Source organism: Heloderma suspectum, chromosome 4, assembly GCF_057233095.1.
Source record: "Heloderma suspectum isolate Gila_16-S chromosome 4, 16-S_ref, whole genome shotgun sequence".
Lineage (NCBI taxonomy): Eukaryota > Metazoa > Chordata > Lepidosauria > Squamata > Helodermatidae > Heloderma > Heloderma suspectum.
The window spans coordinates 20396248-20684605 of NC_139461.1; the positions used below are offsets into that span (position 1 = coordinate 20396248).

The 288358-nt window shown below is 45.5% G+C and overlaps 1 protein-coding gene across 1 annotated transcript; it reads left to right on the top strand.

Annotated features, from left to right (window-relative positions):
• Positions 1–32558: 32558 nt before the first annotated feature.
• Positions 32559–207492, top strand: ADCY8 (adenylate cyclase 8). The gene is made up of 18 exons (XM_084848791.1): positions 32559–33448; positions 83170–83319; positions 99241–99371; positions 101877–101988; positions 113014–113141; positions 122792–122950; positions 130457–130727; positions 146828–147025; positions 160502–160602; positions 163155–163356; positions 164933–165022; positions 167980–168152; positions 175820–175901; positions 184690–184848; positions 189266–189412; positions 202632–202724; positions 204624–204738; positions 206914–207492. Exons 1-18 carry the CDS (start codon positions 32570–32572, stop codon positions 207399–207401), a joined length of 3678 nt encoding a protein of 1225 aa, XP_084704917.1. The 5' UTR covers positions 32559–32569; the 3' UTR covers positions 207402–207492.
• Positions 207493–288358: the final 80866 nt, after the last annotated feature.

Here is a 288358-nt window from a genome sequence, read left to right on the forward strand (position 1 = left end):
GGGCCACCATTAGCGTACGCGCTTTTTTTTTTTTTTAAAGTCACCCGTGATAGGCTACGTGACGATTGACGTAGCCTATCACGGCTGACTTTGCAGATCTAGCCGTGATAGGCTATGTGAATCGTCACGTAGCCTATCAGGGGGCGTTTTTGTTTTTGTTTTTAACTTTCGCGTTCGCGGCCGGGCAAGGAGGGAAGCCTCCCCCCCGGCCTGAATTTCAGCCGGGGTGAGGCGGGAAGCCTCCCCCCCCAGCCTGAGCTTCGCGGGGGGACCAGCAAAGCACCTCCCCCCCACCACGAACGTCCTTCGAGGACAGGTAAGTGACTTTCGTCCACCCCTACATAGACTAAGATGGCAAAAAATAAGGAACGCAAATGGTGGCAGCTGTAGCCGCCACCATTTGCGTATGCTTTTTTTTAAAAAAAACCCAGCTGTGATAGGCTACATAAGTCTTTACGTAGCCTATCACTGATGTAAAAAAAAAAAAAAAAAGATGAGACTGCAAATGGTGGCGGCGGCAGCCGGTCGAAAGACCAGCTGCCACCGCTGCCGCAGCCGCCACTGGAGCTGCTGCCATCCGGAAAATCCGTCCCAGGTAAGTCTTGTCCCGGGGGGGAACAGCGGGGGGCGGGGGGTGGCAGGCCATTCCGCGAAGGATTTCGGGGGGCCGAATGCAATGGCATTCGGCCTCACCGAGATCCGTGGCAGAATTCTCTGACATCCCTACATGTATCTAGTTATGATTTGTGGTTTGCCAGATATTTTACAACTCCAAGCAGGAAGACACAAAGGAGAGGATTATTAAGGCCCTGATGGCCTTTACTTGGTGCTTCCAAGTTATACAGGTCTGGGTTTAGCAGCAAAATGGTGGTTTGCCCAACGCTACTAGTGAGCCTTGTGGCTAAGAACTTGAATCTGGATCATCAAAATCCAAACCCAATGTTCTTTTCATCACACTGTATTGCCTGGGACCTCACTCATCCTGAAGCCAAGTTTTGAGCTGGGATACAGTGCACTGATTATTTTGAAGATCTCTTTAGAGAGACAGTTGGAAAGAAGCCGGAGGGAGAGAGAAGAACCCCACCACCACCCGAAGTGCATAACCTGGGTGCATCCTACCAGAAGCAGAACAAGGCAGTAAAGAAAACACAAAGAGTGACTGGGACAAGTTTGGGGAAAATAAAAGCCCTGCAATAATAGGGAAGTAGCCTGAAGAAAAGTGATGTGCCAAGAATTTTAACTGGGGAGAAAAGGAAAGCTTTGTTTGGAGGCCTTCTCCAGAGAAGAAGAGTGACGCAAATGATCAAACATATGTAATGTGAATATACAACACTCTTGTAGTTAACTGACATGAGAACAATGATATTGAGGCATGGAGTGGGAACTAGAAGGAACAGTTGAAGCTAGGAACGGGTGAATCTGTTGTGAGTGTGAAATTGTTGAAAAGGATTCCACACAAAAATGTGTATGCATTCTTGTACGCACTTTTCCTAGTATGCGGACTTTTTGTAAGCAATTTTCACTAATATAATGGATTTTTGTGCATACTTCCCCCTAATATATGCATTTTTATATACAAAATGTTCCTCCATGTATGCATTTTTGTGCCATTTTTTAAAGTTGCAAACTGCACTGCAGAATTCTGAAAAGTAAGGATTTTGCCATGCAAGGGCATTCATTCCAGGTTAATGAACTGGGTACTTTGTATTAACATTCCAACCAAATGAATTTCTCCTCCATATCCATCCCTAGTTGAAGCAAGCAACCTGCTGGGGGAAAAAGGTATGTCTGTTTTCAAGAAACAGCCACTTCACCTGTAATAAGATAGCCTTAATAGTTTGTGTTTAGCTGGCATAATTGGCCACAAGAGATCATATTAAGGACTTGTCAAATTAAAATAGATGAGGATGAAGCCTCAGAAAGGCATGTTCTGTCTGTGGCATTAGAAGTGGGGAGAAAGGGATTAATTGAGGATTAATTAACACCCTCAACGCGTTTGTTTACACCAGGGATGAGGAACACGTGGCCTTCCAGAAGTTGTTGGACTGTACCTCCCATCTTCCCTCACCATTGGCTATGCTGTCTAGGGCTGATGGGAATTGCAGTCCAAAAACATCTGGAGGGCCACACATACCCCACGACTGGGTTACTCAGTGTATCTGAAGAGTGAATGGGGCAGTGTCATGTCTGACCCTGACAGCAGTCAGGATGACTCATCCGACAAAGAGCTGAGCCTGGCAGAACTTATGCTCCCTGTGGGACCCGCTGATGTTAGCAATACCCCAGGCAGCTCCGACATCAGGGGAGAAGATGCATCAGCCCCTTCTACAGCAGTGACCTCTGAGGGGCCCCCTGAGGACTGTAACTCAGGTAGAAACTGAGTGCCCACTCAGTGCTTGAGTGCGTCAGCTCCAGAAGGTGGAGGCACAGGTTCCCACACCGAGAAGAAGCACGTGCCTCAAGGATCATAACTGGACTCCTCAAGAGTAAAGGTCTCCTCATATAAAGAGCTTGAGAAGGGCACAGTTTCAGCCTAGCCTTTGCTCAAACAACATCTTCCCTTCAGCTGCAGTATCCTGGTTCCTTGACCTTGCCTTGTGTTTGAAGTTGAACCTCTGTACTACTGACCTCTGGTCTCCTGCCTGACTCTGCCTCTTGGACTGTTGTTTCTGCTTGACTACTCTCCTGTGTTTTGACCTTGGCTGTGGCTCAGTTCTCTCTTCTGGAAACCACCTGCTTGCCTATTAATACTGTACTTGGACAGTTGCCTGTATCTTTACCACTCCTGCCTTTGTCCGGTCCCATGCTCGACTGAAACCTTTGTATATGATAATTTGCCTGCTTAACTGACTTGCCTATTGGATTTGCCCCTGTGTTTGTCTAGCATAGGGTCTGACTCAGCTAGAGAAGGATACCCTGTAATCCTGCACACACCTACCTGATAGTAGACCCCTTAAATTCAGTGGAACTTACTTTTGAGTAGATATGCGGTGACTCACGCTATAAAGACTGAGACCCCTTCTATGTTTTAAATCAGTGTAGATCAATTAAATTTAAATACCTGGCTTGGATTCTAGATAAGGTAACTTATGCAAGGTCATGGATGTTAGTTCCTTCCTCCTGTTACGATCACCTGTGACCACCCAAAAAGCCTTTCTAGAAAACAGCCATTCAGGACATTATAGGATGGAACAGAGGGGGCTGCAGGGGGAAAAAGGGACAGACAACATTCCTTCTGTGTACTTCTTTAAGTTAGTTTATCTTCCAATTCAAGCCAATACCAGTTACATCAGAGTACAACTATGTGTACATGGTGAATGAGCCTGAAGGATTGTTCCAATTGTGAATCTGAAAGTGAATGTGTCTCCCATCCAATGAAATCATCTTGGAAGATGGGGGACAGGTCCATGCCCTTCCCTCACTTAAAATACCCTGATTATATGAGCAAAAGTGTGGTTACAGAGGATTAAGAGAAAGGGAAGGCAGTAACAACAGTCAATATTTGTTGGGTTTTTTAAAAAAAACACACACACATTTGTATACAGTCCATCCTCCAAGGGCCTCAAAGTGGTATGCATCACAGTTATCCCATCTTACTGCATTTCATCTTCTCAACAACCCTGTGATGCAGGTTAGATTGAAAGACAGCGACACACATGTACACAAATGGGGATGCTGGAGAAATCCGCAACAGAACCAAATGAATTTGGATTTCTAGGAATCCAGCCGGCAGATTCCACAGTGGACCAGCTTTTCCTGAGACTCCCAAATTCTGAGAACCTGTGGACCAGTGTTTTTCTTTTCTGAAATGTTACGCGAATTTAGTCATAGGAAAATGCATTTTTAAAAAACACCAGCTGAAAATATACATTTCCCCCATAGGGGAATTTTCAGCATGAAAATGCAGATGAGAGGAGATTTGTGCATTTGGGGAGGGAAATACAGGCAATTGGGAGGAAAAAACAAATTCCATCCATGAGCGGACAGTCGAATGAGCCCCCTGCTATGTGGGGGCCCCAGAAACATTTTGGGGAAAGGAAGATGGCAGCAGCTCTAGCCACGTGGCCCAATACTCCTCAACACCAAGGGCTGCTGTTGCTCTCACTGCCAGTTTCCCACCACGGCTGTCGCCAGTTTCCACCACCTCTCCTCTAAATGCTGGGCAGTGCTGACAGGAGCGCCTCCTGCTCTTGGCAGTGGAGACATGCCTGATCTTTACCATTGCTCTCAGGGGTGTCACCACTCTGGGGGGGGCACAAGGGTGTCATGGTGGGGGGGAGCTGGAAGGCCCGTTGCCCACCGAGGCTCAGCAACCCAAGAGAGGCAGACTTCCCAATGACCCAATCCCATTGAGACTGAGAGCTCTATGCAAACACAATCATACCACACAGGAGGCTCCAACTGAATATGCCACAACTGTGTCGCCTGAACAGGGATCAAGAGCTCTCTGCTTCCTTGAACAGAGCATCAACTGAATGGGTCAATGCTGCTCCTTCAAAATACACCGAGTGCCTCTGAGAAGTAAAGTAGGTTGGCAAAAAAAAGGAAGGATGTTAGTCTGACGTAAGGAAAGCCAGCAGGCGTAGTGTTTAGAGCAGGGCCGGATCCACATTTGAGGGGGCCCTGGGCAATGTGTCCTCAGGTGGACCTCTTCCTCATCAGTGGGCCCTGGTGTGTGTGTAGGGTGGGGGGGAGCAGTGTTCTGAGCAGCACTGGGCAGCTGGGTCAAGCCACCATTTTAATTTCTTCCGATGTCCCAGAGGAACTCTCATGGTAAGGCACTGTGGGAAATTAAAATGGAAGCTAGACCCAGCAGCTTGGCAGTGCTTGGAGTGCCATACCAGAAAAAAAAATTAAAAGGGGGGATGGCTTTGGGCAGGCATCTGCTGTGGCCCCTGCCAGCATTCTGGGAGGGAGCCACAGAATGTTGGACTAGGAAGATCCAGTTTCAAATTGCTACTCAGCCATGAAATTCTCAGTGGGCAACCTTGGACAAGACAACTGTATTTTAGTCTAACCTACCTCACAAGATTGTTGTGAGGAAAAAAAATGGAGTGGGAGCAGGAAGAACCATGTATGCCACCCTGGTCATTGGAAGAAAAGTAACATAGAAACACAATGGGTTGCTTCCGGGATCTCCTCCACTCACAGAAGGTCCCTCTGCCTGATTTTGGGGGGATTCCCCCACTCCCCCCCCACACACACACCACAGCTCACCCCATTCAGCAGGGTCTCCTGACTCTCTGTGTAGCATTTTTAGGGGGGCTGGAGGGGCTACTGTGGGAAGGAGGGGGTGGGGAAATCCACTCCCATCAGCACGTTTGATCCAGCATAAATCTGGATCCAACCCAATAAATAAACAAAATGTGATTGCTCTTTGACATTTCTCATTATCCTCAGTTTTTGTTCCAGAGAAATGGTTGTCCTGAGAAATTTCACAGTTATTTTTCTAATGGCACTCCACATTTGAAGGGCGGGGGAATTAATAATAATAACATTGCCCACAGCCAAGCTGTTTTACCTTGGCTCTTGCTACCTGCCTGGTAAAATAGCAAGGAAATTAGGATCGAAGAAGGCCTATTATCGGTACTCAGAATGGTGTTATGCAATTTTTACAGCTTTCTTTGCTGTTCGGGGACATCTCCTGAAGATTTTTTTTTTTTCCAAGAGTCTGACAGCCACAGCCTGGGAAGACATGGGAACTGAAGGAGAAGAGCAGCAAAATGATTAAAGACCTATCAGGTTAGACTCTGGAGCAAAGCAGGGGGGGAGAATCAAATATGTATATATTGCTTGGCCTGATCAAAACTGACAGGTGGGAAGAGTTGTGAAACAGCTGCTCGTATGCTGTGTGTGTAGGAAGGAGAAAGAATGGCTAAGGAAGCGGGAGGTATATATAATCAGGAGGAAATGAAATACATGCTGGCATCCAAGAAAAACTGAAGGTTGTTTCTTCCCTAGCTCAAATCTGCGATGCGTGGGGTTTGCATGAGACGCACACCGATGTTCAGCTGACTCATGCGTGCTGCATCATGCCATGGGTTGGTCTGGCTTCAGTGGTGTGGCCATGTGCAGATTCATGCACGCCTAGAAATCACTCCAGTCTCTATTCCAGATTTCAATGCACTGTGGGTTTTGTGGTGGTGGGGAGGATGTTAGTGGTGGGACAGGCTCAGGCAGTGATTGCCTGAGCTGCTTTTATGTCACAAAGCAACAGAGCTGCCAGACAGCCTAGTTAATACATGTTAGGCACCCTGGGCAAAATGAATGATTATGATGATTGGCCAGTGATGCTATGAGTCTCCAGTTGCCATTGGCTGAAACTATGCAGAATCTAGAGAAGGAGAGAGCAGAAGTGCTTATGGGAGGAAACAAAGGTAGCAAGGGCTAGGGAAAGAGCAGGCAGAGGCCTACAACCCAGCACATTTCAAGTAATCAAAGCACTTCTCATGCATCATTTCGGTAATCCTTACAACAACCCTGTGAGGTAGCTCAATTGTTATTATCCCCATAATGTAGATGAGGGTCTGAGGCTACAGTTGAGAAAGGGATTGGCTTTCCTAAGGCCACTTATTCCCTGAGGTGAAATCTAATCCCTCATTTACCTGGACATGCTGGTTTTGATCCTAACTAAACTTCTTCCATGCACAGACCAGACTGAGATGATCCAGCAAAGGATCCTGATAGTGGATGAGAGGGGGAGGAAAGACCATTCTTCCCTTCCTCTGCAGCTCCCCCAACACTGTTCCAGAAGGTTCCCAAGCCACCCAGAACAGATTTGTGGGGGGCACAAGAGGGGGGAAGGGGTATCAGTGGAAGTTTCCTACAGACAGCTGGTCGGCGGCCACTGTGTGAACGGAATGCTGGATTAGATAGAGCCTTGGCCTGATCCATCAGGTCTGCTGTTATGTTCTTATCACTGTGCCACAGCAGGAAGAGAAGGGAAGGGGACACACTTCAACTGTAACTCGCTGTGTATCATAGAAGGAGGAAGTTGGCCTATAGAAAGGCACTCAACATATGCTCAGAAAAACCCTGCTTTTCTAATACTTCATCTGCTCCAGGAGAAAGTGGTGAGCTGCTGTAGAAATTATGTACATGAAATGAACGGACACATTTTTTTTTACTCATATTTTCCTCTGTCATACTTAGGGTTTTTCATACTTTTATTATGGTTTGCTAGCCATGGAAAAGAGTTGGAAAGGTGTTCAGCAGGGTGTGGATGTCTTGTCCCTGACAATTTGTTCATCCACCCAGTACCAGTAGGCACTGTTTCAGTAGGCACTGGCCACACACTTTCAAGCCTATTTTTTTGCAGCCATGAGAGCAGAGAGCTAGAAACTTTTTTTAAGGCTGTATTTTACACATTCTGTTAACAGTGCACTCCTGCAGCATCACTCTTGCACACTCTAATGCTGCCAGGATAAAAATAAAATGCAAACCTAGGGTCCACTTTGCCTTTCCTTTTTTAATCCATGAGCTCAACACAGGTGATTTTTTTTAATGTGTTGAGTCAGTCTTGCTGCAATACACATCTAAATCCTGATTCACCACATGGGCATCTATGGAGTTTAGACAGCCTGTCGATGAGCAGTTCTTACACTGATCTTTCTTCCAAGGACTGTAGAAACTGAGAGGCATTTGTGGGTTGTATCCTTAGAACAACCCTGTTTGGCAGGTTAAATTGAGGGACAGAAACTGGCACAAGATCACGTAATGAGCTGAATGGCTGAAGAGAGAGAGAGAAATTAGAATCACAGAATTTGAGAGTTGGTAGGAAGTTTGGAGGTAATTTACAATGCAGGATGCAATTACAGCATCCTTGACAGATGACTGTCTTGCCTCACCTTAAATGCCTCCAGGGAAGGGGAGGCCACCACCACCTCCCAAGGTAGTCTGTTCCACTGTCTTACCATCCAGAAGTTTCTCCTAACATTTAACTGACATCCATTCTGGGTGGAATGTTGTTTCTTTGTCGTTTCCACCCATTCTCTTCCAGCCCTCTGGAGCACTGGAGAACAAGTCTGCTTCATCTTCTGCATGGCAGCTCTTCAGGTATTTGAAGAGAGCTATGATGTCTTTCATCTTAATCTTCTTTTCTCCAGGCTAAAGACATCCATTGCTCCACATAGGGCTTGGTTTCCAGACCCTTCACCATCCTGGTTGCCATCCTCCGGGCACATTTCAGTTCTTAGTGCCTTGCTTTGAGGATGCAAGTCTGCTTCATCTTCTGCATGGAGCTCTTTGGGTATTTGAAGAGAGCTATGATGTCTCATCTTAAACTTCTCTTCTCCAGGCTAAAGACATCCAGATCTTTCAGTTGCTCCACATAGGACTTGGTTTCCAGACCCCTCACCATCCTGGTTGCCATCCTCTGGACACATTTCCGTTCTTAGTGCCTTGCTTTGAGGATGCAACCCTATTGACTGCAGCCTCACTGCTTGGAAGCCTCCAAACTCAGAGGATTCTGAGTTTCTTATGCCCTGTGGGTTGAAACAGGCAGGGCAGGTGGAGTGGTGGAGGCGATCTTCACCTCCCCATCATCCGAACTCTTGTATTCTCGCTAGACAGGCTTTTCAGCCCATCTACTGAGGGTGCTTTGGAGGGAGAGGAAAGGAGGCTGGAGGAGGCTCAGGATAATTCATATCCTGGCCTCTCTGGTCTCCTCCCCTCCCCACCCACCAGAACTCCCCCTTTCCTGAGGCTCCAAGGTCCCGTTTCTGACCTCCGAGAGGCAGCCGGCACAGTTCTCTCTGTGCCAACTGCAAGGCGGAGGGGTCTCAGTCATATCTCTGACTTCTCCTTCCAAAGTTGGAGCACTGTCCTTGGCCTTGGAGGAGTGTTATGAGCCACCCAATGGCCCCTGGGATGCTCACCCAGGATTGCTGTCTTAACATGGAACCCATGCTATCCTAATCCAATCTCACATATTATGTGCTCGGTACTTGGGGATGGACAAATCTGTCAGCTTCATGTTCTCCCACACTTGAAATTTTTAAAAAATCCTGTTCATGTAGATGTTTGCAAATCTTGGTATGTTCTTATCAGGTAACACAGACAGAATGAAATTCTCATTCACCTGCACCAGCCAAATTCAATAGGTACCACTGTTCTTAGCATGGAGAGGACCATGTTGTACCTGCCTGCTATGTAATTGTTAAAGAAAGATTGGAGCATCTGTCAGAAAAGAAAGGAGTGTTGTGGGCATCCCATTGGGGCTCGAGGCTCGGTGATTTCTTGCCTGGTTGGCCCCCCAGATGCCAATCCATGGATCCCAGTGCTTGCCTGACTCAGCCTCCCCTCCCTCACCAAGCTGCCATTTTGTGTAAAAATGGTGGCTCAGCCTTCTATGTAAGGGCTGATTTTGTGCAAATGGTGGCCATAAAGAGGCCCATTTACACATCATTTAGGGATGGCATGGGCACCTGATTCAGTCTAGGAATGCAGGGGAACCATCCCTGCTCGCACCCTCGAGCCCCGCTCTCCAAGCCCCTGATTAAAGAGCTATCAGGTTAGACTCCCCCTCCTCCCCCTCCCCCTGCCTGCACTTGGCAAATGGCCCGCATTCACCCCAGTGGCCATTTGTGCAAAATCAGCCTTCACATAAAAGGCTGAGCCACAATTTGTACACAAAATGGCAGCTTGGTGAGGGACAGGGCAGAGGTGCTCAATTCCTAATTTAGCTCAGTCTTCTCCCAAAAAAGGGTATATGACCCCCCTGACAAAGGCGAAGTACAGGCTGAAGGGGCAGGATTGCAGCTTGAGATCAATAGGCATATGGTCAAGAAACACCTCATTACTTTGAATGAGTTCAGATCTCCAGGGCCAGATGAACTGCACCCTAGAGTAATAAAGGAACTGGCAGAAGAACTCTCAGAACCGCTGTCTATTATCTGTGAGAAATCCTGGAGGACGGGGGAAGTGCCAGATGACTGGAGGAGGGCTAATGTTGTCCCTATCTTCAAAAAGGGTAAAAAGGAGGAACCTGGGAACTACAGACCAGTCAGTCTGACATCAATCCCTGGGAAAATTCTGGAGCAGATGATAAAGCAATCGATCCATAAGCACCTTGAAAACAATGCAGTGATTACTCCAAGCCAACATGGATTTGTCAAGAACAAGTCCTGCCAGACAAAAATGATCTCATTTTTTTATCAAGTAACCTCCCTTGTGGACCATGGGAATGCTGTAGACATAACATACCTCGACTTCAGCAAAGCTTTCGACAAAGTGCCCCATGATATCCTGATGAGCAAACAAGCTCAAAGTGGGCTAGATGAAACAACGATCCAGTGGATCCATAGTTGGCTACAGAATTGGACTCAAAGAGTGCTTATCAATGGGATCTTCTCAAACTGGGGAGAGGTAACGAGCGGGGTACCACAGGGCTCAGTCCTGGGCCCAGTGCTCTTCAACATTGTTATTAATGACTTTGAGGAGGAGGTGCAGGGAATGTTGATCAAATTTGCAGATGACACAAAATTGGGTGGGATAGCTAACACTTTGGAAGACAGAAACAAAATTAAAAGTGATCTTGATAGACTGGAGCACTGGGCAGAAAACAACAGAATGACATTTAATAGGGATCAATGCCAAGTTCTGCACTTAGGAAAAAGAAACCAAATGCACAGTTTCAAGATGGGGGATATGTGGCTTAACAATACTACAAGCAAGAAGGATCTTGGAATTGTTGTCAATCACAAGCTGAATATGAGCCAACAATGTGATGTGGCTGCAAAAAAGGCAAATGCTCTTTCTAGAAGTATAGCTTCCAAACCCCAGGAAGTACTAGTTCCCCTCTACTCAGCACTGGTTAGGCCTTATCTGGAGTACTATGTCCAGTTCTGGGCACCACACTTTAAGAAGGATGCAGACAAACTGGAGAGGGTTCAGAGGAGGGCAACAAAGATGATCATGGGACTGGAAACGAAGCCCCATGAACAGAGACTGAAAGAACTGGGCATGTTTAGCCTTGAGAAGACTGAGGGGACATATGATAGCACTCTTCAAGTACTTGAAAGGTTGTCCCCGAGAGGAAGGCCAGGATCTCTCCTTGATCATCCCAGAGTGCAGGACACGGAATCATGGGCTCAAGGGACAGGAAGCCAGATTCATCAGGAAAAACTTCCTGACTGTTAGAGCAATACAACAATGGAAGCAATGGCCTAGGGAGGTGGTGGGCTCTCCCACATTGGAGGCGTTCAAGATGAGGCTGGACAGCCATCTGTCAGGGATGCTCTGTCTTGGATTCCTGCATTGAGCAGGGGGCTGGACTCGATGGCCTTGTAGGCCCCTTCCAACCCTACTATTCTATGATTCTATGATTCTAGGGAGACTGTGTGCCACTTGCCAGGTGGCCACAGACCACCCGGTGGCTCACCACATGCAGTGAGCAGGGTCAGGCCATTGGCAGGGGTCCAGCGAGTGGCTCATGAGGCATGCTAAGGTGAGTTGTCTTCTAGAAGGCCAGGATCTCTTCTCGATCATCCCAGAATGCAGGACACAGAATAATGATCTCAAGTTACAGGAAGCCAGATTCTGGCTGAACTTCAGGAAAAATTTCCTGACTGTTAGTGCAATATGGCAATGGAACACTGGAGGCATTCAAGATGAGGCTGGTCAGCCATCTGTCAGGGATGCTCTGACTTGGATTCCTGCATTGAGCAGGGGGTTGGACTCGATGGTCTTGTACGCCCCTTCCAACCCTACTATTCTATGATTCGATGAGTTCGCCCATCCCTAGTGACAACTCTAACTGGGCATCACTAAAATGGCTAAATAGATAGGGATTCAAACCTAAACTTTTACAAGCTAAGCACTCGAAGCCCTGGGCCAGGATGGATGACTCTGTCAGTTTCACTGTCTCCCACAGTCATTTTTTATTATTTCAAGTTCTTTCCATCCTGTTTATGGAGAAAAATGCAAAATTTGCTAAGTTCTTTAAAAAAAAAACGCAAAGCAAATCCTGAACTAAACAAAATTCTCACCCTCCCTTTCTGTATACCAGCTCTCATATCAATTCTCCTTTTAGCATCACTTTCAGCATATGGGTTTGGGTGCACTCCTTGGGATTTTCTGGTGGTCTACATATTTTTTTTTTACTATATGTGTTTTTAAATGTATCTCATTTATCATTTACTTACGTAACATATTTATATATTGATTTCTATTATCCAAGGCAGTTTAAATTAAACATTCATCCTATTTCCTCTGAAAAAAAGCAAACAAACGAACAAACCATTGTAAAAGAATTTTTAAAAGGAACAATCTAATATCATACTTATAATTAAAAAAATACACAGCAAACCAACTGAGAAAGCAAACCAATAAAAGCAAACCAATAAAAACAGCAGCCACAAATCTCCCATTAAAAGCCTTGGAGAATAAAAAGGTTTTTTAACTTCTTGTCTGAAAGTGATCAAAGAGACAGTGCCAGCTGGACTTGCCTGCAAAGGGCATTCTATCAGTCTTGGCAGGAGCAATCCTGTGGCCGCTATGCAGTGGCTAGATGGCCATAGGATATCTGGTTTTCCAGGAACCGACCTCCCCCCATTTCTGCACTGCCTTGCAGGCAGCACAGAAAAGCACCATGCTCCACGCTCGCAAGGGGAGCATGAAGCGGCCAAAATGGGGTGTTCCCAGGGGGCATTTCAGGGTGGGGAGGGCAGAAATGCCGGTGTCATCCGGAAGCCTCCTCCCCCGCTCTGCCCTCCCGTGGCTGCACAGCCACAATCGGCTGTCTAGCTGAAATTGGATAGGCATTCGCCTCTGAGTTCGGAGGCAGCCGCCTCTCTGCATAGGATTGCGCCCTAAGGGAATTTAAAAGGACATTCTCAAATCATACTATTCCTGCCATGCTGTTGGAGAGGCTTGCAGCAATCCATGTGGCAGTAGAGCCCTATGCAAATAACCTTTAAAAGCTGCACTAAAACAAGCAGCCATAAAAGCTGGCAGGAAGCAAGATGGTGCACTGCAACAGTCCTTCCAGAATCCCATGAACCCTGCTGGCAAGTCTTCACCCATCTTCTAAAGATTGGGAGTCAGCTGGGGAAACTTCTTTGGAAACAGAGGACCAAAGATCACTGGTGTAATGTAACCCGGGCTTGCAGGGTTGATGTCCCAGGACTTTTTCATTAGCAGGGACGATGACATCATGTGCCACCCCTCCTCAAAGTTGCCATTTCCTCTGAGCTTAGCTGCAATCCTCACAATAGCTGGGAGGAGGAGATGGATTTTCCCAGCTATGGATGGATGGATACACACACACACTACAGCTAGAGAGATATTGATCAACACAGCTGCCTGCATTTTTGGACCCTCTTTGTGGGCACGGCTATGGAGACTGTCATGATGAGTGCCTGCACCAGTCCACCACTGCCAAAGATGGAAACCCATGAGAAAAAATGCCCCAAATCTCACTGCCATTGTCTGTGTCTCTCCAAATGAAGTCGCGCACAATGGGGCCCACAAAGGAACTGCTATGAGTTATCAGAAATAAGGCTATCACTGTGGGCGTATTTTATTTTTATCTGTGACATCCATGTGCCACACCATAACATAAAATTCCCTGTGCAATGCCCAGAGAGAATATTGGACTTGAGAAAGGAATATGAGTAGCCTGAGATATTCAAGTGATGTGTCTCAATGGGAGCTCTTCGTTGGAAGATTGCTTCTTGATTCAGGACCACTCTGCCACAGGAGAAAAAACTGATCAGAGAAATTGGTAGGGGGCATCCCTCCCATCCCAGTTTAGAATTATGTAATCTAGGTCTTGGATCTCCCCCCTCCCCCCATACACACCTGTCACTCTGTGGGCTATATATCCTTAGTTGTCTATGTTCAGGGATAACACAAGGGATCCCTTTTCCTGTCTCCTACCCAAGTTCCTGGTATCCACTAGGGGCAAAACATAAGGAGGGGCTTGTGGATTTGAAGGGCTGGGGCCCATGAAGGGATGCAGAGCCTCTGCAGGCCAGACTCAGAGCCTCCACAAGCTGGATTAGGCCCACAGGCTGAGATTCTGCACCCCTCGTCTATACTGACTGGCAGCAGCTTTCTCAGGATGAGGGCTTTTCCCATCCCTATCTGGAGACACTGGGGATTGAACCTGGCAGCTTCTGTATGCAAGCCACGTATGCCCTATCACTGAGCTATGTCCTAAGGTAAAGGTGTCCCCAACCAGTCATGTCCGACTCTAGGGTGTAGTGCTCATCTCCATTTCTAAGTCGAAGAGCCAGTGCTGTCCGAAGACGCTTCCATGGTCATGTGGCCGGCATGACTGAACACCGAGGTGCACGGAACGCTGTTACCTTTCCCGCCGAAGCGGTACCTATTTATCTACTTGCAATTTCTTGCTTTCGAACTGCTAGGTTGGCAGGAGCTGGGACTGAAGACGGGAGCTCACTCCGTCACGCGGCACTCAGGTCTCGAACTGCTGTCCTGCCGACCTTCTGGTCTGCAGTTCAGCGTCTTAACCACTAAGCCACCACGGCCTCTGAGCTATGTCCTAGTTCTAGTCAATGTAGGGATCATGAGGCAGGGAATCTGTCCACCACATGGGCTGTTGGGCTGCTGCAATTGCTTTGCTGTTTCTCCTATGATGGAGGAGGGTGATTTGGAAGCTCTGTTGATATAATGAAAGGGTTTTTGTGTGTGTTTCCTACAAAGCTCAATCTGGTTCACTCAGGAGTCCTGCTGCTACAAATCAATGACTCGCTATCATCCCAGGCTCTTTATACGTTTATTACTCACCCAGTTTAAATTGTCGTTATTTTACATTCCAAATGTACATTTATGTTCACCTCCTGTAGCCCAGTACAAATGGCAGCAGCCTGGCTCAGATATGTCCCCATCAATTGAAAAGCAGAAGGCTTGCAATGTGGGAATGGCTTGGATGTGCCGTTATGAACGCACTCTAGAGCTATTCTGAGCAAATGATACATAGATTGTTTCAAATGCATTGATCAGTATAAACCACGGGTGTTCTGCAAATCAGGAACCAACTCAGAGTTCCCATGACCCCTAGGTCTGGCTTGATTTGGGCTGAGCTCTCAGGGCCAGGCTAAGACATTTTCCTGCCTGAGATGCAAATAGAAGCAAAGCCCAATTCAAACATTAATGAATGCCTGTAGGGACATGTGGAATACTGTGAATATAAGAACATAAGAAGAGCCATGCTGGATCAGACCAAGACTCCAACTGCTCCAGCATTCTGTTCACACAGTTGCCAATCAGATGCCTGTGGGAAACCTGCAAGTAGAACATGAGTGCAATAGCATCCTTTTAGGAGGGGGGAAATGGCAGTGGCCAGCCAGTGGCCATCAAAAACTTTGCCATCGCTAACATAGCAGACCTGAAACAGAGCAAAGGAAAATAAAATTAAAACCATAAGCATTGCCAGTGCACCCTCCTGCCCATGTTCCCCAGCAACAGGTGTACATAGGCTTACCGCCTCTGGTACTGGAGACCGCATGTAGCTATGTGGACCAGTAGCCATTGATGGCCTTTTCCTCCAGGAATTTGTCCAGCACCCTTTTAAAGCCATCCAAATTGGTGGCCATCACCACGTCTTGTGGTAGAGAACTCCATAGTGTAACTATGCACTGTGTGAAGAAGTGCTTCCTTTTATCTGTCCTGAATCTCCTGCTAATCAGCACCCACCAATCAGGAACAGAATGTGCACCATTCTGGTTCCCATAAAGCAGGTGTTTTGAACATCAGGCAAAATCAGCTGCCAGGGTCCTAATCTGGCCCTCAGGGGTTCCTCAGATGGCCATACCTCTTCCCCAGGTCCTGCCCCTGCCTTCCTCCCCCCAATTGCCAATCATTTGGTGGTTTCACAGCTTTTGCTTGGTTCCCCCCCCCCAATTCTAAGAGGTTGAAATGTCTTGCCTAAGTAAGAGCTTGAAGCTAAAAAATGTGGCATTTCTGGTATTTTGCCCTGCCCACCACTGGAATGTATCTCCCCCCCCCCCAAGAGTTTCTTCAAAATGAGATTCAGCCCCCATTATGAAAGAGGTTTGATACCCCTGCCAGAAAGGATACCAGAGCACTGGAAAAGGTGCAGAAAACAGCAACCAGAATGATCAAAGATTTGGATCACTTTTCCCATTTGAAAGACTAAAGCATTTGCAGCTCTGCAGTTTAGAAAAAAAGAAGGAAGAGGAGGAGGAGGTATGATAGAACTTTGTAAAATTAATGGCAGGGAAAGAGTTGATAGAGATCTCTCTGCTCTCTTATAAAGCTATAACTGATATCCCCAATTAAATGGATCAGCGGTAGGTTCAAAATGAACAAAAGGAAGAACTATTTCACGCAACACATTTATTTATTTAAGGCACAATCCTATGCACATTTCAACAGAAAAAAAAGTCCTACAACTCCCAGCCTTCCCCATTCTGGCTGGGGAATGCTGGGAGTTGTAGCACTTTTTCCTGTTAAAACATGCATGGGATTGCACCCTTGTTTATTTAAACTACACATATACCACTAGCTATCTAACTGGTTTACATAAGAAATACATAAAATACAATATAAAAACAATATAAAATAATAAAGATATTAAAAACATTTCTGAAACAATAAAACAAAGCAGTGCAATTACATGTCAGAGAAAGCCTGAGTAAACAGGAGCATCTTCAAGAGGCATCTAAAGTGCACCACAGTCTCTGCCTCTTGGACCACACATGGGAGAGTGTTCCAGAGGGTGGGTGCCACTACCAAGAAGGCCTGCATACATGCCATTACTTGATGACGCACTGTTGGTTGTGGAACATCCAATAAGGCCCCCTTGTGAGACCTCAGGGGCCAATTTGGTGTATATAGGGGAAGATGGTTTGCTAAGTATCTTGGTCCCAAGCTGTTTACAGATTTGAATGTCAGCAATGAAGTTTTGAACAAGGCTCAGTAGTTAATAGGGAGCTAGTACCATTCTTTTATTACAGGTGTAATGTGTGACACAACCCCTAGTTAACTGATGGAATACATTGTCACTGGTTGTCAAGAAGGCCATTAGTTTAGAGATGGGTTTTAAAAAGAGGAGACAAATTCATGGAGGATTAGTCTTCCAGCTGCTCTTAGCGATGGCAGACAAATGGAACCACCATGCTTACAGAGAGCACCCCTCCCATAAAAAGAGGAAGTGCCAAGTGAAGGCTGGTGGCTCAGATGTCAGTGGGGAGATGAATCCAGTCCAGGTTTCAGTCAGAACCAGTCAGAACTCTAAAGGAGCTATCCAAGGAACAAAGCACCTTGGATAGCTCTTTTAGAGTTCTGACTGGTTCTGACTGAAAGCTGGAGGGGATTTATTGCCCCACTGACATCAGAGCCACCAGCCTCCACTGGAACAGCCTCTTGCAATGTGGGTTTCCCAGAGGCATCTGGCTGGCCACTTTTGAAAGCAGGATTCTGGACTAGATGGACCCTAGCTCAGTCTAATCAAGATGGATTCTTCTTGTGTACTTATTACTTAAACTTTAAGCCTGGCCATGAAGATTCGAAGTGCGTATGATAAGATAAGATAATTTATTGCTTGAGTCCAAAGACTATTGCAAAACAAAAACAGGATACAAATCATTTAAACAATAGAAGACTTACATAACATGACCAAAAATTACAAGTTTAAAAACAACAGCTACAACATTGGGAAATAATGTTACCATTAAAACTAAGGTAGAAATTAAACCTTGCTGGAATACAATTTTATACCATCAGATCTTGGGCTTACCATGGCACTTTACATAAAGAGGGTCAGGTGAAAAGATAAACTTTTCTCTGCACTTTGCAGCCTTGATTGCCAATGTTGCTACCCTTTGAACAACAAACTGATTTTCAGATTGTAAAAGAAAATCCAGTTTTGGTGATAAGGTCCAAGATTTCATTTTCTTTAGGAAAATATTCGAGATAATATTCAAATACTTGTGAACACGCAAGCATCAAAGTGGTCTCCTAGTCCAATTCTGTCTCCTAGTCCCTCAAGAATGAACAGTAGAATAACACATTTTTGGGGAAGTTTGTAAGGATGAAAGCATGCATAAGAATCTGCTGAGCCACATTTAGCCTGGCACAGCGGGGGCTAGGTGATGAAAATGATGGTGATGACCACAGGATGACAGGTTGCTTTTTCCCCTTTTGTCACTCCCTCTAAAAGCGAATTCAGGAGGTGCGTGCCAACAGAAATGCAGCCAAAACGGAGAAGCAAAGGGGCAGTACTGTCAGCATGCTTGGAGGAACCCAAAGGTTGCATATGCACATTTTAAAACAACAACCAAGGGGACAATGCTAAAAAAAAAAAAAAAACACCAGCAGAATGAAGGCTGATTGGTAGCAGCTCTCTAAGACCTGGGTTAGGGGTCTCTCCCTGCTACCTGAGGGACTTCAGTAACTGCCATGGACTAAAGCTCAGACTTCCTGCATGAAAGGTATGTGTGCTACCATTGTGCTGTGGTCTTTTCCCATGTTCTTTGTATACATGGACAAAAAATACATGTATCTTGTAAAGTCTGGAGACTGTGGACCTTAGAACATGATCCAAACCATCACAGGCTGTACTTCTCACACCTGAGAACATTCTGTCTTTTTATGTGTTTTAACACTGTTCTCCCTTTACCATCCATTATATTAAAAGAGCATGAGTGAACATTCAAAGTCAGAAGGAGTGGATTCCTCACGTGCTGTTAGTTCAGGAACAGTGTTTGTTTCAAACATTTTTTCCCCCTTTTCAAACCAGAACAATTTTGCAACTGGAATAAGTACAATCTAAGAAGAGCCCGGCTTGATCCAAACGTCTAGCTAGTCCAGCATTCTGTTCCCAGCCTGTGGGAAGTTCACAAGGAGGACATGAGTGCAATAGCTGTGAGATACCTTGCTTAACGGCAGTTTTCCCCAAATTTTTGATACCTTGGCACAATTGTTTTCTCTGGATTATAAGGTGAGGCATGCTTTGCTCTTTCTAACATAAGAACACAAGAAGAACCCTGCTGGATCAGATCAAAAGTTGATACTTGATGGGCAAGTATCAGGGCTTGCTGAGTCATACTTTCTACGAAATCCCGAAGATCTACCACCGGAGCCAGGCACCAAAGACATGCATTTAGGATTAAAGAACAGTGAGCCTTGGAGTCGGAGCACATTCTGAGCCTAGGAATTTGTTTTCAGTAGTAGAACTGAGCTGAGCTCATAATCCTTTCACGCAAAAGGCCATTCCATTACCCCAAAGTTTCAGCAGCCTAAACTGGGTGAGAAAAGTCATTTTGTTGCTGCTATTTTGATACAATTGGGAGTTGGCCGCTCTTGCCCATCTACTACAAATTTAATAATAAATAAAAATTGCTCAAGATTGACTAGTAGATCTTGAGCTACCTTCTGTCCATCCTTCATCGAGTCCAGCATCCTGTTTCCCATAGTGGCCAACCAGATGCCTCTTAGAAACCCACAAGCAGGATATGAGTGCAATAACTGTCTCTCATTTTTGTTGCCCAGTGACAAATATTCAGAGGCATGCAGCCTCTGATCCTGGAGGTAGCATATAGCCATCATGATGAGGGACCATTGGGCAGTCTCCAGTGTGACACTACCACTAAGTTACATTATGTTGCACTCACATAAATGACTTCTAGTCCAATACCAATAACACTTTCCCCAGGAAACTCATTGCTGCAGCAAGCTCTACTGGCATTTACGCTAGAGGTTGTTTATGCTGTTGTTCAGTCGTTAAGTCATGTCCAACTCTTCGTGACCCCATGGAACATAGCACGCCAGGCCTTCGTGCCCTCCACTCTCTCCAGGAGTGTGCTCAAGTTCACATTCATTGCATCGGTGATGCTATCTAGCCGTCTCCTCCTCTGCTGTCCCCTTCTCCTTTTGCCTTCAATCTTTCCCATCATCAGGGTCTTTTCCAGTGACTTTTCTCTTCGCATTAGCTGGCCAAACTATTTGAGCTTCAGCTTCAGTATCTGTCCTTGCAATGAGCACTCATGGCTGATTTCCTTTAGGATGGCCTGATTTGACCTCCTTGCAGTCCAGGGGACTCATAAGAGTCTTCTCCAGCACCAGAGTTCAAAAGCATCCATTCTTCGGTGCTCAGCCTTCCATATAGTCCAGTTCCCACAGCCATACATTACTACTTGGAAAACCATAGCTTTGATTATACGTACCTTGGTCGGCAAGGTGATGTCTCTGCTTCTTACTATGCTGTCTAGGTTTGCCATAGCTTTCCTCCCAAGGAGCAAGCGTCTTTTAATTTCATGGCTACAGTAGGGATGTACGAAAGTTCTGCCATGGATCTCGGGGAGGCAGAACGCCAGTGCATTTGGCCCCCCAAAATCGGTGGCAGAATGGCCCGTCACCCCCCCGCCACCCCCGCCTGGGTGGGACTTACCTTGGGCGGATCTTCCTGGTGGCGGCGGCTCCGGCTCCGGTGGCGGTTCGGCGGCAGCAGCTGCGGCGGCCGGTCTTCCAACTGGCTGCCACTGCCGCCATTTCCAGTTAAAAAAAACTAAAAAATGTGATAGGCTACGTAAAGATTTACGTAGCCTATCACGGCTAGATTTTAAAAAAACACCGTGATAGGCTACGTAAATGTTTACGTAGCCTATCACAGCTGACTTAAAAAAAACACACACGCGCATGTACGCAAATGGCGGCGGCCATGGCCGCCGCCATTTGCGTTCCTTATTTTGGCATGTCTTAGTCTACGTAAACATTTATGTAGACTAAGATGGCGAAAATAAGGGGAACGCAAATAGCGTAGACGCGCGTTTTTGTTTTTGTTTTTTTTAAAGTCAGACATGATAGGCTACGTAAACATTTACGTAGCTTATCACGTTTTTTTTAAAAAACCTAGCCGTGATAGGCTACGTAAATATTATGTCTACAGCATTCCCACAGTCCACAAGGGAGGACTGCATTGATCTCAAGCTGGAATCCTGCCCCTTCAGCCTGTACTTTGCCTTTGCCAGCGGGGTCATAGACCCTCTTTTGGGAGAAGACTGAGCCAAAGTAGGAATTGAGCACCTCTGCCTTTTCTTTGTCATCTGTTATCGTTTTGCCATCCTTATTTAATAGCTGAACCACCATTTCTTTCCACTGCCTTTTACTATGCATGTAGCAGAAGAAAGCCTTTTTGTTGTTTTTAGCATCCCTCGCTAACCTCAGCTCGTTCTCAGCTTTAGCCTTCCTGACGCCATCCCTACAATTCTGTGCTACCTGCCTGTACTCTTCCTTTGTTACTTGGCCTTCTTTCCACTTCCTATATGTGTCCTTTTTTGTTTTCAGGTCATCTCTAAGCTTTTTGTGAAGCCACATTGGCTTCTTCTGTTGTCTTCCCCCTTTTCTTCTTGTTGGAATTGTTTGTAATTGTGCCTTGAGAATTTCCTTTTTTAAAAGCTCCCACCCATCTTGGACTCCTTTTCTCATTAGCATCGGTTGCCATGGGACCTTACTGATCATTGTTCTGGGTTTATTAAAATCAGCTTTCCTAAAATCCAGGGTATGCGTTTGACTACACTCAGCTTTTGCTTCCCTTAGAACCAAGAACTCAAGTACAACATGGTCACTTTCCCCCAGAGTTCCTGTACCTGCTACTTTATCCAGTAAGTCATCTCTGTTGGTTAGGATCAAGTCAAGGATAGCCGATCCTCTAGTTCCTTCCTATACTTTCTGTAGGAAGAAGTTATCTGCCACACAAGTCAGGAATTTCCTGGAGGGGCCATGTTTTGCAGAATTTGTCTCCCAACAAATATCGGGGAAATTGAAGTCCCCCATTACCACTACATCATGCTTCCTTAAAACATTGGCTATTTGCTTTTCAAAAGTTTCATCCTCTTCTTCTCCTTGATTGGGTGGCCGGCCAGTAGTAGACTCTGACCACCAGGTTCCTTTTATTCTTTGCTCCATTTATTTTGATCCAGATGCTCTCGATGGGGCTACCAAGCTCCTCCTCCTGTATTTCTGTGCAGAGACATGTATTTTTCACATACAGCGCAACCCCACCTCCCTTTCTGTTCCTCCTGTTCTTTTTGAACAAGTTATATCCTTCCATTGCTGTATTCCAGTCATGAGAGTCATCCCACCAAGTCTCAGTTATACCTATCAAGTCATAATTTCCCTCCTGTATTAAGAGTTCAAGTTCATTCTGTTTGTTTCCCATACTCTGGGCATTAGTATATAGACATCGAAGGCAATGTGCTTCATAGTCTGGCTTTCTTCCTACATGTGTCTGAAGACTATTATTGGGTGCTATTAGAGCTGTTCTCTCCATTTGCAGTGCATGCACTTACGTCCATTGTTACCCCCAACATTACATCTCCCTTCCCCCTAGGATTCAGTTTGAAGCTCTCCTGATGAAGTTCTTCATGCTGTGGCCAAACACGTTCTTCCCATCCTTTGTGAGGTGCAACCCGTCCCTTGCCAAGAGCCCATCTTCCAGGAAGTATAGCCCGTGGTCCCAGAATCCAAATCTCTCTCGTCAGCACCACCTTCATAGCCAGTCATTCACCCAGAGTATTTTTTCGTTCCCTTTCTATCCCTCTTCTAACTACTGGAAGGATGGATGAGAAAACTATCTGGGCCCCAAAGTTCTTGAGTTTCCTTCCCAAAGCTTCGAAGTCTGACATGATTTCTTCATAGCTCTTCTTGGCGGTATCATTTGTTCCCACATGGATGAGAAGAAAGGGATACCTGTCAGTGGGCTTTATGAGTGCAGGCAACCTTTCAGTCATGTCTCTAATCTGTCCTCCCAGGAGACAACATACCTGGTGAGTCCACGGGTCTTCGCAACATACTTGGGTCTCGATCCCATGCAGCAAGGAGTCTCCCACTACTACCACTCTTCTCTTCTTGTTGTTGTAGGCCTGGGTTTCATCGCTTCTGTTTGACTCACGTTCAGCCTCTTGCTCACTCTCATGTAGGTTCTCCTGTGATTCTTCCTCTGCAGGCTGTCCTCCAGTCTCATCCGCAAGTAGGGTTGGCAGAGAATTTCTCCCCGAATCTTCGGGAGGCCGAGTGCCGATGCATTCGGCCCCCCGAAAGTGTTGGGGAAATTGCCGCCCCCCCGCCCCCCCCGGGATGGGACTTACCGTCGGCGAATGTCCCTCTCGGTGGTGGGTCCCGGAGGCGTTTCGGTGGCGTTTCGGCGGGGGCGGTGGCGGTGGCTGGTCTCCCGACTGGCTGCCACCGCCGCCATTGCAAAAAAAAAAAGTAAAGTAAAACACACACACACACACCCGTGATAGGCTACGTAATGATTTACGTAGCCTATCATGGCTAGATTTCCAAAGTCAGCCATGATACCCTACGTAAATCATCACGTAGCCTATCACGGGTGACTTTGAAAAAAAAAAAAGCGTGTACGAAAATGGTGGCACCCATGGTGCGCCGCCATTTGCGTTCCTTATTTTGGCACGTCTAGTCTACGTAAACATTTACGTAGGGATGGCGGAGAATTTCTCCCCGAAACTTCGGGGGGCCGAGCGCCAACATGTTCAGCCCCCCAAACAAGTTTCAGGGAGAAATCCTCCGGACCCCCTCCACCCCCCGCACCCCCCCGGGACGGGACTTACCTTCACCGAATGTCCCTCCCGGCGGCGGGTCCGGCCGGCAGTTCGGCGGGTGTTCGAGCGGGGCGGGAGCGGCAGCCGGTCTTTCGACCGGCTGCCGCCGCCGCCATTCCAACAAAAGAAAAAAAAAACGCCCCCGTGATAGGCTACGTGACGATTAACGTAGCCTATCACGGCTAGATTTGCAAAGTCAGCCGTGATAGGCTATGTCAATCGTCACGTAGCCTATCACGGGTGACTTTAAAAAAAAAAAAAAGCACGTACGCTAATGGCGGCCCCCATAGGGAGCCGCCATTCCCGTTCCTTATTTAGTCGCTGTAGTCTACGTAAATGTTTACGTAGACTACGGCGAAAATAAGGGCAACGCAAATAGCGTTGCCCTTATTTTCGCCGTAGTCTACGTAAATCTTTACGTAGACTACAGCGACCAAATAAGGAACGGGAATGGCGGCTCCCTATGGGGGCCGCCATTAGCGTACGTGCTTTTTTTTTTTTTTTTAAAGTCACCCGTGATAGGCTACGTGATGATTGACATAGCCTATCACGGCTGACTTTGCAGATCTAGCCGTGATAGGCTACGTTAATCGTCACGTAGCCTATCACGGGGGCGGGTTTTTTTTAAAAAAAAAACAATGGAGTTCGTGGCCGGGCGAGGCGGGAAGCCTCCTCCCCGGCCTGAATTTCGGCCGGGGCGAGGCGGGAAGCCTCCCCCCGGCCTGAATTTCGGCCGGGGCGAGGCGGGAAGCCTCCCCCCCGGCCTAAACTTCATAGGGGGAGCCGCAAAGCACCTCCCCCCCACCACGAACAAGCTTCAACGAAAGGTAAGTGCCTTTCGTCCACCCCTACATTTACGTAGACTACGGCGAAAATAAGGGAACGCTATTTGCGTTACCCTTATTTTCGCCATAGTCTACGTAAATCTTTACGTAGACTAGACGTGTCAAAATAAAGAACGCAAATGGCGGTCCCCATGGGAGTCGCCATTTGCGTACGCATTTTTTTTTTTCAAAGTCACCTGTGATAGGCTACGTGATGATTTACATAGCCTATCACGGCTGACTTTGGGAATCTAGCCGTGATAGGCTACGTAAATCGTTACGTAGCCTATCACGGGTGTGTGTTGTTGTTTTTTTACTTTTTTTTTGTGGCTGGGTAGATGGGGCGCTCCTACCCGGCCTGAATTTCAGCGGCAAGGGATGGGGCACCTCCCCCCCGGCCTGAATTTCAGCCAGGCGAGGCGGGGCGGGGCGCCTCCACCCCCTCGCCAGAACTTCGGGGGGAGAACCGAAGTGCCTCCCCCCCACCGCGAAGCAAGCTGCAGGATGAGGTAAGTCCCTTTCATCTATCCCTATCCACAAGTACCTGGAATCGGTTCCACAGCTCCACTGCTTCCACTGGTGCAGAGTGGTGTCTACTTCTTATTCTCCTGTCATCCCTTTCCAAGGAGTATCCTCTACTCCATTTTTCTTCACCTCAGCATTTCCCACTTCTGCCTCATCTTGTTGTTGCTCTTCAAGCCTCTGGTCTTCCCTTTGCTGTTGTAGTTCCCCCATTCTGTCCAAGAACTCTTCATGTTCTCTTATTCCCTGGAGGGTTGATAGTCACCACTCCAGTCCACTTACTTTTTCTTCCAGCAGTGTGGTCAACTTGCACTTGTTGCAGATGTAGGCCATGTTGTTCTCAGGCAAGAAAACAAACATGGCACACACCTTGCAGGTCACCACCACTGGAGAGTCTTGTTCTTCCATAGCTTCTTTCCCTTTTTGTGTCTAGCTTTGTGATTGTTCTAGACTAGCGTGTGCCTGCTCCTCTACTCAGGAGAGGTTAAAAGCAGAGTCCCACTGGTGTGGAAGTGTGTGTTACAAGACAAATAAATGAAAAAAAGTTTGTTAAAAAAAATGTTAGGGGCCTCCCCCTTGACCTCCCCTGCCGAACTCCCCTGGACAACTCCTGTTTGCTCCCCCTGTCCGCTCGCTCTGGTCGCTCTCTCTCTGGGAGCTTGCTTGCTTCTGTAGTCCCTGGACCAGCTAGAGCAGCTTGCTCTGCTCTGCTCAGCTGGGAGGCGGGAAACAGACTGAAGCTTCCCGCCCACTCAGCTGCTGAGAGTACTCAGGCCACACACCCCCAATTCAGTTGGAGCTCTCAAGAGCAGCTGGTGAGCTCACAGCCACTCAGAAGGATAAAGGGCAGCCCCCTGGGCTTCCTGCAGTCCACTTACCTCTTAGCCTCTGTCTCCTTTGTCTCCTTTGTCTTCTACCACTGCAACTCCCCTGGCCAACTCCTGTTTGCTCCCCCTGTCTGCTCGCTCTGGTCGCTCGCTCTCTGGGAGCTTGCTTGCTTCTGTAGTCCCTGGACCAGCTGGAGCAACTTGCTCTGCTCTGCTCAGCTGGGAGGCGGGAAACAGCCTATCAATGGCTACTAGTACTGATGGCTATGTGCTATGTCCAGTATCAGAGGCAGTCCAACTATGAACTGGGGAACTTGGTGGGAGGGTGCTATTGCACTCATGTCCTGCTTGTGGGTTTCCTGTGGGCAGCTGGTTGGCCACTGTGTGAACAAAATGCTTGACTAGATGAACCTTGGTCTGATCCTGCAGGGTTCTTCTGATGTTCTGATGTTCTGATGTTCTTATGACTGTGTCTTCTAGGCAGTGGGTATATTTATGGGATTCTCTGGAATCTGTCAGCTGTAGTACTGGGGAATCCCAGGTACATCCTTCCTCCATGCCTTCCTCTGAATGATGCTGTTGTCACATATTGGTAGAGAGGGCTAGTCAGTGCCACACATGCCCTCTAAGGGAAGACAGAGGTTCTGCTCCAAGGGGCATAGTCAAGCAGTGGAACCATCCCAAACACTGGCACTTCTTCTACCACTGGTCCCTTTCACAGCATACTATCTGCTGAGTCCTGTTTGCAGTGCCTAAATTTCTGCACAGTCTCTGTTTAAATATCTTTCTACTCTGCTGCTATGAAGCTGTTTTGCTGATCGTTGGGCAATCATGATCTCTCATGGCATTTTCACAAGTGACATGAAGATCAAAATGTCTGTGCAATGTGTCACTTGCAAAAATGCAGGTTAGAAAGCAGAAGAGAGCCATTGTTAGGTCCCAGGCATATTTTTCTAGCCAATATGTTTTGCTGCAAATTACAGATATGGCAAATGAAAAATAAAAATAAAAAGCTTATTTAAGCATCACTTGTGAAAAAAAAAAAAAGGTCTTAGCCTAAGCAGAACAACAGGGTAGTTCCAAGCTTAAAACTGAGGTTTGTGTTTAAAAATGAGACATAAAAAACAGGACATTTTCACTTTGCCAAGCCCTTGTGGGGTTAAATGGGTATTCAAGTATGTGGGCTCTGTACCAGTTTAGCTGGATTTATTTTTATATATATTTATTGCTGATTTGTTTCAATGTTTTTAAAAGAATCATAGAATCATAGAATAGTAGGCCTACAAGGAAGGGGCCTACAAGGCCATCGGGTCCAACCCCCTGCTCAATGCAGGAATCCAAGTCAGACAGAGCATCCCGACCCTGACAGATGGCTGTCCAGCCTCGTCTTGAATGCCTCCAGTGTGGGAGAGCTCACCACCTCCTCATTGCTTCCATTGTTGTATTGCTCTAACAGTCAGAACATTTTTCCAGATGTTCAGCTGTAATCTGGCTTCCTGTCACTTGAGCCCATGATTCCGTGTCCTGCACTCTGGGATGATCGAGAAGAGATCCGGGCCTTCTTCTCTGTGACAACCTTTCAAGTATTTGAAGAGCGCTATCCTATCTCCCCTCAGTCTTCTCTTCTCAAAGCTAAACATGCCTAGTTCTTTCAGTCTCTCTCCATAGGGCTTTGTTTCCAGTCCCCTGATCATCTTTGTTGCCCTTCTCTGAACCCTCTCCAGTTTGTCTACATCCTGTGGTGCCCAGAACTGGACACAGTACTCCAAATGAGGCCTAACCAGTGCTGAGTTGAGGCAGGAACTAGTACTTCCAGGGATTTGGAAGCTATGCTTCTATTCATGCAGCCCAAAATAGCATTTGCCTTTTTTGCAGCCACATCACATTGTTGGCTCATATTCAGCTTGTGATCGACAACAATTCCAAGAGAATGAGTGCTTCCAGACAGAGAGTTCCTAATTCTAGCAATCAAAAGGCATGCAGCCATTTTGTCCATCCCTGCTTAACCCCCCTTTTTTCCCAGTAAGTAAACAAGACAACGAGACAGACAAGGCAGTGAAAAAACACAGGAGAGTTACAAATGGAAGACAACATCATCTGGGTGATTCCAGGCAAGGTTTTTATAGAATCAGCACTTCCCCTCATTTACAGAATGGGGGGGGGTGGTGGTGGTGGTGGTGATGGTGGTGGTGGTTCAAGACAGTATTGGGCTTCTTCCAGTCATAACCCTCCCATGTTTTCCCACTGCTTCTTCAGTCTTTTTTTCTGACTGCAGAAAACCTGATAAGGGGGGAACACCAGAATTGCTGCACAATTACTTCTGATTGGTCACACTAGCACCCCTTCATCTGGAAGTACCCTGAGTCCCCCGTAACATTCTGTGAATGAGGAAAGGCAGTTACACAACAAAAGCCTTGAAGGGTGCAATCCTATGCATGATTGGGGGCAGGGGGAGCCCTACATCTCCCAGCATTCCCCAGCCAGCCATGTTGGCTGGGGAATGCTGGCTGGGGAATGCTGAGAGTTGTAGGACTTTTTGTCTCCCTCTAAAGATGCATAGGATTGTACGTGAAGTGTATCTAATGATAGTCTAATATAATTCCCATTCATTTCAGTGGGTCTGCTCTAAGTAGGACTAAGGGCATTTCTACACCAGCCTAAAATCCTGCATTTAAAACGGGGCTTTCTGCTTCCGTTTTAAATGCAGGATCACAACGGACTCCCTTTACATGCGCTTCCTCCCCCCACCCCCTTCTCCCCGTATCTGAGTCTTCCATTATCTTTCATTGATCTCACTCCTCTTCTTAACTCTTTTCACGGAGGAAACCCAAGCGGAACACACCGGGGTAATTTGACAGCTCATTATCTGCGATCTGTTTAAAAACGGAACAAAGGGCATTTAGTGCAGGAGGGTCACCGCGTCCTGTAAAGAACCCCGCAAACTTCCTTGGAGGAGCAATCTCAATCACAGGATAAAAGCTCCGTGCGATGAAGCCGTAACATTGGACACAGCCCCTGTCTGGCTGGAAATAGCCATTTTGAATGTTGATATTGGTTTCCGTTTGATTTGTAAACCACTTGGAAACGTTTTGAGCTGGGAAGCTGTAAGTAGATCAGTGGAAGGAGCAGCAGCTGCCTGGGTCCGCCACTCCTCTGGCTCTCTGGCCAGTGGGGTGCCACACCGCCCAGAGGGGGGGGGGGCGCAGGCGGTTACTGCGCATGCAAAGACACCCCCCCCCCTGCACTCGCTCACGGGCTTTTCCTCTTCAGATGGTGCAGTGGTGAGGATTGAGCGCAGCAAACTTAATCCTCTCCAGTGCACCACCGAGATTGAGAGAGAGAGAGGGAGAGAGAGAGAGAGAGAGAGAGAGAGAGAACAAGGGAGCGAGCAGAAGGGGTGGCTACTCCTGCAGGAGCAGCCTGCTTCCCACATTCTCCCACTTGGGTGCTCTCTCTCTCTCTCTCTCTCTCTCTCTCTCTCGGCAGCCCCACTGGGTCCAGCCTTCCCCACTTCGCTGCCCGGAGGGAGGAAGAGCGAGCGGGCACAAGGGTGAGCGGTCAGAGGCAGCAGTGGCCACTGCTTGCGATCACCACTCACTCCATTCCCCCACAGTGCCTTTTGTTTGTCCCGCCTCTGTTTCTGGGTGGCATAGCATAGAGGATCGGGACCCCGCAGAGCTGGACCACCAGAGCGAAGGGAGCGAGCGAGGAGGCTTTTCGCGCTCTGTGTGGTCGAGATGTTGGGGAGGATCGGGGAGGTCCTCCTCCGCCTCCCACCCAGTGGACCTGATCCTGCCCTAGTGGACACACCAAAGGGCCCTATAAGTTGTTGGCCATTAAGGAAACCACTCCAGAAGACAGGTTCTTCAATATGGCTGCTATTCTAACCCCCCCCCCCCCGAAACCTGAGGACAAGGAGAGCAAGGGACATGTAAACAAGGAGCCATTCCTTTATTTCTGCGAACTACAAGGCTGCTTTTCTTAAGTTTATTTATTTATTTATTACATTTATATTCTGCCTTTTTTCCTCTTTAAGGAACCCAAGGCAGCGTACACGATCCTCCTCTTCTCCATTTTAGCCTCACAACAACAACCCTGTGAGGTAGGCTGGGCTGAGAGTCTGTGACTGGCCCAAAGTCAGCCAGTGAGCTTCATGGCCGAGTGCAGACCAGAACCCTGATCTCCCGGCTCCCAGTCCAACACGCTGTAGTCACTGCACCACACTGGCAGAAGTTTGGTGTGTGTGTGTGTGTGTGTGTGAATCTCTGTGCGGGCAGAGACTCCAAGACCGGTGGCATGCCTTGTGATTGACCACGTGAGATCGCGCTCCTTAACATCGGAAAAGGAGTGCATTTGCTTCCGAGGAAGCACGCATTAGCTCAGCCTTCCCAGGCCGGGCACCTTCCAGATGTTGTGGACCACAGGTACTATCATCCCCAGCTGGCATGGCCAGTGAGGAGGGAGGATGGGAGTTGGAGTCTATGTGATGCTGGACTAGATGGATCCTTGGGCTGATCCAGTGGAGGCTGGTGGCTCTGATGTCAGAGGGTCTGTGAATCCATTCTGGGTTCCAGTCAGAACCAGCCAGAACTCTAAAGGAGCTAACCAAGGTGTTGAAGCCTATCCCCCCCCCAAAAAAAAATGGGTTCAGCACCTTGGATAGCTCCGTTGGAGTTCTGACTGGTTCTGACTGAAACCCAGAGCGGATTCACAGCCCCACTGGCATCGGAGCATGGCTCTTCTTGTGTTCTTACGTTGGGGGCGGCTGGAATCCAAGAGGGCCCCCTGGCCCGTGGCTATTCAGATCCATCGCTTTGGGGGAGGGTGGGGGGAGCGGTTCTTCTTTAAGTGGGCGCCAAGGGGAGCGGAGCGGGCGATCCTGACGTCACTGGGCCATCAGCTGACCGGGCTGGGTTCTTCTGCCTTTCCCAGTAGAGGCGCCAGCCGCGCGGCACCTCCTGCCCGGCGCTCGGGCTTAATCCCGGTCCCGCTCGCTGTGACTGCGCTCCGGAGCGCCGCCTTGGAAGGGCGACAGGAAATCGCGGCTGCAGTTGACCAGAGCCGGACCAGAGGGCGCCGGAAATGCCCAATTGGCGGAGCTGCTCGCCCGCGAACTGAAGGGGAGCGGAGGGGGCGAAAGGGGAGGAGTGAAGCAGCAAGGAGCCCGCAGCAACTTTTGGGGGGTAAGAGTCCTCCCGCTTTTCAGGTGCCCCAATTCCTGCCATCCCGGGGCAGCTGCCCTGAAGGGCGATCTTGTTCCCCCCCACACACCCCGCTTTTGTTTTTGGTGGGAGATCCTTGACGCTCTTAAGCGCCCACTCGAAGAAGGCAAAGGGGCATCTTAGACTGAAGGCTCCAATTAGGGTTAGGGGAGGGGGGCGGTCGTCGTCTCCCCGGAACGAAGCAGCGAAAGAAAAAGAAGTCGCTTTCAAGAGGCGTGGGGAAAAGCCGCCGCGATGAGGAGGGCCGTCTAACCAGATCGCTTTGCGCTTCCAAGGTCCAGCGATGGATCTCGCCGCTAGCTCCAGACTAGTCCTTCTGCGGGGAAAGCTGAGGTAGCCGAGACCGAGTCCGCTCCCTGCCGCCTCTCCCCGCTTTCTTGTTCCCCTCCCAAGCCGGCCATGTATCGCTGCAAGTCACCGATTTCAAGAAAGAAAAGGAAAACTCTTTCCTTCTTCCTACCCGGCTCCTGGAGGGTTTTGCTCACAGGATCGCTCTCCCTGCACGCTTGGAAGATGCGGCCGGCTAGCCGGCACTTTCGCCAGCTTCATTGACCTTGTCAGTTTCACGCCTCGCCTTCCGCCTGGACCACCGGCAGCCTTGTCAATTGCAGGAGTGGTAACAGCTTCAACGCGCCCTGCTTGGGTTCCCGTTGCCGTTTCTTTCCCTTTCTTTCGTTCTCCCCAAATCGTCTCCTTGTTATACGGATGGCTGCTGCTGCTGCTGCTGCTGCTGATAGGCGACTTCTTCGGGGATTATAGCAAACCGGAGATCACTTCTAGCCCTCCCAGCTGCATCTGTACAGATATAGGTAGCTGTGTGCGCGAACAACAGCAAATCCGCGTCTTTCTTCTCTATACCTTTCCCCTGTCCCGGTTACATCCTGCTCTTAAGAAGTTGCATGATGTTGTTGTTGTTGTTGTTGCTGTAACTATAATCTTCTCTCCCCATTAAAAAAAAAAAAATCTATATCACAATATACGGAATTGCAGCACAGGCTGTGTGTTTTTTCTCTCTCTCCAAGGGGACACATCATGCCCTGCAAAGGCCAAGCTTCAGGCTGTGGCATCTCCAGTTCTGAGGATCTCAGGTAGCAACTGATGGGGAAGATGTTTGCTGAGTCCCTACAGAGCTGCCCTCAATCGGAGTCAGCAATATTGGGCTAGATGGACCGGTGGTCTGACACGTTGTGAAGGAAGGATGGGTACTTCCAGGCTGCCCTCATTTGGGAAGATTTGTTCTCTCATCGTGAGGGACACATTTTGCCTTTTCGTGGATCTCTTTTTCTTTCTCGTGGCACGCCACGGTACCAAGCAGTGGGGACCCGCAAGCCCTTGGCTTTGATTAGACTTGGCTGGACTTTCCACAGCCCCTTCAGAAAGGGCCCTTCTATTGTCAGCTCCCTCTGCGCAACCGTCACTGCTGTAATACCTGGGGGACAGATGGGGATACAACTTCTAAAGCCGACCATCCATGCAAAGGAATATCCAGTGCCCAAGAAGGCATGGGGCGACATCTTTCTTCAGCAATAACTGACTGACCCTTGATCCCCCTGCCAAGGAGGGTGGGGGGAGCAGTGGCCTTTCAATGTGAGACGCCCTCCCCGCCTCCTGCCCTGACCCACACAATGGAGCTATCGGAGGTGCGCTGCTTGAGTGACAGCGGTGAGTTGTACACCATCAACCAGACGCCCCCTAGTGACGGTGCACGCTCCCAGCGCCTGCTGTGGCAGACCGCCGTGCGCCACATCACGGAGCAGCGCTTCATCCAGGAGCACAGTGGTGGCACAGTGCTGAGCTCCGAGGACTCCTGCTGCTCCAACCACTCCCATCATCCCCGGCGCCAGTCAGCAGGCAAGAGCCTCGGTGGCCACAGCAACGGGGGAGCCAAAGTCTTCCCGGAGCGCACCAGCAGCAGTGGGGATCTGGGCTTCCTGCATCTGGATTGTGCTCCCAGCAACTCAGACTTCTTCCTCAACTGGGGCTATACTTACCGGGGTGTGATCTTCCCCACTTTGCGCAACTCCTTCAAGTCCCGGGACTTGGAGCGCCTCTACCAGCGCTACTTCCTGGGCCAGAGGCGCAAATCGGAGGTGGTGGTGAACATCCTGGACGTGCTCACTAAGCTGACCCTCCTGCTGCTCCACCTCACCTTGGCCTCCGCCCCCATGGACCCCATCAAGGGCATCCTGTTGGGCTTCTTCACGGGCATCGAGGTGGTCATCTGTGCCTTAGTGGTGGTCAGGAAGGACACGACCTCTTACACCTATCTGCAGTACAGTGGGGTGGTCACGTGGGTGGCCATGGCCACTCAGATCTTGGCGGCTGGCCTGGGTTGTGGTCTCCTCGGCGATGGCATTGGCTATGTGCTCTTCACCCTCTTTGCCACCTACAGCATGCTGCCTCTGCCCCTCACCTGGGCCATCCTGGCTGGCTTAGTCACCTCCCTTCTGCAGCTCATCATGCAGGTAGTCATCCCCAGGCAGGCCATGACCTCCATCAACCAGGTATTTCCTGTGGGTTAATTGTTCTTCTGCTTGGGAGAGTCACCTTGCATGTGGGATTACCTGCATTTGCGTGTTCATCTCTTACTTCAGCAGGATTAGGCTAACACAGCAGTTTATCATCACCAGGATAAAATTTACATTTCTTGTGGCAGGTCAGTTGTATCCCAGCAAGGATATGCTGTTGCATTATCAGTCCCGCTTAACACCAGAGGGATTACAAGTTCAGATATTTGGAGTTGTATGCTATTTGTCTCTTCTTGGGGAAGGGGTGTGGGGTGGGAGATAGGACCCTTGGGAAAAAGCTACAGAAAAGTTGTCTTTTTTATGGCATAAGTGGTTCCTCCTGAAATCAAGGCCCTCTAAGGAAGCAGGTCATGAGTCATCCAGATCAGGACACCAATGGAAGAGGGCAGAGAGGTTGTATTAAGGATCATCCATCCTGAATCTATCAAATCAGGCTTCCCCAACCTGGTGCTGTCCAGATGTGTGGGACTACAACTCCCAGCAGCCCCAGCTAGCCTGGTAGTGAAACACATCTAGATGTCACCAGCTTGGGGCAGGCTGAACTATCACATTTGTATTCCACTCTTCCTCCAAGAAGCCCAGGCAAGGGTACCTGAGTTTATCCCATTCTATTCTCAGAATATCCCTTTGTGGTTGGTTATACTGAGAGGCCATGAAGGTGGGTTCATGTCTGATCAAGGGATTTGAACACAGTTCTTCCTAGTCTGACAACTTTGTCCTTTGCACTACTGCCTAGCGGGTATCCCAGCCTTTCACTATATTCTCCCTCTCTAAATATTCTCATATTTAGGTGGTGTCAGTGACAGGTGTGATACCTAATGGATTGGGGTTTTACAAATTTCTGTTGGAAAAATTTAAAAGGTGGGAGGACAGAGGGTGTTGTGGTGTCCTTGAATATTTCACAGCATTCCTCCTCACCCACCTCCACTATGACAAACACGAAAAGCTGCTTTTGTCCCCTAAAGCTATTTTGCCAGTCATTCCATGAACAAGATTAATCAAGTAGAAGAACTGTTTTACAGGGCAATCCTATACATGTGTACTCAGAAGTAAGCCTGACTGAATTCAAAGGAGCTTACTTCCAGGTAAATAAGGATTGCTGCCTTAATTGGGTACACTGTCCACTTGCTTATTTTTGCTAGTTGTCTGCATCGTCTTCATCTGGAGCCTAGGAATGCGCTTTCCTGCCTCAGAGCGGATGCAATGTCAGTTCAAGCAGATACACATTTAGCGGTTGTGCCCATAGCACTTTTCAAGGTTTTGTTTTTTTAACAATCTGCACCTGACCCTTTCAAGTTAGTTTTGATGTTCATAAAATGACAAATGGAGAGCAGAATATAGTGATATGCTCAAAGACACCCACTGAGTCTGTGGTCAAATTACCACTGAGCCAGAGCATCTGAGGGCATAAATTGGATTGTCTTCCATTTAAACCAGGCTAGTTGTTGAATAATGGTGTCTTTCAGTGCTGGTCTGCTATTATTGACTTCTCTCCCTCTCCCTCTCCCTCTCAAACAGTTACAATCAATCAAATGCAGATTGTGGTAAATACTTTTGTTGGTGGCCTGATTCTCTTTCTGCCCACCTGGACCAAGCTTTGGGGGAATGTGGGTTTTGAAGAAGTATTCATTATGTTGCTTTTCTCTGTAACTCCCCAATTTCCAATTTATCAGAGACTAACTATGGAAAACTGGGAGATATTATTTACCCTGTCATTTATTTGGCATATGGGGTGATTATGGATGGATCAGTTTAACTTCCTCATGCTTTTAGTTCCAGAAGGCTGAAAAACATTGAGAGTTGAAACAAAGATTTATTCACTTTGACGTCAAGTTCCCAGATGGGTGTGGTGCATTTCTGTTTAGATATGAACCTTCCCTCAAGTAAACATTGTTAACTGGATTGAAAGCTTTCTGGTTTAAGGATTGTCTTGTTGTGACACAATGAAATATAACTTTTCATAGGAACCCCGGATGCAAAAAAGGGGAAACTCTTGTCTGGTTCAGAAATTGTTTTTCTGTTAGGGATCAACTTTTCAAAAGATGAAACAGATGTGTCTTGTGGACATGGCAGAAGAGGGGATGGTGACTCCTTGAAATTTGTGGACTTTTGTCCTTTGGTATGCATCAGGGCTGCAGATTCTTTTAGGAGCAGGGCTTCCAGCATTTGAAATTCTGCAAGCTGAGTTCCACTTGTCCAATGATACTTTTTCCTCCTCCTCTCCTTCTTGCTTCAGGCACCCACCCACCTATTCAACTCCAAGTCTGTTCCAGAGTGTTCTGGGTCTCTAGGGCAGATTTTGGAAAGTGTAGGAAGCTGCAGAAGGATTGCCCCCTTCTTTGTTCTGCTGATGGAAGCTGTTCCATCAGCAGGAGGAGTTTATTGGATATTACCCAATCTGCACTACAGAGAGCAGCCTTTTTGGCAGTGGCCCCCTGGTTGTGGAAAGCCCTCTCCAGAAAGGCTTGCCTGGTGCCAACTTTATAATCATTTTTGGCACCAAGTGAAGACTTTGAAATCGTATTTTCCCAGGCCGTTTCAAATTCCTTGTAAATTGGTTGGAAGCTTTTAATGTCTCAATCTACCTGCTCACAGTGGTGTTCTGATGTGTTTTAACCTGATGTGGGTCCTGGTTGTTCTGATTTTAGAATTATTGTTGCATGTGTTTTAATCTTTTATTGGTTGCCAAATTTATAACTTTGCTGTTATCTGATTTGTGTTACCTTGTTTTGCATCTTACTGGGGTGTGTGTGTGATTTTAATTTATTTTAATTTGTTCAGCCAGAGAACCGTGGTTATGGAGTGACTAATGAATATGATTAAAAAAACAAATCAATACACTGTAGCAGGAACTCGTAGGTGAAGCTTTTTGCATCTTGTAAAGAAACATTATCAACTGCTAGGACCCAAGAGAAAAGTTGGCAACCCTCTTTTGGCAGACACAAATCTTTCTCTCATAAGAGGCCACCCAGGAAACAAAATTTGGGGGCTGAGTGAAAATGGCCTCCCAAAATTTATATTGGCAGATGAAAGGAAGCAGTGGGCTAAGAGAGGCTTGGCTCCTGCTCCTTTTAGTTTTCCTCTCTTAGCCCATTGCTTCCTTTCATCCACCTATATGAATTAACAATATAGCTTCATTGTTAACTGAGCCATTATTTCTTAGAGGAAAATTTCCTTTCTCAACACCCACCCCATAACAATTGAGGACTGAATCTAGAAAATGAAGGGTTTGGCAAACTTTACTGAGTAATAAACAAATAGTCCACAGGCTACACAATCAGAAGTATAAAACAGCAGAGCAAATCAGGTCAAGCTTCTAACGGAATGAAACCACTACTACTACTAAACATAGCAAACATGCTATTCTATTTAAACATAAGAAGGCCAGGATAAAATGGAAAGGTATTTGTTGGTACCTGATTGCAAGGCAACACTCCCTGCCCACCCACCCACCCACCCACCTACTTACTTACTTACTTACTTACTTACTTTGTCCCCTGTTTCTACCCAGGGCTCTCTGATGCATCTAGAGCTGTTAATTAGTTTTATACCCTGAGTGACCCTGTCAGTAGGCCTACTAACTGCTTTAAAACTCTGTAAATTAACCCTTAGCTTACACCTTTCTTTTGTGTGATCCCCACCATCACTATGCCAACATGAATCAAGAACTGCATACGGGAGGGGTGTATTCCTGTTTATTGACCAGGATTCCTCAGAAGCTTTCAGTATTGTCAGTACCCTTCTGAATCACCTTCTTTGGACTAAATTGGGTAGTGGCACCATTTTGCAGACACTCCAATCCTTTCTGGATGTTAACTTTCAGAAGGTGGTGCTCAGAGACTCTGCTCCCCCCTGCAACTGTTGTGACCCCCATAAACTGTAGTAAGACTACTCCATTATGACTAGGCTCTAGACAGATGCCTGTAGAAGTGTGAATTCACTATCCATGTGATTCAATCCCATGATTATCTTCAAATATCAATCCATGAGAACCCTTAGCTTTCAGATTTCAACCCATCTTCTCCTTGCAGTAGATTCAGGACTGACAATAGGAAAGGGACTTTTATTTTATTTTGTCCACACAATTTGTAAGTCACTTATGGAATCCGCTCCTACCAGATGTATTGATGGGCCAGTAGCTTAGATGTCTTTTTAAAAGGATAAATTAAGAGGAAAGGTCTACTGATAGATAAGTGGACCCCGACTCCCTTGTACCAAGGCAATATACCTTTATATCAGCTCTAGGGGAGAAACAATGGAGAACATTGCTATTGCCTTTATACCATGCTTGTGTTGTGGTTTCTCCCAAGGGCAGCTGGCTGGTGGCAACAGAATGACTAGATCTTGATCATATCCTGCACTTCTTATACTCATCTGTCCTTTCAGATTATTGCCTGTTTTAGCATTCATTCATCTGTGAACATATGGTTTCAGAATCCTAATTTTGGAATTTTGTCACTGATTGTACAAAATGTTTACTGTCTGGTTAATTTGCTCTGCAGACCTTTTAGGCTGGCTCTGTCTTAGAGCGGAAGAGATATGTTTAATGTGGAGCTTAATATCTAAAACATGGAATAGCTATTCCACTCTACTTTCATGAATAATCTTTGCTTCTGGAAAGCTGGTGTCACTCAGAATGCCAACCATCACCCAAAATAACTCAAAACATTATTGAAGACGAAACCCATAACAATTGGGCCATACCAGTGGCAAAGCCAAAAATTTATTTATTGTGGGGAGGGGGGAGGGGGAGGAGAAAAAGGAAAAGAAACGGAAAGCAAGAGAAAGAAGAAAATCAGTACAAGACAAAGAGAAAGATGGACATATCCTTCCCCCTATTTCCAATGTGCAGGCATGAGTGCTGTTGCTTATGTAGCCAATGCAGCATCACCCATATGCAAGAGGGAGGTATTGGTAGGACTGGATGAGCCCCATGGTTTGCAGAAGTAAAATATGTTTCAGGGAGAATTAAGGGGGGGGGGGACACAAAAACATCCCAATGAGGACTGAGCATGCTCAGTGATGATAGAATGCTGCCTCACTGTTGGGGGCTGGAATGGAAAACAGGGTGGGAAGAGGGAATGGAATGCAGGGAGTATCCCAGAAGATGACACTGAATAGGGAGCCCTCTCCTTTGCAACATTTTGTGGCAGGTCCCACTTGTATGAAATTCATAGTTACACACTGAAGGTGGCCCTTGATACATTCAGTATATTCAGGCTGCAGAATGGGAGACGTGCAGCGGCAACTATCACTTCCACACTCTCCCTCTCTGCATAGGATACCCATTAGCCTTTGAATTCAGAGGCTGATGGGCATCCACATAGGACTGCACCCTGAAAAGGTGTGGCTGATTAATTTAGGCAGCAGATCCCCCCCCCCAATAACATTGTTTTATTATAAGAAATTACAAAAACTGTGGATGTCAGCAGGCACCAACTTTTAAGGCAGGGGCAGGCAGAAGTCAGGCTTGTGGGATCTACTACCATGCTTTTTACTTGAAACCTGAGCTCCACCAACTGGAGACACATGCAAAATGGTGGCCCAGGTGGGCAGAAATATGTTGATAATTAAGGGACAGGGTGCCTCTGAGCATACGTTCACCCCAGAATGTCTGATTGGAGTCAGAATGAAGCTCACAACTTCTGTCACATAGAATTCCACTCCTGGTTTTCTCCAAAGCATTCCTTTTCAGCAGCCTAGTTGAGGGGAAGAAACACTCTTCAGGTGTTGCTATTTGTAGATAATTGAGAGTCAGAAACCCTTGCCAATCAACAGCAAAGCAGCTAGAGATCTAAGAGTTGATCTTGATCTAATTTCTGCCCTCCTCTCTGAAAGGCATTCTCTGATGTGTGCGAGAGAGAGGGAAATGCTTATTCTAACATGGTACCTGCTGTGAGTAGGGATGTAAGGATTTTGTTAAATCTGTTCCGTCTGTGTTTTGTGGATTGTCGGACATCTTTCATTCTGTCATCCACTCATTGAGGGAATTTGACTTTTTTTTAAAGGATATATGGGAATTTCATTCATGTTTGCAAGTGTGCACTTGTGTTAAAGCACATTAGTGCTAAATAGCTCTAGAGTGCAGGTGCATTAGCACAAATGCACACTTGTACAAGTGCACATTTGTTTATATCCCACTAAAGTAAAAACAACAACAACAATCTGCAAGTCTCAGAATCCATGCAACTCAGAAAAAGCCAGCCCACTGCAGAAGTCACAGGACGGATTCATAGAAATCCAAACTCATTTGAATCCTTTGCAGATTTCTCTGACATCCGTAGCTGTGAGGCACACAGATCTATCATCTAAAAACAAGTCTGTCTTTTGGAGCAGGGGTGCTTAAAGTGTTGGAAATCTGAATTGGCTCAGAAATAAGCCAAGCTAGTTCCTGATTTGTGGAGGGAGGGGAGGAATAGCTTGGCTTATTTCTGAGCTGATCCAGTTTAGGATGGATAGGGATCTTTCATGTCATTGGTCTGGAATGAGATTTGGCTTGACCACATGCAGCCTATAGTCTATTAAGTCTCTACTTCCCTTCTCTGGTGTTGAAGTATACAGCCTATAGTCTATGAACTCTCTACCCCTCCCCCCAGGGTGTGTTTTGAAATATACCTCCATTCTATGGTGTATTTTCAAATATGTATTTTCAAACCTACTTTTTGCATCCTCTCTCTCTATAGAGAGTGGGGGGGGGGAGAGGAGAGAAACATAATAATGTTGGGAGGTGTGACTTATTTTTCTGAGTTTGGATTTTTCCCCCCTCCATTAATGAGTATATTAGCCCAGGCATATAATATCTTCTTATAAAGAACTATTTCCCAGCCCTCTGTAATGCCTTTCCCTGAACCAGGTATAAGAATATAGTATCAAAACTGTTTCTGTCTTTGTCAAGACCCCAGAACCTGAGGATTCCCTAGCATACAGTTTTCCTATGCATCCTACAGGTAGATCAGTAGAAAAAGTGCCTCTGAGAATGTACAGTGGATCTTTTTATTCATTACTGAATAGCCACAGCCAGTTCCAATCCATCTGAGATTTTGACTGATCAGTTAATATTTTATTACTATTTTATATTGCTGTTTGCTTCACTTTGTGGTTTTAATTTTTGTGAACCACCCAGAGAGCTTTGGCTATTGGGTGGCATAGAAATTAAATAAATAAATAAATAATTTAAAATATTTCTATCCTATCCTGCTGTGCAGCCTGGATCCACAGGATGGCTTACTGCAGAGGTTTAAAAAAAAAAAAAATCAGGTATCATAAGGCCTTATGGAAATGAAGATATAAAAAAATCTGACAACAGATAAAATGAACATGTTGCCACCAGATCATCCAGAAAGATAAGCAGCATCAATATTTCACAGGTCTCAGAAAAATACCACCTTAACTTTGCAGCAGAAAGCCGGGAAGAATAGGGCAAATTAAAGAGTTTCTTAACTTTGGCACCTTGCCCTGTGTGGCCACACTTCAGATTAGAGATGTACAGATTTTGTAAAATCCATTCTGTCGAAATTCTGCAGATTGCCAGGTGCCTTTCATTCTATCATCTCCTCAGTTATGCAATTGGATTTTTTTTCCAGTTTCTTGAATTTGATCAAATTGTCATTTGTGAAAGTTTGCACTTGTGAAAATATGCACACACACACACACACCGAGAAAAATCCCCTCAAAATGTGCATTTTGATGCTTTAGCCTATAGGGGAAATGCACATTTTTGGATGGTGTTTTTTTTTTTTTTTTTTTTTCTACAACTAAATTTGCATAAAACTCCAGAAAGTAAAAAAAAAAAAAAAAGTATGCAAGTCTGCAGAATTATTATTATTATTTATTACATTTATATCCTCTTTTCTCCTCTTGCAAGGAACCAAGGCAGCTTACATTAGCCTCCTCTTCCTCTCCTGTGAGGTAGGTTGGGCTGACAGTCTGTGACTGGGCCAAAGTCACCCAGTGAGCTTCCATGGCTGAGTGGAGACTAGACCCCGGATCTCCCAACTCCCAGTCCAACACTCTCGCCACTACGCCATACTGGCTCTCACAAGAATCCCTGTGATTCTGGAAAAGTTGCTCTGCTGCAGAATCTGGAGACTGGATTCATAGCAATCTGAACTCATTTGCTTCTCCTGCAGATTTTTCGACATCAGATGGCAGCGGGACACATAGAGCAGCCTCTGAAGATGATATGTGTGTTCAGGTCAGCATTCATGAAATAAGGTTGTCCAGAGGCAGGGCTAGAACTAGTGGGTGGAAATGGCAAGGAAGTAGATTTGGCTAAACCTCCAGATACACCTACTTCTGAATGGTAGGAGCTGTTCAACAGTGGAACAGGCTACCTCAGAAATGGCGGATTCTCCTTTGAAGTAGAAGTATTGAATCTGAAGTATTGAAGCAGAGGCCAGATGGCTGCCTGTTAGAGAGGCTGTAGTTGCAGGATTTCTGCCCTGAGCAGGGGCTGGACTAGATGACCTCCAAAATCCCTTCTAATTTTAACATTCTATGATTCTAGATTATTTAGGGTAGTGGTGGGCAGCTGTGGCATGTCCAGGGCCATTTTTTTTCACCACTGGACACCCCCCCCCCTGTGCAGTGCACCCCCACCTAAAATAAAATAAATAAATAAAATAAAAATGGCATCTGCAGAGGCTACGGAGTGCCACACAGGTAAAAATTAGTGTGTTTGCAGATTCTGAATGCTCAGGCTCACAGAATGCTCAGGTACTGGGGTCTTGACTTTTGGGCACTCCATAGCAGCTACAGAGAACTTAACAAGTAAACATTTAGTTTGAAGACAAGCTCATTTTGATTTTGGGGTGCTCTGTAGCCACTACAGACACCATAAAAAAACGTTTTTACAGGATCCAGGGGCCACTGGGGGGGGGGTTCCTGCTTTGGGGAGGGAAGGGGAGGAATAGCTTGGCTTATTTCTGAGCTGATCCAATTTAGGATGGATGGGGAACTTTCATGTCATTGGTCTGGAATGAGACTTGGCTTGACCACATGCAGCCTATAGTCTATTAACTCTCTACCTCCCTTCTATGGTGTATTTTCAAATATACCTCCATTCTGTGGTGTATTTTCAAATATGTGTTTTCTAACCTACTTTTTGCATTCTCTCTCTCTCTCTCTGTCTCTCTCTCTCTCTCCCCCTCTCACAATAAACCCCTGATTTATGGCCTTGAGGGTCAACAAACACACTTTGAATTAGGCCCATAAACCAACTGGAAGCCAATGCAGGTGAACTTATATGTGGCAAGAAGTTTGCTCACATCAACACTCTTACATTTGCATTCTAGACCAGTTAAAATTTCCAAACTTTCTTCAAAGGCAGCCCCACATAGACTGCACACTGCAGTAATCTCATTTGGATGTCTCCAGATCATGGGTACCTGTGGCCAGACTAGGGGCAAATGTCCTCTTTACTTTAAGGATGCCTGACCCCCTCCCCCAATGCAACAAATGAGCTTTTTCCATTGGGTATAAGAAAAGAAAGACTGCAGGCAATTTGTGGTATAAACCCAGCACAATGACTTGGATCCAAACATCCTCTTCTGTGAATGGAAAGGCTCCTTCCCTTTCTGGAAGAATCTTCAATTCAATGGTGGCACCTCCTGGTGGAAGGGCAGCAGGAGGAATCTGTAAAAGTGGCCTCTCAGCCACTTTTACCAGCAGGCATATCTCATGAACAGAGCTTTGCTTACAGGATCTCTAGATCCTAGGCAATGAATGAAGGTGACATGAATTAAAGTAGTAATAACAGTTTTTGGATCATCTTTCACGTCAACAAACCATTGGCTGTCATTTTCTAGTTTCATGTCTTTGGTGTAGCCCTGTAACGGTCCCAGAAGGAATCTTGCAGAGGGGCTAATTCGAAAAGAGCCCTTTAAGAGCCTGTTCAGATGTTTACTTGTATGAATAGCAATATATATGTGTGGTCTACATGTATGAATGGTGTAGTGTGGGTTAATAATACACATGGAGGATGCAGTAGCCACTTTTCTAAGCAGGGATGTTCTTATCCCTGACTGGCTGTGCTGACTGGAATTGACAGTATGACTTCTATGACTATACATGAAACACACGACTTGGGTGAACTTATGGCTTATGTGTGCAAGTAAGCCAGGGGATATAAGCTCTCATTCTGCCCCCTTCTCTCCCCCCACCCCTCACACACATGAATACAACTTGCTATAATCTCCTTTCCTAGCAAAAGTTGGGTGCTGGTTGTTTTTGCTGAAAAGTTAGAAATTACTGTGCTTTAGGCTGCATTCCTATTCCCACATATATGGAAGTAAATCATATGGGCTGCAATGAAACTTACTTCTGAGGAAGAGTTATTATTGCTGCTTATACCCCACATTCATTTATGATGAAATTCAAGGTGATATTCTGAAATGGTCCCAGACAGGCAATGATCACATCCAGACCTGCTTAGCTTTTGAAAGGCTGACACAGATCTGCTTTCAGATCTGGATTTTGCTGTTAAAGTATCGAACCTAGTTGGAGGTCATGGATGACATGCTGGTAAAATATGAAGTACTTTTGATTTTTCTTGTGCACTAAACATTATCTTAAACATACTTCTTGTGTTGCACAAACCATTTTGAGTTTATGAAGTCATCAAACAAACAACTATTAGATTAGGTTCTTGACTCCCAAGAGCCCGTGAGGTTGCCTTCCAATGTTGTCATCTCTTCCTTTAGTTTCTAAAACAATTTTAAATAAAAGGAAGGTGGGAAAAAGCAATACTTGCAGTGTAATCCCATGCCCATCTACTCAAATGTAAGTCCCATTGAGTCCAATGGGACTTACTCCTAGGTAAGTATGTTTAGGATTGCAACCTTAGGAAAAAGAACAAATAACTAGGCTAGATGATTGTTGAGTATACTAGGAGCTGTCCCTAACCTTTGGTGCTGAAATATTTTCTATCCACCACAGTTAAATAAAGCATGTTTGAATTACAGTATTTTCATTTGGCTCCCTCTAGTGGGTTTTTTTTTTACACCTCTTAGAGGCAGCTTCTTTGAATTCTCTGCTTAACTTTGATTTTATATTTTCTCAGTCCAAGGAGCAGATGATTCACAGAAGGGGAATACTGGATAGGTTTTGTTCCTCTTGAAACAAAATGAAACTTCTTATAGTCTTCTGGCTTTCAAGACCAATGTGTGAGATGGAAAAGGGGTCTGGAGACTGGCCTCTCCAAATATTATTAAAGAAAATAATGAAGTGTATATTATCCATATGTGAATGCATTTCATATAACTGTGAAATCTATTACTTGAATTTGGTTTTGCCAATGCAAGAATATATGGTTTGGGAATGCAATAAAATCATTGTCTGCAGAAACTGCTGTCTGATTATTAAAGCTGTTCCCCTCATTCAAAAATAGGTATTTAAAGAATTGCTTAAAGTTGTGTAGAAACTGGCCCAGGGATTGAAATATTCTAGTTCTATATCACAACAGCTGTACCTCTCTTCCTCCGCAGATGACCAGATGTTTCCACATCAAGGAAAATAAGGAGGGGGCATCACTTGGTGATTGAGGTCATACTATGCATGAAGATTCTAGTATTTGGCATCTCCATTTAAAAGCATCTCAGCTAGGAGGTCTGGGAAAGATTACAACTATAGTACTGGCATATACGGACAATTAGTCTGACCCAGTGTAAGATAGCTGCTATATTTAAGAATAGTTTGTTAGCCCTTCAGCATAAAGAGCATCAACTGTTCTGCAACCTCTCCAAGGCCATGGGCATCAGTATGCAGATCTAGACCTGGAAGGTGGCAGAAGTGGAGATTTGAGTGCAGCAGGACAAAAGTACTGGGGGAAGGGCTGTAGCTAGGGATGTTGGAGAAACTGGAGACCAACTAAAATGAGCTCAGATTTCTAAGGATCAGACCTGTGGAATCCGCTGCAGAGCGACTCCCTCAGGCCACACAGAGTCTGCAGACTTTGGGGTGATTTTTTTTTTTTTACTTTCCTGAGATTTACGCAAATAAATTTGTAGAAAAATACTTACATTTCTGCTGAGGAAATGTTAAATGGAATGGGGGACAATATGCTAAATGTTACGTACTAAGGCATATTACGTAAATACTTCAAGTAATTATTTGCATATTTTCCCACATGACGGGGAAAAAAATTCACATCCATTTGTGAGTGGACAACAGAACAAAAGGTGCCTCATAATCCGTGACAAACAGATGGAGTGGATTTTACACAGTCCGTACATCCCTAGCTGTACCTCAGTGATGGTGAGAGAGTGCATGCTGCACTTGCAAAAGATCCCAGACTCAGTCCTTGCCATCTCCAGGTAGAGGTGGGGGAAAACCCTTGTCTAAACACATGGAGAGCCACTGTTAGTCAGTTTAGGCTACTGTTTCCCAACCCGGTGCCTTCACATCTTTTGAAATTCAACTTCCACCAACTCCAGCCAGGATGGTGAATGGCCAGGAAGGCTGGGAGTGGTAGGCCAAAATACCTGGAGGGCACCAAGTTGGGGAAGGCTGGCATAGAGAAAATACTGAGGTAGATGGGCCTGTAATCTGACTCTTTGTAAGATATGTTCCTCTGTTGCCCAGGCAAGCAGGGAGGTTCAGGCACCTCATATTTATAGTAAGCCTTGCCAATCCAAAGATTGTATACTGCTTCCCAATCAGAGAGGTCAGTGTTACACAGCCCTATTCCCTGCTATGTCCCAAAAGGGGGTTGGACAAATTCCTGGAGGAAAAGGCTATCAATGGCTACTAGTCTTGGTGGCTATGTGCTACCTCCAGTGTCAGAGGCAGTGAACCTATATACACCAGTTGCTGGGGAACATGGGTGGGAGGGGGTTGTTGCACTTATGCCCTGCTTGTGGGTTCCTGGTCAACAGCTGGTTGGCCACTGTGTGAATAGAATGCTGGACTAGATGGACTCTTGGTCTGATCCAGCAGGGCTCTTCTCATGTTCTTGCAGCCTGAGCTACACTGTCCCAAATAGTTCACCAGACAAAGTGTCAGCATCATCAGGCCATCACCCAGGAATTCCTGACCAACATTATCCACTGCAGAAGCTCCTAGAAGACCAGGCTTGATATGGTCTATTACAGAAGCTAACACAGATGAGTTTTCTGTCCCAACCCCCACCCCCACTCCACACACATTGTTTCCAATTAGGCACACTGCAGCAAAACAATGGCTTGTACTTCAGATCACATTACCTACCTAGTATACTCTATTGATTTCTTGCTTGCTGTTGTGTTGTATCAAGAAGCTCTCTTGCAGTACTCATCACATACATTATAACAGTGCCAGTGATGGAATCACAGCTGTGTCAGGCCACTTTTAATTCTGTTAGTGTCACCATAATATGCTAACCTTTTGCATATTTTTAGGAATTTGTTTACATAAATGTCATGCCTTTCCATTTGTCCCACCCTCCCCAAAAAATCATAGAATCATAGAATAGTAGGGTTGGAAGGGGCCTATAAGACCATCTAGTCCAACCCCCTGCTCAATGCACGAATCCAGTTCAAAGCATCCCTGACAAGTGTCTGTCCAGCTTCATCTTAAATGCCTCCAGTGTGGGAGAGCCCACCACCTCTCTGGGGAATTGGTTCCATTGTCGTATTGCTCTAACAGTCAGGAAGGTTTTCCTGATGTTCAGCTGGAATCTGGCTTCCTGTCACTTGAGCCCATTATTCTGTGTCCAGTATTCTGGGATGATCAAGAAGAGATCCTGGCCTTCCTCTCTGTGACAACCTTTCAAGTACTTGAAGAGCACTATCATATCTCCCCTCAGTCTTCTCTTCTCAAGGCTAAACATGCCCAGTTCTTTCAGTCTCTCTTCATAGGGCATTGTTTGAAGTCCCTTGATCATCTTCGTTGCCCTCCTCTGAACCCTCTCCAGCTTGTCTGTATCCTTCTTAAAGCAGGTGCCCAGAACTGGACACAGTACTCCAGATGAGGCCTACCCAGGGCTGAGTAGAGGGGAACTAGTACTTCCCAGGATTTGAAAGCTATGCTTCTATGAATGCAGCCCAAAAGAGCATTTGTCTTTTTTGCAGCCACATCACATTGTTGGCTCATATTCAGCTTGTCATCTACACCAGTTCCAAAGCCCTTCTCGTTTGTAGTCTTGTTGAGCCAGGTATCCCCCATCTTGTAACTGTGCCTTTAGTTTCTTTCTCCTAGGTGCAGAACTTGGCATTTATCCCTATTAAATTTAATTCTGTTGTTTTCTGCCCAGTGCTCCAGCCTATCAAGATCACTTTGAATTTTGTTTCTGTCTTCCAGGGTATTAAATATCATATTCAATATGTGGTTTCTATATTTATAAATAGATGAAGGGACAGTGACAGCATGGCTCTGAAGAGAAATGCTATAGAAACCCATGGAATATTGGATTTGGTGGCATATTTCGGGTGCTGCCTGGGTGGAACCAATTGTAAATATCAGCATCTACTCATTAGTGCCTCTGATTTGCAGGTGTATTTGAATATTTAGAAAGCCTTGGAAAGGATACAAAATGGTGGCCAAGATGTCGAGTTGCTGGGGGCAGGTGGATAACTTCAGAAAGGTGCAAACTAGTGGCCACTTGGGGCAGGGGGAAGAGGCTGTGCTGCTGTCACTTGTAATGGTAAGCCCACCCTCAAGAAGCTGCTGGATAATTTATACTCCCCCTAGAGAAATGTGGTGAAATTGTCCTCCCAAATTCACTGCCCACAAACAGGGTGGAGAATTTTGACAGGCCATTTGTGCACAGCTCTAGATCAGAAGTTGTGGCTTCACATGCCTTTAAAAGTGGTTTGCAATGTGTGACACAATCTTTAATTTCCTCATCTTTTTAATTCTCTCCATATATATCAATAGGGTAAATGGATTATATTTTTTTATCAATCATATTTCTCTTTTGGGATCGATGCACATAAAAGGATTTATGGATATAACACTGGTGGTTCATAATGAGAATTTGTTGAGAGTTTGAGTTCTATATTGAAAAACAAATATGTTTGCTGGTTATTGATCTTTGTTTGTAACTTATTATTAGTTGAATTTTTAGGGTTTGTTTCATTACAATATGTTCCGTGCATGACAACTTTCCTTTTACCATGTATTGTTTAATTATAATAAGGGCACAAACCTATGGCTGCTAGTCAGTGGCTAGATGGCCATAGGATAGGTTGGTTCCCCGGAACCAACCTCGGAGCCTGTGCTCTGAGGTCGGTTCCCTGGGAACTGACTTCCACCCCCTCCCACGCTGCCTCATAGGCAGTGCAGATTGGCCCTGTGCTCCACACTTGTAAGTGGAGTGTGGGGTGTTCCTGGGGGTGTTTTTGGGGGCGGGGCAGGACAGGGAGGGTGGAAGTGTTGTTCCAACGCTTTCTATGCATCGCCCGGCATTCCCCCACCACCACCACTTCGACTTCCTGCAGCTAGACAGATGAAATCAGCTGTCTAGTCATGAATGCAGGGCAGCTGAAGCTCCGAGGGGACGATCCCCTCCATGCTTCTTCTGCCCTGCACTGGATAGGCGGTCGCTTCCGAGTTCGGAGGCGGCCACCTATCCCGATAGGATTGCACCCTAAGTGACTATTTATACAATGTACACACACCATTATTATTTTTAATGGTTGTTCTTTTTCAGTTCACCTGAAGAACTTCTTCACCAAAGTGCATTGGTGATTTTACTATTTTATTAAATTATATATGTATTCCAGAACCCTCACTTATCTCTACCAGAGGCCTCTTGGTCTCAGCGCATCCTGATCATATCACTGCAAAGTTTGTGGCTTTAGTGGTGTTGGATGGGAATTATCCGGCCATTGGGGGATATTTATTTATTTATTTCATTTAGAACCAGCAAGAGGATCAGACTTTGCATGGGTTGAAATAGACCTTAGTTTATTTATTTAATTAATTTATTGCATTTATATCCTGCCTTTTTTCCTCTTGCAAGGAACCCAAGGCTGCTCCTCCTCTCCATTTTATCCTCACAACAACAACCCCGCGAGGTAGGTTGGGCTGACAGTCTGTGACTGGACCAAAGTCACCCAGTGAGCTTCCATGGCTGAGTGGGGAATAGAACCTGGATCTCCCAGCTCCCAGTCCAACACTCTTACCACTACACCACACAGATATAGCCTTCAAGACCTTGACACAGTTTTCAGAGTTGGACACATTGTGCTTGCCCTGTCTGAGTGAAGCCATGGCTGCCAGCACCCCTAGATACAGCCCGTGCCGTGGTACACTTTTATAGCCCCCTGAGAAAGGGATCTGCCCTCTCCGTTAACTGAGAGGGGGCTGCCCACAGTCGGGGGCAGGTGTACAGATCTGTCCTGTGGCCTACTAATCTCCCCTGCCTTCAAACTCTGTAGACTGGAAAAAGCTCTGTGCTTGTTAGAGGAGCCTGTCCCTAGCGGCTGAAGATGTTACTGCAGGCTTCAGCCGCATGGAGATATGTAAATGAACGTGTTTTAAAAACAAAACATACCCAAGGGATGCACCTCTAGGGTCCCTTTAATACATCTGCTAGGGCTGTGCATGGGCCCCCTGATCCAACTCAGAAGCCACTTTGGGATTTCGGAAGCAGGCCCAATTCGGCTTGGGCTGTTTGCGGGGGGGGGGGGGGACGCACCTCGGCCTATGAAGCCAAAGTGGGATTCAGAGACCTGAATCCCACGTGCCCCCCCCCAACATGCCACCCAGCCCCCAGCTCCTTACCTGGGCCCTTGTTCCATGGGGGGGGCACCACTGGGGGGACACCACTGCCTCTGGTGCTGCCAGGGAAGGTGCTGCCGGGGAAAGTGGTGCCCGTCGCAGCCTGCCAACTGCCGACTGGCACGAGGGCAGGAGTGGCTCTCCAACTGCACTGTCTCCCTTCCTTGGAAGAAGGGGAGGATGCCCAATTGGAGGCCGACTCCTGCCAATGGGGGGGGGGCCTGCTGTCGTTGCTGCCACCACCAGCTCCTAAGGCTTCTGGATGCCCACCAGCAGCCGTCTTGTCCTGGGGAATGGGGGGAGCCATTTTTCTCCATTTTTGCACTGTGGCTGTGCCTGTGACTGGCAGATCCATGATTTTTCTGGTTCAGTCCATGGAGGCAGATGTGCTCTGTGATATGTTGGTGGTTTGGGGGATTTGCAATGCAAAAATCTTATGAAATCCAGAGGATCCCTGCCAAGGATCCATGTTTTTGCACTGAGGCTGTGCCCACGAGTGGTGGATCTGTGATGGCCATTGCGCTCTGTGACTGGATGGTAGGGATGTGCAAACTCACCCCCGTCTGGGTTCTCCAGACGCCCACCCAGCCCCTGCCCCTGCTTGCTGGTCCCTGGTCCCTGGACCACACTTGAGTTCCTCCCACGCTCAGCGAGCAGACTGCACTCACCCCAGTGGCCTCATCGACCTCCATGGTAGCAATTTTTTTAAAAAATAAAATGGCTATCGCAAAAATGTGCATGTCCTTGTATGCGTGAAAATGCGCATTTTGTGAATGCACATATCTCATGTGTGAAATGTGCATATTTGTGAAGGTGCATATTTGTGTGTGTGCAAAAATGCTCATTTTTGCACATACATGAATATGCGCCTTCACAAAATGCATATGTTTTCATACGCGAATATACGCATTTGCAAAAATGCACATTTGCGTGTGTGCGCACAAATATGCGCATTTTTGCAATTGTCTTTTTATTTCTCAAAAAATGGTGACCGTGAAGCTTGGCGAGGCCACCAGGGTGAATGCAGGCCATTTGCCGAGCATGGGCAAGGGACGAACAGGGGCTTGGCAAGTGGGGCTCAGGGATGTGGGCAGGGGTGGTTCTGCCAGATTCCCGAACTGAATTGGGCGCCCACACCATCCCTGTTGGATGGTGGTTTGGGAGATTTGCTCTGCAAAAATCATATGAAATCTAGAGGATCCCTGCCAAGGATCCATGTTTTTGAACTGTGGCTGCACCCACGAGTGGTAGATCCATGATTTTTCTGATTCACTCCATGGAGGCAGATGTGCCCTGTGATTGGATGGTGGTTTTGTGGGTCTTCTCTTAAAAATAATAGGAAATCATGAGGATTCCTTTTTGGTTTTAGGGATCCTCGTTTTACCCAGTCCCCACAGCACACACTTTCTTCTCGGCTTCATTTTGGCAAGGGAGAGCAGGAAGGGTTAAGGCTTCCTCTACCATGCCTGGCAGAGACTGGTGCAGTTGCTCCCTGTGGCTAGGACTGGAGCGGAGAGAGAAATGCCATGGAGCTTCCCTCTCAGCTCCTGTCCCATCCTGCTGCTGCTGCCACCACCGCCACCATCATTGCACACAACGGCAGCTTGTCAGGACAGCAGGAAGCTGCCCAATTATCAGGCAGCTTGTGTACCCCGAGGTGTGTGCACCCCACTTTGGAGACCACTGCTCTAGCCAAATAATGTTCAGACAGTCCTCTCCTCTCCAGTAACACCACCTCCCTCACAATGAGCAAGCAGAGGCTGACTCACAGCAAAGCTCACTCCTTCCTCCTCCTCCTGCTCTTCCCTCTACCCTCCCCTCCCCTCACCTTTCCCACTGTCCAGATCTCTCTCAAATTTGGCACCTCCGCATCCTCTCACCTTCCCCCCTCCCTCCTCCTCCTCTTGTCCCTCTGTGTAATCTAAGTTTATACATTTTGCAGTCTGTCTAGGCTGCGCAGAAGGCATAAGAAGAGTTCTGAACATACGAGGCACTTTGGGGAGGAGACGCTTCACTTCGGGGCACCTCAGTGCTGGTCTGATCTGCTTTGTATCACAACAAGGCACCTCTGAATCAGCCCACTTCGCCTCATTATTCGGGCTTCATACCAAGGCGGTGCACAAGTTTCAGGTGTCAAGGTTTCATGGTCTTGGCACCATGGCACTGTTGTACAGAAAGACTTCCTCTTTCATTATTATTGATTCTTATACCATGCCTGTCTTCCAAAAGGAGCACGGAGGAGTTTCTAATATTAATAACACAGAGATCAAAACAGAGATCTCAGAGATCAAGCTTCTTGGAAGAGCAAATATCCGAATACAGAGAAGAAACCTGAAAGTGCAGGTATGTGGTTCAGAGGAATCACGTTTCTTAAGAATATGACATCCTCAATGATAAAACATGGTTCCAAACTGTATGTGTTTGTGCAGAGGGCCATTACTCATGTAAGGTTTTACATCTGTTCAACTTACTGTTTGCTGAACAGGGATGTCTCTTTGCTAAATAGAGATAGACACCCATGAAGTTACATTCCTCTTTCTGACCTCCTCCCTTTGAGAACAGTGTTCATTACAGGGAGCTGCCTGTCTACATCATGATTAAGTGATGTTTGTGTGTGTTCACTGTGACTCAGCAATTACTGAAAGTTTTCATCTGAGGGGGAACCCCCCCAGAGCTGCTTTTCTGTGATAGTTGATCTCCCTTATTCATCCAAGGACTATAAAGCCTAAAATCACAGCATGCCTTCCAGTTTGTTGTTGTTCAGTCGTTCAGTCGTGTCCGACTCTTCGTGACCCCATGGACCATAGCACACCAGGCCTTCCTGTCCTCCGCTCTCTCCCGGAGTGTGCTCAAGTTCATATTCATTGCATCGGTGATGCTATCTAGCCATCTCATCCTCTGTCATCCCCTTCTCCTTTTGCCTTCAGTCTTTCCCAGCATCAGGGTCTTTTCCAGAGAGTTTTCTCTTCACATTAGGTGGCCAAAATATTTCAGCTTCAGCTTCAGTATCTGTCCTTCCAATGAGCACTCAGGGTTGATTTCCTTTAGGACTGACTGATTTGACCTCCTTGCAGTCCAGGGGACTCGTAAGAGTCTTCTCCAGCACCACAGTTCGAAAGCATCAATTCTTCGGCGCTCAGCCTTCCTTATAGTCCATCTCTCACAGCCATACATTACTACTGGGAAAACCATAGCTTTGATTAGACAGACCTTTGTTGGCAAGGTGATGTCTCTGCTTCTTACTATGCTGTCTAGGTTTGCCATAGCTTTCCTCCCAAGGAGCAAGCATCTTTTAATTTCATGGCTACAGTCACCGTCTGTGGTGATCTTGGAGCCCAGAAAATAAAATCTGTCACTGCTTCCATTTCTTCCCCTTCTATATGCCAGGAAGTGATGGGGCCAGATGCCATGATCTTAGTTTTTTTAATGTTGAGTTTCAAACCAGCTTTTGCACTCTCCTCTTTCACCCTCAACAAGAGGCTCTTGAGATCCTCTTCGTTTTCTGCCATTAGCCTTCCAGTTAGGCGATTCTTAATATTGCAGTTATAAGGACAATATGACATTAATCCTGATCCACCAATCACAAATGGCAGAGATACATTCCTTTGGGAACAGATGTCTGAAGGCACTGGAGAAAAATGGCATCCCCACCACACCATCTGCAGCCTATGCGCAGCTCCCACATTCAGCTTCACTGTAACCAATGGGAATTGCTTAGAGGCCCCTTCCAAGCCCTAGCACAGCCATCCGTTCATCAGAAGGGATCCCAGAACCAGACAGATTGCAGAAGGTAAAAGCGATTATCAGTGCAGCCCAAGCTTTGCAGGCAAAAGATCTCAGCTGAAATCGGCTGTCTAGCCACAAATGCAAGGCAGCTGAAGCGTGGAAGGGATGATCCCCTCCACACTTCTCCTGCCCTGCAGTGGATAGGAGGTTGCCTCTGAGTTCGGAGGCAGCTGCCTATCCCCATAGGATTGTGCCCTAAATAGCCTAACCTATTTAAAGCAGCTTCCTATGTTCTTATGGATTTCCAGGGAAGTGTTCTGTTGAAATGGATTGCTTCTGGATCACAGGTGTCTGCACTTGCCCATCCCTAGTTCTGAATTAGGGGATTAAGCATTTCTCTAGAAATAACAATCATCCTTCACTTCCATTATTATCTGTAACGACCTGAGAGTAAATTCCTCTCTTGCAGAAGAAGCTTCTTAAATTTGTCAGAAAAGGATGGGGCTCATATAAAAGGAGCTGAAATTGCTAGAAACTTGCTTCTGGAGCTAAGAACACACCTGGGTTCAAAGCCCAGTGTAGCTGACCAAGCGCTGGATAATTTATTTTTACTGGTCATTTAATTGCTGCTTTAAGAAATGGACTGCTGGATTAGGCAATATGGAATTTAGGAATGGGGAACTGGTGTCAGTTTCATGTCAGTCCATTCTGTCCAATTTCCATATCCATCTGTGACTTTTTAAAGAAATACACAACAATTCATGTTTGTCGTCATACACAATTTCCCAAGTATACACATTTTTGCATGGAACTTTCCCTTATATGCATATTTTTGTATACAGTTTTTGAGCCAAGAACTGGATCCCAAAACTTCTGGAATCACAGAATCCTATAGGATGACTGTATTCTGATACACATATTACTCCAGGATGTGTGAATTAGGTTGGTTTGCTTAAAATGCAGACCAAGGAAGCTTAGGACACTGTCTTATATTGAATTAAATTATTGGTTCATCTAGGAGCATATTTCCAAGGTTTCAGACAAGAGATTATCCCAGCTCTACCTGGAGTTACCAGGGACTGGATCTCCCAGATGCAATGCATGCACTTACCACTGAACTACATTCCTAAATTAAGGGCTAATGGTAGATATATTGGGTAAGATCCAACTGTGCCCCAGCACTAGTGCTAATTAGGGATGTCAGAGAAATCTGCAATGGAACCAAATGAGTTTGGATTTTGATGAATCTGAGCAGTGGATTCCGCAGCGGGCCAGCTTTACCACTGTTGGCCAGATTCTGCCAGCTTGTGAACCATTTTTCTAACTTTCAGGATTTTGCACAAATCTCATCATTGAAAAAGATGCGAAAGAAAAAAAAACCCTGCCCAAAATGCACATTTCCGCATAGGCTAAAATGTGCAAATGAACATTTTGGGGATTTTATGCATTTGGGGGGGGGATTTTTGCATTTTTGCGCATGTGAATTTGCAAAAATTTGGGAACTCTCCCCCCTCCAATTCTAGTGATGGGTGGAGTGTGGAACAAAAGGCTCCTGACAATCTGCGAAACACAGACAGAACAGATTTTACACAATCCATACATCCCTAGAGCTAATGATGTTGCACTAGTGTAAACCAACATTTGCACAATGTAAGTAGAGCTTGCTATGGCAATGGGGAAAAGTGGTGATTTGCCACCAAATTTCAGTGGCAAATTGTTGCTTTTCCCCATTTTCCTAGCAAGCACTAGGTACATTGAACACATGTTGGTTTATGCTAACAGACCATCATTACAGATAGCACTGGGACACAGCTGGATTCTACACACTATCCAGAGCAGAGCCCTGAGAATACAACAATTTTCACTTAAAACAGAGTCTATGGCATGGAGTTTCCATTGGACATGGCCAACGCACAAAATATTCAATGCCTGCAAGGTTGTCATCTTATCAAGATGGGCCATGACTGGCAACAATATATTTTCAAGATCTTGCATTCCACTTTTTGAGGAAAGCTTTCATCAATTACATTTTCAGTCTATGCCAAGAGAATCCCCGAATGGCAGATATAACAGAATTCCAATTGAGTTACAGGTGTGTTTAGGCATCCATAATATAACTAAAGATAGCATTCATTATATTCTATATTGTCTTCTGTATGAGACACCCTGTTGGGCCTTACTAGTGCTTTCACAGTCTTTACAGACCCTGGTAAGACTTACTTTGTATTGGGCAACTTGGATAAATACACAACCCATAAGTTAGTGTGGTTTGCTGTTGCGTCTGAATGCACTAGAAGCAAAAATGTGTGGTACCTTGTAACGGTGACCATCTTTTCAGAGCTGATGACTTCTTGAACTGATTCTTTCATTTCTTGGTATAGCTTGTCTTGTTTAGGTGTTGTTTATTTGTTTGATTGCTATGATGGCTGAAACATATTTCTATGGAGGTTTTTTAATGCTTAGATATGTTGTGATATGCAATGATGCTTGTTTTGCCACAGACTCCAGCTTTAAGCAGATAAATGTAGCTGACAAATTAATTGCTGATGTGATTCAATTGGTGCAATTAATTGCTGAGGAAGTGAGGAATATATCACTGTGTATGTCTTTGCTGTTGCCTGTTAGACAACACTGAGGGAGGGGTGTCTGTGTAGGGGAAATGTACCCTTTTAAGAAAGATCTGTAACATTGCCATGTGTACAGACTGTCCTATTTTCCCAAAAAAGGAAATCCAAGGCAAGCAGCTGAGAAAATATCCTAAAATATATTTTAAAAAGAACAGACATCAGATAAAACCAACATAATAAAAAAGAACACCCATAACAAGAAATCATATATCAAGCCATAAATCCAAATGCCTAAAGCAAGTGTGGGCAGCATACCATCTGCAGGTTGCATGTACTCACTGGACTTTTTTGGAGCCCGAGCCCCCTGCTGCCACCCCCGCTGCTGCCACTGCATTTGTTGCTGCAGCAGCAGCAAAACCAGCATACACACACATACAGTGGAGGCTGGAGGCTCTGATTTCGGTGAGGTACTATAAATACCATTCTGGGTTTCAGTCAGAACCAGCCAGAACTCTAAAGGAGCTATCCAAGGTGCTCAACCCATTGGAGCTAGGCTTCAGCACCTTGGATAGCTCCTTTACTGTTCTGGTTGGTTCTGACTGAAACATGGAATGGATTAGTAGCCCCACTGAAATCAGAGCCACCAGCCGCCACTGCGCACACACGCACACACACACACACACACACACACTTAGTGATTTTGCTGTCAAAGAAGGTGAGCATAGAATCATAGAATCATAGAATAGTAGGGTTGGAAGGGGCCTACAAGGCCATCGAGTCCAACCCCCTGCTCAATGTAGGAATCCAAGTCAGAGAGCATCCCTGACAGATGGCTGTCCAGCTTTGTCTTGAATGCCTCCAGTGGGGGAGAGCCCACCACCTCCCTAGGTCATTGCTTCCATTGTCGTATTGCTCTAACAGTCAGGAAGTTTTTCCTGATATTCAGCCGGAATCTGGCTTCCTGTCACTTGAGCCCATTCTTCCATGTCCTGCACTCTGGGATGATCAAGAAGAGATCCTGGCCTTCTTCTCTGTGACAACCTTTCAAATACTTGAAGAGTGCTATCATCTCTCCCCTCAGTCTTCTCTTCTCAAGGCTAAACATGCCCAGTTCTTTCAGTCTCTCCTCATAGGGCTTTGTTTCCAGTCCTCTGATCATCTTCGTTGCCCTTCTCTGAACCCTCTCCAGTTTGTCTGCATCTTTCTTAAAGTGTGGTGCCCAGAACTGGACATAGTACTCCAGATAAGGCCTAACCAGTGCTGAGTAGAGGGGAACTAGTACTTCCTGGGATTTGGAAGCTATACTTCTAGAAAGAGCATTTGCCTTTTTTGCAGCCACATCACATTGTTGGCTCATATTCAGCTTGTGATCAACAAGAATTCCAAGATCCTTCTCGCTTGTAGTGTTGTTGAGCCACATATCCCCCATCTTGTAACTGTGCATTTGGTTTCTTTTTCCTAGGTGCAGAACTTGGCACTGATCCCTATTCAATGTCATTCTGTTGTTTTCTGCCCAGCGCTCCAGTCTATCCAGATCACTTTGAATTTTGTTTCTGTCTTCCAAACTATTAGCTATCCCACCCAATTTTGTGTCATCTGCAAATTTGATCAGCATTCTCTGCACCTCCTCCTCCAAGTCATTAAATCAAATGTTGAAGAGCACTGGGCCCAGGACTGAGCCCTGCAGTACCCCACTCATTACCTCTCCCCAGTTTGAGAAGGTCCCATTGATAAGAACTCTTTGAGTCCGATTCTGTAGCCAACTGTGGATCCACCGGATCCTTGTTTCATCTAGCCCACTTTGAGCTAGTTTTCTCATCAGGATATCATGGGGCACTTTGTCGAAAGCTTTGCTGAAGTTGAGGTATATGATGTCTACAGCATTCCCACGTTCCACAAAGGAGGTTACTTGATCAAAACATGAGATCAGATTCGTCTGGCAGGACTTGTTCTTGACAAATCCATGTTGGCTTGGAGTAATCACTGCATTGTTTTCAAGGTGCTTACGGATCGATTGCTTTATCATCTGCTCCAGAATTTTCCCAGGGATTGATGTCAGACTGACCGGTCTGTAGTTCCCAGGTTTTTCCTTTTTACCCTTTTTGAAGATAGGGGCAACATTAGCCCTCCTCCAGTCATCTCGCACTTCACCCGTCCTCCATGATTTCTCAAAGAGAATAGACAGCAGTTCTGAGAGTTCTTCTGCCAGTTCCTTTATTACTCTAGGATGCAGTTCATCTAGCCCTGGAGCAAGGAACACGCACCTTGTTTTAAAGTGAAATTGCCTCTCGGGAGCACCAACCCGCTGTAAACCGAGGCATGCACTCCCCATGTACCTTGTTTTCCAGCCAAACTGTGGACTTGTTTGCTGCCACCCTGCTGCCAAATTTCAACATCAAATTTAGTTGTGCAGTCACAGGGGGTAGGGATGAGGCCCCCGGTGGGTTCCGGGAGAAAATTGGCTCCTGGACCTCTGGATGTTGCCCAGCCCTGTCCTAAAGAAAAGGCGGTTTTAACTAGGTCTAGATGGAAATGGCTCAATCAAACCATTTTGGCCCCAAAACAGCTGCCAGAATTGGGAGCGAGGTTTTGTGGGGTGATTGGCAAATGGTTTGGAGAGGGGCATCACTTTCCTATTTCTTTTTTCTAAAAACAATCCAAGCATGCCTGCGTATGTTCCATGCTGCTGGCTTCTGTTGTCTGCCATTTTGTTTCCCAGAAGGCCCTGGCAGCTGTATATAATGTTGCTGCTGTCACCTACTGGGGGCAGGGGAAATGGCGGCGAGCCACCGGAGGCTGTCTTTCCACAAGAGTGTGAGAGAGTGTGTGAGCAGGCATGCACATGGATTTTTCTTTTAAACAAATGAAGAGCAGCAAAGCTGGACCCCCACCTCCAAAAAGTTTCACAGATTCCACCCACCAAAAAAAAAATTAAAAAATGCTGAAATGCCCCTCCCCATTTCTTGAGAACAGAGCATCCCCTAAAAATACAGAAGTTATTATTATAATCACCATTTATTTCATTTCTATACGGACCAATAGCCAGGAAATGGCAAAATGAAGAGGGGTATTTTAGCCCATGGGCAAGTACAATCTTGAGTCACTTAGTCCCTTGTTTCGTATAGTTCATTGTCGGATCCCTGCACTGTCTTTTACTTAGGGTAATTTATAAAAGGATTATGGGTTCTTTAGACTGAATTATTAACTTCTTTCCTCTTATACCCTGAGAAGCATCACCTCACTGGTAACAGGAGGTAACATAATGATTAGATTAGCAGCTCATCTGTATTGCAGAGTAACATAAAGACGAGGTCTAGTTCAGACTCTCTGCAGCATCTAGGAGTGCTTTGGGTGGCCACTGGTTTTGCTGGAGGCACTGGTTATATATTGGTGCTTTTGCCTTGGCTGCCACAATTTGTGTGTTTATTATTATTTATTTATTTATTTATTTATTTATTTATTGCATTTATATCCTGCCATTTTTCCTCTTTAAGAAACCCAAGGCGGCATACTTAATCCTCCTCCTCTCCATTTTGTCCTCACAACAACTGCCCTGTGAGGTGGGTTGGGCTGAGAGTCTGTGACTGGCCCAAAGCCACCCAGTGAGCTTCCATGGCCGAGTGGGGACTAGAACCCGGATCTCCCGGCTCTCAGTCCAACACTCTCGCCACTACACCACACTGGCTCTTATGGTAGCCTGTTTTCTGTGCAACAACAAAGAGACTTGCGACACATGAAAGAGTAAAAGCCTAAGCTTTTGTGGACTATAATACACTTCATCAGATGCATGCAGCGGTATCCTGAGTGTCATGTATATATACGGCTATTGGGCGGTATAGAAATGAAATGAAATAAATAAATAAATAAATAAATAAATAAATAAACAAACAGACATGGCCGGAGAGAGATTCTAAACATTGAGGTCAGAGGGAAATGAAATGCAGAAAGTACAGACCATGAACATTATCTTAATGGTATGTATGTATGTATGTATTTATTTATCTATCAATCAATCAATCAGTCATTGATTTCATTTATTTATTAACAGTGGCCATTCAGAAAATAACTCTTGGATGACAACGCAGACATCTTTGCACTGGTGAGCTGATGAACAGATACAGTGCCGTAAAAAAGAAAAAGAGGGGAAAAATACCTTTGTCCCCATTCGAACCACAGGAAATAGAGTACTGTCTGTGCTGGCTATGGGGTGGGGCTGGGGCTGGGGCTGGGAGCACCATTTCCTGGCTTGGAGCTCAACTCAGAGCCCTGTCTTTGAGCTCAGATCCAGGAAACCAAACAACCCTATGTCCCCCAGATGCTGTCTAGGGGACATAATTGTTTTACATTTTGTACCTTAATTTTTTTAGATGTTTTATTTTAATGTATTATAATGTTTATAATGTCATAGGGTTTTTGTTTGTTTGTTTGTTTGTTTTGGGGGTGAATTGTTGTGAACCACCCAGAGAGCCTCGGCTATTGGTCAGTATAGAAATGAAATAAATGGTGATTATAACAATAACTTGTGTATTTTTAGGGGATGCTCTGTTCTCTAGATTGTGTCCAGAAGCAAAGTGGGCTACGCCACCCAGTCCTACACCCACACAATCACGGGCACTCCAGGTACCTATTGGCCAGGGCATTGCTTAGAAAACATAAAGCGAAATATGACATTAACATGTGGAAAGTCTCCTGCGCATACAGCTTTTGAAAATATTACTCTTTTCCATATGGGTCAAACAGTTAGCACTTTAGAATTTTGTAGGACTCCCAAGGGTCAAATATAATTGCATCAAAGGCCACATACAACCCACAGTCTACTCATTCGTCTGCTCCTCATACACAAATGCAGGGGTGTTGAACCTCTTTTGGCCCACGGGCCAAATTGCATTTCACAGGAGCTCTCAGGGGCTGCATTCCATGGTGGGCAGGGCTGAAGACAAAAGGAGGTGGGGTCCAAACGTACAAATCTACCAGCATCATCAGCTTAGTGCTCTTACTGCCCAGTAACTCAGCCTTAAGAGGGGCATTTTTTATCTTTTAGAATGGAGAGGATGGCACAAAAGCCAGGAAACCACCAAATGATTGGTGGTAAGGGGAAAGGTGTTGGGGCTAAGGGAAGGGTCATGGCCACCTGAGAAAACCCAGATTTGGCCCCGTGCCCTGAGGTTCTGCACCCCTGCACCAATGTTATGTTGCCTATCCACACAAAGCATAAAGGGGAGATGTGCAGGACATGCTGTGCACATACTCCAGTGGAGGCTGGCAGCTCCAATGTCAGTGGGGCTGTGAATCTGCTCTGGGTTTCAGTGAGAACCAGCCAGAACTCTAAAGGATCTACCCAAGGTGCTGAACCTATTTGGCGGATAGGGTTCAGCACCTTGGACAGCTTCTTTAGAGCTCTGGCTGGTTCTGAGTGAAACCCGGAATGGATTCATAGCCCCAGTGAAATTGGAGCCACCAGCTTTCATTGACTGAGACAGCCAACTACACTGAGCTGGAAAAAATCATTTGATCTGCGTGTGCTCAAGATTAAGAGGTGACGTGAGCAGGCCTGGAAATAGACAAAGGCAGAGGAAGGAGGCTAGTGAGGGCTGGGCTTTGTGTGTCACCAAGGAACTATGAGAATTTCATTTTTGCTTGCAAAACATGCAAGAACCTTGGCTAGATCCTTTAGAGTTCTGACTGGATCTGACTGAAACCCGGAGCAGATTCACCACCTGACTGATGTTGGAGCCACCAGCCTCCACTGGCATACACCCTTGGCCACAGTTCTCTAATGGATGCCCACCACCCCTTTGGACTTCCTGTGTATACATGCCAAGAAACGGCCATGGTATAACATCTGAATCAGGGCTAAGAGTGAGCTCTTCACTACATTTTAGTCCTGCCCATGGTCTGCAGGGTGACTGACTGACTGACTGGGAGAGGGGAGGCAGGCAGATGATTTTGGGCAGGTGGCTAAATGTCAAGGGACCAGTCCTCAAAGAGAGCAACACTGAAATGTTGATTGTTATGTCATGCTCCTTCTTTGTTCAAAAAATGAGAAACTCAGGCCATTTTAAGTCATACCATGGATTACTTACCTTTCTATTTGAAGAAATAAACTGTGCTCGTCAGTGGAGATCTTAATCATTTTTGTTGTTCAACTCAGCAATGGCAGAACAGTCTCTCAGCAATATACCCATTGCTAGAGAACACAGAGCGAGATTGATTGTCAGAGTTTAGTCACCCAGTGTTTGGGTTTATTTTGTCGCCTCCTTCTTTAATAACCCCACTTCAGATACAGTTCTCTCCTTGGCCCTTGAAAACATGGAAAACATCATAACATTAAGAACCTGCACAGACTTTCGCACAGCTGGACAGAAACTAGGGCCGAGTTGAAATAGTCCTCCATTTTGCCACATTGGCTGTGATTATTGTAATGGGGGGGGGAGCATTTCCAGTAATTTATCAAGAGTAGCTTAAAATTTGGTGGTAGGGGATGAAACTCAAGGATAAAATTTGCATATACTATATGCAAATTTAGAAAGAATTATTATAATTTAAATAGAAATGCAGCACATCACACCATAGTGTGACCTGTGCAGGTGACCTGTGGGCCTTGGTCAGTCTGCCATCCAGGTGCTGTTGATGAGCAACTTCAGGGCCCAAGTCTCACTGATGTTTCTTTAGCTTTAAACCAGGCTTGGACCAGACAGCCGACTGCCTTGTGTCAAAGAGGACATATGGCCATCTTAACTCCTCCCTTATGGCCTAGGGAAAAGGCTGCATGAGGCTGACTTGATGGGAGCGTCTATCCTTTGAAACAGCTATGTTTTGGCTGCTAAATGTACTGTTCTCTGTAATGCTTTTATCGTTCGTTGTTGTTTTAATTCTGTATTATCGATTGCATTTTTTATCCCACCCTTCCTCAAGGGAACTCGAAATGCAGTACATGGTTACCTTACTCCCCCACCCCTGTGAGTGGGGTCTGGGAGCCACCATTTTAACTTCCCACAATGCCCTGGAATGACACACCATGTCGGGGGTGTTGTGGGGAATTAAAATAACAGAGCTGCTTTCCCACAGCATATGGGGGGAGGCAAAGGCATGAGGGGTCCCACATGTGGACACCTTGCCAAGGCCCCACTCAAACTTAGAGCCAGAGAGGTATCTGGCTTCACCGGAGACAGGTGTCAGAAAACAGAGCATGTCCCTGGTAAATAGGGACTGCTATACTATACTGACAAACCAATCCTGGCAAATATTCTTTGAGTGGCAAGCACATTTTAATGGCTGGAAACAAGAATGAGATTGAAAATGACCATGTCTTTCCTTTTTAGGGCATGGACATTTTTGGCCTAGAGTTGCGATGGGAATCCGATAGATTCCTGGAAATTGCAGGCTTGTGGTATGCTAATGTTTTCCAACAATGTAAATGGCTTCTATGGGTGTGGATAAGCAGCCAGGTCTGAATGGTTTCTAAGAGCATGAATGGAACCCAAGTTGTGTGCAACCATCATGGCAGGAAAAGTTATACAGGAACAGAAGGTGCCTGACAATCCGAGAAACGCAGACAGAATGGATTTTACACAGTTCGTACATCCTACCCAGAAGGGAAAGTTATATCACCAAAGCATGGTGCTGGGGTTTTGTGGATGTTGGACAATGGATTTTCATTCAGTTCCCCTAACTCACCCTTCTCTAACCTGGTGCCCTCCAGATGGTTTGGACTTCAACTCTCATCCACCCCAGCCAGTATGGCCAATGGTCAGGAGTGCTAGGAGTTGTAGTCCAAAACAATTACTTACTACTAACATTACTACTAACATTAATTACTTACTACCGCTATTGGGCGGTATAGAAATGAAATAATTAAATAAATAAATAAATAAATAAATAAATAAATAAAATTAGGGCTATCAGAGGCAGCAGCCAGGGTGAAGGCATGGGGGTTCCATGCTGTCCAAGGTTTTACCCAAAATGAATAGGGTCATGGTTGTAATGACCCTATCTTCACGCCAAAGAACACCGCCACAGTAGCTGTGTCTGCTGTGCTAATTTTTCTGCAGTGCCCACTTCTGTATTCATTTGTTTTGCAGGACCCTTTTAGAGGAGAGAACTCTTGCAAACTGACCTCTCAGTGATCGAGTGTTCACAGAGGAGGCTGTCCGCATGTGAGAAGGCACACATTCACGCTGCTCCTCCACCATATTATTTCAGTTGTACCCAAGGCTGAATGTATGAACCAATCCACAGTCCCGTAGATGTGTCCTTTTTGGTCAGCTGGACTGGCTACCAGTTAGGGATGGCATGGGAGTCCAAAAAGGGGGTGGAGTCTGGCAGGCTCCCCTGCCCCTGTCTGGCCTCCCAAACCCCACTCACTGAGCCCTGGGGTGCTGAGAGACCCAGCTGCTGAGTGCCCTGGAGCTTGGCGAGTGGTGGGGAGCATCATGGCACCCCGGTGCTCTCATCCTGGCCTCAGGGGGAGGCCAGGGCAAGAGCGTTGGGGGCTGGCTGCACTGAAGACTCGGCAGTCAAGCCCTTGTGCTTTATGCGCACAAGGGCTTGACTGCCAGAGTCTTTGGCGCGGACAGGAGGGGCGGCTTGCGTGGCTCGGCTGGTGGGCAAGGCAAGTAGGGAAGCTCACTGAGCAGGTCCAGGACATGCGAGCTGGGGGGGGCAGGTTGTCAAGCTCCCCCTCACCCCAAACAGAGATGGGCCCATCCATCCCTATTTCCAGTCCGTTTCTGAGCCCAATGCAAATTGTTGGTATTGGCGTAGCACTGTGCCATGTTTTTCAATCTGTTTATTTTCAGCCATTGGGGGGGTGAAAAGAAATTGTGCCAAAAAATGTGGTGGAAGGGATGAGAATTTTGGAGAAATTTCTCAGGCTGGAGGGCTTCAGTACTTACCTTACTGTAAGGAGGTGGCTGAGGGGTCTGTGTGCACTCTTTCTTCCACCATTCCCCCTGCAAGACTGTTCTGTCTTGCAGCCTCTCTGGCTGCTTCCGCTTCCTGGAAAGCCCCTTGGAGGACTTAGCCAGGACTTCCTCCCTTGGGGTTTCCCTGTGCTGCTGCCTGCTGAGGGCCTGAAAGCTGAGAGGGGCATTTTTGGTTTTGCTTTGTTGTCATTAAAGGTCCTTTTAACCACAAGAAGAAGAAAAATTGAGAGCCAGTGTGGTGTAGTGGTGAGAGTGCTGGACAGGGAGCCGGGAGACCGGGTTCTAGTCCCCACTCAGCTGTGGAAGCTCACTGGTTGACTTTGGGCCCATCACAGACTCTCAGCCCAACCTACCTCACAGGGTTGTTGTTGTGGGGGTTGCTTTTCTACTGGGGTTGTTGTTGAGGAGGAGGATAATGTAAGCCGCCTTGGGTTCCTTGCAAGAGGAAAAAATGCGGGATATAAATGCAATAAATAAATAAAAATAATCAGAAAAGGAACAATAACTCCTCACTCAGCCTTGGGACATTCAGCAGGCAGCTGCCTTGAGAAGCCCCAAGGAAGGAAGTCCTGCCAAAGTCTTCTAGGGGGCTTCCAAAGGAGCTCAAGAAGCTGGAGAGGCTGTAAGGACAGAATGGAGGGCAATGGTAAAAGAACACCTCCTCCCATATGTACCTGTCTGGACCCTTATTTCATATTCAGAGCCAACTGCCTCCACCGAAAGAAGTTAGGCAGGCAGGTGGCTACAAGACAGAGGGACTTCTCAGTCATGGCTCCCCATTTATGGAATGCCCTTCCTAGGGAGGTTTGCCTGGCACCTACATTGTTATTAAAAAAAAAAAATGGAGCCAGGCAAATACCTTTGTTTTCTACCAGGGATTTTAGAGACTTGTTTTTTTAGATGTTATGCTGTTCTTCAATACCCTGTGATATTTGGTAATTTGTATTATATTTTTATTATTTTAACCATTTGTAATCCACCCAGAAAATGTTTGTTATTGGGTAGGACAAAAAAAATACATTAAATTAAAAAATAAATACTTTACAGACAACAGTCGTCTAGCTGAAGGGCTGTCAAAAGACAGCCTTATATTTGAAGATGCCTTGTACTGAAAGAGCTGTCCAGTCCTATTCAAGGATAAAGAGCCATCATTCAGAAGGGAGATCCCAGGGGCCTTGAAGTTGACCATCCACAGTTAGCACTTGGACAGCAGATTGAGCAAGGCACACAGGTGAGCTGGTCACAATCTTCCCTGTTATGATGAGATGCACCATATTTTCATTTAAAGGTATATACAGAATTTTGGCATCTGCAAAGATAAAAGCATTTCATCTTAATGTGGAAATGTGCTGGGCTGTTTATTTGTCATATTCACAGGATGGAAAAATTCTCATTGCATTAAGAAAAAGACAGCTATGAAAAATTGCGTTAAGAAAAAGACAGAAATCGTGGGTGTGTATGTGTGGGGGGGATAAAATGTCAGAGCAAAAATGTTCCAAGGTAACTCTCGCAAACACATAATTTAGCACAACAGCTGCCCATTTAAGTCTGGGCATTTTTCTGACTCACTGCAGCACGCATGATCATCAGGCAAATTACAGTACATCAGAGCCAAAGTGACAACCAGGGGAGGCCACTGTGAAATGCAGGCAAGCCAAGTGAAATGTTACCCTATTACCGCCACCGGACAACTCTTAAGTGCCAAGTAGCTTTCCCCAAATCACTGCTTGCACATCCTGAGGTCATCTAACATTTGCAATTTATTAGAGCTGAAACAAAACGTTATGTGAATTCAGGATTCCCATTCAGCAACATTTCATACTTCACATTTTGGAATTTGCTTTTCTGGGGACTGATGTAGACAACAGACTCCTGCATTTTAATCTTGATAATATTTAAAGCAACAATGCTAAGTATATCTTACCATTCACAGCACCAGCCTTGGCTGTGGGTTGGATCCAAACTTAGCTATGTCTAGAGTAGACCCATTGAAATCAATGGGACAAGTTAGTCTCGTTGATTTCCCAGATAACCACACCCCCATTCCCCTGACCACTTGTCATTTCCTGGATTTTGTGTAGTTTTCCCCCATTTTTAAAGGTTGAAATGGCTCTCCTAAGGTCTAAATAAATATATTGTGGAGCTGGTCTACAAAATTATGTATGGTGTGGAGTATGTGGAGAGGGAGACATTGTTCTCCCTCTCTCAAAATACTAGAACCCAGTGGGGTCATCCTATGAAGCTGATTGGTGGGAGATTCAGGACAGATAAAAGGAAGGACTTCCTCACATAGCGCATAGTTAAACTATGGAATTCGCTAACACAGGATGTAGTGATGGCCACCAATTTGGATGGCTTTAAAAGGGGGTTGGAGAAATTCCTGGAGGAAAAGGCTATCAATGGCTACTAGTCTTGATGGCTATGTGCTACCTCCAGTGCCAGAGAAAGTGAGCCTATGAACACTAGTTGCTAGGGAACATGGGTGGGAGGGTGCTGTTACACTTATGTCCTGCTTGTGGGTTCCTGGTTGACAGCTGGTTGGCCACTGTGTGAACAGAAAGCTGGACTAGATGGACCCTTGGTCTGATCCAGCAGGGCTCTTCTTATGTATTTCCCAGTAAGAGCTTTAAGCTGCAACATGCTGGTATTGTTTGTATTTTTGGCTCCACCCCCTTTGCCTTAGTCCCCACCCATTAATGGAATGTGGCCCCTGAGAGTGTCTCGGAAATTGAATTTGGCCCTCAGGCTGAAAGAGGTACCCCACCTCTGGTCTACTCTGATGACTGAGTCTGACTCCAACCCCATTTCCGTTCTGCCTTTTTCCCCCCTGTTGTTCCTATACCAGAACCTTTTGCTTCCCTTTCCTAATCTACTCTTGCTAACCATTAAGTGATGCTTAGTCCTAGAAGTCTTAGTCCTAGTCTCTGGCAATCCATCAGACAATCTCTGAAGTGAGGTACTCTGGATTTCCTGATATTCTAATATTCCAGAACATGCTCAGGCTCTGATAACTGAGGTCTTTGCTACACTTTCCCCTGTGGATGGGAGGCTAAATAGTTCCTATTTTGTATTAGAGCTGTGCGCAAAGGGCCTCTTGAAACGTTCCACCGTATTTGTGGGCAGAGAAATCTGGGAGACAATTTCACCAAATTTCTCCAAGGGGAGGAGAAGTTTTCCACAGGTTCTCCCAGGAAGGCTCCCCATTGGCAGGGCTTGTAGCAGAGCTTCTTTCTTTCTTTCTTTCTTTCTTTCTTTCTTTCTTTCTCTTTCTCTCTCTCTCTCTCTTTTTTTTCCTAAGAGGTTTGGGGGTCTTCATGCTGCAAAAGCATTAACTGTCATGATAGGCTGCCCCCCACATTTGCATCCACTGCAATGCAGGTGGGGGCAGTGTTGTGTCTAGCTCCAGGGGGCAGGTGCGGTTAGTGCTCTGCCAAAATCTGTCATCCACTTTCCTGAAAGTTTTCTCCCCCCGCCCCATGAAAGAGGCTTCCATTGTTCTGCCTCATTCAGGATGTTTTATCATGTATTTCTGTGGTGTTTTTGAGCTTACCTAATCACAGCTAGCCTCCCGGGCTGCCTGCACGTCCTGATCTGAAAAAGCCCTATGGAGGAATTACCTCATGGTGCCTTAAACTGAGCTTTAGTTGAAGTGTACTTTAGTTGAAGTGCCACGCCGCCATTTTTTAAATGGCGACTCCCTGAAAGAAGATTTGCCGCGTGTCCAGGCCTCAGGAGGCAGCGGAGGTAGAGGCGACAAAGGCGACGCAATGGAGAAGGCAGCAGAGGAGGCGATGGCCCAGGTAAGGAGCTGGGGGGGAACCTGCTTCGGGTTCGGGGCTGAGGCAGGTCAGGGGGGCCCTGATTACTAGGCCAAGGCAGATTAGGCCCACCTGCAAAGCATCTTCTGAGTTGGATTGGGGGGGTGTCCCTGCACAGCCCTAGCTTTCAGCTCCACCATGATTAAGCCGGGTGCATTTTCATCCCAACCCTATGGAATTAATGGTTCATTATTTAGCTAATAGCAATTATATGAGTTGTTATGAAAGAATTAGCACAAATAAAACATTCATTTTCCCCCAAATTTGAGCAAATAAACCATCAATGCATTTGATAGACATTTCATTACAGAAAATAACCTGCTATTTTTAGCTGACCAGCTAACACTGATTCAAAGTGGTCCTTTACGAGCCTAATTAACCAATAATTTCCATGGAAATCGGTGGTTCTGGCAACATACTGTATATGCTGCATAGAGAAATAGCACAATTTTATATTCCCCACAGTTTTCCACTTTAAACAAAACACAAAACCCTATTGCAAAAAGATACGTAAAATGATTGTCCAGTGAAAATCTGCCTAAGTGAATATAATTAGCTCTAACTTTTCTTGCTTTGACTTTGAAAACATTATTGGACACCTCCCCTTATGGAAGGCTTTCTTCTTTTCCTCCTGTTTTAATGTAATGAGTCTCTCTGCTGTATTCTGTTTGTAATCATATTTAAAGAGCCTATGGTTTACTAAAAGGCTTTTATCTACTTCCTTGTGTGCTATATCAGAAGAGATATAGCTATTCTGCCAAGTACATTAGAGTAGCTTGACAGGCTGACCAGCTGCCACAGAGGCTTAAGGACTTGTGCCACCGGGGCTTAAGGAGTTGTGTAAGGAGCATTTCAACAGTAGCTGTTCTCATTTCTGCATGACATACCTGTGAAAATTCCCTTTTTGTGCAATCCTACAACTCCCAGCATTCCCCAGCCATCATGGCTTTACTTCATGTAATGCGTTTCAGCTGAAAGACATACAAGTCCTCAGTATTCACACTTTCCTAGGGTGTCTTGGACTGGACGTTGTCTACCAAAGTTTAGCTTTTTCTTTTCTTTTCTATAAAATTTCCAAATAGATAGATTAGATAGATAGATAGATAGATAGATAGATAGATAGATAGACAGACAGACAGACAGACAGACAGACAGACAAAGACTGAGTTTGAAACTAGTTATTGACAGAGGATAGTACATTTGTGTGTTTTCCTCATTTACATGCAAAAATATGGATGGATTCCATTGGCAGCTTGGAGATTTTCTTTGTGGTTCTTCATAACAGCAAATTATATTTAAAGAGCAATCCCGTGGTGTATGGGAGAGAATCACAAGGACCATTGGATTGCTCAGGAAACCCCTCCAAGGTCAGAGACAGTGCTCCAACCTCAGAAGGGGGAGGTGGAGAACCAACCCCAGACCCTGAACCCTTGCAGCCAGTGCAGAAAGAACCATGTTCTTGCCTCTCCAAGGCCAGAAAACCAACCTTGGAAGAGGAAGGGGCATTCTGGTGGGTAGGGAGGGGAGGAGACCGGAGAGACCAGGATATGAGATATCCTGAGACTCTTCCAGACTCCTTCCCTACCTCTCCGAAGTGTCCTTGCTAGGTGGGCCGAAAAGTTACCAAACACAGATGACGGGGAAGCAAAGCTTCAGCCCGGCAGGGCATAGGAATCTTGGAAGACTCTGAGTTCAGAGGCTTCCAAGCAGCAAGGGCACAATCAATAGGTTTGCCCCCTTAGTCCCTTTCCCATAGACTGAAGAAAAGCCTTGATAGATGTTGCTGCATATGTCCCTGATTTGTATATGAAATAAAATCATGACATATAAAAATCAGATATTTTAACTTTGCCTTTAGCTAATTGAAGTTTATCATCAATTTTTCTGCCATGTAAAGTTTAGCTTTTTATCTGATATGGAAAAAGCTATACAATTTTGACAGTCTTGTCAATGAGCCATGAGAGATAGATGATAGATACACAAGGAGACAGACAGATAGATATAAATAGTAATGATAAGAACTTAAGAACTGCCTTGCTGAACTCAGTTAGAGATCCATGTAGTCCAGTATTCTTTTTCCAGTGCTAGCCAGCCAAATAAATGGAAGATAAATCCGTAGATTATTACTGAGCATACTTAGAGAATTCCTGGTTGATTTTTGCCTTTTAATGGTGCTGCTTCATTTAGCCCCCCAAAGATATCTCATCTTCCATTTACTTCTCTCCTGTTCCATTTTATCCAAGTAATTGTGCAGTTTGATATGAATGGTGCATTATGGCTTTTTTTCTAAAAAAAAATATATTATTCACACACCATTTCTTAACATACGATCTCCAGCAAATTACGTTGAAGTAAAGCACATGAGAATAAATGGCACTGATTTCAATATATTGACTCCACAGCTTCAGGGATGTTGTGAAGCACAGATTGTGCTCCCATGGGCCCAGTCTCCTGCATCCACTTTGATGGTGAGAGCAGTTCCATACATATATCACTGTGTGTGAAGAGACTGCTCCTCCATTGCAGTGAGTAAGGAAGGCTTTGCACATGCACAAGATCTGTGTGTGCATTTGGTTTCAAATATAGTCAACAAACCACTGAATACGTGCGTATGTATATTTGCAATCTGAGTGTTTGGCGGTGAAGTACTGGGGCCTTCGAATGGATTTAACTTGTCTTTGTTCAGCTCGTGGATTGGGTTGTTATAGCGTCACATCCAGAGGTCCATCACAAAGCTGCTGACTTGGGCGGTGGTGAACAGAAGGCCTAATTCAAGCAGAAGGATGGAGGTGAAAGTAATTGTTAAAAGCAAAGTCTTTGTGCTTATGACCTGCTTCATTGCATCGGGGCAAAATTAATCCAACCCAGTATTGTGTTTCTAACAATAGGCACCAGGTACCTCTGGAAGGTCACAAGCAAAGTATGATAGTTAAAAAATACATTTCTTACAAAAAGATATTTACATAATTATTCAGGTATTTAATGATGATCAACCATTAACAGTTCAGAAGTACAGCATATCTACTTATCTAGGAAAATCCATACACGGGGCCAATGTCTTTCATTCTACCTGTTGTAGAAGTGTAAATGTTAAACTTTCTCCTTCTATGTTTCTGTATGTGTTAACCTTTGCTGACATGCATATATCCGTACTGTTGACATTTTTCTTCTGTTTCCATGTATTTATTTCTGTATCTATCCAATTAAGCCTAGTTCTTGATGCATCTGATGAAAGGGAATTGAGCTCTAGACCACAAAAGTTTATGCCATAGTAAATCTGTTAGTCTTTAAGGTTCCACAAGACTCTGCTTTATTTTTGCAGCAAGAGACTAACCCAGCTGCTCAGGTTATGGTTATCTATTTGATGTATTACTTTTCTTATGAGAAATAACTCATAGCATAGAAAATAAAGACAAACTTCTTCCATAATGAGCTTTCCATTGTTACGGACAGACCTTCCTAAATATGAATATTCCTCAGTACAGCAGACCAGTCTATAGCATTCTCCATCCTCAGCTAACGGTTTACAACTCTGGCTTGGATTCCTGCCTTGAGCAGGGGGTTGGACTCGATGGCCTTGTAGGCCCCTTCCAGCCCTACTATTCTATGATTCTGTGAACTCCCTCTCTTCCTTGAAAAATGATCAATCTCGTTCTCAGCCTGTGCTGCGCTGCTTTGGTAGGCTTTCATCAGCCTTGTTTTGTTTGTGTCCCTTCCTCCCAAATACCTTAGAAACGGCCAAGTTCTGTTCTGTTCAAGGTGTGCTATGGAGCCTGAGCCCACAAGGGTCCTATTGTTCTTCAGATTCCTCCCCCTGGAGATGGGAAAACCAGCTATTTTTGAGCCCTTTTAAATCCTCCAAAAATCACTCTGAAGCTTGTGTTGATTCACCCCCATTTTTTACCTGTTTTTCAGCTCGTTCGAATGGGGAAAAGTGCCCATTCTGAATGGGAAAGGTGTGTATTTCTGTGCATATTTTTCAAAAGTGTGCACTTTTCCCACATTCAGTAATGCATGAAAATTCATACCTGGGGGCGGGGGTGCATTTCAAACATTGAAAAAAAAAATACATTTTTCCAATGCGATCGCAGATTTGACAATTCGTGAACTTTTCTTGAAAAAACTCCTGGTCACATTTGAGATTGGGATTGCAAACGGGGCATGTTCTCATGATTTGCATACAGAAACAAAAGTCCCATAGATCTTTACCATGTCTTCCATCTTCTCCACCTTTCAGCCACCAACTTGGCATGGTGAGATGTCAGTTTACAGGACAAGTGGTGAGCTTTGAATTTCTGCTGAAGTTGCTATGGGCAGCAGCAGCATTAGGCAGCTGAAGACCGCCACTCAAATGTCCTGTATGGCTCCGGAGTGACTGTATGCAGGGCCAGCACCAGGGTTCAGAAGTTCCTTGGGCATGATGCTGCTGAACGCCCCGCTCCTCCTTCTCCCTGGACACCTCCTCCTCTTCTTCCTCCCTCTCCCGCCTGCCCACTGTCACTGACTCGTTCTCCTTCTCCCCCTCCCCCACCTGCCCACTGCAGCCACTACTTCCACCACCCACCCTCCACTAGGGATGTACGAAATCCCTACCTGGCTCCATGCCAGTCAATCTGCAGTGGGGGGGAGGTGCTCCATCCCTCCCCCTGGAATCCTTCCCGGGTGGCTCCACTCCGCAGCGGCTCCGTGGAGCCGCTGGCTGGGGCTGGCCGCAGCCGGAGTTCTGGCCACTGCCAGGCTGCTGTGGCTGCAAAAGGCTGCTGTCGTAGAAGCCACCATTTGCGTCCTTGCAGTAAGTTGTGATAGGCTAGGTAAGTATTTACGTAGCCTATCACGGCAAAAGGCAGCCATGCAAATGGTGGCCGCTATGCCATTTGCGTGGCTGCCTTTTGCCGTGATAGGCTACATAAATACTTACCTAGCCTATTACAGCAAAGAGCAGGGGTGCAAATGGCATAGCGGCCGCCATTTGCGCCCCTGCTCTTTGCCGTGATAGGCTACGTAAGTATTTACGTAGCCTGTCACGGCTTACTGCAAGGATGCAAATGGTGGCCGCTACAACAGCCACCATTTGTGGCCGCAGTAGTCTGGCAGCGGCCGGGGGACCAGCCGGAGCCACCACCGCCACATCTGCTGCCACTGCCACCGGACCTGCAGGATCCGCCGCCAGGTACGTTCTGTCCTGGGGGGATTCCGCGGGGTGGCAGGGTGGGGGAGGCTGTTCTGCCACTGATTCCAGGGGCCTCACTGGAGTCCATGGCAGAATTCTCTGACATCCCTATCCTCCACTTCCTTCTCCTGCCTGCCAGCAACCTCCCCCCAACCCATTTCACCAAAACGTTTCTCTAGGAACCAATGCCTCAGCAGCTTCCTCCATCTCCTGTCCACCCATTTGATTCCTTCTCCTGTCTGGCTGCCTGCCTGCTGGCTGTCTCTTCCTCCCCCAGCTCCCACCAACTCACCAAAAGTTGTTTTGTTTTCCTGTGGGGCAGGGAGCATTCTTGAATGGGAGCCAATCCAGTGATCAAATCTGTCCTGCACCTGCTGCCCGCAATCTTGAATTACCAGAAATGCAATGCCCAGCACTGGCTCTTGGAATGAGTGATGCCACCAAAGTTTTGGAATTACCATGTTTGAAATACGAACTTACCCAACTTGAAATGCTGGGTAGCGTTACAGATTGAGCACCATGTGCCCAAGACGTTCTCCTCTTGTAAAGTAAACCGAGCTTCTGGACATGAGAAGGCCTGGGAAATACAGTTATCCAGGGTGCCTGTGTTCAGTAAGGATTTTAGGCACCCTGGAGATAATATATCCCAGGGCTACCTGTGCCAGATATGCTACTGTTTATGTTCATAGCAGTTCCCCGGGTGCCCTAGGATATGAAATTTCCAAAGTACCTTATTCTATAAGTGGGTCTGGCGGCTGCTGTGGGGGGTCTTGGCAGGCGTTAGTGCTCCTGTGGTTGCCATGTTGCAGATCCCTGATTTATATAATACACAGAGTGCTCAGGCACTCTGTATTGAGATAATCTGGTTTTACTTGTCCATGCGCTGGTAACACCTTGGATACATTTCTACAAAACACTATATGTGGGGGTCCCCTTGAAGACACCTAGAAGCTGCAGCAATTGCAGATTGCTGCAGCCCAGCTGCCAGGAGGAGTGGCTTAAAGGGATCATATTACACTTATCCAGAAAGCACTGCACGGGCTGTCAGTGAGCTACCCAGCCCAATTTAAGGTCTTGCTTTTAGCTTCAGAAGGAGCAATCCTATGGCCACTAGACAGCAGCTAGATGGCCACAGGATATCTCGTTTTCTGGGAGCCGACCTTGGAGCCCGCGCTCCGAGGTCAGTTCCCAGAGAACTGACCTTCCCCCCAATTCCGCGCTGCCTTGGAGGCAGTGCAGAACAGCCCCATCCTCCGCGCTCACAAGAGGAGCGTGGAAGGGCAAAAAGGGGTGTCTGGGGGCGCTCCAGGGCAGGGAGGGCGGAAATGCCTGTACAACACATTAAATGTGTCGTATAGCAGCCTCCTTCCCTGCTCAGCCCTCCCGCAGCTAGACAGACACAATAGGCTGTCTAGCCAAAAATTCAGGGCACGAGGATCACAAAGGGAACGATCCCCTCCATGCTTCTTTTGCCCTGCATTGGATAAGCGGTTGCCTCCAAGTTCGGAGGCAGCTGCCTATCTGGATAGGATTGTGCCCTAAAGCCCTTAACTATTTGATATTCAGGGAGGGAGCACCTCCCTCATTTTACCAGCCAACTAGGGATCTCCTATCTGCAGGGAATGCCCTGCTCATGGTCAGTGGCACCTGGTGACTCCAGTTCCAGAGGGGCTGTGATTCCTTTTAAAGCCATCCAAATTGGTGGCCATCATTACATCTTGTGGTAGCAAATTCCATAGTTTAACTCTGTGCTGTGTGAAGGAGTGCTTCCTTTTCTCTGTCCTGAATCTCCCACCAATCACCTTCATGGGATGACCCCGGGTTCCAGTATTATGAGAAAGGGAGAAAAATAGCCCTGTTGCACCCTTGATGACCAGCAGTGCAGCAGAGCTTCCAAATTTTGGAATGGGTTCAAAAAAACAAGCCTATTTTCTGATTTTTATTTTATTTTATTTTTTGAGAAATGGCTGTGTTTGCCAAGCCTAGTTCTGACCTGGGCCACCAATCCCCACTTTGGATCTCAGCCATTGTGTGAGCTTACACATATGAAGTCTTCTTTGCCAGAACTTTTCTGCCTTCTGTGCTGTTCAAAACACTGTTTCTTGTTTCTTTTTCTTTTTCTTTGTAATCTCATCTAGAGATGCTCTTGCTATCCACTGCCTGACACGCTGGAGATAAAAAATGAATCGCATTGCATTAAGGGCCATTTTCAAATATGAAATTATCTTACCTGCTTGACTTTGGTTCACTCACACTCCCTTGACTTTCGTGCAGGCTGTTTTGTTTTTAATATTGACTTTGCTAAGTGCTTCAACAAGGTCCCAGCATGAAGGATATCTTGTAAATGTAAATTTGATTTGATCTGTCATTTTGCTTCTTTGTGGATTCAAAGGAGATAAGAGCTCTTAGCTTCTAGAAAATTGATAATGTGACTTAATATGATCGATCTGGTTAGTTTCTGTCTGTTCTCTAGAGAGGGCAAGTGGTTCTCAAATGTCACAGAGGAGGGGTGGACAGAGGGTAGACTGACAGATTTGCAGTAGATTACCAAGGGTTTCTGACTCCCAGTTGCCCAATAATAGCAAAAACTAAAAGGGTCACCCTCTTCTAAATAAGGTTGGTAAGATGGAAGAATGTTTGTTGTGTGTGACCCTGTTACTTTTTTTGTGGCACTGAAAACAAATCCCTGTGTTGAGCTTGAGCTCAGAGGCACTCTAATTCCTTTATGGATTTGCTACTACTATTGTTTTATCACCACTTTTTCATTTTTGCAATAGAAATTGCAGGGTGGACCCCCTGATCTGAATCAGGCCCATTGCAGAGGGAAATATTACAGCCCCCTCCCCCCCCATCACCTTGCTAGGGTCTCGATCCAGATCAGGGCCCTGCACCTACTCTAGATGGTAAAAAGTAATGTCTGTTTTGGCCCTAAGTTCCAATATTCTGTATTTTAAAAGCTTCTTTGTCTTGTTTCTGACAAATGTTTGGTAAATGTTCCAGTTACAAGCACAGAGCGAAATTTCAGACATGCTGTAATAAGGACCTATTTATATCTTATGTATCTCCATGCATGTGTCAGAGCACTAAATTAGGGGAAAAGGAACAAGTTAATATTTATTTTACCAATCTAGCGGTGGGGGAGGTGGGAGAAGCATACAGCAAAGATGCCTGAGAGACAAAGTTGATGAACCAATTTTAGATTTAATGAGGAGTGTATAAACCTGGAACATGATAAAACAGAATAACCTCAGCACAAGAAGATGTGATGCGGCAGTTCCTCTCTGTCCTATCCAAATTATCTTTAAAACTTCACATTGTACTTTATTTGTTTAATCTCCCCTAAAGTGCTTGACCAAAGTGTTTAACAAACTCATCTTGTACTATTTATCTTTGTTCTAGTAGCATATTCTAGCTTTCTCCAACCTGGTGCTTCCAGAAGTGTTGGATTGGCGCTCCCATCATCCCCAGCCACTGTGGCCAATGGACATGCTGGCAGGGGATTGTTGGCATTGGAGTCCCAACACACCTGAAGAGTACTAGGTTGGGTAAGTCTGGTATATACTCATGGGAGTAAAGCCCACATGGGAAGCTATATGGGCTTGTGAGCCTTGTAATAACTGAAATTTGGGAGGGTTGTATTAAAATGGCTGTTGCTGCTGCTGTCGTTACACCTTTTTTGCTCACCTTTTTTCCGCTTGCAAGGAACTCCTCCTCCTCTGTATTTTATCCTCAGAAGAACCCTGTGAGGTAGGTTAGGCTGAGAGTCAGTGACTGGCCCAAAGTCACCCGGCGAGCTTCATGGCTGAGTGAGGATTAGAACTCGGGTCTCTGCAGTCCTGTTCCAACACTCTAACCGATACACACCACTGGCTCCCGAAAGTATAAAGTAGCAGTTCATTTCTGTACACCCATCTAACTCCCTCCCTTGGGTAGACTGCGTTGGCCATCATTCTTTCCATCTGCTGAGTGAATATATGGCACCAGAGGACTTCAACTGGGCAATCTAGCGCTAGGGCCCAGACACCTTGTTCTCTGTACTGCCCAGGCAGTTCATGGCTGGGATCGTAGCTCAGTGGGTAGAGCATCTGCTCTGAATGCAGAAGGTCCAAAGTTCAATCCCTGGCATCTCCAGGAAGGGCAGGGCAAACTCCTGCCTGAACCCCTGGAGAGCTGCTGCCAGCCAGTGTCGACAATACCAGCCTAGATGTTCTAATGGTCTGACTCAGCATAAGGCAGCTTCCTATGTTCCTATGAACAGGTGCCCCAATCCTTGCTGTTCTGTAGACCCAACCTATGATCTAGGGAGCCAATAGGAACCCAGCTGGTGTTATATAACTGCTATGTAGTCTAAGTGAGTAGTCTGCCAAAGTAGTTGCTCTACATATCCCTCCTGAGCCCCCTTTTGGGACTCAAATGGTCTGCCTGTAGTAGACTGCATCACTTACCTCCAGCCCTTCAGAACATCAGTTACTGCTTTTGGAACTTGACCTCTTGCCTGTCTTGAACTATGTTACTTGGCTCTGGCTCCTTCGACAGTCACCTCTGAAACCTGACCTGTGGAGGGCCTGGACCACACTACTCACCTAGGCCCATTGGACTGGCAATCAGTATCCATACAGATGGACCTTGCAACCTGAACACTTGGAGGTCTGACCCAGTTAGGCCCTGACAGTGAATTGGTGGAAGAGCAGAGTCAAAATTACTGACACTTTCATATTCATGTCTTAAAGCATCTCCCATTTTCAGCAGTTTTGCAAATACATTTCTGTCGTTTGAATGCTTTTTGTTTGTTTTGATTTCCTACTTCTTCTTGGAACCATCTCAGGCTTAATTAGTATTCATGTCCATGCATTTACATGCATGTGTGCTAGGGACAAGATGCTTCCACCCACCGCCCCACCCAACCCATTAGGTTTTAGAAACTGAAGCAGTATATAAAACCATAAACTCTAGGAAGTCACACTAACAACATTTTAACAGGTTGCCCCTAAAGGTCAAAAATATCATAGTGATATTGATTTAAGGGGGGTAAGTAACAACAACACCAAAAAGAAGTTTATGAATTCCATGAGCACTCAAAATCCTACAAAGCCCACTCCAGTTTCAGAGGTTTTGTGTGGAATTGGTCCACACAGTTTAAAGTAGAGCTGTGCAGGGACTCCCTGATCCTACTCAGAAGCCGCTTCATGGCTTTGGAGGCAGGCCCTATTCGGCTTGGGCGGATTCGGGGGGGGGCGACCCAACTCAGCCCTGAAACCCAAAGCGCTTTGCCCCCTGACACCCCCATACAAACCCCAGCTCCTTACTTTGCTGCCTCCTCCTCCTCTTCCTCCTCCTCTGTCACCACCTCCTCCACCACCACCAGTCAGGGTTGCCTCTGAGCACAGGGAGTGATTCTGAAGAAGAATCACAAGACATGGGGGAGGAAGTTTCCCAGGCTTGTACACAGATGGATAGGCGGACTCCTCGGGCTTCAAAGGCCCAGCTGGACAGAGAGGGCCCCTCTTCACACACCCCTGTGAGAGATAGCGAGCAGGGAGAGGTGGGGCTTGTAGAACCTGAATTCTTAGATGCCAGGCGCAGACACAGAGCCAAGAGAGAGCTGGCAGGGGTGGAGCTTAGATGGTCTGCCCAATTGGCCCGGCATGAACAGCTGCGCTTAGAGGCCTCACGAGAGAGAGGGAGATCTCCCCCCACCCCTTAAGTTAGGATACTGAGCCTGCCTTTACTTCCAATGGTGTGCAACTTTCGTAGCTTTCTTTTGAACTCCCTGAAGGCATTTCCTTTGTAGACTGTGAGTCACTGACAATTTGCATCTGTATGACCCATTGAAGTAATTGGGTTAAAAGCTGTAGATTGAAGCCTCTTGTCTGTGTTTTGATTTGGCCTTTGAAGTTCAGCAGGGGCAAAAGGAATCCTGACACCACCTCCTCCTCCATCGCTGCCACCAGCTCCTGAGGTCTGGATGTGCACCAGCTCTTATTGTAGGGGGTCGCCATGTTTCAAATGGCAACTCCCTGCAATCAGAGCTGGCACGCAACCGGGCCTCAGGAGCTGGCAGCGGTGACAACAGTGGCAGCAATGGCAGCAGCATGGTGCCGGAGGCAGTGCCAGAGGTGATGATGGCGGTGGAGGTGGCGGCAGCAATGGTGATGGGTGGCTCTTGGGTAAGGACCTGGAGGCGCAGGCATGGCCGGGCCGGCGGTGCCAAAGCTCCGAAATGCCCCAAGTGCTTCAGAGGGCTCCCGGCCCTACTCCAGGTTGCTTCGTGCCCCCTCCGCTCAACCTCGGAAGGGGCTCAAAGTGACCTGAAGCAGCCCGCCTCGACTTGGGCTTTGGGCCGAAGTGGTGCACAGCCCTGGTTTAAATCTTATCTTTGCAAGGCTAGAAGGTTAGAAACTGAAGGCTAGAAACTTGAGATGTTGCTGTCATTTTTCAAAAATGAAAGCCAAAACAAATTCACGATGCTGAATCATGTGGTTGATATCAATTACTGTAGCTTCTCTGTACTTTTGTGCAACTGAAGAAAACACAGCTTTGTTCATAACTTAAGAGTTAGGCAAAAAGAAAACAGCTACCCAAAGGAATAAAGTCAGACATGGGTACTTCAAGATGGAAAATGTTAAGTGTGAACTTGCCTAGTGTTCCTTATTACCAAAAATAATTCAATGACAATAATAATAACAATGACAAATGCTTATAGCAATGTATAGTCTCCTCTGATCTCCTTCGCCACTGTTACGCTAAATTGGGAAATGGGTCGCTACCGCAACATCTTTCATTTCAGAGAAGATGTTCTGCAATAAAAATAAAAAATGGTTAATTATCTTCGTAATCATTCCTGACTCCAGTGCTGTGACTCATCTCTTGCAAACATCATCTGTGGTTCAGTGAAAGTTTAATGCCCGTGATTGCTGCCTTTTTCTTCCTCAAGGCAGAGAGAGCATCGTATGTTTCATTGCCTTTAATAGAGATCCTACAGATTATTTTATTTCTTTAAGCTGCTGTTCTTGCAGTCAGTTCTAACTCTTGGCAGTCTAGATGTGCATCCAGAGAGCTAGATAGATAAGAAAATAAGAAGGGCTCTGCTAGTCCAGCACTCATAAGAACAGAAGAAGTGCCATGCTGGATCTGTCCAAGAGTCTATCTCATCCAGTATTATGTTCACACAGAGGCCAACCAGCTGCCTGTGAGAAAATCACAAGGAGGACATGAATGCAATAGTGCCCAGTTCCGGCCCCAGGCTTTTGAGGGCCCTTGGTCAAGACACCCTCAATGGTCCCCTCCCTCAAGTAAGCCCACCTTCTCACTGCCATTACCATCAGCTGCTCTTTCTCCTTCTCCTCTTTCCCATTATTGCTCCTGCTTGCTCGGATGACAGGCAGGGAGCCAGGAGCAAGCTGGCAGTGGCATCTGCTGCTCCTCCTTCTCACCATCACCATTGTCTGGGCCACAGGGAGAGGCAAGTGGACAAGCAGGTTGCCATGGTGAAGAGGAGGAGCAGCTCCAGGGGGGTCTTGTCAGTGGGCCCCTGCTGGTTTGTGGGCCCTTGGCAGGTGCCCAAACATTCCTACCCTTGACACCAGCCAAGATAGTACCCTCCCACTCATGTCCTCCCCAGCATACTGTCTCTGATACTGGAGGTAGCATACAGCCATTGTGGCTAGCAGACATCCTGTTTCCTACAGTGGCCATCCAGATGCCTATGGGAAGCCCACAAGCAGGATAGTACTCTCTGATAAAGTACTTTCAGATAGATGGACAGACGGACGGACAGATCAGATGGACCTGAGTCCTGTTCAGTCACAAAGCTCACTGTGTGCTGTTTGGCCAGTCACTCTCAGTCTAACCTACCTCACATGAGAGAGTTATCTGAAGGAAGGGTGTGTGATGTGTGTATATATCCGACTCTATAGAGACAAATATGCAAGATTTATTTCGTAGATTAATGAACTAAAGCTTCAGTTGATTCATCAGTGCGGTTTCAGTTTTACTTTGTGGGATTCTCAGGCAAGAGCACACTTGTCTGGGGTCTCTTAGTTTTTGGTTCAAGGGAATGAAACCAGTGGTAACTATGCTAAGAATAAGTAGTAGGTTGTGTTTATTACACCATGGAGGGAGCAATCCTATGGCCGTAGACAGCGGCTAGATGGCCATAGGATATCTGGTTTTCCAGGAACCGACGTCAGAGCCCATGCTCCGAGGTCGGTTCCTGGAGGATGGACCTCCCACCACTTGTGTGCTGCCTCACAGGCAGTGCACAAAACCGCCCTGCTCCGCACTCACAAGAGGAGCACGGAGAAGCCAGAAAGGGGCATGGCTGGGGGCGTTCTGGGGCAGGGAGGGTGGAAATGCCTGTACGGCACATCCTATGTGTTGTACAGCAACCTCCTCCCCTGCTCTCCTCTCCCACAGCTAGACAGCTGCAATAGGCTGTCTAGCTGAAAATGCAGGGCAGGAGAAGTGCAGGGCAGGGAACAATCCCCTCTGTGCTTCTCCTGCCCTGCTGCTTTGGATAGGTGGTTGCCTCCGAGTTCAGAGGCGGACGCCTATCTGAATAGGATTGTGCCCTAAGTCTTTTAGCACTTTCTTCAGTATCTCAAAAAGGCACCTAGGGTAAGCCTTTGCTAATGTGCAGATTGATTTACATTAATTGATTAAAGGATGGTTGATGAACTAAAAGTTATATTATCAGTTCACAGCCTTCATTTATAAAGGGTGTGCGTGTGTGTGTGTGTGTGTGTGTGAGTGCTATAGCCATCTCATTTAAGTGTCCTCTTCTTGTTTCTTCCAGACAGCAGCTCAAGCGGTTTTATTTATGTGCATGAACACCGCTGGGATCTTCATCAGCTACCTATCAGACCGAGCCCAACGCCAAGCCTTCTTAGAGACCCGAAGATGCGTAGAAGCTAGACTGAGGCTGGAAACCGAAAACCAGAGGCAGGTAAGGTAACCAACAAAATATGTAAAGTCCTCCCCTGTGCCAGTCCCATCCTGCCTATAACTCTGCCGCTTGTTAGCCGTTCCGCCAGGCACAGTCTTCCACCGGTGTTATCAGGGGTGTTCCACCAGCATTATCTGTCATGGTGGTGCTGTATCTGGCATTCTGTGGATACGGTCGGGCTTCCGCCAAATCCCATAGCCTCTTAGTTGATGGACAGTGGTGCAGCTAAGTAATTTTAGGCCAGGTGCGGGCAGCTGCTGACAATCTGGGGGCCAATTTCCACCTCCCAACCTGCCGCAGGCTGCACTTCCCCCACTGCCACTCCATGCTGCAAAAAAAAAGAAAGAGGGGAAAGGGCGAAACCAAGCTAAATCTGTCCATTCTAGGTTTCCATAGCTGCTTAGTTTTGTTCATTCTAAGCCTCTGCAACAGTTTGCCACAGAATTTTGGTAGCAGGCCATGTCTTTTTCTGTCTTACTTTTTTAAATAAGGTGGCAGGGAGCAATGGGGTTAGTGGCTGCTGCACTGGGGGGAGGATGGGCTGCAGGCACTCCATGGGTTGTGTGTTGCCCACCCCTGTTTTAGACCCTGGACCTAATGATCTTATGGGGGGGCTGGCTTTAGATAGCTATGTGTATTACTTCCAATGTGAGGCATACACTTAATGCTTCTCCTTCCCCCTGCCAACTCCATTCTATGCCTTGCAACAGTTTCTACATTCCTGGTACATCAGAACAACAACAAAATGTTTGCCAAGCCTGATTTAAAAAAACAAACACTGATCATGTACAATTTTGCATTCAAACTCATTTTAAAATCATAGCACCATCATGACTACAGGAATCAAGTGAGCATTTTCTTCTGCTGTCCTGATTCCCTCAGTACCTGCTGCTCTCTGAGTGGTCATTGAGGGGGCTGGGCTATGGGCCCTGGACTTTGGCCCCCAAATTCAGCCCTACCTGCACCTCTGTTGATGGAACTCAAGTACAGGATTTCACTCTCAGTTCTGTAGTGAAACTCTTCTTCAAAAATTCACTTCCTCTACACTAGGGATGTACAAATGATGTAAAATCCATTCCACCTGTGTTTCGCAGATTGTCAGGTGCCTTCTGTTCTATCACCCTCCCATTGACAGAATCAGATTTTTTTGTTTCCGATTTGGGCAAATTCACAATTGCGCAGATTCACAGCTATGCAAATGTGCACATGCAAAAATGTGCAAATTCCCCTGAAATGTGCATTTTCATGCTTTAGCTTATGGGGGAAATGTTAATGTTTGGGCAGTTTTTTTATTTTGCAAATTTTTCAGTGATGAAATTTGCACAAAATCAGAAAAGTTAGAAGAACCAGTCCACAAGTCCGCAGAATTCGTCCGACAGGGGAAAAGCCAATCCGGTGCAGAATCCATGGGTTGGATTCATGAAAATCCAAACTCATTTGGTACCATTGTGGATTTCTCTGACATCCCTACTCTGCACTATGCATACTGCTCTATCATGTCCCCACTTACTCACCTTTTTCCTAAGCTGAAGCGGCCCAGATACTGTAACTTTCTCCAACCCCTTGATCTGAAGCTTGCCCTATGGTGTTGTTAGCACAGTAAGACTGTGTGGCGTTACCTTTTCCCTCCTAATTGACTGGAAAATTTCTCATTCCTTCCCCAACGCTCTCATATTTTCTGTAGACTGTAATGAAGCAGTCCCTCAGCAGAAAAGATTGAAGTATTGAGGAGAAAATGATTATCTTCTTTGCAATATTTATCAAGGTCTCACATCTCTTCTTTTTAATCAGCAGCCTGTACTTGGAGCAAACTTTAAAGCCAGGGGAAACCGGGAGGGGCATTTTTTAAGAAGGTTTAAACTCTTCTCGATGCAGTTCCTGAGAATATGAGAACTCTTTTGAACATGAGGGAGGATAAAAATCAGAGCAGTGACAAAATACACAACAAACTGAAACCTGGAAATCATAATAGTGTTTAATGTCCAAGGGTTTGCCATTGCGTTAATTGGATGGGATCTTTCCCTTACACAAAAACCTATGGATGAAGCAGAGAGTACATCCTATGGCCATCATTTCAAGTTGATGGGGAAAGGAAGTGGAATAGTTTCAAAGAGGAAAAACAAAGAAATTGGATGGACTGAATTATGGCCATTGAAAAGGAGAGGGATGGGTTGTTGTTTTTTAAGTCTGCATTAAAAGAAATGGGATGGCTCCGATCCCATCCCACCCCACTCTTTGCACAGCCTGGGACATTTCCCAGAATGTTCTGCAATGAGGGCCAGGCTACACTTAGCTTTGTAGTTCTTGGCTTTGAGTGCAGGGTCTTTCTTTCACAAGTTGTCAGTGCCCTGATCCAGATTGAGACCCGTGTGTGTGTGTGTGTGTGTGTGTGTGTGTGTGTGTGAATCCTTTGCCTGCCACTGCAGAACCAATGTGTGTGTGTGGGGGGTGCACCAATGTAGACCTGCAATTTGCATTGCCATAAGTTCCTTTTGAAATTAATAACACAATTTTTAACAATACAAATTGTAGCCATGGGGGTCCTCACTGCACTTTGGGCACCACAGAGGTAGGATAGCCAGGTGTCCTACCTGTAGGATAGCCAGGTGAAGATATCCTTCCTCTGCCTGGAAGGTTATCTGGCCCAAATCTGGTTTAAAGATAAGGAACCATCAGAAGGGAGAGCTTGAAGGGGCCTTGAAGTTGCCCATCCAGAGTTAGCACCTGGACAGCAGACTGATTAGGCATACAGTTTGCCTGGTTGCAGTCTTCCCCATAATGGTGATCTGTACTTCTATTTAAATTATAGTAATTATTTGTATATATACATGTAGGTATATAAATTAGCACATGCAAATATTACGCAAATATATGCCCTCTTTTATTCCTTTTTTGGGGTGATGCACATCCTCTTTTTTGGTGACACGTACGTAGCCGCTCTAAGCATAGAGGGTGAGAAATCATTGAAGCTTCCCTACACCGCCATGCTGGGGTGCTGACATGGAATGGGGGGGAGCTTTCTGGCAACTTATGAGGACAACAACCCTGCACCCAGGACAGAACATCATAGCTAAGGTGACACGCAGGCTGGACCTGAGAAGAGGTCCATGGATGATGTACAGGGGTTCCTCACAGGAAAAAATAAATCTTTGAAGAAAGAGTTCTTTGAATGTAGGAAGCTTGATAACCACTGTACTAGATGCTTCTTTTTTAAAAGAAGATAACCTAAAGGATAATGGGTTTCTGAGGAGTTAGGTACTCTCTTCTGAGCATTCTTTTATATGCTTGGCAGCTGCCCCAACTATTCGTTGAACTAAAGACCTCTGGGTATAAGAGAATGAGTCATGTCATTTCAAGCTAAAATGCAGGACCATATAAAGCTATTTATATTCTGTCAATCAGGCATAGAACAGGAAGTTTAACTTCTCTCCCTCCTCAAAGGACCAAGGTGTATAATAAGCATTGACCTAGAGGGACAAAGATAATTGAGTCTCTACTTTTCTAAGCAAAGTTTGCTGGAACGAGCAAAATGGATCTTGACATTAAGTCTGTCGTGTGTGAAGTGGTTTTTCTCTCTGGTGTCTCTCCTCAAAACTGGTGTGTACTTAAGAACTGAAGTCAGGGGCCACGTGTGCTAAGAGAAGAGCATGAAGTGGACTTCACAGTGAGAGGTGTAGGAGAAAAAGGCTGCTAAAAGGGGCTGATCACACTTAGTGAGTTGTTGTTGCTGTTAATATCAGGCCTTCTTTTCAAGGAGCTCTGTTTTGGGGAAGTGATTTTCATGAGGGCTCTGGCAGGCAGGGCTGACCCAAAACATTTTGTTGCCTGAGGTGGAATCACAAATGGTGCCATCCCAAGTCAAGGGGAATACGATCCAAGAGCGGCCAAATTATTTTGATCCCTGAGGCAGAAGACCCCACAAGCACCTGTCCCTGGGAGTAAAACAAATACAACAAAAATAAATTAAATAACTAACAAATAGGAATGGGCAGATGAATGTGTCAATTTTGCTTTCTCCCACATTTTTTTTTCTCTCAAGTTATTTCCATCTCATTTATGAAGAAATTTTCAAATTTGGCTAGATTCTTATAAAAAAAACGAACCACAATGAAATTCTCAATCATTTGCACCAGCCAAATGCAAGGTACACCTATTCCCAACACTTAGATGGTCATATTGTACCTCCCTGTCTTATAGCTATTAAAGATGAGGAGCCTGCCAGAAAAAGAAGTGGAAACCCTAATTCAGCATGGTTGAATACATAGGGATTCAAACACAGACCTTAAAGAGCTGAACAGTCAAGGCCTCATCCTGAATGGACAAATCTGTCGGATTTGCTTTCACCCACATTTGATTTTCTTTCTTTATTTTAAACTCAACTACTTTCTGGGACATATATGAAGAAATTTGTGAATTTTGATAAGTTCTTACAAACAAACAAGCTGAGCAAAAATTTCATCCATCCCTACAAACCGTTTGTGCCCTTTCATGACATACAAAACCATCTACGTGAGGCAGTTGCCTCACTTGGCCTAATGGCAGGGCCAGCCCTGGTAGCAGAGAATAAAAGGATTAACCTCCCTTTCCTCATTGGCTGTGATCTTCATCATTACCCACAGCATTCCTACAATGGCTATTGTCTATATTTTTTAAAAAAAAAGAAGGAAAAAAGCATATTAAGAGCACAATCCTATGGGGATAGGCGGCCACCTCCGAACACTTATCCAATGCTGGGCAGGAGAAGCACGGAGGGGATCATCCCCTCTGCACTTCACCCACCCAGAATTTTCAGCTAGATAGCCGATTTCAGCTGTCTGGCTGCAGGAAGGCAGAGCAGGGGAGGAGGCTGCCAGATGACACATAGAATGTGCCGTACCAGCATTTCCGCCTTCCTTGCCCCGGAACACCCCCCAGAATGCCCCCTGGAACACTCGGTTTTCGCCAGTCCATGCTCCTCTTCTGAGGTCAGTTCCTGGAAACCCACATAACCTATGGCCAACTAGCCACTGACTAGCAGACATAGGATTGCTCCCTCCATGTCCAAAGCCAGAAGGAATATCACATCACATTTGGCCCTGAGGTGAAGTGGCTTATTATTAGAGCTGTGCACAAATGGCCTCTCAAAATTCTCAAGCCTATTTGTGGGCAGAGAAATTGGGGGGATAATTTCACTGAATTTCTCCTAGGGGAGGAGAAATTCTCCAACAATTTCTCACAGATAGGGCTCACTACTGGCAGGGGTCGTAGCACAGGTCTTTCCTTTTTTCTCTCAGGGTTTTTGGTTTATTTCACTGCTCCTGCAAGTGGCAACAGCATCAATTATGTTGAGGCTTCCACTTTTCTGAGGCAGAATTTTGAATTTCTTTTGGTTTTTGAGCTTCCCTAATCATTGTGAGGTGGCCGAGGGTGCTGTGTGTGTTTTCTCTCTGTGTTACACAACTTTCTATTGCTGTGCAGCCTCCCAGGCCACCTGCACACTGGAAAAAAAAACCCTTGGGAGGAATTGCCTCACAATGTCATCATCATGATGGCTTTAATTGAGTGCAGGAAACCAAGGAGGCTACAGGCTGCCACAGAGATCACTGTATGATGACAGACAGGACACTCATGCATGCTCCTCAGCCACCTCCTAAGTGAGGTAATCACAAGAACCCCAAACCCAACCCATGAAAATTTATCCAAAATTTATCCTCCTTTGAATTTCTTTTTGAAAGCAAATTCTTTTCAGTTGAATTGAATGAGAATAGTGCGGGGGAAATGTGGGAGAAATTTTAGGCACAGCACTCTTTATTATGATACTGTTATGGGAGAAAGATAAGGGAGCGCAGAAAGAGTCTGCAGTTGGGTCTTCCCCCCACCTCACACATGTGCACACAGATCTCATAGAATATCTCTCTCCCCAAACTGCAGTATTCTGTGACTCCAGGGATGAGGAATTCAAATGCATAACTGAAGCAAAACATTCCTGACCTGAGGGAAATGGCCATTTTGAAGGGCAGTCAAGGGTGCTGTAAATTCAGTTGTGTCACTGATAGGGCTGGGCCAAATATCCCCACCCAATTTTCCTGAACCATTCTCCGCACCCCCAGTTAAAGTTTGTGGGTGGGTATTTGGTGTCTTTCCAGGTGGTAGTGGTGGGCAATCTCCAAAATTTTAATCTTATCTTAAATATGAGGTTGCTGAAGGGTTCTCCCTGATTTTTTTAAATGAAAAACGACAGCTTTACCACCATTTAAAATGGCCACTCCAGTCACATTCCTGGGATAAACTGCTGTTACACCAGCCTTCCCCAACCTGGTGCCCTTGAGACATGTTGGACTACAACTCCCATAATTGTGATTATAGGAGTTGTAGTCCAACACATCTTGAAGATAGCATGCTGAGGATGGTTGCACTACATCATGATGTAGCATTGCTCCCAGGGGCATTTTTTTTGGGGGGGTACCTTTTTAAAAAAATTTAAAATAATATTTAGGCTGCCTTTAAGGGTGGAACTCCTCCTGATTGGCTTGAAGCAGTGGGAAGGATTATTTTTGCTGATAACGCAAGGGAAAAAAAACCCTTATATATAAGGTAAGATTAAAAAAAAAACTTGCAATTTGTTCACCCCCACAGAAGATTGCCTGCTGACCACTCACGGTGTGGCTGAGTACATCTGGGAATGAATGAATGGAGGGGAGAGAGTAAACCCTTCCCCCTCACACTCTGATTCTGGAAATGCTTTTCCCCCCATATGAGAGCTTATACTTTATTAGCTAAAGCCACCCTACTGTTCTGAGCACCAGCAAGCTTGGTAGCTCTCAAGATGGTGCCTGTACAGTGCAGAACCGAACATATAACTCCATCTGGTGAGAAGGGTGTTTTGCTTTTCTTTATTATGTGACTAGAGCAGCTGTCACTCAAATGTCTTCACTGCCTCAAGGCTATCTTCACACATCTCTGGCTGCAGATTCAAGTGGTGACTTTTGCATATGAAGGAGCCATCACTAATACAAAGTCACAGGTAGAACCTTCATATCACTTCACCTCAAATGTTGTAGGCCTCCCCCCCCACACACACACACACCCATTAGATTCCAGACATTTCATTTCCAGCCCTGGAGGCCTGTACCACAGACCATCTCCTGGGACACACCTCCCTGAAGGAACCACCTAAGAACCAGGCGTTTGGGTTTGGCTGGCTCTCTGAAGAGCCATACCAGACACTTTCTCCATCCAACATGGCTCTCCAGAGGGCAGGCGGCAGTGGTGGCAGTGACAATGGGGTGCAAGTTGGAGGACTATGCAAAAGCAGTGGGATGGGGGTGATCCAATGACGCAGGGTTATGTGCCGGTGCTTCAGATCTGATGTCACAGACAGAACCCTCAGGTTACTTCAAACATAATGGGTTGGATCCAGACCCATTAAGCTGGACTAGAGGGGCATTTGGTCTGATCCAGTAGGGCTCTACTTCTTATTACTTTATATGAGGTCATTCCTGGTGGTTCCACGTGGACCTCTGGCCTAGTTGGAATCCACCAGGAATAGAGCCTTCAGTGTGGTAGCTTCCCCTCTCTCTGAAACTCCCTGCTTCTGGATATCAGCTTCAGAGAGCTTCGGCTATTGGGCAGTATAGAAATGAAATAAATAAATAAATAAATAAATATCAGGCAGGCACCAACATTGTGTTGTTTCCAGCACCTGCTGAAGACATTTTGATTTCAATAAGCCTTTCCTGATTGACAAGCCATTGGTTTTTATAACTGATTAAAAAAAAAAAAAGAATAATAATATTGTGTTTTATTCCTTTTATCTTTAATGTTCACCACTCCAGAATCTGTTTAGATGTGGAGGGGTATATATAAGTTGTAAATAAATAAATACATACATACATACAAATAAATAAGCAAGCCCTGACACTGACAACAGAGATGACAGAGCCTTACTTCAAATTACACCTGATATGCATGTGAAAAAGCACACATAGCCTACAAAATTTCTGCGTCACTGATTTACAGATGCTGTTAGCATCTTCCTCTGACATATACAGATTAGGCCAGGAAAAAAAACAATCTTCCTGACATAGAAAAACAAATATTCCTTCCCATGACCGGAAGTCTCTGAAGAATTTATATTGCCCTGTTTACTCTTATTCGGACATTTTTAAAAATAGGTGTTTTCAAAGCAAACAGTACTGTTGTTTGATATCTTCTCTTGTTAAATGCACAATTTTAATCCTTCCTTACAAGGACAGTGCTAGAAATGGGAGATAACAGTTTCCATCATCAGTTTCTTTGACCAAGGCAAGGCACATATACTAATGAGCACAGATTTTTTTTAAAAAAAGCCATTCTTCCCCCACCCTTATCACTGAATTTTCAAAGCAAAGATAAATCATATTCAAAAAAGAAGCTATTGCAGATCTTTCACCTGCACTGTGAACCAGAACATACATGTCAGATGCACATTCTGTTCAGTTGAAAACTGACTCCCCTGTCAATTTTGCCTTTCTGTCCATTCTTCAGGTGGGCCTTTTTGCTCTCCCCTTCCTGTAACTTTTCCCCCTGCCACCAAGTGGAAATCTTTATTTCTCTGGCTGCCTCTGCCAGACCATCCTCAAAACTCTCAGGGTCTTAGGTATCTACTTTAGGTAGTGATGGTTGGCTATTAGATATGGTTAGATATGGGGTGGGTAAGCCCCCCCCAAAAAGACCACTTAATTTCAAATAACAAAGTTCAAATTTTACTGAAGAAAAATGTCAATAGGAAAAAGTTTTAAAATCTGAATGAACACAGACACACACACACTCACGTATGAGCAATAGAGTAATAAAAACAATCAGGGATAAACGTAGCCAGCTAACCTGTGTCCCTATTTCATCCAGTTCTCTTATCCAAGCAATATCTTACTATCATTGGTTCAACTCTCTCAATCAGTTCTCCAGTTCCAGTGGCTCTAACTCTTTCTTCCCTCTAGGACTTGGCCTTTCTCTCTCTCTCCCCTCCTCACTCTGCCCCTCTGTCTCTCTGTCTTTTGCTTTTATCTTCTAAAATTAGTTGTTTTTTTCCTCTCTCTCCCCAGCTCTAACCAATAAGGAGGGTAGTTTCTTGTTCATTTCAGTCAACTACATTTCTGCTTCCCGAGTTAAAATGTTTTCTCTCTCTTCCCCTGATCTTCTGTTGAACTTTATAACCTTCTGCTTCCTGAGCAAACTTTCTGACCTCTACATCCTAGCAGATTGTTCTGACTTCTAAACTATTAACGTTTTGGCTGAAACTAACTAGTACACAAAGAGAAAGATTTAACCCCACAATGACTTACAACCGAACTAAATGCATTCGTAGTAGAAATGTATTCTAGATAGGGCTTCATCAAATATTCTCAGATTTTTGTGGACTGGATGTCTCTCCTGAAACTGCTTGGATTGCATAAAGGCTCATCTTTTTTTTCTCTCCTGGACATTATTCCCCCAGCCTGCTACTTCTTTACTACCATTTTGCCATCGTTGCTGCTTCCTCCTTCCTGGATTACATGTAGTTGATTCCACACACACAGGGAGCACTAATTTTTATTTTAGTAAGCAGTGGCATTTAAAGAGTAGCATTTCTGGCACTGCTAAAAGCATTTGCTGCAAATTTAGTAAGTACTTTTAGCTCAGCCCTAATTATTATTCGTTTTGGTCTCTGCTTATTTAGGGTGTCCACATACCCATCACCCAAAAAGAGGAAATGCATCAACCAAAAAGAGGACGAAATACACAGACTTGCAAAAACTGTGCATATTTTTATTATTTTATTTATTATTAAATTTATTAATCGCCCATCTGGCTGGTCACCCAGCCACTCTGGTCGATGTACAGCATATAATGAAACAGTTTAAAACAATAAAATTCTACAATAAAAACATATGCTAATTTATATGTATAGATGTACATTTAGAAATAATTACTATATTTAAATCAAAATACTATACATTTCACCATAATGGGGAAGACTGTGACCAGGTGACCTGTGTGCCTTGCTCAGTCCACTGTCTGAATGCTTACTGTTGATGGCCCCTGCCCCCCCCCTTCTTCAAGGCTCCTGCTCTCCCTTCTCCTTCTCACCTTTAAACTGAGGTTGGACTGGACAGCCTGTCAAACAGAGAATACTTGGCTTCAAATAGAGGAGTCTTTTCTGATAACTGCTCAAATAGAGGAGTGTCCTCTGTAAAAGAGGACACATGGCACCCTATATTGCATGGGGCAAGTAGATCCATCTCTTACATGTCCTTCACCTCATTCTCCGACTTCACCAAGGACTGATTTTGGCTAACATAAGGCATTCCTGAGCTCCTCTCATCCTGTTTTTCAAAGCACCCACTGAAATTTGGTGATAAGCAGATTAAAAGACTCATCACATCCCTCTTTCATGCATCCTAATGTATTTAATCATTTCTTTGTGAGCTTTTAAGTCTGGAGCCCCACTAGTGATCTAGAACAGATTCTGATGCAGGCTGCCAAAGAGATAGGGAGAAAGAGCATCATCACCATATCATAGACAGAATATGTCAAGTTTTCTTCTGAGGTTGTTGCAAGGGACACAGGAGTTTAAAAAATATATATCAGCCCTGTTTTATGCATGTTTTGCCACAGAATGGATGGACTTAAACAAAGGCAATTTAAATTATTGTTTAATATCATGATTTAAATGTATTTCTACTTATTTAGGTATCATTATACCACCTTTCAGGGCCAAAGGACTACTCAAGGCAGTTCACAATCAAAAGCATCAAAACAATTTAAAACATCAACATCACCAAGGAAAAAGAATGCCAGTTTTAATCATTGGCTGAAATCAGTTTCCAACATTCTTGTTTATATATTCATTGAAGAAGCCTGCAAAATAATTGGTTGCTATAACGGTGGAAACATATTGGTTAGCAAGTCAATGCAGGACTCTTTATATGACCCAAAAGCACAGGGGCAGGGAACCTTTTAACCTAAGCTTAAAGCTTTTAGTGCACAACAGCTAGAAACTACCCAATGATCCGTGGTTGGAGCAAAGGGGGTTGTGCCAGAAGAAAGGGGTACCGTATGGCTATCTGGGGAACCCTGGAGGGCCAGATTTGCCTCCCCAGGCCTGAGGTTCCCCACCTGTGCAATAGCATATTCCAGACAATGTGTTCATGCAATGTGCATGCCTTTTACACTACATAATATGTTTGCTTAGGGAAGCAATTCTGAAATTCAGGATTTTTTTTTGGTTCTCACTATGCACATGTAAGGATCTAAATATTATTGGCTGAAAAGATAACACACCAGAGTAGACTCCCAAGGGGTGTGTGTGTGTGTGGTTTCAGAATGCTTTCTTGAAACATGGTTTCCATTCTTTCCCCATACCAACAAAGGAACAATACATTTCTTTAAAATATGTATTTTTTAAGTGATGTACTTACTGGACTTGGGATGAGTTTATTAAGTTGAATAACAAAGAAAACTTCTTGGATACGGTTGTGAAGTATCCAGACAATACTCTCGAATGTTTGATGTTACTTATTGTTTGTTCTGTAGTACATCTGTAGATTTATCAAGAATACATTGTGCAGGCTGCACCTATACCCCCCACCCCCCTGCAAAAAGACCTAGGTGCCCAGAAGCAAGAGGTGACACTTACTGGGTGGAACACTCTTTCTCCAGGGCATGGAAAGAAAATGCCCTTGCTATTTGGCTGACAGTCTAAATATTCATAATTTTCAGAAAAATAATGTTAACACACGACCTGGTGTGACATATTCATAATGCTTGACCTCAGAAGTCACATATTTTTGCCCCTGATCTGTTCTTTGACATAGAAAAGTCAACTTTAATTCAATGTGTTAGATGGAGGGTCACAGATCCAGCTTTAAGAGATTATGAATGTAAACTGGATATTTGTTTGCATTGCATTTGGATGTCATTTTAAACCTGGTTACTTTAAGGGTATTTAATATAACGTGTTTTGTTTTAATTTAAAAAATGCCCTAATTTTTAACTTTAAAAACTTGGTATTCATGTGCTCTGTTTAATTGGAGTTCCCAGTAAGTTCAGTAGGACTTGCTTACTTGCGACAGGAGACTTCCTTACTTGAAATGGGACTTTCAAGTAAGTTCAGTTGGACTTGATTATTTGAAATGTCTAGGATTGCAGCTTGAATTTCAACATTGCAAAAGCAATTCTATATAGAGTTCAGAGTGGTTCTAGTATAATATTAGATGATTTCGACTTACTCTCCCACTACCAAAATCTTGGGTACAAAACAGGGCTTGCAGCTAAAGCCTCTGTGAGTCTCCAAAGGGGGAACCTCAAAATGCAAACCCCTTCTATTGGAGAAGCCTGGCACTCTGGCTCCATTTCAAGGTGGCTCAGATCCCTCTGAGTGAAGTCTAGGGTGGCCAGTTATGAATTGCCACACAAGATGAAATGTATCACCACAGAAGAAGACAAACGAGGATAGTGATTTGCAAACAGTGATTTATATGTATAGATGCAATGATGAGAGATAGTTATTATAATTTAAATAAAAATATCTTTCATCTCATCTTAGCGAGGAAGACTGTGGCCAAGTGATTGGTGTGCCTTCCTAGTCCATCTGCTGTTCAGGTGCTAATTGTTGATGGGCAACAGTTCTTATGGTTCTTTATCTTTAAACCAGACATGGACTGGACAAACTTTCAAATAGAGGACAGTCCTTTAGCAGCCCTTCAGATGGACACATGGACACCCAAACTAGGTCTGACTCAAAATGGTGTTCATACCCTGTGAAGGATTGCTGGTCTCACCCCAACAACCCTGCAAGGTAGGCCAGGCCCAACTTGGCCACAAGTCTTCCCAAGATTATTAATAGCTTCCCTCCCAGGCCAACAGGCACTGTATTTAGTGTCAAGGGCTCCTTGGAGGTCTCTCTCTGTCTAAACCAGTAGCCAAGTCCAGACACAGACAAAGGAATTCCTTTCAAAGCTTTATTCTTCTTTTACAACTTAACAACTATACCGATTGCAACTAGATCTGAGCAGCAGAGTACCTATGCCCTAAGTTGGAACAGTTGGTCCCCGTTTGAAAGGGAATTACTGGCAGACCCCTCAACTTAAGGACTAGGGAGAGTCCCTCCCCTTTTCCCTTGGAGCCTCTGGGCGCAGCCGTTGTTTGCGTGCCAACCTGGCACTTCGCCTCCTTTCCGCACCCTCCATCTGGTGCCACTCGCTGCATCTGCGTCGCGCATCCACCAAGTCTGCTATCTGTGCTTGGTCACTCCCTGGACTGCTAACTAAACTAGGAATGCTTGTGGGAGGAATCTCCGTCAGCTGTTGGTCCTGGGAAAGAGGAGCGCACTCCTCTCCCAGGAGCAACTGCTCTTCCTCAGAATCAGAACTACTCTGGGATTCTATGGGCTCAGTGTCCACCCTGACATCTAGCACTGAAGCTATACAGGACACACCACACCAACTGGAAGTTGGATAAAAGTTTATTAGGGGAAAGGAACAAAGAGGAAGGAAAAAGGGAGAGGTGGTAGGTTGTACAGGAAATTACAAGCAAGTTACTATACTCATAGCAAAACCAGAAACACCAGTCACCAGGGCACATACTCCCAGGAGCAAAACAATAAAGCTAGCTAGTCTATGTTATACATACCAAAGTATGGGCCTCCCAGGATAGCCATCAAACAGCCATGCACCGTAGTACCATCAGGGCAAAAGAACAGACACCCAGCCCTTCTTTGGCACTCTTTTTATTGCCCAGCCCTAGCAACTCAGGGCAGATTTGAAACACCCAATCATAGCCCAGTCCCAGGACACCCCACTCCATACTCCAAGGAGGCTGAATCTTCCCGCCAGACACAGCTGTTATCATTTTCCCAATTAGCTGGAGCAGAGTGTGGCCTTGAACTGCTGGGCTGAGAAACGGCCAAAAAAAAATCAACTTCCAGGTGACTACTTTGTACGTGACAACCCAAGCAGCCCTCATGGCTTCAGCTTCTACTACCCCATTCTTAACACACCCTGCCCCAACCACTACCCAGCCCTCCCTGCCAGTCCCCCTCTTCCCTAAAGGGAAAAAAGCCTTCCTTAGGGAGAGGGGTGAGGATAGCAGGCAGTGGAGAAGGCTCCCTAGGGTGGCCACATCTGCATGGCCAAAAAAGAGGAAATGCATCACCAAAAGTAGGACAAGAGGATACCAGTTTGCATAGCCTTTGCATATGCTGATGTATATTTATAGATGCTGGCAGGGTGGTTCCCCTTATGACCTGTACCCCCAAACAACTCCTTAAGGATCTCTTGCTCCTTAAGAGCCCCACCTTCCTTCTTTTAAACTTCTCCTCCCCAATAACGTGAGGTTTAGGATGTAGGCATGGGGTGATTGACACTCTAGACATAGGGGTTAACCACAACAGTTTACTCATGAATTAAAAGCAAGCAAATCACAACTAAAGGTATTTACACAATAGAGCTGACTGATAAAAAAGGCATTAAGAGAAAATAAAAGTTGCAAAATGCAAGTTCCTCTACCCTAGCTGTACTTAAATTTCTCCAGTCTGCTTCTTCCTGCTCCCTCTTCAGGTTTTGGTCTCCCTGACTCTGCTTTTACAGCTGTGGTCTTTCTGACTCTCGTTCTTTATACCCTCCTCCCACAAAACTGAAAGTTCTGCTTCAAACCTGAAGAAATGAAACTTAACTGGGGAATGAAACTGAAACTTAACCAGGGACATAAAACTGCTCCTCTCAGGGTGGAGACCTGATGCCTTGCAGGGCTTCTCCTTAGCAGGATATGAGGTGCAGCTAGGAATGTATGAAACCCCTACCTTCTGTTCCAGGGGGGATCTGTGGGGGGGGGAGGCGATCCGTTCCTCCCCCCCAGGATCCTCTTGAGTGTCCGCACATCTGCTGGGTTCCATAGACCAGCCGGATCCTCCAGTGATACGGCAATGGTGGCTGCCATTGCTGTTTTGCTTTCATAAAGACAGCCACAAATAGCGTAGTGGATGCCACTTGCGGCTGTAAAGCCCTCGCAGCCGTTTACGGCTTTATTTATGTAAAACTCAGGGCTTTATGGCTGTCTTTCTCAAAGCAAAATGGCAATGGCAGCCACCATTGCCGTATAGCTGGAGGATCTGGAGCAGGCGTACCGGTCCAGCAGGAATCCTCCCAGAGTGGAGGTAAGAGGCGCCATCCCACCGTGGACTCCAGAGTTTGGAACACTGCAGACTTTGTAATCCAGTGTCAGTTGAGTCTGTGGAGGATTTCTCCAATATCCCTAGGTGCAGCACATCGCTTCCTGGTGGGAATAATGGGGCTTGTAGTTTTCAGATCACAAGCCCCTTTGCCAGAAATCATTTTCCAAGTGTTATTTCCAGCTAAGGAGTGGCTTGACAAGGCCTCATGGTAGTAAACCTGCCTCATCAAAGAAAGGTGAGGGAAACTTGCAAAAATATGGATGTCTGCATTTCACCCTTTTGGGTTCCTGCAAATGCTTGAAATAACCACCGAAGGAGGTTTTCAAGCACTCACCAGAACTGCTTAAAAAAGCCCACCCCCAAACAAATGGTTTTCTGTGCAAACTGGAAGGTGGGGCAAGTTTCACATTGCTATTCTTTTGGTCCACTTGGGGAAATCTGTAAATATTCAGTATCTTCTTTTAAAAGTTCCTTTTAAGGCCCTTCTGAAGCTTCCTTCACAACTCAAGCAGCGTTTTGTGGAAAGGATTTGAAGGGCCGTTAAAGAGAGCTGTTAAGAGCGCCTTGAAAAAATGGAAGTGTAACCAAAATGACCCCTTATCGATGGTTTTGTCTCAGCCCTAAAAATGCAGTACTCCAGAAGGGGACAGGAGCTTCGTGGCTTTGGGGCTATCATTGTTTTCCCACGAAGGATCCGTTGGGTCATCAGTTCCAGGAACCACTGCCTCTCCAATCTCTTGTTTATATTTCAGGAGCGACTGGTGCTGTCAGTGTTACCTCGATTTGTAGTGCTTGAAATGATTAACGACATGACCAATGTGGAGGATGAGCATTTGCAGCATCAGTTCCACAAGATCTATATTCACCGCTACGAAAATGTCAGGTGAGGGAACAGCCTGGCCCTTTCTTGCTTTAATTATCCTTTCCTCCATTGGATGTCAGATGGCGCCCTCTGTGTGTTGTCCTTTGATCAGTTCATTAATCACTGATTTGGAATGGCAGAAGTTGTGTTGCCTTCCGCCCCCCCTTCTTCTTTTTCTTTAGCAGAAGAACATTTCACACAATTCCCCCCTCCTCCCTAATTTGTCAGAGCACTTTGGTGACTTCTTGCTCATCACAGACATTCCGATTCGACTCCTTCCCTTGCAAATGTTCATGAAAAACAACAGTGCTTCAGATTTGCACTGCAGTCCATGGAGTGGAGTAAGACTTACTTTGGAGTAAGTAAGACTCATTGGGATTAACAGAGCTTGCTTCCATGTAAACATGATTAGGCTTAAGCTGTAATCTTTCTGGAGCAGGCAGTATCTGCTGTACTACATAGGCCATTCAAGCAACCATCTTGGACGGCACCTTTCGGTGTCGGGGGGGGGGGGAGGGATTTCTATTCCTTTCTAGCCAGTGGCCATGTAAGAAAGTCAGCCAGGGAAGTGGGGAATTCAAACATCTAAAGGGAAGGAATTAGCCTCTTGAATATGATGGTACATTGTGAAACCTACTTAGCCCCTAGCATGAATAAATAGAGGCTCTCCACAGCATTTTGCCAGCTCAGATCTTGCCTTTAGGAAGTTGTTTATGACTGCAGAGCATCCTTCCACAACTCCTGTATAATTTGTGAGGTATGATAATACATGTAACTCACCATATATGGAATCCTTCCAGTGGCTTAATGATTGTAGTAGTAGTAGTAGTAGTAGTAGTAGTATTTGTGCTGCATGATTGGCAATGAAAATACAAGAAGCATGTCCATCAGCTGGCTCACAGCAATGTAACAAAGTGCACAAATTGTGTAGGTGCACCCTATAATGCAAGAGACTTAATCCAAAAGAAAAATGCTTAGCTGCAACTTTAGCAAAAATCGAAACAATGCAAGAGGTTTTATCCCAAAGACAAGTGCTCAGTTGCAGCCTGAGCAAAAGCCTAAACAATGCTAGGAATTTCATCCCATGGACAAACACTTGGTTGCATCCTCAAAAAAGAAAAGAAAAAAAAAAAGCCTTGAACAAAGCAAAAGTTTTCACCCAAAGAAAAAGTGTTCGGTTGCACCTTGCAGAAGATTTAATAGTGTGATAGATTTAATCTGAAAGGGAAAAAACACAATTGGTTGCAGCCTTAACAAAGTCCAACAAGTTAATACTTAGGAAAGAGTTGTCCACCTGGGCCTGCAGTCCTCACCTAAGGGGGCTCCCCGAAAGGGTTGGCCAACGGCACTGACTTTTTGGTAAGGCAACAACGGGGTGGTGCTTTCCGCTGCCTTTGAAGTCCAGTTCCAGGAGCTGAAAAGCCTTTGGTCAGGAGGCAGATGGAGGAAAGAGCAATTGGGGAATCCATGCTGGGGGTGTGGGAGCAAGGGTGCTGGCAAGGTTCTGCAGCCTTCCCCGTCTCCCACTCAGTCCCACCTGACTTGTTTTTGTCAAGCTCACTCAAGGGACCCCAAGAGTGTAGTATAGTATAGTATATACTATGCGTATAGTAGCCACAGAACCACATCTATAAATCTCATGTTTTTATTCAAGGTATTTAAGAATGCTGTTTACTCTAAGAAGGCAAAAGCTTCTGGACTTAAAAAAATAACTATGTTTATTTAACATATACATTTCTGATATTAACTATTTCATGCACACTCAAACGCATACATAGCTATGCTTGGTGACAGAGTTATAGATATTTCTGCTAGTTATGAAGAAAGCACTCATTTTCTATTCACCTATTTGAGGCCTAGAGAGAGAGAGAGGTGGCAGCTCTATCTCACAAGGAAAGTTGGCTGTGGCTTTCCCTTTGTTTATAGTAGGGGTGGTCAACATCTGGGGTCTGGATTACCCCATAACACACCTGGGGCTGCACCATCATGCCACTGAACTTGCCAAATTCAGTACTTTAGACTTTTAGCTTTGCTGTTTTAAATCTGTATTTTAAATCTCTGCATTGCTGCTAGGTTTTATTCTGGTTTTATTCTGGTTGTATTGTTTACTGTTGTTCTAACGTTTTATATATTTTGTATTATTTCATTGTGTGCTCTTTGGTTTTAATTTTTGTGAACCTCTCAGAGAGCTCCGGCTATTGGGCGGTTTAGAAATGAAATAAATAAATACTGTGGCAGCAAGAAAGGACTGACTCTTTCTTAAACTGAACCCTTTTTTGCTACTGTGCCTTCAAAATTTGGCAGTAACCCTCTGCCTGTTTTCCTTCAAGGAAAAAGCTGGAATTTTTTGCTGTGGTGGCAAATTCAAGTAGCAGCAGGGTGGGTGGACCTGACCATAAAAGGGTCAGGAGGAACACATGCAGCAATCCACATGTTGTCCACCCCTGATATACAATATTACTGTTTGCATTGTTTGATCTGATGACCACCTAACAATACTAATTTTCTTTTCCATTCTTTGTTCAGCATTCTTTTTGCAGATGTAAAAGGATTCACCAACCTGTCTACAACACTATCAGCCCAGGAGCTAGTCCGGATGCTGAATGAACTCTTTGCCAGATTTGATCGCCTAGCGCATGTGAGTCAACTCAAGTTGCCTATTGGTTGTCAGCGCTTCAAATAAGAAGGTGGGACGTTGTGGTGGAACGACAACCATTTATTGTATTAGATCAGATTTGCACAACTTGCAAGCCGAAATGCTGAATGCAGTCCCCCAGCTCAGACATTTGGCCCGGTAGGTGCTTGACAACAACCCTGATGTTGCGGTCAGGCAGACAAAATTAGTATGCATTTGGCTTGGTGGGTCACAAATTTTGCAAGACTATGTAAGATGTTAGGAATGGGCAAACATGCATTGTTCAAGTTTGTTGAGATTCTCCAAATTCTTCTTTGAAGATCGTTTCTCCTTGTTTGTGTTTCCAAATGCAGGATTTTTTTTCTTATCAGGAAAAAAGTGCATTTAAAAGTGCACATTTTTTCCCGATCAAAAATGTGAATTTCTCCTCCATAGGCTAAAGTGTGGAAATGCAAATTTGGGATGGGGGGTGAGCAAATGCGTATTTCCAGAAGGGTGCATTTGCACAAGTGCGCATTTTTGAACATGAACACAAGTTCAGGAAATTGCGAACATTTCCCAAGCACTGCGTTCCTGTTCATGTTCAGGGTTGCCGGTGGGACAGGTTCGTATGATTTGTGAATGGGAATGAAACTCTCGTATATCCCTAAATGTTGTACAACTTAAGGTTGCCCCTGTTTTTTTACTATGCAAAATGGTATTTCGTTCTTTATAAGCAGACATTTGGCTCCCCTTCCATTTTGCATACATACAACAATGGGCTGATCACCCCTAAGAACCCTCTTGTTTCCCTAGTAGGGTGGCCAGCTGCGCTACTTTACAGAGTGCAGTCCTCTATTTGAAGAGCTCTCCAGTCCAAGTCATTTTTACAGATAAGGAACCTTCAAAAGGTAGAACAGGCAGGGGCCGTGAAGTTGCCCATCCACAGTTAGCACCTGGACAGCAGACTGAGCAGGCATGCACACAGGTCATCTGGTCACAGTCTTCCCCACTATGGTGAGATGTATTGTAGTTCTGTTTAATTATAGCTATCATTTCTAAATGTTCATCTATACATAAACATTAGCTCATGCAAATGTTATGCAGACTGTTATATCTTTTGTCCTCTTTTATGGTGATGCATTTCCTATTTTTTTGGCAATTCATCAGTGGCTACCCTATTATTCCTTAAGGCAGGTGGAGAATAGATTTTCCATTGCTGCTGATATACCCAAATGTCTCACAGTTAGTGGGAAATGAATTCCCTTTGAGACCACTCTTTGCATTGTCCTCGAATGAGGTGCTGGGATTGTATTTTTGCAATCCCATTCTCCTTCAGTCACTATGTAATATTGGTCCTTGAGATGGCAGGTCATCATTCCCAAATTCTGAAGCTTCTTTCCTATTGAACATAAGACTGCTAGCTGTTACAAAGATTCTTGGCTTGATTTGCTCATGGCCAGAAGGCTGTTTACCACCTCTTACCTTGTTCTCTGACTGAGGATGCATTCTTAAACAAAAAAATCTAAGGCGGATACCTGATCACCTGTGTCCTCTGCACTGGCTTCTGAAATACACATAAAAATCAAACAAACATTGGAATCTGGGAGCATACGCAACTATGTGTGCCTGTTCTTATTGAAAGCATGGGGCAGGAAACATACTATTTTATTTACAAAAATTATATACAATAAAATTCCCAAGCAGTGAACAATAAAAAGAAAGAAAAAACTAATTAAGATACTGAATTAAAATAATTAAAAATAAATTATGCAAATAAAACTGTGACTGGTCAGTCAGAGAAGGTTAATTTAAATAACAACGTGTTTAGCAAGCACCAAAGGCAACACTAAGTCGGTGCCTGCCTGACACCAACAGCCAGGGAGTTCCACAGAGAGGGAACCAATGCACTCAAAGCTCAACTCCAAAGGGAGTCCAAACGGACTGCAGGTCCATGCAGAGTCACCAGGAATCCCTCATCTGATGACCTCAGTGACTGGGCAGGTACTAGACCAAACTAGAAATGCAATCTTTTTCTTGGGTTTTCTGAAAGCCATTGTGCTTTGTTCTGATTTCCTAAGCAGTCTTAGACTGGCAATTATAATATATTTTGCTTCTAGATTTTGACCATGCAAGCCATCATTTGTTACCCGAGTCTCTCTAGTATTTTAAACTACTGGTAAGGGCACTACAGTTACAAGAGCAGCCAAGTGAATTAGGGCTGAATTTCCTTGGAATACTAGAAAGCCTCCTGAGAGTAAGTGGAAGCAACACAATTGCCTGGTGAGCCTCATGTTAGGAACACAGAAAGCTGCCTCATATCAGCTCAGACTGCCCATCTAGGCCAGTATTGCCTCCTCAGACTGGCAGTGGGTCTCCAGGGTTGCAGGCAAAGACCTTTTCTACCACCTGCTAGCTGATCTTTTTACCTGGAGATGTCAAGGATTGAACCTGGGCAAGGCATGCGCTCTACCACCGAGCCACGGCCCTTCTGCAAGGAAGTGTTGCACTGTCAAAGCTTTATAGCAAAGGTATTGATCCTCAGGCCTGCAAGTCAAATCTCGCCCACCTGCAGTTCCATGTTGGCCCTCCAGGGTCCCCCATATGGCTCCACCCCATTTCCCATGAATGCTGTTCGTTTTGTGGTTTTCTGACTTTTGCTTATTTTTTTCCCCATTCATAAATGCCTCTCTTAAGGCTTAGTTACTGTCAGAGCTTTAAGCTGAACTACACTGGTGTTTTTAATGTTTTGGCCTCTCCCCTGTTGCCTCTCTGCCCCACCCCCTCTTCCTTTCAGCTCTGCCCACCACTGGAATGTGGCCCCCTGAAGAGTTCTTCTAAATTCAGCACCCTCTGCTCTGAAGCATAATTCTAGATGATCACATATTGTACATTGTGAGGCTTGTGCTAACACTGGTGTAGGGATGTCCATCGCTGGGAAATCTGACCCTTTTTGGTCTCACCAGAGTGCTGTAGCACCTCCAACTCAGCTTGCATGTGTGAACTGAGGTGCAGGTTTTCCCTGAAATCTGGGAACTTTTTTCCGTTTTTTAAATTATTATGTGGATAAATAGAAATTTCTGCAAATGTCAGCCACAATTTGCACAATTTATTCACATCTCTATTTACATGCAAATTTGTACATAATTTTTGCAAATTTGTACATAATTTTTGCAAATTTCTATTTATGCATTTTTATTTTTATTTTAAATGGAAATCCATGAACTGGCCCAGCTCGATGCAGATATAGTTGGGCCAGCTTGCAGGAAACGAGCTGAAGTCCAGGGGGCCGACCTGATGAAAGTTCAGCAAGCTCCACCCCCAGACAGATTCCTCTGACATCCCTACACTGATGTAGCCCTTAGCGAAAACTTGTGGTCCAAGAGGAACAGCATACAGTATTTCATCAAGTGTGGCTCATGGCTTCTGAACCAGCTTTTGGTATGGGTGTGCCATTACCAGGGCTGTAATATATTGTCATTGCACTGAGATATATTGAAAAGATTCAGTGAAAGGCAAATCCTGCCCCATTCTCATTTCAATGAGTATTTCCACCTTTCTGCATGCTGACACCACATGTTTGGGCATGGATCAGCAAAAGTGGATATGTCCTCCTCCTCCACCACCTCCTCCTCCTCTTCTTCTTCTTCTTTTGCAAAGGAGGTCTGCAATAGCGCATCATTCATGTTCCCCATTCTGAAGTACAGACAGCACTACAGATCTGAACGACTGTTTCACAGAACATGTGCAATTACACACTGTACGGTTTGATTCAAAATCACAGACAGCAATATAAATTAATATATCTTAGCATTGCCAGAGCACAAGCAATCAGTTTAATTGTGCAACAACTTGTGCAGTGAAATATCTGTGCTTCTTCTGCACATAGATCCAATGATGACATTTACAAACTCATAGTCAGGGCAATTATCTTCAATTGTCGAAATGGATATTCACTTGGGTTATCTGTGTATCTAGATCCTCTGTGGGTGCCAAACTGTTCTCCTGACTATTTTCTCCATCAGACCTGAGAAACTTCTGTAGTCTCTAGCAGCACACATGGTAACTGGAAAAAGAGCCAAACGAATTGACACAGAGCCAAAGAAACAAGCTCTTCAAACGTCAGTCCGTGGAATGACAGAAGCTTTGCTCATGTTTTTGTTTGGCCTGATCATAAATCTTGGGGATGAGGGAGAAAAGGCTATGCCCAGAATGGAGGTTTTTCCAGCCAACTCCATTTGTGTTCAGTGTTCATATCTGTCCCTTCCAAACTGCCAAGTGCCAAACTGCTGTTCCTCACACACAAACCTCTGCTGCTGCCCCCTCTACCCAGCTGGAAGCGCATTGCCTTCCCAAGCTCTGATGGGTATCTCAGAGAGGTTTCCTCAGCTATCAGAAGAAGATCCTCTAACCATTAGCATCAGTGAATGAAACATCTTCAACCATCCTGGCCTATTAACCAGCAATATGCCCAACAAAGGAAATGTCAGGTTAACAGTCCTATCATTAGCAGGGTTTATTTTGCAAGCCATGGACAAGAGCAAAGAGTTATGCAAGGCACTATAGCACCCTCTGCTCCCCTTACTGGCCACTAGAAATATTATTCAATCTCACAGTGTCCTCCCTTGGCTTATGACGTTTCAAGCAGGCATTGTTCACACATGTTCAAGCTGATCTTCAGGACCCTAAGGGCTAGAAGAAGTAAAGCCAAGGTGTCCAAAATGCTGAATCCTGAGCCCAAAGTCCCATTTTGATCTCATGTTCTGCTTGCACCATGGGAATACCCACGAAAGAACCACAGAATACCCCAGCACCAGCCCAGATCTCACCATTCTGGAGAAGAGCAGCCTGATTAATAAGCTAGTGTCTCCCCCTCACCCGCCCTCTGTAGTTCTTTTTTGGATTGTGCATTCCTCTTTCCCCATCTGTTTCTGAAGTCAAGTTTCCAAACTGAGATGAATAGCATGCTCCAAGCTTCTGCTAGGCACTTGGCATATTGGTCTTGCTTGAACAGTGGGTAAAGTTGATAATACGGCACGGATCCTAGGAAATGCAATCCATCATTTTCCTGCCCCAGGAAGCCAAAATAAAAAAAGAAATTAAAAAAATCAAATCTTAATGAAGTTTCTATTTGGTGCCTTTCAGTGGATAGATATTTGAGCAGCTCATGTCTTTGGCTTTCTTCCATAGCAATTTTTCATGTGTGCTTTCAGTCACTGTGGTCTATTTTTATTTCATCTTTTTAAAAACATAAGCTTAAGCATTAATCTTTCACAGGGACTTTGCCATATATCATTAGCACATAAGACAAACCCTGCTGGATCAGATCAGAGGCCTATGCAGTCCTGCATTCTGTTCCCACATTGGATAACAAGATGCCTACAGGAAACCCACAAACAAGACATGAGCCCAGCCCAATAGTACCATACCACTCATGTTACCCAGCAAATGGTATTCAGAGGCATATATAACCACCATGACTAACAGCCATCTATAGCCTTATGCACCATGAATTTGTCTAACCCCCTTTTAAACCCATCCAAATTGGCAGCCATCACCACATCTTGGGGTAATGAATTCCACAGCGTAACGATGCACTTGTAAGCACTACCTTTAGAACCAAAGGACTATATAAACCAGGAATGGGCAAGCAAATGATGAATGGAGTGCCAGGATTCTCCAAAAATCATCTCACCGCTTGTCTTGTGCCTGATTCACGTTTTCGATCACTGCTCACTCTGTGTTAATGGGAAACTTGCATAAATCAAGCAGTGTTCAAGGGGGAAATTTGCACAAATTTCTTCCTTAGACTAAAGTGGGGCTGATTCAGTCCACAGAGGAAATTTGCACAAATTAGGAAATTTGTGCAGATCGAACTGGGGATTCAAAAAGAGATGAAAGCGAGCCCACGTTTGACAATTTGTGAATATTTTTGACATACAAATGCTCACGTTTGGAGCTTCGAACAGGGGCCTGCTCACATGTTTTGCAAACAAAAATGAAATTTCCATACATTCCTAGTATAAACTATTGGAACTGAGGTGGTGGCATTCTGCCTCCTTAGCCACGGTTACAGCATCATAACAGATTCACTGAGGGGCTAGTGCTAACTGGTCAAGCCTCATGTGGAGCGCTGTGTCCAGTTCTGGGCACCTTTCTTTGAGAAGGATGCAGACAAACTGGAGAGGGTTCAGAGGAGGGCAACGAAGATGGCCAGTGGTATGGAAAACAAGTCCTATGGGGAAAGGTTGAAGGAACTTGATATGTTTTCCCTGGAGAAGAGAAGACTGGGTGTGGGGGAACATGATAGGAGTAGGGATGCTGGAGAAATTCGAGATGGACTAAAATAAGCTCAGATTTCTAAGGATCCTACCTGCAGAATCCACTGCAGAGCAACCTCCTCAGGCCACGCGGAGTCTGTGGACTTCCAGAGCTTTTTTTTTGTTTTTAACTTTCCCAAAGTTTACGCAAGTTTATTTTATTCGTAGGAAAATATGTGTGTTTCTGCTGAGTCTGGTAAATATACACGGGGAAAAGTTGAATGGAATGTGGCAGGGGGGACAATACGCTCAATGTTATGTACTAAGGTAAATGATGTACATTGTTGAGAATTCTTTTACGTAATTCTTTGCATACTTTTCCACATAACGAAAAAAATTGAATCTGTCTCTGAGTGGACAACAGAACAAAAGGTGCCTGACAGTCCATGAAGCACAGATGGATCAGATTTTACACAATCTATACAACCCTAGATAGGAGTCTTCAAATACCTGAAGGACTGTCACATAGAAGAGGGCAAAGGCTTGTGTTCTGTTGCCCCAGAGGGCAGGATGAGATCTAGTGGGCTTAAGTTACAAAAGGGTAGACTTTCATCGAACATTAGGACAACCCTCTTGACAGAAGAGCAGTTTGACAATGGAACCAATTACCAAGAAGAGTGGTGGGCTCTCCCTGGCTGGAGGTCTTCAAGCAGAGGCTGGACAGTTCATCTGTTTAGGATGATCTAGTTCTGGATTTTTTGCATCGAGCCATAGGGTTGGACTAGACATCCTCCAAGACACCCTCCAACTCTAGGATTTTATTATTCTCATGTCATGTACATTCTTGATGACTGAAATATCAAGCAAATGACTTGAATAAACCATCTGTCACCTTACATAATCCCAAGCAAAATGTTTTATATATAGGTTAAGACACAATCCTATGCAAGTTCAGACTGAAAAAAAAAGGCGTACAACTCCCAGCATGCACCAGGCAGCATGGCTGGCTGGGGCACGCTGGGAGTTGTATGCCTTTTTTTCTTTTTAATCATGCATAGGATTGCACCCTTAGTTCATGCCAGTCATGGTGCTGAGCAATCAAGGGATGCACATTCATCTGTGAACTGGCCTTAATGGACTCACTGTGGCAGTCTCTCCCATGACCAACAGCCTACTGCATTAGTTGCAAGAGAACATGACATTCCTGACTATGAAATTCCCTCATGCAAGGGAGGCCTAACGTGGATAGAACTACCTAGCCAAAAATAAACTTTACTTACTTACTTACTTACTTATTTATTTATTGCATTTATATCCCGCCTTTTTTCCTCTTGCAAGGAACCCAAGGCAGCTTACATTCTCGTCCTCCTCTGCTCCATTTTATCCTCACAACAACAACCCTGTGAGGTAGGCTGGGCTGAGAGTCTGTGACTGGCCCAAAGTCACCCAGTGAGCTTCCATGGCTGAGTGGGGACTAGAACCTGGATCTCCCAGCTCCCAGTCCAGCCCTCTAGCCACTACGCCACGCTGGCTCTCATCTCATTATATACATTATATACATATACATCTCATTAATTCCAGTGGGAGTTAATGCTCTCCCATTGACTTAAAATCCTATAATTCAAGTTATCTTAAGTTTGTAGCACCAGTGTATTTAGTACACTCCTGCTATGTTCACTACAGTCATATCCACATTATCTGCAGTGTTTGTCATGGTAAAATTCCCTGGAAAATCTGATGCATCTGAGTTAGAAGCTTTCTGACCAAACCATGGCAAATTGCAGAGGGCTCAGTAACTGTGGCATTTCACCCCCACCAGGCTTTCTAAGATCTTAAGCCACCTGGCCACTTTAGTCTTTGAAGGGTAGAGCAAGACTATATCTAAGGATAGGCATTTCATTGAAGTCAGCATCTTGCCCAAAATATCTCAACAACCACTAGGGATGGATGGACTCCCCTCTGTCTAGTCCCTTCAGGAGATCTCCAATGTCACTGCCCACCCATGTGAGCTGCGCTGCAGGAGCTAAAGGATGGCTTGTTATCTGGAGTGATTGCTCCTTTACGGCAGCCATAGATGCAACTTTAGTTATGTGGAAGTAACCCAGTCCCAGAGCCATGATTGTGCACACAATTGCAGCTTAGTAAGGGGAGAGATGGCTTCACAGTGCTTCTCAGTAGTCACTGAGCAAGTAAGCAAGCCCCCCCCACCTAGTGAGCAGGATCTGGGTAGCTGGGCAGGGGGGCAGGGGGGGGGCCTGTCAAACTCCACCCCCTGCTCAGAATCCCATGTCATCCCTAACAGCCACATATATCAAAACCTTTGTAGTCCTTTTTGTGACATGTTAGGAATGTTCTCCCCCTCCCCTCTCTCTCTTGGCGAACTTCTGCATTGCTCTTCTTCTTTTTGGCAATTTTCTTGAACAGATGGTTTGACATGTAGTATTTAATGAGCCATCAAGATCCAAGCCGTTGTGGCTTTCTCTCATTTTTCAGAATATTCCAGAGAGCTGCTTGTGGAGAAAGGCTTAAAAATGAAGTGCCTGTCTCTTTAAAAAGCCAGTGGAGACTCCCCATTTCCATGCAGTCTCCCTGTCACATTTGAAATATCTTCCATGCTCACAAGCTCCAGTTCTCCCCAGATAGTTCTTTCTATGAGCAGTAGATTGGAAATCTCTCCTAGTTCTCACTTTTAATTCCACCTCCCTGGGTTTATGAAAGTTCTAATTAGGGATGTACAGACTGTGTAAAATCTGTTCTGTCTTTGTTTCATGGATTGTCATGTGCCTTTCATTCTGGTGTCCACCCATTGCTGGAATTTGATTTTTTTTTGTTTCCAAATTTGTGCAAATTCGCATTTCTGCAAATGTGCATTTGCACAATTTCACACATGCAAAAATGCACAAATCCCCCTAAAATGCACATTTTTACACTTTAGCCTATGGGAGAAATGCGCATTTATGGCCATTTTTAGAAAATGTGTATTTTTCTACACCAAACTTTGTGCAAAATTCAGGAAAGTTAGAAAACTGCCCTGCAAGTCTGCAGAATCCACCTGACAGGGGGAAAACCACTCCACTGCAGAATCCGCTGGTCAGATTCATGAAAATCCAAACTTTTTGGTTCTGTGGTGGATTTCTCTGACACCCCTAGTGCCAATGGCTCATTTCTCTGCATGTATGTGGTATGTGGACATGCCATGTCCTAAGTGCCAGAACAGGTGTGCCCAAGCCCATATGATCATATCTGATTGGAGGATCCACCTTCCCCGTCAATCATCCCTGGGTTCTTGAATGATTTCCCATGGACAAATAAGTCATCTTCTGAACATCCAAGTTGACCTTCACATTCCTGATATGAGTACTATGGAGTTCTAGATTCTGCTTAGAATTATTCCATGTCTAAGCTAATTTGTCAGGACTGGGCCATGGGCCACAGTCTGAGGGGAACCAGGAACATGCAAGTTTTATTTAGACAAAAACTCCTGTATAGAGCTCTCTCAGGCTGTAGCCCCTCTCTCCTCGGGCCAGAAGCAGCAAGTGTTGCCCTTAACTACTTCCTGGTTCCTCCCAGGAAGCACAATCCATTCAGGCTGAATTCAGCAGTTCTTTCATATTGTTACACCCTCCAGATGTTTTGGACTACAACACCCATCATCCCTGATCATTGGCCAGCCTGGCTGGGGCTGATTGTGGTTGTGATCCCAAACATCTCAAGGGTACCAGTTTGAGGTAGGCTGCCCTAATCCGTCTCTGGTTACTCATCATGGGTATGAAAGTACCCACAATGTGAAACAGAGATAGAGCCCCAGAGCCAGCCCGGATCACTCTCAGGCAGCTACCGGAACCCAGGGCTTTGGCTGGGCCCACTCCTGACACGTGCCCTGAGCCCCTGGGGGAGAGAACCTTATTTTAATTTTCCACAGTGCAGTGGAGGCTGGTGGCTCCAATTTTGGTGGGGCTGTAAATGCATTCTGGGTTTCAGTCAAAACCAGTTAGTACTCTAGAGGAGCTATCCAGTGTACTGAACCCTACCCGCAAAATAGGTTCAGCACCTTGGATAGCTCCTGTAGAGTTCTCACTGGTTCTGACTGGAACCCAGAATAGATTCACAGCCCTACTGAAATCAGAGCCCCCAGCTTCCATTGCCTCGATGCGCTTGAGCAATACTACACTGGGGGCATTATGGGAAATGTAAATTGCTCCCTGGCACTGATTTAAAGCACTGCTGCTGCTCATTGCTGCCCCCACCAGGTAAGCCTGCCAGGACCCACCATCATAGGAAAGGGCCCACCAGAGGTCGCTTTGCCAGGAGGCCCTTCAAACCTGACCTTGCAGAGATACAACCACAGCTGTTCTCCAGTGCTCAGGGATGTACACAGTACCATATAACCTGGAAATTCTTCATTCCTGAATATTGGCTCTACTCCTCATTCTCAGTGCTAGGTCACAGCCTGCCCAACAAACACAACTCCCTTCTCTCCTTAGAGTCTCTACGGAAATTTCTCACACTGATTTCTGATTTGGGCAATTTGGCAAGCACAACAGCGCCGCCTGCAGTGTTCAGATCTTGGGAGTCTTTTTGATGTTCTTCTCTCCAGGATATCCTTGGGCCTGTTTCTTTCTGGATGCAGAAAGGCAGGAATGTTCATCATACCTCTCCCACACACACACGTCTCATAAAGAGCATTCAATTTTCTTTTCTTCCAGGGTTCATCACTTCATATCCACCCTGCTCTTTCACACCCAATCTCACTGTTGCAGCTCATTCTTTTCTCTCTCTTTGGATACAGGAACATCATTGCCTTAGAATTAAGATCCTGGGAGACTGCTACTACTGTGTGTCTGGTCTCCCAGAACCTCGCCAGGACCATGCTCATTGTTGCGTAGAAATGGGACTCAGCATGATCAAAACAATCAGGTAATTAATTTTCTTTCTTCTCTTCTTTTTACTGCTGCCAGCACACTGTGCTTCCATCTGTGAGTTCCCAGCTCCTTGTTCCTAGAATGTAGAGGTTGAACTTCCTAAAATTCTCTCCTTGGTGCTTTATTGTGTCCTTGGTTTGTGGTATTGTTGTAGGTAGGCAGTCCTTGCTTTCTAGAATGAGGGTTGATGGCCTGTAACATAGAAAGCTGCTTGATTACCAGGGCAGACTATTTGTCCATTTAGCCCAGTACTGTCTACTCAGACTAGAAACCATTCCACAGGGTCTCAAGCACCTGAACTTGGTCACTGGCAGTGCCTGTTCCAGGTTTTTGAAGGCCCTTGGGCAAGTCGCCCTCAATGGGCCCCCTCCCTCAGTGAGTCTACCTTCTGACCACCATTGTCACCAGCTGTTCTTGCCCTTCCTCCTCTTTCTCTTCATTGCTACCACTTGCTTGCTTGGCAAGCGAGAGAACCAATGAGCAGGTAAGTAGGGGCATCCGCTGCTCCTCCATCTCATCACCATCATTGCCTGGGCCAGAGTGAGTCGCAGATGGACAAGCAGGTTAAAATTCTGAAGAGAAGGAGCAATTCTGGGGGGTTGTCAGTTGCTGGGGAGTGGGCCCTCGGCTGGTGCCTGACTATGCATACCCTTGACACTGGCCCTAGTAATTGGAGATGATAAAGACTGCACCTCAACCTTCTGCATGCAAAGCATGTGCTCTACCAATGAACCACTAGGGATGCTGGAGAATTCTGCCACAGACTCAAATGAGGCTAGATTTCAACGAATCTGACTTCTGGAGTCCACAGTGGAGTGGCCACACTTACCTCCGGGTCTGGAGGAGTTCCCACGGAGTGGCTCTCCAGCTCCCTATGCAATGTGACACACTAATGATGACTGCCATTCGCCTATTGCAGGGGAAAATACAGCCATAAATGGCATATTGCATGCCATTTGCGGCCCTAAAGCACTGAGTTTGACCTAAATACAGCTGCAAACAGCTGCAACTTAAAGTCAAAGTCAGTGCTTCACAGCCGCAAATGGCATACAATATTTTTTTCCCCTGCAATAGCCTAATGGCAGCCACCATTAGTGTATCGTGTTGTATAGGGAGCTGGAGAGCTGCTCCACCAACTTCAGTGTATGGGACTGGGCTCCGGAGGATTCCAAGGGGCCCCAAGCAGCCCAAATTGCCCCTTCCAGGACCCTCACCCCAGACCGGACAGTGAGGGGTTCGTACATCCCTATGAACCACTACAATAATTACCCTCGGCATCATTGCTGCTGTCCTGGAAGACCTTGTCTCTCATCCTTGATATGTGTGGGTTTCTGGAGTAATGCTCTGCTGAACTGACAAGGACCATTTCTCAGCCTTTTCACCCATCTTGAAATTGGCTGTTTGGTTTTGGCTATATTTCAGGGGTTCTGTGAAATTCTTTTATGTGTGTGTGGGGTGGGGGACTGGAGTGGATGTCATTTTGTTTTTCCAAGAAAGCCCTATTCTAAGGCACTTTTGTTCACACAATGCCCTAGAATGAGTCTGCATCCAGGGCATTCTCAGGGAAAGGAAATGGCAGCTGGGCTGCTGAGAACGACGTTCTGCTGTCGCTAAAAAGGGATCCAATTAGGTGCCTTTGAAACAGATAGAAGTAACTCTTCCTCCCCCCTCCCCCCTGAACCTACTAGTGAATTCCTCTCAAAACCCCAGTAAAATAGACCCCACTTTTGCCATCAAAATGAAGCCATAAAATTGAAGGGGCCATTTGGGTCGTCCCCCCCCCTACCACCATTATGGTTGGGGGGTACGTGTGTTTGTGGAGATGACTTGATATCTCTCTCACGCTTTCTCTCTCTCTCTCTCTCTCTGTGTGTGTGTGTGAGAGAGACAGACAGACAGACAGACAGACAGAGACATTGTATGTGCATTGTATCTCTGATATTCTACACACAAGGACAGATACACCCCTTGAAGGACCCTTCTTTATGAGGGTCAGGATACCCCATGATAGGGGATATGGGCAGGCCTTTTCCTCACCACAACAGTATCCTCAGTAGCAGTGCTTTATGTTTCCCATAGGAGTGATTGGCAACCCATTTATTTATATGGGAGAAAACTAAGGAGTACACTTGGGGATGCCACAGGTGTGGTTTTTTAATAATCCTGCTTCCTTCCCCAGTGATCTAATCCAGGGGTGTTGAACCTCTTTCAACCCAAGGGCCCAATTCCATTTCGGGGAACCTTTGGGGAACCACTTTCTAGTGGTGGGAGGTGGGACAAAGGCAAAAGGTGAAGGGCCCAAAACACCCCAAATGCCAGCATATTTTCGCTTAAAGCTCTTACTGACAGTAACTAAACCTTAGGAGCAACATTTCAACCTTTTAGGATGGGGGAAAAAACTTCATGAAAGCTCTCTATATGATCAGTGGTTGGGAGGAAAGGGGTGGGGCCAGAGAAGGGGGTGTGATCTTCTGGGGAATCCCAGCAGGCTGGATTTGGCCCGCAGGAGGGCTGGATTTGGCCCCCAGGCCTGAGGTTCCCCACTCCTGCACTAGAAAATGACAGGATATTGGAAACTTGCTTTTGTACACAGACAGGTAGATTTGATTGATTGATTGATTGACTGATTGATTGATTAAATCATTTGTATCCAGTTTATTTGGCCCTATGAAGGGCCTCAGATGTTGCTTACAATAAGACAGGGAGGAAACATTCAATTAAAAGTACAGGAAACCTGAGTGGATGATAAAATAGGTTGAAAACAACAAAAAAAATGAAATAAGTAAGGTTTGACCACAGCGCTAAGGTGCAAGGTTGGTTGGAGAGCTATCCCTGTCTTGTATCTTCATATGGTGATTCTTTCTGAACTTAGCACATTGCAGAAGTAATTTTCAGAAAAAGCAAATAAATAATTCCTAATTTGTTGCCTCTATCTCACATCAGACTGAGGTCATTAAGACCTATTGCTGATGTGCTGTGATCAGTATGCCCTAGAAAGCTAACAGCTGTAAAATAACACAAGGCTCACATTCTTCCTCCCTGCTCTCCTAACACTCAGGATGGGGCAGTGCAGGTGAATTGCTTTTTCGGCAATTCCTGTCACTGTAATAGCACACCACTTATTTTTCTCCCCCCCCACTCCCTCTCTCCTACACACTGGATTTATGCTGCTGTTGGCCACATCCAAAAATCAAGGCGATCGTGGACACATGTAATGTTTCATAGAATCATCGAATCATAGAATAGTGGGGTTGGAAGGGGCCTATAAGACCATCAAGTCCAACCCCCTGCTCAGTGCAGGGATCCAAGTCAAATCAATCGAAGTCTGACTGCTTCTGTCTCCTCTAGAGGAGGGCCTCAGAGTTAAGGCACGTGAGATCACAGGAGACAAATACTGTTGCTTATTCTCCCTCTTAAGCAACCCCCCCCCCCTTTGAAAGAAATGAGATTTCCACTGATGTGGCTCAACATTGGCAAGGCTCTGCTTTTGAAAATACATTCCAAATCAAAGAAACCTGGAGAATGTTTGGGTATGGTGGTCATGTCCAGAGGCCCCCCCCCCCAGCATGTTTGTAGTTAAACAAAGTCAATCTTCAAGTAAATAGACTTTATTATGTGAATCCATCAGTCCAGGAGTGGTTCAGGCTACGGACCTTGTCATCCTTCGGCAACCTAATGTTAATATCCCTGATTAAGCTGGCACAACAGTAAATATCCTACCTGAAGATCCCTTTGAGGGATGCACAACTGTTAGGAGAGAAAGTTACTGCAAATCTGGTGTCAGTCTGCAGCACAGAACCTGAAATGCATTCTCTCAGTCCCACCCTCAGGGTGGAGGGTGGAATCATAGAATAGAATCATAGAATAGTAGGGTTGGAAGGGGCCTACAAGGCCATCGAGTCCAACCCCCTGCTCAATGCAGGAATCCAAGTCAGAGCATCCCTGACAAATGGCTGTCCAGCCTTGTCTTGAAGGCCTCCAGTGTGGGAGAGCCCACCACCTCCCCAGGTAATTGGTTCCATTGCCGTATTGCTCTGACACTCAGGAAGTTTTTCCTGATGTTCAGTCGGAATCTGGCTTCCTGTAACTTGAGCCCATTATTCCGTGTCCTGCACTCTGGGATGATCAAGAAGAGATCCTGGCCTTCTTCTCTGTGACAACCTTTCAAGTACTTGAAGAGCGCTATCATATCTCCCCTCAGTCTTCTCTTCTCAAGGCTAAACATGCCCAGTTCTTTCAGTCTCTCTTCATAGGGCTTTGTTTCCAGTCCCCTGATCATCTTTGTTGCCCTCCTTTGAACCCTCTCCAGCTTGTCTGCATCCTTCTTAAAGTGTGGTGCCCAGAACTGGACACAGTACTCCAGATGAGGCCTAACCAGTGCTGAGTAGAGGGGAACTAGTACTTCCCGGGATTTGGAAGCGATGCTTCTATGAATGCAGCCCAAAATAGCATTGGCCTTTTTTGCAGCCACATCACATTGTTGGCTCATATTCAGCTTGTGATCGACGACAATTCCAAGATCCTTCTCGCTCGTAGTGTGGTTGAGCCACGTATCCCCCATCTTGTAACTGTGCATTTGGTTTCTTTTTCCTAGGTGCAGAACTTGGCATTTGTCCCTATTAAATGCCATTCTGTTGTTTTCTGCCCAGCACTCCAGTCTATCCAGATCACTTTGAATTTTGTTTCTGTCTTCCAAAGTATTAGCTATCCCTCCCAATTTTGTGTCATCTGCAAATTTGATCAGCATTCCCTGCACCTCCTCCTCCAAGTCATTAATAAAAATGTTGAAGAGCACTGGGCCCAGGACTGAGCCCTGCGGTACCCCACTCGTTACCTCTCCCCAGCTTGAGAAGGTCCCATTGATAAGCACTCTTTGAGTCCGATTCTGTAGCCAACTGTGGATCCACTGGATCGTTGTTTCATCTAGCCCACTTCGAGCTAGTTTGCTCATCAGGATATCATGGGGCACTTTGTCGAAAGCTTTGCTGAAGTCGAGGTATATGATGTCTACAGCATTCCCACGGTCTACAAGGGAGGTGACTTGATCAAAAAATGAGATCAGATTTGTCTGGCAGGACTTGTTTTTGACAAATCCATGTTGGCTTCGAGTAATCACTGCATTGTTGTCAAGGTGCTTCCAGATGGATTGCTTTATGATCTGCTCCAGAATTTTCCCAGGGATTGATGTCAGACTGACTGGTCTGTAGTTCCCAGGTTCCTCCTTTTTACCCTTTTTGAAGATAGGGACAACGTTAGCCCTCCTCCAGTCATCTGGCACTTCCCCGGTCCTCCATGATTTCTCAAAGAGAATAGACAGCGGTTCTGAGAGCTCTTCTGCCAGTTCCTTTATGACTCTAGGATGCAGTTCATCTGGCCCTGGAGATTTGAACTCATTCAAAGTAATGAGGTGTTCCTTGACCATATGCCTGTCGATCTCAAGCTGCAATCCTGCCCCTTCAGCCTGTACTTCGCCTTTGCCAGGGGGGTCATAGACCCTCTTTTGGGAGAAGACTGAGCCAAAGTAGGAATTGAGCACCTCTGCCTTTTCTTTGTCATCTGTTATCATTTTGCCATCCTTATTTAATAGCTGAACAACCATTTCTTTCCTCTGCCTTTTACTATGCACGTAGCTGAAGAAAGCCTTTTTGTTGTTTTTAGCATCCCTCGCTAACCTCACCTCGTTCTCCGCTTTAGCCTTCCTGACGCCATCCCTGCAATTCTGTGCTACCTGCCTGTACTCTTCCTTTGTTACTTGGCCTTCTTTCCACTTCCTATATGTGTCCTTTTTTGTTTTCAGGTCATCCCTAAGCTTTTTGTGAAGCCACATTGGCTTCTTCTGTTGTCTTCCACCTTTTCTTCTTGTTGGAATTGTTTGTGATTGTGCCTTGAGAATTTCCTTTTTTAAAAGTTCCCACCCATCTTGGACTCCTTTTCTCGCTAGCATTGCTTGCCATGGGACCTTACTGATCATTGTTCTGAGTTTGTTAAAATCAGCTTTCCTAAAATCCAGGGTACGCGTTTGAGTACACTCGGCTTTTGCTTCCCTTAGAACCAAGAACTCAAGTACAACATGGTCGCTTTCCCCCAGAGTTCCTGTAACTGCTACTTTATCCACTAAGTCATCTCTGTTGGTTAGGATCAAGTCAAGGATAGCCGATCCTCTAGTTCCTTCCTCTACTTTCTGTAGGAGGAAGTTATCCGCCACACAAGTCAGGAATTTCCTGGAGGGGCCATGTTTTGCAGAATTTGTCTCCCAACAAATATCGGGGAAATTGAAGTCCCCCATTACTACTACATCATGCTTCCTTAAAACATTGGCTATTTGCTTTTCAAAAGTTTCATCCTTGGCTTCTCCTTGATTGGGTGGCCGGTGGAGACCTCTTGTGATGGGTCAACCTTGTAGAATGCCTTACTTCCTTAAGCTGCTCATCCCTCTTGATTCATCATCTGATCCTTGCATCTGTCACACACACACCCCATGAGTTGCTGTGTTCCCAAAGAAGGAGAGGTTATGGTTGGGCTTGATCCAACTCTTTAGTCTGCACTTGGACAGATTCTTCCCTGCCTCTGTCTCCCTGAGGCTGTGGTCCCTCCCCCACCCCTTCGCACTGATTTTCATCTGACTCTGAGTCTGTTCCCATGGCTTCTGCAAAGACGCTGGGCCCAGTCCTGACTCTGGTTGTCACAACCTCCTGATTAGAGAAAGGTACTTTCCACCTGCTCTTTTGTGTACAATTTCACATGTTCCAGGTCAAAGTGCCAGAGGCAATACCACTCACTGGGGAACAATTAGCAGTATCCTATGCTGCCCATGCACTAGTGAGAGCCACCGGTAGTGCAACAAGAAGCTAGCAGTTCCTGAAGTTCCCTTCACAAAAGGAAGTTCTGCAGACCTGTCTGGTTCTGCAAACAAGCATTTCTGCTCATTTCTAGAGTTGTTTAAGGAAGTGCTAGTTTCCTCTGGCACTTCTAGTTGGTCCCGCAGGTGCAACAAACCAAGCAAAGGTGCAATGGCTCTGTTGGATACTGTCGAAGAGTTGGAGAGGCTCTTGCACTCTCACGTCCTGCTTGTGGGCTTCCCATAGGCATCTGGTTGGCCACTGAAGGAAAAGAATGCTGAACTAGATAGGACCATCATCTGATCCAGCAGGGCTCTTCTTATGTTCTTATGTTCTTAAGCTGTGACTTACAAAGCAGCTTTCTGGGCTCAGTCCACATTCCCCCCACCCTCAGCCATCACATCCATACCCTCCTTTCTCCACAGTTTATACTCTGACATTGGCAAAAATCATTCAATTTCCATCAAAGTAGCATTCCGGAAAAGTGATTCTTTTTAAGAAGGCATTAATTGCTTGAAATAGGAGGTGAGATGAGAAAACTTCTTAATTAAACAAAGTACTGGTACTATAATAAATGTCTGTATAATTAATTTTATGGGGAAAAGTTCAATGGGCTCAACAAACCTTGTAGCCTCTTCCATTCAGATATCACTATCAGCCTCTTTTCTTTATGCTCCAGTTTAATAGCAGTTATGTGTGTGCCACTGGACCATGCAATGCAATTAAGTGTTCCTGTGATAATTCACCTTTTATTGCTGCCTATATTTTTCCACTAAGAATGTTCTTCTTAGGGCTAGCAAATGCCCCTTTATTTTTATTTTTTTAATGAAACAGCTGGTGTATTTTATTGGCTCCTTTCTTCCAGTCATATGTAGGTAAACTTTTCAGGTTTTGGTTCTGTCCAAGACTGCAACCTCTGCCCCACAATTGCACGCCCCCCTTCAACTTTTAAATTCTGTTGTAGATTGAAATGTAATTATTTTCATTTGAGCCACAGCTACGTCATCATATTAACTGATTTCTTTCTGTTTATAAACGTGTTTATTTCAGCCTTGCAAAAAACACATTTGAAAAAGTTACTTGCCCATAAAAACCCCATGTCTACTCACCCACCTGCCCAGACATATCATGCATTGCAATCATATGGATGTTTACGCAGAGGTAAGTCCCATTGTGTCCAGTGGGGCTTACTTCTAGGTACATATGCATGGGGTTACAGCCCATCATTTCTAGCCTCAAAAAATAAATTAAAAAAAAACCAGTTTCCCTATACAGTTGCCTAGTTGGAATATTGACTTGCCCCTAGCAAATAGGTGACTGGCTGTTCATAATGGGTTCAAACCACACAGTAAAGGTTTGTGAGCCACTTCTGGCTTGCCTTGAGAAGCAATGGGGCTTTTTGAGGGTTCAAAATCCTAAGGCTCCCCAACATCCCTTCCAGGAAATGACATTCCATTAGGAATGTGCAAATCAGCAAAAACTGAGCTCACCATAGTTCTCCAATTACCATCTCGAAGCTCATTCTGACTCATGTCTGTATCAGATTGTAAGCTTTGTTGTTGTTGTTGTTTTCTTTCCGCATGAAAATCCATGCATATTTACATGCATATTTTCCAAATGTACACATCTACTGTGCACATTTTTGAAATGTACAGATTTTTTGCAATGTACACATTTTGAAATGTACACATTTTTAAATGTACACATTTTTTAAATGTATGCATGCTCTCAAACACCGTTGTTTTTTGGTCCATGAATCACATTTCAAGCTCAGAAATGTGTGGACTTTTAGCGCAGATGGCATCTGAGTCTGTGTTCAGTCTGGAAGGTGTGAACTGGGTAAAATCCTGATAAAAAACAAACTGAAATCATAGAATAGCAGTAGGGTTGAAAGGGGCTTACAAGACCATCGAGTCCAACCCCCATGAGAATTTCTCATACATCCCTACCTTTCATACACCATTTTTGGCCAGCAAGGAGCAGCTTTGCGTGACCTCTGTTGTGTGGAGACAAGACTCACCTATTCCATGTTACCCCCTCCTCCTTTCTCAAGGTATGGCAGTGGTGCTGCTAAGGCTGGACCTTGGGGCCAAGGCAGGGGTTGGGGAGATTAGCAAGGAGGGCTGGATGTGGGCTGGGGCAGATTCTGGCCCCATGAAAATGTCTGGTCCCATTTTGCACAGGGGGAGTTTGCATCTTGAACGCCCCCAGTCGAAATCTTGTGCCTCCCTGCTTCTCTCTCTATATATAATTCAGCCTCTTCTATCCCAGAGTCTTGGACAGGTAATAACATGTTAAACCAAAGGTATTACATCATTTATGGAAGACGCTAAAGCGTGAATCATACATTTCCTGGGCCATGGATCTTTTCTGTCTGGTTAAGGAACAGGTGCACTCTTCTCTTCCTCCATACTCAATATGTATTATAAAAGTTATTAAAAAGTGGGGGGAGAGAGAGATGATACAAACTGGGTTGATGTATGTATAGGCCTCCCCATGTTGCATTCTCTTTGTGGTGGAGGAGAGAGCATGCTGGCTCCTGCAGCCTGCAAAGAGCATCTGTGTCCCAGTAGGTGTATGAACCAAGCCCTAGATTTGGGGCTTGGTGATTCCTCTGGAGAAGGGAATTTGAAGGTTGAGGAGTAGTCATCAGAAAACCCTCTTCTGTGCACCTCTGCAGTCCTTGTTTGATGCATCGATGGTAATCTTAAGAGGGCATTCCATGTCAGTCTTAAATGACTCGATGGAACAAGACCCCTAGATAGAGCTCTTAGATAAATTTTAACTTGCTGAGTTTCTTTTACAGGTATGTACGGTCAAGAACAAAGCATGATGTTGACATGCGGATTGGAATACACTCTGGATCTGTGCTGTGTGGTGTGCTGGGCCTTCGGAAGTGGCAATTTGATGTCTGGTCCTGGGATGTAGATATTGCAAACAAACTTGAGTCAGGAGGAATCCCTGGGTAAGTCTAAGCCTGTGTAATGACAGCATCACATCCTACCATTTTGAGTCTTATTGCCTTTGTGTCCTCCTGTGGCATGAATGTTGTGATGTTGAAATCAGTGACTGACACAATAAGCCATGGTCGGGGGCTGAATATGCAAAATGGTGCCTTGAGGCGCCACAGCACATCGTGAGTTAAATAACCCACTGTGAGCTACAGCATGTCGTGCGAACCAGGTCAGTGGTTACAATCCTATACACATTTATCTGGAAGTAACTCCCATCGAACTCAGTGGGACTTATTTCTGAGTAGACATGCAGAAAGTTATAAAACCAGTAGGTAGAGCAATACTGACCGAGAATCAGGGAGGCTTACCACTGCAAAAGATGTATGGCTTAAGTTTGGAAAAGCTTGACATGACAGCCAAATCTTCAAAGTTAGGTGGTGGTGGTGGTGGTGGTGATGGGGTTTGATTTTGTATTAGTATTAAGCACAAAGGGGGGGACACATCTCCACAACCATTGCCTTATGCATCTTCCAAACACTACAGTTATATTACAAATTACAAAAGCTGACTGAGGCTTCAATACACCCATTCTAGATCAATATGTTTGAGAGTGCTGGGTGAGCCAAGTATTCAGGCAATGGCCTATAAGCTTGCTGGACTACACTTGATCATGTGCTAACCTAATGACATGGCATACCCTACAGGCAATGTTCACACCAGTCTGATACATTGTGTTGCTAATGTGTGTCTTTGGTAACCTTTGCATTGCATGCTCCATGTGGGATATATACAGTGTCTCTCCAGCCAGCTGCCAAGCTACACTTACTGCCAGTTGCAGATCTTTTATCTATCTGCCATAGCCTGTAATTTTCAACACATTTTGAGAGGCACAGGTTCCTTTAGTGTGTTCAGGCAGTTGACATTTCTCAACAGCAATACGTAGAGATTGTGAGGGGGAGGGAAACCAGTTCATCAAGCCCTGCGCTGCCCTGCCCCCCAGTCCATCTATCAGCCTCATGGCAGCCCATTTTGATTGGGCTCTTTCCTACACTTCCAAGAAGGGAGACAGTCAAGGATCTCTAAGGCCAGGTAATCTACTCCCCTGAGGTCCTAACTTCTGGTCCCACCTTTATTTGAAAAATGATGAGCCTTTCCCAGATACATGATACCATAAGCCAGCCTTCCCCAATCTAGTGCCCTCCAGATGTTTTGGACTACAACTCCCATCATCCCTGGCCATCACCCTGGGGGTGCCAGGTAGGGGAAGGCTGCCATAGCCCATTTTAGAGAACCACTGGAGGCTAAGCAGGACAATATAACTAGGAATGTCATAATAGGGAAGTTGGAGAAGAGATTGGATTTCTTCTATTAATCCAGCCTGAGGATTCTTCAGTGGACTGTTTTTTTTTTTGTTTTTTGTTTTTTATTTTGTTTCTAATTCATTCAGATTCTGCAGTCATGTGGCTGATGCTTCATTTGGGGGGGTGCACTAATGCATATTTGCGCTAATGTGCACTTGCACTAATGAGAATTTGTGCAAGTAGAATGAAATTCTGGTAAAAAAAAGATTTGGTCAAAGAGCAGATGATGGAGTAGAAGACACCTGACAATCCATGAAACACAGATGGAACAGATATAATAGAATTTGTGCATCCTTATGTCACGAGGAATTAAAAAGGAGAGCTCATAAAAGCGAGTTCCTCTATTTGTTTCCTCATGAGCAGATGCACATCAGGCAGGGTCCTGATCCCCACCTGCAACTCAAGTGTCTACAGTAACCACTGTTGCCTCAACTTCCCCTTTTCCTGCCACCCTAAGGGCCTCACCCTGCCTGGTTTGGCCCTTATAACCGTGGTTTGGCCCTTGTAGCTTGTCTACAAGTAATCAGTTCACATGGATTTCACCAGCCATCCCCAACTTGATGTCCTCCAGATGTGTTGGACTACAACTTCCAATCATTGGTGGGAGCTGTAGTCCAATACATCTGGAAGGTACCAGATAGGGGAAGGCTGATTTAAACTGATCTTTGTCCTCCTCTCATTCATGGGACTAAACCCAGGTATACCCAAGCTCCGCAGCTCACCTGGTTCATGGACTGGGAATTACATTTGCATTTTGATGGAAGGCAATGGCCTTCTTTCATGCCTTTATTTAATCAAATGAATGGAGCCACTTAAAGTTGTGCTTTGATTTTCATTAACATGCAGACTTAAGCAAGGTCTACAAAGTCAGAGCTAAACTTCGATTAATTTAAATCAGCTCAGCTTTCACTTCTTTTGAACTACAATGGCAAATTAAGCTAGGTGCAGAGAATTCTGGATGAAAGTAGAATACAAACAACTCTGTTACCACCACCCCTAAAAATAAGAACTGGAGGAAAGAGAGTTTCATCCTGCTGAGTGAACCAGAAGGATCACTATTCATCTCCTCTTCCCATATATTTTCTCCGTATTCTGCAGGGGAGAAATTCCCATCCTGCCAGATTTCCAGAAGAATCAGAGTTCAGAGCTGGGTCCTGTTGGGTCCACAGAGAATGGGAGATCTGTCCACTCTTGCTTCTGTGGGAGGAAATAGGAATAGTGATGGGCAAATAGATCCCACTGCAATTCAGAAGTGGGCAGCCGATTTCTGTGCTCAGGTGTATAAATCTGGGCAAAAGCTCTATTCTAGTCTTTTGAATCATGGTTGAATGTTAATACATACATATCACCTTGGGTATGTGGCATGTTTAACATACTTTTACCAGCCCTGCATGGCATGTGGTCACGTGTCACAATGCATTGTTTTCTCATTGGCCATTGCCAGATGTGTTTGTTAGTGTAGTAGTGGAGCCAGGCTTGAAAGTGTTGAAGTGCCAGGACCTTTACATTAGCAGGGATGTTGACATCATCTGCTATGTCTCAGGATTCCCTGTTCCATTTCAGCTTAGCTGCAACCCTCACAGTAGCTCAGGGAGCTGGGGATGGATTTTCCCAGCAACCATATGTTATTCTGAGTAGGGATGTCCGAACTCAGCCCTGTTCGGGTTCTCTGGATGCCCGCCCAGCCCCTGCCCCTGCTCGCTGAGCTCCTTCCATGCTCAGCAAGCAGCCTGCACTTGCTTGCTGAGCAAGTGGCCTCGTTGAGCTCCGCGGTCACCATCAAAATAAATTAATTAATTAAATGGCAATCACAAAAATTTGCATGTCTTTGTATGCACAAAGTGCACATTTTGCAAAATGCGCATTGTGCCTTTGCAAAATGCGCATTTTTGCCTGTGCGCAAATATGCACATTTTTGCGATTGCCATTTTATTTCTCAAAAGATGGTGACCACAAAGCTTGACGAGGCCACTGGGGCAAGGGGCGAGCAGGGGCTCAGCGAGTGGGGCTCGGGGGTGCAGGCAGGGGTGGTTCCACCAGGTTCCCAGACTGAATCAGGCACCCGCACCATCCCTAATTCTGAGCCATCCCTGTTGTAATGCAAAGTATTTTGTGGTGGTTTGGTCTTGAATGGGCAATGAAGACCCATTAGCTTTACTAAAGACCTGCTTCTGGTGGAGTTGAAAACTGCTAGAAGTGATTTGTTGATATGGATCAGCACAGCTGCCTGAATTTTGGACTCCCTTTGGAGGTGTGGCTATGAGGACTGTCATGATGAGAGCCTGCACTTCAAAATTTACCACTAAACCACTGGTTTGGTTTACAAATGGATTGGCATGGAGCCACAGGCAGGGGCTTTGAGGGAACAAGCAGCAGAAGCAGCAACAACAGCATCACATGTAATACACCTCAGTTCTAATTACAAACCTATTACAAGTTTGTGCATCAGAGTTAGGGCTCATTATAATTCATACTAGATTCATAGTAGGGATTGACTAATTACAAGTTTTGGCAGCCTCGCTAAATAGGGCAGGCAGAAGGAAAGAAGGGTGCTGGCATCTTGCTGCTGTGTGCATGCTCCAAGCTCTCTTCCCGTTTGTCACATATGATATGTCATCTGTTTAGTCATTGTACCACATAAGTTTGAGTAATACTCTTGTTTGAATTACCAATTTGAAATCCACCTGGCCCTCATGACTTAGAACACTCTCATAGATCACAGACATTGTTGCTGAATGCCAGTCATTGTGCCTGTTCACTGGAAACAGCAAAGAGTGTGTACAGAAGAATGGTATGAATATCCTCTGTTCAGGCTGCAATTATGTGCAGCACATTCTCTATCCCTTCAGGTGAATATGTAGAGCAGCTGGCATTTATCTGCATGTCAAGATCCCAACATATATACACATGTGGATGGTGTATCTATGTTGGTTCCTGGTGCCCCGCAAAATGTACGAAAGATGGATTGGGTCAGAATGGCAGTCATGCCACATACATGTAAGATGTCAAAACATTTGTAAATAACTGGTCACCGTGTCAAAATAATCACAAGGTAGTGACTTCACAAACAACTCCCACATCTGCCAAATGATGTGAAGACATCATGTAGGATTTGAAATGTCCAACAGAAAACTTCAGGCAAAATATATTATGGGGATTGAAACAACCCACGAAGCCAGACCATGCCACAAGTGTCTCTAAGATGTGCCCGTATTTTATTTTATTTTTTGACAACAGGGCAAAGAGCAGCTTTGGGCGGAGGGTATTTTAATTTTCATGCATGGTGGGGAGAAGGTGACCCCTCTTCCCTATGCCATAGTCTCAATCTTGGTCAAGATCCCTGCACAAAACTATTCAAAGAAATGGCATTTGCTTGGTGAAGCTGCAACTGATTATCTTTATTATAACTGAATCAGAAAAAAGAACTCACAGACACATCTCATGTGCTCAACAGTGATTAGCATGTAAACAGGTGGCTGACTTTATCAGCGAGATTATCTTCCAACGTGGATTCCTTTTAGAAGCATTTATTTATTTATTCATTCATTCATTCATTCATTTCATTTCTATACCGCCCAATAGCCGAAGCTCTCTGGGTGGTTCACAAAAATTAAAACCAAACAACACACAATAAAACAATTTAAAATATATAGAACATTAAAATCACAATATAACAATACAACCACAATAAAACCTAGCACCAGTGCAGGAGTTTAAAATACAGATTTAAAACAGCAAAGCTAAAAATTTAGAATGCTAAAATGCTAAAATGCCTGGGAAAATAAAAAAGGTCTTCACCTGGTGCCAAAAGGAATACAATGTAGGTGCCAGGCGAACCTCACTAGGGAGCTCATTCCAGAGCCGGGGTGCCACAGCAGAAAAAGCCCTCCTCCTAGTAGCCACCCGCCTCACTTCCTTTGGCAGAGGCTCACGGAGAAGGGCCACTGACGATGATCTTAAGGTCTGGGCAGGCACATATGGGAGGAGGCGATCCTTCAGGTAACCTGGCCCCAAGCCATTAAGGGCTTTGAATGTTAACACCGGCACTTTGAATCGGGCCCAGAAATGGACTGGCAGCCAGTGCAGCTGGAAAAGTACTGGCATAATATGAGCTCACAGGCCAGTGCCTGTTAACAATCTTGCTGCCCTATTTTGGACCAGCTGAAGTTTCTGGACTGTTTTCAAAGGCAGCCCCACATATAACGCATTGCAGTAATCCAGACGAGAAGTTATCAGAGCATGGATAACTGTAGCTAGGCTATCTCTGTCCAGACAAGGGCGTAGTTGGTATACCAGCCTAAGCTGATAAAAAGTGCTCCGTACCACTGAGTTCACCTGTGCCTCAAGTGACAGTTCTGGATCCAAGAGCACCCCCAAACTATGAACCTGATCCTTTAGGGGGAGTGCAACCCCCTCCAGAACAGGTTGAATATCACCTAGCCGGGCAGACGAACCACCCACTAACAGTACCTCCATCTTGTCTGGATTGAGTTTCAGTTTATTGGCCCTCATCCAGACCATTACCGTGCCCAGGCACTGATTCAGAACAGCCACTGCCTCACCTGGTTTTGATGAGAAAGAGAGGTAGAGCTGGGTGTCATCTGCATATTGATGGCACCTCAGCCCACACCTCCGAATAACCTCCCCCAGCGGTTTCATGTAGATGTTAAACAGCATGGGGGATAAATTAGAGCCCTGTGGAACCCCATATTAAGCATTTAACTTAGTATTCAGAAGCATTTAAATTAGTACTGACATTTAGTCCTAAAAGATATTGCTGATCATAGGCTAGAAGACAAGTTGCCCCTACAGCTTAAGCAAAAAAGGAAAACCCGAATGAAGTAGGACTTCACAGGCAGACAGTCATGGCTGTTGCACATCTTACATGGCAGCAACAGCTATACACTTGACAGATCTGTAGCAAAACTTTTCTCTCTCTATTGGGTGTACCAGATACGATGCATATGTTTCTGAACATGATTACTTGTTCAAATATTACAGTTGTAGGTACGCCCTTAAAAACCATAGTCTCTCCCCCACCCCATTGCACTGTGTCACATGGCCCCAATTTCCTTGTGAATCAATTTTTCAGGATTCATTATTAAGCAGTCAGGCTCCTGGACTGAAATACAGCAGGACTGAAAACTAAGCTTTATGATCCCTTTTGGGGAAATCACTCCCGCTAATAAGGAACTCAGGTGGTGAGTGCCAGTGGTTATAAGGCCAAACCGGGGCCAATAAAAAGCAAAAGTAAGTTATCGGCATGCTTGCGGTAACCCTGTGGCTTTGCAGTAATACAAAAAACTTTAAAAATAATAATAATGGGGCACCGAAAAAATGGCCTCTGATGATTGAGCATGCTCAGTAGCCACAGAGAGTTGAGTGCCAGTTAGAAAAACAACAACAGGGGTCAAGGGGCAGAATGAAGTTTCCAGGAGGAGGGCAAGGTTGGGTGCATTCACATGATCATGGGAGGAGGGTGGGTAGGGGAACTACACTGCAGGGAGGGGTAGGAGAGCCACAATGTGCATGCCCACCACACAATCACAGCACCACGTGGCATGCTGTGGTTTACTTACCCATCCCCACAGCATGGTCCCTCCCACCAATGGGGCAGCATATCCCAGCAGCCGCCACGGCAGGAATCGGGTTGCACCAGCTGCTCCAACCATTGCTATGCGACAGTGATCGTAGAGTTTGGTCATGCCAGCTAGAGCATTGCCGGACCTTCCAGGTGTTCTAGGAGGCTGTCTCTATGGTCGCCCAGATTTATCAATGGAGCGGCTGGATTTATCCATGAGGATCCTGACAGACAACACGATAAGCCACCCAGGAGCCCTGTACCCGCTCTGCAGAGGGTGGGTAATGAGGGTGGGTAACTTACCAGTCATGGTTGGCAAAACAACCCCCCACATGCACACACATACGTACAACATACTAACCCACTGTGGTTTGCTCCTGAACATGACCTACGATGGGCTAGCATGTTGTCTGAACCCAGCTGCTGACTGGCTGAGACCCTGAACAGGAGCACTCCTGTTAGGTGGTGAGGGCATATTGCAACATTTTGTTCCTACCCCCCCCCCTTGTATTATTCAGGATGTTATACTCAAGCATCATCGCTGTGAATTCTGTCACTTCTTTATTCCTCTTCAGGAGAATCCATATATCCAAAGCTACCCTAGATTGCCTAAATGGGGATTATAATGTTGAGGAAGGGCACGGCAAGGAACGCAATGAATTCCTGAGGAAGCATAACATCGAGACATACTTGATCAAACAGCCCGAGGAAAGTCTGTTGACTCTGCCTGAAGACATCGTCAAAGAGGCCATCACCTCTGCTGACAGAAGGCACAGTGGGGCAACGTTCACAGAAGGATCGTGGAGCCCTGAGCTTCCGTTTGATAACATCGTGGGAAAGCAGCATGTAAGTCCCAACTTTCCTCCCTACATTCATCTGCTCCATCAGCATGCTTTACTACACCTCCCTGAAGAAAGCCTCGGAGGAAACAAATTTCTTTTTAACCTTTACTTGAATGTGAAGTGCAGATGATGAAGCAAAGCACCGCAGGTCACAATTAACCTATGTATCAGAATCCAGAAAGTGCCAGAGTCCCCTCCCATCTCCCTGCTAAAATTAAATGTTACACACAGCTGAGTGTTAACTGAATCAGAACTTCAAAACATGTGCGTATATATGTATAATATGCATACACATTAGGACCTGAGAGTTCCTTACATTGCCACAAACAATAATCAGGCACCTAAAACATGGTTTATTTTCAGCAACCTTGATTCTCACAAATCAGGGGGCTGATTTGTGACTGGACTGGATTACTGCAGGCTGCGGGGGCGGGGGGGGGGTGATATGACTGGATGCTCCTCTGTAATGTAATGCTGAGTGTGTGTGTGCATGCACACATACATACACTTTCTTATACATAGAAAATTAGCATGTTGGGGAGAAGGCTAGGCTGGCATCCTGAATTCTAGTTTTCTATGTGCAGTGACTCATTTGATCTGTGTGTCCCACTGCCACGGAAGTCGTGAAGTGACTTACGCAAAAGAAAAATACACCCCCCCACCCTCTGCCACCTTAATTAATATAACAAAATCAAACAAATATAAGAATGGAAGGCAGCATCCAGTGCTACCACTGTGCCAGCAGGAGTGTCTGTTAGTGGAATGGGAAACTAGCCAAAAGTACCGCTTCTGGAACGGGGCAAGTCAGCGGACCTCCCAGAAGTGACCTCCGCTGACTCGTCCTATTCCAGAAGCGGTAGTTTCAACTAGTCTCCTGGGCTGTGCCAGCAAGCGCTAATTCTCATTGTGCTTACTGGATGTTCCTGCTGGCACAACGTGTTTAAAGCTGATGGATTGCCACAACTGGATACTGCCCATTATCCAAAATCAGTGTAAGCAGTCCATAAAATATAAATATACCATCAGTTGGAAAACATGTCAAGTTAAAAATGCAATGCTAAAACTACCTTTCATATGAGTACACAGTGAAGGGTGGTGGCTCTGATACTAGTTGGGCTGTGAATCTGCTAGCTTTCCCTCACAGACATTCTTTGTCCAAGGAGGATCATTCATAAACAGGACATGCCCACCCCACTCTCACAGAGAGAGGGAGAGAGAGAATGAGAGAGAGCTGTGCATTTGAAATTGCTGGCTACTTGTGGGAGTTTATTGGGACCTGTGGATGCTGGTGGCTCTGATTTTGGTGGGGCTGTGAATCCATTCTGGGTTTTAGTCAGAACCAGCCAGAACTCTAAAGGAGCTATCCAAGGTGCAGAACCCTATCCCCAAAATAGGTTCAGTACCTTTGATGGCACTGAACCTATTTGAAACTCAGAATGGATTCACAGCCCCACCAAAATCAGAGCCACCAGCCTTCACTGTAAGTATCTCTTCCCCTACGCTGAAGTGGTACCATCAAGACACTTCATTGGCTTCATATGAGAACTAGGCCTTAATCTGGATAGGAATGTGCTGTGTTGGCAGCTCAGTGTCATCAGAAGTATGGGAAGGAGCAACAGAGTACAGCCATTTTGTGTCAATAGTCCCAGGGCATAGTCTAAAGGCACACGAGGCAGCCACTGTGCTGAAGCTAAGCAGGTCTGGGTCTGGTCAGGGCTTGGAGGGAAGACCACCTCGGAACCACATGTAGCCACTTTGAGTTCCACAATGGAAGAAAGGTGGGTGTCAGGGTGGACACTGAGCCCATAGAATCCCAGAATAGTTCTGATTCTGAGGAAGAGCAGTCGCTCCTGGGAGAGGAGCGCGCTCCTCTTTCCCAGGGCCAACAACTGACGGAGATTCCTCCCACCAGCATCCCTAGCTTAGATAGCAGTCCAGGGAGTGACAGAGCGCGGGAAGCAGACTTGATGGACGCACGACGCCGACGCAGAGAGCGGTGCCAAATGGAGGGCGCAGAAAGGAGGCGTAGTGCCCGGTTGGTGCGCAAACAACAGCTGCGCCCAGAGGATCCAAGGGAAAAGGGGAGGGACTCTCCCTAGTCCTTAAGTTGAGGGGTCTGCCAGTAATTCCCTTTCAAATGGGGACCAACTGTTCCAACGTAGGGCATAGGTACTCTGCTGCTCATATCTAGTTGCTAACGGTAGAGTTGTTAAGTTGTAAAAGAGGAATAAAGCTTTGAAAAGAATCCATTTGTCTGTGTCTGGACTTGGCTACTGGATTAGACTGAGAGAGGCCACCAAGGAGCCCTTGACAGTGGGATATAAATGTAATGTGGTGGTGGTGGTGGTGGTGGTGGTGGTGGTGGTAGTAGTAGTAGTAGTAGTAGTAGTAATAGTGATCCTTCCCCCATGATGTGCCGCAGTACATAATCTACATATACCCCCCTGGTAGGTATAGAAGAAATCATCATCATCAACAACAACAACATGCATGATACTTTACAGGATAATGCAAATAAAGGATGGGTTCTTGCCCTAAGGAATGGCACTTTCAGGATAACACTGGGCATGAGCATTGTTTGAGCAGATTTTCTAGAGCGCTTGTCCTAGGATGGTACCCTTTGAAAAAGATGGCATCATCTTTAAAATAAATTTTAAAAAACACCTTCCTCTTTGCTCCGCTAAGGTGTGGTTGAGTGGTTTACCTTTCAAGTCGGTTTGCATCCATGAGGCCCAGATTCCACTCTCCCCTAGGACAGTCAGAGCAAAGGCCTGCCATTTAGAAATCATTAAAGGAGGATCCATAGCTCAGTGACAGAGCACAGGATTTGCACGCAACTGGTCCCAATTTCAAGCCTTGCTATATCTTGTCAATGGATCACATGTAGCAGGAGATGGGAGGCTTTGGACAGCTGCTGCCACTCATGGCAAGCACAGGATGGCAGTATGCGCAATAGAAGGCAGCTGCAGTTGTTTCATTATGCTCTAGTGCACATCCCTGGTAAGGTCATGGGGGACCTTCTTCTCCCCTACTGAAGCTGCAGCAACCTGTGTGAAGTGGCACATTTGGGATGCATTCCCCCCCCCAAATTGTGCAATAAATGCACCACCTCAATTGAGTCTGACTCATGATGGAGCAGACTTGGCCTATGTGCCATGCCGATGGCAAGCAGAGAAAGCTGTGCAAGAGTGTGGAGAGCAAGTGGGCCTGAAATCCATGTGCAGGGATGCCCTCAGTCAAGTCCACCATGAAGCAGGTTTAATGTTACCTCTTCCTTGCTTGCCTTTATTGCCACCTTTTATCACCCATTTGTGGTTGTGGTCCTGGTGCCCCATGGTAGTAGCAGAGACATTTTTGTCTCTGTTGTTTACCCACAAGATGCCAAACTGTGGACAACTTCACTTGCCCTCACTCTGATTTGGGTTCAGACATCATTGCATAGCCAAATCTCATTGGCTATGCATCATTATTAAGTCAAATCAGAGCGAGCATGTTCACCACTGTGGTAAAAGGGGGAAACACATTGCCCTTGTTCACAGGGCTTCCCTGAAAAGTGTGCAGCTGAGAGGGAGCCCTGTTTGCAGTAGGGTGGCAAAGTTGTGGAGGCCATTTTGGCTCGGTCCTATTAACCCTCCAGTGCCTGCCATTCTGACAGGTGGGGCATGTGCAGAAGGACTACATATATATTGCAGGCACCCCTGAGCAAAAATATATGGGAAAAAGTAATGACATGTATGGTGGCACCTTCGCAGTGTGAACTAACCCTGCTCCCTTACCTGAATAACACTAACCTCAACCACTGGGAATCCAGGCTGCTTCTAACTGCATAGGCTCCATCCTGGATTCTGTTTCTTGGTCACACTAGAACAGGAGTGTTGAATCACTGCCCTAAAAGCTAAATCCAGCCCACCTGGGGTAGCAATCTGGCCTTCCAGAGTTCCCTGGGTGACCACACCCTCTTCCTCTGACTGATGATAATTTGGTGCTTTCCCAGCTTTTGCACCATTTTTGCACAACAAATGGTTGAAATGCTTTTCTTGATGGCAGTAAGAGCCTTAAGATAAAATATGCTGGTATTTTTTGTTATTTGGGGAATTTTGGCCCCACCCCTTTTGCTTCTGGTCCTGCCCATTTTGCCTTTAGCCACTCCTACCACTGGAGTGTAGCTCCCAAGAGTTTCTCCAAAACTGAATTTGGCCCGTGGGCTTATAGAGGTTTGACACCCCTGCATTAGATGGTGGTAGACCGTTCAGAACTGACTTTTATCATCACATATGCTATTTCTGAACTTCAGGGGAGAGTGCCTCCCATTATGTAGTCAACATGGCAGCACCCTTGTACAAAAGTGAGTTATTGGCAGACCTGTGGAACCCCAAGGTTTGCAAAGGTTTAGAAAAAAACACCTGAGGTGGGGGACCCCTGAAAAATCCCCATAAGGCCTCAGTGGCATGGAATGCTGAGACTTTGAAAGGGGGGACAGATGGACAACCAAGTAGGAGGTGGAATAGAATGGAGTGGCTGGAAAGGGTGGATAGAAGAGGAGACACATAGATATATAAAGGGGTAGAGAGAATCCCCTGATTGCCTGGATACATCATCTCCAGGTTCACACTGAGAAGCTATTTTAAAATGCCACCAGGGACAGAAGTGAGAATGGCCAATCATGATCAGTGGAAAAATCCAAGATTCTAATGTAGCTGGGACTGGGCACCAATTTATGCACTGTACCCCCACCCTAAGATAGCAACAAAGAGAAGAGTTTCTGTCCTTTCTAACTCAGTTCTTTTCTTCTTATTTTTACCCTACTAATGCAAATCCCAAAGCAAATGTAGTTCATTCTCTGTACTGCAGGCTGGAAGGGGCTGTGACTGGGACAGAGTGGTGCATGGCAGCCCTGTAGTGTAGTTCACACTGAATACTGCAGGACAGGCTCCCATTGCAGGCTGGGCTGAAGCTGAGAAATTACAATAGCCCTGCAATGCTTTCCATTGTTTTTATCCCCTCATTACAGGTTATGATTAGGGATGTACAGACTGTAAAATCCGCTCCATCTGTGTTTCGCAGATTGTCAGATGCCTTTCGTTCCATCATCCGCCCACAGACAGATGCGAATATCTTTTTTTTCGTCATGTGGAAAAATACAGAAATAATTACGTAAATATTTACCTAAGTATTTACATAAGTATTTGCAGAATTTACCTCAGTACATAACATTTAGTGTGTTGTCCCCCCATTCCATTCAACATTTCCTCAGCAGAAACTTACATATTTTTATATAGATTTATATGTGTAAATCTGAAAGTCCACGGACTCTGCATGGCCTGAGGGGGGTGCTGTGCAGTAGATTCCGCAGGTCAGATTCTTGGAAATCCGAGCTCATTTTAATCTGTCTGAAATTTCTCCAGCATCCCTAGTTGGGATTAGATAGTAGTATACAGCAATCCTGTAGTGTAGTTTACTACTATACCTCAATTGCAGGTTGGCGTGCTATTCCGAAAGAGAGAGAGATTGAGAGAGAGAGTGTGTAACCCTGCACTGTAGTCCATTCCTAATATTGTTAATAATAATATTGTTAATATTGCTCTTCAGAGGTGAGGGTCAGGGTCAGGCATGTTTGAAATCCCACTCAGAAAATCCCCATCCCTCTCAGGTTGCAGCCAAGCTCAATCTAGGCCCCTCAGACCTCCTCCCAGGCCAAATCAAGCATTCTGTTGCATTCAGAACCCTCATGCGCCATTAGCTTGCACACAGTGGAGGCTGGTGGCACTAATATCAGTGGGGCTGTAAATCCATTCTGGATTTTTGTCAGAGAACTAAACTAAACTTTTAGAATCAGCTAGAACTGGTTCTAAAGGAGCTAGCCAAGGTGCTGAACCCTATCCCCAAAATACGTTCAGCACGTTGGATAGCTTCTTCAGAACCAGTTCTCTCTGGTTCTGACTAATACCCAGAGTGGATTCACAGCCCCACTGAAACCGGTGCCACCACCCTCGACTGCTTGCATGCAGACTAATGAACTAACGGAATAAATTTTGTGCATGAAGTTAGACCCAAGTTAGAGCAGGGACTCCTACCCTTGATGCTAACTTTTGCTTTTCCATCCCCCGCCAGCTACAGGCTCCAGTTACACACACCAGAGATGCACTGCAGCGTTTTCTTGTCCCCCTCTCCCCCACCTGTAATGGCGAACTCATCATTACGCAGAATCCAGTACTGCCAAACTCCTGCTAGTTCTGTTGTGCCAGTGAGAGCCACTGCCCATCCAGCAGAAAGCTGGCACTTCAAAAGACAAACCCGGAGACAAGTGGAAACACTTGTTTCCAGGTTGGGACAGGTCAGTGTAGCTTCCTTCTGAAAGCTCCGCTGACCTGCCCCATTCCGGAAAAATCATTTTGCTGGTTTCAGGTTGCTTTAGGGACCGCTGGCCCCATGCTGTGCTAGCTGTGCCTCTTGATGGTGTGCAGGCAGGCTGGGCAACTGCCCGTTCTCTGAGTGTGGTTCCTTATGTAGTCAGAACGACACCATCCACACACAAGAGGGAGGTGTCGGCAGCCTCAGAGGAACCCCAAGGTTTGCAGAAGTACAATAAATATTTAGGAGAATAAGCACACCGACTATTCAGAGGACAAGGACAGAAAACGAGTGGTGGTGAAGGAGGAATGGAATTGCACTTCACATTGCAACATTTTATTGCAAGCCTGACTGTATACATACACTTCTAAACTCATAGCTGAACAGCAGGAATGAGAAGCTCAAGCCAGGAAGGGCTTTGTTGGACCACTGCCTACATCTCTTTTCAGCAGCCTTCACTACAAGGTCTGTAGGATCTGACAGGTTGTGTGTGTGTGTGTGTGTGTGTGTGTGTGTGTATGTGTGGGTGAGGGGGGCGTTAGCTGTGTCACAATATCCCTTGTGAAGGCTGTCTGCTTAGAGAAATTAAAGAGGAAAAGGTTAAAGTGCCCTAAGACACCAGTCTTTCTGCCACATTTGAAAGATTGATGAGTCACTATGGAAGGAGGGCAGCCTAAGTTGCCTCTGCTTTTCATTGGGTAGATCTGTAATGACAACATGCTTATTCTGCATGCACTTAGACCTCCTTGTCTGAAACATCCACATAACTGAACACTAGTCATTTGATACATAGAGATGCCATTTTGCCAGTTGTCCCCCTGCATCTCGGGCATTTTGATCTCATGTAAGAAATACTCAGGAGTTGCTGGTGGAAAGAAAAAGACCTCTGGCCTTTGTGTGTGGCACCGAGGTTCCCTTTCTACCTAACAGCTGTTTTATGGATGTATTTTGTCTGCATTTTCATTCTGAACAAGTCTGGTTCTTTTTGTGCTCTCGTTGCACTGTAGCATGCTCCATATTGATCTTTAAGAGCAGACAGAGGGCTGTATCCAGTGTTAGTCTAACTTTCCATTCATTTCAATGGGGCCTACTTTAAGTAAGATTAACATTGGATACAACCCAGAGTGAAGAACATACATCTTACAGGTGTATCTTTTCCTGTTTGTTTATTTGTTTTTGCTTGAAGCATTTCCAGCTGCAAGAAGTAATATGAAAATGAAATGCATTCCACCTGCTCTCCCTGTTGTCTGAAATCCCAAATACACCCAGCCTTATTTTTTGCTTACATCTGTATTTCACCTTCCCTCCCAAGAGCACAGGCTGACAAACACAGATTTTTGCTCCTAGTTTATCTTCACAGCAACTCTGCAAGATAGGTTAGACTGAGCTTTTTCAGATGTTCTGTCAGTTCAGGTGGCAAGGATTGTGATCATTGTTTCTACTCAACCTTCATGCATTCATCTGAAGGTCAGAACAAAACTTACACATTGAGGGCTGTTGGCGCATAGGAGTAGGGGTGTATGAGAATTTTGTTTTTGCTCGCAAAATGTGCAAACATGTCCCGTTTGAAACTGTGGATGTAAGCGTAAGCACATGTCTGCCAAAAATATCCATAAATTCTCGAACACGTGCTCGCATTCATCTCATTCCTAGTTTGATTTGCACAAATTTCCTAATTTATACAAATTTCCTCTGTGGACTGAATCAGCCCTGCTTTCTATTGCACAGTCACTCATCCCTACATGGGAGTCCCTCCATGTGATTAAGAAGGTGTCTCAACTGCTCTGTGCCTTGGATAGCTCCTTTAGAGTTCTGGCTGGTTCTGGCTGAAATCGGGAGCGGATTCATCGCCCCACTGACATCAGAGCCACCAGCCTCCATTGGGACAGACCCATGCCTGAAACTCTGGTGAGCCAGTGCCAGTCACAGTGTACAATGCTACACTAGATGGGCCATTGGTCCAACTTGGTCTAAGGCAGCTTTGTGTGTTCATGAGCTTATATCCTGGAACACTTCCCAGAACCCTCTGCATCATGCTAGGGTTCCATGACAGCATTTCAGGGGTCCCATAGGCAGATAAACCAGTGCAGAAAGGGCTCTTTCAAGCTAGGACATTTGAAAACTACTGTACAATACTCCATCTCGGTATGTATTTGCTCTGCACACAGTACTCACCTTGGTTTCATGGGCAGAGTCTGAAGTGTCATTGAGATTCCACATTTCTTTTCCATCTTCAGCTCACTGTGTCATGGTCTGGCAATAGCTACTCCCAATTTCCTCCATGTTGGAGTGGCTAGTTTGGTAGCATGAAGGGGGCAGGTTTCTTTTTTAAAAGGGGATTCAGAATCCCCCACTGAGTGCACAGAGTTCCTCCAAGCAGCAATTTGGATCCCGGGAAGTCAAAACATCTATCGTTTTACCCTTAGCATAGCCATATGTCTCAGTTTCCTGGCCTTCACCCAGTTTCTGGCCATGTCTCCTGGTGCCAGTTGGGCCATTGGCCAGGTTCACGTGCAACATGGTAGCCCAGATTTGTTTTAAAAAAAACCTGAGTTACCACGAGCGAGCCAGCACCTCGATGAGCTAGTGCATACACCTCGATCGCGCCTTCTGCCAGCTCCTGGATGGGATAAAGGGTAACTAGGAAACAAAAGATTTCATATGGTGGCAGCAAAAAGGGAATAAGGAATAATTAGTGAGGGGGAGTAAGCCTCCTCTTAGGGAGTTACCAGTCCTCAACGGGGACGCATTCCCCATGTATGAGTTTCCAGTGGTGGGGATTCTGTTAATAGCAATTTGCTAGTATCTTCACAACTTGGTTCTAGAGGTGGGATAACTGGGGTGGCCATGTGGCCTCTTTTGCCAAGGACTGTCTTCTGTTTGAAGGGCTGCCCTGTCCAATTCTGGTTTAAAGATAAAGAACCATCAGAACTGTTGCCCATCCATAGTTAACACCTGGGCTGCAGACTGGATAGGTCACAGGTCACCTGGCCACAGTCTATAGTGAAATGTACTGTATTCCTATTTAAATTATAATAATTGCCTCTTTGGGGGGGGGGGCAATTCCTAGGTGGTCACCCTAGGGATAACCCATATCATCATGGTGTTCCCCACAACTTGGTGGTAACCACAGTGGGATACACAAAAGAAGGGGTGTTCCATGACATACCCAGGGTTTGTTCTTGGGTTACAACTCTGACTTGTCAGGGAAGAGACAAGCCAGAGTTCTGAGTTCAGACTGACTGACTGACTGACTGATTTATTTATTTATTGCATTTATAGCTTATCTTCTTTCCTCCTTAAGGAACCCAAGGCAGTGTATATAATCCTCCTCCTCTCTATTTTATCCTCACAACAACAACCCTGTGAGGTAGGTTGGGCTGATAGTCTACGACTGGCCCAAAGTCACCCAGTGAGCTTCCATGGCCAAGTGGGGACTAGAACCCGGACCTCCCAGCTCCCAGTCCAATACTCTAGCCACTACACCACACTGGCTCCTTTGCTGCTCCCACTGGCAGGAAGGGCCAAGCAGAAATGATCAAGATAGCTTGCTCACAATAACTCGGAGTTAAAAAAAAAATAACCTGTAGAAATTTTCTCTTCTACACAGCATTTATGTGTAAAAAAAAAAAAAGGACCCCTGTCCTTTTTTGCATTTGGCCACCCTATGCAAGAGCAACTCCACAAATTGTACAGCTGTAAAAGTGGTAGAAAGGGGCAATCAAACTGATCAACAGGATGACGTGCCTTTTGTACGGGGAAAGGCTGAAGTGTGTTTTTTGTGTGTGTGCATGTGCAAGATGACAAAGATTTATAAAATGATGAATGATATGGAGAAAGTAAACAGGAGAAAGTGGACAGAGCAACTTTATATTTAAGCATTGGTGTGGTCACTAGGGATGTCAGAGAAATCTCAATGAAACCAAACAAGTCCAGATTTTTATGAATGGCCTGTGGATTCTACAGCAGACCAGCTTTTCCCTGTTGGGCAAATTCCACAGACTTGCGGGCCGTATTTTTACTTTCCAGAATTTTATGACAGTTTTCTCATAGAAAAATGTACCATTTTTTTTAAAGGCCCAAAGTGTGTATTTCTCCCATAGGCTAAAGCATGAAAATGCAGATTTGGGGGGGGGGGGGTTGCATATTTTTGCATGTGCGAATTGTGCAAATTTGGAAACTAAAAAAAATTCCTGTGGATGGACAGATGATGGAACAAAAGGTGCCTGACAATCCACAGAACACAGACAGAACAGATTTTTACACAACCTGTACATCCCTAGAGTCACCATAGGTGAGAAGGAATGCCATGAAGGTGAATGAGTGAGCTGCTGGAAGAGTGCTCTCTTCTGCGCCAAATATAGAAATACAATGGGCTGTTGCTGGAAGGATGCAACTGTCTGTCCCTCTTCTGCCAGCCCACAGCAGGCTAGTTACATTTTGCTAATAACTTTTGGGGGCTTACTGACAAGAGTGGGACAGAGAGATTGTTTCCCCCCCACCTCGTAACGCTAGAGGTCAAGAGTCACGCGGTGACATTGTTGCGCAGGAGATTTACGACAGTCAGAAGAAAATATTTCTCCATAATTAACAAAATACACTGCTACCAGATATGGTGATGGCCATTAGCTTCAAGTGGCCTTCTGCAACCCGGTGCTCCCATGCTGGCTGGGGCATGCTGGGAGTTGTCGTTCAGCACATCTGGAAGGCTGGCTTAGGTGGTTTTAAAGCCGTAGAGGCTGGTGGCTCCAATGTCAATGGTCAATCCGCTCTGGGTTTCAGTCAGAACCAGTCAGACTTCTAAAGGAGCTCTCCAAGGTACTTAACCAAATCTCCAAATAGAATTCAGCACCTTGGAGAGCTCCTTTAGAGTTCTGGCTGGTTCTGTCTGAAACCTGAAGCAGATTCGCCACCCCACTGACACCAGAGCCACCAGTCTCCACTGCTTTAAAGGGGGATTAGACAAAGGAATGGAGGACAGGTGTATTAGAAGGTTGGGCCATCGTGCCCAAACAGAACCTTTTCATTCAGAGACCGTGTTCCTTTGAATATTGGTTGCTGAATGGGGGACAGCATTCATGGCCTGCTTATGGGCTTGCCAGATACCAGTGCTACACATAGGTTGCTGCTAGACCCTTGATCTGATTCAGGAGGGCTCTTCTTAGGTATTTATGCCCAAGATTCAGCTTGAAACACATACCTTGTAGAATTTTTGTTTCTTTTTAATTTCAATATTATTTTTACATATATGGGATTTTTGCAAATAATAATAATAATTCTTTGGCTGCAATTGCTATACACACTTACTTGGGAGTATGGCTTGTTGTACGCAGTAGGACTTGCCTCTGAGCAGCATTCATGTATAGGATGAGGCTTTTGAGTATGAAACAGGCCTGGTTAACATAATGCTAACATGTAGTTTGCTGAAATCTGGCTTGTCGTTGTGTCTGAATCCATCCCTACAAACAAACCATGGTGAGTTAACCAGCTACAAGCCACAAACAGAAGCTGTGTGGTTTGTTGTGGGCTTATGAAGCCTGGCTGGCTTAAACCATGACTTGTCATGATGTCTGAACCCAACCCTGTGGCTCATCCCTGCTTTGTTTGTGCTGCTGCCTGTCCTGAAAGAGAGGTGCCTGGCAAGAGCAGCCTGAAAATGAAAAAGCTATGAAGGCTGACAAAATGGGTGAGAGAAACAAACCAGAGATAGAGAAAATAAGCCATTGTTTTATCTGCTTCTCTGCAAGACAATTCAAGCAACAAATCATGGTTAAGATAAACCATGGCTTAGCACAGGGGGTGGAAAAAATGTGGCCTCTGGGCCACATGTTGGCCACCAAGTCAATTTCTGGCAGTCCGTGAGATGCCCCTGCATCTGCCACCCCCCACAATCAGAGTAGCACCACCTGGGGTATCCCTTTCTAGCTCTAGTGCTAGCAAGGGAATTCCTTCTTTATCTTTGCTGAGAGATTGGACATACATAAAGGATTAACCCTTTCCTTATCTCTGATCAGAAATAATGGCATGGGGATGTGTTTGTGGGTGTGTAACACATGTACGTGCATGTGTGCAAGCATGCCCAAGTGTGTGTATGTGTGTGCACACACATGTGCGATCCCCTTACACACACACACACCCATGCTGCCCTATGCAGCCCTCATGGCCAAAAAGGTTGTGCGCCCCTGGCTTAGCGATATGTGTGAATGCAGTGTGTGAGTTCCACTAGACAGATAGACCTGCTTTACCCATAGTAAAATTAACCCATCCAGAGTGGCATGGTATGACTCCAGCCATGTGGAGGAGGCAAAGTATCAGCTGATGGGATTGCACAGCTTCCCAGAGATGATCATTATGAGTATGGGGGGGGGGGACAGTGGCCCGGTGTACACAAGAAAATCTCCACTTCATCACTGCACAGTCCTGCTGGTTTATATATTTCCTGTTCCATATGGGTGCAGCCAAATGATCATTCCTCATGGAGGCTTTTAAGAAATATGATTGATAGCCTTTTCTGTATTCAAGGTTTCCAGTGTCGTTCTGAGTATTCTTCAAAGCTTATCCTGCACTCCCTCTCATTGCAACTTTACATAAATCGTGCAGAGAACAAAATAAAAGATATTGTTTGCAATAAGGAAATAAAACATAACCAGAAGATGCCAAAGAGGACAGGGCCCTGTAGTGAAATTCCCTCTTCTGCGCAATAATTAAAGTAGGCCTCTTCTCTTATATAACTGTGCATAGTATGCCTATGTATGTCAGCTGCTGGGGAACTTGGGCGGGAGAGCTGTTGCACTCATGTCCTGCTTGTGGGTTCCTAGTTGACAGCTGGTTGACAATTGTGTGAACAGAATGCTGGAACAGATGGACCCTTGGTCTGATCCAGCAGGGCTCTTCTTAACTGGCTACTCCAGCCTTCCCCAACCTGATGCCCTCTGGATGTGTCGGACTATGACTCCCAGAATTCCTCACCCAGTCCAACATATCTGGAGGGCACCAGGTTGGGGAAGAGTGGGCTGCTCTGTCAACCAGAGTTGGGTTGAATCATAAGGAGAAACCTAATATAAGAACAGTGATCAGAGCAAACTGGGGTGAAGACAGACATTTGAAGTGAACATGGGGCACAGCTCAATGGCTGAGCACATGCCTGGCATGCAAAAGGCCCCAGGTTCAATCCCTCACATGTCCAGTTCCAAAATGGTTCAGGTAGCTGACAGCAGGAAAGATCCCTGCTTGCGTCCTTGCAGTGCAGCTGCTAGTTAGAGTAGATAGCTGGTAGTTAGTTGTTAGTAGCTGATAGTTAGAGTAGTCAATACTGGGGTGAACAAATAGTCCAGGGTGGTATAAGGCAGCTTCCGATATTGTACATAACAAATGGCTTGAAGTGTGTGAATGTGGGTTCAAAATACTTCTAGCAAACATTAGAATCTATGGCCAACTAATCTCCACCGTGATGCAAACAGATAAACAGCTCCAAAATCTATCCCTTGGTCCAGCACAGTGGGGAGAAAGTGGAAAGGGAGAGGTTTTATTTATTTTATTTATTTATTAAATTTCTTAATCGCCCATCTGGCCGGTCATCTGGCCACTATGGGCGATGTACATCAATACAAACAGTTTTAAAACAATAACATTTTACATTAAAACATCATATTTCTAAAAATGCCCTAACCCACCCCAAAAGTCTGCCTGAACAACCACGTTTTTAATGTGTGGCAGAAGCTCACTAAAGAGGGGGCATGGCAGAGTTCCCTAGGGAGGGAGTTCCACAGAGTGGGGGCCACCACAGAGAAGGCCCTCTCCCTCATCCTCACCAACCTAGCTGTCCTGGCTGATGGGACAGAGAGAAGGCCATCCGAGGCTGATCTCCTTGTTAAGTGGCCTGTCTGGTGCTGCTGGAGGTGCTCCTTGAGATAGGCTGGGCCAGAACCATAAAGAATGTAAAGGTCAAAACCAACATCTTGAATTTGGCCCGGGAAACAACTGGTAACCAGTGCAACTCCTTCAGCACTGGAGTGATGGGATCACACTAGTGGCTGCCTTTAATCAGGTGAGCTGCCGCGTTCTGTACTAGCTGCAGCTTCCGAACCGTCTTCAAGGGTAACCCCACATAGAGCACATTACGGTAGTCCAGACGAGAGGAGACCAGGGCATGTACTACCGATGGGAGCAGATGGTCGGGAAGGTAGAGGCACAGCTACCATATCAGATGGAGTTGGTACAGCGCTGTCCAGCTCACAGCTGACACCTGAGCCTCCATGGACAGCTGGGAGTCCAAAATGACCCCCAGGCCGCGGACCTGGTCTTTCAAGGTTAGCCATACCCCATTCAACAGTTTTTCTCCCTCTCTCATAATACTAGAGGGGTCATCCCATGATGGGAAATTTGGAACAGATCAAAGGAGGTCTTCTTCACACAGCACGTAGTTAAACTATGGAATTTCTTGCCACCAGATGTAGTGATGGCCACCAGTTTGGATGGCTTTAAAGGGGGATTACACACATTTGTGGAGGATGAGGGTACCAATGGCTACTAGTCATGATGGCTATGTGCTACCTTCAGTATCAGAGTCAGGATGCTTCTCAGTACCAATTGCTAGGGAACACAAGTGGGAGAGTGCTATTGCATTCATGTTCTACTTGTGGGCTTCCCATAGGCATCTGATCAGCCACAGTGGGAACAGAACACCGGTCTAGATAGGGTTTCGATCTGATCCAGCAGGGCTCTTCTTGCGTTTGAATGAAGTTTGATGCACAGGCAGCACTCCTCTGCCTGGGATGGCTTTTCATGGAGTCTGCCACTGCACGCGGGCCTCCTTTGCACAAGAGGCCTGTGCCTTCCACTGAAATGAAAAGGGAAGCCAGCATGTGCAAGAAATACATGCATGCCTCTGAGCACTCAGACATCTTTCTGGATTGAGGTGATCTAGCCAGTTCTCACATGTGAATAGCCCTTTTCCCCTTTGGAATAACTTTGCCACCCACTCCATTGTCACTTTATAAGAAACAGCATGTGCTGTGTCCCGCAACCCCTCTGCTTTGGAAAATGTTTTGATGGGTTTCGCAGGTTATGGAGCTATTTACAGGTGTATTTCTTGAAAAAGTATGAATAGCAGTTCATTGTAAACTGAGGGTGCAGAACCTTAACCTCAGGGGCCAAATCTGGCCCTCTGGCGTACACTGGATAGCCACACCCCCTTTCTCTAGCCCTGCCCCCTTTCCCCCGACCAGCAATCATTTGCTGGTTTCCCAGTTTTTATGCAGATTTTCCTCCATTCTAAAAATGTTGAACTGCCTCTCCTAAGCCCTATTTACTGGCAGTAAGAGCTGGTATTTTGTGGGGGTGGGGTGGCCCTGCCCCCTTTCCCTTGAGCCATACTCACCTCTGGAATGTGGCCCCTGAGAGATTCTCCAGAATTCAGTGAGGAATTCAGTCCTCATGCTGAAAGAAGTTCTGCATCTCTGGTGTAAACAAAGAAACAAATGGATGGATGGATGGAATTGCTGCCAACCTCAAAGCCCATTGAAAAAAAAGTGCCATCAAAACAGTTTGCCCACATGTGCATTTTATGGTCCAGACTTCTCTTTTTAAAACATTCAGTCATCTGGGGTGAATGAATTGCATGGAATACTGTTATGGTTTGCGATGAGACATGATCTTTAAAAAAGAGAGAGAGAGAGAAGAAGAAGAAAAAGATTGCATTTTAACCCAAAGGGGACTAGCAGGTTTATTCTTTTTGCATGTGCTTTCCCCTAGACTCTGGCTGCCCTAACAAGAAATTCAATAAATCTGCTTCCAAACCATCTTGCACAAGCTTTGCATGTCCAGTCTGGGCCTGAGGAAATTAACAAGCGAATAGAGCACACCATCGACTTGCGGAGTGGCGATAAATTGCGAAGAGAGCATATCAAGCCTTTCTCCCTGATGTTTAAAGACTCTAGCCTGGAGCATAAGGTAGCTGGGTCTTGATAGATGCTTTTTTTGCCATCTCAAACTGTCTTGAAATGACCAGTGAATTAGCAAAGATGACATTGCTGTGGGTTTTCCTTTCTGATTTGTCTCCCTCCCCCATCCCACTGCAAGACGAAGCTAAAAAGCCATTCACATACACCAGGGTTATTGTAGTTGTGTAAGTGTGATGATTCACTTTCAGAGCTGGAAAACCCCTTCTAAAACTGACTAAGCTTTTAAAGACAGTGAAAGCAAGATGATAAAGTGTGGGGGGAAGGAGGTGCAGTGGATCAGAGATTGGCTTTTTAAAATTCTGCTCTGCTTTGCTGCCCTGGAAATAGACAAACTTCTATACCGTAATGTGCTCAAGGGTTTTGTGATCGGTGGCTGTCTTGGAATATTCATGAACATTCTGTGTGCCAAAGTACAGATTAGGTGCCCCAATGAACATCAGGGAAAACGTTCTGACTGTTAGAACAATACGACAATGGAACCAATTACCTAGGGAGGTGGTGGACTCTCCCATGCTGGAGACATTCAAGATGAAGCTGGACAGCCACTTGTCAGGGATGCTCTGACTTGGATTCCTGCATTGAGCAGGGGGTCGGACTCGATGGTTTTGTAGGCTTCTTGATTCTATGATAATGCATGTAAGTGTAGCCTGATGGCCCTTTTTAATGAGCAACAGCCACATCTGGAGGGGCACATTTGGAGCATAGAAGTGAAGGACAGGAAGTAGATGCTTCCCCTTTCAAATATACATCTAAGACACCCACAGGGGCAAAAGCCACTTGGAGAGGGTGATACATAGCAGTGAAATATCAAGCAGGCAAAATGTTAGGCACACTGGACTTGCTTGCTGCTTCTCCAATCCTAATTTGGGGAAGAGCAGTGGCTCAGTGGCAGAGCACATGCTTTGCATACAAATGGTCCCAGATTCAATCCCTGTCTGAGAAAGACCCTTACATAAAACCTTGGTGAGCCATCGCTAGTCACCGTCAATCAGCCTTCCCCAACCTGGTGCCCTCCAGATGTTTTGGACTACAACTCCCAGGATTCCTGACCATTGCCATGCTGGCTGGGACTGATGGGAGGTGGAGTCGAAAACATCCCAAGGGCATCAAATTGAGGAAGGTTGACACAGGCAATGCTGACTGAGCCAGCTGGACCAACGGTCTGATTTTGTTATAACACAGCTTCCCATGTTCCGAAGCCACACACCCACGTACACACCAGGCTGTTGAGCTACAGTTTTTGTGTAATATTTTGTTTTGTCCTAAATGCTGAAAGAATGAAACCAGCAACACAGAATGTTTGCGAGCACTCTGCAACAGTTGTGACAGGTCAGTTTGGATGGGCCGAAAGCCTCACCCTGGCTCTAGGGCCCAGGGTGGACAATTACAAAATTGGACAGGGCTTCTGTACCTTTAATATCTGTGTAGAAGAGGGAATTTCAGCAGGTGTAGCCTGTCATGCAAGCACTGGAATTCCCTCCTTTACACAATTATTAAAGGTGCAAGAGCCTTGACCTCTTTCTGACCACCCTGTTCTAGGGACAGGTGGAGCTGTTTGATCATGGTAGGCTGACTGAGGGACAAGATGTCCCAGGGATTAGGGCAAAGTGTAGGGCAAGGAGACCAGAGGCAGGATAGCCATGCAAAGGGGGGAGAGTTACAGGGACAACAGGTGGAAACCTAAGAAAAAGGCAAGGGGAGAAGGCAGGAGAAAGAAGGCAACAATAAGTGTGTGTATGTTAAAGAGAGAGAGAAAAAGATGACCCAGAGTCTAAGGATAGGAAAAGCTGTGTTGTTGGCAGGAAACTGGTGGACGGGGAAAGCAGTGAAGGATGCTCCATGCTAAATTTTCTGAATGAAGAACTGGCTAGGCAACAGCAGGAAAACCAGACTCCTGAGGAAACAATGTGTGGGAAGAAGAGATGGACCAAGAAAAGATAGGTCAAGGTACCACCTTTATAGAGGGCCTAGGAGAAAGCCAGGCTGTGAGCTGTTGGCAGTAAGGGAGTTGGAAGGTAGCAGCCTAGGACTGCCAGATCCTCTAAGGGATTCCGGGGGGGGTGGGGTGGATTCTGCCAGGTTCAGCTTCTCCCATCATTACCATACTGTGATGGGGAAAGCCGCATCTGGTGAACATCTCATTTTTTTATGCAATTGCAGGGGCCCTCTTAGAGGGGCAGGGAAACCGTAAGGGAAGTTGGGATGACCATTGCTGGGAAATACAGTTCTGTTTTGGTTTGACAGGTTTCCACAGTGTGTATTACTCACTTGGTGTCTGTGAGCCAAGCTGCAGGCTGTTCCACGAACTCCAGGACCTTTTTTGCACGGGGGGGGGGGTCCCACGATTTCTGTAATTTCCGCAAATTGGACTGCAATTTGCACAGGTTGCTCAGAAATTTGCACGAATCGCAGAACCTCCCCCCTGCCCCAATGCAGAAATTTCTGGAAAATCCACAGACTGGCTCAATACGCTGCAGATCAAATCGGGCACCACAGTGGGAACCAGAACGTAGTCTGGGGGCCCAGCCTAGGAAAACCCATTGAGCTCCACCCTCTGAAAGGATCTCTGCAATGTCTCTAAAGGGAGGTAGTGTGGCCTAAGGGGTAGTCACAAGTTGATCTGAACTTTGACACAAAGCTGATGATAAACAGCCAAATCCACTGTGTAGGTAGGAACACAGAGCAAATCCCAGGCTGGGCTGAGCCTGGCTCATTCCAACCGAGCTGTCCTTCCCTGGCAGAGGGGGGAGTGGTACTTGGCCAGTTTTGTCTCCCCCCATCCTCTGTGGCATCCGTAATCCTGCTCTATGAGAGGCACAAGTGTTGCCACTCCTGCAAAAGGTTGGCAAGATGAGGAGGAGCTTTGGCACAGCCCAAGCCTCACTTCAGCTCCGTTCCTTAGTTTCTGCTCTAAAGTACTGGCCAGGCAGGCCAGAACTATGGTGTCAGACAAGGCCAGCTCCAATGTGAAAGGCCCCTGAGAAAGTGCCATCTGGTGGGCCACCCTCCAGCAGGCTTGCCACTGCCATGGCAGGCAGCAGCAGCACCACCATTGCTATCTGTGGTGGGCACTTCTGAACCGTTCACGACCTTGATGTTCCTGGAGTACCTCTATGCTGTGTGACTCTGGTCTGGGGCATTGTGGGAATGTCAAAATAGAATCTTCTGACCTGCCCATCAGTAAACCTGAATCAAGGAGCACAAGCAAAGTAGAGGGTCCAACTCAAGGACCAGAGGGCCCTCAGCAGTTGCCCGACCATGCCAAGTGCTGGTGCCAGTTACCATTTCTGGTATTAAGAAATGAATCTTTCCCCTGTGTATATCCTTCATTTCTCCCAGTTGTTATTGCTGCTTCCCAGAGGTGTCTGGTTGGCCACCATTTTCTCTAAGAATCAACTCATCAAATCTTAAGCTCCCAATTTTTTTAATTGCATTTTTATTATTAGGCATTTCAGTGTTGCAAATCCAAGGGCAAAACGGTCGACCTTCAAACAACATCATCATCATGAAATTCCGCAAATATTCTGGCTCGGTCAAACATTTTGAACATTTCTATTTTGACCACTCATTGGGTGCAGAGAGTGACATGAACTACCTTCCTCCAAAAGGTTGTGGAGGAAAAAATTAATTTCTCTGAAATTTGGGGTCAGGGGTTGCTTTATTTAACCTTACAAGGTAGCTGAGGATTTTCCTTTTTTTATTCTCCTTGCTTTTTTAACTTAAAAAAAGGCCCTGTGCCACACAGTGGTGGGAGGTTCTCTTTGTGCAGCTTTCCACCAGCTGCACTTCCCGGAAAATGATGAAAGCAACTGTCAGGGTTGGATCGGAGCCCACAGAGCCCCAAAGCAGTTCTGATTCTGAGGAAGAGATAGAAACTGTGGGAGAGGAACCCACACGCTGTTCACAGGTGCCGCCAGAGGGAGAGTCCCGCCCTGCTCACATTCCTGAGAGTGGTAGCGACCCTGGCAGGCAGGGGGAGGGACAACTGGAGCTTCGGGGTGCTAGGCACCAGCGCAGGGACAAGCAGGAGATGGAGGGTGCCAAGAGGAGGCACTCAGCCCACTTGGTGTGACGTCAACAGCTGCACCCCGATGCCCCATGGGAAAGGGGTGGACTTTCGCTTCCTAGCCCTTAAGTTCAGGGGCTTCCCACCTTTACCCTCCAAATGGAGATCAACTGATTCACTAAGGCTAGAAACCCCTAGTAGGCAGCTCTCTTAAGTTTCCCTCATTAGGCTCATGCAATTAGCATCTGTAAGCGTCATTAGGTTGAATGGAAATACAGCCTTGGAAAAGAGCCCTATCGTCTGTGTGTTGATTCTGGGTACTTGAGGATTTCAGAAGGCAGCAAGGGCGCTCCTGACAGCAATGTCATATCACATCACACCTCTCCCTTCCCAGGTGGCAGGAAGCTGCAGAGTGACCCCCATGTCCTATGCAAGGCATGGGCCTTAAATAGAAAAAAAAGTTTTAAAAGTAAGGAAAGAAATGGAAGACATTCAGCCACCTCATAAGGTTAAGTAAAGCATGTGGCAACACCTCCAACCCTGAACATTTCAAAGAAATGTCTCCTCTACCCCAAGAAATCAGTAGAAATTGCACCCCATTTTCACAGGGTGATAATATTTTCAGAAACTGGAGTTAGAATTTCAGCCAAGCATTAAGAAAGAAACACAGCTGTTTATTGGGCAATATCCAAGTGTGTCATTCTGTTAGTGCAAATGATGCTGCACCAGCGGAAACTAGGTTCTGAACTCTGAACAAGAGGAGAATCCAATTAAAGTTATGTTTGTGCAAACACAGTTGCACAAGCAGTTGTGCATTACAGTTGTGCAACCCATTGTGCAACTGGGTTGCGCAACCTGATACACAACTAGTTGCACAAGTATAAATGGCAACCACTTGTGCGTTACAAAGATTTGTCAGAGCTCTGCTAGCGCTATTTGAGTTTGTGGAATAATACTGTTGGATACTGCCCATTGTATCTGATCTTTGCTTACTTTTATTTGTGTACAGTGGGATCCCAATTTTAAAGCAGAAAAGCAGAAGGCCGATTCCCTTATTTGGTTTATTACTGTGGTTCACTACCTTTGGATCAGGGGTGGGAAACATCTCCGGATGTTGCTGGATTACAACACACATCATCCCTAACCATGCTGGCTGGGGCTGATGGGACTTGGAGTCCAGCAACATCTGGAGGGCCACAGGTTCCCCTCCTTGTGCTTTAGATAATGACCCAGTACTTGGCTCCACTCTGGATTTATGATAGAATCAAGCTTTTGAATCGAGGCCAAGTCCAAACTGAATTGGGGGGGCAAGGGGGAGAGGGGAGATAATCAGGACTAAAGTTACCTACAAAAATGGCACTGTCTTCATTTATGTATAAAACGTAAAGCTTTTTCCCCACCAAAATACGGAAGCCCACATAAGCTTACAACGGATGAGGGGTTTTGAAGGGGTGGATGGAGTTCAGAATTCTATGCCAACACAGTCTGTGCTGGTGTTGCATACTGGATAAGAGGCTGAGCTATGAAACTGGAAGTCCCGGGTTCGAATGTCACCTCCACCATGAACTCAGTAGGTGGCCTTAGGCAAGCCACTCTCTCCCAGCCTCAGTTTTCCCCTAATCTTGACTTTATAGCTATTTTACAAGCTAACTGTGTTGTCAGCTATTGACACCATCTGCTTGGTGAGTCATATGAGTAGGGATCCTAAATGCACTTACTCCCCCTTCATGGGGTTACCAAAAAGGGGCAGCACATAGGAAGGAGTCTGCTCACAGCAGTTAGGGACTAAGTTCTTTCTCATGTCAGAAGGAGGAGTTAATAGACTCTTGTCTAGGAATGATTTAGCTCAAGGAGCCTTATCTCCTGGAACGCACCTAAAGCCAGGTTCCCTGAATGCTAGTCCATGCAGACCTGAGGCTTCTCCCCAGATTCTAGGCCCGGTGTTGAAAGGAAGTGAAAGTCACTGTACTGAGGTTATGGGTCATGGACCAGTGCCAGCTTCAGGTTTCAAGGGACCCTTTAGCAAGTTGCCCTCAGTAGGACCCTCCTTGAAAAGGTCCACCTCTTCCTTGCTGCTGTTACTGGTAGGGATGTATAGGTTATGTAAAATCTGCTCCATCTGTTTTTCATGGATTGTCAGACACCTTCTGTTCCATCATCTGCCCATCAATGGAATCGGAATTGTTTTGTTTCCAACTGTGCAGAAATTCACATTTGCTTAAATACATGTTTGCCCAAATTTGTGTGTGCAAAAATGCTCAGATTCCCCCTAAATGTAATTTTCATGCTTTAACCTATGGGGGAAATGCACATTTTTGGCTGGGTTTTTTAAATTTTGTGTATTTTCTATGATAAAATTTGTGCAACATTTGGGAAAGTTAGGAAAATGGTCAGCAAGTATGTGGAATCTGCCTGCCAGGGGGAAAGCTGGTGCTCTGTGGAAACCACAGGTTGGATTCATGAAAATCTGAACTCATTTGGTTCTGTTGTGGATTTCGCTGACATCCCTAGTTACTAGTACCCAACTGCTTGCTCTTTCCCTTTGGGCCTCATCTGCACATCTGTGAAGAGGGAGAGGGCAAGGTGAATGGAGGCTGAGGCGCCTTCTCTTTGCTTGGTGAGGAGAGATGAGCAGGCAGTGACAACAAGGAGGTAGAAAAGCACGGGGCTTTTTGGAAGCATCTTCCAGCAGTACAAGGCTCTCTCTCTCCCTACCAAGGCCTTCTGGGTGGCTTTCCTTGTCCGAAGGCATCCCTCAGTGCCATTCCTGCATGCCTGGCTGTACTGGAAGTGCATCCTGGCCACTTAATCCCATTATTTTGTTAAATAGTGGAAACAATCTGAGTGAAACAAATTTAATAGGCAAAGCGAGCTTGAAGAAAATCAAATAATATTTTTTTGGAGAATTGATAATGACCTCAAACCTATGCACATGCCAGTTCATCTTTCTCTGCTTTCTTGTATAGGAAAGGTTCCTCCTATGCAAGCACCGAGTCATTGCTGACTCCTAGAGGGACGCCGCTTTCGCTGGCGTTTTCATGGCAGACTAGAGCGGGGTGGTTTGCCATTGCCTTCCCCAGTCGTGACTACCTTTCCCCCAGCAAGCTGGGTGCTCATTTTACCGACCTCGGAAGGGTGGAAGGCTGAGTCGACCTGGGCCGGCTACCCAGGACCCGGCTTCCGCTGGGATCGAACTCAGGTCATGGGGAGAGTTTCGGTTGCAATACTGCCGCCTGCCACTCTGCGCCACACGAGGCTCTTTCTTGTATAACTCCAGTTCAATTTCTAGTGGCTAGATTATCATAACTATGTGTGTGTGTTTTAAATGATGAATCATAAATATCGGCTGATAGCTTGTCTGTCTGAAATGTCTATAACAGAACAGCTTTTGTAGATGCTGAGTTATTTTTACATCAATGCAGCATTTGTCTGTCAGGGGCAGAAAGGGACCTGACAGCACTTAACACTTGCCACATGAACCAGTCGGATGAAGCTTTCAGTGCCTGGTGATGTTGTTGTATTCTTCTTTTTAGGTGCCTGTCTCAGGGTTGCCACCTTTCACCCCACCCCAGCTCTGCTCCGGTCCCTTAGCAGCAGCCTGACAGGTAGAAATGTAGCTAGTGAAAGTGTCCTCTACACAAAAATAAGTGATGGGGGAAAGTTCCACCTGGTATATTTCTCAGATCAGCCCTATGTGGGAGCAGGGCTAGGAGTAAGTTCATTCCTTTAGCATGTCCTCACAAATTCAGTCTCTTTGGTTTTGCTTTGTTTTCCTCACCATATACAAAAATGCTGAAGCTGACATCTTGTTGCATGGTTTCCTTTGAAGAAACAAATGACCTACCTGGGAAGCTGTCTTCCACAGAGGCAGACCACTGGTCCATTTTGCTCTGTGTTGTCCGCACTGACTGGCAGCAGCTCCAGGGTTTCAGAGGAGCCATTCCAGCCCTACCAGGATATGTCAAGGATTGAACCAGGGATCGTGTGTATGCAAAGCATGTGTTCTACCACTGAGGATAGATTCTGCGGGTAAATTTTTCTTGACGAGCAAACACCGTCTCAGCAACTGGTATGTCTTTAGGACAGGAATTCATGTTATGCCTGACAGGGAATGACCACCAAACCTGGCATCCTTGTGTTGACCTGAAAGGAGCATAGCTCAGTGGTAGGAGCATATACTTTCCATGCAGAAAATCCCGGGTTCAGCCCCTTGCATCCCCCACTAAAAGGGTCAGGTGACAAGAAGAAGAATCTAGGGAGCTGTTATCAGCCTGAATAGACAATATTGGCTCGATGGATAAATAGTCTAATCTAGTATGAAGCAGCTGCCTGTGTTTCTCAGTAGAACAGGTGGGCCATATAACTCCCCTGCCCCCAGCTGCTTTTGCATGAGGGCTGGCCAGTGCCGAATTTGCCACTGTAGTGGCAGCAAAACCCCAGCAATTTTGCTTGAAAACAAGGTGTGCAGGGAGTGTGCAGCCCCCAGTGGGTGGTGCAATGTAGCCCTCCTGCCACCAGAAGTTTCCCATCCCTGGTGTAAAACATAGGATAACTTCCCTTTTGTGTTGTCATCATATGGTCCATTTTCCTACCAATTATGTGGAATGGGGCACAACATGATTATGGCACAAGGTAAGTGATCCTAACGTTATGAGGGAGCAGTGGAGAATATGACTCCTTTTTTTGGCAGCAGTCATGTGTTAGACTTCAGGAGAACAAGGTTGTCTGAAGAGGTCCACTTGGCCCACCAAGCTATGAAAATGGCGATTTCTCAAACCAAGGTGGCAGTAGATCCTTCCACATTTTGGACCCTCTTCATAACAGTCAGATTTCTCTGGGTTACCACTGTTGGTGACATCAACATTGTGGACTGGAGAAAATCATGGTTGCCTTACTTAGCAGGAAATCGGCTAGATCAATGTTTCAGACATTATGTAGCATTGTTCATCCCATACCAGGTATAACAGAAGCAGGGGCACTGACTTCACTTCAGTTCAACTGCCACCACCCCAAACCATCATTTACATCAAGAGAATCCAGATTATGAAAACTCACTGAAAACTGAATAAATTATACCAATCAGATTTCATGATTTTACTTAGAAAATGCAACTTTTATTTTATTGATTTATTGAACTGTAAACATAATCTCCAGGGATGAACAATGGCAGTAATGGTTCTTTCAAAAGTTTGTTAATCCATTCTAGGTTAGGTGATGTTAGATTGGGCTCCTGCCACTTGAAGTGAGTGCCATTTTGTGGAACCTGGGAAGCAAGGCAAAGCCAGATCAGGCTTCCTTAGCTGCTTTAGACCAAAGGAACAAACCTAACCTGGAGGTTCCTACAGAAGGCAGATTTGTTCATATGACCTGTCCAGCCTCTAGTGATGTATTATCCTGGCTCAGTGGTGGAGCAAGGTTGGACCTCTGCTTGGCACATGCCAAAGTTCCAGGTTCAGGACCTGGAGATAAGCTCAAGTCCTAACTGACATGTGCTCCAGCCTAACTGTAATACTGAAAAAAAATACAGGGGAAAGAGATATGGGACTTGTGGTCTCTTGCAAGGATGGCCAACTTGTGGCTCTCAAACTGCTGTTGGACTGCCACTCCCCTCACCCCTCACCATTGGCTATACTGGCTAGAGCTGATGGGAGTTGCAGTCCAACAACATCTGGAGGGCCACAAATTGGCCAGTTCTGGTTTATTGGCTGGGGACCAAGAATTAGAACCTGGGAGGAGGGTAGGATGTGTGAAAAGCAAAGAAGACCCAGAAGACTGGAAGTACCACCCAGGTCTCTTCCAGTGAAAGAGCCTTAGATAATACTGTAATCCCCTTGTTTGTATCATTTCATCTACTGCAAAGGCAACAAACATTCAAAAAGGTCCTGTAAAAAAATTGAAATTTGAGGCTCTCAGGCATCAGCCAAGTTGGGGCCTTGTGCAATATACATCATTGGTTTCTCATAATGATTGTGGAGTTTTCCCAGAGAAACATGCCAAATGGGTTGTGCATAAAATTGCCATCTTGGATATACCATTAGTAAACAGAAACTATCATTTGCCAGTTATGGATGGATGGATGGATGGATGGATGGATGGATAGAGGGCTCCTTGGCTTTTAAAGAAAACTCTGGCCTGGTTCAGATGCTCTAAAAGCCTCCTAGTGGAATATCTCCATGTATGCAGCCATGTGGAGGAAATAATGCATGATCCAGTATGGGTACCCTGACAGGCCATGATTTGAGTGAGCACAGTAACCCTTGTTTTAGCCACTCTGCTCCATGGATTCACAGCCATCAGTGTCAATGTGGTTGTACCAAGTCACATGTGGGAAACATATGGAAAAGGGCAACCTAACTGATCAAGTGCTCAGAGGGATGACATAACAGAGGTGTATGCCATTATGAACAGTTTAGAAAGAGAAGACGGATGTATTTAAAATGCAGGGTCATCCGGTGAAACTGATTGTTGGTAGAGAGAGAACAAATGAAAGGAAGTACTTCACAGAATGCACAGTTGATATAAGAACAGAAGAAGAGCCCTGCTGGATCAGACCAAGGGCTCATCTAGTCCAGCATTCTGTTCACACAGTGGCCAGCCAGCTGTCCACAGGAAACCCACAAGCAGGACATGAGTGCAACAGCAGCCTCCTGCCCATGTTCCCCAGCAACTGGTGCACATAGGCATCCTGCCCCTGATACTGGAGGCAGCATAGAGCCACTAGTATCTATTGATAGCCTTCTCCTCCAGGAATCTGTCCAATCCCCTTTTACTGCCATCCAAATTGGTGGCCATCACTACATCTTGTGGTAGTGAATTCCACAGTTTAACTATGTGCTGTGTGAAGGAGTCCTTCCATTCATCTGTCCTGGATCTCCCACCAATCAGCTTCATGGGATGACCCTGGGTGCTAGTATTTTGAGAGACGGAGAAAAATTTCTCCCTATCTGCTTCCTCCACACCATGCATAATTGTTTACACCTCTATCATGTCTCCTCTTACCCTCTGTTTTTCCAAGCTAAACAAGCCCGGCTCTTGTAACCTTCCCTCATAGGGGAGATGCTCCAGCCCCTTGATCATTTTAATTGCCCTGTATTTCATTCAGTGCTACAAGGTGCAGGGACTGCTAGGAGCTATGATGGTTTTTAAAAAAGAAAGATGGTCTAAATTCACAAAAGATAGGTATATCAATGGGGATTAGCCACAAAAGCTAAAAATAACTTTCACATTTGGGAGTGTCATGACTCTGGATGCCAGATTCTTGAGACCAGCAGGGATATTTTTGTTCCAGAGTAAGTTTTGTCTGACCACACTTCAGACAGAAGACAGTTGCAAGTTTTAAACAGGCCCTTTACTTAATATTAACAGGCATCTTCTTGTTACAACTAAAATAGACTAAGTAGGCAACAGTGAAACCAAAACCAGCACCCCAACTTCCTGCATGCATTAACCACTTAGAGAGCAATCCTATGGATTGCACCCTCGCTGCTTGGAAGCCCCTGAACTCAGGGGCTTCCAAGATGCCTATGCCTGCTGGGCTAAAGCCGACCCAGCAGAAGGAGTAGGAGAGGCAATTTTTGCCTCCCCATCCTCCGATCTTTGCTTTTTTCACTGGACAGGTTTTTCAGCCTGTCTAACAAGGGCACTTTGGCAGGGCAGGGGAGGGAAGGAGGCTGGAGGAAGCTCAAGATAAATCACAACCCAGCCTCTCCAGTCTCCTCCCCTCCCCACCTACCATAACACCCCTCCCCCCCCTCTGAGGTCGATTTTGCTGAGCTCTGAGAGGTAGCCAACATAGTTATCTCTGCACCAGATGCAAGGTGGTGGGGGAAGGGGCAGATCTCCCACTCCCCCTTCCGAGGTTGGAGCACTGCCTCCAAGCCATCCTATGGTCCCTGGGACACTCACCCAGGGACCATAGAGTTGCTCTCTTAGTGGCTTTTCAACCAGTTATTCTCCCCTCCATACAGTGGGGTTAACTAATTGCTTATTCCAACAGTTCACCCCATGCCTTGCCTGTGAGCTTCCAAGAGAGATCTGACTGAACAGTGGGTTGGATGCAGACTATCTTAGCCACACATAGATCCTGTTGAAATCAGTATGAGAAGACTGTGAATGACTAATTGAAGTCATATTGATTTCAGTGAGAACAAAGTGCAACCGACTTTGGGTTCTTCCAGACAGATGACTGCTAGCATTACCAATCAAAAGACATCATGCAGTTATTCTGTCTTTTCTTCCTTTACACATTGTTTTTGTGGAAAGGAAAAAAACAAACCAGAAGCGGCTGGAAAACACAGGAGGGATACAAGCTGAAGATGATGATGTTGGAACTCCCCTTAAAATTCCAGGAATGAGGCAAGGTGATTGCATGATAAAAATGCTGGAAGCATCCTAAGTCCCCAAACAGACATTACTTTACATCTGTATCTAGGAACTGCATCTTTTTTCTCTACTCTAAAGTAGGTGCAGAGGTCCATGATCCAGAACTTAAAAGCCCCCCCCCTTACCCTCCACACTAGATACCAATCTGGATCAGGGCCCCTGTGCCTACTCTAGAGGAAAAATGAGGTGGAAGGAGAGATGTAGCTGCTAGATACAGTCTGAATCCAACCTAATATTGGGAACAGAATTTTGCCACACACAGACCTTGGTTCAATCCAGCAGAGCCATTTCTTTGTTCTTATATTTGTGTGACAGCATCCATAGGGATGCTCTGTGTGGATGTTTATGGAGCTTCTGAGCCAGAACCACTGGAGGCTGGTGGATCTGATGTCAGTGGGGCAGTGAATCAACTCTGGGTTTCAGTCAGAACCAGTTAGAACTCTAAAGGAGCTATCCAAGATGTGAATCTTGGATAGTTTCTTTAGAGTTCTGACTGAAACCCGGAGAGGATTCACCGCCCCACTGACATTGGAGCCACCAACCTCCACTGGCCACGATGGCATTTCGTTTTTAAAACACTGAGCTCCCTCTTCTCATGCAGGTTAAAAACTTGCTTTCCAAAAAGGCCAAACCACCACTACACACCGTTAGACATTTCACAATGTGTATCCCTTCATTGTCATTTTCATTGCTTTCACTTTAGCTACCCCAGCATTTCTGCAGCAACATCTCCCTCGAACTCAAGTGACATAACCCATCAGTTTTTCAACTTTTAATGTAGCTGATTATATGACGAAGCAAGCTTAGCAAAGGTTGCAAGATGGATCGGCTGGCTTTTGCTTCCCTGGTGAGGATGCTTTCTAGGCTCCTTCACACACCATGTTTCATCTGACAGGATTCTTCTACATATACATTAAAATGACAACAAAAAAATTGCACCTCGGGAAGCTAATTAATTTACCGGATCTTTCTTGCTAATTTCCCAGAGGCCTTGTAAAACTGTCTTGCTCTCTTTGCAGAGCTGTCAAATGAGACTAAAGTTATTTTTTCCTCTTTGTGTGCTGTTTTCTATTTCAGTACTCCCAAATGAGGGACGAAGTGTTCAAGTCGAACTTGGTGTGTGCATTCATTGTGCTTGTGTTTATCACCGCAATCCAAAGTTTACTTCCTTCTTCAAGGTAAACGCAAAGGCTTCTGAACCGTCTGAATAGCTTGAGTCAGGGTGAAGAATTCCTTCCTTCTGTGCCCCCAATGTGCATGGCATTTTCCAAACTACCAGAGAACAGACCCTGTTCCAAGGAGCTCACAATCTAAAATTCGGCATAAGGGAGACAACCATAGGGGGAGGAGGAGTTGGGGTAAATGGGGAGGAGATGGGGGTAAATGGGGAGGAGATCCCCCCCCACTGTGTATTTAAGCTTGATTACAGTAGGGCAAATGAAAACAACCTGGTCTCCTCCAAATGTTTTGGACTACAACTCCCATCAGCCTTAGCATGTGCATGTGTGAGACACTGAGAGAGAAGTGGAGAAGAGAACATTAATTGAATGATACACAGTCAAGCCCACCTAGGTATGCTGGGATTTTGTTTTGCTGTCCGTGTCAAATGGGGTGTTGAACCTCAGGCCCGTGGGCTAAATCCAGTCCAGCTGGAGTCCCAATCTGGCCATCCAGAGTTCCCTAGATGGCCCCACCCACAGTTGCCTGACTGCCAATCACTTGGTGGTTTCCTGGCTTTTGTGCATTTTTTTCTAATGCTTTGGTGAAAATTTCTCCCACATTTTTTTGACCATTCTCATTCAATTTGGTAGAAGACAAATGGCTTTTGAAAAGAAATTCAGTGGTGAAGATATTTCAGAGAAATTCTCATGGGTTGGGTTTGAGTTTCTTGGGCTTCCCTTACTCAGAAGGTGGCTGAGGAGTGAGCACAAGTGTCCTGTCTTTCATTGTACAATCGTCTCTCCAGCAGCCTGTAGCCTCTACAGCTTCCTACACTTCAACTGAAGCCCAGTTTAAGGCACCATGAGGTAATTCCTCCCATAGGGCTTTCTCAGATCAGGATGTGCAGGCAGCCAGGGAGGCTAGCTGTGATTAGGTAAGCTCAAAAACACCACCGAAATAAATTATAAAGCATCGTGAATAAGGCAGAACCATGGAAGCCTCTTTCACTGGGGAGAAAAATTCAGGAAACTGGAGGACAAATTTTGGCTGAGCACTAACTCCACACATCCTTGGGGCTTGACACACCACTACCCCCACCTGAATTGTGGTGGGTGTAAACTGGTGGCCAGCCTACCAAGACAGTTGATGCTGCGGCAGCATCCCCCCCCCCCAAAAAAAACCCTAGGAAAAAAAGAAAGAAGCTGCTCTACAAACCCTGCTAGTAGAGAGCCCTACCTGAGAGAAACTATTGAGAATTTCTCCTCCTCCTGGAGAAATTCGGTGAAATGGTCTCCCAAATTTCTCTGCCCACAGATAAGGTGGAGAATTTCAAGAGGCCATTTGTGCACAGCTCTATTTTTTTCCTTCCCATTCTAAAAGGTTGCAATACCTCTCCTAAGGCTTACTTACTGGCAATAAGTGCTTTAAGCTAAAACACGCTGGCATTTTGGCCAAGCCCCTTTTGCCTTTGGCCCCACCCACTGCTGGAAAGCAGCCTTCAGCTTCTCTCAAATTGAATTCAGCCTGCAGGGCAGATTCCAATGGGGCGCTAATGCCCCCACCAATTCTTTTCCACCCTGCTGATTCCCTTCTGCAAGCGGGGGTCCATCCCGCCCATTGCATGGCACAAGCTGGACCCACTGCTTGTGCAAGGGAGATTCAGCGCTTCCCAGGGGAAGCCCTGAAACAAGCAGAAATGCATGTGTGATGTTCCTGCCTTGGGTTCCACCTTTCCCCCAAGCCTCCACCTCTGAAACTGAGAAACAAACCCCTCAGGAATGACTGCTTTCTCTTTGGGACAGCTGTACCAACTGTCCCACAAGCTTCAGCCCTTTAACCCTCTCTGGGTTCCAGAGAAACTTAATATGCTCAATTGGTTCTCTCAACCCACTACAGGAGAAGTAACCAGGAAATAGACATAATAAAGGCAGCATAAAATCAAACAGCATGTGGGAATTTGGATTTTTAAAAACAAAAAAATAAGAAAGGTATTTAACACAAGAAAACTTATATGTTGCTATTATTCATTAATACTTGGTTCTCACTTCCCTACCTACTCTACCCCTTCTAAAATCCTATACACAACCCCCATTACTAACTAGATGTTGCTTCCAGGATCCCTAAGGTCCTATCTGGCTAGTTGTCAGCTCCTCATTTATATAACCTGAGAATCCTCACACACACTCAGGCCCCACTCACTTTTCACTCACTCTCCAGCGTACTATTAACCCTAACTTACCTGGGTTAAATTTAATAATATAAAAACATACATGAAAAACAGGCTGATGTTATGGCTTGTTTCTGGGAGGGGGCAAGTCAGCAGAGCTCCCTTATGCGAGTCTGTTTTGGGTTGCCCCAGAAAACGTTTCCGCTAGTTTTGAGTTGCCTAGGAAGCACTAATCTGTGATGTGGACTGCTTGCACAACATAACTGACAGAAGACAATTGGCAGGAGTGTGAGTGCCCCATTGGATCCTGCACTCAGGTTGAACAAGGTTCAACACTCCTGCTGAAAAAGCAGGGAAACATTGTTTTTCACTCACTCCAAAGTATATCTTTTTTCCCCTCAGGATGATACCAATGATCGTTCAGTTTTCGATTCTGATCATGCTGCATTCATCTCTTGTGTTGATCACCACGGCGGAGGATTATAAATGTTTGCCCCTTGTGCTCCGGAAAACTTGCTGCTGGATTAACGAGACCTACTTGGCCCGAAATGTCATCATCTTTGCCTCCATCATGATTAATTTCCTGGGAGCTGTCATCAATATTGTAAGCACCAGAGGGGGTAAAGAACTGCACACTGAGAGGGGTATGGGGAGAGGGGAAGGATTTGTGAATGATTAAGACTGATGGTTTACTCAGCCACAGTAGCTGCTGGCAAATATATTTGTGTACCATGGAGGATTTAAATATAGCTCTGCAAAAAGTCAGAGCTGTCAAGTATCAGGGAATTCAGTCTGCTGTTTAAGGAATCACATATAGGCTGATTTGTCCCTTGTGAAGATAATCTCCCCTTTAAAAAAAATCCTTGTAGCTTTGTTCTGCCCTCTGTATTGCTATTTCCAGCTACATATGAACAGCTATGATGATGTAACTCAGCTTTCCCCAACCTGATGCCTTCCAGGTGTGCTGGACTACTACTCTCAGCATCCCCCAGCCAGCCATGTTGGGAGTTGTAGTCCAACGAATCTGAAGGGCACCAAGTTGAGGAAGGTGCTATGACCTCTCAAGGACTAGTGTAAATAGAATTAATGTCAGATTATATTAGGAGCAGTGGAGACTGGTGGTTCCAATGTCAGTGGGGCAGGGAATCTGCTCTGGGTTTCAATCAGAACCAGACAGAACTCTAAAATGCTTCACACTTTGGATAGTTCCTTTATTGTTCTGACTGGTTCAGGCTGAAACCCAGCAGGGATTCACTGCCCACCGACATCAGAGCCACCATGCTTCACCGGTTAGCAGAGAGCAACCTAATTCATTGCCACGTTCTTGTACTTCCAATTAGGGATGTGCGAACTCACCCCCTTCTCTGGATGCCCACCCAGCCCCTGTCCCTGCTTGCCAGTCCCCTGACCATGCTCGAGCCCCTCCCACACTTGGCAAGCAGCCTGCACTCACCCCAGTGGCCTCATTGACCTCCACAGTCACCATTAAAACAAAAATGTCAATCACCAAAATGTGCTTGTTTTTGTATGTGCAGAAATACACACTTTGGCAAATGTGAATATTCTCATGTGCGAAATCTGCATGATTGTGGAGGTACACATTCGTGTGTGCAAAAATGTGCATTCTGGGGGAAATGCGCATTTTCACATGTCAGCAACTATGCACATTTTTGCAATTGCCATTTTATTTCTCAAAAAATGGTGACCTCAAAGCTCGACCAGGCCACCAGGGCAAGTTCAGGCCATTTGTTTGAGGAGGGGAAGGAGTCGAGCAGGGGCAGGGGCTCAGCAAGCGGGGCTCAGGGATGCAGACAGGAGCGGGTCTACCGGATTCCCGGACTGAATGGGACGCCCAAGCCATCCCTACTTCCAATGCCTTTCACTACCAAGATTTCAGATACTTCTGATGGAAAGGCTGGAATTCCAGGGTTCAGAATTCTGCATCACTTGAGAAGGCCAGCTATGATGTCAATCTAAGCATGAGTCTGCTGCAGAAAACTAGGACAACTTCTCTGCACTTCTCACGGGCTCAGGAACTAGAGGTCAGAGAGGGTTACATCATTCGTCAAACACTTCTCCTCCTCTTCTTCTTCCTCCTCCTCCTCCTCCTCCTCCTGCTGATGAACAGAAATGTTTAGCCCAGAGATAGCATTAACTTTTTTTTTCTTCTTTATCCACAGCTATGGTGTGATTTTGACAAACCAGTGCCCTTTAAGAATCAGACATTCAACTCTTCTGTATATTTTGCAGATATTTGCTCCTACCCAGAGGTAATTCTGAACATTCATGAAATACAACATGCACTGCAACTGTACTGTTGATCTAAAGCTCCAGAAGTGGGGATAGAGTAGACTGCCTGGGGTATGACACTAGCAGGGCTGACCCCAACACTGAAATGAGTGAGGACCTTTTTGAATTTCCCCAGGCAAACAGAGTCCCAGAATTCGGCTGTACAAAATGAAGAGTTGGTTATAAATAGAGTCCACCCATTTCCATTTCAGAATGCTGCAGTAACCTTTTAAAGGTGTAATCCTATGCATGTTTAGACAGGAAAAAATCTTACAGCTCCCAGCATTCCCCAGCCAGCACTGATGGCTGGGGAATGCTGGGAGTTGTAGGATTTTTTCCTCTCTAAACATGCATAGGATTGCAGTCTAAATTGTTGTTCTAGAATCATTGCGCTAAAATGGTGCCAAAATTTCATTTCCACTCATCTAACTCAATCTTCCCCAACCTAGTGCCCTATGGACTACAATGCCCATCAGCTATAGCCAGCATGGCCAATGGTCAGGGATTATGGGAGTTGTACCAGGTTGCGGAAACCTGATGCAACTTATTAAGCACTTTACATGGCCAACACCCAGGATGACTTGCAGCTTTGAAGGCTCTGGGAGACATTTCAACATACACACACCCAAATCCTCCATGGGCCGCACCCTGCTGCCATTTTCAAACAGTGTTTGGCTGTTTTAGGCTTCCATAGCTGCCAAACCACCCATGATTTTGCTGTTGCCATTGGCAGGGCAACACCAAGGAATGGCAGCAAGGGCGGCTTGCAGCCTGCCAGCTATGTATTGCCCACCCCTGGCTTACAGTGTACATGCTGGCATTTTTTCTGAAGATGTACACAACTTCTTCTTCTTCTTCTTCTTCTTCTTCTTCTTCAAGGTAAAGATGGGAGAAAGATTTTTGAAATGGTGGGGGGGTTACAAAGTGATGAGAATAGATGATGGAGGGTTTTGTGCTGTGCTGTCACTGGCACCATCCTATTCACACCAAAGACCCTATAGTGACACAGTTAGGGATGTGTGAACCCACCCCCGTCTGGGTTCTCTGGGCACCCTTGCCCCCACTTGCCAGTCCCTAGACTGCACTCGAGCCCCTCCCATGCTCAGCAAACAGCCCACACTCACCCTGGCAGCATTGTCGAGCTCCACAGTCACCATTTTTTGAAAAATAAAATGGTGATTGCAAAAATGTGCATATTTGCATATGCACAAAATTGCACATATTTGCGAATGCGCATATTTGTGTAGGCGTAAAATGTGCATTTTCAAATGTCCAAATATGTGCATTTGCCAAAATGTACATTTTTGTGCTTACCCAAATATGCGCATTTTTGCAATCATCATTTTGTTTTTCAAAAAATGGCAGCCGTGGAGCTCAACAAGGCCGCCAGGGTGAGTGCGAGCCACTCACCGTTCATGGGCAGTGGGTGAGCAGGGGCAGGGGCTCAGCGAGCAGGGCTTGGGGGGTTCCGCCAGAGTCCCAGATGGAATTGGGTGCCCACACCACCCCTAGACACAGTAATGTATGGGAGGGAGGGAGGCAGGGAGAATTGCTAGAAGTGTGATTGCTGATTAACTGTGGTTTATGTATTAAATTATTATTATTATTATTATTATTATTATTATTATTATTATTATTATTATTTCATTTCTATACCACCCAATAGCCAAAGCTCTCTGGGTGGTTCACAACAATTCACACAAAAAATACATTATACAACATTACATAATACAACATTGTGATAAAACATAATCTAAGAAGTTTGAACATACAAAATTTAAAACAATTTAGGCAGCTAAAAACAATTTCAATACACAATTTCAAGAATGGGTCTGTTAAAGACAGCTGACATAAGTGCCCCAACATATGCCATCCAATGCCTGGGAATAGTAGACAGTCTTAACCTGGTGCCAAAAAGATGACAGTGTCAGTGCCAGGCAGACCTCAGTGGGGAGCTCATTTCATAATCGGGGTCCACCACTGAGAAGGCATCTCCCTTGTTGTCACCTTCTGAGCCTCCCTTGGAAGTTGGGATGTACGAATCCCTTACCTGGCTCCACGCAGGGGCATCTGCGGTGCGGGGGAGGCGCTCCGTCCCTCCCCTCCGAATCCTCGATGGGGGGGAGGCGCTCCGTCCCTCCCCCCGGAATCCTGCCCAGCCGGCTCCGCTCCGCAGCCAAGCCACAGAGCCACCGGCCTGCTCCGGCTGCTCACAGCTGGACATCCGGCTGCTGGGCAGCCCTGCAGGGATGCAAATGGTGCTGTTGTAGCTGCCGCCATTTGGGTCCCTGTATTGAGCCGTGATAGGCTATGTAAATACTTACGTAGCCTATCATGGCAGGGGGAAAAACCCCAGCATACGCAAATGGCGGTAGCCACCGCCATTTGCGTACGCAGGGGGGAACCCAGCGTACCCTGAAGGATTAGCATATTGTTTCTGTTACAAATGCAGACAATTGACTGGCTGAGAGTCAGTGTGGTGTAATAGGTACAGTGTTGGCCTTTCAGTAGGGCAGCTTTCCCCCAACCCTCCACATGTGTTGGACTACAACTCCCATTATCCCCAGTCTGGCTGGGGATGATGGGGCTTGTGTTGCGACAGCTCTGGAGGGCACCAGGTTGGGGAAGACTGGAGTAGGATGACCTCAGTCATGAAACTCACTAGGTGATCTTCAGGCCCTCGCTATCTCTCAGAACAACCCACCTCACAGGGTTGGTGTGAGGATAATAACAGGGGGTGGACCAGCCACGTGAGCTGCTGTGAGCTCCTAGGAGGAAGGGTGGGAGAAATATGTGATAATAAGTAAATGTGACTGAGAAAGGCTGGCTGTAAGTGAGTGCCCCGTAACCATGGCATGAAAATAGGCAGCCGGAGCAGGGGCAGTGAATCATTGCTGAATGCTGAAACTGTTTTGTTCTCCCAATCTTCTTTACTAAGTATTTCGTCTTTACTGGTATCCTGGCAATGGTGACCTGCGCTGTATTTCTCCGACTGAATTCCGTCCTCAAGTTGGCGGTGCTGCTCATTATGATTGCAATCTACTGCTTCCTGACTGAGACCATTTATGCTTCCCTATTTCTACGCTATGATGATATCAATCACAATGGAGAGTAAGTGTTTAATGCAGCTTAAATGTCTCTTGGTTTTATGGGCCCAACCGGGAGAATCTTTCATGACACTGAATATCCAAGATAGATCCCTTGTACAGAGCACATGCACATAGCAAGGACATTATCCTTCAAAACGATTTACCGTACAATCCATTGCAGTGCTTCTGGTACTGTTTGACTCTGATCCATTCTGCCATGCCTCCCCAACAAAGTGTGCCTGCCCCCGCCTCCCTCCTCCTTGCATGGCCCAATGCCTCAGTCTGCGAAATGTTTTAAGGATAGAAAGATTTTGGAATTTGAGCAGCGCTCTCTATCACATATGGTTTAGACCAGGCTGCTTCTCTGTCTAACAGCCTCAGCAATGGCAATTGGTAGCTGGAGGGGTGTTCTGGAGGAGGGGCTGTTCTCAGCTGGCGCTATATCCAGGCAGTATGGAAAGATGCTAGACTGATGCTTCCTTTCCCTCGGATGGCCCTAGCATGCTGTGCCTCATGGCCAAGTCAAGCACAGAACTTCTGATGATCCCAGATATTGTTGGCAATGTTTCCCAAATTCACAAAGCTTTTGTTCGAGCCGTTACACAATCCATTGTGATTATTGTTCTCAGAAGCAGCTGTATTTTAGGTCACTGTGAGATATAAAACAGGGACCACAGAAAAACTCTTAAATTGCACTGTCTCCCCCCCCCACCCCCCAGTTTATTCCTCAATATATCCAAGAACAGGCCATTGAAACTTGCTGTGAATTTGAAACTAGAAATGGTGTCCTTGATGGTTGAAGATTGCTGTTGTCCTTTATCCTGTATATTCACAATATAACAGACTTTTGCTTCAAATCATCCTAAGAACATAACAACGTAAGAAGAGCCCTGCTGGATCAGACCAAGGGTCCATCTAGTCCAGCATTCTGTTCACACAGTGGCCAACCAACTCCCCATGAAAAACCCACTAGCAGGACATGAGTAAAACAGCACCCTCCCATGGTCCTCAACAACTGGTGTACATCCATCCTATCTCATTTCATCATCTTAAACACTACAAGCCACATACTACAGTGCAACTCAATGAGATATATGCAACAACAGGTGTGCAACAACTTTGCAGCCAACACACAAGCATTACATAATGGCAGAAAATACACACACCATTCAATGAATTTCACGCCGGAGCTAAATCTCCTAGGTTAAAAAAACATAAAAATTGTCTTGCGACATCAGAGCAAAGCCCTGTCTAGTTTAACACTCTGTCTGGCAGAAATACATTTCATGGGCCTAGGGGAGTGGAATTAGGAATAGATCTCCCTAGTGTGTTTCCAATATCTGACCATCAAGAGAGTATCACTCTTGAAAAGCTTGTTGAACTAGATTAACCATTTTTATTCCAAAGTGGCCTAAAACTTTCTTAAAATAAGGACGTTTGGGGCTTTAAAAACTGATCAGTTGATTCTTTATTTTTTTCTTCCTTCCTTCCTTCCTTCCTTTCTTTTTACATGATGCATTGTTTGGCCCACAACTATATTTACCTGGGGGGAGGGGTTATCCTCTGCGTATTGTAATGGCTTAGAACCAGTTTATCTCTTTAGCATTTGGGGGGGGGGGTGGAATTACTCCAAAGTGGTTGAAGTGGAGCTGAATGTTTGAATGCTCCCCATGTCACAAGCAGCCAATTTCTGGAAAACTGGTGAGGAAAGTGAAAGCCCTGGTTTGATAGTGTAACCTTCTGGAGTGAGAGTTTGAAAACTGAAACCAACACTTAAGGTCTCAACAGTTTGTAAAAAATAGATATCTTTCATTTGATATATGATAACTTCAGAATCCCGTATTCCTTCCTATACAATATATCAACGATGTCAACAATATGTTGACAGTTTAGTTCCTGTTAGGGATGGGTGAACAAATGGTGGGTGATGGGTGAACAAGATCCCTAGGATTCTCTAAACATCGTCTTGCCACTTGTCTTGTGCCTGGTTCCTAGCCGTGTTTGCAATCACCGTTGGCTCTGTGCAAATAGGAAACTTGTGCAAATCAAGCAGCAATCAAATGAAGATTTGCGCAAATGTCCCCAAATGTGTGCACATTTCGTCCTTTGCACAAATACCCTCCATTGACTAAAGCAGGGCTGATTCATTCCACTGAGTAATTAGCACAAATTGAACTAGGAATCTGGAATGAGATGAATGCTAGCAGGTGTTCGACAGTGTTTTCGGTGGACATGTGCTCGCACCCATGCTCACATCTGGAGCTTCGAACAGGGTATGCTCTCATTCTTTGCGAGCAAAAACAATATTGTCATGCATCCATTTTCCACAAGCTGGAAAAAGTGCAGAAAGGGGCAACTAGAATGATCAAGGGGCTGTAGCATCTCCCCTATGAGAGAAGGTTAAAACAGCTGGGATTGTTTAGCTTGGAAAAAAAGGAGGGTAAGAGGAGACATGATAGAGGTCTACCAAATTATGCATGGTGTGGAGAGTGTGGAGAGAGGGAGATATTTTTCTCCCCCTCTCAAAATACTAAAACCCGTGGTCATCCCTTGAAGCTGATTGGTGGGAGACTCAGGACAGAGAAAAGGAAGGACTTCTTCACACAGTGCATAGTTAAACTATGGAATTCTCTACCACAGGTTGTAGTGAAGGCCACCAATTTGGATGGCTTTAAAAAGGGGGTGGACAAACTCCTGGAGGAAAAGGCTATCAATGGCTACTAGTCCTGATGGCTATGTGCTACCTCCAGTACCAGCGGTAGTGAGCCTATGTACACCAGTTGCTGGGGAACATGGGTGGGAGGGTGCTGTTGTGCTCATGCCCTGCTTGTGGGTTCCTGGTCAACAGCTGGTTGGCCACTGTGTGAACAGAATGCTGGACTAGATGGACCCTTGGTCCAGACCCAGCATGGCTCTTCTTATGTCCTTATCCCTAGTTTCTACATTAACTGAGTCTTGCCCAGTTCTATGGTGTTGCCCAGGTGCCACACCAGTGTGATGGCCCCATGATGAGGGTGCTCTGTATTGCAGGCTGCTAGGGGCCTAGCTCCTTACAGGCATTTGCCCTTCTCAGCTTAGGCTGTACTGCTCAGTCTCCAGATCAGGGGTGGGAAACATGTAGCCCTCCAGATGCTATTGCTCTAGCTGGACTGTCCCCCCCACCCAGGCCATTATCACCAACTGTTCTGTGGGAAGGATCCCAGAAGAGAGAGGCAGGCAGACAAAGATCATCCCAGGAGCTCTCCCTCAGAGGCCCCTGATCCTGCTGGAATTGTCACTCGCAGGGCTTCCCACCATCAACTTACCCATGGGATGGATCCTTATGAGTTATGTTCAATATTGTGTGGTGTGTGTGTGTGTGTGTGTGTGTAGATATGGATGGATGGATGGAGATGGATAGAGATAGATGGAGATGGATAAAGATGGATGGGTGGGTGGGTGGGTGGAGATGGATGGATGGATAGATAGAGTACATATATGCATTATTGTTTTACAAAAGCAGCCCTACGTAGATTGCACTCCACTTACAATGGAGTGGAAAGTTATTATCCATCTGCAATGCCTCTCCATTAAGTTATAATATACATTCATAACAGTAATGCAAGTGTAAATTATGGCACTTATGAAATGCACACAGCAATGCATACAGATTTTTAAGCAAACTTTAAAAAATGTTCTCTAAGTTAGGGATGAACTGCACCTAAGATTGGAAAAATGAGAAATTAAAAGAACCCAAAATGGACAGATTCATCCTTCCCTGAGGTTTACACATAGATTTCTCACTAGCCTGTTATATTTCTACTTGCAGGGAATTAATTGATGATGGGGGGGGGGATTTTCAGCCTGGAATACCATCTTCCCTTCCACCCACAGTTTGCTGCTCAAAGTAGTGCAGACCAAGAAACACTTTACCATTCCATCAAGTGTATATATATATAAACAAGCCCTTATACAACTGCCCTTTCCTACATCTTCAAATAACAGAAGTAAAAATAGCCATGAGAAATAGAGAACCGTACCTGAGTCATCTCATATCTAGACAAGATAATTCCTTAGTGGTGCCGGAAATATCTCATCAGCTGGAAATGGATGAAACAGAAACGAAAGAGGGAGGCCTTATTATGGATCCCCAAATAGGAAAGCAATACCATGGATGGTTTGATGTGTCAATCTTTTACCGTTATTACTGTCAGAAAGCGGCTCTCCATCAGCTGTGACATGGAAATGAGGAAGGGCTCCAGACATCAGGTGCAAAAGTTTGAGAGACACTAAAGTCCCCACCCCCACCCCCTAGTGAATGCAGAAAAAGTGACAGCTTTGTAGATTGCTTCAAGGTAGATTCAAGGTAGATTGCTTCAATTAGAGAAATAGTTTACCTTTTCCTGCACCATTGAACCCTACACTGTGACTTCCAGTTTTATGGCAGAGTTTGATGGGGTCCCAACACATCCCCTTACCCAGCACTCTTCTCCACCATCCTCCAACCCCCACAAACTCCTAAACCAGGAGTGAGCAACATGTGGCCTGCACACTGTATGTGTCCCCTAGCACCCCACCCCCCATTTTTAGCTGGTGTCCATAACAGCAATGGAGCATCCAAAGTGTTAATTTTAGCCCCCAAACAAGCTAATTTTACCCACTGTAGTGCTCTGTAGCACTATGGAATTATTTGCTGCAGAATTTTGGCCCTTTTGTGGGGAGCGCCCTGCAGACGGGGGGGCTGTAGTGGGGGTTCAGGAAGTGAAAATGGTCCCCAGACCTCCAGAGGTTGCCCACCCTGTCCTAAACCCTGCCCTATTGCCCCCACCCTATCTTTCCACCAAATGTACCTGGTGGGAAAGACAGGAGGGCAGCAGCAAGACCTCTCTGGAAGCCTCTGTGCAAAGTCTTCCTTCCTGGCACTTAGAATGTGGCAACATCAATGTCCCAGGCACTCGGGAGCCTAGGAAATGTCATATTCCCCAAGCTGCCTTTCCATATACGTTACTGGGACCAGGTACATTAGAGGGAAGGGAACGGGGCAACAAGGCATCAATTGTCTATGGATCGATTCATAATACATGTTGTATAATAGATGGAGTGAGAACTTCAGATTGGGATCAGGTATCACCTCGTTGGCCATTGTGTGAACAGAATGTGGGACTAGATGGACCCTTGATCTGATACAGGCAGGGCTCTTCTTCGTTCTTATGCTATGTACTATCAAATATCTTAATCGCAGTAGCAGAAAAAGGGGGGATGGGTGAGAAATCTGTTGTGTCAGGTTTTTTTGTGCATTTCTCCAATCCACACCATGCAGAAATCATAGAACAGTAGAATCATAGAATAGTAGGGTTGGAAGGGTCTATAAGACCATCCAGTCCATCCTCCTGCTCAATGCAGGAATCCAAGTCAAAGCATCCCTGACAGAGGGCTGTCCAGCCTCATCTCAAATGCCTCCAGGTAGGGATGTTACCTTTACCTTTTCCCTTACCTTTTACGAAATTTGATTCGCGGTGGGGGGGAGGCGCTCCGTCCGCCCCCCCTGAAATTCTGGCCAGGGGGGAGGCGCCCCGTCTCTCCTGCCGCGAATCCTGGCTGGCCGTAGCCGCCACCGTTTGCATCCCTGCAGTCAGCTGTGATAGGCTACGTAAATGTTTACGTAGCCTATCACGGCTGAGTTAAAAAAAAAAAAACCTCACATACGCAAATGGCGGCGCCCATGGGCGCCGCCATTTGCGTTCCTTATTTTGGCACGTCTAGTCTACATAAACATTTACATAGACTACGGTGAAAATAAGGGGAACGCAAATAGCGTAGACACTACGCTATTTGCATTCCCCTTATTTTCGCCATAGTCTACGTAAATGTTTACGTAGACTAGATGTGCCAAAATAAGGAACGCAAATGGCGGTGCCCGTGGGTGCTGCCATTTGCGTACGTACGGTTGTTGTTGTTTTTTTAACTCAGCCGTGATAGGCTACGTAAACATTTACATAGACTATCACGGTATTTTTAAAAAATCTAGCCGTGATAGGCTACATAAATCTTTACGTAGCCTATCATGTTTTTTTAAAAAACTTGGAAATGGCGGCGGCGGCAGCCAGTCGGAAGACCGGGCGCCGCAGCCACCACAGCCGAACTGCCGCCGGAGCTGCCGCCGCCTGGGAGATTCGCCCAAGGTAAGTCCCGTCCCGGGTGGGTGGGGGGGCAGACCGTTTCGCCACCGATTTCAGGGGGCCGAATGCGCTGGCATTCGGCCTCCCTGAGATTCGTGGCGAAATTCTCTGACATCCCTACTCCAGTGTGGGAGAGCCCACCACCTCCCTAGGTCACATGGTCTATTGCTTTAACAGTCAGGAAGTTTTTCCTGATGTTCAGCCAGAATCTGGCTTCCTGTCACTTGAGCCCATGATTCTGTGTCCTCCACTCTGGGATGATTGAGAAGAGATCCTGGCCTTCCTCTCTGTGACAACATTTCAAGTACTTGAAGAGTGCTATCCTATCTCCCCTCAGTCTTCTCTTCTCAAGGCTAAACATGTCCATTTCTTTCAGTCTCTCAGCATAGGGCTTTGTTTCCAGTCCCCTGATCATCCTCATTGCCCTCCTGTGTACCCTCTCCAGCTTGTTTGCATGCCCAAATGGGCACGAACTGGATGCAACTTGTGCTCAGATATCTGTACATTTCTGGACTTGTGATGCATTCTGCAGAACAGGAAAAATGCATCCCCACAATGCACACATTTGTAAAAATATGTAAAAAATAAAATAACCAAACATATTTTTTACTTTAAAACACACACACATTCACTTCCAGCACTTTAGATCTGATAAGTTGGTTTACTGCAAAAGAAATAAATATGTGGACCTGCTTAGCATCATTAGGGCCTGAGCAATAGGGTGGCTGGATGCAAAAGGGAGGCATGGCTCCTGCACCATTAACAGTTGTGGAGAAGAGGGAATTTCAGCAGTTGTCACTTGTCATGCAAGCCACACCTGCTGAAACGTCTATTTCTACAGCATTCCTAAAGGCACAGGAGCCCTGTCCCTTTTTTGCATCTGGCCATGCCGCAGGTGTAGCTAGAGTAAGCCTCAAAGAATTCAGTAGGGCTTACAATAGAATGTGTATGGGATTGTGGCTTCAACTAAATACTCATAAAAGTTTTGGTGATTTGGGCTTGTGTCCTTTTGCTGAAACAGAAGAGAATGAGTTCCACTTTGGGTGGAGGACTCTTTCTGTTACACAGTCTAAATGTAAAATCTCCTCATGTGTAATACTGATACTGAAGTACTATGGAGGGGGAAAGTGCATCAATTACCATAAGTTTCAAAAACAAGGAACTGAAACTGCAATCATGTGCCCACTTACTTGACAGTAAGCCCTACTGAGTAAAGTATGAGTTACGCCTGAATAAATTGGAAAAGATTGGACTGTGGTTTACATATTCTGGAATCTATCAGTATAATTTTTCACAGCATGTTTTCAGTTATATAACGCGATCTTCGTTTTATTTATTTTTGCTCAGTTTCTTTTTTACAGTGAATCCTCTGTAATGCAAAAATGTGACTTAAAAAGAAAGGAAGATAAAACACCATTCTGCGTTTGGGTGATTCATAGATTTCCGGTGTTGTAATTAACACAGATCAATAAACATTGTTTACTTAAACCTTTGCTCTTCCTGTTGTTTCTCCTTCTTTTGCTCTTTCTAGCACAGACTTCCTGGGGACTAAGGAAGCTTCCTTGCTCCTCATGGCCATGTTTCTGCTAGCTGTCTTTTATCATGGCCAACAGGTAAGGCAAGCATTTATTTTTCATTCATTCATTCATTCATTCATTCATTTCATGTTCTCCCCTGAGAGCTGAAAAATCTTTGGTGTCTCCCCAGTGATTGCCTGCCAACTATGGCTGCCATTTGGAAGAAATAATGAAATACCAACCTAGAGAATGTTATGACCTTCAATAATTGAGCATCTAATTAACCTTAAAGACAGGCTGATTAAGGAGAGTGCATAACTCTGTGGTGTCATGTATTCTTCAGAAAGTTCTATATATAGGAAATCCAGTTACCCAGTGTGCTGTCCCTCTTTCCCAACATTCCACAACACTCCAGCATGATCAAAACTCAAATCCAGTTGAGTACTGGAGTCAGGGCAAGCAGATCAAAGCACCAGGGCTTTTATATTAGCAGGAATGCTAACATCAACAGCCACCCCACACAGGCTTCCCTGTTCCCTCTAAGCTTAGCTGCAATTCTCATAGTGGCTGGGCAAGGGGATGGATTTTCCTGCAACAATATATTGTTGTGTGCAACTTCTGTTGCAATGGAAGTATTTTGCCCTGGCTTGGTGCTGAATGGACAATGAAAACCCATTGTTGTTAAGTAGTGTCCGACTCTTCGTGACTCCATGGACCATAGCATGCCAGGCCTTCCTGTCCTCTGCTCTTTACAAAAAACTTCCTAGTGGAGGTGAAAACTGCTTGAAGTGATTTGTGGATATGGATTGACACAGCTGCCTGCATTTGGGGACTCTTCTTGGGGAACTGGCTAGCGGGATTGTCATGATAAGTGCCAGCACTTCAAAATTTACCGCTGCCCAAACCAAAGGTGGGACTACTATGCAGATATGGGCTGGTTGTAAGTACGCTGTATTTTGGCACATAGTTGTGGGTGATTTACCCTCTGCCCCAGACACTGCGGTCACCACAGGGAGGGAGTCTTATCCCTGTGGTATCTCTGATTGCATTCTTCCTTTACTCCCCTATTAATGAATGGTGACCATTCCTTCTATGGGGAAGAGTAAAGCCCTCACTTATGGACAATGCACTGAAACAGTATGTTTTTGCAGGGGAGGGGGGGGAGCTGCTTAATCCTTTCTCTGCAGTTTGTTTCCAGTTCAAAATTACCACCCCAAACCAGCTTTCCTTCCTGTCAGAAAAATATATGTTTACCCATATCTTTTCTTCTACTGGTGGAAAACCAACTGGGGCAGGGAGGTGTTTCTTAGTGGATAAACAGCCAGAAGGGAAATTGCCTTTGACAATCACCTCTCCAGGCATTTCTCTGAGCACGTAGCATGTAGCTGAGGCTTGTTCTTTTCTTTATTTTTGACTCTCACGTAAGTGTGTGGGGCCCAATTCAGATCACACAAGAGAAAAAAATCTCAGCTACATGCAACACAACAAGTGTGACATGTAGTTGGGCCTTCTGCCTCGGCCTGCCCTGCCCTTCAGCTGGTGACAGCATGTGCTGTCAGACCATTCTTTGAGCCACAGGGATGTTTGGGAGAAGGAGAGAGAAATCATATCCATACTTCACCTTCGGGATTAACAACAAGCATATCTCAAAGATTTCCCATTTTTGAACTACAGTCTGCCAGCAATTCTTTCTAGCATCCAATGATTTTTGTTGTTTTAATGCACAATCCTAATGTTAAACAGGCAGGCTTTTAAGTGAACGTGTCTTCAGGAAACCCTGAAGTGACCAAGACTGTTTGTTCATAATAAGATTTCTCCTAGATACGTATCTCCTGGAGTCAATATGTCTGGAGGATGAGTTTTGCTAAGCCCCAAATTAAAAAGGATAATAATTTTAAAAGAATGCCATTAGCCATCTTTGCCATTACTGTAAATCGGATACTTTTAGGGCAAAGTCTTTTATATAATGTAAAAGCAATAGTTTTGGAACCTGAACATGATATGCTTTTAAAATCCTTTAATTGCACTCTGGCTTTCAGAGGGACATTTAAACCACATTAAAGCAAAAAGCAACAAAGAATATTTGCTCCATGCAAAAAAGGGACCAAGTAAGCATGTTTTAAAAGCAGATGTGGCATTTTAATGTTCATGTGGAATATTGGGATATAATGTGATTAGCTGCTAGGTGTATATATTTAACAGATCCCCCCAATCCTCTAGCACTAAGGACATCCCTGCACAATCATGGGCACTACACTTGTGCAAACCTGATTTTTGAGGTTCCCTGAAATCATTGTGACTCTGAACCAAACTAGATGTAGTTCTTTTAAAAAGTAAGGTGCAGGTATGTGTGTATGGGAGAGGGAATAATCCAGGAGTGGGACTCTGGTGGGGAAGGGAGGGGAGGGGAGGGGAGGGGGCTTTAACCATTTCCCCCCACACTACGATCCCACTCTGGATCACACATCCCCTTGTGCCTGCTAGTTGTATTGTGGGGGTGGGGGGACTCCCATTTTATCCCAAGAGATCTGGACCATATCTGGTCATGTGACTGCCCCAAAGTATCCCTTTGATTCTCTTTGGCTAGTTGCATACAGAAAGTAGCAATATGAGATGCAGCAGTGAAGGGTCACTTTCTTTAGCACAGGCTAAAAAGTGCCTTGGTAATGCACATGTGAATTCAGGCAGTATCGAATCCCAAAATTCAAAGGAGAAATCATTGGTGCCTTGACATTTATAATTCTTCACATTGGAATTGATTTCAAAAGTTAATTTTGTCTTAGATGGATACTCTTAGGGTCCAACTACATGTTCATTTAATCACATCGTGTCCTGCTAACCCTCTACTTTTCACTTATCCCACAGTAAGCATGCGGGTCCCTGATCTGGATTGGGACCACCATGCACAGGAGGGGGACATTTAATATTTCTCTCCTCAGCTGTTCCCTCCCAAAATTCCTCTCCTCCCCAGTGCAGCAGGTAAAAAAGAGGAAATGCCTCCATTGGTACCAATGGAGTTTCTTTTTTTTAGCTGCTGCACAGGGAAGACAATTTCAGGAAGAAAGCAGCCAGGGGGATGATGAGAATCTCACCTTCCCACACATGGTGGTCCCAATCTGGATCAGGCCTTGCATGCTTCCTTTGGAGTAAATAAAAAGTAGAGAGGGAGCTGGATGCTACATAATTAATGTAATGTGTGGTTTGATCCTTTTGATGTAGGCCAGTTTATTGTATATTTGGGGAGTAAAGATTAGCTGATGATGCCTTCATATAAACTGCCGTTAGATTTACTGTGAAGAGTAGGTGTAGGTGCCTTATTTGACTTTGGCTTTTCTGCCAGTTATAGCTTCAAGGTGACTAAGAAGTGAAAACTCGTAGCTCAGTATCCAGTGCTGCCCAGATGTCAGCGGGACCCACTGCTTGCACAGCAGAGGTTTACCACTTTGGACAAGAATTGGAAACGAGTGGAACCACTCACTTCCAGAACAGGGCAGGTCAGCGGAGTTCACAAAGCAGAGCTCCGCTAACCTGTCCCAGTCTGGAAATGTGTTACGGCTAGAGATGGTGTGGGAGCCCAATTCTGTCCAGCAATCCGGGGGAATCTCCCTGCCTGCATTTGCCATTGAAGTTGGCCTGGAAACAACAGCTGGTACAGAACGCAGCAGCCAGAATTTTAGCTGGAACAGTTTGGTGAGAACATGACCATGTCTCTATGACAACAGAAGGAGAAGCAACCGGAGGAGTACCGGATTTTTTAAAAGGAATCAGCTTTGCTGTGCTTTGGTCCATGCAGGGCTCCACAAGCAAGTGGTCTGCACCAGTAAAAATCACTTCACAGAACATATTTATTTATTTATTTATTTATTTATTTATTTCTATACCGCCCAATAGCCGAAGCTCTCTGGATGAGGGTGGGGGTGGGGGTTGGAGTGAGCATCATCTGACTGGCAGGGGCTGCTCAACCAATAAGAGAGGCTTCCCCCCTCTCCCCCCGCACGTTCTTCTTTCCCCTGAAACTCCAGATGCACCTGCATTTCAGGAGCAAGCCTCATTAAACACAATGGGAGTTACTTCCGAGTGGACACACATATGCTTGAGCTGCGAAAGAGCAGGGGAACACAGGGATGGGCAACCAGTCCCCTTTCTAACCGCAGGATCTCCATAATGAAGGTGTGAAGTAGTTACTTCCTAAGGCAATAAACCAAGTCATGGGGAACTGCAGGTTCGGTAAAGTGCTTTACAGGCAGGCTTCAGGGAATCAATGCTTTAAAATCTGTATTTCAATACAGGGGGATCTCTGTAAATTCTGATGTGTGCAAGCCTCATTGAGCACAATGGGAGTTACTTTTGAGTAGACACTAATTGGTTTTGCTGGGAAACACAGGGGCGGGAAACACCTCTTGACCAGAGTCACGGTATAAGGCACACCCCTGGGCAGGACTAGCATACTCGAGGTAAATGCAGGGGTTGGGGCACACAATAGCTATACCACAGAGAACCAGGCTTAAGGAAAATAATCGGACTTTGAGCAGTCTCAAGAAATCCAGTTTTTCCCTGATAAGCTCCGGGGTGGCTGCTAGATGGCCATGACGTCATGTATCCCTAACGACCTCAGCACACAGCTGGCTTAGAGTAAATTGCTGGTGGAGACACCTCCCATCCCATGTCTTGCCAGTTTTGAATCACCTTCAGTAGCTGCTGATCTCTTTCTGAGCCCAATGTAAGAGGCTCGTGCTCTTGGCCTTACATGGTTTGGGACACAGGTATCTAAAGGAATGCCTTCTCCTATACCAACCTGCGTAGATGCTAAGCTCATCTGCCGAGGCCCTCCACTGGGTGCTTCCATCACTGGAGGTGAGACAAATGCCTATCAAAGAAATAACATTCTTGGCTGTGGCACCTCATCTGTGGATCTCCCTCCTCAAGAGAGTTTGCCTGATGTCAACTTTGCGATCATTTAGCTGCCAAGTCATCCCTTTTTTTATTTTTGCAGGCCCTTTAGCTCAATTTGTTTACATTGGAAGTAATTTAACATTCTTGTTGGTCACCCTCTAGTCTGCTGTTTTAAGTCTTTTTAGTTTGTATTATTATTATTATGATTATTATTATCATCATCATCATCATCATTATCATCATTATTATTTCACTGTTTTAATTATTGCAAACTGCCCTGAGATCTTTGGACGAAGGATGGTATAAAAATCTACTAAATGTCTGCTGTTTTTGTTTACAAAATAAAATGTACCTGCCCTTTGATGTCTTTCCTTTCCATTCCCTGTGAGAATATGGCAGCCTTTGGAACTAGGATTTGCCGTGATCTCAGTTACGCAGCACTTGCATTATCACCTTGCTTGTAAACGTTTCTGTTGCAGTGGAAGAGGCGTGCTTAACTTGGCAAACACAGTGTTATTTAAAATCTCTCAGAACACTTTGAGTCTTGCAAACCTATCTGGACGTGAGAAGAGCACTAATCCCTGAGCATCTTCTCTCTCTCTCTTTCTCTTTCTCTCTCTTTCTCTTTCTCACTCTCTCAAGCTGCAGCTTTTATGTAAAATTCATATCCAATAAAAATTGCTTTAGGCAGGGCTGGCTTCAGGTTTTGCAGGGTCCATGGGGAAGACAGCCTCAATGCCCCCCTTCCTCTGTGAGTCTCCCTCCCCACTGCCATTATCACCAAGTGCTTATTGGAAGCTTGTGGGTCCAATGTCAGTGGAGTGGTGAATCTGCTCTGGATTTCGGTCAGAACCAGTCATAACTCTACAGGAGTTATTCAAGGTGCAAAGCAAAGCACCTTGGATAGCTTCTTCAGAGTTCTGCCTAGGGATGTGTGAACTCACCCCAGTCCAAGTTCCCCAGATGCCCACCCAGCCTCTGCCCCCACTCTCCGGTCCCCGGACCATGCTCAAGCCCTTCCCATGCTTGGCGAGCAGCCCGCACTAACCCCAGCAGCCTCATTGAGCTCTGCAAACACCATTTTTTTGATAAATAAAGTGGTGATCACAAAAATGTGCACGTTTTCTATTTGTGAAAATAAGCATTTTTGCGAAGGCACACATTAGTGTGTGCGTGAAAATGTGCATTTGGGGGGAAATGTGCATTTTCACACGTACGCAAAAATGCACATCCACAAAATGCGTAATTTGGCATAGGCGATATAAACATTTGCAAAAATGCACATTTTGCATGTGTGCAAATATGCTCATTTTTGCGATTGCCATTTTATTTCTTAAAAAATAACAATCGCAAAGCTCAATGAGGCCACCGGGGTGAGTTCAGGCCATTCACCAAGTAGGAGCAGGGGGCAAGCAGGGGCAGGGGCTCGATGAGCAGGGTCAGGGGTGTGGGCAGGAGCGGGTCCACTGGATTCCCAGACTGAATCAGTCACCTGCGCCATCCCTAGTTCTTCCTGGTTCTGACTGAAACCCAGAGTGGATTCCTTGCCCCACTGACACCGGAGCCACCAGTCTTCACTGGAACTGCTGCTGCTTCTCCTCTTCCCCATTATTGCTACCACAGGCTTGCTTGCCAAGCTGAGAGGCAATGAGGAAGCAGGCAGTGGGAGCTACTGCTTCTCCTTCTCACCACTACTGTTGTTTCCTTGCTCACTCCCTTTGGGCCAGAACAACCCGCAATGCTGAAGAAGAAGAGGGGACTTGTGTCAGTGGGCCCCCTGCTGGGATGTGGCCCCTTGGCAGGTGCCCGATCATGCCAACGCTTGACTCCAGCCCTGGCTTTAGGAAATGGAATGTGTCCCAACATTATGGATTATAGAGGTGGAGCAAGAGCCCCTGGCAAGGAAATCTCAGGATCTCCCTCCTGCAGGGAGTAGGGATGGATGAAAGGGACTTACCTGTTCCCACAGCTTGCTTCGCGGTGGGGGGGAGGCGCTTCGGTTCTCCCCTCGAAGTTCAGGCGAGGGGGGGAGGTGCCCCGCCTCGCCCAGCCGAAATTCAGGCCGGGGGGGAGGCGCCCCATCCCTCACCACCGAAATTCAGGCCGGGGAGGAGCGCCCCATCTACCCAGCCGCGAAAAAAAAAGGAAAGTAAAAAACACACACACACACCCATGATAGGCTACGTAACGATTTACATAGCCTATCACGGCTAGATTTCCAAAGTCAGCCGTGATAGGCTATGTAAATCATCACGTAGCCTATCACGGGTGACTTTGAAAAAAAAAAAGCACGTACGCAAATGGCGGTGCCCATGGGGCACCGCCATTTGCATTCCTTATTTTGGCACATCTAGTCTACGTAAAGATTTACGTAAACTACGGCGAAAATAAGGGAACGCTATTTGCGTTGCCCTTATTTTTGCCGTAGTCTACATAAATCTTTACGTAGACTAGACATGCCAAACTAAGGAACGCAAATGGCGGCGCCCCATGGGCGCCGCCATTTGCGTACGCGCTTTTTTTTTTCCGAAGTCACCCGTGATAGGCTACGTGATGATTTACGTAGCCTATCATGGCTGACTTTGGAAATCTAGCCATGATAGGCTATGTAAATCGTTACGTAGCCTATCATGGGTGTGTTGTTGTTTTTTTAACTTTCCTTTTTTATTTTGCAATGGCGGTGACAGCAGCCGGTCAGAAGACCGGCTGCCGCCGCCGCCGGGACCCGCCGCCGAGAGGGATATTCGCACGAGGTAAGTCTCATCCCGGGGGAGCGGGGGGCCGGCGGAGAATTTCACCACCAATTTCGGGGGGCCGAATGCGTTGGCATTCGCCCTCCCAGAGATTCGTGGAGAAATTCTCCGCCATCCCTAGCAGGGAGTATCTCTAGCACCCTAGCGAGCGTGTAAGTAGCATTCCATCAAAATTGGTTGGGACTCAAACTGTGGCCTTCAACCTTTCCAGACTCAAGACTTAACCAGCAACATGAGTCCCAATTTTAATGTGTCAATATACTAAGTTACCTTTACTGCACCTATCCAGATATGTCCTGTTTTCTCCTCTCTCTTCATCTTCCCCTTTCTCTCAATCAACTTTTCTCCTTTAAGGGATTCATACAACCACCCCCCACACACATCAAAATAATGTGAGGGGCATTTCAGACTAGCACCACCACTTGCTGCCAGCACACCCATGTCTCCTTCCTTCTTCTAGCACTGCTGGTGTGGCCCACCATAAGTAAGCATATGTAAGGACCTATCAACCATGACCAACCAGTTGAAGACCAATGGGCTAGCACAGCAGCAACCAGCTTCTCATTCCCCATGGAGCCAGATGGTCATGGACCCATCCAGCTCAGCAGTTCTGCTACAGAGATCCAGAGTGGTGTAGGAATTAGAATGTTGGAACTAGAACTGGAGAAACTTGGATTCAAATCCCTACTCAGCCATGAAGCTCACTGTGATCTTGGGAGAGTGACTCAGGAGAGCAACTCAGCAGTCTCTCTCTCCCTCTCCCTCCTTCCCTCGTGTGTGTGTGTGTGTCAACCTGAACTACCTCACAGGATTGTTGTGAGGATCAAATGTGGGGGTGGGCAACCCATGTACATAGACTTGAGCTTCATGGAGGACAGGCAGAAAATAAATAAATAAATATATAAGATTAGCGACATAGTCTATATATCTGTCTTTGGCTTTGTAACCAAAGGCTGAACTCTCTTCTGGTCTTTGCATCTACGTTGGTCCATTTCTCCCATGCCTGAGAAGCCAAAGGTATATCCCTCTCTTTTTTTTTCCCTTTTTCAACAGCAAAAGCATTATGTTTTACAAGAATGACCACTTACTCCCATTCAGCATAATGGGAATCAAGTATTTAGGGGTCCCTAAAAGTCTAGTGTCTTGGTGTGGCTCATTGGCTCCATTTATCAAAAAATCTAGGATCTAAGAAGCATGACATTGTATTTTATTTTGTCCCCATCTCATCTTCCCTGCAGCTTGAATACACAGCAAGGCTAGACTTCCTGTGGCGTGGCCAAGCCAAAGAAGAAATCAATGAGATGAAGGAGTTAAGAGAGCACAATGAAAACATGCTACGCAATATCCTGCCAAGCCATGTTGCCCGTCACTTCTTGGAAAAGGACCGAGACAATGAAGTATGTCATATTTTGGTTCCGATTTCACCTGATAATGGTCAGTAGTACCTAAAGAAGGGACTTCTCTTGGAACAGTTAGAGCTTTGCTTCTGGTTTTCTTCACAGCAGTGATGTTCCTGCTGCCAGTGTCAAGCTGCTAAAAATTCTTGCCTCTTCAGTGGTGGGAAATGCTGCAAAGGAAACAACTAACAAAGATCTGGCTTCATACCCAATTCTCTTCTGCACGTGCATGCATCTCTAGATTGCTCTGAGATCCATGCAACTAGAAAACCCGAATTCCTCGACTGAAATGTATTATGTCAGTAATGGGGAACCTCCACCCCATAAGCCTAACCCGGCCCACAGGGGTTCCCCACCCAGCTCACAGAGGCTTGGGCTCCCTCAGTGGACCACTCCCATTCCCCAAGCCCTACCCCTAGCTTGGAGGCTACTGGGGCTTGGGGAGGGAGCAAGGAGAGGAATCTCCTTGTTATCCCCATGTTATCTCCAATGGGGAGGGAAAGCAATGCTGAATGACTATTTGGGAGTGGGAGAACAAGGGGGTGGGAGGGGAAATGGAATGGGATATTGTGGAAGAGAGCATGGCTGGCTGACTAAAAGCCTGAACAGGAGCACTATAAATTGTATTGCAGGTATTGTAGTAGTGATGCTAGTAATTTTTAGGTAAGCAATGAGAAGTAACTAGAAGAATTACAAGGAAAAGCAGATGATGGGTACAATGTGTTTGTACCTGCAACATTCTTGTGGCACAATATGGCCGGAGATATGGATTAACCTGTGGATGTGTGGGGAATCCTCCCCAGAGGTAAGAGGCCTGATATTTCAACTCCTTCTGATCTCTTACAATCCCATCACACTATGCAATACAAAGAGCATAATCACTGTTATGCTAAACCACCTCTGTTCTCACTACACAGCCTACTCTGTCCATGCTTTGCCACATACAACTGTTATTCTCAGACATGCTCTCTGATGGGGAATCTCCACCCCATGAGCCTAATCTGGCCCTATAAGCCCTCTTCTCTTGGGCTCTTTTATTGAGTAATGATACCTGCAGAGGATTTGTGAATTGGCTGTCTGGCTCATTCAGGTTTTGAGGCAGTAAATGCTTGTCTACTTAAGAAGTTAAATTCCCTGGGGAAGGGAGCAGGGGACATTATGTTGTTTCATGCAGACATTTGCTTAGGGCTTCCCATCTCAATGCTTGCTTGTCAAAACCAGCAAAACGAACAAAGAAACGACTGTATATTTTGGATGTCTCTCCCCTGCCCCCCTCTTACAATTAACAGTATGAGTTGGCCCGTACACACTGGTGCAGTGATGGGATAGTTAAAAATGCAGCAACCACATGAGGAGCTAATAACATAACATAAGGACATCATAAGAGCCCTGCTGGATCAGAGTGGGGGTCTGTCTAGTCCAGTATTCTGTTCACACAGTGGCCAGCCAGCTGCCGACAGGAAACCCAGAAGCAGGACAGGAGGGCAACAGCACGAGCAACTGGTGTAAATAGACATACTGCCTCTGACACTAGAAGTAGCCTATAGCCATCAGGACTAGTAGCTACTGATAGCGTTCTCCTTCATTAATTTGTCTTGTTGTTGTTCAGTCGTGTCCGACTCTTCGTGACCCCATGGACCATCGCACGCCAGGCCTTCCTGTCCTGCGCTCTCTCCCGGAGCGTGCTCAAGTTCATATTCATTGCATCCGTGATGCTATCTAGCCATCTCATCCTCTGCCGTCCCCTTCTCCTTTTGCCTTCAGTCTTTCCCAGCATCAGGGTCTTTTCCAGGGAGTTTTCTCTTCGCATTAGGTGGCCAAAATATTGGAGCTTCAGCTTCAGTATCTGTCCTTCCAATGAGCACTCCGGGTTGATTTCCTTTAGGATGGACTGATTTGACCTCCTTGCAGTCCACGGGACTCGTAAGAGTCTTCTCCAGCACCACAGTTCGAAAGCATCAATTCTTCGGCGCTCAGCCTTCCTTATAGTCCAGCCCTCACAGCCATACATTACTACTGGGAAAACCATAGCTTTGATTAGACGGACCTTTGTCAGCAAGGTTCTGTCTCTGCTTCTTACTATGCTGTCTAGGTTTGCAATAGTTTTCCTCCCAAGGAGCAAGCGTCTTTTAATTTCATGGCTACAGTCACCGTCTGCGGTGATCTTGGACCCCAAGAAAGTAAAATCTGTCACTGCTTCCATTTCTTCCCCTTCTATATGCCAGGAAGTGATGGGGCCAGATGCCATGATCTTCGTTTTTTGAATGTTGAGTTTCAAACCAGCTTTTGCACTCTCCTCTTTCACCCTCAACAAGAGGCTCTTGAGATCCTCTCGCTTTCTGCCATTAGGGTGGTATCGTCTGCATATCGGAGGTTGTTGATAATTCTCCCAGCAATCTTAATTCCGACCTCTGATTCATCCAACCCGGCGTTTCTCATGATGTACTCTGCATATAAGTTAAATAAGCAGGGCGACAATATGCAGCCTTGTCGTACTCCTTTCCCAATTTTGAACCACTCGGTTGTTCCATGTCTGGTTCTTACTGTTGCTTCTTGACCCTCGTACAGGTTTCTCAGGAGACAGGTAAGGTGGTCTGGTACTCCCATCACTTTAAGAATTTGCCACAGTTTGTTGTGATCCACACAATCAAAGGCTTTAGCGTAGTCAATGAAGCAGAAATAGACGTTTTTCTGGAATTCTCTTGCTTTCTCCATGATCCAGCGAATGTTGGCAATTTGATCTCTAGGTCCTCTGCCTCTTCGAAACCCAGCTTGTACTTCTGGTAGTTCTCGGTTCGCATACTGCTGAAGCCTAGCTTGTAGGATTTTGAGCATCACCTTGCTGGCATGTGAAATGAGCGCAATTGTGCGGTAGTTTGAACACTCTTTGGCATTGCCCTTCTTTGGAATTGGAATGTAAACTGACCTTTTCCAGGCTTGCGGCCCTTTTAAAGCCATTCAAATTGGTGGCCACTACTATTATCTTGTGGTAGTGAGTTCCATAGTTTAACTATGTGCTGTGTGAAGAAGTACTTCCTTTTATTGGTCCTGAATCTCCCACCAATCAGTTTCATGGGATGACCCCAGGTTCTAATATTATGAGAGAGAAGGAGAAATGTCTTCCTATCCACTTTCTCCACTTCATACATAATTTTGTACACCTCCATCATGGCTCCCCTTACTTGCCTCTTTTCTTAGCTAAGCAGTCCCAGATGTTGTAGCTTTTCCTCATAGGGGAGTTGCTCCAACCCCTTTTATTATTTTAGTTGTTCTTTTCTGCACTTTCCCCAACTCTACAATATCCTTTTTTAGGTGCAGTGACCAGAACTATACACAGTATTCCAAGTGTGGTCGCACCACAGATTTATATAGGGGTAGTATGATATTGGCAGTTTTATTTTTGATTCCTTTCCTAATTATGTCTAACAGCAGCCACAGACTGTCAACATTTTCATCAAGCTGTCCACCACAACACCAAGATCTCTTTCTTGGTCATTCACCACTAGCTCAGATCCCATCAGCATACATATGAAGTTGAGATTTTTTGCCCCAACTTGCATCACTTTGCACTTGCTTGCATTGAACCATATTTGCCATCTTGATGCCCTTCTCCCAATTTGGTGAGATCCTTTTGGAGCTCTTCACAATCTCTTTTTGTCATGGTAGCTGCTCATCAAGAAGCTTGCATGACGCTGAATGCAAATGGTCGTGTGTGTGTGTGTGTGTGTGTGTGTGTAGACAGATAGACAAGTGAGTCCTGCAACAAAGTATTGCAGGATGGGATGCTCATCTTCAGGGTTCCAGCCAGCCAGTCACACCTTTTTCCATGATACTTCATGCATTCCTTGCTCACCCCCACCCAGTTTACGATACCCCCGACACTCAGCATTCTGTTTCATTCTCCCTTCCCTTTAGGGGTTTTCTTCCAAAGGGTGCACTTTTTATAGACTCTCTCCCCCTTCTGCATGGATGGTGCTGTTTTGGCTACATAAGAATCGACGCTCAGAGAATGAGTTCAGGATTAGTAGGATATAGATATAGAAATATATCCTGTAGAGCTAACAGCAGCATCGGAGGTGATTTAGATCAGGAAATTGGTGCATAGGGAAAGAACTAGCTTCTCTCCCTCAGCACCACCGCACCAATTAAATTCAGTTTCCCATGGAGGCTTTAAAGTTAAAGAAAAATAGACATATTGGGATCTTCAATCACAGATCTTCTATATAACATATGGTTTGTCCCTTAGAGGGTTAATGAATGAATAAGTGCTAGACATATAGCCTCCCTTTTACTTGTATGATGGAGATAACAGCCTTATGTGGAATGTTAACTGCAGGAAATGAAATGGCCCAGAAGATCATCGCCTACAATATGCCACTTAGATGCATTTTTCTTTGGCTCTTCATTACATCCCCAGGAGCTGTATTCTCAGTCCTACGATGCCGTCGGTGTCATGTTCGCTTCCATACCCGGCTTTGCCGATTTCTATTCCCAGACCGAAATGAACAACCAAGGAGTCGAGTGCCTGCGTCTGCTGAACGAAATCATTGCTGACTTCGACGAGGTAATTTCACATCCCCCTTGGGGTGCAGAGGTGGAATGAGATTTTGAAAAACAGACAGTCATGTCAGCAGGCCTGGCATTTTGTACCAGCTCAGCCATTGCATGAGTTTAACCTCCACGTGGTCATTTCTGCTGCTTTTCCTGCCATCTGTAATATATAGTAATGGAGTTTGGGATGATGGTAATGACTCTGCTCCCAATGAGTGGCTCTCATTGCCATTGGCTAAGCCGGGTTTCTTGTGGGCGGTGGCTCAGTTGCTTAGCTCCTACAGAACAGACGGAATGGCACAAGGAAAGATAGATGGCCATGTGTCCTACTAGGGATGTCAGAGGAATCCGTCCAGGGGGTCAGGTTTGCCAAGCTTTCAGCAGCTCGGCCCCCTGGAGTCCAGCTTGCTTACCCACGAGCTAGCCCAACTCGATCTGTATCACACTGGGCCAGCTTGTGGATGTTAGAGTGTTGTTTTTTCTCATAATCAGCATTCACCTAAATTGCAGCTGCAATTTCCGTAATTTACACAAAGTCTGGCTCTAATTTGCATAATTTGTGCAAATTGCAGCCGTAATGCGCTTAATTTGCACAAAGGGAGCTCCTTTGCTGGCTGCCTATGTGCTACTGAGCCAGGTTTAAGGTTTTGGTACCAGCATACAAAGCTCTAAACAACTTGGGACCAGGATACCTGAGAGAGCACCTTCTCTCTTATCAACCTGCCCAGTCACTGAAGTCACCAGAGGGCATGGTCCTGGTGGTTCCACATGGACCTATGGCTCGACTGGAGTCTACCCAGAGAAGAGTCTTCAGTGTGGTGGCTCCCATCCTATGGAACTCCCTGTCTCTGGAGGTCAGGCAGGTGCCAACACTGGACTGTTTTTGGTGCCTCCTGAAAACAGCTCTTTTCCAGGAAGACTTTTTAGTTAACTGGCCTCAGTTTTACTGGCACTCTGTTTTTTTAAAGAATAATCTTAATATCATGTTTCTTCTTTTTATCTTTAGATAATTTTAGCTCTTGTTGTTCACTGCTCCAGAATCTGTTTAGATGTGGAGTGGTATACAAATGTAAATAAATAAATAGCAGGTGCAATTTGTGCAAGCTAAGCATATTTATACTCACAATTTGTATAAATTACTCAAATCTGGAAACGTGTTATAGCTAGAGATGGTGCGGGCGCCTGATTCTGTCCAGCAGAATCCGGGGGAATCTCCCTACCTGCATTTGCCATTGAAGTTGGCCTGGAAACTACAGCTGGTATAGAACACAGCAGCCAGAATTGTGGCTGCTGAATTTTAGTACAAATTACGCAAATTACGGCTGAAATTCGTGCAAATTATGCAAATTGCAGCCACAATGTGCATAAATGCTGATTTTAAGGGGGGGACTGCGAAAAGTCCAAGATTTTGAGAAAAAGCCCCTGGCTTAGCTCACAAATGCAAGCTGAGCCAGGGGATCCTGGGAAATCTGGCAAGCCCAAAAGGGGCCGGATTTCCCCATGACAGACATCCCTATGTCCTACTTTACAGAGAACAGCCCTGTATTTGAAGGGCTGTGAGAGGACAGTCCTCTATGGGAAGGGTTTTCTGGTCCACAAAGAACTATAAGAAGGGAGGTGAGGGGCCTTCAAATTGCCCATGAACCTTTAGTATCTGGACAGCCGGCCAAGCAGATGCACAGGTCACAGTATCTCCCACTAGGGTAAGATGTGCTGAATTCCTATTTAAATTATGGTAGTTATTTCCAAATGGCAGCTATACGTGTAAATTAGGATGTGCAAATGTTATGCAAATTGTCTCCTCTTTTGTCCTCCTTTCTGGTGATGCAGAACTGGCCACCCTTAATGGTCAGGGAGATATGGGGTCCAGGGAAGGAAGATGCAGCCCCCTAAGAAAGCAGATGAAGGGAAGCAGGGAGACTTAGGAAGGGGGAAAGAAGCCCAAAGTGAGGAATCCGTGAAAAGAACAAATGGGGGACAAAATGGGCTGAGCAAAGACAGCCTTTGGGGCAGGAGAAGCAGAGGGGAGGGAGGCCAAAATGCACGTATTAATTTGAAATAAGCAGCCTGATCTTTGGCTGCAGGCTTTTAAGGTATACTAATACACATATAGGCAGCTGCAGCTATTTGTTTTGATACCAACAACTCCCTAGGCCTGTTTGTGCTTGAAATGGCATTGGTGTATGGCAAAGTTTCTCAAAACATAGAACATGTGGCATAGAATCCTAAGGGATGTCTCCACTGGAACTCTGTTGTTGCATTTCATTTATTTCATGTTGCATTTTGATGTATCCTTCATTGGTTTTCTTTCTTTGTGGGGTGCTGTGTGTGTTGGTACAAATATCAGCAAAGGAACAAGGCAAGGCAAAGCAAGGCAAGGGACACTTCAAGAGACAAATGGGCTTCTTAAAAGGGCAGGCTTGGTTACCTACTTGAAAGTAAATTTACTCAGGTTTGGGCACTCCTTCTTGCCACTTCAAACAACAAGGTTGAGTAGTTGCTCTAGATTGTCACTTGACAAGCTGGAGCACCATCTAGTCGGTTTCCTCTTGGGTGTACTCTCCAGCTTGCCATTTTAAGCGTAAGGGGATAACGTTTCCTGCAACTTTGGCTTTTCATCTCAAGGTGACATTTTGAACAATTGTACAAACCTGTATAGATTGACAAGTCTAGGGCACAACAGAGATAACCTTTAAGACATGAATGTTCAATAGCTGATGATACAGGCCTTGTGTTGTAATGCAGTTCAAAGATGTTTCAAATACATTTCCATCTTTTCAGACATTTCTGGCTGACAGTCCTCTCTCCTTGTGTCTATACACGTAAAAAACCAATTTTAAGCCTTAATTCTTATCCAGCTTCCAGTGGATTTATTAATGGCCTTGGTTTCCATTGTGGAGCTGGAGTTATGATTAAGAAATAAATCAAAATATATCCTATGAATTAACTGAGCATTTACATTTGAGCATGTTGGACGAATATTCCCATGATACTAAGTAGCAAAGTGCCAATCTCACTGGGAAATTTAACATCCCCTTCTAACACCTACTGCTTCATTAAGAAAGGATCCAATTAGGGGCGAATGTTATGACTGAAATCTTTAGGTCTATAATGGATCATTTTGAAGCCAAGACTCAAGATGAAGTGATATAGTCCTTTGCTAGCCGCTAATCTATTTTTAATTCTGAGACACTGTTGACTGACTTCAGCGAGAGGCGGCTTTGAGCCCAAGTAAATGAAGGAAAGCAGCAGAGACAATTCCGTTCAGTTCAGCAGTACAGCAGCAGCTCAAGAAACGGTACAAGTAGGGGTGCATAGGGTCCTCGGCTGTGTGAGCCCCCCTGCTCAAATGCGGCTCAGCAGACATAAGGGAGGCACAGTCTTCTGCAAGCTGGTCTGCTGACCTCAGGTCTGCTCACCCCCCAACCCCATTCCTTCTGCCAAAGTCTATTCCCAACTCCATCCCCCAAGGGGGGAAAACTCACCTTGGAAGCCTGGATCAAGGTAGCCAGTGGAGGAGGTGGCACTATCAAAGACAGGAGAGGCACGCCAGGCCTTTCCTCCTTCCCTAACTGCTAGTTGTAAGTAACAGTGTTGGCAGCATCATTATGCTGGCACTGTCTATGGTAGGCGTGGTCAACATGGTGGCCATGAACATCGATGCAACCTCAGAGACCTTTCTTGGTGCCCACAAAGGTGCCCTACCCATCCCACTTTTTTTTTTTTTTAATTTACAGATTGTCTTGCTGGCAGCTGGGACTTCTGTGAAATAGGTTTCATTGATGCTGAAAACTGTGGGTTCAAAGGAGTTGTATAGTGTGTTGAGGCACAGAACCCACCTCTGCCTTGTGCTCAGACTTTGGGGCAGGTTACTTGTCCTTTGCCATGTCTCCCATGGCAGCCAGTTTTGGGTGATGCCCAGGACGGTTTCTCAAATTGCCAGATTTGCCCATGGCCCCAAAAGGGTGCCTATCCCTGATTTATCACCTCTTGAGTTCATGGGGAACCCTCCATTACCTTCCGCTGTCCAGATGAGTTTTCCTCCTTTTGGGGACAAAGACAAGGTAGCAGATGGAAGAGGAAATCAGACCCTTGGAGCAATCTTTTTGAATGCTTGGAAACCCCTTCAAGGGTTTTCAAGCCATCGAAAGGAATGCTGAAAGGGACCTGTTTATTTCTGGGGTCAAGCACAATGATACTTGCCCATCACTAAATGCATGTGCTACAATAAGAATGGGAATAAAGATGTCAGAGAAATCCGCAATGGAACCAAATAAGCTCAGATTTTCATGAATCTGATCCACAGATTCAGCAGCAGAACCACTTTGCCCCATTGGGCAGATTCCGTGGACTTGCAGACAGGTTTTCTAACTTTCTCGATTTTTTTGCAATTTTGCAAATTTTGCAAAACAAATGTGCAAAAGTTTAAAAATGGCCAAAAATGTGCATTTCCCCCAAAGGCTAAAGCATGGAAATTCACATTTGGGGGAGTTTGCACATTTTCACATGTGTGCATTTGTGCAAATTTGGAAACAAACAAAAAATCTGATTCCGTTGCTGGGCAGATGATGGAACAAAAGGTGCCTGACACTCTGCGAAACGCAGACAGAATGGATTTTACATAATCCATAAATCCCTACATGGGAAAGAGGCAGACTTGTAAGGTAATGTTTTCCAAACCATGTCCCAGGGAAGCCAGACTTCTTTGGAAGATTATCAGGCCATGTAACGCATTTCCTTAAGTAGACATGATGACATTGTGTGTTGAGGGGTCGGGGGGGGGGACCTACATGTATTATTGCTGACATTTTAGCAACAAATGCATATGTAAAGCAATGTCTAACTTAGGGGTGGAGAACCTCTTTCAGTCCTATGACTGAATTCTTTTTGGGAGAAATTCTTGGGGGTCAAATCCCAGTGATGGGTGGGGCCAAAGGAAAAGAGGGTAGAGCCACCTGGAAAACCTGGTTGGGACTCCTGTGCCTGAGTTTCCTCACACCTAGTCCAGTTGAAGGCTACATCTATCAAATCAAGGTGGGCCTTACCTGTCCATGAAGGAACTGATTACAAGACTGATCTCCACAACTAGGTTTTGCACTCCCCATTTCTGTTGTTCATCATAGGGCAAGTTAGCTTTGAGGGTTTTGTAGTCCCTTGGCCAACAGAGTTATCAGTGGCTCCCTTTGACACCGCCTCTTTCCTCTTTGGTCCCTCCTCCTGCTCATGATATATTTCATGACATGTACACGCTCTTCCCCTTTGTGATTCCGGCAGGACAAGAGCAGCCAGTGATAGGTCGGTCTTCTAGAGTGGGGCAGGACACAGTCCATGGGCAGTGGGCCCTGGCAGTTACCCATTGGTGCCGCCTTAGGATGCTTGCACTGATGGGCAGCCATACATGCCACCATGACTGTGTGAAGAAATGTTTACACAAAGCACATTGTTCCCACTAATGTATCCTCGTTAGGTCAGGAGCATGCACATAGCTGAGGAGCGGACACGACTGCCCACTGGGATAGAAGAGAGTGTGACAATCAGCTTCCTTTGATTTCAATCCAGCAAGTCATGGAGGGCACCATTGGGCCATCTACCTCTTTCATAAGGCCGGAGTTACCCACCAGCTACCATGTGATTTCCCTGAAAATAGAAACTAAGGATGGGTGAATCAGAGGTTCATCACATGAGGCTGAAATCCTGCAACCTTACCAGGGCTTTCTGCTTCTGGTTTCTTTGCAGGTTTACGATGGGCTCCTTTACATGGGAGACATGTGATTTGAATTGAAAACTTCCTTTCTCAGCAATGATCTAAATGTTTCATTATACAGTGCCATCTAGTGGCTGTATTGTAGTGCAACGCCATCATTACAGACTTCCGATATCTCTCATTAACATTTGTCATCGACTTATGTCCGGTCTTTTAAAAAGCGGGATAAAGCTCAAAAAGTGCAGGAGATGCTCTGGAGGTTGACAACATCATGTAAAAGACCCACAAACATCCATGAGTCACACACTTGCAATAAATGCCTCATAAAGAAATGCTCTCGGCTTATTTCCAGATTCATGTCACTTTCACATGTGTTCCATCCTGTTTTCACATTAAACTGTGTTTCCTCTCATCTGTCTGTCTGTCTGTCTGTCTGTCTGTCTACCTATCTGTCTATCCACATTTATGTTTAAGTAAGTACTTGTATACTTCAAAGTCCTTATTGAACATGCTTTGAAGTATTCTAAACATGCTCTCTCTCAAAATATATATGTTTTGAGCCAGGAACTGTGTTGGAACATGCAGGAAGTAAGAAAGCTGGTGGATAACTAACTGCACAATCCTACGCAAGTTTACTCAGAAGGCAGTCCCATTGAGTTCAATGGGGCTTCCACCCAAGTAAGTGTATATAAGATTGTACTGTAACTACCAAGCTGCACATTAGTCTGAGATGTGTAGATCAGGTCAATTTGTATAGGAATTTCCAAAGATCTAAGTCCTCAGGCAACCCTGGTGGAGACCACCCCTGAGTAGCCTTCAACGTCCAGAATACCCAAATGGCTTTTTCCACTATTATCCCATTTGCTATAGAAAGCATACATCAGTACTTGATGTCAAAGACAATGAGGTCTAGGAGCCAGACAGCACAATTTTACACACACACACACACACACCACCACCACCACTACCACCACCACCAGTAAGACCTCATTAACTGAGTTTATGAAATCTAATCTTAATTGCTATGTTTCCTTTTCATCTCCCACTGGAGATAATACCGATACTGTTATTTTCATAAGGTACACTAACTTTTCTCCATTTCAAGGATCATTTCTCTCTCTTTTTGATCCTGTGAAGATTTGTATGTGGGGAGCATGAAATCAAATGCTTTACATGGCCTTTATTATCCTGCCACAGTCATGTAGATTATGGTTGTTGTGGGTAGTTAAAAACTTTTTAGTGCTCAAGCCTCATTTGTGGGGCATGTCAGATGCCTGCACAGTCCATAGATTTAAGCAGTCCTGCCAAGCGCACTTTAAGAATCCCAGCTCTTGTATTCTGGGCACTACCACAGTGACCTTGAGTGCAGAAAAGACTGCAAAGTCATGCCAATAGATGGTTTAGAAGCACAGCTTGGATTTACAGAGTGTGTCCTAAATTAGCAAAGTGCTTATCCGTTGTTCATCAGGACCGGCGCTGTGCATGTTTGATGAACTAACAGAGACAGTAATAAAATCCCATCTTTCATCTGAAGTAAAATTACAACATGTTTTTGTGTTTTCAAATGGGGGGAGGCTGCTGCAACATTTAAGGACACCCTGTGATGAGTCCTAATTTGCGGGGGAGAGGGAGGAGAGGGCTTGTACCCCTACAGACCGCCAGCCAGAAATACCTGTGTTGGCCCAACTGGTCAGGAGACAAGTTTTTCTCCCCAGGCAATGAAAGGATAACCTATCAGGAATGGGCACCACAGCCACAGGGTACCTTTAGTAACTATGTTGAGGTAGTAGTACCATGGGCTATAATTTCTATGGTGGTAGCATGCTGTTGGTGGGGGTTTGGGGGGGGTTGCAGCAACAAATGAGGAAGCATTCTTCTTTCTAGTTCCACCTAAAGCAACCTGGTGCCCTCCAGATGTTTTGGACTACAACTCCCAGCATCCCTGACAATTGGCCCTGCTGGATGGGGCTGATGGGAGTTAAAGTCCAAAACATCTGGACGGCACCAAGTTGGGGAAGGCTGATCAAAAGGTTCCCAAGCATCTGCTCTTCAGGAAATTGGACAAACGGAAGATACATGAACTAATACAAGGTAGGGAATTTAGCAGAGGGAGGGGCCATATGTCAGAGGTACAGTGCTTACTTTTTATGCAGGAGGTCCCAGGTTCGATTCCTGGAATCTCCAGTTAAAAGGATGTGGTGACAGGTGATGGGAAATTTTGTTGAATCTTTTCCCTCTGTGTCTTGCAGATTGCCAGGTGTCTTTCTTTCCGTTATCCACCCCTTGATAGAATAAGATTTTTTTGAGAGATGTTTGAGAATTTCATTTCTGTTTGCAAATGCAATTTTGTGCTAATGCTCACTTGTGCTAATGCACATTATGCTGTGAAGCACCCTACACATTATTTATATATAAGTAACTGCCTCCTACGCACCCCCACCCCACCTTCCCTCTCTGATAGATATCTGGAAGTGTGGGAATCTGGACCTGCAGGGTTTTTAGGGAGAAGAAGCAGACCTGAGTACATTCTCATTCTAGTACATAAGTATTTAATATTTAGTAGCATTAGAGCAGTGAGCTGTTGGTGAGATCATACAAGCAAAAGCTCTTAATTGACTCCAGTTTCTCATTCAAATCTTTTATTAAGGACTGAAGTCAAAGAAATAGGAGGTTGCATAAAAAACAAAATAAAGGGTAATTCCTAACTAACCTTACGCAGTTACTACATTTGAAATAGATAAGGAAAAGGCATCCTTACGTGACTCCTTTACACACTACGATTGACAAATGAGGGAACAGATATCTAGGCAGGAAAAGGCCGTGTGGGGTATCTAGACATAGACAGAATTCCATGTAGGGATGTCAGAGAATTCCGCCACGGCTCTTGGTGAGGCCAAATGCCAGTGCATTTGGCCCCCCGAACTCCGTGGCGGAACGGCCTGCCACCCCCCGCCACCCCGCAGATCCTCCCCGGGACGAGACTTACCTGGGGCGGATCTTCCGGGCGGCAGTGGCTCTGGCGGCAGCGGTTGCAGCGGCTGGTCTTCCGACCGGCTGCCACCGCCACCATTTCCAGTCTTGTTAAAAAAAAAAAAAAAGACGTGATAGGCTACGTAAAGATTTACGTCACCTATCATGGCTGGGTTTAAAAAAACAAAAAATATGATGTGATAGGCTACGTAAATCCTTACGTAGCCTATCATGGCTGGCTGGGTTTAAAAAAAAAAAACCGCATCCGCAAATGGCGGCGGCTATTGCCGCCGCCATTTGCGTTCCTTATTTTTGGCCATCTTCATCTATGTAAATATTTACGTAGACTATGACGGCAAAAATAAAGGGGAACGCAAATAGCGTAGCGGGCGCTATTTGCGTCCCTTTTTGATTTGCCGTTTTAGCCTACGTAAAGATTTACGTAGGCTAAAATGGTGAATCAAAAAGGGATGCAAATTACGCCCGCTACGCTATTTGCGTTCCCCTTTATTTTTGCCGTCATAGTCTACATAAATGTTTAAGTAGATTCAGATGGCCAAAAAGAAGGAACGCAAATGGCGGCGGCCGTAGCCACCGCCATTTGCGTACTCGGTTGTTGTTGTTGTTTTCCCCAGAGCCCTCCGCGGCCGGAAATCCAGCTGCAGACGGCTCTGGGCTGGGCTGGGCCTGGCCGGCTGCTCCGTGGAGCTGCCGCGGAGCACAGCCGGCCATCGAGGATTCCAGGGGGGAGGGGCGAAATGCCTCCCCCCCACCATCAACATAATCCGCGAAAGGTAAGTCACTTTCGTACATCCCTAATTCCAGGCTGATGGGTGCTTAGCAATTGAGTTTCCCAGAAATTGGGAAAACAGAGGGGTAAATTGGAAAGATCTCACCTAGAATCCCTGTCAGGTGGGAGAAAAACATCAACTCGTGTCTTCCTACAAAAGCTCGGGATATATGTGTGTTCCTGGCTTTCTTGTAATGCAGCCTTCCCCAACCAGCTGCCCTCCAGGTGTGTTGGACTGCAATTTCCATCATCCTCAGCCAGCAGGGAAGATGGCAGTTGTAGTCCAACACATCTGGAAGGCACCAGGTTGGGGAAGGCTGCCGTAATGGATAGTCAGAATCTGTGACACCGAAGGAACATTTTCAGGGCAGAGCATTGAGGGCTTTGCTTTTGTTGCTAAAAGATATTGTGGGAACGCCTTGCTAAAATGTTGTTAGTGTAAGTTGGGGGGTGGGTCTTATCAGTGGAGGCTGGTGGCTCCAGTGTCAGTGGGGTGGTGAATCCACTCTGGGTTTCAGTCAGAACCAGTCAGAACACTAAAGGAGCTATCCAGTGTGCTTCACACCTTGGATAGCTCCTTTAGAGTTCTGGCTGGTTCTGACTGGAACCTGGACCGGATTTACTGCCCCACTGACATCAGGGCCACCGGCCTCCATTGGTTCTCATTGTTCACATTTCATGCCCTTTCCTCAAGTGTGGGGAGGGGCAGGATGGATGTAGCTTAGAAAGGTACATAGATAAACAATAAGACACATGTCATGCGCATCTAATGCAACTGGCGACATTTGCTTTGAACCGTTGGCCACACATCATAAGACAGTTATATATTTTTGAACCCACGCTTACTTATCTTGTTGCTAGTTTTAGGGCACAATCCTATCCAGATAGGCGGCCACGTCCAAACTCCGAAGCATGGAGGGGAACGTTCCCTCCGCGCTCCTCTTGCTCTGCATTTTCGGCTAGACAGCCAATTTCGGCTGTCTAGCCATGGCAAGGCAGAGCAGAAAAGGAGGCTGCTGTACGACACATTGGATGTGTTGTACAGGCATTTCCGCCCTTCCTGCCCTGGAACGCCCCCCAGAACGCCCCTTTTCAGCCACTCCATGCGCCTCTTGCGAGCGCGGAGGATGGGGCTGTTCTGTGCTGCCTCGGAGGCAGTGCGGAAGTGGAGGGAGGGTTTCCAGAAAACCACATATCCTATGGCCATCTAGCCGCTGACTGGTGGGCCGTAGGATTGCGCCCTCCATGTATTACCTCTGTAACTCTTGCTGATACTAGGTTTATCTTTTACTTTGTTTTAAATATTGGTTGTATGTTGTTGTGGCTTGCAGATAGTGTTTTGCATTTGCATGTTTATTGGTGATATTATATGGTTTTATAATTATGTTGTACACTGCTCTGGGTACTTTTAGTAGAAGAGCAGGATATAAATGAATTATTATTATTATCATTACTATTGTTGTTGTTGTTGCATCTTTTAGCAAAATAACAAACACCTGCTTTGCTTTTTAATCAGTGAAGGAGAGGCTTCTGAAGAGTAAATGAATACAAATTTACAGCAAGTCACAGTAGCTCAATGTGTAATAGAGGGGTTGGAGAGCAGGGATAGATGAGATTATTTTCAGTCCATGTCAGTTTCATAGGTGTTCATTCATAAGTTGGTTCCATCCTGTTCACACATTGAACTACATTTTTTAAAAAAAAAGAACACCCTTCATTAAAATGTGCATTTTTCATTTTTCTTTTTTCTTTTTTACAATATATACATCAGTGTATGTTTTTTACCCTAAAATACACATTTGTGTTTACATTTTTAAACCTACATCAAGTACACATTTTAACAAAAATACACTATTTTTGTGCATTTTAATATATGCTTTTTGTATGCATTTTAGTGTAGTATGTGCACGTTATGCCTTTTAATCTAAAATATGCATTTTATGTCTTTGGGTACTTAAAAATATTAAAATATATCTATACCACTCAATATATTAAAATCTCGAAGTGGTTTGCATTAAATTACAACATAGCCTAGATAAAGTAATAAATAATTAAAACATTTAAAAACATTACAGTACTATAACAATAACAATGGGGTAGTAGCAGAGTCCCTCACAGGTCAGGAAAGCTTATGTGAATAGTTGTGTTTTCAAGAGGCATTTATAACTTGCCACTGTTTCTGCCTTTTAAACCACATGTGGGGGAGTATTTTTCAAAAGGGTGGGTGCCACCAGTGAGAAGGCCCACTTACACAACGCTACCTGGTGACACTACATTGGCTGTGGAACAACCAGTAAGGTCTCATCAGAAGATCTCAGTAATTGAATGGGTAAGGGAAGACGGTTGGCTCACTCTTTTGAGCCAAGAACCACAGTGCAAAATTCAGATAAGTGCAAAATCTATTTTGATTCACATATTAGGCCTGTGAGTGTGAATCAGGTCGGTTTGCTTAAAAAATGAACAGAACCCTTAAGGCTCCTTTTTGGGGGGAGGGATCAGGCAGATATGAAAATAGGTATGTTACATACACACTGTGCAATATGGGGGGGGGAGTACACCTCCCAATATCCCTGACCATTGACCATATTGGTTGGGGCTGATTGGAGTTGTATCCCAACACATCTGGAGGACACAGATTGGTAAGACTAGTAAAGAACCCCATAAACTCCAACTGTTCCTATTCACCCGGGAAGTTCTCTATTCCTATTTTCTGCTTCCTGCCCCTGGCAAATCTTGTATTTGGTGCAGGTTTGGGGGCTGTTTTTCAAACTTTTGGGGACATTTGGTAGAGTTGGCTCCCCTCCCCAACATCTCTAGAAATGAAATCTCAGCAGATGCATCTTGACTCTGGTTAGGAATGAGGACAAAATTCATTTGGTTCATATTTTAATACGAACTGACCAATTGGCACTTCCCAAATGAATATGTCAACCAGAACACAATTATCCTTTGGTTTTTGCACTTCTCCAAATAAATGTATTTATTTATTTATTTATTTATATACTGCCCAATAGCTGAAGCTGTCTGGGCAGTTCACAAAAATTAAAACCAAAGAGTACACAATAAAACAATATAAAACATGTAAAACATTAAAACCACAGTATAACAATACAACCAGAATAAAACCTAAATTCTGTGCTACAGTTCTCCAATCAAATAATACAAACAAAAATGTGTACGTTAGGGAGAATTGCATACTAAAAAGCATAGAGTAGAGGAAAGTGCTTGCAAAAAAAAGCGTACATTAAAGAACACTGGGTGCAGAAATGTGCATGAATTTTAATGGACAGGAAGATGTGCATGGATTTTTATGGAGACATTTCTTTATTTTTAATCTGCAAACTGATGTGGAAACAAGATGGAATGAAACTTGTACTTGAGAAAATGTGAATGATATAGAAAGCAGAAGAGGCAGATTCATCCATCCCAGTATTTCTCTTCTATTCCATCATCCCACAACATAACTGCATATCCAATTAATAAAATATTGCTGAATATGTTTGAGTTGCTGATTGCCAGAAGTTCAGCCAGATTGATGGTGGAATTAAATTAAGTCAACTGTCAAAGTTGGTCTATTCACAGTTCATTATACCAAAGATGTTAAAAATAAACTATTATCCATTGTGCAAAACACTGCTGAATTAATATTTTCTAGATTGCAAGCTGTGAAAATAAATAACCATTTAGGAGGTGTGCATATGATAAACTTGATTCAAAAGCCCTTTTTGGAGACGGAGCAGGAATTAACAGGATCTCTCTTGTTTTTAGTTATTAGGTGAAGAGAGATTTCAAGACATTGAAAAAATTAAAACCATTGGCAGCACATACATGGCTGTATCAGGTTTATCTCCTGAAAAACAGGTAAGGAGTTATTTCTCTTGGCTAACAAAGACAGCTGCCTTTATGATACATCTGTCACATTCACCTGTCTGACATGAAGGATGATGGGGTCAGATCTACATAAACACACACACACACACACACACACACACTGTTGTTTACTGGTATAAACAGACATTTTTCTCAATTGTCATGGATACAGAGTAAAATATAAATTGGCACATTATCGTCACCTGTGGTATATCATGGTTGGAGATGTAAAATTTCCAGAAATCTTGAGACCATGGTGGGGGAAAACATTTTTCTGGGAGGCTTCATTAAAATTGGAAATTTTGGGAAAATTGAAAAATAAGCAATACTTATATTTTTAGTAGGGCCGCGGTGGCTTAGTGGTTAAGACGCTGAACTGCAGACTGGAAGGTCGACAGGTCGGCAGTTCGAGAACCAAGTGCCGCGTGACGGAGTGACCTCCCGTCTTCAGTCCCAGCTCCTGCCAACCTAGCAGTTTGAAAGCAAGAAATTGCAAGTAGATAAATAGGTGCCGCCTCAGCGGGAAAGGTAACAGCGGTCCATGCACCTCGCTGTTCAGTCATGCTGGCCACATGACCATGGAAGCGTCTTTGGACAGCGCTGGCTCTTCGGCTTAGAAACTGGGATGAGCACCACACCTTAGAGTCGGACACGACTGGCTGGGGACACCTTTATATTTTTAGTGCTCTTTACAGATCTAAAGTCACTTTGTTGCTTTAAGACAGCCCTCTCCAACCTGATGCCCTCCAGATACGCTGGACTTCAGCTCCCATCAGCCTCAGACAGCATGGTCAATGGTCAGGAATCCTGGGCACTGTCGTCCAAAACGTCTGGAGGGCACCAGCTTGGGGAGGGCTGCTTCAGGAACATAAAGCAGCCTTTATGTTCCTAAAGTTATTTTATGTATGACTTAGTTTGCTCATAAAAATATCATTATATAGTAAAACTTTTAAAAGTAAACTCAGTTACAAATTTGTAATTGTTGTCTGAATAGATTAGAACTACATTAAATGACCGTTATTGCATCAGAAACACAGAACTCTATAGAACGAAACTCAAGCTGTCAAAAATGCACATTTACTGTGAAGAATGCACAGTGGTGACTCTGCTCACATGTTGGGAAACTGAGCATAAATGTCTATCAGTAAAATATATGATCAATGCTTTTAATAAGGAAGGAAAGAACTAACTATGCTGGGAATCTTACAGAGAGGATTAAAAAATATTTTTCCCCGTGGCTTCATTATTTCCAGACATTTTACATTTCTAGTGTTTCTATAGAAGTGTACTTATTACATAGTTTTTAGAAATCATTTGGGGGGAGGAAAGGCTGGGTAACAATATATAAATACATTGTCTTACATTTGAAAATAAAATATTTCATAATCCAAAGCTGTTCAATTTTTCCAATCTTCTGGAAAAAAAACAAAACAAAAACAAAAATGTTCCTCAGGGGGAAAAAGTGTGGGGAAAACCTATTTTGGTGATAGGGTTTAGCACCTTGGATAGCTCATTTAGAGTTCTGGCTTTTTCTGATTAAAACCCAGAATGGATTCACAGCCCCACCAAAATCGGACCCACCAGCCTCCACTATGTAGCAATATTGTCCCGTTGTCCCGCTCAGCTGTTTTCTATGCCACATGTAGCATTTCTTATGCACCTGCACTCAAGTAGACACAGAATCACCCTGTATCCCACAGTAAGCGATCTTTGTGCTGACATGTGCAAACAGTGTTCCATCAGCAGAAAGGCTTACCTCCCCACTACCTTTAAGGAACCTTTGAGTTCGGCTCCCATGTGGTGTGGACTCAGAACCTGCTTTTATGAAATGTGTGCGGAGGGTTGCTGACAGATGTACGTAATGCATTTTCTGTTTCGTTCCTCCCCCAGCAATGTGAAGATAAATGGGGCCATTTATGTGCACTGGCGGATTTCTCCATTGCACTGAATGAAAGCATTCAGGAGATCAACAAGCATTCGTTTAACAACTTCGAACTCCGCATTGGTAGGTGTGGGCTGGCTGATAGCTTTAAATTGGCAATGTCGGCTTCCGGGGGTGTTTTCTTGGTGCACGTGGAGTTTCCAGGCAAGCGGACTTCACAGCAACAGAAAGGATAGCAGGGCACGTTCCCTTCCTCTGGAGCTCCCAGCCTACAGAGGTCAGGCAGGAGTCCACATTGCGTTGCTTTCGGCCCCTTCTGAGGAGATTGTTATTCCGAGAGGCCTTCCTCGAGTGACCAGCCGCAGTTTATTAAATTCAGAATGTGTTTGGTTCAAAATGTTTTAGCTGCTTTAGCATGGTGTTTATTTCTTTTCTCTTTGTTGTTCACCGCTCCAAACTTTTTTGATGTGGAGTGGTATATAGATAGCGTAAATAAATAAATAAATAAATAAATGTGCCTCCCTTTGAAGGCATGGAGCTCTTTCTTCCCTGACATGAACATGTACGTTTTTGCAAGCAGGAGAGCACCATCTGTGCATTGAAGCCTTTTGCGGTGATACAGGGCGCAATTCTATCAGGATAGTCAGCGGCTGCCAAAGTTGGAGGCAGCCAACTATCCTATGCCGGATCCTCTCCTCCATGCTCCGCCTGCTCTGCTTTTGTGGCTAGATGGGCTGATTTTGGCTGTATAGCCAGGGCATGTTGGAGCGGGAGGGGGAGAGGCTGCGCAGTGCATAGGAAGCCGTGTAAGTGGCTTCCGCAGTCTCCTCCCCTCCCCTCCCCTGGGAACAGCCGCTATTTGCCCGCTCTGTGCTCGGTTTCTGAGCGCAGAGACTGGTGAGAACTGATGAGCTGTGCCGCCTACAATGGGGCGGGGAGCACAGTTCCTGGCAACCCTGGTCAGATCACTGGTTCCAACCTTGGTTCCCAGGAACTGAGAAATCCTATGGCCCTCTAGAGACTGTCTAGTGGCCGTAGGATCCCTCTCCCTGTACTATAATTTCTCCAGTACATATAAACAGTTTGATTAAAACTCAGCCATATGTAAATAAAGTTAATAACAACATGAGAACATTTAGAATCATAGAACAGCAGGGTTGGAAGGGGCCTACAAGGCCATCGAGTCCAACCCCCTGCTCAATGCAGGAATCCAAGTCAGAGCATCCCTGACAGATGGCTGTCCAGCCTCGTCTTGAACACCTCCAGCATGGGAAAGCCCACCACCTCCCTCGGTAATTGGTTCCATTGTCATATTGCTCTGACAGTAAGGAAGCTTTTCCTGATGTTCAGCCGGAATCTGGCTTCCTGTCACTTGAGCCCATTATTCCATGTCCTGCACTCTGGGATGATCGAGAAGGGATCCTGGCCTTCCTCTCTGTGACAACCTTTCAAGTGCTTGAAGAGCACTATCCTATCTCCCCTCAGTCTTTCCAGCACCTGCTGGCATTCTTTCCAAACTTCCTAACAATTCTAGATGGTATATAATGCTATCTGGGTGACCAGCCAGATGGGCGATTAATAAATTTAATAATAAATAAATAATCTGAATTAAAAATATTCATATTTTTTTAAAAAATAAATAAATTACAGCCAGTGAGTACATTGGCATTTCCTTACAAATATATGCCCACTGTTGGTTTGAAATTACAAATGGTGAATCGCATCCCCATTGCCCTTTGTACACTGTATTATTTTCTCTCCTCACCCAGTTGGGGGGATGGCAGGGCTCCTGACAGCAAAGTGAAATGTAAAGAGCCTCAGCAGCAGCAGAGCTGCAGGTGTTCATGGGGAATACCTGGCTGTCGGGATATTACTCCTGAATGCACTTACCCATTACTCCTGAGTGCACTTACCCATTACTCCTGAGTGCACTTCCTCAGGACCAGCTCTAGGTTTCAGAGGTGCTCTGACAATATGGTGGCCTCCCTGGTGGCAGCAACAGTGGTGGGCATCAGCAACAGTCGCCATTTAAATTTACCGCAATGCCCCTGATGTAGCATTGCCTTGGGGCATTGTGGGAAATGTCAGTGGCCCCTGCCTCCCCAGCCTCCAGTGCCAAATTCCACGGAAACCAAAACCCTGGGGAAAACACTTGCATGCCTGGAGTTGTCACCACAGGTAGAATTGGGGTGCGGGAGTGTCAGACTATGTTAGAGCTTAAGGTACAACAGGAGTCTTTGCTGTTTTTGATGCCACACGACTACTCTTCTAGATCTCTCATTTCTCTTCCCTCTCTAGGTATCAGCCACGGCTCTGTTGTAGCAGGTGTCATTGGTGCTAAGAAACCTCAGTATGATATCTGGGGCAAAACTGTTAACTTAGCTAGCCGAATGGACAGCACTGGCATTAGTGGGCGAATGCAGGTGCCTGAGGAAACATATCTCATCCTGAAGGACCGGGGATTTGCCTTCGACTACCGGGGAGAGATCTACGTCAAGGGCATCAGTGAGCAAGAAGGAAAAATCAAAACCTATTTTCTTCTGGGAAGAGTACAGCCAAACCCTTTAATCTTGCAACCAAGAAAACTGACTGGGCAGTATTCCTTAGCTGCTGTCGTATTAGGGCTTGTACAGTCTCTTAACAGGCAAAAACAGAAGCAAATCCTGAATGAGAACAATAATTCTGGGATCATTAAGGGTCACTACAACCGGCGGACTTTGCTTACTTCTGGAGGACCAGAGTTGGCAGCCCCAGCAGAGGGCGCAGACAAAACTGAATCGCCATAAGCCTGCATCTTTCTTTGTGTTTTCTCTTTTTTTAATTTCTTTTATATATAAAATAAATATATAAATAAAAATATGGTTTAATTTTTTTTAGAACAAGTTTTTTTATTGATTCATTGAACATGCACAAACCTCCACCCCATTTCAATACAGTGTTGTTATGCTACAGGAAGGTGGATAAATATACAGATTGAAAGGTATAAAATAAATTCATCAGTAAGATGATATACTGAAGAGCTGGGGTTGCATCCAGATTTATGCTGGATCAACTGCCCTGGTGGAAGTGGATTTCCCCACTCCCTCCTTCTCACATCAACCCCTCCAACCCCCTGAAAATTAGGGCTGTGTAGGGACTCCCCCGGTCCAACTCAGAAGCTGCTTTGTAGCTTCAGAGGTGGGCCCAATTCGGCTCGGGCTGATTCAGGACCCCCCGACCTGACTTGGACCTGAACCAGAAGTGGGATTTGGATGGCTAAACCCCACTTGGGGTCCCTGCCCCGATGCCCGTGTGTGAACCCCCAGCTCGTACCTTGCCACCACTGCCACCTCCTCCTCCACTGCTACTGCCAGCTCCTGGGGCCTGGATGCGCACTGACTCTTACTGCAGGGAGTCGCCATTTTTAAAGCAGCAACTTCCAGGAACTTCCAGGAATGGTGACTCCCTGCAATAAGAGCCGCTGCGAGTCCAGGCCTCAGGAGCTGGCAGTAGCAATGATGGCGGAGGAGGAGGAGAAGGAGAAGGCAGTAGCAGAGGAGGAGAAGGTGGCGGCAGCAGAGAAGGTGGCAGCGGCAGAGCAAGCAGCAGCAGTGACAGCGATGGAGGACACAGTGATGGAGGCAGAGGTGGGGGCAGCTGAGGTGGGCGGCTCAGGTAAGGCAGCATAGCTGGGCCGGGAGCGGGGCTGAAGCTCTGAACCACACTGAGTGCTTTGGAGAGCCCCCGACCCACTCTGGGTCACTTCATGCCCCCTCTGCTTTGCCTCAGAAGGGGCTCAAAGAGACCCGAAGCAGCCCGCTTAAACTCGGGCTCCAGGCCTTGGGCCGAAGCGGTGCATAGCCCTACTGAAAATGCTACAGAAAGAGTCAGGAGAACCTGCTGAATGGGGTGAGCTGGGGGAGGGATCCCCCAAAATCAGGTGCAGGGGGCATTCCATGAGCAGAGCCTTTCCTCTCACAGAGGGTGTCTTGCTCTCACAGAAACTGGGCCCTTGAGTCCACAGTTCTCGCAGTTTCCATGACGAGTGACCAAGAACCTAAATTAATTCTAGCAATCAGAACTGGAGATAACAATAAGCAGGTATGCCCATGGTTACCTTGTACTCAGTTGGTAACATGGACTATAGGCAAAGAAAAATGTTAAGGGCAAAAGAGAGGATGTGGAAATCATGAAAACTCGACTGGCTTAAGACTTAAAATAAGCTAAGAGTTCTGCATTGAGAACTTTGGGCTCAAAGTCTGGGAGGAGCAGGGAACAAGAGGAATTTCATAGCAACCACCTGTTTCACAACAGTGGCAACTGTCCTCATCTTGGTGGCCACCAGCTAGTGGTTGCCATATTTCCCCCATAATCTCCCCTTGGTAGCAATTTATACTTATTTTATTCATTAAATATATTTATATAGGCCACCCAGGAGCATATGTTCTCAAAATATGCTACATCATGATTCATCATGATTGAGCATTCCCAGAACCCTCCTCAGAATAATGTTACAAGGTTGGGCCAGCACAGACTCCCCCAACCTCATGCTTTCTAGATACTTTGATTTTCAGCTTCCAACACCGCCAGCCATCATGGCCAGTAGTGAGGAATGCTGGGAGATGTAGTCTAAAACATCTGGAGGGCACCAAGTTGAGGAATACCCATTTAATAGCATCACTTAGAGGGGAAATTATGGAGGGTAAAGTGATGCCATGCAAGTCAGCCAGCCAGCAGGTGAGAGAGACACTGGTGGCCTTCAGATGGCTACCATTTTTTTCCTTGGAACTATCTCAGAAACATGACATACTGATGCTTGGAGGTGGAGGGACTGGTGGGAAAGTGGTGGCTATCAGCCAGTGGTTGTCAGGAAGATCACTGTTGCCACCACTAGAGGTGAATTTTGTGCTTCGTTAACCCCTAAAGACCATCAACATACCCTCCCAAGCCATTTTTTGTTGTGTGCAAATGGGGAGTGCATATTTGGCTCAGCTTTTATCTGCCTGCTGTTCCATGCTTTTCAGATTTTTTTGATACAGATTTGATACAATGTTATGGGTTCATTAGAAGAACTGGCAGTGCAATATTTTGACGGTTCTGGCACAGGAACACCTGAAGCCCTTTTCCTTTTCAATTAAGCGGCAATCCTGTGCACCTGTACCTGGGAGTAAGTCCCAACGATTTGGAGGGGCTTACTTCTGAGTAAATGTGTATATGTGAACCTGAGGCCTGCAGACCAAATCTCACTCGCCGGGGGTCCCAACCCAGCTCTCCAGGGTTCCCCAGATGCCCACCACCTTCTTTCCACCAACGGCTGGTCGTTTGCTGGTTTCCCAGCTTTTGCACATGTTGAAATGCTTGTCCTACAGCTTAGTTACTCGCAGTAAGAGCTTTAAACTAAAATATGCTGCTATTTGAGGGGTCTTTGGCATTTCGACCCTGTCTGCTTTTGCCTTTGGAACTGCTCACCGCTAGAATGCAGCCCCTGAAAGCTTCTCTGAAATAGTATTTGGTCCTCGGTTTGACACCCCAGCTGTATAGGACTGCACTGTAAGCATTTCCTCCCAAATTCTTCCCCTCTCACTTTGCTTCCATTCCTTCCTTCCCCTGAACATGGTTATTTTTAGTGCTGTGCCAAAAATTTCTCCCACACTAGGGATGTACAAGAATTCCGCCAGGGACCCCAATGAGGCCGGATTCCAAGAATCTGGTCCCATTAGGGCCCATGGCGGAACAGAGCACTCACCTCTGGATCCCCTCAGAATCCGTCCAGGTTGGCTCCCTCCCTGCGGTGATCCTGCATTTAGGCTAATCCACCAGCTTTACGGCTGCAAATGGCGCCCAATAATACACCATTTGCGTCCGGATACTTAACATAGCGATACGGCACAGCAATGGCAGCTGGCCGTATTGCTAGCATTGTGGAGCCGGCGGCCAGCTCCACAGGATCGTCGTGGAGCGGAGCCAGCCTGGATGGACTCTGGGGGAAGGGATGGATTGCACCCCCCTGCGGATGCCCCCCCAGACCTGGAGGTAAGGTGTCCGCCCACCCCTATCCCACACCTCTTTTGACCATTTTCATTCAATTCAAAGGAGAAGAAATTTCAGAGAAATTCTCATGGGTTGGATTCGGGGCTCTTGCACTTACCTTACTTAGGAGGTGGCCAAGGAGTGTGCATGATTGTCCTATCTTTCATTGTACAATCATCTCTCTGCACCTACATTAAAGACAAGATGTATCCACAATCACCGCTCAGAAATTTTATTCATTTGGAAGATCCTGGGGAAGGTGCTGAACCCTAAAGAATGACAACCAGAGCGAAGCCAAAATTTCTCAAAAGATATTTTTTCTCAGAAATGTTCTCAGATTTTTCTTTTCTTTCCCCACTAGAAATAAAAGGCCACTTTGCAGAATGTCCCCATAATTTCATCCTTGTTTTCTGGTGGGTTTCTCCACCACCACCTCTCCACCCAGTGCTAGAACAATGCTAGGCATGGGGAATTGTGGAGGGTTGGCCAGAGGGGCCAACACAGTGGCTGCTGTAGCCGCTTGCAGTGGCACTTAACACCCCCCCCAAAAAAAACCCTGACCAAAAAAAGAAAGAAGCTGTGCCACAGCCCTTGCCAATGGTGAGCCCGACCTGTGAGAAATCGTTGGAGAATTTCTCCTCCCACTGGAGAAATTTGGTGAAATTATCTCCCCAGTTTCTCTGCCCACAAACAGGGTAGAGAAGTTGAAGAGGTTATTTGTGCAGAGCTCTAGTTATTTTGATGGACACTCCATTCATTATATGCTTGTCCAAGACAGGGACAAATCCACTCTCCAAGCCCACCAATAAAGCATGGGTGGGGTAAGTAATATTATTCCCTGACATACTACTTTTCTGTATACAGGGATGTATTCTTGGAGGACAGGGATTCAAATATGCAGTCATTCATTCATTTGCTTTCTGAACTGGTTATAATCCAGCAAGCTGCATGAAGTAATTCTGCTAATCATGCATGACACTGGCCTGCTACCAAAGACCAGCCTTCTCCAACTTGGTGCGTTCCATACATTTTGGATTACACCTCCCATCATCCCTAGCCATGCTGTCTGGGGATTATGGGAGTTGTAGTCCCAACATATGGAGGGCACTGGGTTGGGAAAGGCAACTGTAGATATTACACTAGGGATGGCTGAGAATTTTGTTTAGTTCATTTTTGATAACCCAAATTTGCACATTTCTTCATAAGGAAATGGGGTTGTGTTCATCCAACTCTATTGTACAAAATAGCCTGCTGTGAATCTGAGAAGCAGTAGCTCTCTTCGAAAATGCTTTTCAGTCACGCTTGCTCCTCCTGACCTGGTAGCTTTCATCCTGTAACCGGGCTGCCTAATAAAAATGCTAATGTTGGTGGGTTGTCAGGCATGCCGATTTACAGCACATAACGGCTTTGAAGAACTTCTAAGCAGATCAGCTTAAGGGGAAGAGGAGATTCAGCACAGTTTCACCTTCAGAGAGAGAGAGAGAGGAGGAGGAGGAGGAGGAGGAGGAGGAGGAGGAGGAGGAGGAGGAGGAGAGTATTCTGAAATTTAAAAAAATAACAACAAGATCCTTGAGAAAGGGGGAAATTAGCAAACACACTTTGTTGTGTAGAATGATTTCTGGGGGAGAAAATTCCTTGCCATTCACTAGGAACTGCCTGACAGGGAGTCAGACAATTAGTTCATCTAGCCCAGACTTATCTACCAGTGGATATTCAAATGTATTTTTATTACATTTATTTATTGCATTTGTATATTCTCAAGTATTTGCTGCCTGAGGTTCTTTAAGCAGGAATTCCAGGGATTGAACTGAGACCATCTGCATGCATCACATTTGCTCTGCCACTGACCCTTTAAAATAAGGGTGCAGAACCCTCTAGGGCCAGGGGCCAAATCCAGCCCTCCTAGGGTCCTAATTGGCCCCTCTGGAGTTCCCCAGATGGTCACGCCCCCTTCCCTGGCCCCATCCCCTCTCCTCCAACCAACAACGGTGCGGTGGTTTCCTGGCTTTTCTGCAGTTCTTTCCCCACTGTAAAAGTTTAAAACACCTCTCCTAAGGCTTAGTTACTGACAATGAGAGCTTTAAGAAGCAATGCTATGCCTGTTTAGTCAGAAAAAATCCTACAATTCCCAGCATGCCCCAGCCAGCCAGAAAAAATCCTACAATTCCCAGCATGCTCCAGCTAGCCAGAAAAAATCCTACAATTCCCAGCATGCCCCAGCTAGCCAGAAAAAATCCTACAATTCCCAGCATGCCCCAGCCAGCCAGAAAAAAAATCCTACAATTCCCAGCATGGCCCAGCCAGCCATGGCCAGCTGGGGCATACTGGGAATTGTAGGATTTTTTCTGTCTAAACATGATTGCGCCCTTAATCAGTATAGTGATCACTATATTACGGGGAAGAGCCGTAGGTCAGTGGTAGGGCATACAGTATGCTTTGGATTTGTAAGTTCCCAGGTTCAGTCTCTGGTATCTTTCTTTGGGAACAGCTAAGAAAGACTTTGGCCTGAGACCTTGAAGAGTTGCTCCCAGTCAGCAAGGCATAACTTTATGTATGTATGCATGTATGTATGTATGACATCTATATGCTGCCCTATAATAAAACGTTCTCACGGTGGCTCACACATAAACAGGTATGAACAATAATAAGTAATACCAAGACCAGCATCAAAGTTAGGCATGGTTGGGCACCTGCCGAGGGCCCACACCCCAGCAGGGGCCCACTGACAAGGAGTTGCTCCTCCTCTCCACCATTGCAATCTGATTGTTCACCTGCCTCTCACTCTGGCCCAGACAATGATGGTGGTAAGATGGAGCAGCAGCAGATGCCCTGGCCTCCCTGCTCCCTTGCTCTCTGCCTGTCAAGCAAGCAAGTGGGAGCAGTGATGAGAAAGAGGAGGAGAAGCAAGAGCAGCTGGTGACAATGGCGGTGACGTGAGAAGGTGGGCTCACTGAGGGAGAGGCGCCAGTGAGGGTGTCTTGCCCAAGGGCCCTCAAAAACCTAGAACTGGCACTGAGTAATGCCATAAATATTTCAAAGGCCTCTGAAAATTTAAATCACAGTAATAGACATCTAAAGTCTAAAATGCCTGGGAGAAGATAACAGTGTGGGCACCAGGCAAGCCTCCTTGGGGAGGGCATTCCATAAACAGGGCATGAAAACTGAGAAGGCCCTCTGCTTGTAGCCACGTGCTTAACTTCATTAGGTGGGGCACCCAGAGGAGGGCCACTGAAGATGATCTAAGGATCCAGAGTGGTACTTATGGGAAGAGACATTGATGTATAATGCATAAGATGGACATTATGTTGCCTTAACCCTGGTTATAATCCCAGATGTATAGTGAAACAATGGGTTAGTTTGCCAAATAAAGTCTTACCCAGAGGACACATATAGTGTAGACACTAGCAAGACCCGTCTGACACCTTGCATATGGAGAGGCAAAGAAATTGCCTGAATTGTGGTTTGTTTGGTGCAAATGTAATGCTTAACCATGGTTAATGCAAACCATGGTTTGCCACCTCACATCAAACCATGGTTTTGCATCCTGGTTTAGAGCCAGTTCTTAGCCACCAGTTAGGTCAGGGGTGGGGAACACATTGCTTGCAGGCCACATGTATTCCTCATTTTTCCGGGACATCTACTCCCCCTGCCCCTCATGCCATCACTGAATTTGCCACAGGAGTAAAAATGGTGTGATTTTTATTTAAAATGAGGCACCTGGGGAGCTGAGCAGCAGCTAATAAATGTTTTAAATAGATAACTAAAATAAGTATATTTAATCTTGATATGTCTTAGGGATAGGATGGGCTAGAGATTGAAACAAGCAGAGCAAAAGTAAAGGCTATAACCTTGCAGAGCAGAGTTAGGTATGCTTAAGCTCAATGAGATGGTTCCACTTCAATGTATACTCGTGTTTATGCCACCCTTCCTCCAAGGAGATTAAAGCATCAAATAGATCTGCTTCCTAACTTAGATCCCATTGATTTCAGTGGGTCTCCTCTAAGTAGGACTAAAGCTGGAACCAACCCAATGATTTCAATTGTATGCTTAGCATGCCTACATCTGTGTTGGATCATGGCCTTTATACATACATAACAGTTCCTGTGCAACAGTCCTGAGCAGGCCTTGTTAGAACAGAAGGAAGGTGGCAGTCTTGAAAAGGGGCTAAGAAATATATTAAATCAATTTTAAAAAGTCAGTCTCCTGAGCTGAGGTTTGTGGGTCTAATCCTCATATTGGGATGAGGGGGCGGGGAGAGAGCAGACATTTTTAGGCAGGGTCTTGAACCTCTTTAGACCCAAGGGCAGGTTGCTATTCGAAACTCTCTAGCGGGCACATTCCAGTGATGAGTGGGGCCAAAGGCAAAAGGGGCGTGGTCAAATGCAAAAGGGGTGGGGCCAAATAACATAAGGGCACACTCCTATGCAATTCTCTGCACACCTTCCTGGTACCCATTATGGAATGTGACTTGCGTCTCAGCAAATATGCATAAGATTGTTCCCTACGTTGTCTAGAGATTATTATTATGACAGCACTCCAGCCATCAGAGTGAGCAATCAACAAAAAAAAGTCCATAGCAATTACTTCCTTCCCATCCAATCAAGATAACTACAAGTGACGTTGGTGCTGCTTCATATGGGACAGATTAAGTTCTTCCCTGGTGTTAATTTCTGAAGACAGAATGCTCTCTCTTGCATCTTATAAATTTTCACATCCCTTTCCAGGGAACAAAGCTGGATGCTGAAAATAACTAAAATACATCCCCTCCAAGAGCTCCATTTGTGTAAAGAGAGGTATTGGGTCTCATGAATGCTGGATAATTATATATCTTTTATTGATTTATTGAAAATTATTTGTTATCCTGCTAAAGGAGCAAAATAGCAGCATGGTATAAATTTGATTAGCAGAACTGAATAGATCTAAAACCAGATTTCAAGAAGGGTCTGGGTAAATAAAAAAGACATTTGCCAGGCAATAGAACAAAATCAGATACAGTCAAGCAAAGCCCTCCTCAGATGTTATCAAAGCATGTCGGCTCAACAGTATAGAACCTCTTTCAGTCAGAAGGCTGAATTAAACCAGAGAAGCTTCCAGGCCCTGTATTCCAGCGGCGGGCAAAAGGGTGAGGAGGAGAAACAAAGGCAAAAAGGGCAGTGCCAGCATACCAAAATGCCAGCAAAGTCCTACAGTTCTCAGCATACCAGGAATTGTAGGACTTTTTTCTGTCTAAACACGCATAGGATTGCACCCTTAAGTACTTCAGTCAATTAGACACAGCCTTATGTCACCTGTTACTTACACACACACACACACACAGAAGCCTTGTGCAACCTTAAATTTCATATAAAAATAAATGTATGGAGAGGGGGAGATCAGGATCACACCAGCTGGCTCTGCCCCTGCCCGCCATGCATTCAAAGCACAGGATTCCATGCATAATTTTACCCCCACCCTTTTGGAGGGTATGGAACATAGGAAGCTGCCTTCTAGCCATGATTGGCAGCAATGGCTCTCCAGGGTTTCAGGCTGGATCTTTTCCTAGCCCTTCCTGGAGATGTCGGGCATCAAACCTGGGACCTTCTGCATGCAAAGCAGAGGCTCTACCACTGAGCTACAGCCCCTCCCCAATTGCTTGGAGAGTGTTTTGACGTGTGCCCATAGGAAGCCCATTTGACACATGGCTGAGGGTGAGAGGTGCAACAGTGATCCTCTATGCATTCATTTCTGCATAAAATGTGTATCTGCCCAGGGCTACACACACATACACACACACACACACGCTCCAGAGCTTTGAGACAAATCATGAGCCTCATTTAGGAATTCAAGAGCAATTTATTTTTAGATGTCGAGTGGGCACTTCTGAAATAAGTGCATTATGCAACAACAATACATAAGTCAAGATCCATTTCCCATACTTTAGATGAAGATTAATTAGGAGCAGTGGGGAATTACTTCCTTTGCGGGCCTTATCTCCCCCGCCAAATTTCTGCTCCGCATGGCTGTCTGGTTCCATCTCGAGTCTATAGCTGCTGCTGCTTCTTTTTTTCACTCCTAATATTTCACTTGGAGTAGCAGTGGTCTCCAAACAATGGAGGTGGGATATTTTATTGATGAATGCAACAGGGCGAAGCAGCCTAAAAGACTCCATGGCCTTGAATTATTAATAGGTGATCGGCTCAGCACACAAGATGAATCACATTCTTGTGCCTTCCCCATGAAGAAAAGGAACATTTTGTTGTTGCTGTTGCTCTTCTCACAGCTTGGCCTAGGAGACCATTCAGACAACCTACATTTTAAGAATGTAAGGACTGCTTTCCTGGATCTAGAGGTGTCCGGGGATGTAGTGGTAAATTTTGAAATGCAGGCACTCACTGCGCCATTCCCTATAGCCACACACCTGGGGGGGGGGGTCCAAAAATGCAGGAAGCTGTGTTGATCCCTATCAACAAACCAGTTCTAGCATTTTTCATCTCCACCAGGTGCAGGCCTTTTTTGTAAAACTATTGTGTCTTAATTGCCATTCAAGACCAAGCCACCTCAAAACTTTGCATTGCAACAGGGAACAATGTATTGTTGCTGGGGAAAATTCATTTCCTACCCTAACTATTGTGAGGGTTGCAGCTAAGCTCAGAGGTAACAAAGAATTCTGAGGAGGGGGGCAGATAATGTCGGCATCCCTCCTAATATAAAAGTGCTGGTGCTGCATCCCTGTGAGCCCTACTACACCACTGGAGGGGCCAGAGCCTTTCCTGAGGTTTAGGCCATGAAATTCAGGGGTCAGAGTCCGGGAGCTAAAGCTCAGTACTGGTAGGCCAGGCACCTGGTGAGACCAGAAGGTGGCACCTGGAGGGGAAGGGAAGGACCCAGCTATGCCTGGGCTTCAGGTCTGATGGGGATGAGGATGAGGGGATCAGAGCAAAGAGCAAGCATTCTCAAGCTAAGCAGAAAACTTCCTGTGCTTGTGGCCCATCACCCTGAGATTCTACTCCTGAACCATGAGACCCCGAGATGCGGCGACCCTAGCTTGGTCAGATCCATTATCCATTTCTTCCAGCATTCTTTCTCCAGCCATGGCCAATGCTTTGGGATGTTCACAGGCAAGGCATGATGTAATAGCCACTGGGGTGGGGCAGCACTGGAGATGGGGGAGGGCTAACTATGGTAGGGTGACCATGTTCTAACTGTACAGAGGGAAGTCCTCTATTTGAAGGTGTCCTCAGTGTGAAGGGCTGTCCAAGTCTGGGTTAAAGATAAACAACCATCAGAAGGGAGAGTACACAGGGGCCTTGAAGATGCTGTGGGCACCTGGGTGGTAGACTGAGTGCAGGCACATGGGTCACAGGTCACAATTTTTGCTACTATAGTGAGATTGGTTGTAGTTCTATTTAACTTATAGTAATGATTTCTAAATCTGCATTTATACATATACATTGGCATATGCAAATGTTATGCAAATGGTGTTCTCTTTTGTCCTCTTTTTTGGAGATGCTTAAGTAGCCACCCTAGTCAATTGCAGTTTTGTTAACCCTCTTGGGCAATTGGTGCAGCATAGTGAATTTGAGCTAGTTCACACACATAGGTTGATCTCTAGACTAGAAAAACAAAGGATTGGAGCAAAAAAGTGGGGGGGGGGATAAACCCAATTTTTCCTACGTTCCCCCCCAAGGATAAAAATCACACACAAAACCCTGGAAGCAAACAAGTTTGGGGAGTAAAGAGGTTTTCCCCAATGTCCACCCCCGTTGCTGCCCACAATGTTTTTCTTTTCTTTTTCCCCCTGTTTTCTTTTTTCTTTCCTTTTTTCCTTGTTTTTTTTTTCCCCCCGGCCTTCAAATCTGTGCTCTAGGCAACTGCAACATCAAGTGTGTGCATGTGCGCGTGTGCGTGCGCAAGAGAGTGTGTGTATGTGAATTGCAGTCCAGTTCACCCTGTTTAAAAAAACAAAACACTGAAGCTCTCCATCCCCATTTCTTTGGTGGAGTCGGATCCAGACGTGATCATGCATAGAGTAGACCAAGGGTGGACAACTTCGGGTGGTCCTGGGGCCAATTTCCACTCCCCTGACCTCTCACTCCTACTGCTGCCACCCCACCACAAGCAAATATGTTGAAAAGCTAAATTTGGCACTTTTGAGTCTCTGGAGTGGTTTGCTGCCAAATTTTGGTGGCACCCTGCTATTTTTTTTTTCTGCCACCATTGAATTTCAATAGCATTGGAGGGAGGGCACTCGAAACCATGGGGGACTATATGCAGCCCCCAAGCCATGTGTAGCCCACCCCTGGAGTAGACCAATTGAAATCAAGTCCTGCTGGTTTCAATGGGTCTACTCTAAGCATGACTACATCTGGATGCAACACCTGTTATTTGGTAATTTCATCCCAAAGCCTTAGAACCTGCAATAGTTGGCATGATGATGAAGTTCTAAATTGGGTGCAATCAGTTGCCTGCCAATGCTGTCTGTTCCCCCTAATCATGTTTCTCAAACCCAGCCCCACTCCTCCCACAAACATTTACACTTCTCTTTAAAAAAGAAGATACTTCTCTTAAAAAATGGAATTCATACTCTGTGTGGTTTCAACTGTTATTTCAGAATGTCATCAGATACGAGCTGTCAAACCGTTTCCCTGGTAACGCATTTTGGTGCTATTGTTTTAAAAGGGAAAAAAACAAATTGGCATTAATAAAAAGGAAAGTCATTGTGACAAAAAAGGGCATTTGTCTCCGCCTGAGGGCAAAGCTTTTCCGTGGAGTTCATTCCCTTGCCCAGGTGCCAGTCATCAGCTGGGCAATCATCGGATGTAGGGAAATCAAACGTTTATGCACGTGTGAACTAGCTGTGAAGGTAAACATTACAGGACAGCAAGGTCAGCTTTCAGCTCCCACCTCCCCACAACCCTGTACTCATTAACAAACCCCTCCCCATCTGATATGTGAATAAGAATACTGGACTACCTTTCAGGACTGTTGCAAAGATCACAGATCAAATGTTTTGAATACTTGAAATGCACTATATCAGCCTTCCCCAACCTGTTGTCCTCTGAAGTAATGCCTGGGAATGCTAGGGGTTGCAGTTCAACACAGCTGGAGTACACCAGGTTGGAAAGGCTGCACTATATCATTGCTATTATTATCATTGTGTTGTTGTTGTTGTTAATATTAATATTACTAAGGTCGCACTATATCAACTCAAAAGTAAGCTCCTGAGTTCAAGGGGCTTGAACTCAGGAAATAGGTATAGGGCAACTGGGGAAATAGGTATCGGATTGGAACTATTGTTATGTTATAGATTGGAACTATTGTTACAATGTTATCAGAATCAGTCATGATAGCTGGTCATGGAATGAGAGGAGAGGTCCTATATCAGCCTTCCCCAACTGGTTCTTTCAATGGTTAAAGAACAGAAAGCAGAGAGTAGAAATAAATGGAACATTCTCCCAATGGAGGATTGTAAACAGTGGAGTCCCATAGGGATCTGTATTGGGACCAATGCTTTTCAACTCATTCATAAATTAACTGGAATTAGGGGTGAGCAGTGAGGTGGCCAAGTTTGCTGATGACACCAAATTATTTGGGGTGGTTAAAACAAAAGGGGAATGTGAAGAGCTCCAGAAGGATCTCTCCAAACTGGGAAAATGGACATCGAAATGGCAAATGCAGTTCAATATAAGTAAGTGTCAACCGATGCACATTGGGGCAAAACATCCCAACTTTACATATACACTGATAGGATCTGAGGCAGCAGTGACTGACCAAGAAAGAGATCTTGGGGTTGTGGTGGAAAGCTGGATGAAAATGTTGACCCAGTGTACAGCTGCTCTGAAAAATGCAAATGCCATGTTAGGTATAATTAGAAAAGGGATTGAAAATAAAACTGCCAATATCATACTGTCCTTATACAAATCTATGGTGTGACCACACTTGGAATACTGTGTACAGTTCTGATCACCATACCTAAAAAAGGATATTGTAGAGCTGGGAAAAGGGCAACTAAAAAGATCAAGGGGCTGGAGCATCTCCCTTATGAGGAAAGGTTACAACATCTGGGACTGCTTAGCTTAGAAAAGAGTCAAGGAAGGAGAGACATGACGGAGGTGTATAAAATTATGCATGGTGTGGAGGTAGTGTATAGGGAGACATTTTTCTTTTTCTTGCATATTACTAGAACCCAATGAGGTCATCTCATGAAGCTGATTGGTGGGAGCTTCAGGACAGATAAAAGGAAGGACTCTTACACACAGCGCATAGTTAAACTATGGAATCTGCTTCCACAAGATATAGTGATGGCCACCACTTTGGATGGCTTTAAAAGGGGGTTGGACAGATTTGTGGAGGATAACGCTACCAGTGGCTACTGTTCCACACCTTGGGGAGCTCCTTTAGAGTTCTGACTAGTTCTGACTGAAACCCAGAGTGGATTTACCAACTCGCTGACATCGGAGCCACCAGCCTCCACTGCTTTCACCACTGAACAGGGAAGCAGAGGACTCCTTTAGATTGCCACCAAGTATGGCAGCTCTCGCCCAGCTTCAGTACCCATGACCTACTCAGAGGTTTGAAGAAACGTCTCAGGCCTTCAGATCCCTGAATCCCTTGGGATCGTTTCCTCTCTCGCCCAAAAGCCAAAGCTGTCTGGGCAGTTCACAGAAATTAAAACCACAAAGTACAACATAAAACAATATAAAACATAAAAGCTTAAAAACACAATATAACAGCACCGCCAGAATAAAACCTAACAGCAATGCAGAGATTTAAAATGCAGATTTAGAACAGCAGAGCTAAAAAAGTAGAGTGCTAAAATGCTGGGAAAATAAAAAGGTCTTCACCTGGTGCCAGAAGGGGTACAATGTAGGTGCCAGGAAAACCTCTCTAGGGAGCTCATTCCAAAGCTGAGGTGCCCCAGCAGAAAAGGCCCTCTTCCTGGTAGCCACCCACCATATTTCCTTTGGCTGGGACTCCTGGAGAAGGACCCCTGAAGATGATCTTAGGGTGCAGGCAGCCAGGTACATATGGGAGGAGGAAATCCTTCAGATAACCAGGCCCCATTTTAGAATGAAAAACGATGTATGTGAGACTCATTCTTTTTTTCTGGATTGGAGGTAGATAAAAATAATGCGTCTCACATACATTATTTTCATAAATTGATTTCCAGCATAGTTTTTATGCTCTCCTACACTCTTCACTAACTGGTTTATGGCCAAGGTTTCATATTCCATGCTAATCCCCCCAGTGGAAAAGTCTGCTCCTCACCACCCCCATGGAAGTATAGGGTTGTAAGCATGCCCTGGGGCTATTCAAAATGGACCCCCTACTCCCCACCCATTTCTAGGCCTGTTCTACCCAGGAGCTGCACTCCCCCTGAAGAATCAGTTGAGCAGCTTGGATTTGCTTCTAGACCGGATTTGTCCATAGCCAATTATGCTTTGGTTAAGATCTAGATTGGACTAAGAAAGTGCCTGGCTCTGAGGGGATCTTTCCTCAGAGACAGGCATGGAATGGAGAGGTGTCCAAGGAGATCACACGTGCTGCAAGTCATCTCCTGGGACACCTCTCTTTCAGAGCAGCTATCTGTCCCCTGTTAGCTCTGGAGGACAGGCCACAATTTTACACATGCTTTCTTGAGAGTAAGCTGCACTGCATTCAGTGGGACATTGCTTAAAATTGCATTACAAATAGATGGCTTTTGATGGGGGGTGACTACTAGCTATTGGACACACCCCATCGGGGGGCAGTGCTGGAAAGGGAGTGTTTAGTGGTTGGAATGTAGCCTCTGAAGTAGACAAGAGTTTCTGCAGCTGGCTAGCAAAGATAGCCTGAGGGATCGATGGACATGCTGTTTGATTGGGGGGGGGGATTTAAGGGGGCTTTACTTCAAAGCAAAAGTGTTGAACCTCTTTCAGCCTGTGGGGCAGTCTCAATTCAATTTTGGAGAAGGTCTCAGGGGCTGCATTCTATTCTGTCCCCCATGCTGTTCAACATTTATATGAAGCCGTTGGGTGAAACGTCCTGACTGTTAGAGCAATACAACAATGGAACCAACTACCTAGGGAGGTGGTAGGCTCTCCCACACTGGAGGCATTCAAGAGGAAGCTTGAGAGCCATCTGTCTGGGATACTCTGACTTAGATTCCTGCGTTGAGCAGGGGGTTGGGCTCGATGGTGTTATAGGGACCTTCCAACTCTACCATTCCATGATTCTATGAAGTCATTAGGAGTTTGGGGGTGGGGTGTCACCAGTATGCTGATGATGCTCAGCTCTACTTCTCTTTGTCATAGGAGTCAGCTGGGGCAATGAAGGTGCTGGATCAGTGCATGGAGGCTGTAATGGGCTGGATGAGGGCCAATAAACTGAAGCTAAGTCCTGACAAGACAGAAGCTCTGTGGATTGGGGGTTCCCGAGTCCAGGAATTGGGCAAGGGACCTGTCCTGGAAGGGGTTGCACTCCCCATGAAGGAGCAGGTGCGTAGCTTGGGAGTACTCCTAGATCCATCCCTGTCACTGGAGCCCCAGGTGGACTCCATGGCCCAGAGTACTTGGGGCCAGCTTTGGCTGATCTGCCAGCTACAGCCTTTCCTGGACAGGGATAACCTAGCCACAGTAGTACATGTGCTGGTAGCTTCCTGATTAGACTACTGCAATGCACTTTACATGGGGCTGCCCTTGAAGACGACTTGGAAGTTGCAGCTAGCGCAAAATACAGCAGCTAGACTGCTGACTGGAACACCCCATAAAAACCATATAACACTGGTTTTAAAGGAATTGCCCTGGCTGCCAATATACTTCCGGTCGGAATTCAAGGTGCTTGTGATGACATTTAAAGCCCTAAGTGGCTTAGCACCTTGATATCTGAGGAAGCGCCTCTCCATATATATGCCCACCCAAGGATTGAGATCTGTTGGAGGGGCCCTCCTCTGTGTCCCACCAGTGCAAGACATACACTATGGTGGGACATGGGAGAGGGTCTTCTTTGCTGTGGTACCCTGGTTGTGGAATGCCTTCCCCTTGGAGGCCCGATTGGTGCAGATGTTGGTTTAATTTGGGCACCAAGTTAAAACACACCTTTTCACCAAAGCCTTTGAGGGCTAATTGAATCCCCTAAAGTTGCACACTGTTTTAACTGCTTTATTGTTTTAGATTTTTTAGTTGGTATTAGCTTGTTTACTAGTTTGATATGCTTTGAGCTGTTTAAATTATTTATTGTTTTATACTGTTTAAATTGATTTTATCTGTACACCACCCTGAAATCTTAATGATATAAGGTGGGATACAAATGTTTTAAATAAATAAGGGTGCAATCCTATTCTAATAGGCAGCCGCCTCTGAACTCGGAGGTGACCCCCTATCCAATGCAGGGCAGGAGAAGCACGGAGGGGATCATTCCCTCCATGCTCCTCCTGCCCTGCTTTTTCTGCTAGACAGCCGAGTGTGGCTGTCTAGCCGCAGGAGCGTGGAGCGGGGAATAAGGCTGCTGTACGAGACATGGGATGTGTCGTGCAGGCAGCTACGCTCTTCCCACCCTGGAACTCCCCCAGCCACACCCCTTTCTGGCTGCTCCACTCTCCTCTTGCAAGCACAGAGGATGGGGCTGTTCCGTGCTGCCTCTCAGGCAGCACAGAAGTGGGGGAGGTCAGTTCACCGGGAACTGACCTCAGAGCTCGGTCTCGGGCTCTGAGGTCAGGCTCTGAGGTCGGTTCCCGAGAAACAACATATCCTATGGCTGTCTAGCCGCTGTCTAGCGGCCATATGATTGCTGCCCAAATCAATCAATCAATAAAATTTCAGTGGTGGGTGGGGCCAAAGGCGAAAAGGGCAGGACAACAAAAATACCAGCATATTTTAGCTTAAAATGCTTGCTGCAAGTAAGTGAGGTTTAGGAGAGGCATTTCAACTAGTGCTGTACCGAAAATTTCTCCCACTTTTTTTTTTTTTTTTTTACTGTTCTCATTTAATTTGATAGAAGAGAAATTGCTTTCAAAAGGAAATTCAAAGGAGGAGAAATTTCAGAGAAATTCTCATGGGTGGGTTTGGGGTTCTTGTGCTTACCTTGCTTGTGCGGTGGCTGAGGAGTGTGCATGAGTGTCCTGTCTGTCATCGTACAGTAATCTCTGTTGCAGCCTGTAGCTGCCTCAGCTTCCTGCACTTCAATTAAAGCCATCATGAAGACGACATCATGAGGCAATTCTCCCATTGGGCTTTTCAGCTCAAGAATGGCTGGTGGCCTGGGAGGCTGCAGAGCAATGGAAAGATGTGCGATAGAGAGAGAAAACACACACGGCACCCTCGGCCACCTTGCAGCGATTAGGCAAGCTCAAAAACCAAACTCTGCCTCAGGATTGTGGAAGCATCAACACAGTTGTTGCTGTTGCCACCGGCAGAAACATCACAGTAAACCAAAAGCCATTAGGAAAAAAGAAAGAAGCTGTGCTACAACCCCTGTCAGTAGTGAGCCCTGTCTGTGAGAAGCTGTTGGGGAAAAGTCACTGGAAAAGACCCTGATGCTGGGAAAGGCTGAAGGCGAAAGGAGAAGGGGACGGCAGAGGATGAGATGGCTGGATAGCATCACCGATGCAATGAATATGGACTTGAGCATGCTCCGGGAGAGAGCGCAGGACAGGAAGGCCTGGCGTGCGATGGTCCATGGGGTCACGAAGAGTCGGACACGACTGAACGACTGAACAACAACAATGTATGGCTGTGAGAGCTGGACTATAAGGAAGGCTGAGCGCCGAAGAATTGATGCTTTCGAACTGTGGTGCTGGAGAAGACTCTTACGAGTCCCCTGGACTGCAAGGAGGTCCAATCAGTCCATCCTAAAGGAAATCAACCCTGAGTGCTCATTGGAAGGACAGATCCTGAAGCTGAAGCTCCAATATTTTGGCCACCTAATGCGAAGAGAAAACTCCCTGGAAAAGACCCTGATGCTGGGAAAGACTGAAGGCAAAAGGAGAAGGGGATGGCAGAGGATGAGATGCCAAGATAGCATCACGGATGCAATGAATATGGACTTGAGCACACTCCAGGAGAGAGCGCAGGGCAGGAAGGCCTGGCGTGCTATGGTCCATGGGGTCACGAAGAGTCGGACACGACTGAACGACTGAACAACAACAAAGAGAAATTCAGTGAAATTGTCCCCCCAGTTTCTCTGCCCACAAATAGGCTGGATAATTTTGAGAGGCCGTTCGTGCACAGCTCTAGTTTCAACCTTTTAATGGGTGGGGGAGGACTTCATCACTGACTTATGCTGAGTCAGACCGTTAGTCCACTGTTGTGTATTGGCCCTCCTGGCTTGCCATACCAGGAAGTGCTATCAACTGCATGGCCATAGAGCAGGGGTGGAGAACCTCGGGCCCCATGGTCCACATCTGGCCTTCCTGAGGTCCAAATCTGTTCCCACCAGGGTTGTCCAGATAGCCACATGACATCCCTTCTTCTAGCTCCACCCCATTTTCTTTGAGTACCAATAATTCCGTGGCTTTCTGGCTTTTCTGCAGATTCCCCTTTCCATGCTCGCTCATTCAAAAGGCTTGAAATGTCTCTCCTAGGGCTTCCTTACTGTCAGCAAGAGCTTTAAGCTACAAGGTGCTGCTATTTTTTGTGTGGTTGGCCCCCCACTTTTGCCTTAGGCCCCACCCAGCACTGGAATGTGGCCCCTGAGAGCTTCTCTGAAATTGCATTTGTCCCTGAAGCTGAAAAAGGTTCCCCACTCCTGCAACAGAGGAAGGAATCATTTTACTTTGCACAGCTGTGTCGGTACTAACAATGTTAATGATATCGTTACAAAAATGATGTCCTCTGGCCCGGGGAGAGACAAATAAAAAGTGAAGAGGGAGGTAACTCTAAAGTGCTGGGGAATGCTGCGCTCTAGTGGACGAGGAATGGGGATAAGTAGTTATTTCAAGGGATTTGCATGCCCACCTCTTGCCACATAGCACCCCCTATGAGTTGGTATATTTTAAATATTTGTATATATTTCTTCATTCAATTCATGTTTACACTACTTTTCTGTCAAAGCAACCAAAGCGGCATGCAAGTATTTGAAAAGTTAACATATTAAGGGAGCAATCCTATGGCTGCTAGTCAGTGGCTAGATGGCCATAGGATATGTGGGTTTCCGGGAACCGACCTTGGAGCCTGCAATCCGAGGTCGGTTCCCAGAGAACCGACCTTTCCCCCCTTCTGCGCTGCCTGTGAGCCAGCGTGGAACAGCCCCACGCTCCGCACTCGGAAGAGGAGTGTGGAGAGGCCAAAACGGGGCATTGCGGGGGGCATTCCGGGGCGGGGAAGGCGGAAATGCCGGTATGACACATCCAACATGTCATCCAGCAGCCACTTCCCCCACTGCACCTTCCCGCAGCTAGACAGCTGAAATTGGCTGTCTAGCCGCAAATGCAGGGCGGCTGAAGCATGGAGGGGATGATCCACTCCACGCTTCTCCTACCCTCCATTGGATAGGCGGTCACCTCTGAGTTCAGAGGTGGCCACCTATCCCCATAGGATTGCACCCTAAAAGAAGTTAACCCAGTGAGAGCCAGTGTAGTGTAGTGGTGAGAGTGACGGACTGGGAGCCGGGAGATCCGGGTTCTAGTCCCCACTTGGCCATGGAAGCTCACTGGGTGACTTTGGGCCAGTCACAAACTCTCAGCCCAACCTACCTCACAGGGTTGTTGTTGTGAGGATACAACGGTGAGGAGGAGGATAATGTAAGCCGCCTTGAGTTCCTTGTGAGAGGGAGAAAGGCGGGGTATAAATGCAATAAATAAATAAATAAACCCCCCTCCAAAAAAACCTACCACCATCAAATTAGTCAACAGGATTAAAACATCAGGGGGAAAAAACAAATTTACACGGCAGTAAAATCATATGCCAAATGACTGTCAAAATGTTTTAGAAAGGTTCATTTTAGCCCACCCCACTTTCTACAGCATTGAACAACAGCAGTGAAAATGATGATCAAAATCCATCCTTCCCCCATCCAAACTGGTCACCGAAATAAATCTGATTTTCCCTGAAAGGGTAAGAAAGAGGGTGTAACGTGAACGATTCTGAGGGTGAAATTCCATAGATTGGGAACCACCACTCAGAGGGCCCTGTCTGTGGTCACTGTTGCCTAATCTCTGAAGGTAGAGCTACCTGGAACATGGTCTTCGTTGAGAATCATGGCAGGTGTCAATGCAAATGGTGGGCCTTCAGGTAACAGCTTTAATTTATTCCAAATTCTTGTACCAAGGTATAGAACATCTGGCCCATTTAGCCTGCATGGTCCTAAACAGTGCCTCATCCCACTTAACTTTCATTTGCCACCAGGGTTTTCTCAGAAGAAAGCTACCCACACTGAGGTGGCTGTCAAACGTTCCTGTGCAATTTTATTTGCTAAATGAATGGAACAGAAATGGCGTGGCTTCCAGTGCTGTCTCTTCTTCCTCACCTTTCCATGACGCTCTAAGTAGCACTTGTCATTCTTTTGTAGCTGTACAGGAAGCGAAATGTTCCCCGTAGGTGGTTGTTACAGTGCTGGCTGTATCGCTTGATGGTCGTTCTTGCGCTTGACTGAAGCAAACATTTCACAAATAAGCATCACCAGCAGATCCTTCTATCTAAAATTGTCCTTCAGGAATGAAGAAAAGGACACAACAAAAATGCTTTCTTTTAACTATCGGAAATGCCTGCTTTTAACCATAGGAAATCTATCGAGTGTTCTACCCTTAAAGTCAGCCTAAAAATAGTTTTAAATAAAATTAATTTATAAAATTTCACCTTTGAGGCTAGGGATTAATACATCAGCCTTTATCTGGTTTGCTCATAGATCCCATTTCTGCACAAATCTGCAATTTTTCAACAACAACAAACCTGCATTAAAATTTGCACTGAAATCCATATTTAACTATGTTATGTTTGAATTTATTTTACATCAAAATATGCATTTCTAAACACATTGTATCTCAACATATGCATTTTAAAATTCATATATAGTGGTGGAGTAGGGGAACTGCTCCTGGACTATTCCACATCAGATTGCAAGTGTGTTTGCCTTTAAGAATGCTTTCCTATTAAAAATAATTCCCTGCACTTAGAAAACTAGCATAGGGAGAAGGCTAGGCTAGAATGCACCTCCCTGACATCTAGTTTTCACTGTGCAGGGAGCATGGATGAACATTTCCGCAAACAACCTTGCGGAACCACCTCCAGTGGTTCCATCCAGCAACAGTTTTCCCCCACCTCGTTTGTTGTTTGCATGAACTAGGGCTCTGTCATCAGAAGCAGCAGTAGCATGATTTACAGCTCACCAGTCAAACCATGAATGAAGTATATGATCTGCAACTATATGTGATGTATCTTGTTGCTGGACAGTATCATTTTGGATTGCCGGTTGTGGTGGGGTGTTACATACTTTGGTGCATGTTATATTAAGCACAGCCCCATAGCTGTGTTAGGGGAGGGCTGGACTGACATGTTTGGTCTTCAGTCATAAATAAAAAGCATTGTGAAAAGAGTTTGCTGTCTAAAGTGTCTATGTTATTTTACTTCTGAGAAGAAGAAGAAGAAGAAGAAGAAGAAGAAGAAGAAGAAGAAGAAGAAGAAGAAGAAGAAGACACAATCACAAAGCTCTATATCCATGTTATGTCACTGTTATATAGGTCAAATTGATCCCATTATTATTCTACATGTCCACAATAATGGAAAGTGGCATGTGGAGCCTCTTTGCCTAGACAACACCCTCCTATTCCACCATTCAAGGCCTACTTGTCAAAGCCTCTGTAGTACAGAAAATAAGCATTCCTTTGATAAACTGTATTACAACAGTTTGAACATGCAAAAGATTCATTTCCATAGTTTTCCTTTTCTATCAATTTAACCTGGCAGTTTCACAAGGAAATTGCAGGGTGTGTTTTTCCCCATTTCCCATATCTCTGTGGGCTGAAGTAATGCAAGCCAGCCTCATAATTGTTCAAATCCTAGCATTTTAACTATTGCCCCAGGTTCAGTAGCTCTGGGGTGGGCAATCTGTGGCCAGCCCGATGTTTTGCTTCTACAACTCCCACCAGCCCTATCCAACATAGACGATGGTGAAGGATCATGGCAGTTGTAGACCAAAACATTGCCCACTCCAGCAGCAGAGGAATCCTGTGATGCCCCAAGCCCTAAGCACATGTTACTCACGCCAATAGCATAAGCATCATGAAAGGGGCAGTGGATTTATTTACTGCAGGGGTAGACACCTGTGACCCCCCAGTTGTTTTGACCTTCCTTAATCGGGGAGGAGCCAAGGCTCAGTGGTAGAGTGCTTTTCAAGCAGGAGGCCCCAGGTTGAATCCCCAGCATCTCCAGGTAGGGCAAGAAAAAACCCTGGAGAGCCACTGCTGCCAGCCAGTGTTGACAATACTGGGCTAGATGGACCAATGTTGTGATTCAGTATCAAAGAGCTTTGGCTATTGGGCAGTATAGAAATGAATGAATGAATGAATGGCAGGTTCTTATGTTACCTAATCAAGTTAGAGTAAACAAAACTAATCTAGATGGACCATTGTCTGATTTAGTAAGGGGCACCTTCTTATATACATCATCATCATTAAATCCTTTATGTAATATAATTGATTATAGATTTTTGATTATTATCAATTATATGAAAGGAGGGGGCAGAGCACTGTGTAGCACCTGATTTGCATGCAGAACATCCCAGGTTCCTCCCTGGCATCTCTAGGTAGGGCCGGAAAAACTCCTGCCTGAAACCCTGGAGAGCCTCTGCAGCCAGTCAGTGTTGACAATACCGGCCAGCAAGGGTCTGTATAAGGCAGCTTCATCTGTTCTTAAACTTCAACAAACTCATGATGGTTTGAGAGCACCTTTTAATAGATTCCTTTCTCACTAGGTGGCTTTTTAGAAGTGTGCCAGGTTCCAACACATCACTATTTTCAGCATCTTAATCACAGTTGGAAAGCGCCATATACTTGAATGCCCTACATGAGCATTTTCAATTTTCCTTTACTGCCATCTTGTGGTACAACTTACAAAATGTTTAAGGAAGATACTGATTCCAGATGAGGAGGCATCTGGTGCATGTTGTACATCAGCTTTCTCAAACCTGGTGCCCTCCATATGTGTTCCACAACAGCTCCCATCATCCCTAACCAGCATGGGGATGATGGAGGTTGCTGTCCATGTCAGGAGGGCAGCAGCTTGGAGAAGGTGGATGCACGTGCTCAGCGTACACAAATAATAAGTGGTTGTATACCATGGATTTACTACAGTGTTGTGAGAGCAGCAAACAACTGGAGACAGTCCTGTGTTTCAATAAGAACAATGTATTTGGTTCCAGAATTTTCTGGAAGGATCCTGGGCAGACTTCATGACTTGTGCTAACAGATGCAAACCCTAAATGTTGTTTGTGTCCTGCCGCCAGCTTACCCTTGAGTCAGCTCAGATTCTCTATGACCAGGGGAAGACAATGCAGCAACTAACTTCTGTCTGAAAGCTGTGTGTGTGTGTGTGTGTGTGTGTGTGTGTGTGTAGGGAGAGCAAGTCCTGCAAAACTGTAGCAAAGTTTTGTAACTGCAACGAGGCATTTCATTGTAAAACAGTGCTACGTTCCTAATCCCAGTGGAGTCCATGCAACAGCTGAATGCAGCCATGGGAGCAGAGGCCATTTCCAAGCAATTAGGGCTTGTAGTACCACAGAGCAAGGAGCTGAATGGCTACCATCTCCGCATCTTGCTCCTGCCGCTGAAATGGTAGCTTTCACGTCGGTATCAGAAGTTAAGGAGAATGTATCATGCTCATTCTTTCTTGGCCCAGTTCTAGAGTTGCATGGCTGTTTTATCGATTCTTGTGATGTTTACCGTCCTGCATTATATTGTATTTTATTCTTTTAAATATTTGTATTGTATTTGATATTTTTCACTGTTCTATGGCATTTCAGTTCTTTAATCGTTTGTAATCCGCCCAGAAAACATTAGTTATGGGGTAGATTAGAAATGTAATAAAATAAGCGCATAAACAATTAAATTAAATTAATTGTCCCAGGGGCAGGTACGAGTTTCAGAGGGGCCTCAGCATGAGGCCCTCTGGTGGGGCTGCCCTATTGATGGGTCCCCACAGGGTGGTGGGTAGCCTGCCACTCCTCCTCCTACTTTCCCCCCCACTGGAAACAGCAGCATGTGGGCAGGATTACTAGAGGAGGAGGAGGTGACAGCAGCAGTGACAGCACTCCTATGTTGCATTCTGGGTGGCTGCCATTGTAATTGCCCACAGTGCCTTGGGGTGAAACAGTGTTGTTCCGGGGAGTTGTGGTCAATTACACTGGTGGCCCTGGAAAAGAGGGCCCAGGGCAGTGGTGTCACGAGCGGTGAACACTCAGCAACTGCCCAAAGATTCCACCTGCTGATGCTAGGCATATCTTGCCCCTATGGTCTCGCCTGCTTGTGTTCATGAGGTAAATAAGAACATAGGAAGCTGCCTTATATTGAGTCTGTCTAGGTCAGTATTGTCAACGCTGACAGGCAACCTGCTCTCCGGGATTTCAGGCAGGTGTTTTTCCAGCCCTACCTGGAGATTCCGGAGATGGAACCTTGGACCTTTTGCATGCAAAGCAGGGGCTCTGCCACTGAACTACGGCCCCTCCACTCAGCCATTATTGCACAGCTGAACAACAACCAGGCTACTTTCATCCTTGTAGGAAAATGTGAGATCTTCCCATGCAAGCTCAAAGGCTTGAAGGAATTTAGCCCTTTGCAGATGTTTGTGTACAAACATATGCATGATAGGTGGGTTTGTGCCTGCTAGGCCACCCCACCCTTGCCACTACCAACTAGAGATGTCAAATGAGCTGAGATTTCTATGAATCCGATCTGCGGATTCCACAGCAGACAGGTTTTTCCAAGTCATGCAGATTCCACAGACTGGCAGATTAGTTTTTCATTTTTGAGGAGGATTTGCACTAATGCACACTTACACAAATGTGCATTAGTTAATGTGCAAGTGTGCAGGTGCACATTAGCACTAATGCACATTACTTAATGTGCAAGTGTTCAGGTTCACCCTAGCGCTAATGTGTATTAGCTAATGCACAAGTGTGCAGGTCACATTAGTGCTAATGCACATTACTTAATGCACATTAGTGCTAATTAATTAATTAATGTGTATTAGATAATGCACATTAGTGCTAATGTGCATTAGTTAATGCCCAAGTGTGCAGGTGCACACTTGCGCAATACTTAATGCACATTAGCACTAATGCACATTAGCAGAAGCAGAATGAAATACTGGTAAAAAAGAAATCGAGTTCTGTCAATGAGCAGATGATAGAACAAAAGACACTTGACAATCTGAAATAAACAAACGGAATGGATTTAACAAAATCCGTACATCCCTACCATCAGCCTCTATGTAGTGAAGGTCTCCATTGCTCAGGAGCCTAGAAATGCACACCCCAAACATGTGTTAGCTGACTCTGTGCATACCATCTGCTCTCTCCGCTTTTGCAGGCTGCAGATCATGTCAAATCCTGTGCACACAGGCTGTGCAATATAACCCCCATGCCGCTAGGAGCTTAAAACATGGGCACAGACATGGCTGCCTATTTCTTGGTCACCCATAACATGAACCCATATATACCAGGGTCATAGAATCATAGAATCATAGAATAGTAGGGTTGGAAGGGGCCTACAAGGCCATCAAGTCCAACCCCCTGTTGAACCTCTTTTTGCCCAATGGCCAAATTCTATTTCAGGGAAGTTCTTGAAGCTGCCTCCCAATGGTGGGTGGGGCCAAAGGCAAAGGAGTGGGGCCAAGATACGAGCATATTTTAACATAAAGATCTTACCAATAATTAAACCTTAAGGGAGGTATTTCAACCTTTTAGGATGGGGAAACACTGCACAAATGCCAGGAAGCCACAAAACGGTTGGTGATCAGAGGAAAGGGGGTGAGTCCTGTCATGCCCCCTGCTGGAGGAATTCTTCGAGGAGGAGGAGCTAGAGCTCCCAGAGACAGACAATGCCAAGGAGCAACCCGTGTCAGGAGATATGGGGGAGCCCGGGCCCTCAGAGGAGATCACCACTAGTCCATCCCTGCAGGAGGAGGGGGATTCCACCTCTGAGGCAGAGGCTGGGTGACCACCTAGCCCCTGAGAGCGTCACCGCCTCAAGAGTCAGGGCAATAGGGCTCCTCTGAGAAGGAGTGCTTGGTTACAAAAGAGGACTCCTCAGGAGCAAGGCCCTCCTCCTGAGTAGGACTTCTGCAGCTGACCCCTGGGTGGGGCTGAGAAAGCTCTGGCTATATAAGCCTTTAGTTTTAGCTTAGCCAATGCTAGAACAGCCGTGTTCATCAGTTCCTATGCCTTGCACCCTGCTTTCTGGACCCTGCCTTGTGCCTGACCTGTGCTACTGCTCATTGTACTCCTGCTGGACTCTGCTTCTGGACTGTGTATTGTATCTCACTGACTATGTTTTGACCTTTGCTTATATCTGGACCATTCCTACCTTTGCCTGATCCCATACTTGGTTGGAACTTTTGTGCATTACTATTTGCTTGCTTTGTTGCCTTGCCTTTTGGGTTGCCCCATGATTTGAGCTAAGGCTTAGTCTGATTCAGCCATAGCAGGACAAGTCCAGGGGAATTGGAAGTGGCCATCTGAGAAACGTGGGGGGGGGGCAAATCTGGCCCCCAAGCCTGAGGTTCTTCATCCATGTTATAGACAATACTAGGGATGGGAAAGAAATTTGTTCAGTTTGTATTTTAATGCAAGCCTACTTAATTCATACTTCTTGAGCCAATATGCAAACCCCAATGCAGTTATCCTTCCAGATGCATACTTCTCTGAATTTTGAGATGGGCTTCTCCAATCAGAAAAAAATTGTGTAGAAAAATGTGAATATTAGGAGAAATATGCACAAAAATTCATACAATTTTTCCTGCAGACCAATGAGGAAACGGGATGAAAATGAACTAAGATTGGAAAAATGAGAAATGGAACCAAATTGAAATTGACAGATTCTTCCATCCCTTTGTAATACACACGGATATAGCCCATCATGCATGAATCAAGCATTTTTTTATGCAGTAAAGCTCAATCTGTGTTAGAGTCCAGACTTGAGGGCTTCCTCCAACTATGGCATATGAGACTCATGTGAAATCCACAAGATCACTGTTTAACAAGTTTTAATGGCTAGGTTACTAGGTTAGATGCCAGCCATTATATTCTATATGTAAAAAAAAAAAAAAAAAAAGTCACTGCACATTTTTATGAAGTTCCTGTTTTTTAACATTTGTCCTCTTGTGAATACTTGAACTGCTAAAAGTTATTTTAAACAGCAGCAGCAACCTTAAGACTTTGCACACTTTCCTGGGAGTTTGCAGTGGGACCCATTATGCAGTGGGACATACTTCTAAATAAACATGCATAGGATTGCACCATCTCTAGTTGGCTAGATATTTTTATTGTGACACATGCTCCAGCCATCTGCAGTGTCAGCAATCAACACAAATGACCCCACAGCAATTACTTTCCTTCCCATCCAATCAAAATAACAGCAAATGACACTACTACAGCTTCAGAAGGGAGAGAGTAAGTTCTTCCCTGGTGTTAGTTTCTGAAGAGTATAATGCTCTCTCTCTCATTACAGATTTTCACATCCTTTCACAGGGAAGAAAGCTGGATGCTAAAAATGTTTTTGCCCCTAACTAAAATGCATCCCCTCCAAGAGCTTCATTTGTGTAAAGAGAGGTACCGGGGCTCATGATTGCTGGATAATTATATATCTTTATTGATTTATTGAAAATTATTTATCCTGCTAAAGGATATTTATCCCACCGCCGTTTGTGTCCCTGTAGTCAGCCGTGATAGGCTACGTAAAGACTTAGGTAGCCTATCACGTCTGGCTTAAAAACAAAAAACAAAAACGCGCGTACGCAAATGGCGGCGGCTACGGCCGCCTCCATTTGCATTCCTTATTTTTGGCCATCTTAGTCTACGTAAATATTTACGTAGACTAAGACGGCCAAAAATAAGGAACGCAAATGGTGGCGGCCGTAGCCGCCGCCATTTGCGTACATGGTTTGTTTGTTTTTAAACCAGACATGATAGGCTACGTAAGTCTTTATGTAGCCTATCACGTCTTGTAAAAAAAAAAGAACAAAGCGACAAGACTGCAAATGGCGGCGGCGGCAGCTGGTCAGAAGACCAGCTGCTGCAGCTGCTACCACCACAGCTGCCACTGCCCGGAAGATCCACCCCAGGTAAGTCTCATCCTGGGGGGGATCCGTGGGGGGGCGGGGGGGGCAGGCCGTTCCGCCACAGATTTTGGGGGGCTGATTGCACTGGCATTCGGCCTCACCGAGATCCATGGCAGAATTCTCTGCCATCCCTACTCAATGCAGGAATCCAAGTCAGAGCATCCCTGACAGATGGCTGTCCAGCCTCATCTTGAATGCCTCCAGTGTGGGAGAGTTGTGCTGCTGCCACTTGCCACTAGCAAATTCACCAGCTGAGGGGACACCACTGAGAGAGCCCAGCCCATGTGGGAGGCATCACTGGTATCGGAAGGGTCCCACTTACAGTTGGCCACTTACACATCACTAAAAGGGGCGGTGCTGCATCACCAAAAGAGAGGCAATTGGAAAGCATTGATACATTGATACCTTTGTGCCTGCTACTCGGTCTGCTGTCAATGTGCTGGCTGTCAGTGGGCAACTTCAAGGCCCTGGCCTGCTCTCTCTGCTCATAGTTCTTTGGCTTTAAACTGAACTTGGACAGAACTGTCCATCAAATAGAGGACACCTTCACATACAGGACTGTCCTCTGCCAGTTCTTCAAAATAGAGGACTGTCCCCTGTAAAGTAGGACACCTGTCCACTGGAAGGGAGGCATCATAGTTGGAGCTAACCTTGACTAGAGATGTGAAGGCTGGGGGGGGGAGCAGAAAAAATGGGGAAGAGAACAAGAGCAAATAGGAAAAAAGGCTTCCCCATTTTTTCCCAGGGATTTTTGGAAAATGGGGATGGGCAACTTTTTTCCCCTTGTTTTTCTGGGTTTCTTCCCCCAAGCCTTCACATGACATGTCTAGCCCTGATCATTGGTGAGCTTATTCTGTAGAATGCTGAAAATCCAGGGGCTGGATATACGTACTGCAAGGCATGGCCTGAGGGAACAAGATGCATCCACCTTGCTGCAGCTGAACTGGTCTGGGGCTGGTCTGTGCCTTGAACTTTGGCAACCCCATGCAACTACCTTGACTTCCATGAGGGAAGAAAGGATGGGCGTACAAATATGCCAATTACAACATGAGAATTAAAAGAAGTGGTGGGTCCTCCTGTGTCACATCTGACGTCAGAATGTCATAGCTTGCCATTGCTCCTCCTCCTTCCCCATCGTCAAAGCGAAAGCAATAAAACAGCTCTACGTGGTATGCTGTGCTTTTACAAAGGATCAGGTTGATGAATTCTGCCCAGTAGAAAGGCCACTGTCTCACGCTCTGCAAAAATCAGGAGATGCCTCCTGATGGCAGAGCATGAGAAGAAATCACAAGCAGAAATCACAAGAGCTGCCTGTAGGCTGCTGTGAGGTACATTATTAAGTTGGCACTTGATCCAGTATTTAACCCTGATTGCCTGTCTCCCTTACTGAAGATCAGATGAGAATTGTAAACCCACACGGCCCGCCAATCAAATACATTTCTTGCGGAGAGAGATGCCAGTTTCTTTCTGGCTCTGATAGAGACTTGCTTCAAATAAGTAGAAATGCTACACAGTTCAACCACCCTTCCTGCGTGGTGCTGGTGGGCAGAGCAGCTGTAAGCTGGAATGCTTCATGTTAAAAAGAGGACATCCTGCACATGGAAAGCTGGAATAGTTTTAGGTTCACTTGTATTTTACCTTTAAAGTTAAAGTAATAGCATGGGCATGCCTGGCCCGCTATCCCCTCACTATAAAATGTTTACAAAGGCATACAAAGAAACAGCAAGCAGAGTCAGAGCCAGTGGCCTGATGCTGGTGCTGGTCCTGTTCGCCATTCCCGCTTTGTCTGCTGCACTTAGGAGAGCCTGAGCCAGTGGAAGCTGGTGGCTCCAATTTTTGGTGGGGCTGTGAATCCATTCTGGATTTCAGTCAGAACCAGCCAGGACTCTAAAAGGAACTATCCAGGGTGCTGAACCCTATCCCCAAAATAGGTTCAGCACCTTGGGTAGCTCTTCTAGACTTCTAGCTGGTTCAGACTGAAGCCCAGAATGCATTCAAGCTTCACAGCTTTGAATCTCCGAAGATCATGCCTGAATTAGAAAAATAAAACATTGCGGAGAAGCCCCGATTCTGCGAGGATAATGCCTTAATTTAAAAAAAAAAAAATCCTGAATGGGGGATAGGAGGGGGTAAAACTTAGTCTCATTTGAAGGGATAGAACAACTCCCAGCTCAGTGCAGGAAGCCTGATTCCCAGGCAGTTGCCCATCCAACTACTGACCAGGGCCGGACCCCGCTTAGCATTCAAGATCAGACAAGCGTGCACAGGAAAACAGCAGGAAAAACAGCACAGAGATCGAGTGTGAACCAAGCTCGGGCATTCGATGAAGCACTGCAACAGGGAAAATGGGTGAGTGTGAATAATCACGTTTTAATGCGAGAGCGTTTAACCCAACAGGACACTGAATTCACTGAGATGGTGGGCACAATGTAGATCGGCCCTGGTAATGCAGAGGCAGGGCTCAGAGCGATGTGGCACAAGGACCTCTTGGGAGGCTGATGTCATCTGCAACCTCCACCCCAGAATTCTCTTTTCCCTCTGAGCCTGGCTGCAATTTACACAACAGCTGGGGGAAAGGGAATTCCCCCCAAACCATATGTTGTTTCCTGTGGTAATGCAAAATATTCTGCAGGCAGCTTGGTCTTGAATGGGAAATTAACATGCATTAGCTTTAGAAATACGTGACAGAGGTGGAGAGAATTATGCAGACATTTTTCTCCCTTTCCCATAATTCTAGAACTTGGGGTCATCCCATGAAGCTGTTTGGTGGGAAATTCAGGACAATAAAAGGAAGTATTTTTTTCACACAGACTTAAACTATGGAATTTGTTACCACATGATGTAGTGATGGCCACCAATTTCAGTGGCTTAAAAAGGGTCTTAGACAAATTCACAGAGGATAAGGCTATCAATGGCTACTAGTCTTGATGGAGATTAGATGATAGATAGATAGATAGATAGATAGATAGATAGATAGATAGATAGATAGATAGATAGATCGATCTCTAGTATTGGAGGCAGTATACCTATGTGCACCAGTTGCTGGGGAACATGGATGGGAGGAGTGCTGTTGCACTCATGTCCTGCTTGTGGGTTTCCTGTGGACTGCCGGTTGGCCACTGTATGAACAGAATGCTGGACTAAATGGACTAGGGATGTTGGAGGAATCCAGTGGGGGGGGGAGCTCAACTAGCTTTCATTGGCCAGCCCCCCAGACTCCGTTCCATCTTCTACCAGCTGGCCCAACTCAGTGCACATGTCAGGCCAACTGGTGAAATATCTGTGATTTTTTGTGTGTGTAAAAAAAATATTTGTGTAAATTTCAGCTGCTAATTGTGTGAATTTGCATAATTTGTACAAATTACTTCTATATCTTGTACAAATTATGCAAGTTTGCACAATTCACAGCTGATACTTGAGCGAATTATGCACATTTGTGCAATTCACACAAATATCTAAAAGTCCCCAGAACTCAGGGACACTGTGAAGTCGGGTGTGTTGCAGAGGTCCAGCAAGCCCAAAACAGATTGGATTTCCTGGCGATGAACATTCCTAAGATGGACCCTTGCTCTGATCCAGCATGCCTCTTCTTATGTTCTTAAATTACTTACTCTCCTAAATGCAGTGGTGTAGTGGAGCCAGGGCTCACAGGGATGCAGCACTGTCAATTTTTTTTATTAGCGGGGATGCTGATGTCATCTGCCACCCCCCTCAGACGTGTCTGTTGCCTCTGAGTTTACCTCTCCACATGCTCAGAATCAATCCTGACACTAACACAATGTCACTACTTAATACCGTGATGGTGGGCTTTATTGGTAGCATCACCCACCCTTTGGAAAACTCTCCTCCATGCAGTTCGGGAGGCAGAAATGTGGCATGTTTCAAACACCTCCTGAAAATGCACTTTTCCACCCAGGCTTTCCCTGACTTGCAATTAAATTAACGATGATGCTTCTTCTTGCTGCTCCATCTTACTGCTCCCTGTATCGCTCTGTTCTATTATTGTAACTGGAGTTGTTTTTAATATTGTATTTTAAATGTGATGTTAATAGTTATATGTGAACTGCTTTGGGATTTTATTATATTAAGCAGTGTAGAAGTATCACAAATAAATAAATAAAATAAAATTGTGAAGTTATTATTTTTATGTTACTTGTAAGCAGCCTTGGAAGGATTTGTGACCTGAAAGGCATGCCATATAAATAATTGTAATAAATATATAACTTTCTTAGTCAATTCATAATTAACAGATTAGAGGGAAATAAATACATTTGCATCTCAACATGTCAGCATAGGTACCTTTCTGAAATATTAAAGTGCTAGCTTATAACTTAATGAACCAAAGCTACTGTCTGTTGTGAGAAGGAAAGAACACTTGTTAATACTATCAAGCACTGCTTACTTCCCAGAGTGGTGAGAAGTCCAGGGACAGCATGACAGGGCTTACTTTCTCTTAGAGGAAAGAGCACTCAAGTCTCAGTGTGCCTCTGTCAAAATGGTTTCCTTTAAACAGAATACGAGCAGGCAGTAAAAGTGCTGAACCCACATCACTAAAGGGGCTTAACTCCACATGTCATGATTTGTCTCAGAGTAATAGAGGGGAAGGGATGGGTCATAGCTATGGATGGGTTTCATTGGTGGGGGGGAGGTTGATAAAGATGTCCCCAAATTCACAAATTTCCTCATATGTTGGATGGAAAGAACTTCGGATTTAAAGAAATTGAACATGGGAGAAAGTGATATTGACCGATACATCTATGCAGGCAAAGGGCTTTGAGTGCTTAGTTCAGCCTTCTCCAACAGAGTGCCCTCCAGATGTTTTGGACTTCTACTCCCATCACTCCTACCCAACATAGTCAATGGTAAGGAATGCTGGAAGTTGTAGTCCAAAACACCTGGAGGGCACCAGGCTGGGAAAGGCTGACTAAGGTCTTGCAAACCACCCAAAGATCTTCAGCTTTTTGTCAGTGTAGAAATGTAATAAATAAATAAACAAACAAACAAATAAACGGTATGGGTTTGAATCCCTGTGCATTCAACTATGTTTGTGGTGCTGACCTGGGGTTGCCTCCTCTTCCTTTCTTTCTGATGGGCTCCTTGTCTCTAACAGCCACATGGCAGGCAGAAGTCGCTGTACTTATTGGGTTGGATGCAGATGTAGTCATATTTAGAGCAGGCCCATTGAAATCAATGGATTTAAGTTAGTCATGATGAATGTAAGTCCTATTGATTTAAATGAGTCTGCTCAAAGTATGACTAAATCTGGATCCAGCCCATTGAATGTGACCACTGCAAATGGGTGAGAATTTTGTTTGGTTTATTTTCTATAAGGACTTACCAAAATCTGTATATTTCTGCATAAACAGGAAGGAAAGAACTTGAGATTAAACACACACACACACACACCCCTAAATGTGGGCGAAAGCAAAACTGACAAATCTGTCCTTCTTAGTCACAGCATTATACCGGGATTAAGGCCTACAAATTTTTCCAGGGTCCTCCTAGCACATGCAAACTAAAGCTCAAATGGCTGTACAGAACTCCTCCCTGGGGGACACCTGATACTTTGATACAATTTTTCGTCAGACAGCAAAGGTTAGTTTGTGGCATGCAAAGCAAGAAAATTTTGATCCAGTACAAAATCCAGTGCAGCTATGCAAACAGTGGTGCACTGGAGCCAGGGCTCACAGGGTCGATGTGCCAGGACTTTTTGATGAGCGGGTTGATAAGGTCACTGGTCAGCCACCCCTCAGATTGCTGTTCCCTCTGATCTTACCTGCAGTCTTCACAGTAGCTGGGGGAAAGTGAATTCTCCCAGCAACAATATATGGTTGTGAGCTATCCCTGTTGTAATCCGAAGTATCGGGGGGGGGGGGGGCTGGTCTTGAATGGGCAACTCAGACCCATTCGGTTCACAGAAGAACTGCTCCTGATGGAGTCATAACTGGTTTGTTCACTTCGAGATCAAGTGTTTCCCCTGGTCCTGGGAAAACAAACTCCTGAAAACCTTGACCTTGCCGAAGGCCATCTAGTGAGTCCATGGCGCAGTGGTGAGGTTTGATTCAGGGAGTTCCTGGTTTATGGTTTGCATCTCTTGGCCACTACACTGGAAAAGCTGGTATAAGGACTGGTTTCCCATTATGTGCACGTGTGCGTGCGTGCACGTGCGGCCATGCCTGCATGCGGCCATCTTTATCCCCAGTCTTCCTAGGCTTTCAAACCAGGGATGACAACCCTTAGATGCAATTTTCAGGATGAAGATTTTCAAACAGCGCTGATGAAAATGGAAGTGAAGCAGTAGGAGTAACCGCACCTGACAGACTGTGCCTTTGGGCACCTGAAGGAAGGCAGATGTGAGATCAAAGTCTGCCTAACTAAGGAGGCAACTAGCAGAATCTGTGTGCCTTTTTGTTTCTTTCATCTACACCCACCTTCAGGAAGGAGAAATTAGTTCCTCCTGCCTTTTGATCTGAATCCATGTCGAAACTGGCAACGTTCGGGCAACGACGTGGGGAGTCGGAGGGCACAGCGACATTCGGCCAACCTCTTCTGACAGTATCCAGCTTTATTCTCTTGCCTCCCACGGAGACATTTTTCTGTCTCCTCAAAGAAGCTGGAAGATCTGATCCAGTATTTTTAGAACATCACTCGTGACAGTCCCAGCCATTATCCTGAAGACTGTGGAGAGGGAAACATGCTGCAGCTGTCATCATTAAATAAAAGCCTTGGTTGGTTTAGGCCACTTGAGTCATTTCTGTGAAAGGCTCTCACTTGCCACCCTTTGGAACCAAGGACATGGAGAACCACGGGGCAATTTTCTTCTTCTGTCTTGGCTTATTCTATGTTTTGCAAGGGCTTTCAAAGGCACAGCGTTTGTTTGCAGACAGGCAGTTCAGAAAAGTAATGCAGCTGGCAGCTAATAAACCAAATGAGGTCGGACGGTTTCAGAGACCCTTGCTTCATCTTCTCTCCAGCTACGACAAAAGCATTTCTGGTTTTGTTTTTGCTGTTTTTCAGTGTGCCTCTGACTGCCCCCTTTGACATTTTGTACATTTTTTTGACCAGGCCCTGGACACTAGAAGGATGCATGCAAACGTCCTCTCAAGAGGCTGGTTTTTAACCCTACAGTGAGTTGGGTAGTCCTAGCTTAAGGACTATGCCTCTGGGCATAGTTCCAAGAAACTTTCAAGCCCTGGGAGCAAATGAGCTTTGCTATTCCAGGGAAAACTTCCCTGTGCTAAACCAGTGTCTCTTCCTACACTCTCTGTAAGCCCTTCCCCCAGCCCATCTGACTGGAAACAGCCCTGTTCTAGCCCCTCCCCAAGACCTACCTAAACTCTCATGGGGTGGGGGCTTAGGCCAGACAGGTACATAAGAGCATAAGAAGAGCCATGTGGATCATTCATTCATTCATTACATTTCTATACTGCTGAATAGCCAAATAAACTCTCTGGGCAGTTTACAAAGATTTAAAATCATTATAAATACATTATGCATAGTGTAAAAAACATTTACATACAAACATACAAACAGATGGCATGCACACACACACATATATCTAAATAATTTTAAACAATCAACAATAAGAAGAATCCAGGACCTGATTAAAACCTCATCATACGCTGCCAAATGCCTGAGAATAGAGGAAGTTCTTAACCTGGCACCAAAAAGACAACAATGTTAGAGCCAGTCAGGCCTTGTCAGGATCATTCTATAATTGGGGGCCCACTACCAAGAAGGCCCTCTCACTTGTTGCCACCTTCCAAGTCTCACTCAGAGGAGGCACCTGCAGGAGGGCCTTAGAAGATGAACGTAGTTTATAGATGGATCAGACCAAGGGTCCATCTAGTCCAGCATTCTGTTCACAAAGTGCAACATAAGTGCAATAGCACCCTCCCACTCTTGTTTCCCTGCAACTGCTATACAGAGGCATCCTGCCTCTAATACTGGAGGTTGTATATAGTCATCATAGTACCTACCAATAGTTTTATCCTCCATGAATTTGTCTAATCTCCTTTCAAAGCTATCAAAAAAATTGATGGCCATCACAACATCGTGTGGTAACAAATTCCATGGTTTAACTAGGTCTTTCTTGTGTGTGATGTTTCTCGCATCTCTTTGGTTCCTTGAAACTGCAGTTATTTATTTCTGTATGCTCATCCCAAAGCTCTACCTGATCTGACCTGAAGCGTTTACACTATCATCCCAAAGGGATGAGTCATCCTGAACCAGATGCACCCCTGCTCCTGTCAGCCTTCCCACAAAAATCAGCTTAAATGCTGCTTTGCAAACTTTTTGATATTAAAAAACAGTGGTCTGGTGTCAGTTTAGTTCAAGTGGGGCCCAACTCTTTTGAAAATGATTGGCTTGCCCCAAAATGATATCCAGTGCCTAACAAATTTAAATCCTCACTCCTTCTCAACACCACTGTCTTCTCCTTGTATTGAGACCCTATCTAGGGTGGCTGTTTATGCCTCGACAAAACAAAGAGGACAAAAGAGGACACAGATTTGCATAAAATGTGTGTATGCTAATTTATATGTACGTATATATGAAAATCCCCATCACGGATCACTGCCTTGTTGTGGAGAAAGGGCTTGCATAACTCAGTGAAGCCATAAGCTAGATAGAATCATCATAGGGGATTGGAATGCTAAAGTAGGAAGTCAAGAAATCACCGGGATAACAGGCAAGCATGGCTTTGGTGTACAAAATGAAGCAGGACAAAGGCTAATAGAGTTTTGTCAAGAGAACACGCTGATCAGAGCAAACACTCTTTTCCAACAGCACAAGAGGCAACTCTACACATGGACATCACCAGATGGTCAATATCGAAACCAGATTGATTATATCCTTTGCAGCCAAAGATGGAGAAGCTCTTTACAGTCAGTAAAAATAAGACCTGGAGCTGACTGTGACTCAGATCATGAGCTTCTTATTGCAAAATTTCAGCTTAAATTGAAGAACATAGGGAAAGCCACTAAACCATTCAGGTATGACCTAAATCATATCCCTGATGAATATACAGTGGAGGTGAGGAATAGATTTCAGGGATTAGACCTGATAGACAGAGTGCCTGAGGAACTACGAACGGAGGTCTGTAACATTGTTCAGGAGGCAGCAACTCAATCCATCCCAAAGAAAAAGAAATGCAAGAAAGCAAAGTGGCTGACTGATGAGACTTTACAAGTAGCTGAGGAAAGAAGGGAAGTGAAAAGCAAAGGAGAAAGGGGAAGATATACCCAACTGAATGCAGAGTTCCAGAGAATAGCAAGGAGAGACAAGAAGACCTTCTTAAATGAACAAGGCAAAGAAATAGAGGAAAACAATAGAATGGGAAAGACTAGAGATCTCTTCAAGAAAATCGGAGATCTCAAGGGAACGTTGCAAAAGATGGGCATGATAAAGGACAAATATGCAAAGATGGGCATGATAAAGGACAAAGAAGGCAGGGACCTAACAGAAGCAGATGAGATTAAGAAGAGGTGGAAAGAATACACAGAAGAACTATACAGGAAAGATCTGAATGTCCCTGATAGCCATGATAGTGCAGCCACTGAACTTGAGCCAGACATCCTAGAGAGTGAAGTCAAGTGGGCCTTAGGAAGCATTACTAACAACAAAGCTAGCGGAGATAACAGTATTCCAGCTGAACTATTTAAAATCCTAAAAGATGATGCTGTTAAAGTGCTGCACTCAATATGCCAACACATTTGGAACATTCAACAGTGGCCACAAGGCTTGAAAAGGTCAGTTTACATTCCAATTCCAAAAAAGGGCAATGCCAAAGAGTGTTCAAACTACCGTACAACTGCGCTCATTTCACATGCCAGCAAGGTTATGCTCAAAATCCTACAAGCTAAGCTTCAGCAGTATGTGAACTGGGAACTACTGGAGTACAAGCTGGGTTTTGAAGAGGCAGAGGAACTAGAGATCAAATCGCCAACATTCGCTGGATCATGGAGAAAGCAAGAGAATTCCAGAAAATTGTCTATTTCTGCTTCATTGACTACGCTAAAGCCTTTGATTGTGTGGATCACAACAAACTGTGGCAAATTCTTAAAGAGATGGGAGTACCAGACCACCTTACCTGTCTCCTGAGAAACCTGTATGAGGGCCAAGAAGCAACAGTAAGAACCAGACATGGAACAACCGATTGGTTCAAAATTGGGAAAGGAGTACGACAAGGCTGCATATTGTCGCCCTGCTTATTTAACCTATATGCAGAGTACATCATGAGAAACACTGGCTTGGATGAATCACAGGTCGGAATTAAGATTGCTGGGAGAATTATCAACAACCTCAGATATGCAGACGACACCACCCTAATGGCAGAAAGCGAAGAGGATCTCAAGAGCCTCTTGTTGAGGGTGAAAGAGGAGAGTGCAAAAGCTGGTTTGAAACTCAACATTAAAAAAACGAAGATCATGGCATCTGGCCCCATCACTTTCTGGCATATAGAAGGGGAAGAAATGGAAGCAGTGACAGATTTTATTTTCTTGGGCTCCAAGATCACCGCAGATGGTGACTGTAGCCATGAAATTAAAAGACGCTTGCTCCTTGGGAGGACAGCTATGGCAAACCTAGACAGCATAGTAAGAAGCAGAGACATCACCTTGCTGACAAAGGTCCGCATAATCAAAGCTATGGTTTTCCCAGTAGCAACGTGTGGCTGTGAGAGCTGGACTATAAGGAAGGCTGAGCACCGAAGAATGGATGCCTTCAAACTGTGGTGCTGGAGAAGACTCTTACGAGTCCCCTGGACTGCAAGGAGGTCAAATCACTCCATCCTAAAGGAAATCAAACCTGACTTCTCATTGGAAGGACAGGTACTGAAGCTGAAGCTCAAATATTTTGGCCACCTAATGCGAAGAGAAAAGTCACTGGAAAAGACCCTGATGCTGGGAAAGCTTGAAGGCAAAAGGAGAAGGGGACCGCAGAAGATGAGATGGCTAGATAGCATCACCGATGCAATGAAGATTAACTTGAGCACACTCCAGGAGAGAGCGGAGGACAGGAAGGCCTGGCGTGCTATGGTCCATGGGGTCATGAAGAGTCGGACACGACTTGACAACTGAACAACAACAAATATATGAAAACGGACAAATAATGGTGATCATTTAAATAGAAATATAATACATTTTATTTATTTATTTATTTATTGCATTTATACCCCGCCTTTTTTCCTCTTGCAAGGAACCCAAGGCGGCTTACATGATCCTCCTCCTCTCCCTTTTATCCTCACAACAACAACCCTGTGAGGTAGGTTGGGCTGAGAGTCTGTGACTGGCCCAAAGTCACCCAGTGAGCTTCCATGGCCGAGTGGGGACTAGAACATCTCACTAGAGTGGGAAGACTGTGACCAGGTGACCTGTGTGCCTGTTAAGTCTGCTGTCCAGGTGCCTAACTTTTGATAGGCATCTGCAAGGCCCCTGTCTGCTCTCCCTTCTGATGGTTCTTTATCTTTAAACTGGACCTTGACTAGACAGCCCTTCAAATACCTATTTGCTACCAGGCCAGCTTTAAGGTTTTAGTACTTGTGTACAAAGCTAAACAACTTGGGACCAAGATACCTTAAAGAGCACCTTCTCCCTTCCCAATCTGCCCAGTCACTGAGGTCATCAGAGGGCATGCTTCTGGTGGTTCCACATGGACCCATGGCCTGACTGGAGTCCATCAGGAAAAGAGCCTTCAGTGTGGTGCCCCCTTCCTATGGAATTCCCTGCATTTGGAGTTCAAGCAGGTGCCAATGTTGTGTTGCTTCCAGCACCTCCTGAAGACATTGTTATTTTGGGAGGCCTTCCCTGAGTGACCAGCCATGGTTTATCAAAACTTGGTTTGTCAGAATCAGTTTCTTTTAAAAAATAATAACAATGTTAACATGGTGTTTTTATTCTTTTATCCTGTCTGCTGTTCACTGCTCTGAGATCTTTGGATGTGGAATGGTATACAAATAGTGGAAGTAAATAAATAAAATAAATAAATAGAGGAATGTCCTTTAATAGTTCTTCAAACAGAGGACTGTCCTCTGAAAAGTAGGACATGTGGCCATGCTAGACCCCACTGATCTGCCTATGCACTGTGTGAAGTACTTCTTCACACCGTGCATAGTTAAACTATGGAATTCACTTCCACAAGATGTAGTGATGGTCACCACTTTGGACTGCTTTAAAAAGGGATTGGACAAATTCATGGAGGATAGGGCTATGAATGGCTACTAGTCCTGAAGGCTCTATACTACCTCCAGTATCAGAGGCAGTATGCCTATGTGCACCAGTTGCTGGGGAACATGGATGGGAGGGTGCTGTTGCACTCATGTTCTGCTTGTGGGTTTCCCATGGGCAGCTAGTTGGTCACTGTGTGAACAGAATGCTGTACTAGATGGACTCTCTGTCTGAACCAGAATGGCTCTTCTTATATTCTTATTTAGGTAGTCATAGAATCATAGAATCATAGAATAGTCAGGTTGGAAGGGGCCTACAAGACCATCGAGTCCAACCCCCATAGTCCTGTGATTGAAACACACACCATTTTTAATAGGCTCCATAGCATCCTCAATTTGGCTTCTAGGACTCCATGGGAATATTATTTCACCATGTTCTTGGTACAGTATGCTATGACTATTCATTCCTCCCCTGCTCTGTCTCTCGGTGGATCAGGTGATGCCTAATGTAGTTAGAGACCCTTTCTGTTTGTGTACATAGATGGCACCAAAGGGGGCAAAGGGGGGCAAGTACCCTCCCCGGACAAGTAGCTTGCCCCCACACATTGCCATTGCCAGGCCCCAATTGAAAGTCACCTCCATCAAAATCAATAGGACATACTTCAGTGACACATGTTTAGGATTAGAGCAGGGGGCATACAACCCCAGACAGGGAAACCAAATCCACCCCTCTGGGGTCCCAATCCAGCCCTCTCACCTCTCAATCATGAAGATTCCTGAGGTGGCTGATAATAAAATTGAAGCAAATCTCATTGAACCAGCTCTCAGGCCTTTGAGGTTTCAGTACGTATTGCGCACACACCCTTAAGCGTAGAGTCACAGCCAGAAGGTCCAGAAACTATGGATGTCAGGAGAGTCTGTGGAGGTGGGGATGGAGTCCAACAGACTCCCCCTCACCCACCCTCCTGGACTCCACTCGCCGAACCACAGGGCACTTGCAGACTTGCTCGGTGGGAACTCCGCAGCTCAACCAACGCCCTGCAGCTGTCCGTCTCCCTAGCGAGCCGCCATTGTGTGCAGCAACGGCAGCTCAGACACTTCTGGACAGATAACGTGGTGTACTTGGCAGCCGTAAAGGAGCCATCTACACAGCATTACAGGCATGAATGGCGCATTCATGCCAGTCTGTGACAAACCTCACGCAGCTCCACAAGCAGGGGCGGGTGGTAGCAGTGGCCCAGTGAGCACCTGATGAAGCCGGGCACGGGTGAGTCCATCCGTCCGTACCAGAAACTTAATAAAAGAAAGCTAAGATTCTAAGAAAGTGGATTCTGTGCCCACTGCCACATTCTACACTTTTTCTTGCCACATTCTACACTTTTTCTTGCTACACTGTATACTTTTTCTATGGTCCAGGGGAATTGTGGCATAGAGGTACAGGAAAGGAAAGGGTCCTCCTGTGCAAGCACTGGGTCATTACTGACCCCTAGAGGGACGTCGCTTATGCTGGCGTTTTCATGGCAGACTGTAGCGGGGTGGTTTGCCATTGTCTTCCTCAGTCGTGACTACCTTTCCCCCAGCAAGCTGGGTACTCATTTTACCGACCTCGGAAGGATGGAAGGCTGAGTCGATCTGAGCCAGCTACCCGAGACCCGGCTTCCAATGGGATCAAACTCAGGTCATGGGGAGAGTTTCAGTTGCAATACTGCTGCCTACCACTCTGCACCACACAAGGCTCATATATATATATATAGAGAGAGAGAGAGAGGTACAACCCTGCCATTAATTCTCAGCCTTGTATTAATGCAAGGGTGCAGAATGTCAGGCCTGGGGGCCAAATCCGGCCCTCCAGGGGTCCCCAATCTGGCCTTCTGGGGTTCACCTGGCCCACTCCCTTCCCCCCAAACAACAATCACTTGGTAGTTTCTCAGCTTGTGTGCAGTTTTTTAAAAAAAACAGAGAAATGCTGTTTTTAAAGGCTTCGTTGCTGGCAGTAAGAGCTTGAAGTTAAATATGCTGGTATGATTGATATTTCGCCCCACCCTGTTTGCCTTTGGACCTGCCCACCACTAGAACACAGCTCCCAAGAGCTTCTCCAAAATGGAATTCAGCCCTCAGACTGAAAAGTGTTCAACACCCCTGAATTAGAGCATTGAAGCACATTGTTCCATTCTCTCTCTTTTACAGAGCTAACATGTGGAACAAAGTTCCCCATCCCCAAAATTCTAGGGATGTACAAAACTCACCTTTTCACGGAATTTTTTGTGGTGGGGGGGAGGCGCTCCATCCCTCCCCCTGGAATCCTAGACGGGGGGGAGGCAATCTGGTCCTCCCCCCCGGAATCCTGCCTGGCCGGCTCCACTCCACGGCGGCTCCATGGAGCAGCCGGCCAGGGCCATCTGCAGCCGGAGTTCTGGCCACGGATGGGCTGCTGCGGACACAAATGGCAGCTGCCGTAGCGGCCGCCATTTGCGTCCAGCCAGGCTGCCGTGATAGGCTACATAAGTATTTATTTGCGTACGCTGGGGGTTTGGGGGGGGTTAGCCGTGATAGGCTATGTAAATACTTACGTAGCCTATCACAGCTGCAAGGCTGCCAATGGCAGCTGCAGCAGCCTGGCTGCGGCCGGCCAGGAGACCAGCTGCTGGAGCCACCACCGCCACCAAATCCACCGCATCCGCCCCAGGTAAGTTCCATCCTGGGGGATTCCGTGGAGGGGTGGGGGGGCAGGAGGCCATTCCACCACGGATTCCGGGGGGGCGAATTTTAAAGAATCCGGCCTCACTGGAATCCGTGGCGGAATTCTCTGCCATCCCTACAAAAATTCATTTCGTTCTTTCCATGCTTCCTTCAGTATCTTTTTTTCCTGTTGCCACCACTGTTCATGTAGGATGCTGTGGGCCTCAGAATAGATTAACAGAGGTACAGAGTGGCCCAGGAACACAATGGCTGGTGCACCAAGGGGCCAGCAATATCACTGACACACCTTGGACTACTGAAGGCCTCTGAGAATATGCAGAATATCCAGCACATGCTCTCTTGGTGCCAAACCAAAGTGGATGGCAACATTCATGACAGATAGGATACCACAATCCACTCCAAAGTTTCCATGGAATAACATGGATTAATTCATTGCTCCAGCAAAATGTTTCATAATAGCATCTGCTAGTTCTGCTGATTTATAGTTGACATTCCATTTTTGGTGGGCTTAGGTTGAACAGGGAGTATAAAAGGTGGACTTGCCGGATTATGCAAGTGCTGATGCTGTGCATCAGGCAAAAATATGAAAGATGGTGGCAATTTATAGCATTTCACAGCCAGACCCTGATCCTGTAAGTTCTTTTTGTCTCAACGCTTATGCATTACCTAACAGTGACACTGAATGCGATGAATTAAAGCCATAAATTGATGCAACTCTTTGTGTTCTACTAAAAGCACCCTCAGCAATGCTCCCAACAGCACTTGTGTTATTACTTACCAAGGCCATCCAGACCTGGTGACAGCCATTCATGTCTTTCTATCATCAAGGCTAAATCTTCTTCTCCTGGGGTTTTTAAGCTACAGGGAGATAAAATTGCTCATCACATTTAAGCTCCAGTTTTTCTACAAGGAACTCAGGGTGCAACCTAAAAGGGGGTTCCCCCATTCACCTTCCCGAGGTGGGTTAGACTGAGTGATTGCAACCTGCCCAGAGGTGCCCCATGACAGGGCTGGCCCTACCATTAGGCAGAGTGAGGCAGCTAGAGATGTCAGAGAATTCCCCCATGGATCTCGGTGAGGCCGAATGCCCGTGCATTCGGCCCCGCAAAATCCATGGCAGAACGAAGCACCCCTGCCCCCTCACCCCGCGAAAGGCATGCAAAACAGGACACCTACCTGCTGCTGTTCCCTCTGACTTGCGAATGGTGGCCGCAGCCGCCATTCACTTCATCACTATAGCCATGATAGGCTACGTAAATACTTATATTTATTGATATACGTAAATATCAGAAGCCGTGATAGGCTGTGTAAGTATTTATGTAGCCTATCATGGCAAAAAAAGGGGAACACAACTGGTGGCGGCTATGGCGGCCGCCATTTGCGTTCCCTATTTTTTTTTTGCTGTGAAAAAAAAGGTTGTTAAAGGTTGTTAACAGGGACTGGCCAATGAAATCACATTGCGCCAGTACTTTTCCAGCTGCACCGGCTGCCAGTCCATTTCCAGGCCCAACTCAAAGTGCTGGTATTAACATTCAAAGCCCCAAATGGCTTGGGGCCAGGTTACCTGAAGGATCACCTCTTCCCATATGTGCCTGCCTGGACCCTAAGATCATCCTCATGCGTCCTTCTCTGGGAGCCCCTGCCAAAGGAAGTGAGGCTGGTGGCTACCAGAAGGAGGGCCTTTTTCTGCTGTGGCACCCCAGCTGTGGAATGAGCTCCCTAGAGAGGTTTGCCTGGCCCCTACGTTGTTCTCCTTCCGGTGGCAGGTGAAAACCTTTTTATTCTCCCAGTATTTTAGCTTTTAACACTGTTGTTTTAAATCTGTATTTTAGATCTCTGCATGGCTGCTAGGTTTTATTCTGGTTGTACTCTTATATTGTGGTTTTAAGCTTTTATATTTTATATTGTTTTATGCTTCACTTCATGGTTTTAATTTTTGTGAACCACCCAGAGAGCTTTGGCTATTGGGTAGCATAGAAAGGAAAGGAAAGGAAAGGAAAGGAAAGGAAAGGAAAGGAAAGGAAAGGAAAGGAAAGGAAAGGAAAGGGAAAAATAAATAAATAAACAAACAAACAAACAAATAAATAAATAACAACCCCTAGTATTGTAGATGTCAATCCATCACTCTGCTTAGTGGTATACAGAAGTGTTCTTCAGCCCTTCCCCTTCTATCCAGTGGTGTATATGTGTGTGAGTTAATATACTTAGGTTCTATTGCCACCTTCAATCATTTTGCCTAACAATAAGCCATCAAATTCATCTGTAAACACATCTCAAATGCCATCAGCAAGAGCCACTAAAAATATATGGCAGAGAACAGAAGAAGAGGTCAACCTGGACATCATTGATTCATGTTGGGAAGGGACTGAATTTCTCTTTTGGCTGGTTATATGTTCAGCAAACTGGCCAATGTACAGCAAGTTCACAAGCACAATGACTAGGGGGGGAAATATGTGTCAGGGCTATTGTCATTCTTAACTTGTCCCTGGGACATTAAAAAAGTCAGCCCAAACAAATATTAGATCTCTTTTTTCCTTCTCAAAGAGGAAAGCAAGAGCAGGAAAAAGCAAGTTCTGCAAGCTGCAAAATGCTCTGAGGCAGCAATTATCATTCATGAAGAGTGAGCTGTTATAAATAAACTATAGCCACATCAAAGCTGCTGACCTTATGTAAGGCTCCCTAACTAGACTCAATTAATGCAAAGAGCCTGGACTAATCACTGCAGCTGAAATTAGAACTGTGACCCATCCAAGTGCATCTGATGGAAGAAAAACATATTATCCTCCTAACAATGACATCTTGAGCATTGTTGCTGCACCCAGGTAGCTCAACAAAAGCCACACTTTTAACTGGGGAGGGACCATGGCTCAATGGGTAGACTGCATATGTTGCATGCTGAAGGTCCCAGGTTCTATCCTCAGCATCTCCAATTCGAGCTGGAAAAAATCCTGCCTGAAACCCTGGAGAGCTACTGCCAGTCAGTGTCGACAATACCAACTGGTAATGGCCTGGCTCATTATAAGGCAGCCTTGTATGTTCCTAAACTTCAAACAAAGCTATGATGGTTTGAGAATACCAGTTAAAAAAATGTAGCAGGCAATGGAAAAGACCTCCTGCTTGAGACGCTGGGGAGACTTAGTCAGAGTAGATGATACTGATGGACAGGTAATCTGATCTGGTAAAAGGAAGCTTCCTATTAAGTTTCTTAGGGATGTATGAGAATTTTGTTTTTGCCTGCAAAACATGCTAGCATGCCCTGTTTGAAGCTCTGAATGCAAGCCCGAGCATGAGCATGTGTCCACCAAAAATGTTTGCAAATTGCCAGACATGTGCTCATGTTCGATTTGCACAACTTTCCCAATTCAATTTTGTGCAATTTTCCTAATTTATGCAAATTTCCCCTGAAGACTGAATCACTTTAGTCTATGGAGGAAAGTGGCATAAATTAGGAAATTTGCACAAATTTCATGTTTGATTGCTGCTCCATTTGTGCAAGTTTCCCATTTGCTCAGAGTGACCAGCAATCGCAAACAGGAATTGTACACACCGAGTGGCAAGACAGTGTTCAGAGTTTCCTAGTGATCTTGAGTATTGTTCATTGCCATCCCTATCTCATCTTCCTATCTCTAAGCTCCTGCCTATTGAGGCATTCTGTATGGTATATCAGTAAAAGAAATATCGTACCTCCTAATGTTACTGTATTTCCTTGTGGAATAAAATATTTATATCCTGCCTTTATGATCTAATATGGGACCCTCAAGCTAGGTAGCATCCATCATAAAATGGTAATGGATATGACAACAGCTGTAAAGGCAAATAAAGAAACCCTAAAGACAAAAGAATGGTGAGCAGAGATAATAAACAAGCAACTATTACCATTATTCAGGCCTGGAGTGTAGTATTGAAGGTGGGCCTCTTCTGAAGACCAAAATACAGGGCAGGACTTCTGGCTTGCAGGATCTACTGTGTTTCTTACTAGAACCCTGAGATCCACCAATGAGACCCAAGTGCAAAAGACATCGGGCAGCATCCCACACCAATTCTTTTGTGCCCTGCTGATTACCTTCCACAAACGGTGGTCCCACCAATTCCATTGTGCAAACAGGACCCACCGCTTACTCAGCCAAGATTTAGCACTTCCTACAAGAAGCCTCAAAATTAGCAGAAACACTCATTTCTGGATTGGAACAGGTCGGCAGAGCTCCAGATCCACTGACCTGCCCCATTCCAGGAACGGGTGTTTCTGCTCATTTCGAGTTGCCCTTGGAAGGGCTAAAACTCCATTTCACAAGCAGAGGGTGCCGCTTGCAGAAGGGAATTGCCGGGGGGGGAGGTCAGTGCCCCATTGGATACTGCCCACAGGAGCCACCTTATGCTGGGTCAGAGCTTTTGGTCCATTTCACTCAGTCTTGTCAACACTGACTGGCAGCAGCAGCTCTCTGGGGTTTCAGGCAGGAGTTTTCCTGCCCTACCTGGAGATGCTGGGAACTTCCACTTCCAAACCAGGTGCTCCACCACGGCCACATACTTAAAATTAAAACATCCTGAGCCCAGGAATTTGTTTTGAGTGCCAGACCTGAATGGAGTCTTGAGTCCTCCTGCTACCTCCCCACCCCTGCCACACACATACACATACACACACACACACACACACACACACTCCTTTATTTTCGCATTATAATTTAGGGCAGGGGGGAATTTGTTTGATTTTCCCTGTTGTTAAACAGGTAGGAGCCAAAAGCCTTGCTGATCTACTGCAAACTAGCCAGAGATCTACCAATAGATCCTGATCTGCCTTCTGCCTGCCCCTGCTGCGATCTATTTGCCTATTTCTGAACAGTTGTCAGTCAATGTGTGGCCAACCAAAGACAGGCCTTGGAGGCTCCAGCAAGGCAGGAAAAGGTCAGAGACCCATGCTTGCAGAAAAACAGCAGGGCAGCCTTGCCCAGCTTGGTGCCCTCCAGAGATTTTGGATTCCTGACCATTGGCCATGCTGGCTGGGGATAATGGGAGTTGAAGTCCAAAACATTTGGAGGGCACCAGATTGGGGGAGTCCGCAGTAGGGGGCTAAAGAAAGCCCACCAGTTCCCAAAGGATGCCTAGGTATTACTTACCAAATGCTGAGCCCACCACTGAGATTATTGTCAGCAGCTCTGCTCAGCAAGGGATGCTTGACGGCCCTTATCTTTCTTTCAAGCTTCTTGGAAAGATAAGGGAGAAATAGGGAGGAGTGGGAGTGGAGAAATGTAATGAACTGGTGGCATGTCTCCAGGGCCACTGTCAAGGGTAGGCATGGTCGGAAAGCAGCTGAGGACCCACACCGCATTAGGGGCCCACTGATAAGAGCTCCTGGGACTCGCTCCTCTGGTGGCCACTTATGAATTGCTGAACAAGAGGAAATGCATCAGCAAAAAAGAGGGCGTTGATTTGCATAACGTTTACATATGCGAATGTATAAGTATAGATGGAAATGTAGGAATTATTATTATAATTTAAAAAGAAATACAGTACATCCATAGTGTGGAAGACTGTGCCCAGGTGACCTGTATGTCTGCCTGTTCAGCCTGCTGTTCAAGTTGTTGATGGACAACTGCTCTTAGGGTTTTTTTTATCTTAATACCAAAATTGGACAGGGCAGCCCCTAAAACAGAGGACACCTTCAGACAGAGGCTGTTCTCCTGGCAGTATTTCGAATACAGGACAGTCCTCTGTAAAAGAGGACACATGCCCACCCTACATCCTGCTCTTCATCACTGCAACCTGCTTGTCTACCTGTCTCTCATTCTGGCTCAAATAACAGAGCTGGGGAGAAAGAGACACAATAGATGCCACTGCCTGCTTGATCACTGGCTCTCATCAAGTGGAAGCAATGATGATGAGAGAGAGGATGGGGAGCAGCTGGTGACAATGGCAGGGAGAAGGTAGACTTGCTAAGGGAGGGGGCCCACTGAGGGTGCCTTCCCCAAGGGCCCTCCAACACCTGGAGCTGGCACTGATGTCTCAAACCAGACTTCCCAGTAGTCAAGCTCTGTGACACCTTCCCTCCTGCCTGCCATGCCAGTATTCCATTACCACTGCAAACCTGACAGAAGGAGCTCAGTGTTTTGAGGGCATCATCTAGGCTGCACTACCAGCCCACCTGAACCCCCAGTCAGCTGACACCAAGGGCCAATCCCTGCTCACCAGGATCTATAAAGCCGAGCCACGGAGCAACTTGTCTCTACTTCCGAAGTTCCTGCTTTCTGTCTCTACTCCTCTGGGCAACCCTTGCTTGGGTTCAACCACGCACCTCTTTCTGCCCCCTCTGAGCACCGATTGCTGCCTTGGAACATGCCCTCTGCCTGTTTTGGACCAGGCACCCACTTCTGGCGCAGTGTGACAGTCAGCTGACACACTGGGCCAGTCAACTCCCCCACTCCCAGAACCCAACTGCCTAGAGCCTGACCAAAAGCACGCCCTGACTGAAAGGAAGATAAGAGTCATTGGGGAGGGAGCCAATGGGCAACAGGGTTCCTGCATTGTGTGCCTGTATCTGGGTTTCCCTCCCTCTGCCTCATCTCACTGTCAAATAGTAAGAAATCAGCCTTCTCCAACCTGGTGCCAGTGGAGGCTGGGGGCTCCAATGTCAGTGGGGTGATGAATCTGCTCCAGGCTTCCGTCAGAACCAGTCAGAACTCTAAAGGAGCTATCCAAGGTGTGACGCTGCAGTTCAACACATCTGGAAGGAACCAAGCTGGGGAAGGCTAGCTTAGAATATTGGTCCAGGACTGGGGAGACATTTGTTCAAATCCCCAGCCAGCCATGAAGTTCACTGTTTCTGTTTGACCTTGGCCCTGTCTCTTTTTCTCTCTCTCTCTCAGCCTAACCTACTTCACAAGGTTGTTGTGTGAATAAACATTGCCATGAGAGCACTATGCATGCCAATCAGAGTTCATTGGTGGAAGGGTGGCTTTCTGCTGGTGGAAGCCAGTGTGATGTAGCGGTTAGAGTGTTGGAGTGGGATTTAGGAGATCCGGGTTCTGGTCCCCACTCAGCCATGAAGCTCACTTTGAGCCAGTCTCTGACTCTCAGCCTAACCTACTTCACAGGGTTGTTGTGGGGATAAAATGTAAGCTACCTTGGGTGCCTTGCAAGAGGAAAATAAGAGGGGAAAGTTTGGATATAATCAAAGCCCCTCCACCAATCTTGTGTGTTTGTGCATGTTCATGCATGCGTCTGTGTGTGTCATGTGTGCAGTACTTGTGTGTGTGTGTGTGTGTGTGTGTGTGCGCGCGCACACATGTGTGCATATTGCTTGTGATGCACTGCAGAAATGGGTGCTGTTCCTTCCCCAACATGGTTAATTACAACATGACCTTTGTTTGACTTTCTGATTTATAGTCACTCTCACACAAAGGACCACAGCTCTCTCTAAAGCAGGCGTAGGGGACCTGTGGCCCTCCAGATGTCGCTGGACTACAACTCCCATCATCTCCAACCACTGCCCATGCTGACTGGAGCTGATGGGAGTTGGAGTCTCCAACAACGAGATGGCCACCCTTTCCCCTCCCCACACTGAAATATATGCACCCCTCCTTTTCAGTGTTTATGGAAATGTTTAATGTCTGCCCTTAAAGGCCCCTACCTCAAAGTATTTGAAGTGGAATCCAGCGCCGCCTTTTTTCAAGCATTCTATGGAGCAGCTTCCCAGATTTTGGGATTAATGCTAAATTTGGATGATACCATTGGGGCTTGCATGTTATGTCTCTACGCTCCCACAAGATGTCACTTTTTCTGGATTTTATGGAGCTGGTGGTCGGTGGGTACAATTCAAGCCAGCATGAAGCAAAGCTATTGTTGTTTCAGAGCTTATTCCAGAAACCACTTCCCTCTTCCAGCTCTACAGGGCTCAGATAGCTAAGCATTGTGATGTGGCTGGTGAACTGTATCCAGATGTCCATCAGCAATGTGCATGGAAGGCTCCTTACATGCACAGATCTCTCTTGCTGATTCTGAGTGACTGAACTGAATTATTTGGCCTGTCCCGGATAGGGATGCATGAGAAATTTGCTTCAGTTCCTTTTTGACCATAATTTATCCGGTTTGCACTTCTTGGAACTGACCGCAGACCTAAATGCAAACTGCAGTCAAAGTCTGTACATTTCCAAGCTTGCAATGCAATTCAGGGAACAGAACAAAACAAAAAACATTTGAAAAGTGCATCAATTTGAAAAAATGCATATGGAAAGATGTGTACTTTTGAAAAATGCTCACAAACACACTTTCATCAATGGGAGAAAAATGTGTACATTTCAGAAATGTGCACAATTGAGGTGTACATTTGGGGAAAGGGGCACAAAAGTACACATGCTTTTTTGTGTGAAAAGAAAGTGTGTGGGTGAGCTTGCAATGTGATATGGCCATGAGTTGGAACAAGCATTGAGGTGGAATTCAGAGAATCTCAGTTAGCTTGAATTTTTCTGATTTGCACATCTCTAGTCCCAGAGAGCTGAAAACCAACAGACACAGACAGCTGCCCACTTCCCTTGTGCACAAATAGAAGCAGCAAACAGGGACCTTTTCTGGGACCTGATGGTCTGTAGGAAGGACTGAAGGAGAAGGAGGGTCCTCCAGGCTGGGCCACCAACCCAAACCATAACTCCATTTGGTGACCACTGAGTTGGTGAGGTGTTTTGAGCCATTTTCAGTGGGGCAGATTCCCCAGGACATCCCCAGAGCTCTGCTTGGCTGGTGGATGCCACCTTTTATCCCAGAATGCCCCATTCCTGGGAGAAGGGATTCAGGGGGAGAGGAATGGCAAGCATCACCTATTTGCTACCAGGCCAGGTTTAAGGTATTAGTACTTGTGTACAAAGCCATAAACAATTTGGGACCAGGATACCTGAGAGAGCGCCTTCCTCTTTACCAAACTGCCCAATCACTGAGGTCATCAGAGGGCCTGACCCTGGTGGTTCCACATGGACCTATGGACTGGTTGGAGTCCACCAGAAAGAGAGCCTTCAGTGTGGTGGCCCCTTTCCTGTGGAATTCCCTGCATTTGGAGGTCAGGCAGGTGGCAACATTGTGTTGCTTTCAGAGCCTCCTGAAGACATTGTTATTTCGAGGGGCCTTCCCTGAGTGACCTTTTATTAAGTTCAGAAAGTGTTATTTAAATGTTTCAAGTGTTTTAATTATGGGGTCTTTTATCTTGTTGTTCAACACTCCAAAATCTTTGATGTGGAGCGGTATATAAATATTGTAACTAAATAAATAAATACATAAATAGCCAAAAAGGGTGGCTGGTCACCTTTCCTTTATTTTCATTTTTCCATTTTAATATGTCTTCAGTCTTCTCCTTCTCCTCCTCCTCCTCTTTGTACTGTTTTACACTTGTAAATAAAAAGTCACTTTTTTAAAAATGGCAGCCACCATTTCTTCCCCTCCCCCCAAGAATGCCCCTCGGAATGAAGGCCATGGGGGAGGAGATGGTGGCCACGAGCCAATCAGAGCTACAAGGGAGTTTGAGTGACATTTGGGCAGCCACCAAAAGAAGAAGAAAAAAGAAGGAAAAGTGGTTCCATTCCTTCTTTTATCCCCAAGATACCCCTCCCCCCACCACCACTTGGGTCAAACATTCTAAAGTTTGGCCTACTAAGTAGAAACACATGAATACTGGTAGGGTGGTCATGTGTCCTTCTTCGCACAGAACGTTCCTTTATTTGAAGGGCTACCTACTACTCCAAGTGCAGTTTAAAAATAAACAGTGAGGAGGGTGAGTCCAGAGGCCTGAGAGTTACCCATCCATAGTTAGCCCTGGCCTGGACAGAGGACTGAGCAGACACACAGGTGCCCTGGTGACCACCCTCCCCCACTACAGTGAGGCTAGGGTGATACACTGAAATGTATTGCATCTCTATTTGAATTATAGTAATTATATACAAATTTGCACCTATACAGATAAAGTAGCATATGCAAATCTGCATTCTCCTTTGTCCTTTTTTTTGTTGACATGGAAGTAGCGATGGGCGAAAAAGTGAATATTCATCCACGTGAGCCTGGATAAGAGTTCTCCTTTAATACAAAATCCCATTCCTTGTATGCGAGTCCTTGTGCATGTACCATATCAAGGTGCATCTTGGGAGCTGTAGTTTGGGATCGCGTAGTGCATCACTACATGTCATGCATCACCATATTATAATGGTTGTTTTCTGTAGCGTTTTCACATGGCCTGCCTGTGTGATGATGTCATGTGATCGTTACTCTCTGTCACCAGTCAACGGTATGAAGATGGACGTACAGTGTCCTCTTCTCCTCCTCCTTGGAGCCAGAGCTGTGGTGGTGGTGATGATGAGGGAAGCAGTCAATGAGACTGCGTCAAGTAATGGGGGGGGAGTGGGGGTCTAGGTAGTAGGATGACTAAAAAATTAGTGGGGATCTGTGTACTATTTTACTGTGCATACTCTGAAGCTTGCAATCCATTCTGAACTTAATAGCAAATTCATAATACATCGATCCAAGCTCACTACAAAGAAGAGCATTACAAATTTAAAGTTTTGTCCAACAGCCAACTCATTACGAAATTCATAAATTCCACTGTGTGGAAGTGATGGCCTAAAATAGTGGCCTCATGCAAGCTGATACAGATTAAATATTTGAACTGATCTGGGGTGAGTATGGCTCAAATCCTCTCAGCTATGAAGATCTCTGGACACCTTTGGTGCTTAACTTACCTCACAGAAGTGCTGAACCTATCTCATGTTGGGAATGTTGCAACCCCATCTGCAAGTCACTGGAAGGAGGAAGTGTTGCAGTTACTTAGTTCATGGGAACTTTGACCACAGCTGGGCTGCCTTAGGTTCTCTATAGCCTTCAGTGTAGTTTCCTGTGATTTCTTCCTTTTGCTCCTCCCCTTCCTTCCTGCCCCCCCCCTCTGACTTCCACCATTTCTGGGAGCAGATGTGTTTGCTCTCTCACTCCTGCCAGTGTGATGGAACACAAAATGGACTGAACAAACTCTTTTGAAACTCTACGTTGTACCTGCATTGTATATGCAAGAACATTTGTGAGTAAAACTGTTTTCTTTCCTACACTGAAAAAAGGTGTGGTCTCCTTTATTGTTCTAAGATAGCCTGTGTGCATGTGGGACTGGTAAATGCTCACTCTGCTTTGCCTTTTGTTTTTTTTCTCTGCTAATTGCCTTTCTAAGAGGAGCCATCATTACTAAATAATCCCATGATCTCACAGGGTTGTGGGATGGTTGAGAGGAGAGCCCCATGTGCCCTGAACTCCCTCATTTAATGGCAGAATACAAATGTGATCAAAGATTTTGATGCATTATTTTGAATACGTTCAGATCTGATAGTCACCATATCCTTGAGAGCTCAACTTTCTCTTAATTCCCTCAGCCTTGGCTATATATTATTTCACTCAGCTGAATTTCCTGTGGTGTGTTGCTGAGCTGGAGGGAAAATAAACCTTTGGGGTTTGCTGCTGTGAGAGCAGATGGCAATGAGCCAATTAATTTCAGTCAGTGCAGGTTATACAGGGTTGTTTGGAATGGAAATGAGTTCATCATTGCCAGAGTGACTTATAGTATTTTTCAAAGGTCTGTTTTTGAGTTCTCCATAAACATATGAATGGAGCTCTTTCAGCAATTAATTCTTCAGGACTGATCAAGGCAGGAAGAAGGTGACCTCCACTCTAACACCTTTTCACCTTCAATTAGATTTCAAGGGAGAAAAGGCACTTATCTACATATATGACATCATCTCCGGAAACTAATTATCCCAAGGGCTTTTGTAGCTCATGCTGATTCCAGAGCTTTCTCTCCCCTTAATAAGTGTGACAAAATGTGTTGCATCACAACCCTAGACATTGCTACCAAGTCTTTTAGCAGCACCTGAAAAGACTGCTCAACCAACAACTTCCCAGCTCATTCCCTCCCTCACCAAGGAAAAACACCACTTTGGCATTTTCAGCTTGGAGTCCTTATTCCAGAGTCTCAAGTTCTTCAGTTTTACTCAGAATTCTCACACATGCTATACTTTTATGTAGTTTGTCAGGGAGGGGGTTCCCTGTAAAGTTTAAATGGTACCTAAATCCTATGCATAAATATTTGGAAGTCAATCCCACTTGAATCAATCAAGGGGTTGGATCCAGGATTTGTCTTCTGTGAGAGGTAGGGACCTTCTTTGAGAGGCAGGGCTCTGTTTGAAGAAGGTCTTCCCACCTGATTTGGGGGGGGTGCCCTTCTTCACACACCACAGCTAACCCCATTCAACAGGGACTCATGACACTTTGTGTAGCATTTTCAGGGGGCTGGGGGGGTTGTTGTGGGAAGGAGGGGGTGGGGAAGTCCACTTCCTTCAGTGCAGGTGATCCAGTGTCAATCTGGACCCAACCCAAGAGGAGTAATTTTTGAACTATGGTGAAGATTGGGCCTGCAAGCTAGCAAGTTGCCTACCTGCTAAGCTTGTTCTGCTACTGTTCCTCTCCTTTCCATTTGTGAAAATAATGATCTGGTTACTTGTATGCTTCTCTCTAGGTTGTTTACATCTGCTACAGAGAAGAAGCCCACCCAAACCAATGACGTGGCCAGGGGAGAAGAGCTGAGCCATCAGGTCATCAGCAGAGGTCTTTCTCCGCATGGCTCCTCAGTCTACACTTCGGAGGGTGATGACAAAGGAGAGTGGTAGTCTCCCAGTTATGGAACACTCCCCCCAGGAGAAACTTGCCTGTCGCCTTCATTAATGTTTCTCTGGTGATGCCAGGTAAAGACTTTTCACTTCTCCCAGGCGTGTTAACATAATCTTAGTACTTTTAACACCATTTTAATATCAATATTAACCCTCTGTTTTTAGAGTGGCTGGGATGTGTTTTGCCTTTTTAGATTATTTTAGTTTTCTGTGATCAGGTAATTTTCTCTGTTCTGGTTTTGGTTGGTGTATTATTTAATTGTATACTGTATGTTGTTGTTTTATTTTATGGATTCTATGTTTTAATTATTTGAAGTGGTTCAATTGCATGTCCCAGTTCTCCTGAATTGTGCTCTAACAAGGAGAATTTATGAAATTAAATTCAGAATGGAAGTATTCTTTCATCTTTGGTTTTTGGTTTTTTTTTTATGAGGGCAGGGTTAGTTGGTTTGGTTGTCCTTAACGTTACCAATGCGCATGTCTGCATTGATAAAACACTGCAAAAAAATTGGTTGCTGTGATTGTACCCATGATTACATGGAGATCCTTTTTGTGCAGGGTTTTAATTATGGACCCATGTGCTCCTGTACATTGATGGGACACCACACAAAGAGACCCATGATACAGCAAAATGTTCCAGCTTGGAGGAATTTCATTTGGTCTGCATTTTTAAGTGAACTGACCTAATTCACACTTCCTGCACTAATATGAGGTTGGAACACAGTTAACCTTCAGATTTCGCATCTGAATTCTGTGAAGCAGTTCCCTGCTCAAAAATTGCACATGAGGATGTATATATTAGGGAAAGTTGCATACATTTCTGCATACAGAAATGTGTGTATTTGGGAAAGATGTGTACAAAAATGTGTATATTAGGGAAAGATGCATACAAAATCCATATGTTAGGGAAAGTTGCATATGAAATTAAGTGCAATTGTGTCTCTGTGTGGTAAAAATCACAGAATGATATGTAAATTAGATGGGACAGATTTATGATTGAATTGATGTGAAACTGACATGGACTACATATAGACTGATTCATCCATCCCTAGTACAAACACATGGAATTTGCTTTTTTGTAGTGTTTTATCAATGTGCACCTTTGCACATGAAACTCTTCACAAATAGAACCTTGAGATAACCATAGGTATGATGAGCGCATCAACTTTGAATTTTAACCATGTTCATCAGTAGACTAGTTTGCATTGTACAATTCTCTGTACATACATCAGAGTTATTTTTTTCAGAAAACCTAGAACAGTGAAGAATTATGAATGCATCAACCCCACATCAATGACAAGACCAGTTAATCCGGAATGCCAAAATCCAGGGAGAAATTTGAATAATAAATTTTAGAACCATCCCTATGTTTAACTTGAATTTCTTAGTGCTTTGTTTTCAATGCAGTTTTCCCTGAGCCACAAAAAATGTAAGAAGGAATCCAGAATTAGCTTTCTAAACTGCTTAGCACCATTAATGTCCAGCTTTGATAGAAAAGCTAGACTTTTTTTTCCTCCTTCCAAGAACAACAGGAAACACTTCCAAATGTAGCTTGGTGGATTTAGTGTACTTCCCACGAAAAACACGTGTAAATCTCCAGCTAATTCTTTCTGCCTCAGGGAAAATTCCTTTCTTTTCTGTGGCCTTGAAGCTCTTAAAAAATAAATGCTCTGTGGCAATTACTGCTTGGCAGCATTGGCAGGATGAATCTCATAAGTCAGATTGAATAAGTTTTGCTTTTGCTACATTTTGCTATACATTCCTCCATTTGCTAAAGGCAGCATGGCTTTTGCTAGACATGATGTGATGGTTTCTAGTGGTAAAGGGGGCTGCAGTAGGTAAAAGACAATAATGGATGCAAGGCAGAGACAAATATGGTGCATCCTTATATAGAGTCAGTCCACTGGTCCATCTAGCATAGCATTGCCTGCTCTGACTGGCAGCCGTTCTCTAGAGCCCCAAAGTTCTCTCCATAACCAACTCCCTGATCCCTGTAACAGGAGATGCCTGCAGTTGAACCTGGGACCTTTCAAAATGCTAAACATGTGCTCGACCTCTGAAGATGGCACTCCACAGACTCTGTCAAAAGACAGGTCTGGCCTAAAAACTCACTCTTTAAACCAGCCTTCTCCAACCTGGCACCCTCCAGCTGTTTGGGACTACAACTCCTGTCAGCCCCATTCAGCATGGCTAATGGCCAGGGATGATGGGAGCTGTGGTCCAAAACATCTGGAGGGCACCAGGTTGGGGAAGTCTGCTTTAAAAGGAAGAAACTTGAGATCATCCCAACACTGAATTCTTTACCCAAGACAGGGTTTCACACTGATGCAGAATCATGGGATGCAAACAGCCCAGTTTCTAATCAAGTAATCTTGAGGCTTTTCATCTTTTTAAATTTAAAACAAACAAGTAAACAGAAATGCAATGGAATTGGCTTTGGTCCTACTATTAAAATGATTTTCAAGGCCTGAAAATGACACACAAGCTGCTTTTGGCTGCTCTCCCAGGACTAATCTTCACAGCATACCCTGGAATTTTTCTTATTGACTGCATTAGCCTTTACTATAGAGACATTGAGTTTATTTTCTTGTACATATTTCCATAGGCCTCAAATGAACAGGCTCTGCCAAATGCATCTTCTGTATCCATTACAGCAGATTCTTGTGTCCGAATGCTCATCTGCAAGGTTTTATTGCCATACACTGCAAGCTACCAAGACAGCAATCCTATGGCCGCTAGACAGTGTCTAGACAGCCATAGGATTTCCTGGTTTCTGGGAACAAAGGTCAGAGCCAGTTCTTCCCTGTCTCCGCACTCATAAATGCAGCATGGAGTGGGTGGATAGGGGGCATTCCTGGGGGAGGGGATCACAGAAGCTTCATTATGATGCTTCCTATGTGCCATGTGGCCTTCCCCCCTCCTGCTCCAAAGTCCCCAGCTAGACAACCAAAATGGGCTGTCTGGATGCAAGAGACAGAGGCAGCTGACTATCCTGATAGGATTGCATCCAAAATGAACCATAACTCAGTGTTAGAGTACCTACACTGCTTATATGAAGAGGAGGGATGACTCTGCCAGTTACGGTTTCTCTTAGTTCCTCATTTTTCAAACCCCAGATTCAGTTCATCCTGTTTCCTCATTCGATTTTAAAAAAAAAGTTTCATAAAAGATGTGTATGAATTGTGCGTGTGTTTCTCCTAACACGCCCATTTTTGTATGTAATTTTGCCTGATTATGATTTTTACAGTAATTTTCCATAATATAAAGTATTTTTGATATTATTTCCACTAATATACACATTTTTAGCACACTCTCCCCTAACATATACATTTATGTACACTTTTTATTATTATTATCAAAGAATGCCATCACAAAATTCGGAGGAGTGTGAATTTTGAAGGACAGCTGCATTTCGGTTTGTATACGTTCAAAGATGAGAAATTAGGTAAATGTGCATTGAAATGTGAACCGTATGAATTTCTCCCCATCCCTAATACAGAAAAGGTCCCAGATTCAATCCCTGGCACCTCTAGTTATGAGGGCCTTAAGTAGCCATACTGGGAAAAATCTGTTTTAGAGGTCTTGGAGACCTGCTAGTCAGAGCAGACAATACTGGGGTAGATGGACCAATGAACTGACTCAGAAGTCATCTGGGGAAGGCACATACCTCAGTGATGGATTGCATGCAGAAGGTCCCAGATTCAGTTCATGGCATCTCCAAGCAAAATGATCATGGATAGCTACATACACAATCTTGTACTATGTTAGGACATCCCTACCACTAAAATATTCTGGAGAAAGGCCCAAACTCACAAGTGACTGCCAGACTGATAACAGGGACAACAGGCATACCACACTGATTCTGGCCTGCTTGCACTTGCTGCCTGCATATTTCTGAGCGCAATCCAAGGTGCTGGTTTTAACCTATAAAGCCTTACGTGGCTCGGTACCACAATACCTGATCTCCCAGCATAAACCTACCAGTATGCTATGCATCATCTAAGACCCTCCTCAAGGTACCTGTTCTGAGACAGGCTTGGAAGGCAGCAACAAGGGAGAGGCGACAACGTTGCTATCTTTTCAGTGCCAGGTTAAGATCTTCCTCTTCTCTCAGGCATTTAGCAGCATAAAATGAGGTTTTAATCAGGTCCTGGATTTTTCTTATTGTTGATCGCTTACAAGTGTTAAGATATATGTGTGTCTGTGTCTGTGCTTTCTGTTTGTATGTCTGTCTGTAAATTATTTTTACACTTTGTAAAATATTTTTAATGGTTTTTAATCTTTGTAAACTGCCCAGAGAGCTTCGGCTATTGGGAGGGATAGAAATGTAACAAATGAAATGAATGAAGTCGGGCACCGGCCTTGCAGTCTCAGCACCTCTGGTTCAAAGGTCTGGGATGAACCCGCTTCTACAAGCTTCATTAGAGGCCCTGCTCGCTGTCCTTATAGCAAGAGGGTATGCACTGGACAGGGCCTTAACGGTGGTGGTTTCAGGCCTGGCCCAAGCACTGTGAGCTCTGTGAGCTTAGATCAAGAGTCACATTCAGAGATGGATCGGGGTGATTTAGAAGCTGCTCAAGCTGTGAACTGTCAGAAAGCTGGGATCTCATTTCTGCCTGTGTGCCCATCAAAACAAGCTGATGCTACTTATCAGCCAAAACTAAGGATGGGTGAACTCACCTGAGTCTGCCCCACAACCCACTCGCCAGATCCCTGCCCACCCTCCATCCCTGCTCGTGCTGGGACACAAGCGGGCTGGTAGTTTGCAGGAGCCCAGCGAGTGCCGCCACCGCCAAGAGCAACTGCATCCCTCTCTGCCAGTGCTCAGCAGAGAGGGGAGCAGTTGTTTTCGGCAGCAGCAGTGGAGGCAGCAGGATGGGAACCAAGAGGGAAGCGTCACGGTGTTTCCCTCTCAGCTCCCATCCTGTCGCCACCGCCACCGAGAGCAACACTCAGGCAAGGAGCGGGAGCCACCACGCTTGCCCGACTTGGCATGTGCCGAGTCGGGCAAGAGCAGGGGGTTGCAGACTGGCATCCGGGGGCCAAACTGGCGAGAACCCGCCAAGCTCGAGCCCCCAAACAGACACTCGCCACATCCCTAACCACAACCAGAGACTGACTTGAGAGAGGCCCTAGACTTGCAAGAATCTGAGAATCTTCCCATGGTAACCGAGCAGGCCTTAGACTCTGCCGAGGAGAGGTCAGGGTCTGTCTCCAGAATTAAGGCACCCACAAAAGAGGGCAGAGCAGAGGTGCCCCATGAGGCGGAGCTCATGCCTACAGATGAGTTCTTTCTGTAGGGATAAGTGGACTGACAAGGAACCCTAAGAGCCTCGCCTCTGTTTAGAAGTCAGTGTGAAAGCCACAGAGCCTTCGTGGGAACAATGTCTTCATTAGTCAGAAAACATCCTTGTTCTGAACCCTGAATTCTTGCCTCCCTTGAATCCTGTGCCTTTGGAAAGCCTGCCGGGATATATATTGCTAGACCTAGAACTCTGTATTTGACTTGGTGAGGACGATTTGCCTTGGAACTTTCTCCTGACCTTTATTGCTCTTGCTTAAGGACTAACTGTTTTATTGGGTCAATAAACTAGGTGAAGAGCTGTGCCACAAGCTCTGACTGTGTAGCTGACATGCAGCAATAAATCACAGTTCACTGTTTATTTAAACCTTTCTTGATCTGTGGGGGCTTTCAAGGAGCAGAGCCTGACTGGTGGCATCCATCTTGTGGAATTGTTTGCCCTGAAATATCCAGTCTATTCCTTCATACTTGCCTTCAGTCAGCAGTGTGGTGTAGTGGTTAGAATGTTGGACTGGGAAGACTCAGGTCCTAGTCCCTGCTCAGCCATGAAGAACGTAAGAAGAGCCCTGCTGGATCAGACCGAGGGTCCATCCAGTCCAGCATTCTGTTCTCACAGTGGCCAACCAGCTGCCCATGGGAAACCCACCAGCAGGGCATGAGCGCAACAGCACCCTCCTGCCCATGTTCCCCAGCACTCTGGGGAACATGGGTGGGAGGGTGCTGTGGGCATGAGGGTGCATGAAGCTCACTGGGTGACTTTGGACCAGTCACTGACTCTCAGCCTAATCTACCTCACAGGGTTGCTGCGAGGTTAAGATGGAGAGGAGGTTTATATACACCACTTTGGGCTCCTTGGAGGACAGTGCAGGATATGATTGTAACAAATATGTGGTGCCAGAGCCAGTGTGGCGTAGTGGCGAGAGTGCTGGACTGGGAGTTGGGAGACCCAGACTCTAGCCCCCACTTGGCCATGGAAGATCACGGGGTGACTTTGGGCCAGTCACACACTCTCAGCCCAACCCACCTTACAGGGTTGCTGCTGTGAGGATAAAATGGAGGGGAGGAGGATTATGTATGCCATCTTGGGTTCCTTGAAAGAGGAAAAAAGGTGGGATATAAATGCAAACAAACAAACAAACAAACAAATAGTCCAGGCTGTTATTTCAACCTGACTTTGGTCTGGATGGTAACCTGTTTGGTCCACTCATCAGAGATCCTCTCTGGTTTTGCTGGTTCCCTTTTTGCCAATTGGTGTCATATTAGCGCAAGTTTCCCTAAATTTGAGCAAATTTCCTTATTTGTGCAATTCTCCTCCATAGGCTAAAGAGGGACTGATTCAGTCTACAAAGGAAATATGTGCAAATTGGGAAATTTGCACAACTCAAACTGGGAATCAGGAACAAGACATGTCTGACAATTTGCAAATATTTTCAGCAGACATGCCCCAGTGCTTAGAGTGGGGCATGATGCCATGTTCTGAGAGCAAAAATAAAATTGTCATACATCCCTGGATAGGTCCCTGCCACACCCACTTCCTGGCCAAGTTACCTCACCCTTTGGAAGCCAAACACCCTTTGTCATTTTGTTGTTGTTCCTTGGAGAATTCAGCAAAATTCTGTTTACTCTTTGTGCCTCCTCTGAGGGCAGACAAGCCTAACTGCCCTCGCTACCCCACCCGCAACAAAGATACAAGAGGGTGAGAACCAATCTTCCATTGCATATCCCCATGATTCTCCCACTCACTTGCTATTTCTCCACTCACTGAAATCCCCCCAACAGCATTTGATAGAAAAGAATATTTTGTGCTGCTGTTCAGACTTTCCAAAGCTTTGAATCATCTCCCCAGCACCTCCCAGTCACTGTTCTGCCGATACAAAAGAAAATTCTCTGTTGTATGTTATATTTCACATTATGTGTGGTTGAAACCTGTTCTCTGACTGATGGCTTTAATAGTCATTGTTCTTGGTTACACATCTTTTGTCTTTGTTGGCTTCTGGTACATGTGGGACTTCTGTCAGATAGCGGTAATTTCCCTCCTTGATACAGCTGTTGTTAAGTGACAGAAGTTAATAAGATTTGATTGGTGGCTTTCATTTATTCAACTAGCAATGCCATAGAGATTAACCGTGCTCCTTTTAACACCTCTGTTAGCTGGAGCATATCTGAATAGCAAGATCTACTATTTATGCCAGCAGCAGGGTGTAGGCCTCTCTCCCTCAGAAGGTCTGAGTTATTCCTTCCATTTATAAGCCTCTCTAGCCAAACCAGCCACCTTTTCATCCTTCTGAATAGGTTTGGCATTGAAGGGATTGATATCCAGTTTTACTTGCACTAAATAAAATGCGGAAAGGAACAGCCACCTTCTCTGTGGTGGCCCCCACTCTGTGGAACTCCCTCTCTAGGGAACTCTGCCATGCTCCCCTTTTTAATGAGCTTCTGCCATGTGTTGAAAACTTAGTTCTTCATGCAGGCATTTGGGGTGGGTTAGGAAAATTTTAGAAAATGATGTTTTAATATGGCTGATGTGGTCTGGGTTCTGTTGTGTTTTTAGGGGTGGGTAGCCTGCCTGATAGGCAGGTGCAAGGGGGCATGTGTCCACCTGATAGAGGCAGTGGGGGGAGTGCTGGGGGCCACACTATACCAAGGCTGGGTGGCAGGCACTGGCGGAGCACGAGGGGCAGGTCATGCCAGGTGAACAAGGGGAACAAGGGAGAGATGCGTAATACCTGTTCCCTGTTCCAGGCCTGTCCAGAGCCAAAGGATGGCTGGGGGAGGCATGACTCCATCTTCTGGCCTTCGTCTGCTGCTCTGCAGTGCCAGGTCTGTTACCCAGAAAATCTCCCTCATCCATGACATGATCCTGGATGAGGGTGCAGACCTGGCATGTATTACGGAGACCTGGCTGGCTGAGGCCACTGCTCCAACTCTGGTGGCCATGTGCCCAGCTGGATTTTCATATGCATAGCAGCCGAGGGCTGGGGATCAGGGAGGGGGAGTGGCTGTTATCTACCAAGAGTCCTTAGTCTTCACCAGACCCCCTCTCTGGGAGACCAAGGCTGCTGAGTGCATGTACTGGAGGTTGGGCCCAAAGGGCAGTCTGGGGATTCTGCTCATGTACCGCCCACCCTGCTACATGACTGACTCCCTGACCAAGGTGCTTGAGATGGTCTCTGATGTGCATGTGCAGTCCACTAACTTATTGGTGTTGGGGGACTTCAATGTACATTCAGAGGCCATCCTCACAGGAGCACCTCGGGACTTCATGGAGACCATGGCTTCCTGGGAGCTGCACCCTATTCCAACTGGGCCCACCAGGTGGTCATGCGCTAGACCTTGTGTTTGTTTCTGGAGAAGCGGGGAGTGATCTGGAAGTCGGAGGTATATCCACCACCCCCTTGTCATGGTCAGATCACTATCTGGTGACTTTGGATTTCTTGGTTCCACTACCCCACTGCAGGGGTATAGGACCCATTAAAATGGTCTGCCCCAGGTGTCTTATGGATCCAAATGGATTCCTGAACGCGCTTGGGGATTCTCTGGAGCACACCAACAGCCACTCAGTCGAGACCCTGGTGGGTGGGTGGAATGCCGCCATCACTGGGGCATTAGATCGGGTGGCTCCGAAACGCCCTCTCCCCCTGAACAGGGCTCGGACTGCACCATGGTTCAATCCGTGGTTACGAGCTCTGAAACAGGAGGTGAGACGGCTAGAGCGCCGGTGGCGGAAGTCTCGCTCCAAAGACGATCAGACACGGGCTAGAGCTGTATCTTCAGCCTATCATGTGGCGGTGAAGGCAGCAAAAAAGGAATATTTTGCTGCCTCTATCATGTCCGCAAAGTGCTGTTCCAGGAGGCTGTTCCAAGTGGTCCAGAGCCTGGTTGGTCCAGTGGCTCCGGAACTGCTGGAGCATTCTAAGTCCTCCTGTGAGGCCTTGGCAAGGTACTTTGCGGATAAAATTGATGGATTAGGAGTGTTATTCTGTGTGCTGTGGAAACAGTTAGTGAGCAAGAGGCGGTCTGTGGCAAACCGGTTTTGTGGGATCGGTTCCAGCTTCTTCCTTCTGATGAAGTGGACAAGGTGCTTTCATCTGTAAGGCCATCCACCTGCTTAATTGTTCCTTGCCCATCTTGGCTCATTATGGGCTGCAGAGAGAGACTGGGTGAGGGGATCAGGGTGGTGGTGAATGCCTCCCTTGAGGAGGGAGTGATGCCATTAGCCCTCAAGGAGGCAGTGATAAGAACGCTCTTAAAGAAGCCCTCCCTGGATCCTCAAGTTCTGACCAACTTTCGCCGTCTCGAATCTGCCATTTTTGGGCAAGGTGATTGAGCGGGTGGTGACGATGTAGTTGAAGGCACACTTGGAAGAAGCTGATTTTCTAGATCCATTTCAGTCGGGCTTCAGGCCTGGGCATGGGACAGAAACAGCCTTGGTCGCCTTGGTGGATGATATGAGGAGGGCTCTGGATAGGGGTGAATGCTCCTTCCTTGTTGTCCTCGACCTCTCAGCAGCTTTTGATACCATTGACCATGGTATCCTCCTGGACAGCCTGGAGGGGTTGGCATTGGAGACACTGTACTGCAGTGATTCCGGTCCTTCCTTTCCAGCAGGTACCAGAGGGTAGCACTGGGAGAGGAGGTTTCAGACCCGTGGCCTCTCATTTCTGGGGTGCCACAGGGTTCCATCCTCTCCCCAATGCTATTTAACATCTATGTGAAGCCGCTGGGGACTATCATCAGGAGGTTTGGGGTGCAGTGTCATCAGTATGCGGATGAGATGCAGCTCTACCTCTCGTTCAAATCTTCACCAAGGTTGGCCGTAGAATCCCTGTCCAAATGTCTGGAGACGGTGAGTGGCTGGGTGGGGAGGAATAAGCTGAAGTTGAACCCTGACAAGACCAAGGTACTTTTGGTGGGAGACAAGAGGAGGCTGGGGGATGTAGACCTGGTATTGAATGGGGTACGGCTACCCTTGAAAGACCAGGTCCACAGCCTGGGGGTCATTTTGGACTCCCAGCTGTCCATGGAGGCTCAGGTGTCAGCTGTGAGCCAGACAGCGCTGTACCAACTCCATCTGATATGGCGGCTGCACCCCTTCCTTCCCGACCATCTGCTCCCATTGGTAGTACATGCCCTGGTCTCCTCTCGTTTAGACTACTGTAATGCGCTCTACGTGGGGTTACCCTTGAAGACGGTTCGGAAGCTTCAGCTGGTACAGAACACGGCGGCTCGCCTGATTAAAGGCAGCCGCCGGCAACATCACATCACTCCAGTGCTGAAGGAGTTGCACTGGTCGCCAGTGGTTTTCCGGGCCAAATTCAAGGTGTTGGTTTTGACCTTTAAAACCCTAAATGGTTCCGGCTCAGCCTGTCGTAAGGAGCACCTCCAGCAGCACCAGACAGGCCGCTTAACAAGATCAGCCTTGGATGGCCTTCTCTCTGTCCCATCAGCCAGGATAGCTAGACTATCCTGGCTGATGGGGACAAGGGAGAGGGCCTTCTCTGTGATGGCCCCCACTCTGTGGAACTCCCTCCCTAGGGAACGCTGCCATGCCTCCTCTTTAACGAGCTTCTGCCGTGCATTAAAAACATGGTTGTTCAGGCAGGCATTTGGGGTGGGTTAGGGTATTTTTAGAAATATGTTTTTACTTTAGAATTTTATTGTTTTAAACTGTTAGATTATACATTCTGTACATCGCCCAGAGTAGCTGGGTGACCAGTCAGATGAGCAATTCATGTATTTAATTAATACATAAATAAATTTTATTGTTTTAAAACTGTTTGTATTATTGTACATCACCCAGAGTGGCCAGGTGACCAGCCAGATGGGTGATTAAGAAATTAATTAAATAAATAAATTCAGAAAAATCGCCTGTTGGGATCTGCTCTGTTGGAGGCCCATGGTGTCTGTGCAGTGTGGCCAGCCCACCATGATGCAAGCATGACCAGGCTGGAAGTCTTGTGCCCCTTCTGGAATAGCAGTGGTGTCACATCCCCTCCGTGGCCTCAAAGGAGTAGTGGCAGAGTCGGCAGGGGCCTGTGTGCCATACAATACCCCCTAGTAGGAGTGAGCAGAGGGCGAATAGGGTGGTCAGTGATGAATCAAAACAGGGGAAATGCATAACCCAAAAAAGAGGACAAAAGAGGATTTGCATAAAATCTGCAAATGCTAATTTATATGCATAGATGCAAATGTAGAAATAATGACTATAAATAGAAATACAGTGCATCTCACCACAGTGCAGAGTGACCAGGTGACCTGTGTGCCTACCTCATCAGCCTGCTATTCAGGTGCTAATGGTTGATGGGCAACGGTGCTTACAGTTCTTTATATTTAACCCAGAATTGGACAGGACAGTCCTTCAAATAGAGGACTGCCCTCTGTAAATGAGGACACATGGCCACCAGGTAAACTCTGAACTGGGCTGAGAGTAGCCCTGTTCAGGCATTAAAAAACATGCCATTACAAGTGTGTGAGGGGAAAAGCAGGGCCACACTCACTGTTCCATCTTGCCTCACCTCCCATGTTATCCACGCATTGAGGGAATATCAGCAACTTAGACCCTGTTGAACAGGTCTCCCTGTGATCTGGACCCCTGATCACACAAGATTCCAGATAACAGGAAGAGACTGCAAGAGTCTGACTGGTTTCTCCACTGTAGACATTCACACAGTGAGTTGACGGGGTGGGGGTAGAGGATCTGATGGTGGGTACGGCTCTTTTCTGCCATCACACATTGTAAGGACATGATTGTAATGCCTGAATAGGGCTAGTAGCAGAGTAGGAACATGAGTCAGGATGCACCAGGAGGGATGGGTTCAATCAGAATACCTACAGTCCAAATCACTTTAACATGTATTTGTTCATAAGTCATGTCCTGCTTGTATTTTCCTGGTCGACAGCTGGTTGGCCACTGTGAGAACAGAATGCTGGGCTAGATAGGCCCTCAGATGATCCAGCATGGCTCTTCTTATGTTCCTATGTTCTTAAGTCCATTTGATCCCATTTCTGTATTAATCTGCCATTTCATTTTTGTTTATTGTTTCTTTTAAAAAATCTGCATGAAAATTCGATTCATATACTTATTTAAACGTGTATTTTTAAACACATTTCTCTCAAAAGATGCATTTTTAAATACATTTAAGACATTATTTTGAGCTAAGCACTGTGTTAAAACCTTCAGGAAATGTGAGCAGCAGTTGATAACTCAATTCTGATCCATACTTCAGTCCAGGAGATGCAGGTCTGAGCAACTGTTATTGAATTTCACCAAGATTGAATTGGTCAAGAATCCCTAGTGCATCAGTTCCCAACATCACCCTTTTAATCTGATGAGGACTTGGACACTAAATCCCAAGGACACCCCAGTATAGGGACTTTCCTTCCTCCATTTTTCTTGGTTGCATGGGCATCTATGGGACTGGCATGTAAAGGCATGACTCATGATGTGGTGAGTCCTTTTCTGCCTCATCTCTATGAGTAAGAAGTGTTCTATCTGGATGCATTAGTTGGGTACCCAATTCACACTTCCCTGAGGTCAACTCTGTGTCTCTTGTCTGCTGTCATTTGTCATTGTTGGTATTTCTATCAAGCTCTTCTTCCCAGTGAGCACTCAGAGCTGCTTACAAAGATTAAAAAAGGGAACAACAGTGCATTAAAACAAGAACATACAATGGAAAACCACAGATGAACACCATCATTAAATGCAACGATGACTAAAAACATTAAGAACAGCAGCAGAGCACGATGTTAAAAGCCTGTTTGAATAAATACGTACACGCAGGCATCTGTTCAGACAAGCCAAGGTCAACTGAGGATTGTTCATCAAATGATGCAGATGGTACCACAAACATGAGGCCCTCCTGAAACCTCAACTATCTCTCCCCCCCCACAATATACCATAGTAATGTGTGTAAGATAGATCGCCAAAAAAAATTCCCCCTGTAGGTAAAATTTATAGACAGACAGACAGCTTGAGCTTCAAAGCTGTAAAGTGGCAATGTCTCCCAATGAAACTGGAGATAAAGAAGATTTATCTCATGTTCATTCAATCCAAGGGAATTTGTCTTGGGGGCGAGCTGTGGAATGGAAGATGAATATCTCATCTCAACAAGCTGGCAGTATCTGGGCAGTTCATGCTGAATTAAAAATAGACTATGTTATTCCAGATGCAGATAATGAGTTGGGTACTTAAACATTTATGCATCTTAGAACTACATCATATTCTCTTTGTTCTTATTCAGTACTGATTATTCCACTTCTGAAGAATCTGAACCCAGCTCAGGGCATTCCCCAGCTCCCCGTTTGAACCTAAACACAACTGGACCTTCAAACATTTGCTTTCTTAGTGGGCATCAGGAAGTCAGTTGATGCTGCCAGGAGGCCAAGCACTCTTTTGCACATTTTCATACATGAAACACCAGTGCTGGGCCCAGATTTTTGAGATCCCCTAAGCATGGCACCCTCCGTGGGCCCCCTCTCTCAGAGAATCGACCTTCTCACCACCATTGTCACTATGGTGTCACTAGCTGCTATTGCTCTTCCTCCTATGTGAGCCAGAAGGGGGTGCCTGGTCCAGAACAGGCAGAGGTCATGTGCCAAGGCAGCAATCGGTGCTCAGAGAGGCCAGAAAGAGGTGCACAGTTAAGCCCAGGAAAGGATTGCGCAGAGGAGTAGAGACAGAAAGCAGGAACTTACGCAGTAGAGACAAGTTGCTCTGTGGCTCGGCTTTCATAGGTCCTGGTGAGCAGGGATTGGCCTTTGATGTCAGCTGACTGGCAGTTCAGGCAGGCTGATACTGCAGCCTAGATGATGCATAGCCAGTGAACATGTAGATAGTGGCATTTACCGCTGCTCCTTCTCACTACCTGGGCCAGAGCAAGAAGCAGATGCACAAGCAGGTTGTAATGATGAAGAGGACGAGCAAGTCCAGGGTACTCTTGTCAGTGGAGCCCTTCCCATGTGTGGGCCCTTAGCACGTGCCCAGCCATGCCTACCCTTGCTAAAAGCAACAGCAATTTAAAAGCATTCCCAAAAGGCAACATGGGGCCAGTAACCAACCAAGGAATGTTCCTGGAAAATGGACCAATACCTGGGGCTTATGTTGCTGCTCCTTTCGGCTTGAGGGGCAATGAATGGCTGTCTTTTGTCTTCCAAGATAGAGTTCCACCCTTAATGGTGGCCTCATAATAATTTAAATAAATGAATGATTAAATGACTTCTGCCCAGTCCTGGCTAAATCTACCCCCCAAACATCCTTTCTTTATTTAACCTCCCCCTACACTGCCACCATCCTTGTTTAGCAAGATCCAGTGTGAGAGTATCTCTAGTTAGATTCCCATTTCATTGTCATAAGAAAGAATTACAATATACAGGAAGAATGCTGTATACAATGAAGTTAATTATGGCACTGAAATTCAGCCAAGCATTGCCGTAAAGGCGATACAAATGCAAGCATCAGCTACTCCAGGCAATAAAAACCAAGGCACTTCCTGTAGACATTGCAACAGTGCCCATATTGAGGCACTCCTGGTTGGATCCAGATCAAATGGTTACTTTAGACTGGTGGGGAAGGGGATATTAAAAATACCTATGTAAGCACAAGGAGGCCATCAGTTGATTTATTTATTCATGATCTCTCATCGCTATTGATTGGGTTAACAGCTACAATGGAAGAAACGCGCCAGTTTCTGCATCTGCTGTGTGATAACAGCTGCTCGAGAAAATTCAGCTCCAAAAATTATAAAATGCTACTAGGAAAATCTTGGGTACATGAGCTTAATTATGTCAAGGCTAATCAGCAAAGCTAATCCACACTGGCCAGTTTCTGTGTAATTATACTACTGGTAGCTTGCAAAGTCTGTTCTCTTTAGGGGAGGGGTGCGTAATACGCAACTCACTGGCTTGCTGCCCCCTCCCTGGTGTGTCCCCCACCACCCCCTGCTGCCTCCAACAAACCCCAAAATCTTAAAAAAAAAATGACACTCCATAGCATCTATGGAGTACTAAAATAGACAAATTCAGCTTTAGCAAACAAGCTAAATTTGTCAGGTTCAGCACTACTGAGTGCTATGGATGTAAAAGTGTTGTTGTTGTTGTTGTTGTTGTTGTTTCCCCCCAGTAGAGCCACAAAAGCCCAAGAAAGGAGTAGACAGGAGTCTAAGCAGACAAAGGGTGCAGGGTGAGATTGCCCAGCAAAGGAAGGAACAGTGTAATGAAATCAAAATTAGAAGGCGAGAAGCAGAAGGAGAAGAAAGGGAAGGCAGACTGCCAGAGAGGAGAAGTAGCCTTGGTCAGGAGCTGCAGATGTAAAGAAGGCTGGATTTCTTTTCTTTTTTTTAAGTAGTCAGCCAGCTCTTTGAGTTTGTGCTTTTAGTACAGTGAGATGCAGGACAGGTCTGGGAGGATTGCACGGTGCTCCAATACACCACCCATTGCTTCTTGTACAAGTGTGGCAGCAGCTGTGTGTACAACAGGAGGTCCCTCATCAGTGGTGCACTTAGGTAATTTTAGACTCTGGACTTAACAGTCTGATGGAGGGCACCCTCTTCAGATAGCAAGGTGCCTTAAGTGGTGGCTCCGATGTTACTGGGTCTGTAAATGCAATGGCTGTGAATCCGATGTCACTGGGGCTGTGAATCCACACTGGGTTGCAGTCAGAGCCACTCAAAACTCTAAAGGAGCTATCCAAGGTGCTGCAACTACTTTGGAGATAGGGTTCAGCACCTTGGATAGCTACCCAGACATCTACACTAAAGTCCTGCCCTGGGTGCACCACTGGGTATCATTTTATTTTATTGGGGGGGGGGGGTTCCCAAAGAGATATGCCCCACCTCTTGTTCAAATGATCACCAAAGCAGCTTGCAACATATTAAAATGGGGGGGGGACATTTTTGGGCTGTGGGCATATTTGGTAATTTGAGAAACTGTCCTGGCCATCACCACAAAATGGCTGGTACAGGAGGTGTGGCAAAAGACAAGTAACCTGCCCAAAAGACTGAGTTCAAGGCAGAGGTGGGGTCTGAGCCCCAACACACTAAACAACTCCTTTGAACCCAGATTGACACCTGCAATTTAGATCTGATCCTGTAAAATATAGTGTGTGTGTGTGCGTGTGTGAATGTATGCCAATGAGGTCAAATCAAATGCTCCTGATTCAATTCACCTCTCCTAACACTACACCAGGCTGAGCCAAGAGCCCTTGGCCAATCAAATATCAAAGAGAAGTAAAACTGGGAATCTTTATTTTGGAATGTTGGGTTCACTGTTCCATTGGGGTTTGGAGCAATGGAATTAATATCCCTGATGAATCTCTTTTTGCCTGTATATCATCTTAAAAGGTTCTGTTCTTAACTTTGCCAGATCTTCTGAAGTTTCCAGACCCTGAGACAGTGGGCCCAACTGCATGATACACAGAACTATTTGATCTTTCTAGGAGGAAAAAGAGGAAGCAGTTTGGAGCAGAGATGTGGCAAGGGCAGGGGGAGAAAGAGATGCTTAACCTTTTCCCCCAAGGCTAGTCCTAGAACAAATGTCATCCCAAGGAAGGGGCATCTTTAGCACCTCCTTCATTTGTTCAACTTTTGAAAATTGTTCTTGCCTTTGTGACCCATCTTTTTTTGTTTATTTATTTATTTTGTTTATATGTTTTTATACTGCCCAATAGCCAAAATTAAAACCATAAAATACAACATGATAAAACATAATATAAAACCTTGAAAAGTTTAAAACAGAATAAAACTAAAGTAAAAAATGGAGTAAAAGCCAGCAGCAGTATAAAGATATAAACACACAGTAACACGTTTTAAAAACAAAACTGAAGGACTAGAAAGGCTGGCCAAATAAAAAGGTCTTCACCTGGCACCAAAAAGACCACAATGTAGGTGCCAGGAGAGCTTCTCGGGGAAGGGAATTCCACAACTGTGGTGCCACCACTGAAAAGGCCCTCTCCTTTGTAGCCACCTGCCTCACCCTATTTGATGGACGGTACCCAGAGGACTTCCTCTGAAGATGATCTCAGGGGTCAAGCAGGTATATAGGGTATGTCATGACTTTGATGCATGCTTTGCATTAGCAATGTGCCAATTTTTTTGATCTATTTATTTTCAACCATGCATTGTGGGGAGGGGCAAAAAGAAATAGCACCCAAAAATTGTGGGAAGGAGTGAGAATTTTGGAGAAATTTCTCAGTGTGCAGGGCTTCAGTACTTATCTTATTGTAAGGAGATGGTTGAAGAGGTGGTGGTGGGGTGTGTGCTTTTTATTTTACCATTTTAACCCAGTTCTATCCTTGCAGCCTCTCTGGCTGCTCGAGCTTTCTAGAAAGCACTCTAGAGCACTGAGCCAGGACTTCCTACCTTGGGGTTCTCCAGTGCTGTTGACTGCTGAGTGCTTGAAAGCTGAGTGAGCTGTAGCTGTAGTCTTCTTCTTGTTATCATCCTCCTCCTCTTCCTTGAAGGACTTTTAACAACAACAAAACAAGAAAATCCCTCAGTGTTGCCTGTTTCATCCAAGGATGAGTGAGAATTTCAGTTCAATTTTAGTAAGCATTTACCAACATTTCTTCATATTTGGGATGGGAAGAACTTGAGCTTTGAAAAAAATTATTATTCAATCAGATAATGAAAGAGGAGCCATTGCCATTATCATGGGAAGATACAAGGATCGCAGTGATTTTAAAACCAGACAAGCAAGCAGATCAATTAGATTCATATCGACCAATAGCATTACTAAATCAAGACACAAAGTTATTCACTGTGGTCCTTGCATCCCACTTGAGCACTATAATAAAAGAATATGTCTCCCTTGATCAACTGGGATTTTTACCCCAAAGGCAAATAGCAGACCCAGTACACAGAATACTGAATGCCATTCATATTAGTAAAAAGAAAGTGACACCATTAGCAATTGTATCCCTCAATGCACAGAAAGCATTTGACCATCTGGAATGAGGTTTTATATTTGGACTCCTGGCAAAATTAAACATTGGACAACACTTTATGAGAGTGATACAGTCAGTTTATCAAAAATCAAAAGCTATAGTGAGAGTAAATGGATTTGATTCAAGGAGCTTCTTTCTGGGCAGAAACCTAAACAGGGTTGCCCTTTGTCACCCTTGCATTTTCTCCTTTGTTTAGAACCTTTGGCAACTGCCATAAAGAATAATAATAATAATATCAGAGGCCTAGAAATAAATGGTCAAATACATAAGATAAATGTGTTCACTGATGATGGGGCAATATTAACTACAAATCCAGCTTTGCCAGAATTAATGAGTGAAATTTATGAGTATGGAGAAGTGGCAAGACTACACATCAATTATAAAAAATCTGGAGTACTATATATAAATATTAAACCTAAAGTACAATATGAAATTCAAAGTTATATAGGTATTCCTACATTCCATAAATCATTTAAATATCTGGGAGTAACGATTTCAAAAACTTTAAACAAACTTCAGCAGTTGAATTTCCATCCAGTGATCAGACAAATAAAAAAATATATCAAAAGGTGGTCTCAGATACATTTAACAATTATGGGCAGCACTAGTGCTATAAAAATGGTAGCGCTGCCAAAATAAAATTATCTTTTTCAAACATTCCCTGTAACAATTGACTCAAAAGATTTGGCACAATGGCAAAACATTATTTACAAATTTTATCTATCAAGATAAAAGACCAAGGCTAGCCAAAAACCTGAGGCAAAAAAGATTACATCAAGGAGGATGGGGAGAGCCAAGGATACACAAATATTATGAAGCAAATCAATTAAGAACCATAGTATCATATTTGGAGGGAACCTCAGAGAAATTATGGGTAGGTATGGAAGCAACAGGAAACATGTACAGTTAATTGAAAAAAATATATTCAGAGAGGGGGAAATAACAGATTTAGAATGTATAGATAATCCCTTTTTACATGTTACTTAAAAAAATTCAATTGGGAAAAAATTGAAAAAATAAATTAATCCCAGATATTTCCCCATTGCTTCCATTCATGTTATATCCTGGCTTCTCATATCTAGATAAAGCAGATCAATATGCCAAATGGAGAGAGAAAGGATTATATAGAATGCGAGATTTTCATGAAAATGAAGCCCCTCTTACTGTAGCAAAATTAAAAGAAAAACTTCAGGGACTACAAATAAATTGGATTCTTTTTCATCAATTACATTATCTTATTATGAATTCTACTGTAAGGCAAAAGTTGACTAGAAATATGACTAAATTTGAATGCATTATATTGAAACATATGAATAAAATGAAAGGACTAATCACTAAAATACATTCACACTTAATTGAAATAGATACAAGTACATCAACAGGATTGAAAATAATATGGGGAGATGAAGTTGGGATAAAAATAGACCAAGATATATGGAACAAATTATAGATGACTCAGTCAAGGAAAACTATATCAATAATCCTTAGTGAAAATGCTTTAAAAATATTACACCGATGGTATATTACACTGGTGCGTCTAGCAAGGATAAATAATACAAATATTACAAAATGTTGGAGAGACTGCAATCAACAATGTTCATATATTCATATGTGGTGGTCATGTCCTGTTGTGTTACAGTTCTGGAAAAGGATATTTACAGAAATGGCAAGCATCATGCATCAAGTTCTCCATGCCACACCAGCATTAGCTTTATTAACAATTTGGGAGGAACAAAATGGAGAAGTGACATCTAAGGGACTGATAGTCTTTATGCTGACGGCAGCTCGCAGGGTAATAGCAAAATGTTGGAAAAATGCAGAATTCTTAACATTAAATTCTTAATATACAGAGCTGTGGCAAATAGCCATAGCAGAAAATTTGACACACCAACTTAGATTAGTTAAAGGTAAAGCTAAAGTATCTGATTTTTATAAAGTATGGCATGATTTTATTTCATATACAGACCAGCAAGGTAGGTATTTAACATTCATCAAGGTCCTTCCTCAGATTATGGAAAAGAGAATAAATACAAACTGTAATACAAAGAATTATATAAATAATCTCCAAGCCATTTACGGATTTAGTTCACATTTGTGATTGTAATGTAAAAGTGGAAAATGTGTTAAATATATTACCTTCTGCCAACAGAATTCAACTTTATGTATTTTATGTTTTAAAAAAATTGTTCACTTGTGCATGTTTTTATTGTATTTGGAAAATTAATAAAATTATTAAATTAAAAAAAGCTTTGAAAAAAATTCAAATATGGGTAGGGGTGTATGAAACCCCAATTACCTGGCTCTGCTGGGTTCTGTGGGGATAGGGAGGTGATCCAGTCCTCCCCCCTGGAATCCTCTCTGGCCAGCTCCGCTCCACGGCCAGTCTGCGGAGCCACCGGCTGAGCCGATCCGCAGCGGGGGGCCCATCCACTGCTGGGCTGCTGCGGATGCAAATGGTGTCCTGCGTAGGGGATGCCATTTGCGTCCCTATGCTAGGCCGTGATAGGCTATGTAGATATTTACGTAGCCTATCACAGCTAAAGAGGGGACGCAAATGGCGTCCCCTACGCCATTTGTGTCCCTGCTGTAGCCGTGATAGGCTACATAAATACTTACGTAGCCTGTCACAGCAAAAGCAGGGACACAAATTGCGGCTGCAGCAGCCCAGAAGATGACCTGGAGCCACCGCCAGAGCCGCTGCCGCCACCGCATCTACCGCCAGGTAGGTCTGTTCCGGGGGGGTGGCAGGGGGTGGCGGGGGAGCGAGGCCGTTCCGCCACAGATTCCGGGGGGCCTGATTCTTTAGAATCCAGCCTCACTGGAGTCCATGGCGGAATTCTCCAACATCCCTAAATATGGGTGAAACCAAAATGGATAGATGCATCCATCCAAGCCCAGGGCTTGAAGTGCTTAGCTCTTTAAAGTCTGGGGTTGAATCCCTGTGTGTTCAACCTTTATTAGTAGTGCTCAATTGTCACCTCTTTTTTCTGATAGGTTCCTCATCTTTAACAGCGATATGGCAGGCAGGTACAAGATGATCCTCTCCATTCTGGGAATAGCTATACTTATTGGATTTGGCATGCACAGATGGATGAGAATTTCATTTCAGTTTAGTTTTGATAAGAATTTAATGCACCACTTTCTTCATATTCAGGATGAAGAGAAGTTGGTATTTTAAAGATTTCCATGCAGGAGAAACAGAACCTGACCCATTCATCCATCCCTAGTTACATCCTTGAAGTAAATAATAAATATTAAACTATGACCTCCTCCCCTCCCCGTTCTCATATTGCTAATGCAGACCTGGGAAGAGAGGGCAGGTTCAAACTTCCTTGCTTTCACAGCAACGAATATTAGCTGTGTTATGAAAATGATGAAGTGTCTGATTTCTAAAGATACTTGAGCTCATCGATAGCAAGTGCATCTAAAGATGCCTTTTAGGCTCGGCTTTTCTGAAAATCCCATATCACTAATTGATTTTTCTGACCTTTCCAGCTGATACACACACACACACACACACACACACAAAACCCTTGCACTGCTTCTCAAATGGGTCGAGGAAGAGAAGAAAAAAAGATGTATGGCTGTCTGCCACAAGAGAAGAATGGCTGGCAGCCAAGGGTTTAATAACGTCACATGCCCAGAATGTGAACTCAAGCCATGGAGCTCTCTCTGTGATCGCTAACCTTGATATTAGCCCTGGGGGCACTGCAGTGACTGACAATGAGGCCTGCCAGCAGACAGATCTAAGGCTTGGTCACCGTGGTCAAGGAGACAATGGTAGAAGCAGCCATCCCCCTGCCAGAAACGATGGCCATAGTCCAAGGAATAAAATGTGTAATGTTTGAAATCATATTATACAAACACACACACACAGGCACAGGTGCACAGGCGCACGCATAGGCAATGTCTAGCCTCACTTCAGTGCTGGACTATGCCCACTTTCTGGAATGGAGGTGATAGGAAGGAGGGAAGTTAATGAAGGAGAAAACTATTCCTATATGAAAGATAGGTGCACATATTAACTTCATCTAGAGATCATCTTTAAGTGGTTTGAGAGAGGCATTACTTTCCATAATGTATGCTAATGGTAAGCAACCTTGGGACAAATCCAGGCTCTCAGAGGAGGCTCTCTGGGTCTCCAGTTGTCCTCTTGGTGGCAAAAGAGGTGTGGAGAAAGCAACATCAATGGCCACAGAACTTGCAGATGGGTACTGTGCAGTGGGGGGCAGGCTGACTCAACTCTCAAAGCAGCCCTCCTGAAAAACAATGTTCTGGCCTGTGTTGTCACATGCATCTCTTTTGTCCCATTTTCACCTCCAGACAAACAGCCTTTGCAGGTTTTAAAAATGACATAAAAGTACCTGCAACGTCAACAGTGAAAGTGGAGTGAGTGTATGAACCAAGAGTAGCAATCCCTCTTTCCAGTTGCCTTCAATACTGTGGAAAGCTCTTTTCTGTCCCTTTTGTAAAATGCATCTGTTAATTAGGAAATACATTTCTATCCAGCCCCATCGTGTTTCCCTCCAGCTGTTCTGGACTGCAATTCTCAACACCCCAACTATTGGCCATGCTGGCTCAAACTGTTGTACTTCAAAAGATTTGGAAGGCAACCATGCTGGGGAAGGGTGGTGTGGTGTGAGCAGCAGAGGCCGTGGCCTCATAGTAAAGGGTTTGAAGTTTCCATTCCTATATTTCTGAAGCCACCAGTTGAATCCATGATGCAAACAGAAGACAGGAGTTCGCTTTGAACAGAGCTTTACTTGGATGGTGCAGCTCTTACAGTGATACTATAATGTGGCTGTTGCACCTTGGTATCTGTTCTGTACTTGATGTTCCCTAGAACTGTCTCTCTCCATTACATTGCTTCTCAAACATTTTGGTTCCCACTTTTCTTTTTAGCTACTCAATTACACAGTGGCAGGTGTCATCGGGGATTTAAATTCCACACCCAACACAAAGCAGATGAGAATTCTACCTCTGAAGCATCTCCATGAAAGGTCCAGGGTTCAAAGCCCAGATAAATCTTTCCATTTTTATTTGATACTTGCTTAGAGTCCCCCATGCCAGTAGGTTACACTGCTACAAACAGCTGTTTCTATTGGACAAAAGTTGGGTCCTAGTGGATACTATTGATTCTTGGGAAATAGTTGCCTCTGTTTATAGCAAGCACAGCATAGCCTCATTTATCCCATTCTCTGCTAACCTCTAGATTAGACTATTATAACACACAATGTGAGGGGCTGCCTTTGAAGACTGTTCAGAAATAGCATTTAGTGCAAAATCCAGCTGCTAGATGACTAACTGGAACCAATCATATTTCATTGGTACTATGTCAACTGCACTGACTCCCAGTCCCAATTCAAAGTCCTGGGTTTGACGTTTAAAGCCTTTCACAGCTTAGCACAAGGATATTTGAAGGATTGCCTGTCTCCGTATGTACCTACTTGTTGTTGTTTATTCGTTCAGTCACTTCCAACTCTTCATGACTTCATGGACCAGCCCACGCCAGAGCTTCCTGTCAGCCATCGCCACCCCCAGCTCCCCCAAGGTCGAGCCCATCACCTCCAGAATATCATCCATCCATCCCACCCTTGGTCGGCCCCTCTTCCTTTTGCCTTCCACTTTCCCTAGCATCAGCATCTTCTCCAGGGTATCCTGTCTTCTCATTATGTGGCCAAAGTACTTCAGTTTTGCCTTTAATTTCATTCCCTCAAGTGAGCAGTCTGGCTTTATTTCCTGGAGTATGGACTGGTTGGATCTTCTTGCAGTCCAAGGCACTCTCAGAATTTTTCTCCAACGCCATGGTTCAATGTACCAACCTATCCATCCCATATATTAAGATCTTAAATGGAGGGCACCCTGTGGGTGACCACAACATCTGAGTTGTGGCAGGTGGCCTTCTCAGTGGTGGTGCCCAAATGCAGAACACTCTCCCCAGAGAAGTTCACCTGGTGCCAACTTTATTGTCTTTTCAATGCCAAAGACCTTTGCATTTTCCTTGATCTTTTTAGATGCAGTGTTTAATGAAGTGCAACAATGATCAAGGGGCTGAAGCAACTCCCCTATGAGGAAAGATAACAACAGCTGGGATTGTTTAGCTTGGGGAAAACAGGGGAGTAAGGGGAGACATGATAGAGGTGTACCAAATTATGCACGGTGTGGAAAATGTGGATATGGAGACATCTTTCTCCCTCTCACGTAATACTAGAACCCAATGGAGTCATCCCATGAAGCTGATTGGTGGGAGATTCGGGACAGATAAAAGGAAATACTGCTCCACACAGTGCATAGTAAAACTATGGAATTCGCTACCACGAGACGTAGTGATGGCCACCAATTTGGATGGCTTTAAAAGGGGGTTAGACAAATTCATGGAGGAGAAGGCTGTCAGTGGCTACTAGGCTACTGATGGATATATGTTACCTCCAGTATCAGAGCATTATACCTATGTGCACCAGTTGCTGGGTAACATGGGCAGGAGGGTGCAGACTCATGTCCTGCTTGTGGGTTTCCCCTGGGCAGCTGGTTGGCCACTGTGTGAACAGGGTGCTGGACTAGAAGGACCCTTAGTCTGATCCAGCAGGGCTCTTCTTAAGTCCGTAGTGTTCAGTGGAGGCTGGTGACTCTGATTTTGGTGGGGCTGTACATTTATTCTGGGTTTCAGTCAGAACCAGCCAGCTATCCAAGGTGCTGAACCCTGTCTCCAAAATATATTCAGGACCTTGTATAGCT

Coding starts and splice junctions, on each gene's coding strand:
- ADCY8 (XM_084848791.1), top strand. CDS start 32,570: ATGGAGCTATCGGAGGTGCGCTGCTTGAGTGACAGCGGTGAGTTGTAC. Junction 99,372..101,876: donor CACCGCTACGAAAATGTCAG/GTGAGGGAACAG, acceptor TTCTTTGTTCAG/CATTCTTTTTGCAGATGTAA. Junction 113,142..122,791: donor AGCATGATCAAAACAATCAG/GTAATTAATTTT, acceptor TTTCTTTTACAG/GTATGTACGGTCAAGAACAA.